The following is a 223,613-nucleotide window of genomic DNA, read 5'->3' on the forward strand; positions in this document are numbered from 1 at the left end:
ACGTACCCTTTCATACTGTTTCATACTATATATTTAGTTTGTTTACAGAGGTAAGTCCCCCAAAGAAAGCCAGTCTGATAAACATGAAAATAGTACTCTTGTGTTTCCTTAATTTGAATGTTTCGGTGTACTGCACAGCAAAAGTCCCTCGAGGGTAGATGCATCCATGCCATCTGTGTCACACATTTCTTTAGTTTTGACCACGCTTCATTGGCAGTTCATTCTGCTGATTGATTGATTTTCTAACAATTACCCCTAATTATTTCTCTGGGTGACAAAAAAAAAGCTAATTTAATGCATGGGTGGTTGCATTAATTGGGAGAAATGACATTGTCCAAGTTTCAGAGTAAATACAAATTATTGACTCCATTATTGTTATCTGATTGTATATTGTCCCGAGTACACTTCACTGACAAAGGTAATTAGTGTCCTGCTTCTCTATTGGGGCGCCAAACAACGCAAGGTCACCATCACTCTTTTGACATGTACAAATCAAAGACCACCTCAAAACAAATAAGTTTATGCCTGCTTTGCCTTCATCGACTTTGAGATAAACTGTGTGACACAAACAAGGGTGCAAATATCCACACCAATGCTTTTGTAATGAGTTTTTTGTCTTTGCCATTGATTCTTTATCTAATCAGCTATTGTGACCTTGTTTGGTCAAACAAATATACTAATGAATGTAATTAATGTGTGGAGATTAGATTAACTAATTGAATATGTGACTCTCTGGAACTGGATTTTCTTTTATGCTAGAAATGTATCATCAACTTTAATAGGAGGAAGGTCAAATAGCAAATCCTTCCTTTAAGTTTTATTAAATTAAATATGTTTGAGTATGAAACAATAAAACATAATATCTGCGCTAAGGTGCAGCTGAGAGCAACAATAAATACAATAAATCTAGTTCACGCATTTAAATAGCAAGCATCAGATCGCTTTTCATATTTGCGATGTAGATCAGTGATGTTTTATTGTCTTATTGTTCCCGTCTCAAAGATTTATATATTGTCGTTTCAGCAGCATTTTCCAGCTACATGCCTTCAGCTGGAATTCAAATTTAACATGAAATATGTTCCCCTCTGTCAGTCCATTTCTTCAGAGAATTGTAGGCCCGCTGATTCAGGTCTACAATTTGGTTTAAATGACAGTTAAAAATTACAATTGGCAGTCCCTGGTGAAACCTGTCTTGACAGCACAGACATAAAAAAGTGGGGAAAAAAATGACTCCGCGTCCAGATAATATGTAATAACAATGTTAGTTTGAATAAAGAAAGCCAAATCTAGATTCAAATGTAATATTCATTTTGGAAATATGAACAACTGGGGAGTAAAGGATACAAAAAAGACATCAGGCAAATCCTTCATATAGCAATAGTCTTTCCTTATCCCTGAGGCTATGGCCTGGCTAAAACCTCAATGCAGCAATTATTTGCTGTAATGACTGCAGTTCAAATAAGCCTGGAGATTTTATTAAACCAAATGAGAGAATCATCTGTGTATTATCACCTTGTGATTGACAGTGACAAGTGTTGGGCCGACTCGGATGTGAGCATGATGAAGAAGCTCTTGGCAAAGCTCTCGATAATGTTACCCCTGATAAAGTTTCCTGGAATACCTCAGCCAACAAATGGAGGGGGAAAGCTCCACGCATATTAATTCCAATTGTCAGATCCCTCCGGTGGGGGAGAGGGGTAATCTGGCAGGCTGCCCCCTCCATTCACTGAGTGGCATTTTACACAACTAATGAAAAAGAAATCCATTGTGCTGATCACATGCATAGATTTACGTCTAATATAACGATGAAATAGAAATATTCATAATAAAAGGAAAGGTCACTCGCTGCTGCAGCTAAGCTTCCTAAGCTGCAATCTTTGCAATAGCAGTTGTCAGGTTACAGCGATAAAACAGAAAAAAAGGGAAACACGTGAAGTTCTAACCCCTCAGAGGCCGAGAGGTGAGACACTGCAACCAAACTACTACTAAACATTGTACATTGATCATGTATTTATCTCCCTCCTTTAACAAACAGAGCAGAAGTCGGTTCAAAGATGGATCTGAGGTCAGCCTCCTACAGCGTCCAATGGAGAGGTTAAAGGTCTGCCACATTTCTGATTTACATAGTCCTCTCTGTGACGCGCAGTACCAAAGCTAGTGTCTACATTTTTCGGGGACTTGTCTAGTCTAGTTAATAAAATACATGGAAATATGAACAGCCGCATCTCCTCTCTCCAGCCCTCCCCTCCTGCCGATCTCCATATGTAGGTCACCTGGGCTTCCTCAGCCATATGATCATCGGAGTACAGGGCTGGAGAGAGTCATATCTCACCTCTGAACGACATTCACAGCATTATTATTGCCCACTGCGACTTCCACGCTGAGCCCCGTCTTCATATGCATCATACATTGGCATTTATTAGTGCCATGCACTAAGTACAGGCCATGTTATTGAATTTGAATATCAGCTCCTAGCCACATTCGCAGGCCATGGAAATATATTAAGATGAAGCAATCTCATTTAATAACACCCAAACTAATAAAAGGAGAGCAGATTGGAAATTAAATTTATGAATATTGCTTGGCTGCAGAAGTGATCCCAAAAAAGCCCAGCTTGGTTTGTCATATGTAGATATTTTTCTTTCTAAGCCCAGGAGTAAGAGAAATTCCCAATGGTCTCCCTAAATGTAATGTTAAGGCATCATGTATGTCTTGGTAATTTCTTAGTTTGTCCTTGTTCAAAAGCAGTAAAAACAGTTGGGGGCTTCTTCAGTTTAAGTTTATGGATAAAATAAAATGACAATATTGTGCTTTTCATTCTTAATATGGTGACAAATCATAGAGCCTGTGTGTGTGTGTGTGTGTGTGTGTGTGTGTGTGTGTGTGTGTGTGTGTGTGTGTGTGTGTGTGTGTGTGTGTGTGTGTGTGTGTGTGTGTGTGTGTGTGTGTGTGTGTGTGTGTGTGTGTGTGTGTGTGTGTGTGTGTGTGTGTGTGTGTGTGTGTGTGTGTGTGTGTGTGTGTGTGTGTGTGTGTGTGTGTGTGTGTGGCTTTAATCCTACTGCTTTCCAGTTCTAGTAATCGTATTTGTTCTCCTTGTTGAACTGAGTGTCTACATCCTCCGTTCTACCACAAAAGTAATTTAAAACTTAAAACAACAAAACATTTTTTTAAATGTACATTAAAAAACCCATTCCCCTTTTTTTCTAAAATCTTGAAACACTGTGGTTCTGAGGTGGCGTTGACCCAACAGCAGTCATATCAGTCAGTGCCAGAGCTCAAATTATGGAATGGCACTTCTTCACTTTACTGACTCCTCACTTCACACAGACCCGTAATTTCCCCTCTTGTGTCGTTGATGGACAACATAATGTCGGTCAGTGTTTCACTGTTGTGTGCGTGTGTGTGTACAGCAGCCCTTTTGCCAAGACATGCGACGGGCCTGGTCCATCTGTGTGTAAACGTTGACTCCCGGTGGAGCTCTACCTGTCACTCACTGCCCAGCCAGCGTAGTGCCAGGCATTGATCGCTACATATATCTTGTTCTGTACTTCCCAAACCTTCATCAACAGATGCGGCTGCAGAATTGATTAGCAGCAAGTCAATGACCAAATCTCTTTGGAAACATTTTTATTTATGTGTGTGTTTATGTGGATAGCTTAGAGGGCCATTAGCAGGATTACCTTTGAGGCTTGGCGGAACAACAGATGTTCAAGGACGACTCAATCAATTTGACTTACAAGAGACTGCAGTTGCCGGAAACAAGTGATAAGTCTGTGAGGTGGCGGGAGGGGGGGGGGTTAAATAAAAACACTACACTGTGGTTACACACAGCAGGTACAGCAAACAAACAGAAGAGTTGCACATAAAGTAGGTCCATTCATTACAGTGAGAGCACTCACAGGTTCCTAAGAACACACAGTTAATGTATTGAAATCTTGACGTTTTTAAAGTGATCACTATTTGCTATTTTTGGTGGTTCAGCTTAAAGACCATTTAAGTTATTGCACCTGCATGTTAAGTTATTACTTACCCCACATTTGTTTTATAGAAATAGAGGTAATAGTTTTAAGTAAGCACATTCTGAAGGATTGTATTTCATATTTATGTGCTTGGATTTATATTGGAAAAATGTGGCTGACTCCTACGCAAACAAAGTTGGTTTGGCCATTTAATATAATAAATACGTATAGCTCAAAACATGCTTATTAAAAGGATTTCAGTGCAAGCAAAACTGCATGGGTGTAAGGAAAACATTTTTTTAATATAAGCAGCGGCAGCCCTCAGAAAGGCCTGTTTTAATTTGTGCAGAGTAGTGCATTCAATTATACAAGCATCTATATTGAATTCAAATTAATGTTGGATATGGATATTTATATTATATTTAAATAATCTCGATTCAGCACAAAATGTATTATTTCTCAGAGAAGATCATGTTCTTTCATTCTTTTCAATTTGCCCCGTTCCTCTCATGAATCAAGTAGAGAATAAATGTGTTGCAGAGACTCGCGATCTGCCTTTCAAGTCACTGCTTATGCTTCCTTATCTGCAAACTTATTAAAATTAAGTCAGAACACAAATGGTATTTAAAAAGTTTAAGTGAAACAATTTGCATTGGGAGTGTGTGAAAATGCTAATGCTTTCTCTCACTAAGCCTCGCAATCACTGTCATCCATTTCGAGCTCTGATTGTTTTCCACATGGATGCCTTCACTCATTATTGCAAAATTATAAACATAAAGAAGATCTCTGTATTAATATTTCTGCTTTTTGTAAAAGCTCAATCAACCATAATGTTCTAATTTTTTCTCTGTGAACCTCATTTTATATTATCTCTCTACTCAAGGAATGGATGTCCCAGAAGGGATTTATTTCATTTATCAGGATTATTGAATTAAATTAAACGAGACACTTACCGCAAGCAGAACAGAGGTACCTTATCCACTTAAAAGGTAGGGCTGCTCTTCACTGCTATTTAGGCAAACACATTAGGCAGCAAATGCCTTTTGTTGGCTGAGCCTCGGTTACTGCATTATTCATTTGTTCATTAAGGAAAAGCGTTGAAAGTGCTTGAGGTAAGTGGGAAAGGTCATGAATTGAATGGATCTTTAATTAAGCTACTTTACAACGACAGTTACACGACTGATGACATATGCGTCATGTTTGTTAACACACAGAATTAGTGTGTGGAAAGACAATAAGTAAGGGAGAAATGATACACAAGAGGTAGGCGAAGTTGATTTGACCCAAATCTTTTAAATTCAATATGTCTAACTCCAAAAATCAAATGTTAAAATTAAACATGTCAATAAATGTGTTTGTAATAAGCATTTGAGTTTAGGATATTTTTCCATGTTTCTTTTGAGGTTTTTGTCTCTCTCTTCAACATACAGAAACTGCATCTGTGTGTCTTAAATAATTTCAGTAGAGCAGAGGTCTGGAAAATGCATTTCAAGAGCCTGTCTGTCATTCTTGTGTCCAGCAGCAGATGGCAGGCTGTTTCCACTGATCATCTGTCTCCTGACACAAGCACATGCTGAACTTCTGCACCCCACCGCTGTGATGTTGGCTTCCCAGACCCAGTTGCTCTTGCCTGTGAAATGCATTCCCATTAAAAAGGCATTTTTAAAGCCAACACCAGTGCTATAACAATCATCTCCCCAAAGCCAAGCCTCCACACCCGGGAGCTCGGCACTGCCACACAGGCAGACATGTGGCGGCTGCCACAAACAAAGACCCCGTACTCTCCTCCCCATTCCTCTTCCATAAGCTTCCACATGGTTACAGGCCGGCCTGCCATTGGCAATTACACCCACAGCCCAGTGTGTGAGGTCTCTCAGAGACCCCAATCACCGCTAACAAGATCAAGGCTAACTCCTTATCACATGCACAGTGTACAAACACCCATACACTCGCATATGTGCATGCAAACAGTCGGTCCCCTCCTCGCTCTTTCTGTCTGGCACGCTCTGAAATCATAACACATTTTGAGTGGTTGTGGAAAGTATATAGCTTTTTTAAGAGCAACAAAAATAACAGGGTGACAATCACGCTGTCAGACGTGGCTGTCTCATTTCACTGTATGTCATTAAGTTCAGGACTTTGTCTTGGTGACACTGCTGCAGAAATACATCAACATGTTTCGTTGTTATACATGAAACATTTATATTTAGAAAACAGTCACATGACTAGCTGACACCCAAAACAGTAGGGCTTTGTTTTAGGTTTTATGAAAAAGTATTTAAAAGTGTGCATAATTCCCCCTCTGCTAAATAAAGAGGGTCTGATCTGCAAAAATATATCAAAGTGTTGCCCATCAGACACTTCCTGACTCCATGTCTATAACTATCTATAACATTTGTTCAGACCCTGTGGAATCAGTTGTCTTGATGTGGTGTCTTTATTTCTACCAAAGGTATCTGATTTTGTAAGGACACTTTTTATTTTGTTACGTCTGAACCCTTCACTGTTTGAAACAAGGTTGTAAATTCTATCCTCCTTATCAGGCCCGTTGCTGGATTGGTGACCGGTGGAGGAAACCATACCTTTGTACTCTGATACAGCCATCAATACCCATGAGGCCGTGTGTCATGCGGCAAGCAGCCTGAGCGGAGGTTCACATGCCTCCTATGATACCTCAACGAGAGCCCATGCTTCATGTCCTCACACCAAGCGCTGATGTGGCAGCTCGCTAAATAATTTGTGCTTCTTTACCGGGGTCATTGGATAAAGAATCTGCTTGTTGAATTATTAATCGAGACACAATCTAAGCAGCCGACTTCTGTTTCCTTCTCATTTCTGCCAGATTGTCTGCCGCTGTCACCGCAGTCATGCTAACTTGCCGTCTAATTCATCTGGATTGGAACCTCCATCTTAATATTTGTGTAGGCAGACTGGTGTCAGGAAGAGCATGTCCTGAGCGTGACCCACAGAATCTCGAGAAAGAAAACCACACACAGCCGCAGAATCTATTTTCATTTTGTGGATAAAAATAAAACAAAAGCCTATTACCGCCTTGGCTTTGTTTAGCTACATAATTGCTTTTCATTATTCAGTGCACAATTGATACCCACAGTGTAGGTTGAAAGAGGCGCAGTTGTTCGCGTGCGGCTGGAAATTAGATCTTTTATTGATACTGCTGTGTCTCAGATCTGATTCTTACAAATGTCGAGTGATAAAACTGGAGCCTGATTGTCTGTCTGTCTCTGTGAATACTAATGCCACTCTTCAGACTCTTACATGGGCTCATGGTAGCCAACAACAGACTTGTTCCTGAAAGATTTCCCACTCACTCAAACTGTCTGCTAAAAATGGAGCAGACAAAAGGAGAACAATCATAACTCATGCTTTGAGGAATTGTGTAACATTTTAGGAAATACGTTTATTTGCTTTCTGGCAGAGAGTAAGAGGCGAAGATGAATGCTACTCATGTCAGTAAAGCTTCCAAGAGTAGCTAGTTAGCTTAGCGTAGCATAAACACTGGAACTTGTGTGAAACAGCTAGCCTGGCTTTTTCTTATCGTAACTAAATCCATCTATCATCAGCACTAATCGGCATCATTAGACATCACATGTTTAGTTAAATTGAAAGAAAAACAAACAATAGTTCACTTTTTACTGGGGTCTTTTTAATGCTGCCAGCAAATATTTGTTTTACCTCTTCAAATACTTTTTACAAGTGAGATTTGAAAGGGCTCATAGGTGGATTGTCTTACCTAAGGCCAGAGCCAGGCTTGCTGTTTCTCCCCATATCCAGTCTTTGTGCAAAGCAAAGCTAAGCAGCTTCTGGCTGTGGTAGCCTACTGCTTATTATCAAACGGACAAGATGATTGGCCTATGTTATCATCTAAGACGTTGAGAAAAAGCAAGAAGGTGTATTTTCCACTCAAAACATTTTTCTTTAATACCACTTTAGGTCCCATAACAAGATGTTGCAGTAGTTCTGGACATTTCCATGGAATGATTTCTTTACATTGTTTGTATCCAGATGGGGAAAAAAATGGATCACAACTAGTCAACTTCGTCTTAAAAAAAAGAGTGCCAAATATGTTCAGCATGACCAGTCCAAGAGGGGATCTCACTTCTCAATTAGATCATTTTAGTTGGAGGAGATTTGTCATTTGGAAATACCAATAGCCAGTCCCTTGTCAATGTGGCTTAGCTACATTATTTTTGACCCCAGAACCAAGACTCTGTATCTTGTGCATGCATTCCTCAAATACTTTCCCATCACTAGAAACTCAGCTAGCTGTTTCTATAACCATCGCTGCGCTTTCCACTTGTATGTAAATCTTCACATTGATTTTACCCCTAAATTTCATCTTTGGTTGGTTTTGAAGAGGAGTACAGTGCATAACCGGGCCGGGCTCAGGATAATATCCCAACATGGTTGTCAGGGTCTGTGTCCATTCAGAACACGCCTGAGGGATCGGGCAATAAGTCTGAGGTGCACACTAAAAAGGACAGTAAGAGATAGAGCTCTTTAAAAAAATAAACCAAGACAAGAAGAATGACACTTAGCCCTTAATCATCTCTGTGTCTGCAGGGATCCCCTGTACTTTTGTGTCTATTGCAGATAATGGTCTTTCCTTACTTGACAGCATGTCTTTGCCGAGCCAGAGCTCTGTAACCAATGCTTAAGTGTATCAGGGTGACAAAGCGTTGCTAGATTCGGTGGTGTCACGGCTCATCATGTAGTGACATTGCTGACAGCTGTGGTGTTAAGACAGGGAGGCTGCTGAATGGAGTCAGAATAGATTCTAGTGCAGTAGACCCAACTTCCATAACAATGCCTTCCCTGAGGATCATGCTGCAATATGCAATCCAACAACACCAGCTGGAACCACTGGAAGACAGGGAGGGGAAGTAATGGAAATCTTGGAGTACAAACCAAAATGCTGCTGCAGTTATTGGAACGCATCAATGCTTGTGTTGCAGGAGAAAAACCAGAGGCATAAGGAGAACAAGAATGACAATGTTTTTTTGTGGGATGGATCTCTCCCGCGCTATTGTGGCTGGCAGGCTGTCCTAGTGTGCTGGCTCCTTTGAGAAAAACGGGGAGGGAAAAGTCCCAGCCATCAGATATAAATGCACCATCTTGAAACTGTCCAATCCCATCAGTCCTCTTCCATGAGCCTGTCGGAGGAGACACGTCATTGCCAGTTCCTTCAATAGTTTAAAGGCACTTCCTGTTTGTTAAAAACAGAACAGACAAATTGTATAATGACAAATGGTGGACCAAACATCAGGAAAGCGTGCTGTCTCAGAACCTCAAACTCAGTTGCAACTAATTTAGCCTCAACCCCAAAACAAACAGAACAACATGACAATGACCAGGCTTTGTCTGTTTCTACACAAAAATGTTCCCTGAGGTTTGGCGGGATGTGAGGAGAACTGTACTTTAGTAGTTATCCACTTTCTGCTCACAGCTTTTAGAATGATCGCATTCAACATGACGAAACAAATATTTCACCTTTATGCATTGAGATCATTATGAACTGAAGCTGAGGCGCCATGGTGGGTGTGAGAGACCACGCTAATAACTGGATTATAGTATTCATACTTGTGATCAGGACCCTGGAATAGATTACTGTCATCCTCTATTAGAGGTTAAGACAGGAAGAAATACTAATGTTGAACAGCAATGTTCTCCGTCATCTCTCAATCCATCTGTATCAAATGATACACTGCACTGTTGTTGATATCTTGAACTTTATCCTTTTTTAGAGTCTGTGGCAGTTCCAGTGTGTTTCATACTCACATTTTCCAAGACCTTAATTTATTCATGAAGTATGCCAGTCTAAATGTTTCCACGTAGCATAATATCAATACCAAATTGTCGAATGTTCAGATATCATGCAAACTATTGTTTCATTTTTTCTTCAAAAACGAGTGATCACGCCATCCATCGTTCTCTCAAAGGATGGTACCACTCTCATGTCTGTTGTAAGTAAGAGGCTTGAGTCAGGAGGTAATTAGCCTAGCGATGTGATAACTATTTCTGTAACTGCACATGTCAAAATGCTGAATGTGATAGATAATTAATGACCATAGGTTTTGTCAGTCTCTCTGGATGACAGTTTAAGCTAAATGCCTGAAATTCAAAAGCCATTTAATGTTTGAATATAAATCATCCTGATTTGAATGTAGTGTATCGATGGCAACAATATAGCGGTATAAGCTTCTCCTCAGCCCATCGCTCCAGGACCTCCATTTAATCGTCCGTCGTCATGTATGTTTAAACAGGCCTCTGTAATGATAGTGCTGAGTGGGTGCTTATATTTGGCTGCTCAACTTTGTCGCTGAACTGTAATGAATGTTGTGGAAATCTATTTCATCCCCCGACCATTAGCAGGCTGTGAACACTCGCTAATACCATTGCGGGGCTCATTTTCCAGGCCCCTGACTGCACCCAGCAGTGGGCACCTAATTCGCTCAATGAAATGGGGCTTGTGATTACTGAGGCAGAGATTTGATATATCATGGAAAATTAGGTCGATTTTAATAAATTACCCATCCCACTGAATACTCTACATATGCTTACGGTGGGGGAGGGGCTGCTTTGTCAGTGGGAGGCCTAGTTGTTTTAATATGAGCATTTAAGGATGAGGTGGAGTGAGGATTGGGGGTGCCCTCAACCAAATAAGATATGTTTGCTCTTTCTTGTTGGGTCGTGACTTTAGAGTATATAAACAAGTCCCTATTATGCCTCTGGGGGTTTCCCTTTCCTGTGGTGTGTTAAATAGGTTTGTGTGCATGTAAAGGGTCTGCAGAGGCTAAATGTATGTACATGTCCCCGCTGTTGGACTAATAAAGGTTTTCTGATTCTGATTAAAATCCCTAAGTTCCCTCCAGAGGACGTTTCTCTCCCTGCTCGAAAACGCCTTGATTGGACTCCTTTGTTTACTTCTGTAAATTAGTGACATCGTTATGTAAAACTAGTGCTGCTATTACCCAGCGCTCCAACACATTCTACATGATAGGTGAAGTGGCGGGACATCCCTAAGCAGTTGACCAATCACAACAGAGCCGGCTAATCAATCAGAGCAGACTGGGCTCTGGTTTCAGACAGAGGGTGAAAAGAGATGCTGCAGCACAGGCAGTATGAGAAAAATAAAGAGCTTTTTGGAACATTAAATCATGTAAACATCTTATAGTAGAAGCACAAACTACAAATACGAAACTGAAAATGTGCATGATATATGTTCTTTAAGGATTGGGCTTATTCTTAGTCATCTTAATGGTCTGCATAACCTCCACATCTAAGTAATGTATATTTATAGTTTCCTGGACCTCCCAAAAAGCCAGTGGACTTTCCATTGGCACACAGCAACTTGTCACACAATGCACGAGTAAATAAAATATGAGTTAGTACATTTTCACCATGTAGCACAGGGTGTATTTTACTTTTACGGCAGCATATTTTGCTCATGATGGAGGGCGAGCGCGAGAGAAGCCGAAATGCCTCTATAAATCATTCCCTGCGTTCTACCTCAAAAGTAGTGCTCTCATGATAAATGCGAGTTTACTGGAAGCATTTTAACTCTGAACAATGAGTCTGTGTGTGTGTGTCTGTGTGTGACAAATCTGGAAGCATTTTATGGTCAGCCGCAGAGGCCTCTGTGATTGGACAAGCTATGTCACTCCTGGTCTTAAAAGGCTTTGCACAACAGCGAGGGCATCAGCGAGTCATCCCGCCATTTGTGGGATGAGAAATTCCACAGGATTCACCACGCAATTCGTCTCTATCCAAACTGCTTATTCTATCTGCAGGCTGTTGCAGACATATGATTCAGCTCGGTAATTTGTGATTGTGGTCCATAATCAATACCCATGGCTTTATGGAGCTTCACACTGACTAATCTGGAAATGGATTTGTCAGTGTTACAGGAGCGCTGAATCACTTCACATCTGATGTGTGTATGTTATTGTGACGGAGGACTGAATGACTTAGACAGGGTTCAGTAGATCCTGTGGCAGAGGTTGCACTTCAGTAATAACAAGATTTACAGTCCCATTATCTATAATATCAAAGACTTCCACTGTAGAAAATGTAGATTTGATCTCTACTTGCCCTTAGTGACCCTATCCTTTTAACTTGTAGTTTATCTTTATTGACTTTTGCTGATAGCTCATCTTTCAAGAAAAACCTCACATCATCGTCATTGTATAAATGCTAATTATTACTCAGATTTTCCCCTTAGCATTAATGTGTTTGCAACATTTTAGGAAATAATGAGCAGAAAGACGCTGCACATCTTCATGGCAATGTGGGGAATTGAATTTTCCTAGAGTGACACTTTTCACATAACATTGGGTCATTGTTAAATTAAAATCTTACATATTATAAAGGAGTATGGGGTTGTGTTTGGATGAAGCAGTCTGCAGTCAAACAACTTCAAAACAACAACAAAAAACATGTATTCAGACATACAAACGTCTTAGAAAATAAATGATGGCATTGTAGCTAGTGGATTTAAAATATAAATAACAGTAGATTATATAAAACTGCGGAAGAGAAAATAACATTTCAAGTCATTTTTTAAAGATGCAGTTTTCATATAAAAAGGGAAGTCATTAATATGTTTACACATTCCCTATTGCTAGTGATTGGGGGTTTGTTATAAGCTCTGTGAAAGACACGCAGAGCTCCCAGATTTCTTCATATCACCACATTGCTCCTTCTGTATTTCACAAACCCATTCCAAACAACCCCCCCCCACCACCACCCCCCTCCCCATTCAAGATAAATATGAAACCAAAAGGAGAAATTCATGCTTGAAGCAAGGGAACTAATCTCCCTTCTGCCTGTTTCATTCCTCTGTGTTTAATTGATAGAAATTGCACGCATCAAAGAAAACGCACACTGAGATTTAATGGGCATAAAATGGACATTAGCATTTTAAAGAGGTGGATTAACACATTAATCCGGGCAATTTTCATCCAGCTCTTCCAATGAGATCGTCACAGCGCGCGGGCTCCTAATGGAGCTTAACTGGCTTTCTGCTTTAGTGCTGCTCACAGGGATAACAGCAAAACTTTTAGTTTTTGGAAAGGGGAAACGAAGGGGCTTAATTTGTGTGATGGCTCTTTCAGAACTGAGCTTTTACTTCTGAGCGAACAGACGTCCACATGACACATTACACAAGTTTCAACAGTGCCATGGGTGTGCTCTGAAAGTCTGCGGATGGTGAAATTGCCCGTTCTTGAAAAGCAGTAATCAAAGGGGCTGTTTAAGATGAACATCATGGAGTTGACTTTTCATTCATGCTTAACATATGTGGTTTTGCAAGGAGAGGCACACTGGGCTGCTGAGCAAAATACACACAGAAACAGAAAAGAGGACATGATTTTACCATGATGTGGGACGTTGGGTCCTGCATTATGATCAAAGCACGTCCAATATGCTCATCATCCAGCCAGATGAAACTCATTTGGGCTGATTTTTCTGTGCATCCCATATACAGATGCACATGGGTATGAGACTCCCACATCCATCCCCAAAGGTAAAAGACTTGCTGTGTATTGTTGTTACATATAACTTGTCAATCCCAAGGAAGGAAGTGGCTGCCAGTTGGTCCCAGAGGAGACTCTGTTTCATGTGTTAGGGACGAACTCATGATGAGCACACACACGGGCACGTTCCCACATACATCCTAGCAGCACAAGCCATCATTAGTGACACAAACCCTCAGTGGCGGTGTTTAGAATACACTGAGCTCTCTTGATGTGATGTGTCCCCTACAATGGTACGCACTTTCATTTCAATCCCCGTACGGCTGCTCCTCCCTTTTGTTCGAGTCATTTACACTCACAGTTTATGCACACACAACATGTAAGCCCGCTGTACCTCCATGCAAAGAGAATGTAATGTAGGTCATCAAACAGAGCCGACTGGGAGAGTGCTGTTGTTTTGTGAGCGGCGAGGAAGCCTCTAGAGTAAAGGACTGATGTGGAAGGAGGGGTGTAAAAAAACAACAGAGACAAAAAAACACAATGGAACAAACAAAAGCTTCTTCGACAAACTGTTAAAATGTAGAGTGCATCTGTTTTGGGTGTTGTCATCGGTGGGTAGAGGTACGGAAATACAGAAACACTGCTTTCTCTCACTCCCTCTCCTCCTATCTAATGTGCCCTGGTGAATAGTTTATGCTACGTACCTTCTATTCACCTCTGCCGTACTTTCCCGTCCCATTATCGCTCCAACATGAGATTGCACTCAAGACAATGTTGGAATTTTTGATAACATGGATTGTGAAACTGAAACACTGTTTTGAATTAATAAACAACACAGTCTGGAGCTTTTAGTGCGGAATCCAGCCTTTTTTCCCCTGCTGCCTGCTGTATTATTAGCAATATTACTTCTTAATCCTTGACTTGTTGTCCGGTACCATCTGAGGAATATCAGAGAAAGCTCTCAGCTTCTTGGATGGGGGTCAGAGATGGGTGTTTCTTGTAACATGCTCTGGCAGGGTGCTGTGATTTGAGTAACCCTTGAATCTCTGCAACACAAATGACATCTGAAAGGACACTCAAAGCACAGTTTCCCCATTCTCTCTGCTACCTTTGCCTGAAAGCCAGTGACATCTCCATACACACAGGTGCTGCGCTGTTAGTGTCTCTGGCCTAGATTGAGAGCTGAGTGGATACACGGCAATATCATCCACGGAGAGAACTTTCCCTGTAGTGTACTCGGGTCAAAAATACTCTTTTGCCAGCCCTACATTTATGGCAGTTTTATAAAGCTCTTGTCGCTCTGCCACAACCTCGCACTTTCCCCGAACAAATACAGTAACTCAATCAGACTTTTATTTCCAACACATGTTTACCAGATTAAGAAAAATAGACCCTCTCGACCTCCTCTGTGAGAGATAATGTTCAAATTCCTAAGGCAACCGCTCTGTCATGGTCAGTGGTTTCTTGCCAGACAATAAAACACACAAATATAGCACGCTGATCCAAAATGTCAGTGACAACAAAAACCCTAACCACTCTCTTCGCTGATCATGATCCACTTTTGTTGCCACCTTTTCCATGGAGTAGTCATCAAGGAATCTCTTCATGCAAACTTATTAAATGTTTGAACCTCAAAATGGAAAGGCTCCAAATGTAAAAAAAAAAAAGAGGTCTGGTATGGATTTGATCAGGGAAATAAAAACACATACACACACATGAAGATGATGCCCTGGGGCTAACTATGGTCAGTATTTGAAACACCATCAAAGATCTGGTCTTTTCTTCATCCTTTGAGAAAAAAATTACACATACTGTAACTGCTGCTCAGTCTGATTCATGTTAGCAGCTTGAGAGACAGCCAAGGCACTTGGACGAAAAGGACAGAAATTTATAGCGCAACGCTTGTCTACTCGTTTGCCTTGGCCAGGCTTTCGACAGCCTCAAAAAGCCGGGTAAGCTCAGATACTTTGAACCGTATGATAAGGATCAGCTCAAGTCAGACAGACGCTATGCTAAGAAGAATCCAATTTTACATAAGGGCTTTCAAAGAAGTGCGACACCCGTAATTGAATATAGAGTACCCCGATCAAGTGATCAAAGCGGGGAGCTTGCAGAGTTAATGAAAATAAATAAAGCTAAAAAGTGCATTTATTTTTAGTGACAGAAGGGTTTAAAAGGATAGTGTTTTATCCTCAGTGCTGAGACCTGTCGTTTAATAAGGATCATAATCAGGGGTTTCTTTTTTATTTAACAAAGAAAAGCCTGTGAACAGCAGAGAATTTGATTAGGACAGCTAGCTCAGTTCGTCTGCAAGTGTTCGGATGTGAGTGTATGGAATAGATCCATCCATTCCTGATGTGGCTCCCAGCAGTCGACAGCTCTGCCGACCGTTGTCATTTTCTGGCAGCCAGATTACTCTTGGGGTGGCATTTTCACAGTTGTCAAGTGAGGATTTAATGGCCAATTATCCTCAGATAAATATATCTCTGCTGAGGAGAGGGAGCCATCGTAGGAGTGGGAGACTATCGCTTCTAATTGTGGGCTAAAGAAAGAGGGAAACATGTCTGGTCAAAGCCTCCAGAGACTGCACGACTTCCTATATCCCCGCGCTGCTACTTCATCATCACCCGAAAAGGCAGTCGAATGCCTCAAAATAAATTCCACTGTGCTGTAAATCACTTATTACACTTACAACACAAAGTACACACTGTCGTTAAACAGGGTGTCGCCATCCTCACTTTAACCGGAGCGGGGCTGTCAATAGCTTTTTTCCTCCCCACTGGTGTTCATGACAGGGAAGGAAATGGCACAGTGAGGAAAGTGTTTAGGCCAGTAGGATGACTGAAACACAAGAATGATGGGATTATGGAACAAAAACACAGAAAACCAAAGCACCTTGCTGCTGGGCTACAGTGACGACTCCAAGAGAAGCACTATAAGATGACATGTATATTTTCTTACAGTTAAAGGCAGGGAGATTTCTTACTTTCTTTCAAAAACCTCAACCTCGAATTAAATTAAAGAAATGTATCTTTGACCAAAATCTTCATGCATTTTATTTGAGTAAATAAAGCAATATACTCCAAGTACCAAAAAGTAAAAGTACTCAAAATGTCCCATTTCATGTATCTTAAATGATTATATCATAACTATTTATTCATGAATGGCTTTATCAATTCAATGTTTGGCTTTGTAAAGGTGGTGTTTATTTGAATTTATTATGGGTAACTTGGCCTATAACAACACATCATAATTTATCATTTGAATTTATAACCTAAATCTGCAAAGTAACTACTAACTTTATCTGGGAAATTGTGAAAATCGCCGCAAAAAGTGCATCAAATGTTCACACTGTACTTGAGTAAATGCACAATCTACCACTGGTAACTCTAGAGGGTTGGTTTGTACTACAAACAAGGAAAAGTTTTGGTAGAAAGACAGAATGACATAAACAGGCTGGTTTCAGTCCCGAGCATTATACAGACAAACGTCTCTGTGTCTGGCAGATGTGCAGTGTGTAGATGTCAATGGGGATAGCGAATAACAGGCTGAGCGGCCTGCACCGACGTCACCTCAGGTTAATGACAGTGACAGTCTCCATCGCGGGGTGGTGGAGAGGATTTAATGCTTCCCCTTTGGCACCAGGAAGTGCTGATAATGATGCTGGGTGGCATGGATCGTGTCCCCTTCTGACATCAGCAATGATTTAAACTCCTGCAATGGTGAGCAGGTTCACACACACACACACACACACACACACACACACACACACACACACACACACACACACACACACACACACAGACACACACACACACACACACACACACACATTCAGACGGACAGAGCAATACAGGCAGTTATTCTGTCCAAATGATGCCTCACATAGCCTATTACGGTGTTAAAGGAAAGCACGCACTTAAAATAGTTTACAACTTTTTTTTTCTGGCCTGCCACAAACTAATGCAAGCTACACTACATTCATTACTAACATATTGTTGTTGCTTGACTTGTAAAACACAAACCACAGTGAGTCAAAAATATCACAGTTACAAAGAACAATGCAAAGGATTGTAACTTCCTTTTTATTAATAGCATTTACCAGCTATATTTGTAATAGGACTATTCTGCAGGAGTGCTTTACCAAGTGCTAGTAAGCTAGCTCTGACATACTGTTGCGGCAAGAATATTGACGGTACGAATGTGATGGCTCTTTAGATAGATTTTAGTGGGAGTAATTGGCTTTGTGACAGGAGTCTTCCGTTTTGGGTGCAGCATTTCTGAGCTAACAAGCTACCTTGCTAACCAGCGTTCAGACACAACCATGTGCAATGACCTGTGCTACACATGCCACGATCTAACCGTGTCAAACCAGGAGTCAGACATGTTTTATGCACATAGCTCATTATTTCAGATTGTAACATACATTCAGCGGTGTTTTAGAAAAGACCAATTACAATTCAACTTTAGGCTGTCACAATGCACGTCAATAAGCTATTAGCTACTTCTGTCAATTATTGAACATCGCATATAATGGTAACCATTGCTAATATTAGCTTGCCAGTAGTAATGTCAACGTATTACATTGATTTATTAAGGATGAAATCTCAAACTTAGCCCTATTTGCATCATTCAAACATGATTTTTCCAAAAGAGAATGAAGCTTGCATGAATAAATCCAATTTATTTCAGTAGCCGTTATACCTAAAAGTTACACCTAACTTAAAATGTTACATGGGATCTTTTCTTTGGCACAGGTGCAGTGTGTGTGTGCTTTTCCTACCACCTGATGTAAATTAACCTCACTGTAACTGATTGAAATTAAACTGAACATTTTCCTCCCCACTGCTACATTGTTCGTGCTCCCAGTCACTATTTCGTCCCTCTAAGTTGATGCTATGCCCAGCGATCTATGCTACCTCTTCTTTCCTGCCTCCACTCTTTATATTTACATTATCGTCAATGACACTGTAATGACTGGTGTGATTATGCATGCGGACTGGGCTGTGAACGGGTGTGTTGACACGGTGTTGACAGGCTGGCGCGGTCACATCTCTCCCACTTTCTCAGGTGGGAGCTCTGGTTATGCACAGCCTTCATTTAGATTCGATTACAGTGATGCACGCCTTATGGGTGTCACTTCTCTTCCGCTTCACAATTTAGGGAGAGAGGTTGGGCAGTAATTGTGCTACCTGGGTGCAGAAGCCCTGGTGGCAAATCAAGCAGCGGGTGCTCAGTGGCATATCGTCTGGCTGCCTTCTCCCAGCTCATTTATTTGCCTCCAGTTGTCAACGCGGGAATATCACTGTGTGCAAATTAGCTAGCCGGGCCTTCAAGGACCGGCTCCTTCTGCCCACCCCGCCCGAGTGGCGCCTGTTATGTCCAATTACACACCCAGTAGCTGTGATTACCATGTAGAACTAGCAACTCCAGCAAGAGCACACGTAAAGAACCCACGTGCATAAAGGCACAAACAAACCTCATCTGCACCTGCTTCATTACCTGCAAACCCCCTCGCTGCAGATGCACAACAGCGTCTTCTTTAAGCTTCCTGGTGTCTTCATTGCGCTCTGCAATGAGCTCAGAGAAGCTAATAAGTGACAAGCTATATAAATATATATTTTACATTACATCTGAGACACATCATTTTTCTTGAAGGCAATGCAGGAGAGCATAGATATCACACTTATAAACAATACTATTATTTGACACATGCCACTATGACACATATTCCCGAAAGTAAAAGAATCTTCTGGGAACAGAGGATCACAGTTTCTTCGCTAGCATACAGAGTGAATTCTCGTCTTACCAGCTCCAAAGCCTTTGGGTATTGCATATTGCAAATAGCCTACAGCAGCGCAGTTATGTGGAACAGAACAGAAAAACATGCTGGTTTTGGTTGGTAAAAAGTGAAACGTTAGATCTGCAGCGTTTACTGTCATACAGTTGTTGTTATTTCAGTCTGTGGATATTTGCGGTGCGTCTCTCGACATGGCCTGACCAAAGAAGCAGCATTACTCAGGCTCTGGCCACATGTGAGCCGCACATTACGCCGAGCTGCACTGCCCTCTGACCGCCCCCGCTGTTAAACTGCAGCGAAAACAAAAGGAGTCAGAGAGTTCAAAGTGGTGTCTGTTTTGTGTGTAGTCATGGTGGCCTGCCTTCGGATGCTTTCATCATTTCTCAGTGATGCCATGGTGCCCAGAGGGGGTGATGTCACGGCAAGGTCAATGTCAAATATGAAAGAAAGAAAAGTGGCTTCCAAGGACTTGTGGGGAGAGAATACTTTCAACAAAATTGTGGAAGGCAACAAGGCACCATGTGGCAATATCATGGCCTGTATACTGTCAGCCAACCTGGGCCTCGAGGTCCGGGGATGCAGATTGTAAACCACATGCTTCCATTTACGTCTCTGTTATCTTTGTCTCTTCTCTGAGTCTATCTGGAGCGCCGTGTGGACAAAGTGCTCGGTGAAACAAAGGGAGCAATGGTATCCTCAGTTCGACGCTTACTGCTCGGAGCAGCTGTGGAAATGTCAAACAGGGCTGAGATGAGAGAAGTGTCGCGAGCGGAATGAAACTGCTGACACCTCATTTCCTTTCATTCCCAGTTCTGAAGCTACTTTTGTCACAGAATGTTTTATATATGTGTAGGTCCTATCTCTCGTCACTTGTGCTTTTCACCCGACATCAACCATAGAAACACAACACGTGCGATCACGCAAACGGCTTCTTGTGAGCCATTTGTTCTGCCGTGCCATCGTGCTCTTTGTTTGAACCAGTACCGTCTTTTCCTCCTCAAATCTACTTTACAGAGGGAGACGCTGTTATTCAGAGCCGGCTGAAGATTGCTCTGTGTGAGTGTGTTGTGATTGCTGTCTCTACTATCTCAATCCTTTTCTTCCCGAAACGTAAATCTCATGTTTTAAAGATTCCTTTAATGGGAATCAAAGTCTAAATATTTCAATACAGCTATTTTATTATTCAGTAGACTCACAGGCATTTGCAGCCATCTGACTGCAAGAAATCCATGTGCCTTACGTCTTAGCGGTGCAGGTACATGGCTTCAGCTGGCAATATTACAAGGATTAGCGTGGCATATGAAATATTTAGTGGATTTCTTCTTCCCTCCTTCTAAAACCTAATAAATCAAATGACTGCCAAATGTCATTAAAGTGATGGTCTTTGACTGGGTAAGAGAGAGTCCCTTTTCATATTCAAATTTGGGCTGGAAGAAATGAAAGAGCGGAAAGGTTACTTGGTTTAGCTGACAACCCCCAGTGCCGCGACGCTGGTGGGTGAAGACTCAACGAAGGGCAGATGGAAGGAGGAAGAAGGAGATGTGGTGCTCTGTGACAGAGAAGGTATTGTCTGACATGCCAGCCGGGCGTCCTCGTGGCATTGGTCTCCTGTTGGCGCAGGCAGGGCGTCTGGCCTGCTGTTTTGATTAGTGAAAGATGTTTTTTTCGCCACTTTTCTTTTCTTTTTTTTGGGCGAGTTGTCACCTCACAGTGGATCACAGGCTGGGGCTAGTGGGACAACCAGCTGTCTCTGTCACCAACTGTCACCAGCATTGTCTCTCCTCCCTCACTGGCTGAACAGATGACGGACATCTGAATGGCATGCCCCCCCCACCTCTCCCTCGAACTCGGCATACAGAGGAATCATCGATATTCATCCCCTCGCCCACCTCCAGCCTCCCTTTCTATGTTTTGAGTCATTCATATGTAAACGCAGAGATAAAACATATGGTGCTAATTTGCAACAAATCAACAGTGACCCAGGCTGACTTTCCACTCCGGATATTCATAGTGAGAGTTACTAGACGCCCAGCACCTGTCTGTGTTTGAAGCCTTGCCTTATTCATTACCAAAGTGTGTTGGCAAAGCGTGTCAACAAAGGCACAGCAGGCCTGTAATTTGCATACTTCCTACAAGGTGACATAGTGATGTAAATTATCAAAGAAAACTGATTTTGTGTAAGACGCCACAGTTGTTGTAATGCCATTGGCGTTGGTCTCACGAGACTATTTGAAAAGGAAATTATAATAGATACACAAGACACTGTTTGTTACCTTAACTCCAAAGGGAAATCAGCTTCAAAATCATCTGAACGTGAACTCATTGAATGGCAGCTGTCCTCATGTCGACACCTCATCAGAAATGACAACATTGATCTAAGAGGGATACAATGAGCCAAACAAACTTTGATTTCACTTCACTTACATCATTAGAGCCACTCATAAGGTCACAGCATATGGAATGAGATGGAGGAACATCATAAAAAACATAGCTGGATTAAAAGGAAACAGAGTTGACAAAGTTAATATCCATTATACATCAAATTGATAATGTTAATTTTGAATAAGACGGAGGTGTGAAATATTCATGTGGAGCTGTCCAAAGTTTTTTTTTTAATTCCTTTTCTCTCCTCCTTCTTCTCTTCCAGTTGACTTGTCTTTCTTCTCCATTAATTATCATGCCCAGGAGGTTTTTCAGGGAGAGGAGCAGCCATCAGGCTGAATCATCTTGACAAGGCGGCATGGCCCAATTACACCAGTGCTCCGCCGGGCTTTGATGTGGCGGAAAAGCAGAGAGATAGGGGCAAATTGCACAGCCATATTATGGTAATGATCTGATTTAATCCTGCTCTAAACTTTATGTAGCTTGTTTAAAGAAGATGCTAACGCTAATTACAGAGGTGCACCGAGGTGCTGGGTGGGATCGGGTGGAGAGGGCTGAGCCGAGGGGCCTGTGGCAGCGGTGGCTGGTGGGAGTTTCGAGTCTACAAAGTGCAGCTCATAAATGTTGTAAATGAAAATGAGACAAAGTGGACTTATTTCCGTTTAATTATACATCCGGCACAGGTGAAAAGGTCAGGGGTATAGGAGGGCATGTACGCCAGCTCCGAACCTGTTGGGCTACCGTTGTTAATTAACACATCGGAGGATGGAAGTTGAAACAGGTTTGAGAGAATGGGAAAGAGACGGACACAGGAGGAAAGGGAGAAGCGGGGAGCGGGTTACAGAGGGGTGTTACAAGGAACGTAAGATAATATCAGCCTGTAATTAACTTGTCACTTCAATTACAGCCCCTCAGATTGGAATTGTCTTGGGCTATGGCGCTGGGCCCTGTCTGTATGGTTAATTAGTCTGACGAGTAGCCACCATGCTCCTCTCCGCTCTCCACGCCGTCACGCCTGCAGCAACTTCGGTTTATTGTTCCTGATGATTGACTAGCATGCAGCGGAGAGCGGATCAAACTCCAGAGAGGGAGCGCGACTGATCAGCTGTCAGAGGTAAACAGACTTCATACTGTCCTCTATTATATTTGAATGGCTGTTATGACTTTAACCTCTTTGCTTGCTTTGCTGTATCAATTATTAAAGTCTGTGTAACATGTATTATGATCGAGAATGTGTTTGAAATAAAGTCAAGTTGATTTAATCTTGATCCAGGAGTACACAGACAGCGTGGCTCCTCACTTAGGCTTGGTAAAACTGATAACTTTGTATTAAAAGCAACATTATGTAATATTCTGTATTTTTTGTGATTTGGTGTCCCTACAGCTTCAGTGTAACTTCCTCATACACAACTAGCAAGCACATAGAGAGCTGTATCGTTACACAGGCCTTTGTTATAATGACTTAACGTATGGTCAACAATTAGGGAGTCCACAACTTCAAACAACTAAAGTAGTCCAAACCCAAGAAGGCCAGCTCTGCATCTGTCCAAACTTATTTCTCTTATCCAACAGCATCTCGTTCAGTCCCTCCGTGCTTTCTCTTCTTAGCATCCTTAATCAATGTTAACTTCAGTATCTTCTCATCTGAAAGGATGTACGCTCTTGAACCTGCCTCTGTTGCCTGCCTGACTCCTGTTTTTGCTTCTCACCAGCCTTCGCTCTGCCCATGAGATACAAACTTCTGTCTATAGCTCTTATGCTAACGGTGCTAACACCAACAATCCCCTGGGCACCATGCTACCGGTCCTTGCAGCATAGCTAACTGAGCTAACAGCTAACAGGTAACTAGCTCAAGGCAGCCGTCAGAGGTGAGTATTACCTGAGCAAAAAGTTAAGCTTTTCAGACATCAGATGGAAAACCAAGAAAGAATACCTTCAGCTCCCCAAAGTTACACAGAGCAAGCACTGGTGTTCGGGGCGCAGAGTTGGACATCATTCTCACTATTAAAAGTCAGTGTACCATAAAATATAATGAGTTTGCAGCTGTTATTTTAAAGTTACTAGTTACATAAAGTTTTTTAAAGTTTTAATGGATCAATCATTCACAGCTTTTGGTTCAATGAAGGATGAGAGGCTGACCCTGATGTGAACCCACCTGTGGACCATGAGATAATTAAAAGAAACAAACAGCTTATACATTAATTCATATACGTAGGAGTGTGTACTTGGACCACAAGCCATTAGTGCAAGTGGAGATGTGAAAGAGAATTGAAATATCACACTGACAAATCGAAGACTAGAGAGCGGTAACAAAGCTTCATGTAGAAACAGATGTATCTTTGATACTGTCTGTTATGTTCATAAAGAAATCTGTGTACATATCAATAGGAAGACAAAAGTAAACACAATTATCTCATTGCATTATGCTCAGTGGGAGATCAAAGATATTTAGCATTTTCAGATAGGTTTTTAAACTTTTTAAATGCAAGTGAAGTGTTATAAATATACATTAGAGAGCTAATAGCAGTCTCTGCGATGGTTTGTCCTCTGCGTTACCTCTCTCTGCGAACACGAGGACATCTCCAGGGACGCTGAGGGCCTCTTTGTTAGGATTCATCACTTACACAGGCAGTCGTGTGTACTATCACAGCTCTTGGTGTTACTCTTTGAAATGTCACTGTTAAGCAGAGTCTGCACTTTTGAAGATGTGTCGAACATTTTGACACAGGTAATCCGCACTGGGCCCGAGTGGATCCGTGTGTTTTCTGAGGAATTCTCGGAGGAAACTTTGACAGTTATTGCCTCATCGGATATTTAATCTATGCATTATTTCAAGAAACAAATGTTTGGAAAGATTCATAACTGGCAGTTGCTTTACATATTCAAATGGTACCTAATATAGCAGTAACTACTTACAGTAACAGTAAATGTCACATTTTAAAATAGAGGAAGTATGACCTTCTTTTCCTGCCTCAGTTATCTGCTTAATGTTCGCTATCTATTTGTTTCTTCTTCTGTCTTGTTGCAGATTAAGCAACATATTCTTTATTATTTTAAACAGATAAGTCCTTGGCAACCAGGTCAGTTTTGAGCCCACAACCCTGAAATATTGCTGAGCTGCAACCGCCAAGCCACCTTACAATCCACCATTACTACAATTAGTTGAAATGTTGCCAGTTTGTTCATCCAATTTTCCCACCAATTTGTATTATAATTGTACTGCTGTTAACATCCTAATTGTTGTAAAGGAAGTGAAGTGCATTTGAGTTGCTCAATAGGTGCTTGACTAAATTAAAAATTCTGATTTATTTGGATTGAATTGATGGATTAAATTGTCATGGTAAAATGTAATATAATTGGCTTTAATTAAATAGATTTTGAACTATTTAAGTATCGACCTAAATGGTGGGCAGATGACCAACTAACCGACTGACAGACATTTCCATCCTCGAAGCCTAAAAACAAGGGAAAAAAACAAGGAAAGATTTGAAAAAACATCTTTTCAATCTTGATTTAAGACACTGTTGGTTACTGCTTCATACATTTCAGATGACAAAGTTCAAGAAGAACCTACAACAGACATATTCAGACATCAGGATGTATATTTTTACAGTAGGTTTCTAAAAATGACAACACCTACACATGTAACCCCTTATGGCCGATATGCTTAAGTAATGGAAGCAGGACTTGACCATTTAACATTCATCCTTAAAACCAATTAAACCAGCAGACACAAAATAATTGCACAATACTCCATCAGCTTTAATTTAAAGATTTAGAGGTTGATATATTTTAGTCACTGTGGAATTGCCGGTGATAAATACTAGCTGTTACACCCTTGAACAAAAACATTGCATTTCTGTGAGCGTGTGCCATCAGAATATGTCATCCACTTGAGGTTACACTATCCCGGTCACTGAAGAAGTCTTGGCTATGAGGGGCACGGGCGGTGGTTTGCACAAAGCTGTAATGAGGCTTCCTCTCTGCCTTGTTCTCCTTCATGTATCCGTCAGCATGTGGCCTTCAGAACTCGAGCCCAGAAAGCCCGCTGAGGCCTTTTCTGTCTGACATTGTCATTACTGAACGACATACAAATGTTGTGGTTTACACGACTGACAACACAAAGAAACTGTGTTTTCTTTTTCTGATTGTGCACTCAAAGTGAAATGATCCATGAAAAAATGGCCGACCCATCAATCAAATCTGAAAAAAGCAAGTAAATAATAAAAGCCTTATTGATTGGACTCGAAGAAAGAATGTATGACTCTTTTGACCCCATTGCACACTCTCTTTGTCATGGTTTGGGTTTTTTATTAGGATTTGTATTGTACAATTGTTGTTCCCTTTTCTTTTTACTATTTGGTGACTTTTAGTTCCAAGAAAGCATAACTTATCAGCCCTAAGAAGCGATGATTGTCATAATACTCTGGCTCTGACATGTGACAGCAGCGACGGAGAATGCACACCTCATGAATACGCTGGCTTCTTTCAAATGAGCTCTGTTATCAAGCTTTTCCATGGTGGCTCGCCAATGGCTGGACTGCTAGCATGGCTGTTTCAGCAAAAACCCTTTGATCAGTATTAACCAATAGTACAAGCTCAAGCTCTTTCATTTCTGTTCAATCCTGCAACTTGTTTATGGGTTATTATAAGGAGCCTTCTCCCTCTTTGTTGCCGTCAGTCTGTGTAATTGTCATTGACAACGTAGTTTGGCCCACGACACTTGGGACATGCCTACAAAACATGACGAAGACAAGGCTTTGGAAAAACTCAGCATTTGCAAAGGAATTGGGTTAAAAGGGAAAAATTAGTCTGACAATTACTCGTTGCTGTTGAGTCCATGCAACAAAAAAATCACAAGGTATTGAACTGATTAAAGTGTTAGCCTCTTTTTTTTACTCCCTGGGAGGATCAAACATAGGAGTTCAGCCAGCTTCTTTTAGTGCTGCCATAAAAGTGTCCCTTCCTCGCAGACATGATGTGAAGCTGGAGAAGTTCAATGCTTCATATTGTTTGAAGACTACAGTATCTTTATGAGCATGTAGCAAATGTGCGTGTGCCGTAACAGAGGTTAAGCCTTTATATTGAAACAGCCAATGGCATTTGAACCTGCCTCATGTGAATTTGGCTCAACACATGTTGGTACTTTTAAAATTAAGAGTTGTATGCATTGTTTCCACATCAGAACATTGTGTTGAAACAAGGGTACTATGTTCATACAATACAAAACTAGTTAAAGAACAAAAGGGTATTCTAGTCTTGTCCCGAGTCCAGTCTATTCTCAGTTTGTTATTACGTGAAGTGGGAGTGTGTTCATATTGAACAGTTATCCTATGGAGAGAATAAATACAATCATAAAGTTGTCACAGTTCACAAACTGTGCAGAGCTGCTTTATGAGATGACGCCACAAATACCAAATCTGTCTGTTATTGCAAGTGACATTGTCATTATGCACTGACACAGCATCCCTGCTTCAGTGGGGCATAAAAATGTCCTACTAAATCGGCAACATAAACACGCTGATAAATTACATTTATATGCCATCAAGCTGCGACATTTGCTGACACCAAAAATGTTTCTCCAGATCTGCCGAGGCGATGGTTCTCATTATCCAGCTGAGGAGTGAGCAGCGGTGGGTTGTTAATGAAAAATACACAGACAGTGACCTTTGTAAAGTCTCCCCTGCAAATGACAGAGTTAACAAACTCCAGTCTGGGCGCAGGGAGAGCTGGAACCAGAGGGGAAAGGGCCTTGCTGCTCAGGATACATTAAAAGAACATTTTATCCGTCTGAATCCTCAGGTTGTGGTGTGTGATGGACGTTGACAGGGTCAGAAAGGTCACAGTGGTCCCTAACTCCTGTCTCTACTCCAGAAATCACAGCTGCAGAGGGAGAAAACCTCAGGCCCGAGCTCTGCCCAGGCACCGGGGAAATTGGCACATGTCGAAAGGCTATGGTTTAACTTCACAAAGAGTGTGTAGGAATTTCTATAATGGCTATTGTCTTAATTAGCCAATAAGAAATAATAGAGGCCAGGACTGAAACACAGCCCGCCAAATCATGACAAAATGGTGGTAACGGTTCCCTTGGATTCCTAAAAAGCACGCAATTCATTAAACTGTGGAGTAAGAGCCTAATTTCCTCTTTTGCAGACAATTTTTTATTGGGCAAAATCAAATACAATGCTTTATTAAACAGAGGTGTGTCTAGCAGACAGCACATAAAATTATATTTTGTTTCCTTTTATGTTTTCAGATATGCAAGCTAGTTTTCTTGTGGTAATATTGTACAACTGTAAAGGCGCATTGAAAAACAATTAGAGGATTTACTGCCAAGTATCAAATTAAACCGCCTGTGACCTCTGGGTTCACTCAGTCATTTTCATAAATCCTTACTTGGACTGATTTATTGAGAGACCTTAAGACGGGTTAGCAGACGAACTGTGAATTTGCTGAGTTGATGATGGCACCATGTTTTCTACACCACAGCCTATTTGGCTCCTTTGGAGCTTAGCTGATCACTGCTGATGAAGGGGTCAACACAATGACAGTTGCTATATGAGATGCAATCAGCCTTGGGACCATTAATGCTGTGGTAATCACCCTTTATAGTGGTACCGGTTTATAAACGATGTACACAGCAATACTAGCACACTGCGCAAAGGGTTTATTGTGAACGCAATCGACTTCGACAAGCCAAGGGTGGAGCTCACCACATTAGGATAATAAACAAAGTGTCGTCAATCCGATGCAATATTTTAAAGTTACATTTATATTGTCTTTATACTGTCCCGCATTATCAATCCAATCCATCTGGAGCTCCGAGGAGAGTCGAACAAACTCTCCAAGTTATTTTTAAGATCCAAACACCACCTCAGAAGTTCTGGGGAAATGTTTCAGCTCTTTTTCGAGTTGTTCTTTGGCAGGTGCCCTTTCTCACGCTCTCACTGAGACCATATGGGCCCGTCCAGCCTCAGCCTCAGCTTGCACCAGGATCGCTCCTTGCCAAAACCCTGTCACACCTGAGTACTGAAGATCAAAGAACCCTGCAGTGCCTACAACCACACAGCTGCTGCACGTGCCAAACTTCCTTCTCTGCTCTACTTCCTTTACTCTCAGCACATGTGTTTCCAAGGTTGACCACTAATCCTCCATTTATGTGCATTCTCGGGTCTCCAGAACTCACTGGAGTGACAGCCCTGGAAACCGTCGGCCATGTCGTTGCGTCTTTGGCGTCGTTATCCCCTCTGGTTTGTTCAACTTTTTCTCTCTTTGTCTGTGTGTTTGTTTGTTTGTTATGCCTTAAGTGCTGAAAGCCACATTCGGAGAAAAGCAGCATGCGGAGAAGGCTTCTGCGATCTCAGTCGGCCAAACCGTAACCAGAAAGGCATAATTGTCGTTGGGGTTTCCACTTGTAAAACAATGGCTTTGGCCAGCTTTGGATATTCATACCAGCCATCTGTAAAGAGGAGCACTTTCTGCTCAGCGCTGAATATAAGCTCCACATTGGGACTGTCATTAGAGAATTCCACAGGGACTGCTAACGATGCAAAACACTGACTCAAACCAAAGCAATTTGCACACAACTATTCTAGATACAGTTGTGTATCTGAGCAACAAACAAACAAACAAATTAAAAATATTGCATTACAGAGAAAGCTATTGATTATAACTTGGCTTGCAGAGTTTTTAAATTGGTGCCCACCACTTAACGGAAAGGACATTGGCATGAGCACGGATGACTGGAGATTAAGTTCATGTCTCCTGCAGCTCCGTCGTCATCTAGCAAGAAGTGTTTAAGTGATCTTATTGACTTCTGCAGTTGCACTCAATCTGAGTTAACTTTTTTTTTTTGCTGCCAGAATTGATTTGGAAACAATCAGCAGGGGTCCCTTTAATGTTCTAAGCCACATTAATTTCCACTGGGAAATCCATCTTGGTCCTTTTACATCAAGTGAAAGGGAGATGAATTTGTACTTGGCTATCCCCTTAATGAAATTAACCCAAAGAATATAACCAAGTCCGAATGGTGCATGTAGTTCTACTGAACTAAGATTGTTGCACATAGCTCTATGCTATTGTGTTTACTGTTTAGCAAACCCAATTTAAAGTAATTGTGTTACACACGACATCTATTGCACGTCTGTTTGTCCATGGAGAGCGATGCCTCCTCTGTTGCTCTCCCCAAAGGTTTTTGTTGGGAGTTTCGCTGTCTCCGATGTGAGGGTCCAAGGACAGAGGATCCTGAGTCCACTGAGACAAATGTAGAATGTGAGATATTGGACGTATAAATAAGCTTTGATTGATTGATTGATTAAATGGACATTCAAAGCTTTAATTATCCAATCTTAAAGGGGTAATGTAGCAATTTAACATTTCACTGGGCGCCTCCCTATGCAGGTGTTCCAGGCACGTCCAGCTGGGAAGAGACCGAGGGGTAGACCTAGGACCAGGTGGAGGGATTATATCTCTTCGCTGGCCTGGGAGCGCCTTGGAATCCCCCAGTCAGAGCTGGTTGATGTGGCCAGGGAAAGGAAAGTTTGGGGCTCTCTGCTGGAGCTGTTACCTCCGCGATCCTGACGGAAAAGCGGGAGAAGATGGATGGATGGATGGAAAACTGAAGAATGCACAAAAGATGACAGACCTTTAAATCCTACATTTCCCACAATGCAACATCATAGTGCCTTTTCTCGCCTCTTGAATGACATTCATTCATGTCACACCCTAAAGTGTTCCTTTATTATTTACCATTATCAACTTCAGTCTGATATTTGTACCATAGGTTGTTTTTTTTAAAGCTCCTTCTTGAACAACAGCTTTTTTTATACAACAAACTTAATTGTATTAATTACTATAATTGAGCCGCCTAATGTGAACATTGGCGATACATGTGACCTCTTCCAAACACAGATATCAATTATGTTTTCCGCACTCTATCCACTGACTAAGGACAGATGCTGATCGGCTTTATGATCAACAACTAATTTTGTTTTGTAGGAAGAAATGTTGCTCAGATGTTTCGAAGAAATGAAGTACATCATAAAACACAATCATATTTATTGCTATTGTAGACAATGGCAGCAGTGTTTATGGAACTGCGTAACAGAGAAATACTGTAATTATCCTGATAATTTACTAATCAGCTCATGTTAAATGTGGAAACCATGACAGAGCTCACTCAATCTGTGCCCAATATTAGTATCAGATGCAGATGTAAGCTTTGAATTAAACCATAATTCGGTGAAAAGAATTGCTTGCTCGCATAACTGATATTCACTGTACCATTACCGAGACGCAAGCAAGGCCACGCTTTTATTTTATGATGCAGATGTTTATCAGAAATGAGTCACCGCTCCTTGGCACTAAAAAGCAGCACTGTGATGTGCTGGCGTTGTTGTCTGACTGCCAGATGCAGCGGTCTCAATTTTAATGTTTTCATGACAACTGTTAAATCCCCGCGAAGCCACAGCGTTAGCATAGCCCCGAGGTCAGATATGGACCACGGCTCCGGAGGTTTTTTTCCGTAAAGAGTCGCATTCAAGATGTTGCAGTTTCATCCTGATATGAGATATCTGGTATTTAAATGAAATGATGCATAACCTTGATCTATGTGCCTGCATCTCAGTAAAGGACAGATGAAAAGAAATCATGGAGACAATATGGTGATAGCCAGCAACGTTATATAGATTAAAGAGGTTTGGATTGTAAAACTGATTTATTTTTAAGATATGACATCTATTTCTTCCTCTTTCATGACCTTTCAAATGTAATAGATCCCAGGAAAGGAGTTTATATTTCTGACTGATTTACAGTTTATCACTTCAAAACTTCAAACCTCTGCGCTTTTACAAAACAACTGAAAAAGCAGCATGGTCACTTTTCCCTGACCATCATTGGCAAACTACTGCAGCCCCACTGATTCATCATATGTGACTATAAATCTGCTTTGTGAAGGCACTCCAGAGAGCGTATCTGCTCAAATACCACAAACATGACGGAATCACACAACTGTTTAGAAAGAGGTTTTGAGGTTTACTTTATTTTGGAGCTTTCTAAAAAACAAAAAAAGTGTCGATTCAGGTCACAAGCCATGTTTCTGTGTCCTAATTTAAGAAAGTCTTGACCCAAACTTGAACACATGAACCAAAAATCACTAATTGCCTCTCATTTGGTAAATTTAAAGTGACATAATAAAGGATTTTAATAGTGTATTTTAAATGCTATAAAGTGGAAAGGGAGTATTGGGAGCCTGGTTTTATTGGGGATTATAATATTTTATATAGACAATGTTCACTTACATTGCAAAAATTCCAAACCACAAACAATTCTTGGAAGTACTGGATGCTTGCATCATGGGAAAATTGTAAACCAACACTTATAGCAGTGTTTTCAACAACATTTTACGAGTGATCAATGTCTTGTGAAAACTGACAGGATTTTTTTTCTTCTTCTAATAACCAAGGCTTGCTGCTGGGAAGTAAAGTAAATTGGATTTTATCTGGTCCGTCAAAAACATGTTTCTTGTGTTTCTACAATATGCGGCTTGTCGTCTTAAGCTGCGACGGGGTGGGATGTGATGTACCAATAGGAACCAGAGGGTTTAGGGTTCATTTTGGGGAGTAGTGACAACATGCCACTCACCAAGTCATCTCTGGTCCCTATAATGTAAAAATTAACCATCCCCTTTGTGCCGACCACAGCGGATTTGAGAGTGGCTGAGCTACACGGTTGTGCAATGCTTCCTTCATAATTCAATAAGGATCGGTTTCACTACAGAGACAGAGTCAGAAAGGGAGGAATCTATAGATCATCATAATGCACAATGAAGTGCAAATGCTGACTATCGCCGAAAGGCTTGGGTTTTGGTTGTCGTGCGCTCCGTGTTAGACTTTGGTTTGGAGTATTTGGTCCGTCGCCTAATGTTTTCGTGTTGGCACTCGCCCGCTCGCCCGAATGGGTGCCAGATGTCTTTTTTTCTTTCTGAGTCGAAGACCTAAAGCACGGTGACTCGGTGGGCCCTCGTGCTGCTCCAAAAACCACCGGCAATGAACATGCAAACTGGCACCATTTAATGAGTCACACAATTGCTTCAAAGTGAAATTACATCCATTTAAACCTGTCGTACACATCACCCAAAGACGCGGCAAGAAAAAACTGTCTACCTTCAATTTATAGCCGAATGAAAACCACAAAGACAAAAGTGGGACATGTGCAAGTTATTATGCATACACTCCATTCTCAGTGATGAGAGCAGCATGTATAAAATGGGGAGGGAAGGGGAGGGGTGGCATAATCTCTGCCCGGCATATTTGTATGATACCAGACTTTGAAATGGAAAAATCAAAGGAAAGCTTTTTAGAACAAAATGTGAACTTTCTTACCGTCTCCTCATGACCAGGCGTGGTATATAATCATCATTTCAGCTGTTGCTTCAGGCCATCAAAGGCTCTGCGCTCGATTACTATATCACAGGTGATCACAGGAAAGTTGGGAGACATGCTCTGTGAATAAAAGCAGCACAGGAAAGTTCAGTCTGAGCTGCTGACAAAGAGTACAAAGAGGGCAGATTGTTTTGGCATGTAAAGCCTGTGCTCACATATATGTGAATATAGGGCAATAAAGCCTTAATACAACACTTGGGAGTTATGGAAAAAGTTGGTGTAAGGCCTATAGTTAGAGACACAGGGCCGCCATGTCCCAACAGCTGTCCACAGCTGTGTGGGTGGCTGAAACGGTGGCGACAGAACCCACACTGACATTGGATTTATCCGGCATGCTTTTCAAAGCAAGAACACGGAAATATACAGCCATGGTACTGTCAATAGCCTACATGCTTGGGTGTGTGCGCAGTGGTCGGCCTTGTAACCAGTGTCAAAGACATTTCCAAGACATGTTAAGTGAATATCTATTATTACCAACAGGAGAGCTAACATGTGAGAACACCAGCTGGTACAGCAAACCCAATAAAACAATTTAATAAAGACTCAAATGTACCAGAAATAAAACAACCAATAGGTCACACCATTGGCAGAGTGCCGTCTCTAGACACACTATAATTTAGTTACCCTTGACACAATCCCAGTGACAAATTCCCCAACTAGTAGCACCACCAACCTCTCCAAACGCAGAACATCTCTTAAGACTAATTCTGTTTGACCTTCACCCAAACATCTTGTTTATGTTCTCAGTTATGTTTATTTCAGTAGATGTGGCTCCTTTTTGACAAAGGAAATGGTCTAATAAATATGCTGCTATGCTTTTGATGTGACTTGTGATTTCCTGATTCTCTCATGTTGAGCAGCTGGGCAAATGAGTTGACTTGAAGGCTGCCTGGCGCTTAATTCCTTCCATCCCAGCCTGGCCAGCAGTGCAGCCTCCATCGTCCTGCAGAAGAGAAGAAAAAGAGGTGGAGGAAGTAACACCTGGTTCCCTGGAGCCCAGTTGAGGCCCCTATAGGCATCGCACATGCAATGCTACACTGAGTGGCCCGGGTGTCGCTCAGCTGCCGCTTTGAAAGACGTTGAAGTACGTTACCAGAACAACAGCTGAGCACATGATCTGAAGCTAGAGGCACTTAGCAATGACATTTGAACATCTAGGTGAGAGGGGAACATGGGGAAGTGAGTGCGTGTCTGTGTTTTAATTGTGTGTCGGGGCGAGCAGGGTGAAATCAGGTAACCTGTCACTAATAAATCCTTGTGTCCCTAGCATATGCTCTGCAGACAGCCTATCTTTTCTCTGGCTGTTGCTGTAAAACCATCAGACGCTAGAAGAAAAAGTCCAGCCAACACGTTCTCCGAAAACACACGCAGATGACATGCAAGTTGAAATATTTGATCAAGAAGGTGGTACCATCACACACACATGAGAGCACACGCTGGACTTGGCGCATCAACTTCACAGAACGTGTTCCTCTCCCACCGCGTTTAAAGTGGAACCACATAGGACTGCGGCCCCCGTCTGCACATCTGGAGGCGCTGCTGCAGAGGGCCACAGTCCCCTCCTCCTGCACATCATCCCCAGCCCCATTATAAACCCCATCTTGCTGTGTCCGTGATTATTCCACACATGCTTACGCAACATACCAGTAGTCAGGCCAAATGACAAACAGACCCGAGCTATAAATTAAGACTTATTTCTCACTTTAATAGCTTGCACTCTCATAATGTTTGCCACTAATTCTGTGCTGCAAAAAGTGGCAACAGTGCACTTTTTCTTCCACCGTGCATCTCCCTCTTATTAACACCACGTATCTAAGCAACAAAGCAAATACGGTGTGTGTTTTGTGTGATTGCGAAAAAAACATTTGTCTCTCCTTTCGTAAATTATTTTCTGTGAAGGGATTCAACGGCTTTAAAGACACAGTTACCCGTTCAATATTGTTATAATTAGCGTCGTGAATCCTCCTACACAAATATCAGTCATCTCACTTGAGACTGGTATTTAGAAAAGCAGCCAAAAGAAAAACATTTCCCTGGCTAAGTGGCACTATAAATCCATATCAAGTGTCAAGCACTTTCTCAATTATGTTCAATTACAGAGCACCGCATAAATCCTTTTAAATCTCTCTATTATACCGCTTCTTCTCATGCCATGACGTATCCCGTGAAAGACAATTTCCCCCGTCATGCAAGCCTTTTTCTGACCGTCCTCTCGAGAATGAAATCTATCAGATCACTTGACAACCTTCACCGGTTAACCTCTTGATTACATGACCCGACATCTGAGAGAGCGGCATGAATGGGACCAGGAGAGCAGAGCGGAGGAGAGGAGTTTCTTCCCTCAACCCGAGGCGTGTCACTCAGCCGTAACCAGCACTCACTTAATCAAGCAGGCATGTGGCATGGTGTGGCAACTGCCTGGGTGCATAAGTACATGTCTTGTGGTTTACGCTGGTTTAAGACAGGATGGATGTGGCACTGGTGGCAGCCTGTCTCAACTTGTTCCTGGTATGTTTGTTTTGACAGTCAGCTAAGACCCCTTGGGTAGACCTTCTTCTCTCCAAAAACATAATACATTTAGTTTTTTTCAGAGCCAGAAATAGAAGCCACATTATCCTTCAAATATGGAAAGCTGTTGCCCAGAGAAACATATTTAAAAAAAGAAGTCATTTAATTTGGTTTTATTTTATTTATTTTATCCCCCTGCCTTCTGGCTTCTTTTTTTTTTTAGAATAGAGCGGAAATACTCACACGGCCTCGCACACCATATGCATGAGCATTAATCAAATGTTCCTGGGCCTTGCCTTTAGTACCCGGCTCACAATATAACAAATGTTCCTCCAAGCAGCACATCTGTAGAGGATGTCAATAAAGGACTTTGAAATGTACACCAACGCCAACACTCTGCAGACAAGAAAAGGGGGATTTGAAACAGTTCCCAATGGAGGTGCTCTCTGAAAGAAAGACCAGCGGGGTATTGAAAAGATGTCAGTTCACCCCCAACTTTTTCTATATGTAAATCCATGTTCCCTACGGGTTCTCAGCGAGGTCTCTATATATGGAGCCACTTTATTACGGACAAATCCTCTTTAATGTTCTTGTCGTTGGAAGAACAGCTGGAGCAGAGATAAAAATGAGGAAGCAATCTGCGCCAGCTGTTGAAGTATTAATACAAAAATTAACTACTGTGTGTTGGTTAATTGCTTTCTGCTTAATGTGCTTTCAAAAGCCTTGATTCCTCTTTTCTGTTACACAATCACAACTGCGGCGGGATATCAAGAGGCCTGTGAAATTAAAGATTCCATTTAAAGGAGCAGCCCCCCCCCCCCTTTCTTCTCACGGCTCAGCGGCTATAATGGACTCATGTGTTGAATAACCAAAATGGCCACATTAGACACCTGCTACTGGGGTCTTGGTAGACACGGATAGGGAACTCTTTTTTAGACAAACACAAGTGCAGCTCATCCGTCATGAGCTCATGCAAACATTTCCATAAGTGAGACTGTAAGTTTATCACACTCCGCTCCGTCCCATTCCAGCAATCACACGCCTACGCAGCCGGCTGAGTGACGACGAGTGAATTCAAACAGCACAGCTGGCATATTCGCTTTAACTGCCATGCCTTTTATTTGCCTTATTATCTGTTGCCACCTCACTCCTCAGATCCACACTGATGGAGGCCACATGGAAGCAGTTAAGACCGACGTGTCCCTTCGCAGAAAACAAAGAGACGTTTTTTTTTTCCTCTCAAGGAGTCACAGCTCTCCTCCTCTGGGGCCCATACATGCACGGGTCGTGTCTCCAGCACATTTAATTCCATGCTGTAAAAACATTAATCAGAGCCAGATGAAGTGGGAAGAATTCGAAGACATTAGGTTTTTTTTATGGATAATTTGAGGTTATTTATGCAGGATAAAGAAGAAAATAACGATCCCCAGACAGAGGACACTGCTTGCTGTTTTGGACATTCATTCACAGCAATTACTCCACAGCACTAATCTTTATAAACCCCATAAACCCAATAAAACTCTAGAAACCCTGTATGGAAGATAGATGGGGATATAGAGATGTGGAGATCTAGATAGATAGATGGATGGGTTTATGGATTGGTGGATGGATGGATGGATGGATGGATGGATGGATAGACAGATGGATAGATGATGACTGAATGGATAAATGGATAGATAAACGGCAAACTTGCTTCCATTGTTGTCCATTAGATGGCTTACTTGTACTACAAACTCCGAGCAAATTGGTGAGGTTGGAGGCTCATAGTTCATGATCAGGCCACGGTCGACATCTTCCAGGAAAGCAATGCTGGAGAAGAGCGCTGTGTGACATATGAGAGGTCAAAAAGAGGGCTGCCACCGCACAGTAAGAGCCAAAAGACAAGGAAGGGAGCAAGCCAATTTGACACACATTATTGCTCTCACACACACACTAACACACACTGGAGCACTCGGCACTGTACGGCATGTGCGTGCAATGTCTGTCTGTCTAGGAGTGTACTTCTCAATAGAGATTTTATGAGGAATGGGCCATCTTTATTCATCAAAACAAATCTGAAAACAAGCAATTCAATTCGAGTGAAACGGATGTGTTCAAGCCAAAGGAACATTTCTGAGGTAGAAAAAATGTTCCCAGAAAAAAATCAATTTTGCTGTTGATCCGAGACTGGTGATTAAAATCAGCATAAGATAGAGAGGAATCCTAACCTTATCGCACAACACAAGTTTTAAATGGAGAACTCCCCTCCTCCTCTCTGCTTTGATATTGCATGTGTTGTGAACATGGGAGTGTGTATCTCTGTTCCAGCGCACCACCCTCAAACTGTCATTAAAGCGCATGTCCTCAGGTGGAAAATGACTTCTGCAGGGGAGCTTCTCCAATGATAACATGGATTTGCTCTAAAATACGTTGCTTTTTCTCAGAGCGTCATGAATAAGTAAACGTTGATGAAAACCCTTTGCATTTTCACTATCATTTCTAATGCTTTTGCTTTTAAGATGCATATTGAGGCATGCATAAAACATCCTCTTCCCCCCCTCACCGCAGCCGCGATGAATGATGGAGGAAATTCGTGCACACAAAATCCTCTTCACAGCAAAAAATAGAAAACAGATGAACAAACAAAACAAGTACCGGTAAATGACACATCTCTCATTTTCCATTTAGCCGTTTCTTTATGAACTGCTCTGAAGTTTACTTTGGTCGAATGAACTTCATGTGATCTTTATATTCACCCGTATTGTCGCTGTTGCCCTGGAAATCAGGGCTGTAATTTTGGCCCCGGCATTGATAAGTATTTCACTTAGCATTGAGAGGATTAAATCAATTATGTTGATTCTGTATTTACTGCTTGCATGCCCACAGTCGTTTGTAATTAGCTTATTGCTTTTGATCTGATGTAATGTGATGAAATGCCTGGAAGCAGCTCTGGGAGCCCGCTTGGCTGGAGCAACTGGGGTGGGCGCCACGTCCAGGGCCCCTACTGAAGCCCATCCGATTGTCCAGGCTCGGGGGTAGGAGGGGGCGACTCGCGTGAGCAGCCGCAGACAGAGAGGCAGCGGGATCGGTGTCAAAGTGGAGGGAGGGACCACCCGCTGAGATGGCAGCGTCCTCCAAACCTCATTACCCTCAGAGGCCTTTCCTTCACATGCATGTGTAATTACACCCCACCCTGCCCCGCCCAACCCCCGCGCGATCGCTCTCACAACACCTGATACCTGCAGGTAGATCGCCACAGGGGGGCCTTTGCAATGATCGGGCTCCAAGGCCCGAGGGCCCTGCTTATAGAGTACCTAGTATTCAACTCTGGCCACCCACATCAATCAAAGAGCCATAACACAGAGACTGATCATCTGTTGGGAGAGGAGGAGCTGTTTATTCATGGAAGGCTAATTGTTCTACCTAGCCACTGTTCTGCATCCAAGACTTTACTACAAAGCACAAAGGATACAGGCTTGGATTGAGTCCAACATATTTGGACTCGCCTGAAGGACTGGATGTTGCCTGACAGTTTAAGGACAGGGAATCCTTTTCAAGTTAATTCTGTCAACCTTCTGGTAAACAGACGGATGAAGTATTTGGCTAAGCTAATACAAGAATGAGCTGGACCTCAGTTACATACACAGCTTCAAGTGCTGCCCATCTTTCCTCAAAGGGGAACGGCTCCAACATGACTTCCATTCAAACTGCCTCGACTGAACCCCTCCCAAAGCACCCCTCTACCACCCCCTTCTCTTCCTGTCCCAAACGGGTGAAACAGACCCATGGTGCACTGCAGACTGTTCTGTTTATGAAAGAGGTCAGGGTGCCACATATGGCCAGCGCGTTAAAATACACACGGCTCCTGCCGCGGCTGCTAAAAATGTATGCGGCTGTCTGTACACGCAGGAATAAAATAAACTCTGAATGTTTCAGCAAGCAGCGCTGAGAATTTAATGATTGAGTATTTGAAACTCTGGTCAGATTTGTACATGAAAAAGCAGAAAAAAGCACACGTCTTTAAAAGTCCAAAGATATTGGGTTAGACGTCAGCAATATACAGAGCGATGTTTGACTTGGCAAGAGGGGACGCGCAGATTTGCCCGGGATAAGTGTGTGTCACACGCCATCTGAGAGGATAGCAGGGGCACAGTAAGCCGTAGGAAACCAGCGGTGAAACTAAACACATGCAATGACAGCCACAGGCGGTTGATGTGCGCCAAGGAGACTTAGCTCCCAAAAGACTGGCCCGAGGGAAGAGAGGAGGACTTCTGATAAGTGGAATAAAGAGCAGAAAATATGAATACCTTCCCCTTCAAAGCAGACCATTATGCGCCACTAAATTCTGATTATTTTCACTGCGATTCCGATGCTTATTTTTCTTGGCTCCACTGAGCCCTTCCCTGGCTCTGTAGCAGATTTGTGGCTCTGTTTCACCTCTCCAGCAAATAGACTGTGCTTAATAAGACAGAGGTTGGAGATTACACTGTAGATTGTGTGGGCATTAGACTGCTCGTGGGTTTTATGATCGTCTCGCCATCATAAAGCCTCCTCTCACGCCAAAGACAAAACTCTAACACTGTGCGCTTCTGCAGGCGCCAGTAAATGTGAAGAGAAGGTCAAGGAGGCATCAAGGCATGTCGCTGGGTGTTCTTTAACGGCAATCACGCCTTGAGACAAACACTGTAAGGTTGCAAGTTCGATTCCAGCAATTCATCTAATCATGATGCAGTAATCACGTACCTGCTCCAGCTGGCTGCTGCTTTAAGCCACTGTGGTGGAAAAACATAACATTCATATTCCTAATTCCATTCTGTGATTAAAGGCAGTACATTTCATAAAAATATTAAAGCAGTGAAACTCTCCAGACAGCAAGGCCTAATATTTGGCGCCACTGAGTGTGAATGCAAGTTCAAGAGGGCATCGCTGGGTGTTTCTCTCCGACGCCCTGTGTTTACGAGATCAGGCCTGCTTCTAGGGTAATCTGCTGTGACCTGTGGCAGGAAAACTGTGTCCACCTCTCAGCTCTGCGATCCTTCCTTACACCTAGCAGTTGTGGGTAATAACCAACCATAATTCTATCTCTTGTTGGGCTATGAAAAACCTCCACAATTGCACTATGGTTTTTCCAGTTGCAGGGTCATGTACTAGCAAAGCATTGTGGGAATAGAAGGGTGATGGAGGTGGAAGAGGAGGAGGAGGAGGAGGAGTGGGCGGAAAGCTTAAGGGGTGTGGGTTTTGGGGGGTTTCTTGTATTAAAAAAAACATGTGTAATGAGAAAACATGTGGTGTGTAACTATTGGAAGTCATCAACAACAGAAAATAATAATTAAAGTGCAGGATGGAGAAAAAAAAACTGAAGCTGTCTTTTCGTGGCTGGGAGACCACTGTCATCATGTCTCAGGAATTAGGCAAACATATGCTGGTCTGCTGCTGTTGAAACCGAGGCGCCTCGCTCAGGCTGCGGTTTGGGAACATGAAAGGCTTTGTGGGATGAGCAGGAGGACTGGCCCTAATTCAGGGCCTCATTGCCAGGGAAGCTGGCAGCAGACTCCGATTGTGGGACAGGGAAAGGAATTTGGTTACATATTCCAGCATGGACCGCAGCTCCAAACAAACCAAAGCAACAGGCTGCTGAGCAAACCATTCTGTCCGCATTCAAACCCCCCCTCTCTCACTGCTGCTGCTGTAGAAATGAGGGGATCCATCCCACCTGACTGAACCCCAGAGCAGGGTCGTGGGGCACAGGTTAGGTGTAAAGTTGAACTTGTAGCCTCTTTTTTCTTGCTGAGATCCAGTCCCATGCAGGGCTGAGGATGCTGGCAGACAACTTTCTTATTTTGATGGAAAACAAAGCAGCCATTGTGTTGTTTTATTGCAGGCAATTAAACTCAATATCTATCTTTTGGAGGATGCACAGAGGTCACAACAGAGGAAGGGCAACGATTAGCAGGTCTAAGTAATCCTTGTTAAACCGGGTTAAACGCAGCATGTCCTCACTGTAACCTGATCAATTTAGCAAATTGGATAAAAACTCTTTTGTTTCACAGCTGTTGCAATGTATATCCGCAGGGCGAGCCCATCTTGATTTCTCTCCAGAAAAGGGACGGTTTCTGGCATTTTCAGACACGCAGGGATTAGATTAATCATGTCTCCGTTCAGGGTACATATGATTATGGTTGACTGTTTACAAGTTTTCTCAGATGTGCACACCATGCCAGGACATGGTGGTAGAACTCAGAGCCTGAAACTCATTCACGCATGTGGTGGTCTTGTTTAAAACGGAGCTGCAGTGAAAAATCACTCATTCTTTGACAGTGGAAAGTGCAGATGTGAGGCAACATTGGATTTGCACCCTCTAGCATTTATTTAACTTCTTTAAGCTCCACAATGGTTGAGGCTTTTCTATTTTGGAAAGTGATTCATTACAGATCAGTGGCATCTGATTTGTGTTGACGCAGCTAACTCGAAGCAGGTCAACACAAACGCAAAGTGAATTACTTGCATTATTAGTTAAGTTAATTTGTCTTTCAAGAGAGGATGTTGTGTCAGTATCATGCCCAACCAGTGGGAGGCAGCACAGACTGGAGGATTATGGGATTGCAGAGCACAAACACACTTTTGCATGCATGTATACACAATGTTACTCGAGTGGTTTTAAGGTGACCATATCACACATCTGGGGTGCAGACCCAAATGGCCAGTGGCAGAGGAGAGAGGATCAGTGGACGAAGGAGCGGTCACATGTGTCACGCAGAGGAGCGAGTCGACCGCATCCAGTTTCTGTCTGTAATCCTGCGCCCCAGAGAAATGTTTGGTTATGGTTAAAGGCACTGTTGTCCCACATTTCCATCCACTTCTAATTACAACATAGCTGAGGCTCAGTGGCAGCCAGCGTAACTGTTGTTGTTGTTGTTTGTTGACATTACACAGGGCTCCCCCACAACACACTTGTCACACGCACACGTTCAGACGCCTGCAATCAAGGCCAAGTCGTTCGCACCCGTGTGCAACACCACCGCGTGTGCACGCAAACGGGAGCACACAAAATACACACACATGTTACTGGCGTGTTCAACATACACACCAAGAAACACACATCCTTCCACAAAGTGATCAACAGAGTCGTGGTAACCATTGCTGAGCCAGATATAGAGACAAAAAATGTTTTGGTGTCATGCGGAGATTAGTACGACCACACTGAAAACCCCAGAAAACAATGAGTAGACATTTCGGTGAAACGGATATCACAACTTGTTCATATGTGAGAGATATTCAGTGAAAGGACACGTGAGTCACACATCGGCCACATGCGAGCGGTACAATAGAAATGAGTTACCACTAACTAATCGGAGCCAGATACCGGATAACCTAAATGCAGGGTTGGGAGGGTAACTCTAAACATGTATGTCATTACAGTTACTAGTTACATGTACCCTAATCTGAATAGATAAATATAACAGCATTGTAATCTGGTTACTTTTCATTACTTTTGGATTGCTATATGTAAGAGTATCAAAAAGAATTGTATTTATAGGAAAACCTGCCTTTAATTTAGCATATGCAGCCTATACACCAACAATGAAACACATGAGCACACACTATAGTTTGAAGAAGTAGAAATACAAATCTGAGCTGATCCATTTTAGTTTGACACACATAAACTCACACACACTATTTTATGAACATATAGGTTCACCTGCTCAATTAAAGCAAGTTCAGGCAGTAAAGGTGTATAGATTCACACTGAGTATTAACCCACAGTACAGCTACTTTTAGTTTTTAGTAAAATTGTAATACTGCTAGTATTCCCCTTAAAAAAAAATGTAACAGTAATCTGATTACATATTTTATAAATAGCTTTAAGGAAATATAGTCCCCTTTTTTGCATCCCTTTACGTCGTCTTGCTATTTGTAATCTGTCCTCCCCAAGCTTGCTGAAATGGTTTAGTGGGATAGTTCAATAATAATACAGCTGCCAAATATAATATTTTCCATATTCATCAGGAAAAAAAGGTAAAACAGCTACAACTAGCAAAATAAAGAGCCGGCAATAAACACATTTATCAATTTCAATCAAAAAGATATTTGGCATTTTAAACAACCTGAAGATTTTTCCAAAGTTTGTTCTTTAAATCAGGTTTATTTATATAAAATGTACCTAAATGATATACAAAGAAGGTCAAAGCTGGGTGTATCATTGTTTTATTTGTTGTAAATGCAAACAGGACCTACAAATTGTTTGTGTTTACCCGACACATTTGGATAACAGTCATCCCGTCGATGTCTTGATGACGCTGACACTTATCAGCACCAAAGCAACAGCTGCAAGTCTGTCTAAATACATACTGTACTGTACACGCCATGATTTCTCAGTCTGTAATTTAATGTTTGCAATTAAAAACTCCTGTGCTGCCTCTCAGAGCGCGTAATTTACTGAATCAACGCCTTTAAATCAAGCGTTTCCTTCTGTGACAGACTTGTGTCTCCTGGAGGAATTTGCCATTCCAAACCGCAGTCTGCGATCCCCACGTTGTTTTCACTCCCAATCACACGCTTTATCTCCAATTGCTGACTAATTACCAAGAGCTAAGGGTTATGGGAAAGGCCCCAAAATGGCAGACTGATGTTTTTGTGGTTTTGCATTTGGATTGCCGCTTCTCTTTTAATTGTCTGTCGATTTACAGTGTGTGAAACTGGGGTCAGATGTGAGATGGGTCAAAATAGGGACACGTTGTTTTTTCCTCTTGTGTTTTGCACAGGCAATGAGCACCAACTAAATGTGCAAGTACAAACAAATACATCACATTTAAGAAGTACATGTATGAATGCATGTTTTTTGGAGATTCTTGTATGTATACCTGAAGGGAACAACTAATTTGAAAGACATGTTTCCACAATGAAATGGAGCCTGTTAGCATTCCCATTTAGTCGTATGTCATCAGTAGGGGCAGACGTATAATTAAATCATTCACATGAATGAAATAATGACAGGTTCCGTAACAAGACTTTAAAATAAATTCACCGCCAGTCTAACAAGATGTGGTTTGGGTGTAAAGTTGATGCCTGGGGGCCAGATTTTACCTTTAGCATGGCTGTAAGACATTATATTAGAGTGAGTTAACCAATGTTTAAAATCGAGCAATGAGAATAAATTGTAGCTTACATTCCTTTTTCCAAGGAGTTTGATTCGTGGCAAGGCGTTACATCTTGTTTTTGAGCACTAAAACAAAGAAACACTTAATTGAAATCTAAGAAAATGTCAGTTGGAAGATCCTCAACGAACAGGAGTCCTAACCTAACCCAAGATTTTAGCGGTGGGGGAAACTCCATGACAAAGTGAAGCATCATTGCTCGGCGTTATCAATCATATCTTTTTCTCTGTGATCTCAGATGGATGAAGTAATCTGACGACATGCCATGCCTCCGTTGATGTGCGTGCGAAACACCTGAGGTGACTGACTCATATAGAGGCACTGTGCGGTGTGACATGTACGATTCTCCGGAGAGAGAAAAAGGGGGGCGCTTAATGCCTCTGTTCATGATGAAGCAGCGAAATTATGGAGACAGGGTGTGTCATCTCATTCTCTGCTCCTTTCATCATAATCTCCCCTACTACGTTCAGAGAAAAACCCCACTGGAGGCCATCAGCCCCGAAACCGCAGTGGAGAACATCACACATAGATCTACCTATGGCCTATTTCAGCAGTTCACCATACAGACTTATGGCTTATGGATTAACAGCCACCAGTCTTTAAGATGGAGTGAATAGTAAGTCAAATATACACTACGAGAAGGGCCTGTGTGTGTGTGCATGTGTGTGTGTGTGTGTGTGTGTGTGTGTGTGTGTGTGTGTGTGTGTGTGTGTGTGTGTGTGTGTGTGTGTGTGTGTGTGTGTGTGTGTGTGTGTGTGTGTGTGTGTTTCTGACCACTCTGACAGGAGGGTCACCTGCCGTGAAGCTGTTATGTTGTGCACCGACTGACGACTGACATGTTGCACACACACACACACACACACACACACACACACACACACACACACACACACACACACACACACACACACACACACAAACACACTCAAATGCTAAGACACACATGCGATAGTTGCATATTTTTTTTATTGTCATTTGTCCCTATTGAAATCAACTGTTTACAATAGTGGCTGCAACCAGAAGGACCTTATCTGAAAGTATGTGTGATTAATAACCATTAACCAGTATTCCAGCTACTTTTTAGACTCCGTGCTAACATATAATCCTATTTATTCAATGACTGAAATTGAAATATAAACCTTATTACTTTTTGGCTACTTTGGTGATTTGGTTTTGAAATACCAAATGTCATAAAGAGAAAATAATCTGACATTTTTAAAAGTTGACATTTAGAACAAATCGTTAGGTCTTTTAGGGGAAAACTGATACTTTTAAACAAATAGTCGGAAATTGCAAAAAGTCGACATTTGTAAAAAAAATAGATAGGAAAAAACATTGGGAAACAAAACGTGTGAATTTTTCAAAGAAGATGATTCACATGAAGAAGAGTAGAATTTCTTACATTTTTAAAATTCGAAATCTAGAAAAGAAAGTCTGAATTGACAGGAAAAAATTAAAACATATTCAGACATTTTTAAAAGTCGACCCCTAGAATTGTTTCTTTTTTTAAGTCAGAACTTTTAAGAAATAGTCGGAAATTCCCAAAAGTCGAAATTTGTAAAAATAATGTCAGTTAATAGAAAAGAAAATAGAAAGGCAAAAAAATGGGAGACAGGAAAGTGTGAATTGTTAAAAGAAGATGATTAGGGCCACATTTTCTGTGACACTTGAAATGTCATACAATGATAATTGACTTGGAACTACTACAGTCGTGATAAAGAACTTAGATCCTTAACTTAACTAGAAAAATGTTGCATCTGCTAAATGTAAGTATCAAAAGTAAAATAAAAAACATACTGCAACAGAATGGCCTCTGTCAGCGTTGGCTAAAATACAGTTTATTCAATTATCATTAATCATGCTCTGATTCATGCACAGCTTTTTACTTTTAGCTGTCTAGATAAAAACCACTTTTTTTTAGTGGTTTGATGTTCAATCAAATTCTGCAATATAATCAGTTTCTGTGGCTGCCAGATAAATGTGGTGCTGGACTAAAGAAATAACACTTTTAACGTTCAATCTTTGTGCCGTATGAAACTTTCAAATAGCTCAAAATTAAACTGAATTACACCTACAGTACATGTGTAGTGTACTTTGCCGTTGCCGCACAGTAAAACTACACTTTCCCGCTTTTTGTGTGTGTGTGTGGCAGCAGCCTTATCAGCGAGTTCAGTCTTAAACTTGGCCACCATCCATTACAACAAAATTGTTGCCTGCTTTTAACATAATTACATTTCTGTTGCTTTGATTCCAGTCCGAAGCAATAAAACACTTCTAACCCAAACCTCAAAATCTATCCCAAGTACAATTAAAGTTAAAAGTGCAGTTGTTTTATGATAAGAGCTGCAGGGACTGAAGCCACCAAGCCCTACCACCTGCTTCTGATTGGCTAGTGGCATGTTATTTTCCCCTCACACATACCCCAGCATGCACTGGGGTTTATTTATTAGGAATAAAAAAAAGGAGTCACTAATCTGTGTTCGGTTCAGACAGCGGGCTCCCCCTACACACTGGCTCTCTCTCTCTCTCTCTCACACACACACACACACACGCACACACATCTGCGTACCAGCTGAGCAGGGAGCAGTCCCACTGTTAGGCTTTCACATATCAAAGAGCCCGAGGGGTGCTTTGGCACTGCCGGGGTAGTTGTCCTTTTTTACAAAAGACAAACAAGCAAAGAGCTCGGGATGCGGTCCAGAGACGCCTTTGACACGGTGTTGAAATGGAGACTTGGCACCGTGACATATATGATCTACATGTGTAAAAAAGCTGTGGTGTTCTTTTGTTTTCTTTATGACATTGTCAGTTGCTTCCCCTCAGCCCAGAGCCAAGCACTCCACATTCTCTATTAATCTGCTTTAACCATGTACCACAAAACAACATAATTTGTGAAATTGTTCGATGGTAAACTTCTGCTTGAGGCTGCTTGTGTGTCAGAAGTGCATGGAACGTATTAGCTCTAGGTGTGCGGTACATTTGTGATGAATTGTATACAGATTTCCAGAGGTCAGGATGTTAGTCTGACACCGTGACATCACCAGAACATAAGCAATTACACATCGTGTGGTGACTACACCTCAGAGGGATCATCAATTGACAGGCTTTATGAATTATCTTACAATTCCCTTAGAGGCTAATGTTCCCAAAACATCCTTATTTCTTTCATCAGGGGAAACTGTTATTGATGACGGTAATAATGAGAACAAGGGCATGGAGCGGAATGACGGCAGTCCTTGTGTGTCTCACTATGATCTTGCACGACATTGTATTTAACACGTATTAACAAATCACAGAGGTCCGATTCATGTACCGCAGCCCAAATACAGAACACTATTTTCAGCAAATGGAAACAAGGCCCATTTGGGATCAAAGCATCTAATGGGTTCTGGATAACCAGAAGCTGCTGTCAGTTTCTGGCCAAACCAAACAGACATGCAAACACATGCGGCGCTGCGTCCAGAAGACTTTCAATCCTGCTCGGAGAATTCTAGCGACATTATATTAATTACAGTCTCCCGTATTCACCAACTTAGAGCGGCTAAAAGAAACATTTCTGCTGGAAAGGTTGACTGAATAGATAAAAGGCTAATAAACTCTAAAGAAAGACTTGACCGATTGTTGTAAAGTTGACTTTTTTAATGCTAAATGAACATTTTCCTTCAATTCTGTGGCAACGACGGACAATTTTCCCATTGAAACACACCTGATGTGAGAAAAGAAAATTAGGTTTACATGGAAAACCAACCAAAAAGAAACACAAACAAATTAATTTAACCTTTGAGGGTGGAGTGTAAACTGTCCCGCTGTAAATCAACCTGCCTTTCAGTTTAACTGTACAGTAATTAGACGTGAAGGCGGCCCCCAAAAGAATGTAAAAAGCTCTGTATATAGGAAGTTGGGTGTGAGTTCAACTTTTCATCCAGTGTTAAATGTAACTGTCACCATTGGCACGCTCCGTAATGTCAACTCATTTGGAAATGAGGAGAAATGTGCGTGGATAAATAAACACGTTTCAGTGTTCATGTCAGTGGTCGGACTGCTGGGTTTGGGTACAGTTTGGGCTGTCAGATGAATTCTCGATCACTTGCCAAGCTGGAATCACTTTGTCATTCATCAGCGTGCACTTTTAACATTTATTAGTAGCAGATTAACTCAATAAATGTGTGTAGCGGCGTCAATGCAGCAGTGAAAATGGCATAGGATAGATTTTTATGGACGCAGAGTGGATTTGGATTTGCACATCAAAAGGCTGTTAGTTTCCTTAAGAACCAATATACGTCCTGGATGTGTACTAACAATCAATATGGGCGCCGTATGTGCGTCCTCTACGGGATTCAGCGGCTGGTCACACAACAGAAACTTGGTAACACTGACTCAAGGGGGAAAACATTTTACACATTAAAGAGCAGAAAAACCCTAATAAAAAAGCCTCTAACGTGAAACAGTCCCCATCAAAGAGATCCCTCCCAATATTTGTTGAACTCTTACATATACCATTAATTCCATTTCAGCCATTGTTCACTCAGGCTGCTTTTGATCTCCGGGGCTGCCATAACTCTGGGGTAATAGGAGCGCTAATGAGAGGTGTTGGCACTTTAAAAACACTGTCAAGAGCAGGTGGAGCGAGGGGTCACACTGGGCCATTGTGTCCACCTCAGCTGGTCCTATTCAGAGCCACTTATTTCCTCAGATCTTGGGGGTATTTTGACAAATCAGCTTATTCCATGCAGACGTCTTTGTTAGAAGTTAAGTCCAGTCCTGGGTGATTGTATCGTGCTTAACAAATGTGTGATTAATCAGCAGCACAGGGCACAGGCTGCTCCAGAAAACAGGTCATCTCCACAAAAGATATTCCCTCCTGATGGTGGTGCGCGAGGCGAGGACACACACCGCGGATCTGTGCTTCCGTATGGAGTTTTATTACGTCTTTCAGCCTGACATTGTGCGTGAGATTTAAAAAGGGGCTCTTTTGTATGTCAAAACCTCACTTTTAATGGGTTTCTTATAAAAGTGCTCAGTGATCATGGTATTCAAATCACAGCAATAGCAAAGCGCTTCCTCATTTCGGTGTCTGGAAGTGATCCCAGCCCAGGAGGTGTACCACATCTTAGGCGAAGGCTGTACTCTCTTTCTGTACGCTAACCAAAGGGCTCTTTCCTGTGGTGCTATACAATCATTTATTGAGGCTTAATCAACATGTATTGAATAGTGTATGTACTTTTTTAAAGCCATTTTAAAGGCCCCTCTGTGCACTTTAAGCAGCGGCCATGAGGTTAAGGTTTTTAACGATATTCCAGCTATAAGGGCTACAGAGGCAATAAATAACTTCTGTCCCCGAAGAGCTTTCACTGTGGCGAGAAACAAGTCTTTTCCCTGAGAATTAAAGAAGGTCTTTATTTTAGCTAGACGGCAGGTGCTACTCAGGTCTGCCACTTCTGTCCCTGAAGGATTGCCAACTGAAGTTTGAGATTATTTGCACTGATCCAGTCTGGGCCTCTCTGTTAACAATCCTTATAAGTCAAAATAGTCAAATATATGATACAGAGGAAATGTAGATGGAAAGCACCTTTATTTAAACAGGTAAAGAAACCATTTTGCATATGGGTCTCAGTAGTTCTGTGGAAATATGCACAGAAGCAAAATATCCAATCTATCCTCAAACTAGCTTTAATAAGCATGAAACACAAAGGAGGTGTTAACATAAAGCGTGACACAAGAAAATAAATCAGTAACAGTCAGAGGTCACTTTGTTTTGCAAGTAAGTTTCAAGTCCCTGGTCCTAAAGGCCTTTAAGTTCTGGGTCCTAAACATTTTGTTGTGCAACCCTGTGTTGCATGATACCAGTAAATGGTCCTTGAATCTTTGAGTCCTTTAATCTGAAATCAAAATGTGCACTAAATACCTACTTTGCATTCTGCATAGTTTTGAGCTGCACACTTATTACATGACATATACTAGCTATAACCACTGTCTAGGACAAATTAAGGATTTGTGATCCTGTTTTTAATCTTAGGGCTTCAGGAGGTATCAAGTATTGTCATGTCAAAAGGCTGAAGTCCATGTGGAGTCACGAGTTATTGGAGTCCATTTTTTCCCCCCACAGTGATCCAAATGACCCAAATCATAACAAAAAACAGTTCTGATTGTTGAAATGTAGTCATACTTGTAAAATGATTTCCTTGTATAACTCTTTAATATGCAAATCTTTATATGCAATATTTATAAGAGATTATGAGTAACCCATGTCATCAGGTAAACTGTCCCGAGCTGACCCCCACACACTGAAATGATTTAGGTCTAATACAACCATTAGTTATATCTGAGTGCCTGACAATTTAGGCATTTATTCACATAACTTCCATCCTGAACTTAATAGGGATCTTCATTGCATAAGAAAATGCATCATATCATCATTCTGTGTGTTTTTCACAGAAAACTAAAAATTGAAATAACATGTGGTGTGACAATCCGATGAAGGACTGTCACCATGAAATAATTCAACACTCATAATGCTTATTCTCAACTTTGCACCTCTGACACATTCTACATTTTACACATTTTCATGTTATGCATGTGGCAGGACCTTCAGTGCTACGTTATATGTGGCTCCAGTGAGAAATAAATAGTAAAAACTTTGGAGACTTTCCAAAATCTATCAAATTCTACCCACATAGCTACACAGGACATTTAATATTTGCCATCAATATGGTAGTGCCTCTTTTAATGCCCTGTAACTAATAGGCCACCGGGTGTGAGCCACACAGGTACCCTGGTGCTACAAAGAGACCAAACAGGGCTGATGTGGGGGCTCTTCAAAGAAACAAGGCGAAAGCGAGAGAGTATATGAAATGGAAAAAGTCAGCAAGAAAAGAAAACCCTCTTCTGAAGGAGGACATAATCGTTCGGAGGACCCCAGCACATAAACTAAATAATACATTTCAGGTTTTGATATAACTATTACTGCCTGCGAAGAGCTCTTTGATGTTAATTGAAACCACTGGGCAGCAATCTGCTTTATAGCACTGACAAATAACAGTTTCCTTGGGCTAAGCATTGAAGGTTACCAAGAGCATAGTTGCTCCATATGCTCATTCGATATAAATAAAAATCCAAAAAAGAGCTTGTCTTCACCGAGGCGGCACAAAATGCTGAGGATAGATCCTGGCTCAAGTTGTGGTGAGTGGAAAATGTTTACAGTTCTTAACAATACCTTCACCAGAGGTCCTGTGGTGTGCAGGACAAAGCAACGCTGTATTGTTTTCAGTCTTCTCAGTAGTTTGCTTCCTCTCTTTCAAACAGGAACCGCAGCTTAACTTGATAAAGTAATAATAAAAATCTAGGTGGCCCAACAGAAACTCCTGCAACGGAAAGATATCATTATTCACAGAGGCCTCTTGTATTTCTGATTTTGCAGGCCATACAATAGTTTGAAGCACAGGGGGAGAGATGATTGTGGGCTCTGGTTTTAATACAACACAATGGTCTCTGTCTTCCTTTGTGCTTTAGTAAGTTCTGGCACCGTGCACTTCTCATCTTTTATTCCTCACCAGCTTTTTTAGACGCTCATTATATCACAAAAAGGAGCCTTGTCAAGGGGTCATCCGGATCTGATGCAATGCACAATAATAGAAAACATACTCCCCTCGTGAATGCATGCACATTGCAGGGACGACCAGGAAAGAGGGCTATATAACGATAGAAGAAGTTCAAAGTGATTTTTTTTCCCTCCTCCATCCCACATTATACCACATCAGAGTGTGTACAGGGATGACCTTGCCTCATGCTGAGCCCCACAGGTCGGACATGTGAGGAGAGGTGCCTGTTTTAGGGGCTGATTCACTGTAGGACAAATGACAGGCATTGTTGAAGGAGGTAATTGGCTTGTTTTCATGTAAAGAGCCTGTACATTATGATTGTTCACAGAGCCTTGGATCTGACCGGCGGACAAAAAAGATCCAGGAAAAAATCTCCTTTTTGACATGTTCCCCATCACAGTGATTGACAGTGAGAACACATGAATATGGTGTGACCACATACATTTATAAAGAGTGTGACGCGTTTCCTGAAGCAGGCTGACATCCTGTAATTATGGTTAGAATGGAGTGGTGTGGATTTAAAAAAGATTGTGACAGACCAAAAAAAGTGGATGGTAATCTGAAAATAACAAGAAGGAATAGTCCAAAAACATATTTCCCAAAACGTTTTCTTGTTAAAAGTTAAAGTATACTGCATGAGAGGACTGAATCTGAAAGGGTACCCATATCTACGGTGGCTGACCTTTGCAAACGCGCTACAATGGCCACAAACACTTAGCCGAGCAAAAATGTGCTGCACTTTAAAAAAAAATGTAAATATAAAAACTAAAATGTTCCTAAACAAACTCAAATGAAGAAACGCTGCAAATACCAAATGTGTTTTGCACAGGTTTCTACTTATAGAAGTGTTTTTAGCCATTGCAACGTGCTCCATAAATATCTCTGCAAAAAAGCAAAATAGTGTATTTTCCACAATATCTTACTATCAATGTAATCAACTAAGGAATATCTTTTGATAGGGTTACTTGTTAGTGAATTAAAGTGCATTTTTAAAGTAATGCACCTAATTATGAACAAAGTAATTCCCTTTTAACCTTGCTCTGAATGACTCCACAAACCCCCATTACTGAGAACTGCGTGATTTGAATGGTTTATGTACTTTGTGAATAATTTAACAGGGCCCACTGTGCACATATGATTCTTCAGCAATGGGGGTTTTGAGGACACCATCCCACCATCGGGCCACCAGCGATGGAATAAAAAACTGAGCTACTGCAAGGGTTTGTTGGACAAGGTAAAGTGGCCTGTGTGCCATTAAGGGCCCTATACATTATGTGAACATAATGTACACTCAAAGAGTCCCAGATCTCACAGAGTCGGCCAAAAAACGTCAAGCAGGGAACCCTCTGTTCCTTGAAATGTTAACCATAAAATTGATTGACAGCGGGAATGTGAATGATAGTTTGAAGCATAAAAGGAACATCGTGTAATGACGGATTGGGGTGACAGAGGTCGGATAAAGGCGGATTACGACATTAAAAGATAAAAAAAGGAAATTATTTACAACATCATAAGATTTGTTTTCATGATAGAAGCACTAAAAAGGCACTATAGGCTGACATATGTTAATGTTAAAAACGATATGGCTATGCATGCACATGGATCTAGTTTTCACAAGATGATTCCAGGGATATTTTTCAAACATACTCTCCCCTTGTAAGACCAGAACAGAGGAGAGGAAATGTACGTTATAAATAAGACTCAAAAGAACCCCCTCCGTTTATTAGTAAGGGATGCCAGAGACACCGACATCCTTGAAAGTGAGAAAGCTTTTGGAGCATTTTACAAGACAGGTGAAAGAAACATGTGTGTTGAATCACTGTAGCCGGCTCACTTGGGTCAGCTCTACCATAAAAGAAAAAGAGATTACAAAGGAAACTAATGAAGACACTGATCAAAGTCTGTAATGGTAATATGTAGCAGGTGTTTCAGACCCCAGCAGGCCGCTCCATGCACCACCCTCCCACGACCACTGCTGCCCCATCTGTAAAACTCTCTCATATATATCACATGTGCTTTGTTAGGAACAATGGACAGAACACATTTCAGCACTATTCAAAACATGTTATGAGCAATGTGGATGAACTCTGGGAGGGTATTTCAACCGTGGGTGATACATAAAGGCAGCCACATGGAGGCTGTCCGTTTATGGTGCACTTTCATGATGGGTAGTGAGTTGAAAAGGGCTGACGTGGTTGAAGCCCACACCGGCAGAAAAGCACCTGGAGTTGAGATGCATGCAAAAGTTGAAAGAAGACTTGAACTGGAGCACGTTCAAAGCATGATTGCTATTTTTACACATAGTCTAAGATGAAAGTGTAACTGCTATTGATTACAAAAAGGGGTAAGCATATGGAATATCTAAGTTGAAGACCGGGATATGTTGAAGAAAATATTTAGGATTTATATTCAAAGTATAAAGTTTAAAAATGGTTGAACTGCAGCATTATCACCTACCAGAATGTTATTAATAATAATGTTAAATTCAAAATGTTAATAATAGAATATTGAAAAAATAACACTTAATACAAAATCTAAATAAAATAAGATAGAAGAAAAAAATATATAACAAAAATAATATTTGAAATAAATATATTAAAAAATATTGTGAAAATGAAATAAAATAAACGCGTAGAAGCAGTTCATTTTGATTTTGATGTTTCATTTTCTTAATTTCCTTCAAGAGCTGAAAGGTCTCTAAAACTTAAATCCCTTATCTTCAAATGATGTTGACTGCCACAGCTGCTGTTTGTAGCTCTGTATCTGCGCCGCATCTGCGCAGTGCAACGTCTAGAGCGTGATGACGCAGCTTCCGCCGCTAACTCTTGTCGAGTATGGGATTTGTAGTTCTAAATGCCAAACACGTAGCGTCTCTTTAAAAATTATCTCCACCCAAAACTATGTTTTGCATAACATATTAAGCATTGGGCTCTGACTTTAACAACACATAAGTCTACACTTTCATGTGCCCTTTCTAATATGCGAAGACATTAGTACCGTTTATTCGTGTACTACAACAACCACAGCCGCCTCTAATGAAAGCGAGGCAGTGTAAACACAAGTCCAGGAACATGAAAAGATCGGGTGACAGTGAGGGGGAGAAGAGAAGAAAGGTATTGATAGCGTTTTTCTCCGTTAGGGCTGACATATTTCTAAGCCCTGTTGCTGGTTGAATATCTAATGCTCCTTATGTGATGCTGCTGGAAGCATTTTGGAGGCTAGCAAGCCGCTAATGTCAGCGCATACCTCACCTCGCCTGTTTCCTTTATTGTGTTTTCCATTTTTTGCCCCTAGTCTTCCACAATGAAGAGCGAAGTACAGTTACATTATAACGGTGATTTATCACGTTAAGCTGTTGCTTTCAGGAAAACGATTATGCAAAATTTCATATAATCCGGAAAAGGAAATGGAGGAAATACTGAAAGTGAGAACTCCTCCATAGAATCAGAATCTGAATAGATTTATCAGCATTTAATAAAAATTGAACAAACAAACACGGGCAACACATTGGACAGTAAAGCCTTATTTGGAGGGCCATATTGTGAAGATTGAAGAAGGAATCAATTGTTAGTTGTAGGAATGAAACAGCCCATTGTAACTGTAAAAACAAATGGGCAAAGTTAGTGTGCAGGGTCTCCAGATTTGGCATAGTGCCATTCCACATCTGCTTCAGTGTTTACTTTAGATAGAATACTAACTAATGCTTTACAGTCCAAATAAGAACTCATCAGTTAATGTAGGCATTATTTTCTTTAATAATTCTGTATCCCTAAGGAGTTCAGGATTGTTTGCACACACAGATGGGTGCGTCTATAACCTGGGATGACCAACTTTTGTTTGCAATAAGCTGGTTCGTGCTGTCCTGGGCTTAATAGTGCTTTTGCTGAATAACTTTGCGGTTAGTTGAGATTCCTAAGGTAAGGAAGGAAAGGGTTCAGCTGTGCCCAAGGCATCCTGGGATGTGTTACGCCTACAGTCATTCCGTCTGTCTGCCTGTCTGTCTTTTCCTCGTCTTATCTCCTGACTTGGACACCGTCTGCTGTGGCACATATGTTTGGATCATGTTAGACAGCAGTGAAACTATGTAAGACGTGGTTCCTCCTGTTTATGAAAGCAGCCATGGCGGCCAGATGAGCGGCTCAGAGAGAGAACTCATTCCAGCTGGCCCTCAGGCAGTCAGGCAGCACTGCACAGACCTAATGGCTTAGCTTCCTTTCTCTTTAGATAAATAAAAGGATGAGCAAGATGGAATTGCAATTCTAAAATGACTTTAAGACGTTAGAGCAGCCAAGGGAGGAGCTGCATGCATTGTGAATACTTTCTATAAAATAATATCCGAGGGTTGTATAATTATACAGATATAATGATAACAAATAACTTGGATTTATCCAGTATGTGAGTGTGTCTGCGATGGTGCACAAAGTGAGGGATGCACTATGAAGGCTCCACTGTCATTCTGAGTTAGGGAATGCAAGCACCAGCAGATTAGTGCCAAATGAATACACAACCTCCTTAGAAAATCCCACCACAGCGAGTCAGTATCGCATACTGACAGGTGGGATGCCATAGTTGATATTCTTTAAGTGAAATGGAGGGATATGGTCTAACTGCACTGGAAGAACTACTTGTTTTCTTGTTAAATCCATCAGACATTGTTTCCACACTGACTGTTTTTCCAGCTGCAGAAATGCAGACTTTTTTTTTTAAAGTATGCATTGCCTTAGGTCCAACTTTTTTCATTAATATATCAGCAATATCAACAGTCCTCCCCCTTGTCCTGAAATGAATTGAAAAAAATCATCATGTTTATCAGAATTGTCATCACAGGATGAATTTCCACTCATGCTTTGGCAAGTGTGAAAACGTCACGGACCCTGTCCCTAAACCCGATGTTCTAAGGCTGTCTTTGATGCGAGCTCGCCATTTGGACAGTGATGACAAGTATAAAGTGCTGTGTCGAAACAGGAAGTGTGTGTGTGAGCGGCAGGCTAAGTAATGATCACACAGGGTCACCAGATGTTGTGAGGTCCTGGGCTCAGCCCGGCCCATTGCTTAGATCAGCCTCATTGGTTTGCTCTGGTTGTGGCACATAGTGCAAGCTGTTTAGGGTATTTAATTTCTGAACACTCATTAAAATGGTTTGTGTTTCCCTTGGCAATTCTGTTAAATTAACAACTACCGAGGTAAAAGCTGATTATGTGGCCACACATCCAGACATGGTTAATCAATTCTCCCACACAAAATGTTAGCTGGTGAATTAGTGTAGAGGAAACGATTTATGGCGACTAATGCCGACGTCCTGTCATGTCAGGCCTGGTGTTTTAGCAAGAGGGGGGTGTCAGATTCAGCACATTCAGCAGCTTTGTGCTCTGCCGGCCATCTTTTTTCTCCCTTTTAACCCAAGCGACATGCTGCTTGCTCTATTAATGAGCCAATAATAGAGAAATAGTGTTGGCTGCTGACATAAAACATGGATATGGATACCTAAGGCAGGGTAGCACATAAGCTCCAGCAGAGCTAGATTTACACCTAGGCTCTGTGTAGAATGGTAGAAATGGGAACACTCTGCATGGGGGCCCTCACAGCTTCATCAGACCCCCGCCAGTCGAGCCGTGGAAAAGCCAGGCCCTAGAAAAATACGGCTGTGGCAGATAATGATACCATTACACTAATGGAGCTGGCAAATGAAGGAGAACCCAGATGCCCTGCTTTATTACCGGAGGGGGTCATTTCCTCGCTGCATTCCTAATGGCCTGAGTACACAGTATTGATCAGGCTATCATGCTGCTAATCCTCTACAGAATTACTTATCGCTGGCTAGGTGTCGATCCACCGCACGCCCTGCTCTGGCCTTGCTGCTGTGTGTCCAGCACGGACCCACTGGGCAGTTTATCCAGGCATGATTTAGGGCCATGCTGGGATGGCGTCTGGGAGGTCTTCACTATAGTGGGCTTGCCAGTTCAATGTGTAAAGAAAAGGAGGCAAATGAACCTCATAGCTTTCATTTAATTAAGGAGCAGGCGATGATGTGGTTCCTCCCTCTTTATGGCCCCATTGGCCGCTGTGGAGCAGGGGAAGCTCTGAGGTTAGGTGTCGTTCTCAGTAATTGTGTTGTGCTGTAAATAAGAACAGGCAGCTCTTGTGCCATCAGCAGCAGCAGGAGGCAACACTTTTACCACGCCGTTGGCCTGAGTTGATTACTTAATACTCTACATATTTAACTCCACTTCATCCTTGCTTTATGTGGCTGAAAATTGGGGAATTCAACATGCAAATGTGTTTCTTCAGGCCTAATTATGGTGGACCTCCTAGCTCCAAATCTGATTACTACAATTAGAAAAGTAGCTTTATTTGAAAATTGAAGAAAAATATGTCTAAATTATTCATGGTTTGCATTTTTTGAACATAACTCAGTATGATCTAACCTTGGACCATCATCATTACAAATGAATAGGAGGGTCAGGTAGCACAGAGCACTTTGCCCAGGGCTTGTGACCTGTGATATCCTTGGCCCCTTTACTGGGCCCCTGTGTGCATTAGCATCCTCAGGCCATTGGAAGCGTGGCATTGTAGCATCAGCAGAGCCCTCTTGTCACCCCTGGCCTTGGCTAATCAAAGAGTTTACCTTAAGGGGGGCATTTAGGCCTGTTCGTTAGGCCCACTGCAGTGGCCATAAAGAAGTATTTATACATTTCCATCTGGAACAACCTGTCGTGGTTATTGATCCAGATATTTAGTCATTTCTTTCTGCATGCGCCATCAATATTGTGCAAACATCCGTCCACGCGAGGGTTGACCTCAGCCCCTGCCTCTATTTTCCCTCCCATTGGAGTTCAATGATATACTATTCTGAAAAAGTAAAATCAATGAATGAATATGAAGTGTTGGTGTGTAATATAGCGCTGGCACCGAGGCCCCGGGTCTTTCATTGATCTGCTATGTGAGCGTTGGAGGGGGCTGATTAGTCTGCTGCTGAGCTTTTCCTCTACATGTCTTTACCTTGTCTCGCCTATTTGATCTTTGGCTCATTTATTTGGACTGAGGTGTTTACAGATCAACTTGGTGATTGAAGCCTCTCTTTAAACTAGTTCAGCATACATCCTATAGTAATGCAGTCCTTTTCCGGCCCAGTTTCAGTCATGTCAGAACTGAGATGATATGTGTTGCATATTTGCAATATTGCTTACTTTATGGTTTGGTTTCAGAGGAATTGAACCAATGTTTTAATGTGGAAGATTGTCTAATGTGCAACAGGAAGTTCAACAGGAAGCATGAAGGTGGGCAATTCTTTGTTTAAAAGTTGTCATTGATAGAAGGGTGGGATGGATTTTCTGTGATTTAACAAATACATTATATGTTCTACAACTGCTGACATAAGCAAGATGTGTCCATGAGACAACAGGCTGCACCGAGCTACATTTTAAGATGGAGCTCTATTAGTGACAGTTGTTATCAGCCATCTAAATGTTGTCTAAGCTTCTCGCGATCAATATACGAAGCCCTGTATATCGTTTTATCTCTTCCTTCCTCTTTTTTTTGGTGGTGTGTGTTGAATGCATAACATTGTAGAGGTGCATGATGTCTGCATTTGGTTTGCATCTGGAAGGGTATCAACTTTTATGGCCCCGTCTGCATTGTCTCAGGGAACATGACTCAGATGACCTGTTATGGACTCCCATATGTTCTTTAGAGGACCTGTGATCTTACTAAACATCTGAATGGAAAAACAGATATGGTCTTATGCTTAGCGTTGCATTATTGTGGCACTAGTGAGTGATACTGTACCTGAAAGGGACATCTGTGGAGATTTCCTTTAAGTAATAAGATGATATTTCTTGACTTTTGACTAGTTGACTACCATACGGCATGGGGGAAGATGCAAAACGGTTGTACCAAAGGCAACATCAGACACATTTCCACAGATATAAGACAGCAGAAATCATGTTTTTAACTATGCAATCCTTTTCATATTGAGCTCCTTTTGTAGCTTTCATTCTTCCAAGATTCAAACAATTATATTTAAGCTTGATTTAAAAGAAGAAGATATAACACACTTGTGAAACACCACTTTAGGCATCCAATACGTGCTGTATGCTACCCGGATCTCCTATGGAAGCAGTCACTGGGATTGTCCAAACAGCCCTTGACAGCTTACGTGTCTGACAGCCCCTACCGAGCACCTCATATTAGTGTTGAGGCATTAGCCACAGATGTCAGCGTACTCGCAAACAAGGCCGCGGTGTGGATCATGCAAACTGGCCGACCAGACCCGCTGTCAGATTCAATGAGATTACATCGAATGTGACCTACCCAAGTAGGGTTCATCTGTCATGCATGTGTCCCGTCACAAGAGAGACATAGAATAATCAGTTCAATCAATAGATGGTGGTGGCTCATTGGACTGGTGCTGAATAAACATGGGAGTGACCCTCTCAACTCAAACACAGAGGCTACCGTCTCCAGGGGGTTCATTAGGCCACTCGAGGCTATGATCCGGGCAAGTCGTTATTTTTCCTTTTCTGTTTGTTTGGCATTTTGGTGGTGGTGGCGGTGGTTTATGTTTGTGTGTGTGTGTGTGTGTGTGTGTGTGAATGCAAGTAATATGTGAAATATATGAGGTTTTTCCGGTATGTAGGTTTAGATTAAGTACACTTTTGATTCTCAAATTGGGACCCTATTCTCATTACAGAGCATGTAAAAAAGTAAGTGCACATAAAACAAAATATACATACATTATATACATGTACTAAATAACAATATAAAGATGTGTATCTAAAGAGTAAACAACATTAAAGTACACTATAGACATATACAGTACAGAATATAAAATAAAGTTATGAGATATACGTGTCTTTGATAGCACATACTTCATTCTCTTCAATGTGTGTGTGTGTGTGCGCGTGTGCGTCAATGCTGGTTGATGCTAATTTTAGCTAGCTCTAGTAAAAAAGATCCATGCAAAGCCACCTGCACAGGACAGAGCAGTGTGCTAGCTGTTTATTTGTGAATTTATTTTTCCTTCGTAATGACTCACCTTTCCAATAAAGAATCAGGGCCCACTGTTACGGTGTTGCCCAACATCTGGTTCCAATGGAAAGTCCAAAGCGCTTCATTCACAAAAGCTGCAGGAGACCAGGTTCACAAGGCACTGTAAATAGTAACTGTTAATTTGTACATCATAAGCTCTTTTCCATAAAAAGGAGCAATGAAAGTGTGTTAAAATACCTGGCGTTGAGCGTGTTGCTTTGTAGACGCTGAACAGACGAGGTGCCTTCTTTTAGCCGGTGCCAGGTTTTAGCATTGCAATTAGCTTAGCCAGCTGGAGGTACACTTGGCTTCCTCTGCTAACCACCAACAAAAAGAATACCACAGGTGTACACTACTTGTAAGAAAATCTTAGTAATATGAGCCTGTTTCACTTAATAGGAAGGACATATTGTGTCAGACATGACGGGTTAAATTATGTTTCTTCAATTACCAAAGAAAATTAGCATTTCAAATGTAAAAAAATACAGCTTTAGCCGTTAATCTATTTCTTTTCTAATACTACCTAATGGAGCTCAGGAAATCTTTAAAGCTTCGTGAAAAAGTGACAGTAAATATTTAAAATAAATAATATAAGATTTATGATATTGGAGGGATTGATTGTTTTTTTCATCATAACTTTAATTCAAATTCAACAATATTATAAATTGTTACGTTCTGAATTTACAAGATAATCTGTTCCAAACTAATTTGTTTTGTTGAGTGCTGTTATGAAAAATTAATTAAGCTTGGATATCTCTGAAGCTATTTATCGTATATTTAGCATTTAACAAATAATGTGACTTGCGGTTTGAGACCATGTTATGATTTTGATCATATTTTGGACTTATTGTCCAGCGCAGGTGCTTTGGTTTCCACCTGAGGACTTTAGCCACCGTACCACCTTCCAGTCTGGCGGTGGACCCTGGATTTTCTTTCATGGAGCTTTTTGTACTGCTCGTTCCAGCATTTACTCTGCATCAAGTCTTTGAGAAGTGTCTCCTCACTTCAGGTAGCCTGTTCATGTCTCAGTGATTTTTCCTCTGAGCCCCGTGTGTTTTTTCTTCATCAGCCTAACTTTTCCTTGCATATGCGAAGGGAGCCAACGACAGCTTGACTGGCATGCTGTCAGACAGGCGATGCCTTTCCAACGGTGGAGCATCAGCCCTTTCCTGTGCGCCTGTATGTGTGTTGATGTAGGTGTGTGTAAGTGTGTGTGTGTGCAGTAAAGTGGGGGTATTGTCAGGACGTGACCGGCACACTTTGCATGTTCTTCTCGAGACAGGTGCTTCTGGGCGAGCACTGGTGCATGACAGTTGCCTTTCATCGCTGTCTTCTCTACACTTAACCCCTGACCAGCCCTCCCTCCTTCCTCTTCCTCCTCATCTTCGTCTTCTCTCTCCTCCCACCTCTTTTCATCCATGTCTGACCTCTTCTCACGGCACTTCCCCTCGGCCGTCCTGAGTGATGGACTGCGAAGGCTGGTGGGCGGGTTTGTATGTGGTGGTGTGGCGCGGCAGGCTTGTCACGAGCCTTACACTGTCAGGCCACGGAAACCTAGCTGTCCAGACTGAGCCACACACACACACACACACACACACACAGATATACACACCCACACCACAACTTTTGTTCAACAGTCCGTAATTCCATCCACCGGCGCTGTCAAGCACTTGATCAAACGTGCATAAAGAAAGGCGCCCCTTGGCTGAATCCCATCTTCTCTCTTCCTATCATAATGTAGGCAGATTTTCCTTCCTCTGCCTGTTCCTCCAGCTCTGTTTATTCAGATGAGCCTGACTGGGGGGCAGCGGGTCACATCCACTTGCCTGGCTAAAACGTTCTTGAATTGAGGGTTGTCTCCAGTGAGATGGAAAGAGAAAAAACACAAGGAGGGGTTAGAAAGGGCTGCTGAGCGGTCATGTCAGAGCTGTTTTCGGGGTTTGTGTGTGTGTGTGTGTGTGTGTGTGTGTGTGTGTGTGTGTGTGTGTGTGTGTGTGTGTGTGTGTGTGTGTGTGTGTGTGTGTGTGTGTGTGTGTGTGTGTGTGTGTGTGTGTGTGTGTGTGTGTGTGTGTGTGTGTGTGTGTGTGTGTGTGTGTGTGTGTGTGTGTGTGTGTGTGTGTGTGTGTGTGTGGCTGTGTGTGTGTGTGTGGGGCTGTGCGTGCCCCATGGCAGGGGCAGGGGTAGGGGTTAGGGAGTTTGAGGGTTCACTTGTCAACCCCTGTGTCATGCTTGCCCTGGCCCTGTTATGTAGAGGGCATCCACTGTCATTTGTTGCAGGACTGCTTGAAGTGGAGTGAGCCACAGAAGCAGAAAAAGCACACTGCGAGCTCTCAGGTGCTCGAGAAACACACATTCATTAAAAAAGTACAAACGCATACTCTGCAGGAACTAATCCCTTAATAATTTGACACCCTAAAGTTTTCTTTGTGGAGATTTATTCAAGGGTCGGCATTTTAATCTCCGCCATACGTGTGTTTGTTTAAGATGGATCCAGATGTTTTTTCCATAGGGTGTCATTAATTTTATGTTGTTTTCCCCTTTTATTCTTTGAGCCTTGTTAAGTGAAGTAGGTGGATTAAAGTCGTGCCAACTTTAGGAAATACATAAACTAGGTAAGCTAACAGCCATTCTGAACTTTTTTGAAGTTTATCCCTGTACCGTCGTGTTTCAGTGTAGGCATCTGACACGCATCTCCCACATTCTCTCCACACGAAAAACAGTGATTGGTTAAGACTCCTTAAACTTGTTGTTGGAGTGTCAGCGAAGCACGGCGCGCACCATGAGCTTAATCTAACAACAGCCTGTCTGCCATACTGTACACTCGCTATCTGCCAGCGAGAGGACCCCTTCCTTGCAGCCATTGTCATGTATAGGGGGGCATTGTCACTTATGAGATGGACTCATGTAAATGTGGAGACAGGCTACTGTCTCGGCTGACTGACAGCACAGAGGGATTGGGCTAATCTGAGTGACTGATTCGAGGCGCGCAGCAGCTCGGCTGTCCCCATAACTCCTGAGAAATAGACAGCTTCGGCGGAGTTATCTGTGTTTGTAAGTCCTTCTGCTGCACTGGGATGACAATAGGGATTAGTGCCAAGGTTCTTTAAACTGTTTTTTTATTTTATTTTTGGGAGGGGGGGAAGGGGGCCCTCTTATCGGTGTCTCGGCAGGATGCTGCAGCAGCCACTTTTCCTTGACTGTCAATTAAAGAGGGGATCATTAACTTCAAGGGTATAAATGTTCTAACACTGGTATTACGTTGGGAAGCTAAGTCGCTGACAGATGTTCCAACTTTAATTCTCCACTTGTTTTTTTGTCCTTTAATTAATTTATGTATCACTATTCGGGTTTTAAATATTTTCTCCCCCTGTCTGCTCTTTGTTAGCCTGTAATCTCAGTTACCGTGGTAGTCGCAAAGACGATTGGGCCTTGTCACTCGCCTGTGTTTCTTAGGAGGTTCAATCGGCTAATGTATTCAATATCACCCAAACTGAAAGGTAAACAGTATCTAATGGCGCGTGTATTCCTGCGCTGCCTCAATGCAGCCCGGAGGCGCTGGGCGGGCGGTGAGCACGACTTCTCCCGGCTTTTCAGGAGGAACCGACTACTTTAGAATGGCGCTTGATAAAAACAAAACGAGTATCTCTGTACATGTGTGGGTTTTTTGGGGAGGTAAACAAAAGTAGTGTACTACTTTGGGGGTTTGGCATTTGTGAAGTGTAAATATGACAACTGTGGATGAGATTTCCTCAGAGTGGAGGAGCTAGATACAGTAACGGTGTACTGCAGGAACTGAAAGAAAACAAGAGGAGGAGAGACGTTAAGGGGAGTGGGAGAGAGATAGGCGACGGAGACTGCTAATGGGCAAACTCTCTTCATCCACTGCCACTGCCATCAGCACCACCACCCTGTTCTCTCGTGACAGCTCTTTCCCTTTGTTCTCCCCCTCGGCCCACTATCTGCCGGGGATTCGTGACAAGTTTTCGCGGGCTGATCAAACACCGCGGTGACACCTGATTAGGATATAGTGCGTGTTTACAGCCGTGCATGGCGAGGACCCCCCCCACCCCCCAACCCTTCCCAGACAACAAGGGAGACTTCACCTTGACTAATTAAATTTGCACCTGCAATGCCAGCTGTGACAGCCACTGCAGGGTTGCATTTATTTATGTCACTCCATACATACTTCCTGTGACGTTCATGGAGGCAGCAGCTCCTCTGTTTACACACACTGTGGGGTTTGGAAATTTTCTGCGTGTAATATCATGGCTTTCAAAATTGCTTCTGACTGATAACTAAAGAAAATGTTTTCCCGTGCATATTTTGGTGGCTTTATTTGAATATTTATGATTTCCGGTTTTATTTCTGGCAAATTTTTGCATAAACATCGCGCTCCTCTGAAATGACAAAATTAAATGCAAGGTTGACTTAGGGATAGCAGGTGGCACAACATGCCAAATCAAATTAATTTGCAAGATTGTGGCATTTGGTTGGAATATATAAATAACTTGTGTTGTTGTTTATACAAAAAAAGTGTTTAGTGGTCGGGAAGAAAGGTTTATTCCATTAATTCTGTGTGATCACTTCTCATTTTGTAAAGGGGTTTGAACCCTTGTTTAAAATAATCTGATTTGTGTCTTCGTTGCTTAATGTGTGTATGCATTACATTATGGATTCATTTGCGTACATATGTGTGATCTGCCTCTCAGTGTTTGTGTGTGTGTGTGTGTGTGTGTGTGTGTGTCTAAATCAGTGTTGAGAGTGTAAAAGGCCACAGCTGAAGTGAGCAGGACATCAGTCACCCAGTAGCAGGAGACAGGACCTGGTAATTTGTGGCTCTCCCCCCTTTCTCCCTCACTCCCTCTCTGTCTCTATCTGTCTTCCCCCCCCCCCCATCTTCCCTCCCCAGCCTCAAATTGACCAGGCTCGACTGCTGGTCATGCTGTATTACATGGGTTAGATGAAGTAATTATTTCTAGGCCACTGACTACAAGCAAGATTAATAGTTTTTGAAACGGCCGTAATGGAGGGCTGACCCGGCGTGACATAAGCATTATTTCAAGCTCACCTCCACTCTCATCCCTCTCACCTCTGGGCACTGGCAGAGTGTGATTTATACCTGGGTTAATGAGGGGGAGGGGACCTATAAGAGCCCGGGTCCACCAGCATACCAGTGCAGTGCTACAGGCCCACTCCGCCAACTCAAGACAGCCGGGGGTCACTCGAGGAAGTTTTTGCATGATTTGGTTGTGGAAACAAGATGTAAAATGATTAAAGTCTACGTAGAATGTCATATTTTTACTGTAAGTTGTAATTGGATTTGAAACCTTGATGGTTTCGGCTGTTCATTGCATGATATATCCCTGCGAGGAACAATATGCTTTGATCCAATCCTATAATATCCTGGGTCATCTGTCTAATCCCCCCCCCCCCCAACCCAACCCAACCCCTGACGCTCTGGAGAGAGGATGGGATGCTGTCACTAGGTGGCACTTGGACATCATGTTATCTGATGCTCTCTCCCCTTCACCCCACAGCACCCTCCCTCCTTTTCTTGCCTCCCTCACTTCCTCCCTGTGCTAAGTACACCTCAGATGTCAGGGTGTTTTATTTTTATTGGATGAGGGCAGTGTGTAATGCATTCACCTCCATTCCTGCCAGCTGTTAAATGCCCCAGAACATGGTCTGGCCAGGCTCCGCCCCGTTAACCCCTCTGATTGGCTGTAATAATTAGCAGAAGTGAACAGTAACTATGGGGCCTAGCAAGGGTTTGGGACAGCTTGCGACTCCCTGATACGTACGTGACAGTTGACTTCCGTCCGGCCCAGCCTGGCCCCCCCCCCCTGACTTTGTGTGTCAAAGCTTTAATATTAACCCTCAACACATGCATGCGGTGTGGCACCAGCAATTACATTTTCAAATGGCTGGGTTTGTAAACCTCCATAATGTTAATCTGTCACCATTCAAGCTACTGCGAAGAGTGAAAAGAGGATTAGGCTATTCAATTCCTAGTAGAATATTTCCCCTTTTGTTCAGAATGAGTGAAGGAAAAATAAATAAAGAAATGAGGTGGCTTCTCAAGCAAGACAAGTGCCGTCTGCTATACTTCAGGATTTGGCTAATGCCATTATAGCAAACTTATCTGCTCCGGGATTCCAGGAAGACGGGCTGACGACAGTGTAAACAGCCACAAATTATATTCAGCCCTTAATTTAATATTAATCTGAGGTCACATCATAATGCCAGTTTATCTGGGTCAAAAACTACACGAGATAGAATTAGACCTGTCCTAGATGCTCAGCACACATCTGTTTTTCTAGTGGCTTAGGTGATTGTCAGTGTTTAAACGTATGCCACTGCTCCAGCTTGTTATTTAATACCAGATTCAAAACAAGTTCCAACAAACAGGTCCCAACTAATAATTCAAGAGGTTGTCGGTCTAGTTTTCTTTTGAAAAAACATGATATGATAGCAGAGAACTAGTCACTCTGTAATGGACAGGGGAAACTGAAGTAGACAGTATCCTCTCTATTTTTGATATGTTGTATGATCTGTTATTCATCCCCCCCCCCCTACAAATGGCTCATTTTATGTGTCATGTGTGACTGTTGAGTTGATGGTAAAACATCCTTGAAGTGTTTTGTCAAGCACTATACTTTATCAAATCTTATGTTTAGCATAAGGTTATAATATACCACATGATAATTGTCACAGCTGTCATCCAATCCGGCACAGTACCCCAGCCTCAGCCCCTCGTTTACCCTTGACTCCCAGCCCCTCCGGTCGGATTGCACATCATCTTTATCCCAGATGAAGTACCAGACTCGGTAGTGTCAGATGATGATCTAATATGGAGCCGGAAGGACACAGAGCTGGGAAATCATCGTCATTTGAAGAGGTTGCTTGTCACATGATGGGTTTGATCAACCCGTGCCGCAGTACACAGAGCCGGGTCTTTGCTCAGTCTAACAGTGGTACTGGATTAGAGACACAAGCCACTTCCACTGTGATCAGTCACTCACATGCGGAGACACACGGCAGGACTAAAATCCTCCTAGCACACTTCATCCACATCATGTACAGACGTCGTCGTCGAGCCTACTGTATGGAAATGAGGAACACTGCTGTTGACAATGATAGTTGATGCCAGTTTTTCCCTTTTTTGTAAGGCATATTTCATGCTTTATACAATCTGAGGCCTGCTGAAATACTGAGGGGATACTAGTTGGTCTGCCTGACCTGCCTGAATGCTACTGATCTGTGAGATGTTGAGACAACAGCGGAGTGTGTGAAGAGTCTGGCTCTACACCCCTCAGACACTGTGTACGGCTAAGTGCTATTGAATTGTTTATTGTCACAAATCACAAACCTTTCAATGACTAGGTGCGACCACCGTACACCCACTCATCCATCCATCCAGCTGCTCTGGCCTGAGCCATGTATTGGTCCGCTCGGGCTCTGAGGAGCGTAACGCCGGCCTCCGGAGCTGCTGGGGATTTTAAACGCTCCACCTGTTATCGATCTCTTCTGCCCCGCTGAGCCAGCCAAGCCTGGCCAGCAGAAAGAGGGAGAGAGGGGAAGGGCAATCTGGTGGCCTCAGTCCTCTGGTACTCAGGTCTGTCCTTGACACTGCCTGTGGGATGAGGGCCTGGAGGACGCCTCTTGTCCTCCCAGTAAGCTCTACATCCAGCTAGCCAGCCCTCCCCCTGGGCCAGGCTGCACTTTGCACAGCTTTATTGATTTTTGTGGATGGGCAGGAAAAAGTGTGGCTGGATGGTGAGAGCGTATGAGAGCGGGAGGGGGAAATGGGGAAATTGAGGGAGCTTTCTAAAGCACTGACTTCTCCTTGACTGCACCTCGAGACGCGACAACCCTGTTAGAACAACTCAGTGGCCCCGGTGCCCCGCTGAAAACGGCTAATCACAGTCTTTCAATCAGCATTCTGCTTCCTCTCTTCTCTTTCCTCCCTCCATCCCTCTCCCCTTCCTCAATTCCTCACTCTTTCCATTTACTTACCCCTTACTGAACTGCTCCTTCCCAGAATACCAAGGGACTGTGTCTGCATTAAAACTGTCCATTCCACATGGAAAACAGCTGACCTCATGAAAGCGTGTTGTAATTTGAAGGTGAAAACTAAAAAGCTTTTCTCTATCGACATAATCTTAATGGAAACATTATGGCCTGGCCACAAACTAACAATTAAGGCAAAACGGCCCTTGCATATCCGTGATGGTGGCCAAGAGCTCATACGCCTTTTGTGCCAACAGGGCTGCCGGTTTGAATCCTGCACTGGGTGTAAAGCTCCAGCTGCCTTTTAAACAAGACATTTAACCCCAGGGTCCTCCGGCGGAAAAAAAACCGTTTATTGTCCATCAGAACTCTTTAGATGTTCTGAGCCGCTCCTGTGTGTGACTGTGAAGCCGCGAGTATGTTTCTGATAAAGAGCATGCTCAGTCAGTCAATCTCTCCCGGATAAATAAAAAGGTTATGTAATGCGTACATCGACAGATCTCTTAAATCGCCCTTCTCTCTTTCCCCTCTTTCCCTCTCTTCTCTCTCCAGATTTGACACTTGCTAAAGGTCACAGAAACATCTTTTTTTTCCCTCTTTGAGGTGTAGATAAGTGTGAAATAGATGTTGACACCACAGACACATTGAAAAGCACTTAAACAGAGTGGCCATGTGCCAACCTGTCTGTGGCGGGCTTTGTGCATTTGTAAATACTTTTGAATGATTGATCCGGAGACCCGGGTGTCTCTGTAAGGTGCAGCGAGAGAGATCAAAAAACAGATGAGGTCCAGGCCTTTTTTTTTTTCCTCCATCTCTTCCTCTTTCACACACATGACACATACCCTCCCTCTGACAGATGTACCCTGGGATGACTGGGATTTTAAGTAAGTGTTCATGGGAGAAAACGGCACACAAGGTCCAAAATAAGACAGGACTTGTGATGTGAGTCTCATCGGATGTGTGTTAGTGTACCTTATCTCGCACCTGTGACATTTTTCAGATGTGACCGGCAGCCAATTAAGGTGTGTGTGTGAATGTAATTAATGAGTGGCAGTGGTCCCCCACAGCTCTGGTAATGTGCTTGGATCAGTGTTATAAACAGGGCGTGAAAGGTCTGCCCAGCGCCAGCCCTTTAAATGACTGGCCTCGTGTTCAGGTAGATTGATGGAAATGTTCTAATATTAATGATCACGTCCCCTGCCGACCTGTCGCGAGGTGAAATGAGCAGCGCAGCCTTCAGCCTCCAACAACAATTAACGGGCCCGAGCCGGCCTGTCTGCCATTTGTCATCACGTACCCCACCTGTGGACTCCCTCTGAACACATGCTGAACGTGTCTGTCAATATATACTCGATGTTCACGCCATTGATTTGATAGCAATATGCATTGGTTATAGCAGAGCTTGTATTTGCAGTTATTTCTGAACTTGTTCTTCCTTTCTGATCCTAGAAAGCAAAACAAATCCAGGTTTCTGGATTTAAGTTTTGAATAAAACCCTTACTTGTAATGAACCTGCAATATGTCTTCATATGTGAAATAAGCTAAGGATTATATTCTTAATAACTGACCTAAACATCTGTTTATCTGCATGATGAGTTTAGATGAATGACCTTGCATTAAATGTGATTGGTGAATGTAGGCTAGACCCACAGTACATGGCAAATTGAATCTGTTAATACATCTCAGGATAATAACAGATTACCCAGAAAATGGATCAGCATGAAAGAAGCTGAAAGCCAATTGTTTTTTAGATGCTTCTGGTGACGTCTTCCTGATTGACCTTTAGCTCTCACAGTCTAATTCATATTCATGAGCTGCTCCTGAGCATGAGAGTGGAGACACAGGGTTACACATTACCAACAACCCTGCACTGAGGTCAACTCTCACACATTCCAGTTAGCCATTGACTTACCCAGTTAGCCGTCAAACTTCTTGTTGGTATTCTTAAAATAAATGAGTGTGGCTGTAAACATAGTCAGAAGTAAGAAGTTGTTCATTTTGTCCCTGAATGATTCTTTTATGCATGAAATTAAGAAACATGATGTGTGAAAATGTCATTTCCAACGTTCTGACTGGTGCTAAGCTTCTGTTTTTTAGCCTATGTATAAGGTAGACCCTGCAGTGTGGAAGTGGAAACTCTGCATGTGTGCTTGTATCGGCTCCTGTGTGTGGTGGCACCTAGGTGCTGTGTTATCTCACCATAGTTCAAGTCAGTGGCATACTCTGAAGATGAGGTAGACCTCAAACTGTGGTGACCTTTATGAACACCTGCAGTTAGCTGAGGAGCCTTGGGTTTTTGATTAAAGTGTTCTCTTCAGTTCAGATCAAAGATGAATTCTTTTGAAGACTTCCTTTCTTGACATGCATCACACATGCAAACACAAATGTTCTGATGGTGGTGGGCCCTCCCTGCCCTTCTCTACGCCCTGTGTCACTTCACACAAGCTCCCGACATTCTGCGATCCGGTGCCAAATGGACCGGGACGGAAGCGCCTTTGATGTACACTGGTAGTCTATGTGTTTGAGTTCGACGTTTTACAGCCGACTTGTCAAAACTGTTGATTCACCATCACTTTTGCAGAAGAACACCAGTTCTGAAATGGGTGTCACACAAGTACCAATAGCTTGCTATTTCAACACGGAGCTCTATTACACAGCTATCTCTCATCACGTCATCCCGGGGCCAGACGAGTACTGTTCCAGACCTGAGTTTTTCTTGTCTGTCTGCACTTTGTGGCACCTGCATCAAAAAAGAAATGCTGCGTTACTTTGGATTGAGGTCTTAAAGAACTGTGCATCTTCAATGGTACTTTCATATTGTAGTTTTCCGATCTTTGCGATTCCTTAAAGTCCTTTACAGTACAAGTCAGCATCGACCCGTTCAAACTTGGGGTTAAGTGTCTTGCCCAATCACAAATCAACATGTTGAATGCAGGACTAGAACCACCAACATTTGGAAGGTGGACGACCATCTACCTCCTGAACCATGGCCACACAGATATGGTGTACTTCTTGCCTTACACAAAAGTAAATTCAACCATGATGATAATAAGAATGTCCTCATACTGGAAAGCACTGGAAGAGCTTCCACATGGGGTGACACGTCTACTTATCAAGCCATCGTAAGGGCTTACTCTACATTGTAGATTATATCTACAGTTTAAGACGCATCAGCCAAATCCAGACAAGTCCGGTGGGACACATTTGTCCCACTCCCTCAGTAGTCATTTCACACACTGTACTTTCCAATGCACCCTCTGGGGCAGACACAAGTTAGGCTGCAAGTGTTTTTATCCCCGTAGCGGCGCAGTTATCTGGCTTTTTCTGAGCTATTGATGCTAAGCGCTGGACATTAATCTACTCTGCCAAGAACGCTTTGAAGAAAGTGTCTGTTAGAGTGTCACAGATAAATGAAATTAATAAATATATGGTACACAGTTTGATATCTCTTATAGGCCAAGATCAAAGCAAACCCATTGAGTTCTATTCTACCTAATATGTTTTCCTGTGATAAACAGTCCGGCTGAGGGAATAATCCCATCAAGGAAGAGAGAGATTAAAAAAAGGCATCAGATATATCACTCAGCGCAGACTGTTGGTGGGGCTACCGTGAAGCTACCGTGTTATTATGGGATTGGTAATCTTGTTTGCCGGGTCTGAGTGGAAACGCAGACCTTTTTTTTTTTGCGTCTCGTGGCTTTTCCTTGTGCTGTGGTGCAGACACAGAGACAGCAAGACAGACACATCACCCCTCTGATACTGAGAGAGTCCATCTGCTTCAGAGGGCTCCGGTAACTTCTTGTCTCTCCTTTTCTTCTGAGGAATTTCTGAGTAGCTTGATGTTTTTGACATGTGTGTGACAGCCCTGGTTGTGTGCGATTGGCGTTGAGGCATCATGCTCCGTACCCCGGCTACGCTATTTTTTTTTTTTAGGATGGGCATGTATGTTTGTATATCTGTTGGAGCCTTACACACACCCACATACACACACATACAGGAAGAGGGCACACTTTCATGCTTGTGTACACAGTAGTGGTTTGCACAGTGTGACTAAAGCTGACTGTAAGTTTTTTACTTATGTGCGCGCATCTACAGTAGATGGATGCCAGGATATGGATCTGTACAGACTCACAGCGGCAAACAGATAAACACACACATACACACACACACACTACAACACTAGCCCAGAGCCTCACCTTGATATCTTGAGCTTCTGTCATGAGTTTGAATTTGACACCAACGAATGTATGTCAGGTTGTCAATTTCTTCCAGCAGCCTTTGAATGCAGACTGGCCATGAATAGTGCATGTTGTTTTGTTTTTTAGATTCCAACCGTCTGCAAGTCTGTATTTGTTTGTTCCAGGGAAAAAAAACACTTGGAAGGCCCGTAGACTTGTGTGCGTCCTTTAAGAAAACTTTCAGCAGGTGTTGTGTTGTTTAGCCTAAGGTAAAGATTCATCCCTGAAGGTGATTTCACCAATCTCGCTTCTGATCTGATGCCCTCCCATTCCTCCCGCCTGCGTTATTGGGATCTGTTTTCCTCCCTCCTGTCTTTAATGCACATACTTTTCACCACTTGCCCTCTTTTTGATCCAGCCCCCTTCAGAGTCAGGAGGACACACATCTTTTTATACCTGAACTTTAATATATTAACGGGACATTTTATATCACTCTAAAAGTCAGGACATGTTTTGGCAGCCGGTTCCCATATTCCCCCGCAGTGTGCCACATGAGGTATTTGGCATTATTAGGGCAGTGGAAATGTGAGACGCCTGTTGTAAATGTCTTCGGAAATATACACAGGGCACAGGCCATTCATGCAAAACTTTTAAAGATGTAAAAAGACAGTGGCATGTCGGTGACATTTCTGCTTCCTCTGCTGTGGAGACTCCATGCAGAGAGTGTGTGTGCACCTGTGGGGAATGAATATGAGGTACGCCTCCACCTACACATACCATCGCAGGGAGGGGAAATAGTTGTGAAATTTATTTGGGCATATAGTTTTTATGCCAGTTGCCAATGGATTTACAGGTCAGAATGGAATGCATCCCAGTGAAAAGCACATTGATCCCCCCACCAGGTTGACATTTTTATTGAGGGAGCTCTGTATGGCACAGGGCATATTTTATAAGGTTGTGAGGAACCCCATGGCAGCCTTCACAAAATCATAAAAATGTGAGACGTCAATAAAAAGGACCAGCTTCCACAGCTATCTCAGCTCGATCTGAGGGCAACGTTTGTTACGATTCATTTAATCATTCTATTCCCGAATAGTTTGTTTGATTTGATTTGAGTCCTACAGTTTGTTATTGTTAGCCCCTGTACTGTGACTGTGACTTTTCACACTTTCTTTATTTCTGAAGAATATATTTATAGCGAGGCGGGGTGCGATGTATGGAAATGTTTTCACGTCAGCAAATACCATGTTCCCTCAAGGAAAGTGCTGTCTTGTACTGAAATATAATGTTTCCTGTACTTTAAAGCCAGACTGGGAGTGGCGGTATAACCTTACTGTATGTAGGCCATACATGCCTTTCAGAGATTTGTGTCTCAAACACTGCATACTTTTGTAAAAAATAGCATCTCAGGAAGTACTTTTAGTGTCTAATCAAAGCTCTTTGGTGTTAGAAGGTTGATGTTTTACTCATATTTATTTCCATGAATTCAGTCATATACAATTTGCCTACTTCTCCTATATTCTCCAATAGTTATACACATAACAACTTTTTTTATCTACATCGAAAAGGTCCCTGCTGCTACTTATCAGCCTATTTTACTGTGTGGTCTTCTACAGAGGCGGAGGCTACTGCATGAGTTGGGAGACCAGAAGATTCCCTTTCTTGGACCTCCTGATCGGGGCTATCAGCAACTGGTGAGCCTGCCACAAATGAGAATGATTCAGATCCATTTTTTCTGTTTCTGTTTGTCATGATCTTGATGAAAATCTCTTGTGTTTCCAAGTGGGACTCCAGTTACTCAGGCCTGGTCCTGAGGAGATCCTGCTCGGTGCCTGCTGATCTCCATGTCCGTGTGCAGGCCGCTCTGCTCACCCTGAGGAGGAAGGGCTGCCTCCTGAGGGATTTGGTCCGCATCCGTGAGCGAGACGTATTCACCGCTGTGTCACGGACTCTGCTGGGCGAACCGGGCCACACCTACCGCTACCTGGACACACGGCTGTTTGCCATCCCCTGGCACAGCGAGGAGCCTGAGGTTAAAGGACAAAACTGTTGCGACTCTGACTTGAGTGCAGCTTGCAAAGCATTGTGGGAACTCAACACCTTCTTCAGTTTGGATGTGTCTCAGCTGAAGGAAGGGGACAGGTTGACACAATGTGTGAAGGAGGAGGTGGAGGCCAAACTGGGCGATGAAGGGGACACGGGGTCTAAACACAGTGAAGACTCCAAGAACAGTGAAGGAGGGGACTCAGAGTCCCGACAGAGTGAGGAGGGGGACACAGAGTCCAAGCACAGTGAGGAGTGGGACATTGAGTCTAAACACAGTGAAGAAGGTTGTTCTGGGTCAAAACAGGAAGGGGAATGGGAGACTGTGTCCATACACAGCAGTGAGGAAGGAGAGTCCTCCGAGGCCAAACCAGGTGGCGTCCCAGCAGCTCCAGAGCACAATGAAGGAAAATGTCCCGGCTTGGCGCCTAAGGCCATCAGTGGCTCACAGACTAAAGGTGTGGGACTCCCGGTGCAGGGGAAACCTGTGGCCAAAATGAAGCACATCTCAGATCACCACGTTGAGGACAAGGAGGAAGCAGCGAGCAGGCAGGGCTGTTCGCAGCCGAGTCCTCCGCCTGCATGCACCGGTCCCGTTAAGTTCAATGTCACGTTGCTGAACTACATGGACCCAGCAGCTATGAGCCAGCTCAAAGAAGAGCCTTACTATGGCATGGGGAAGATGGCAGTAGGGTGGCACCACGATGAGAACCTCATCAGTCACACACCAGTGGCTGTTTACAGCTACAGCTGTCACAGTGACAAAGGTAAGGGTCGGATCTAAAGTAGCTTACCTGTTGTTATTTTGCTAACTGGATACCAATTGTCGAGGATTTTAAATCCAAGGTATATCATGCTAGTCTTGTGCATGTTGTTTTAGAAATTAAGATGCTCTTTCATTTCAAAATCCCATCAACTTATCTCTGTCGCTTTATTGTCGATCAGATACAGCTAACCTTGTGTGTGACGGCCCTACAGCAGCGCTGCAGCAGCTGTAGACATGGCCTCTGGTGAGGCAGCCATCAGATCCATCTACGTGATAGTGTCAGGGCATTATCAAATGTCATCACTGGCTTGCTGCTGACAGCGTTATCGCCGACCGTGCGTTGGGAGATCACAGACATTTGGATCCGAGCTCTTAACATGAGCTCGATGCCACAGTCTAACAAACAGACCTTATCACAGACACCGCATCTCATCTAAATCATTTCCCCGAGAAATGATCGATGTGCAATTATCTGATATGGAATAATGAGCCCTGCTTTGATAAGTGTTCCTTGACTGTACTGTATAGATGATACGATGTCTCCTAATTATGGAATGTGCACTTCTTTCAAGAGCTGATAGCGCTTGCTGATCCAAGTGATAGAGGATCTCAATGAGAGGGAACTTTTGCTTTCTAGAGCAAATGCAAAGCTACCAGGGAAACTGCTTCCCAGTTTTTCTGTCTAGTTTTCAATTTCAGACTAATATAAAAAGATAAAACACTTCCTTATTTTTATTGTAAAAATAGTACTCACTTGATACAGCTCATGTTTGGGAATTACACTAAACCAACTCATTGTATTTTTACAATACAATTCTATTAACGTCTAGGAGAAAAAAACTGGTATTCCTGATGTGGAGAGAGATGAAGGTACAGCTGTAGTTCAAGTGCTGCTAACAATGGGAGCTGTACACAGACTGTGTCTTTAAACTGTACTCCTGCCATATATAACAGGTGAAATGCCAACTGCTCTGACATCCCACCCCACTTTACAGCTGGTCTTTCTTCATTGGTGTTGTTTAACCAGAAACACCTGCTACAGCGGTCTGTTTCAATGATTTGTTCTAGGCCATTTCAACTCTGACCCTGTGAACACGGGCTTCAAACACCATGGCGTAACACCTTGCAGTGCTTAGCAGCTCCAGACTTGAAAGAAAAAGTGTGTGTAGATCGCTGTGGTGCTGTATCTAAGTGGCTGACGCAGAGGACTCCCAGAACTAGGCTAATGAAATGATTACCTTGGGACATCTTTACAATAACTTCCTGTATCTTACATCGTCCCTGAAACAAAAATGACACCTGCTTTCATTGAGAGACTGTCTTCTCCTTGAGCAACCTCACCTTGTTTTTATGCTTCAGCCAGAGATTTGTTCTGAGTGTTTTTCCCAGCTGTGGTGATCCAAAGGAATCTGCCACAACTGAGCGTTTTCCGGCAGGGAGGATGATATTCCCCCATTCCTGAGGCCTCGGGGAGTACTGTCATTAGCTGGCTCTCAGAGCACAATGGCTGGAAATTAAGTTACTATTTATCCGTGCTGAGCAAAGGAAAAGGCAGCTGTGGGGCAGAGAGGCCCAGAAAGACTTTAGTATTGATTTTGCTGAAGGGTGTTGGCCAGCCGAGCCAAATCTCGTTTTCTTAGTTTGCCGTGTAAGAATGGAAGCGGAGGGGCGGTGGTTACAGTGAATGGGTTCAGAAACTGGAATATCATAGGACTCCTGCTGTCCAATAACACACTCTCACAAACTCACTAAACAACATCAGGGGCTTTTATCCAACAACTTCCTCTTGCACGGCATAATGACGGCATAACGGCCCTGTGCTAACAGCCAATCTGACCACAGCAACACATATCATCTTTGCTCTGCTGTTAAGTGATTCTTACTTGCTGGAGACAAAGGCTTACATCTTACATCCATTGTTTGGGAGCTATTGATTTAATCATTGCACTCCTTACTTTTTATTTAATTTTCTTCGGCATTATCATAGTGTTTTAGAACTGCATTACCTGGCCATCACTTGTACTCTAGATGAAAAAAAGGGTTTTAAACTAATATTGTTCTAAATAGCTTTCATTAGTGATAAATGTGATAAATCAGATTCTTTACTACTAAAATGACTCATAACACACTGCAGAAATACTCAATTTCAAGTGAAAGTACTGCATTGAGTACTTAAGGGAATGTATTTAAGTATGATCGGAGAAATGTACTATGTACTATACTATGGATTAGGAGCAAAAGTACTCATTGCAGAGAAAACTAAAGCATCAAATGTTTAAATATTTTGGAATATTTTACAACAAAAGCAGCAAATCTCCACATTTTAGAGACTTGAGCTATGAAATATTTTTGAATAAAAAACACATTTTCTGGTAAACCACACACAGTTTTGGATGGTTGAATCATAACTAAATGAGTCTTTCCTAAGTATTGTGTCAAAATCTGTATTTACAAAAGTACCTAGTAAATAAATCTCAAAAATAAATATAGTGTTGTAAAGGTAGAGTAGAAGTATAGTCGTACACAATTCAATTCTCTGGTAAAGTACAAGTACATCAAATGTGTACTTAAGTACAGTACATGAGCTTTGTTACATTCCACCACTGGATAAACCCCATGCCGCCCCGAGAAAACGTGAGGATTTCTCCACTTTTCCACTTAGTTGAAGTCACACTGGGTGAAACTGTCAAACCAAAGGCCTGAAATGTGAATATAAATGTAAAATGCAAATGTTACAGTGAGTCTGGCTGTGTGTGACTGACAGGTGAGAGCAGTGAGGGAGGCAGCGGGGAGAAGCCATGCTGGAGGATCGGGCTGAAGGTAGCCTGGGACATCCACACACCTGGCCTGACGCTGCCGCTGGAGTCTGGAGACTGCTACTACATGAGAGGTACTGAATCTCCTCCTTACACACACACACACACACACACACACACACACACACACACACACACACACACACACACACACACACACAAACACATGTAAACACGTCGCTCTCACAACGATGTCCGACTTAGGAGGAAGGAACACTTTTATTACCCTGTGTTTTAGTGCTTCTTCTCCCAGATGCCCCATGTGAGCAGGATACTCTTCGCCCACACACTCCATTCTCTTCTTCTAGCAGGAGAAGGGGAGCTATGTGTGTGTGTGTGTGTGTGTGTGGCAGGGGGGGAGTAACTTGGCGAGAACACAGAGCTTTAAGGTTCCATGAAATTGTGTGCATTACAGAGGTTAGGGAAACCAAATGTTATTTTTTGAAGTCCTGTGACCCACTGCCGACCATGTCTCTATGGAGACGACAGCCAGCGGGCCACAGGGGTGTAAATCACAGCTTAATGCTCTCGGCTGCACCTCCACCCTCCTCTCTCTGTTCCCTCCTGAGCTTCCTCATATTTTCTGAGTGTGAGGACGTCGCAGCAGAAGCTCATGTTCAGATGTAGAAGAAATAAGAGCCTCTGATTCAAAGGAATACAGGAAATATAATGTTTTTAAGGCACTCTGCTTTCATTATAATATAGTGATAGACATGCAATACAGTCTTGAGTCAGTCCTTGTTTTATCAGCTGCATGAATTACTGTTTTAAAAAAAATGTATTTATGTAATTTGTAATCTGAAATGTAATAAAACAACAATTGATATAGATTAACGTTACAGCCTAAATACAATATATTTCTGTGGTATTTATTGCAAAAATCAAACATTTGATTTACTTTGAGTAATTATAATGATGTCATTTATATTCTACGTAATTATCATTATTAATTTAAGAAACATGTATGTTCAAAAGCACATTTATTAATATATTTATGTTTTTTTCTACCTTTTTTCCCTAATTTGCCTTTTTCAACACATTTATCTTTGTTACTGAAATTCCTGTGTTGTAAAGAAATTCCGTTAATTTAATTTAATTCATTTCTATTTTTTCTCCCCATTCGGTAAGTTCTCTATACTGTATGTATGATAATATTCATATTTGACCTAGTGTTTAGAGCGATTTTGTTGTGATTAAAGGATTACTGTTGTGATCCTACCATCAGTCAATATATCAATCTAGTTCACAATCACACGTTTGCTTTAAGTGTGTCTTTATGAAGACGCTGAACCCCTTCCTGCGTTCATGTTTAAAATCATAAATACGCTGCTAAGATTTACAACAGCTTTCCGCTCAGAGCAAAGTTTGGAGTCGAGGGTATAAAACTGACTTGACCTACAGGCGTATATCAAACACGTTTTTTGGAGGAGATACGCTGTATTTTAAGCTTTCGTTTTTGTGTTTGTTTGATGTTTTTTTGGGGGGTTTTATTTTAACTTTTGTAGCCTGAGATCCCAAAAGGCCCATTCTGCAACATCAAAACATAAAACCAAACTACAAAATGTGCATTTACTCAAGCCTGGTTACCGATAAGAGATCTTTAAACAATATTTTAGCAATTTCACTCAACAGCACAATGATTTTTATTTAGCCATGTATTTGCCTTTTACTGTTTTTCCAGGTAAGAGGACACATGGGAAATTCTGCTTATGGTACAAAATAAAACCCTAAGAAATGATTTGGTTAAGTATGGGATTATTATTATGTGCACAAACTCATTCTTGCATCCAAATGCTGCTTTATAAGTGACACACAACATCTGTTTCTGCTCAAGTCAAACCTGGTGTTTGTTCTTGCCATTGCCTTTTACTTGTGGAAAGCTGATAAATCTCAGTGGTTATCCTCTGTACTTTGTATGAATACTGGATTCAAAAGGAGAGCGGAGGAGTGAAGTTGAATGTAAACATTTTACCATAAGACTATTTTACTAGATGAATTACAACAGCAGGTTAGAAATAGAGGTTTTGTTAGCATCATGGAAATCTGTTAGTGTAAATCCAAACATGTTGTTACTCAAACAATCTATTTTGACCTCCATCCGTAAGCTTACATCTAATCACAATCTTAAACATCTATCCGCCTGAATATTTAATGACTTATCCACCGTATCTCCATTATGCCCAAGTGATATTTTTACAAGTAAAGAATAGGAAGGTTTTAATGAATTCCTGAAGTTGACTCTTTGAAGCTGCTGTGTTTTCATCTGAGAGCGGCGATGTCTGTACCTCATATTCAGCCTGACAGGGCTTGAAGCCGACCTCCTTTAGCTGGATAAGATTTACAATAGAACAGTCAGTTTCAGGCCAGCCATGATAATAGAGTGATGGGCTGTTGTGCAGACCAGTCTAATGGGACTTGACTGTCGCGGATCAGTGGGGATTTATGCTCCACTTGGTTAGTACGCCCTTGAGAGGCCAACTGGTGCACCACGATAGCAGCTCACACAGTCCTTGGCTGTCTGTCGCTTTGTCGATCCACCTGAATTAAACACTTGGCACAACGTATGCATGCACCTTTAAACTCACATGCACAAAAACACACGCATCCCTATCCTGTTTCCACATAGCCGACACCATGTGTTCAAATAAATTGTACCAGCGTTTGAGTGACATACACCATATGATAGATAGTTTTGCGGTATTAAAAGAAAACTACAATGTTGTATAACCACAGACGCCATAATGTCTTTTCAGCACCATTTGTCGCCGGCTGGCCCTTTTGAACTGCTAATGTCTGAGCTGCTGGAGGCAAATTGAATCACCATCATTTCCACCCAAATGGAATTTCAGTGGTTAAAAAAGAACAATGCAAGTCTTGACACCGGGCCTGTTCAATAATCAGATTTCCTGCTCCCAATGCACAGGGGGACTGGAGGAAAAGAGTTGACCCAATATATTTAAAAGCCTGCTTCCTGGAAAAGGAGGACAAGTGGCAGCAGGCGCAGGGGTTGAAAGAAAGATAAATATTTATTACAGTTATCGAGTTTGCCTCTACTCCCTCCTGATCCCCACTGACGCATCAGACTCGCCAAGAAAAGAGCAGATTGATGGAGATAATTTGTTATTGGATATAAACAGTTTTAAAGACGCAGAGTAATTCTGCCCAGAGACCTAATCCCTCACAATCTCATCAGGGTGAAGAAAACACCGGCAAGTTGTTTTGTTTGTCACCATCTTTTTTTCCCCCCTCCTACCAAACAATAATATCTTTCTCCCACAGCATTTGGCTGTTTGACTTTCAAATCACAGGCATTAGCCAGTGTACTCTTGCTCAAGGCGGGTGTAAATATGCACATGTGCTGTGAATGACAGCTCTGTCATGGCTAAATTAATTATTGGTATGAGGCAAATAATGGCAGAGCTGCGAAACATCTATTCACACAAAGAAACACATGGAGGGATACACAGGAAACAGCAGTAAGGCCTCTTTGTAAAGCTCCTGTGATATTGGACAAATGTTTGTCGGTGTGCCTCTTCCATCTTGACAGATTGAGTGCGATCTGGTTTTGTTTGGTAATTAAAATTATAGTACAATGCTGCTCATTCTATTTGATTGGGAGCTGGACCGAGCGCAGTCTGTCTGAGCGAACACGATGATTTAGTTGTCATGTTTCTCCACGCCCTGCTTTTCATCTGTTTTTCTTTTGTAATCAGTTCTTCTGCCTTTTGATGAGCTCCTTTTATTCCTTATTATAATTAATTAAAAACACAAGATCAAAATATGACAACTTATTCCATTCTGCCTTTGTGCTCTCCAATGTTTTATTAAAGAGTACTTTCTGATGGATGAATATTCTCTTCTCTTCCAGGCTGTTCTCTTGTTTGATATTGATGAGTGTTGCTGGTATTGTTAGCATGTTTTGATAGATTTGATCTCTTCCTTTGTTCCTCAGATGACCTGAACAGCACCCATCAGCACTGTGTGCTAGCTGGGGAGAGTGCACGCTTCAGCTCCACACACAGAGTGGCCGAGGTGAGGAGCCAACAGTCCTGAAATGGGAAAATAAATGTAGTAAAAATGCTATATAGTATGCCGAGTGTCTTTGGTACTTACTTATATAATGAACAACTTCAACAAAAAAGTCAAATGGAAGGATTCTGTACAATGGGCAAATGTATAGTGTATAAACATTGTCATCCACCAATCGAAGGGTTGGTTGTTCGGCCACTGTCAACATGTTAAAGTGCTATTGGGCAAGATAGAGAACCCCAGGTTGCTCCTGAAGGAAAAAGGTGTTTTCTGCAATCCATAGAAGTCTTTGTTAGTCACTTTGGATAAAAATGGCAGCTAAATGAAGTTTAATAAAAAAATAATAAAATAAAGTTTGCTTTAATCAACCAGACCAAACATGGATTAGACATGCAGCACATAGCTCATGAAATGAAAAGAGAATCTATGTCTTTTAAAAACAAAATAAACCTGTATTAAAATTCATTCATTATGGAGAGTTAGTCTTTTGATTGACAGACCTTAGCTAAACCCTGCATGTGTATAACTCTGGGTATGTCCCTCTCCTGCCAGTGTTCCAGTGGGACCCTGACCTACATCCAGTCGCGGTGTCAAGAGGCCCTGTCCAACCTGCGCACTGACCTGGAGACCGGCTCCCACAGCCTGGTGTCCCTGCTGCCCACTACGCTGAAGCACTGCGAGGAGATCCACAATGAGGTGGGGACATGGAGATGTGTGCACCCGCATTTACACTCGTTGTTTTCAAGTGTGTTTGTGTATTTAGGTTTATTTTTGGACTAGTGAACATCATCATAAGCCTAACCCTAACGATAACCCTGAAAACTGTACAGCATTTCAACAAATACCCTGTCCATTACAGTCAGGCCAAACATGATCAATGGAATTTATTTGCCGATACATGCAGTACACCACATACACCTGGTCCATTTCCTCTACATCATGGGACTATCAGACCGATGTGTTTGTCCTCTGATAGCGGGTTAAACCTCTGTAAACATCACAATATGAGCTTGCCAGCTTCCTACCTTGTTACCTTGTTGTTTCTGCTCAGGGAAATGCCTCCAATATGAAATCCAGGTTGTTCTCATTTGTCCAGGCCTGTGATGGATTGTGAGGCAATAGCCTCTCCATATGTTATCTAAAGATGGAGTCATGCCCCGCTCCCCTCGCTAACCCCTTTTCACACACGAGGAGTGATGCTGGCTTGGGGTATTGAGGGACAGAGCGAGGTCAAAAAAGAGGGACGTGAGGGGGCCGCCTGCGGAGCCACCAGCCCTCTGTGCTAGCTTGCCGCGGGCCAACAGTTAATATAGCACTTCACCTCTCCCCCTTTCCACCCTTGGCCCCAAAGCACACAACCTAGCCGACGCTAGCACCCAGGACCCTCAGCGGGACGCCATGACAGATGAGTCTGACGTAAGGTTGTTTAAAGGTTGTCGACAATATTAATTATTCAGCGCTGCTAAACAATGGGGCTGTCTTCGTCAGGAGGAGCTCTGCGCTAGTTCAGCTAGCAACACCTGCTAGTTTGCCGCATAGCGCCACAGGATTACCAAGCATAGGCCCCCACCAGGAGGGCAAAGCAGGTTTATTTAGGAAAATGGTATGCTATTTATAAAAGAGCAGGTGTGTGTGCGTGTGTGTGTGTGAGTGTGTGAATGTTTAAAGAAGGGGGTTTTGCTCTCGCGTGCTACACCCTACCCTACCTGGCAGTCACAATGATAGATGTGGCCATTTGTTTGGAGTTGCCCACGAGAGCAGAACACCCACTTATATGATGTATTGTTGGTGGGGTTATTTATGATGGCGGCCCACTTCGGTGCTTGGCGGCTGCACATTGCGCGGGTCGTGTTTGACATGGACGACCGAGGAGTGAACAAGCCTGAGACGTGCTGGCAGTCTGACCCCAGCCGGGCCTTGTGGGCCTTTCCTTAAAATGTGCTAAACAGCGAAGCTAGCAGGGGTTGACAAGCTACGGATATATTGTGCAATGGCAACGAGGGGGGGGGGGGTTTGGAGGTTGACACTTGTCAGAAGACGTGGGTGGGTCTGACGGTGATGAAGCAGAGCGTCTGCCATCTGAGAATGAGTGTTCAGGGATGGGGCGGGATGTCGAGTTGAAGTAAGGGTTGATGGGAGACAGAAATGAAGAAAACTGAAGTTCCCACCTGTTTGTTAAGCTCGGTCCCTCTCGCTGTCTCGTTTTAATCTCTGCTCCTGTCTTAGGTGGCGGAGGGGGTAGTCTAACATTGCATCGCCACACGGCCCCCGTGTGCATGTTTGGCTTTGAAATGCTAATCCCAGATGCAAACGTCTTGTCTCATTTAAAGCCACTGTGTCACTTCCCAGGTGGGTGTGTGACAGAGTGCCCTCAGGGACCCCCTCTAATGATGCCAGTCCCCCCACAGTAAATATTGGAGGGAGGGACAAGGTTTTCCCACATGTTCCGGCAGAAAGTAAACTGTGTGGAAGCAGGTGTGTGTGACCTTCCGATGTCCTGCTTTGAGGGCAGAAATGTCTCCACCGGCTCTAGGTGTTCGCTTGGCTTTCAAACAACTCTCCTTAGGGCCTTCTGCTGGCAATATCATTGTAATCGTATAAATCACCTCTCAAAACACAGTTCTGCCAGCAGGTCTGTGCAGCGTGTAGTTGGAACTTGTTTGTCTTTGGTGTTTACCAGTTGTATAACTCTTTAACACAGTTTTCATTCATGTGACATATTTTAAGTGTTGATTGTAAGACATTATTTATTGCTTTTAATCTCTGGGAAGCCCACAAGGGATACAATGTGTTGTCTTTCTGAGCTCTGCTAAATCATTATTTATCCATAAGTTTTTAATTGATTTAACTGTAATTTAATGACATTAGTCTCAATGTCATGTAGGAGCTTTTCTCTAGTGGCAGCTAAGACAGGAAGACCAGCTTTAGCTACATTTGTGGCCTGAGATGTCCAAAAAACACTACTATTTTATGGATGAAGAGCGAAAGGAAATGTACAGCAATATGTGCATGTACAGTGTACCCTAGCCTGTGTGTGATGAGTGTTAAATGCGTGTCTGCTTGCTATCAGAGAGCTGGTGGCACCAGTCCTCATGGCTGATGTGTGAGGAGGCCAGGAAAGGTAAACAGAGGACGGAAGAGTGGGATCGATCCCACTCTCATCAGCTCCCACCTCAGGGCCACGGCCCGGAAATTGATTGGACCCGCTCAGGGAATACCGTGAAGGTGTTAAAAAAAAAACGTGCCTCATTAAATGGGAGAAAAGGGCGCTGCTTGGCTTTAACTCCAGAGTCGCCATGGTGGGCGGCCAGTCGACTAATGTGGGGCTAATGTGTAGTTAGTGTGTCCATCACCTGGAGAGATGACAGCGACTGCCGCAGGGGAGCCACTAGCTCCCCTCTCGCTCCCCCTCGCCGTCTCAGAGAAAAACTAGCCCTAACAACCACTCTCTCTTTCGCACCAGTTTCGATCTGTCTGCCTGGAAAGGTGGCATTTAGTACGAGTTCCCCTCTTGGTAACTCTCAGCTGGGCGGCCGGACTCCAAATGCCACATGCTCCTCAGTCGCTTCAAATGGCCGGCTTTGTGGCCCTCGCAGTGTGGGCCGGGCAGCCATGTCGGCTCAAAGTGGAGACACAGGTTGGTTTCTTCTCCATAAAGGACAGGCAGACAATCAGAGAGATGGAAGGAGGGACTGACATAGAGAAAAGGATGTCCGATATCAGTGCTTGGCGGCTTTGTTGTGCGTTAGTGATCGAAGGGGAGTGGATTTGGGGAGTGTTGAGGGAAACATAAAGGATGACATTTCTTTGAAGGGTGGGTTGTATGGAGTGACTGAGAGGCTGCTGAGCAGTGCCACTGGCTGTGTATCCTCGCTGACATGCCCCAGTCCTTGCATGTCATCCCTGCTGTGATCAGAGCCTTTTGGAAGCAAATGGCAGGATGATTCCAGACACAGCTTCTACCCAACGCACACCTCGCTCGAGTTGTTTGTGCACATAGTTCTTGCCCTTTGTTTTAACTTCAGGGGTGAGATCGTAGGTGACTTGATTCATAACACAGAGCCATGACAACATTTAAACCCCAGCACAGTATAAGAAACTCAGGATTCATATTAATTAATTCATTTCAGCTAGAAAAGACGTTGGGAAAGTTGATATACGAAATCGATAGAGTTATAGCTTAAGTTCGGAAGCTTTTTGAACATTTGGGAAGCAATTCTGAGTATACACGTATACAATGTTGACATTAGACTTGCTCCCATAGAATCTGCTCAAATAAGTAATTTCGTTGTATTGGCTAATATATTTTGGCAGGAAACTTGATGCTACCTACGATTTATTTGCTGTTAATCCCCAATAAATGATGGATGATGGATGCCACGCTCAATAGAGACCTCTATTTGCTTCAAGTCATTGACACTGTTTACTTTTCTACTCAAACAACAACTCAAAACAAAGAAGTGATATGTTTCATGGTACGCAAAAAACGGCTGATGCTAATTTATTGCGTTATGTGTGAGATACAGGGTTAAATGAGTGTGGATGACTGCTTTACACGCACATCTGTCCCATTCGAATTACACATTTTGGGTTTAATTCACCTGCTCTAACCTTGTTGTTCATGCATGATCGGCTCTAAGACGGGACGGTTTGTATACATTGGCTAATGCTCTGTTAGAAGAACAATAAACAAAATAGTTTTCAGAAAGAGAACAATAGCTCTCTCTGTCCTATTTGATATGTGACTCCTTTGCATGCAGCGACTTCTTGTGTTGTACAGTTGTCGGCGTCAGAATGAAATGGAGCGTGCATTGTTTTTTGCTGGATGATGCTTTGTAGGACGTTTTGGGGGAGGGCAACTCGCAGCGTCTCGCGTTTACGTTGGCGGCAATTGGGGCAATCTTTGACACGCACATTGGCAATTGTATGCACAGACGTTAACAAAGCCACTCGCACACCTATGTAGACAGATACGCTGCTGCACATAGGTACAAACGCTCAAACACACGGAAAGACACACTTAGAAATAGATAGGCTACACCTGGCTACATGAAACATCCTTTGCGAGGATTAAATCAGCACTTCAAAAGAGCAGGAAACAAAAACACTCCCAGCGGAGGAGAGGGTAGCGGCTCCGCAGCCGAGACTGTCATCTCCAGACGGAGCGAGGGAGTGGGAGAGGAGGGGAAGGAGGGAGGAGAGTGAGGAGGGGAGGAGGAGGAGGGCGGAGTTTTCAGGTGTGCTGACTGGAAGGTGTGTGTTTCTGTGAACAGACTTATTTATGTGTGTGTGATGAACTGTTGGTCTGTTCTCTGTTTGGTAAGGGTGCGATAGTATTTTTGGTAAAACAATGCACTGAATTATTTAAAAATATAAAACATTTCTTTACAGTCTTTCCTTTCAGAGAACTCCTAAGAATGAACCATGTACTGAAGTGATTAAATCAACTGGAACATATGCAAAAATTGACTACAGAAAAATGACTGGAAGGGAACATTTAATTTCCCCCATGCCCAAAAATCTCAAACCTAAAAAAAGACATTAATTAAATCTAATGTAAAAAAAAAGATGTACCCTGACAAAGAAAATATTATTTCTATGATAATTATCTACGATTTCCAGTACACAAAGTGACATTTTCCAGTTGAAAAATGAAGACATGTCAAACTACATTTGGATGCAGGGTCAGGATTTGAACCATACAGTATATGGAACCCACAACACATCAGAGACTGTGCTGACCCCCCACCTTCAAAACACCAAACGTAATGTGAATGATGTCATTGTGATGAATGTGGTTTTATTGCTGGATCTTAATTCGACTTTCAGCACTTAAGCACTTGTTAAATAAAATGTATTATTATTATATATGCTTTTTTTCTCGATAGATTGTCAAAATATAGAAACCAATTTGGAATTTAAACTGTCGAATAAGGATTAAATGCTGTTCTCAATGCATTTGTTAAAGACGAAATGATACTAAAATCCATATTTACGTTTTTGAATCATGATTTAAATCATAATCATGTGTTTATTCTACATAAAATAAAACATGTGGTTTTGATGTCAAATGCTTTTCTAAGAGGCAGTGACAGTGTGTTTTTTCTCCGTGTGTGTGTGTGTTCAGGTGGAGTTCGAGTGGCTGCGGCAGTACTGGTTTCAGGGCCGGCGCTTCGCCCGCTTCTGCAGCTGGTGGACCGGACCCATGGAGCAGCTGGAGAAGGACTGGAAGCTGATGGAGACGATGGTGAGGCCGCTCACACACTGCGGGTCACACAGCATCCTCACCTTCCTGTGTCTTTATACTCAATGCCACACACATTACTTCACTTATCCTTCAGGAGTTGAATTCAATACTTTTCCATTTTATTGTGGAGGCTGTTTCTTTAGCAGCAACGTTTTTTGCCACTCCTGAAAATACATTTAATAAAAAACGTAAATAGGTTTTGAAATATACACAATCCTGTTTCATAAGAGAATACAGAGCCATCTCTATTGACACAGTATTTTTTGTATATTAAAAAACATACAAAACATATAAATACATTTTTACAGTTTAAAAAATAATATAGCAAATAAATAATAATACAATTAAATGCATTTATATTATAAAGATGATAGTAATACAAATAAAATGTATAATAAAAAAAACATAATTGTATAATAAAAATAATTTTTCTATTAATCTAAGAATAATATAAGCAGCTCTTTAACTACAGCAGGCACTCTGTCGTTTCATAATCAGGCTTTCCACCTCTCTAAATGCTCAACATGCCTCTGCTTGTGCTTCTTATACAAACTACACGAGTGATTCGCTGTCCAATAATGCTCCTCACAAGGAAGGGAGTGTTTAAAACGACATGATGGATTGCCCAACTTCTCAACACGCCGCATTATTAAGGATGTGTCATGTGTTTAATTGTTGCCTCGCAGAAGTTTTATTAGAAAGGAACGTGGGCACGCGGCTATTAGTTAGACACCACAGTAAAGGATTCACTTAGTAATGTCAGACTCATAATTAAGGCACCTTAGTCACAGGCCTTTGGAGTACAAACGTGCCACACACAAACACACACACACACACAATACTGGAGATATAATGGCTCACAAACACACATGGATACATGCTCGCTTTCTCTCCTTCTTCACACCTGATGCAGTCAATTTAATTCAATTCAAATAGCTTTATTAGCATGACCATGACATACAGTATTGCCAAAGATTTGTATGATTACGACATCATTTGAAATGTACTGAAAACAAAACAACGAACAACAGAAAAAGTGAAGGCGAGTTATTGATTGCTGTGCAGGATAATGCTGATTCAATTCATATAATAAATGTATAAGAAAATAAAGAGATGTGAGACCTGGTGTATCCGATGCAGTCCGTGTCTCACAGCTCGCTTTCAAAGAGTGTGTGTTTTCCTGTCTCTACGTGTGTGTTTGAAACCCGGAAGGCGGAAGCAGCAGGGGGCACTCTTGTATCACTGAAGCAGGGAGCGACAGAGCCGTGCTCCTCTTTTCCTCTCTGCTCCCTCTCTCTCTCTCTCTCTCTCTCTCTCCTTGGCTCTCTGTGCCTCTTTATGTCTCTCGCCCTCTCCTGCTGTCTCTGGGAGCTCTCTGTCTCTGTCAGTGTCGAGCGCTGAGCAGTAATCACATCTAATGCTCAGGCGGGGATAAAGACAGGGGCTGGAGGAGAACGGTGCTGCTGCTCCAGTCGTAGTCTCTCTCTCTCTCTCTCTCTCTCTCTCTCTCTCTCTACATCTCTCTCTCTCTCTCAGTTAGTGGAACAGCCTGGCAGAGGGTGGGTGGGGGGGATGGAGGGGGTTCGTAGACAGGGGCTAAACTCATCTAGAGCTCCACCTCCGGGCCCAGATGAAGTGTGTGATTTGGACCTGTATTTAGAAAAGGGCATCAGTGAAATGTGAGGTCTTTCTCTCTCTCTGTTGCCGTGTCTCCATCACTCTCAGACGGGCAGGCAAACCATGTCGTGTGTGTGTGTGTGTGTGTGTGTGTGTGTGTGTGTGTGTGTGTGTGTGTGTGTGTGTGTGTGTGTGTGTGTGTGTGTGTGTGTCAGTCATGTGGATTTCTGTCATGCAGTAGAAACTTCCAATTTGACACAATACAGTCAATAAAACGTGAGCTACTTTATTGTATAACAAAATAACACAAGTCAAATCTAAATATGTATTTAAAGTACAGTTATTTCTAGTATTATTTTATACTGATTAAATCTCAAATAAATCAAATAACTGATTATGTCACCGTGTAAATTATTTCATGTGTCACATCACACAAAAGCAAGTTTATCGTCTGCAGAAAATCGTATTGAACCTTCGCAAAAATAACACACTGGTGCATGCATGAATGTAATCACTCTCTATTGTGATGAAAGACAACATTATTGCGCTCGCAAGCAATATTTACATACATGCATCGACCGCCGATACGCTGATGAAAAGCACTTTATAGATGTGACTTATAGATTTTCCTTTTGCAGGTTTCGATAGCTGTGGCTTTCTCTTCGGCAGTCAGATTAAAACGCATTCCTCTAAATTACCGTGAGTTATTTAAATTACGCCGGTCCCCCCCTACATTCCTTTATTGCATATATTTTACATTTTGAAGCTTGCAACTGACAGTACGGTGTAATTTAGTGATATGCGACTGACCTACCGCGCGCAGATTTATTTATCCTCCCTTCTCTCGCCTGCAGAGTGTATTTTAATACGGCATTATTTTTCGTCAAATCTGATATCACCATGGGTGTTTTAAAATAACAAATATATGTCTCTTTAAATAGGGTTTATAAATTGACACTGTTGTTTTATTCTCCGCGCTGTAGCAATAAAACAGCCTATTGTTTTATCCTGCTAAAATAGTAATACAAACAGCCAGCCCCCCGCTCTTTATTGTCATATTTAGCACGGGATGCACCGGGCTGTGTATGCGTTTGTTAGTGTGTACGAAGAATATTGCAATATGTGTGTGTGTGTTGGAGGGGGGGGGGGGGGACTAGCTCCTGTTTATGGATACTGTCTCTCCCTGGGGCTCCCTCTCTGCTCCTCAGCCTGTTGTCATGCAAATACTCACCCTTCCATTTGAATGACATTCTGATAAAATACATAAATAAAGAAAGAAAAAAAATCAGACACAAAACAAGTCCACTCTCTTGCTCGCCTCTTTTTAGGGAACCTCATGATTTTTTTTCTTGATAGAAACAAAGAGACATGCTGCGAAACTTTGTGTGTAGGTATTTGAATGTACAGCAAAGTGTGCGTGGTGGGGGAGTTAGTGTATAGAAGGTAAAGGTTTTTTAACTCAAAGGCTCTACGTTCCCCTGTGATCCAGGGTGCTGCAGTCCGTTTAGACCCGCCTCGCTCGCGGCTCCACGTTCCCCCAGGACGCTGCTATCATGGCTATCATACAAAAGTGACATTTCCTTAAACTAGCAACAATGAATAGCTTCCGTCTGACTGACAATAGACAGAGAGCCTTGGCTTTATGCAGAATATTTTAAATACCGGTGTGGTATTTTTTATCTTTCCTCTTTTCTCTGTGGGGGAGAAGCGACAGCTCCTAGCCCATCTCCCCCTTTTTTTTCCCTGTCCTGTGTGTGTGTGTGTGTGTGTGTGTGTGTGTGTGTGTGTGTGTGTGTGTGTGTGTGTGTGTGTGTGTGTGTGTGTGTGTGTGTGTGTGTGTGTGTGTGTGTGTGTGTGTGTGTGTGTGTGTGTGTGTGTGTGTGTGTGTGTGTGTGTGTGCCATTGATGTTAATGTATGCGCTTGGCATGACTTTAATTGATTTAGCAGCTCTGCTTGCACAGTACAGCTTTTTCCCTAATTTGTCACTTTCCTGACTTCTGTGGCTGCTCATCTCACAACTTCAAAAGCCACCGCGGAAGCAAAGAGATTTCAACGCTCGTCCTCTCCCTCTCTCCCCCTCTTTATGTTCTTCCTTTCTCTTGTTCTCTCCCTCTCCCGCTCCTGCTATCTCGCCACATCTCTGTCTCCTTCTCACACTTTCTCCCTCATTTGACAGGAGAACGAGCCTTGTAGATGGAAATCTTTTCAACACATATCAAGGAAATTAATCTACTTTCATAATAAATGGGATCCACTCAGTTGAATACATTTGTATACTTCAAGATGTACAAAACAGGAAGTGGTATCGGGGCCATGTCTGCCTCTACTCCCTTCACCCAGCCTGTCACTCCCTGTTTTCACATGGTTTGGTCACGCACGCATATATGCCGTGCATATTTTTTCTCTCCCTCATTGTGTGACAAAATGTACCTCCTCTGACTTGTAATAGACGCCGACTTTTGTGTGTGAATGGGCTTAGTGACCATATCATATTCTCCCCCCTCCCTGTCTTCGGAAACATGGTGGGCCGCTGAGGAGGGTTGCACTGCAATCACACACAGCGTGGCCCTCTCGCCATCGATAGCTGATTAGGTTATTGACCTAGCGTGTGGAGGGTCTGCGCTGAGGAGCGGGTCGGGGAGGGAATGTACTGAGCTGTAGAGACAGAGGGGGAGGAGGTAAAATAAAGAGAGAGGGCTTGTGTGTGTTGGGGAGGAGGGGTGGGGGGGTCAATGTAAATGTTATTGCTGTGTGAGCTCATTTGATCAAAGTCCTGGAAAGGTTAAGCGAATCCAATCTGGTTTTGTATGGCAGAGTGGAGACACAGGCGCTGGGGAAGAAACCCCCAGGACGGAGAATGGATTATCATATTGGCGCTGGAGTAGCAGGGGCCTCCGATGGACAGTTTACCCTGCCCGTAATGCGTTTAGACAGCAATTGGCCTTAATAACCTTTATTGACTTCAGCGGGTCAGTGCCAAGAATCTAATTATCAAAGTGTATCAATTTCATTGGAGTTTAGAGTTGCACCGCTCAAAATAATTATTTTAAGGTCGGGCCGGGGCAATTAATCCCCTTTCCACTTATTTGATGGCTTTGTAAAACATTATAAATGTTATGGTTTCTGTTGTGCGTTTCACCGTAAATTATTTCGAGGTAGCAATTTTTTGTAATGCATTATTTGGAGAGCTGCTCCGGGAAGAAAAAAAAAAAAGAGCCAGCGTATTTCCAAAGCCATAGGCCGGAGCCGAACCGTGGTGCAGATGTTTACCAGCACTCATTTTTCTCCTTCGCTCGCCGGTTTACTTGCACAGTTTTATACCCACTTTATATGCACACATGGAACCCAGATTAATTATAAGTGTGAACTAAGCAGTAAAGTGTTTAAAGACCATTTATATTGCTCATTATGAAGCCATTTATTATCTCTTACATTAAATCACAGTGTGTTTATGCATCATATTGTTTTGCTTTTTAAGCTCTACACTGTGCAAATAGGCTTATGCATTTATTATATTCAAACTCTCTGTGGTTCTTATGCTTAAATGTGTGTGTGCATGTGGGTCTGTTTGTGTCCACGCGTCCTCACGTGTGTGTGTTTGTCCACAGTGTGAAGGAAAGAAGTAAATGTGAAGCTGCACAGTAGTTTATCCTTCATTGACAGTCAATACGTGCTGTTTCCTGGATAGTAGCAGCTGTTTTTCCTTATCGCACAACGTAGACTAGAGGCCTAATCCACGCGTTCATTATTGCACGGCCTTGTTTACCCGTGGCTCTATATTAGCTGGCTTGCTTTGCCCTATTTAGACGGAGCCGTATAAGAAAGAAATTACTCAAAGATTATTGTTATTATTCATTTAAAGAGGAAATATATGGCTGATAATACATTTTACATCACGCAGCAGCTTGTGTTTGGAAATATAAAATGAAAAGAAGAGACAGAGAGAGGGAGCGGGGAAGAGAGAGGGGAGAAAATATAGCGGTGCAAAGGTATTTGCAATTCTCTTTGAAGTCCCTATTCAACAGGGTAAGCTGAATTTTCGGCGGTGCCTGATAGTGTTCTGCGTAAATGCTTAAACCCCTTTAGAGAATTTTCATGGGCAGATACGCGGTGGCTTGAAGGGAGCGTTTATGTTACCTGGAGCCAATGCAGCCCGCAGCTTTGTACCTAAAGATGTACACTGGTAGTGAATGGAATCCCACAGAGGGTTGTCTATGACAGAATCTCACTGCAAGATCGCCGTAAACTGAAGCGAGGGAGAGGAAAAGAGCCACGAACAGATTTAACCCTGTCACTTCTCTGCTGGCGTCTCACATATGCATTAAAATACATGGACAGTGACACGGAAGAACAAAAAAACTGAGACACGGAAAAAAAAAATGAAGAAAAGAAAACACACTTTGAGATAAGTTAGACATTGAATTCAAAAAGTTAGAAAGTGCTGCAAGGAATTAGTTTTTTATGATCCTTTCAGAGACTTAGTTTGACTACAAAAATTCAGATATTTTTTTTTACTTAACTTGGAATATTTAAACATGAACACACAGACATGCACCCCGGTGTTCTTGCTCTTGTTGACACAGCTCAGGGTTTCATGGGGGACTTTTATAGGCCCTTTTTAATTAATCTTATATTTATATAAACATTTTATACAATGCTTTATTCTAATATGGTGCAACAAAACCTAACTTCCCCCTGGGATTAATTAAGTATTGGTGATGATTGATTTATCAGAATAAGAATACTTTATTTATCCTGTGGAAAATGTTTTTTATGACTGAATAAAATAAATATACAAATATTTATATAAAGATATTAAGTTAAAATTAGAATCTGTATAACCGGTATAATTATTTCTCACTAACAGATGCAGCTGACTCTCCTGAAAGCAACGGCATGGCGAGTTTTCATTCCTAAAATAGACATGGGCCAACTTGTTTGAGGGCGGTAGATGACTACATTTCTGATGTATTCGAAGAACTCTGACTTGATGTCGCAGTGTGGAAACCGCAAAGCTATTGTGTTACGTCCCTCCCATTATTTAGAACAAAATGAGCTCATCAACAAAAAAGAGAACACCTCATCCTAACAACGAGGGTTGGTTGGATTTTATTGACAGCGGTTTGGATAATTTATTTTGTTTGTCTTTGAATCGTGATGTTGACAGTGTTTTTACTGTATCAGCAGGCTTTGAAGGCGACTTGTCTCGTCTTCTTGGAAAACAAATGAGCACTTTACAGAGCCTGATCTGCCTTATCCGCTTAGCAGTTTCCTCAATCCCCGCATTTACTTATTTACTTACTTATTAGTTTACTTACCCCTGTATGAATTTAGATTTCTCTCCCCCTCTACTCAAAGCCGACCCCCCCTTCCTCTTCCTCTCCCTCTCCTCATCCTTGGCCCCGATCAGCAAGATAAGCCTTCAGAGGAGGGGAGATAACATCCATTAAAGTGGTAAAGAGGAATTATGGGGCAGCCCAGATTAATCACTGCTCAGTTTAATCGCATTCAGTGCGGACGGCGGGCTTGGCTGCAGGGCCCAGCTTTTCCCTGTGTCATACCAACACAGAGACCGAGTGTGTGTGTGTGTGTGTGTGTGTGTGTGTGTGTCTGTGTGTGGTTGTTTGCGTGTCGAAAAGTGCCTTGATGGGGTAGAAAGTATAAAAAGATGAAAGGGAGATTTCAGAGCGTCTCATAGCATAGCCCGCCCCTTATATCTGAGTATAAACATTACCACTAACCAGCGCTTGATATATAATTATCGCAGTACTTTGATCCAGGTGTAATTGTTTACTCTCGCAGGCAATCGTGTCAAAGTGGAAAGTATGAGATGTTACCACACACACATGAAAACACATTAATTTGTCACTTAAAGCAACTTTAAATGTATTTTTTTCCCAATTATTCAAGTTTACTGGAATATTTTTCTTACTGAAAACGTAGCCAGAGTTTGCCTCGCACTTTCTAAATAGTTCTTATATTTAGAGATAATACCAAAATAGATATCTGGTGCTGATATATAACACAGAGGAGAAAAAACTCAGACACTTTTATTAAAGTTATTTGGTTCCTCATCAGGACCTGCGATTTATATCTTGTATTGTTCTTTTGGATGTCAAATTAAATTAATTTCAGATTTATTTGCACAGCCACAGACACAGTCTCAAAGGACATCTTCAACACAAAGTAAAACAATAAATTAAAACTGATTAATGAATATGAATACAGCCAGAAACCATAGATCCTTATAGTGAACATTTAGTTTTTTTAAATCCTTCTTTTAAACAGGAAATGTCAATAACAGAAAACCAAACCCTAATCCTAATTAGGGTTAAAAATAGGGCAAAACTGCATAAACATTTGGATTCAAATCAACAACATTATGGCAAAATCAACCACCATATGGCAAAGGCGAGGTCAAAACGAGTTTTTCTGTACACAAAATATGCAAAACAAACAAAAACAAATCAGGAGATTCATTCAGAATCAGGTCAGATATCACTACATCATCAAATGACACTTTTAATCTCCGAGGAAGTCTTAAGCATAAGGTCTCCAATGTGTTGAGAATTTGATCCTTAATCTGCTCTTTGTTTGAGTGTTGCATCTAGCACATCAAAATACTAACCACTTAATACCTCGGTACCTCGCTAATTCTTCAGAGTCACTGGAGCAGCGATCGTGTTGGGGTTTTTAAGTACATAAAGCCTTCTGTGAAAACAATGAGCGCAGAGAATGGCTTGATCCTGATGGGAAGACGGTGTAAAATTGTCTGATTCGCTTGAATAAACGCAAAGAAAAGGATGGGAAATGGGGAAAGATTGTTGATGATAATTGTATCATTTTTCGAAGGAGGTGGAGGAGGTTTAGGGAGGTGGAACCGGGGGGAGGTGAGGTGAGGTGAGGGAAGGAGGGCATTTTCAGAGGTGAAGAGAGAGATAACGGTAAAGATTTAAGTTGGAATCAGAGCACGCGAGAAAAAGTAAACCAGAGAGAGATGAACAAAAAAAACTGATGCTGTAGACAAGGGGATGTGAGTGCAGTCAGGAGGAAGTACAAGTCCTCGGAGCATTCTGGGAAGTTTCATGCCTTGTTTTTTTTGTCTGAGCACCTTTCAAAACATGGCATCTACAGTATGAAGAGGATAAGCCAACCGAGATCAAACCTGAGATGTGTGTTTTCTAGTAAAGCAGATTCTCTCCCATGTGAAGCCTGAAAAGGAAATCTCATTTGTCTACAGCTCGGGATCAGCTCTGTTAATGCTATCCGTGATCACCGATTTTACTGCTGGGATTTTCAACACTGGTAGCTACACCTTTACAACGGAGCACTATTGGACATTTGCGTTCTTACAAACCCCAAAGTATTTTTATTTGAAGTGTTTAAATCATTTTTAAACCAGAAGCGCACACACCCAACGTGTCCGTTATAATCTGATATTACAAAGACTTTCCTGGGCAACATATTTTACTACTGATTGTTCGAGTAATTGGTTTCTCACTGGGTTTTAAAGACTATCTGATCATTGAGATACATAGTTGCCCTGTGTATTCTGTTATAAAGCCATTGTCACTCCATCCAGACATACAATCAGTAAAGTTTATATGATAAAATAAACGATGGATAAAACTGAGAATTATGAAAAAAAGCCCAAGACATTCACAAAAATAAAGAAAACCTTCAATGATTTATATGATGCATTTTGATGGTTATTCAAAGCAATTCAATTAGGTATTTCACATAAATATACCAAATAGATAAAGTTAATTTGACTGACAAACGTATGCATGCGCAGGTCACAGGTTATGTTACAGTGCAGTTGAGACAGGAAGGAAACACACTTCCATCTCACTTTTTTACTAATTTGGTGGAAAGCGGTTGTTCTTCCAGGTGGTGAATCCCCTCCACTCTCCTATCCTCTCCGTGCAGATAGAGCAATCTGATGCGTGGTGTTAAATGGGTGAGATGTAGGACAATGTAATTAACGCTAGTCCTTTAGCGGGCCCCGCCTCGCTCCGCTGGGATCGCCCGATATAGCGCTCATTAATTCCTATTTGTGTGTAATGAGAGGGTCATGTTGGATGTAATAAATGGCTCTTTTATTTGGGCGAGAGCTGCGGGGCGGCATCCTCTCCTGCCTAACAGTCTCATAAACACTCTTTAGCTGCTCTCATCAGCCTCCCTAGGTGGGGAGCAATCACACACACACAAACACACAACCCACTAGTGGGGGAGAGCACACTTTGTTAATGTGTGGTAAAACAGGTGTGTTTAGGAGCACTTGAGTAACTGACGTAATGTGTTTTTCTATAAATTAGTAGAAGTAAAGAACATTAGCAGAAGATTAGCTAGTACATAACAGCGTAAAAAAGTTGTGAGGTTATTTCTATTTCATTTAAAGGATCCTATAAGCATTTTGGCTTGGCAGTACCTACCTATTATAGTAGAAGAAGAAGAAACCAATCACAAAAATCACTTGAAGCACTTACTTTTGTAATGTATGTATTTCAATGATTATTGCAGTTTTGGGATTATATGGTTGAAACAAACCTATTTTAAGTCACTTTGGATGAAAACTTTAGCCATAGAAGTGAGTGCAATCCATTTTATCCATATTTTGATATGATTTCAATGTTTTTTTAATGTATTCCCTTTAACCTGTGTCATTTGAAATAGGTTAATCTTGATTTGTATTTAATGATAATACATAGGAAAGTACAGATTGAGTGAAAAGAACACCCTAAATTGGATTGACAGAATATTCAGCAATAAGAGTTGATTTTGTAGATTTAATCCAGAAAACAAAATGAGATGCGGCCACGACACATTATCACATAGCATTTCAGTCACTACCATATTTAGATGTAGTGATGCAATGCATTAATTCCCTATAATTAATTAGACAAATATACACCACAGTGTTTAATACTGCTTCGTCTGTGACTCATTTGCCAGATTGAACAAGACAAGACAAGAGTCTTTGAGTCCGTAATCCAGTTGTATGTTCGGCTTCATGGTCTGTGCCATTGTCTATTACTGTACGACCCCTTAGTGTGGAGAGAATAGTTTAAGGCAACAAGGCTGTCAAATCACAACTCAGCTTTAGGGATGCAGCAGATTTACTGTCACTTAATGTATAGTACTTTGAAAGATTAGAACTAACGCTTTAATTGGTTTTAAATTAAGCAATTAATTGAACCGCAATGATTGACATCCATACAGATGTGAACAATACTGGTTTGTCTTAAATAACACAAATCCAAAGTAATCCATACAACCAAAGATTGTTTATTTCTGATACTACATAGAAACCTTTAATAAAGTATATTTAAAGTAGGGAACATGCAGATCCTAATCTGTTCCATTTGACCTCTTTAGGTAATTCACAATTGATGTCACAGTAGTCGTATAAGAGAGTCTGTTTAGTTTCACCCAGTGGTTTCCAGCCAGTTGCAGAAACGGAGGAATCACTACATTTCAGACTTCTTGTATTCCATCAGAACTTTGTTAGCGACACTATTCAGCCCCTTCAGACATATTCCAACCTGTAGCGTGTCTCGATGGATGGAAACCCTTTTTATTGGTTTAGCATTTTTTGAAGAGCCGAAGTACGGCGCAGTGTGTGTTACACTGTAACTCTGGGACTCAGAGAAAGGCTGGCTTTGGCCCCAGTCAGCAAAAAGCTTTTTACTGGCAGGAGAGGTGCTGATCACAATCTGCTATCTAGCTAGAATCTAGACTCAGCTTTCATATAGTGAGGGAGAGTAAGAGGGTTTTAACAGAGCCAAAGGTGCTTGAGTGTCACGCTCATCGCAAACATCTCTGTCCAGCTCTGTCTTCATTGTCCTGAATTAGTCAAAGCGCCTCTCAGAGCTTTCCTGTGATGGATGGATGAGGCATTCTTGCCAGTGAGGAGTATGTGTGTGTGTGTGTGAGTGTGTGTCTTGTCTCAGCCTGCTGGACAGCTCATTCAGACTAAGAACTATGTGGTTTAGCCATTAGTCCAAACTGGCCCACACTCCTTATCATGAGATGGAGACAAAAGCCTAGCTAGCAACAGGCTGGTGAATTTTTATGCGATATTTGTGGGCCCATTGGACTACAACCCAACAACAGATTTGCCTTTTCTTCTCACCACCAAAAGGGAGCCCCACAAAAGCCTGTGAGTTCTGCTTCATTTGACCCTGTGGAAAGCATATGTCCTTTAATCCCGCTTGTATTCTGCCCAGAAGATGGAGTGCCGTTGGGGCCATAGAAAGCATCCCTGCCCACTTGAGTGTGTTACAATGCCTTCAAACAAAATCACTTATCGGGAGTCTTCCCTTTCTGGGAGTGCCTCTACCCCCCCACCCCCGACCCATTGTCACTTCAAACATGTTACTGTGGTGTTTGAGACACATTTTTCTAATGTTTTACACTCCATATAATCTGCTGTGTGTAGCAAAGCCCATTTTACTGGCTGACATAATTGATGGTGCCGGCGACCTTGCGAGGGTCAAACCGGCAGAAGGGTCTATGTTTCTATCACCACGGTGATTGTGCAAGAACACACGCACACACACACACACACACACACACACACACACACACACACACACACACACGGGTGCACGCACACCCACACAAAGAAAAGTTACTGATCTCTAGATGCCCTTCTTGGTTGGCTAAAAACATATTGTTGTACATCCTTCGAGAAGTTCCATTTTTTACATTTCATTGCTGAAATTCATTAGGGTTAGGGTTCATCCTGAGAGTAGACTTAAGAACTGCATTAAGCTGTAAAGGTGCACCTAATAAATTGGACAGTTTTAAAATAGCTGGAGTAACTGCAAGAGGTGTTGCAAAAACCTTGCTGAAAGTCACTGCTCTGTAAGTTTCAGCTGTGAGCACTGCTCAAAGTTGTACCGATAATTCAAAAGAAAGTCACACATAAAAAGAAAGAACTTTCTTGAATCATCTTTTGAGATAACATTTTTATAGAGCTCGCTTCCCTCATTGTCTTTACTGTTTCCCCTTTGATAATATCAAAGGTTCTGGAGCTTCAAAGTGTGGAAGACAACCCTGACCAGCAATGTTGACAACCTTCATTTCTTCCTTACACAACCAGACAAAAAGATAGACAGACAGACAGACAGACAGACAGACAGACAGACAGACAGACAGACAGACAGACAGACAGACAGACACACAGACACACAGACACACACACACACACACACACACACACACACACACACACACACACACACACACACACACACACACACTGTATGTGTTTATCAACCAATCTGACGTAATGGAAACTGAACAAATTTAATTTCAGATATGCCTCAATTTTGAACCATCTGTAATCATGTGACAGCCGGCAGACGGCAGGGAAAAAACACACACACATTCACGCACACACACACTTTTTATGACTTCAAGTGTGATGTCACAGAAAAGTGAATGTGGTCTGGGCTCATTTCTTCACGGGCTAATATAGTTTTTCCACCGGTGGAGAGTCCCCCCCCAAGAGCAATGTAACTCGATGGTGGCATGCAGCAAATACACACAGATCCCTTGTCCAGACTGGAACTGGTCCTGGCAGGATCACAGCTCCCCAGTTGTTTATATCAGGGAGCAGAAGCTATCCATTACCTCGAGCAAGGTGCCTGATGCCTTTTTCCACCAGCGGTCAAAGTGATATTGGTTTCTTGTATTAGAGGAGAGAGGATGGAGTCTGCCAAACTCCCACTCCCAGGGCCTATAAAATCACATGTCTGAGCAGCTGAGCTGTGAGGAAGTCAGTGGAGGGTCTGAAGAGTTGGAGAAAAGGGTTAAAGCTTGAGATACATCGCTGATATTGGTGAGACGAACAAAGTCAAGTTAGGGAGAAATTATAGTTAAAAAAAGAACTAGTGAGAGATTTTAGAAATGGTTATTTAATTGAACAAATCTCATGTTATTGCTAGGGTCAGATAAGATGGTTATTTTGTCCTGAATGATACACCTGGTGTTCTTCTGGGATGTCAATCTGTCTTGAGCTGCTGGCTATTAAAGCAAGCACAGCCTTAGGTCATTGTTTAGCTACTTACTGATGATTATAGGCCTAAATAAAATGAAAATATCCTGTATTTTCATTATATGAGGTCTTGAACCTCACATTTAGACGATATTCTTGTCTTGATAGGGATGAAACAAAAAAATGTCAATGGATGAACAAAACAAAGAATACCTTTACTGCAGAGGAGAGTCTATTTTGCATCCAGATGCTTTGTTTGCCATCAAAATCATCTTCACATTTGGTACTGAAGATTAGCAGTCTCTTCTGGAGATGAGGTATTGATTAAATGACCAACTTTATGCAGTGAATGTATTGATAAATAACCACTTTTATTGTCACAAACAGGAGGATTGTGTTATGGCAATACCTACTGGCCTGTTGTTGGGCCTGATACACATGGTAGTCGCAGGGAGGCAGCCATGGAAGTTGCCAGTTTGACGGACAGAGGTGCAGTTAGGAGAGGAGGAACCACAGCAGCTAAATAACACCACCCGCCAGCCAAACCTGGGAAATGTTTGGTATTACTGGTGATTTTGTTTACCACCTATCTTTTTAGACAACCACATATCATTTGGATGGTCTATTCTGGTCTTTTCAAAATGGTTAAATAGGGAGCTACGTTTAGGGATGTTGAAGTGTTTGTGGCCTGCAGACATAAAAAGGTTTCCTATATGAGGGAATGGCTGTGAGCTTAAGAGTGCTCTGGGTCCCCTGAAAGCCCTGGTCTAAAGTCAGCTTCCACATTTCATGGGGTGTTAACAGTCTCTCAGACATTCTGGTGGGCAGCGAGTAGCTCTGTTTTATTGAGTGTAAACCTTGAGTTCTTCAGCATCTTTTTTTAACCTTTGAGCTGTTATGTGACCCAGGACATTCTATTCTGTACTTTAGTTTTAAGGGATGTACACCATATTGTACACAATGTGCTGCAGCAAACCCTCTTCCCGCTGTGTTATTCAGTGCAGAATGAGTGACATGTTGTTATGTGATGGAATAGACAGATGCTTGTTGGTGTTAAGATACAGTCCTGGCTCGAGGTGTTAGTGAGCCGCCCCAGGCTGCCCTCCAGCCTGCCTTCGCTTGGAACACTATCATCACTCCAGCTCCCCACCAACCAAAATATCACCTCAGCCTGGCTACGTGTTTGTTTACCTACCCTGCTTCTGCACAGGGCCGGAAATGTTAAGTAAAATAGACAGGGTTGGGGTTTGTGTCTTTGAACCAGGGATGGAGGTATCCAGGTCCTTCATGTCCTCTTGTTCACCCCGGGATGTGTCCTGGGTCAGGGGACATCTGTGGTCAGTATCAAGCTGGGAGAGGTGGAGGCTGAGGATAGCTACTGTCATCATGGGGTAAATAGAAGGAAAGAAGGGGCTGATTAGTGTTAACACAGACCCGGAGATAAAGGGTTGTAGTCCTGCCGTGGCTGGCTGAGGCCGGGCTCGACCAGTAAACAACCAGTGGGGTGTCTAAATGGCCTGGTGATCAGCCTGTGGCTAAACCTGAAGGCCTCTCTCAGCACTGGCTCTTCTAAACACACATGCTCAACACACATCTCATGAGAAGGAAGCTTGGTAACACACATTCACTTTACGAAAGGCACACCTATACTCACAAAAAGAGAACAAATATAAAAAGAGGCTTTTAAATACACACCCACAAACGCACACACCGGTCTGTTTAACGTGTTTAATAGAAGGTGTTCGCAGACTTCAATGTGTTGGCAGGTGATGGGGTCAACTTCGGTGACTTCTGTCATCATCATTGGGTTGGGAAAAGCAATGGATAATGTGTAGCGAGGCAGTCATTAATGAAAAAATACCAACCTCCGCTACTCACCCTGTCGCTGCACATAATCCTGCGTATTACACAGCCACTAAAGAATGATTGTATTGCTTCCACTAAGAAAGACATGGTCCGTTCCACAGCGTACCAAGGGCAAGAAATGCATCAACAAAACCCTCATTTCAAATGTCGGCAGCACCGATCAACATTTTCTGAAACTGTCCAAGTCCGTTCACAGATTCTTCTCCGATAACAATGTCAGAAACAATGCCAGAGCCTTACCGTGTTACCGTCAGTGTTTACTTCCTGTCTGTCATCTTCTGGTGATTGCTCTTACATCCACCGCTTTGTCTTTTAACCTCTCCCCTTCTCTACCTTGATCTTCCATAACAACGTTCATTATTTCGCTTAGCAACGGTCTATTATGGAGTATTAACAACCTCTGAAATGTCCAAATCGACCAATCACAATTGAGTATTAAACTAAGCCGCTTAATCAGCTGTGATATACTCAGTTTATTGAATTATTTTGTTCTTACTAGATGTATTTTTGATACAGCACAGTTAGAATAAGCTCATCGGACTAAGCTGTCTTTCCTTTCCTGGTACTCGTTGTGTTCCTATGCTAGCTTTGGGAAGAACTAAAGTGATCTCACAAGCAGGTTTCAGATCAACTACGAATCAGTTGCTCATCAGCGCTTTGCTCCAGACACTGAAGCTGTGCTACACAGCCAGCATGGCAATGTGATGTCTACTAGCTGAGATGGTGATACAGTGTGAATGCGCTTTCTGGCACTTTCTTTGCCTGACAATCATCCTGGGAGGACAGTGTTTGATCCAAACCGAAAGGTACAGTTTCCATAGGGGGTACAGCCAGCCCTGCTTCCTCCTGGTCACCGTAATCTTTGGTGTCTGCTCCGAGTCAGGCGTAATCAGTCACACGCCGCCACATGTTTTGACACCTGTCCTGTGTGGTGTGCAGGAAGTAAGCATATTACTGCGCTGCAATCACACTTCCTTCCTTTGGAAACACACACAAAGACAATCAAACCCATCTTCACGTGAATTAAGACAGACAGGTGGATAGTCAGGAAGGGATTAAAAACGAGGCAGAGGAGAAGAAACGAAGGTTCCCTTACATTGTGCGGCTTTTTGAAAAGAGGGTTGGATGACTTGGGAGGCGAGTGACTGTTAATGGGAAGAAATGAACGTGCTTTACTGGTGGATGTGACAGGAAGAGACTGTTCTTAACAAGGCGTCAGAGTCAGTCAGAGTTACAGATCCATCACTTCTCGAGGCTGCTAGAAGGAAGGAGGGGAGACATTTAAGGATATTCAGAGAGGGAGAGAGGCTGTGAAGGGTAGAGAAGAAGAGGGAGAAAGAGGGATTTGAGTGTGGCTGACAGCACTGCATTTAATTTGGGCTGCCAGATCCTTTTTCATTTGACTCCCTCTCAACCAGCTTAGAGGCTGCGGAGGACTTGGAGGCGAAGGTTTGCCAGGATGTTTCAGATTAGCACTGATGTGCCACGTCACACTTTAAGCCGGCCTGTAATTCATGTTCAACAGGGGGATACTCACACATTACACTGTGCTGTGCAGGACGTGATTAATTGACTCACACTCTAATGTTGGGTGTAATTTGCCCATCCTCTGATGTGAAACTGACTTTATACTAGACTTACTGTATGTCGCCGTCCCAGGGATGTTATAATGGAGTCTTGGTTCTGAGCTGTGTAATTTTTATAAGTGAGGATAGAAGCTCAAGGATGTGGGAAATGCTTCAGGTAGTCTTTCCACTCAGTTGCATACAGTCTAATACTAAGGGAAAATGTAATGGGCAGAATAGTTGTTTTGCTCAAGGATGAATGGTAGACCAACTGATGTCATCCAAGCTGGGGGGTTAGGGTTAGAAAAGTTAGTTAAATGAGCATAGGGTATTGTGCTTTTCAGTGATCAAGGTCACACTGCCATCTTTTATTTAGCTCTACTTGATGCAGATATTTTGAACCTCTGCTCTTCTCTCTCCAGACGATGCTCTTCCTGGAAACTCTGGAGGAAGAGGAGGGCCAGGAAGGAGAGGGAAGGAGGGAGATGGCAGAAACTCTGCTGTCTGCCTTGACAGACAGACACCAGCAAAGACAGACATGGAGAGACAGGTAACACAATGTACAACCAACTTTTTTCTTTCTATCGGTCCTCAGGAAACACATGTTTGACAGATGTGTGGGACAGGTAAAGTAGGACATTCCCCCATCACACACAAATAGGATATATAACATATATTTATGTTTTGGGCAGAATATCTCAGAATTGTCCATTTAAATTAGATTGGCCCACACTGCAGCGCATTCGAGTTGTTGGTGAAACCATCAAAACTAATGGTGATTATTAACCCTTTCAGTTAATGATGCTATGGTCTTACAACATGCTCATTACAAATAAATAACAAACCCATGCATTGGGGTCAGCGGTCTTCACCCAGGATGTAAATAGATTACACGAGTGTCACAACCAAAGGACAAAAGAAGTTAATATTGGGAAACCCCCAATTTAGGACAATGAGACAACCTAAACTTTGACTTGAATTGCCATGAAATCACTTACAGTAAGGAGAGGTTACAGCCAAACTCATTTTCCCTCGAAGGACCAGAGCTATTGATCTGTTGAAGTATAAGAGTGACACCAAGTGATTTGTGTGCAGGCCTTACTGAAACAGTTCAAAACTTGACAAAAATGACAAGAAAAATGATCATGAATTCCCCACTACTTCTGCTTTGATTAAAGCTAGGTTTGGTTATCTTGAGAAGCTAGCAAACGTATGGTGGATTTTGAAATCATCCCAAACAAAAACGACACAGCTTAGTTTACCAAACCCTTAGAGTTATATCAAAGAAGTCGTCCAAATTGGTTACAGCCCATCCCTTTGGACCCCCTTACAAATCCAGTACCCCAAAACTATCACTATGAACGTGATCATGCTGAAAAGAAAGAACAATCATAGCTATTGTTAAAACCAACAGCTGTCGAGCTTATAGCCTGTGGAAAACTCCTGTGAGTCACTATCAGTCCGGCAGGTAGGGAGGATTTTTGAAGTGTATTTTTTGTCAGAGCTTTTGATTTATTATCTGATGTTGGAATGCACAACAAGGAGACGATTGTCGGCCGTTGCTGTAAGTGTATTGACAAGGATTCCTTTTGAAGACCTGATGTGAGTCCCACAGATACTCGGTGCTGTATTTTCTGTTTGTTTGTGGTCCTTGGGCCTGGCAGCTATCACAGCTATCACAACGACACGTGTGTCTTGGATAAGCCCGTTTTACTTCCTCCCTTCCAGATAAGGACAGAGAGCTCAAGGATAAGAACACTGGCCATTCATTCAGATAAAGGAGGGCCTTACACACACACACACACACACACACACACACACACACACACACACACACACACACACACACACACACACATACACACAGTGTTATTTTAGCTGGTCATTCTCTTCGTCAGTCTCCCCCTCAGCACTAGGAAGGACACACACAAACACTGGCATGCATGTATACACTACATCTGCATGCACATGTGTTTCGCTGCTTATTGTCTTTATCAACAGATTTGACCTCAGTGTCACACACACACAAACACACACACTTTGGACCAGACATGATCCAGAGCCTAAAGAGTGCCTGGGGCAGAATCCACAGACTACAAATTCCTGAAAGCAACATCTCTCCTTCTGAAAGATGTATGTCAACTTCCTGCTGTTTTGCTTCCCCTCACCTTTCCGCAGCGCCCCTCTGTTTTGAGTCCCCCACCTCCCCCACACTCAGTTGACCCTTAGATGTGCCCCATCCAGATGAGCCTTGTAAACAGGCTGTTTTCACACACCTTGCTATGCCGTGTCGACGCCCACCGCCTCACAACTCTGATGTAGGGCCTGCTCTGATAGTGCATTCCAGCTACAGGTGCTGAAAGCTAGAAACCATCCCACCCCAAACGTAACATCAGCGCTATCCCCCACCATCCCAGGTTCCCCCACCACCCACAATGCACTGTTACTAACTTTTCAGCCATGTCTAACCCCTCACCCTAAGATCCCGACAACCAGTATCACAGAGCAGGACAGGAAATGCTCCATCCTTGTCGGCGGGGCAGACAGACGTTTACTCTCTCAGCAGTGAAAGACTGATTAGATTAGTTTTGGAGGAGGGCAAGCGTCCCACACAATGTGTTTGAACTCCAGCTGCTCCTGATACCTCTTCTCCCCTTTAAACACATGAAATGTCTCTCCCTAACCCCCACCGCCCCCACTTACAAAAAAAAGTGGGGGGTCATCCTGTCAAGTGGCTGTCAACAGATCGCATTTACACAAAACTAAACACATGGCTGTGCGCAATGTTAAGTGGGACGTACTGGTACTGATTAGAGATTTGCAGCTGATGAAGGTTAAGGACGGCCTCGCTCGTTCTCTGAGGAAGAAGAAAACGTTTGTATTTTTTTTATGGAGACTACTAGAAGATAAAGTCATTGTTTGACAATTAGAGATGGAGAAAATCAGAGACACAGTGAGGGAATTTTGTTCAGTCAGATGTATTTGAACCTTCATTTATTCTCATAAAAGCACTCACCATAAGATGACTTTTGAAATTAATTTGCTGATTCTTTTTGCTGCTTTTTTTTTTTATTTATGGCGCGTCCTAATTAGTTTTCCACACAATATGCAACAGGCAGGCTTTTATCATAATACTGCCTTTTGTTTCCATGGTTTCTATTCAGCACATAATGCTTGCAAAAGGATGGAAAAGAAAAAAAAAGAATGATTGATGACTCTTGCTAGAGGCACATAAACATAAACAACCAGCACTGATTGATTAAGTTTCTCCCTGACTTTTGTTTCTTTGAACACCAGTTAAAGCAGCACTCTGCGCGCTGGAACGTGGGCCCGCTCGCTGCCATTTTCTGCCTCCGGGGCATTTTTAGCACGACCCAGAAGGAAAAGGAAGAGAAATTGGACCTGGTGACCAGTGGTTCTTCACGAGTGACTTATAGGCACTCAGAGTGAGTGATGCCTCGACTCGACCCGCTAGCAGAAGCACTCCATTCATTCACTCTGAGCCAACAAAGTTATGAGAGCTTTTTTATTCTTATGAGCTTTTCTGGTAACTGGGTTTTCCCGATGCACATGGTGAATTCTTTGATAGATGCTGCCCTCCGTGTCCCTTTGGTAAATGCCCCGTGAGTTCCCTGGAAAGAGATGGATTATTATGTGGGTGACTCGGGGAGCAGTTGAGTATGCCACACAGGAGCCGCAGATTTAAGAGCAAAGCACAACCTCCAGGGAACACGCCTATGATGCTATCTGGGATCTGAATGATTACATTATTTCTGCTTTTGAACCCCCTGGATGCGGTGACCTTATGGTGACCTTCGAGGGCCTAGAGGTCACTGCTCTGACCAACAGAAAAAAACATAAAAAAAGCTTTGTCACAGCCGGCGAGCAAACACCGAAGGGAACAGCTGCGAGTTTTGTACTGACCATGCAAACTGCTGTAGGCTTTGTAAGGTCATTATATGATAATGAAAATCATTACAGAATTACATGGGGGTTTAGGACATGAGAGCAGCGGGGAGGGGAGGGGAGGGCCACATTGGGTTTGATAAATGGACTGTGAAGGTGCCCATCTGGCCCTCTCTATGGCTTTTTCTTCCTGCTCTTTTATCCACTCTCGTCCTTTACTACCCCTCTTTCATTCCCCTCCTCTGTTCTCCAGCGGGCCGGTGTAAAAGCAAGCGGGCCTGTAGTGAAAGATTAACAGAGTGCAAACCCAACTCACCTCTGTGGAGGAGAAAAGAAGAGGGGAGACAGGCGGAGGTGTTTATGACCCAAGGCAGGGTTTGTGCATGACTTGGCAAACCCTGTCCTCCCATCGCTCAGTGTGGGCCGGTAGGAGAGTAGGCAGCCATTGACCTTTGGCATCGGAAACAGTTGGACAGCTCGGGATGTGAAAATAGCTGCAGTTTGGAGGCACTAGGTGTTTTTTGTTCAAAAGGCTTTGGAGATAATAAATAGCTAGGTTTCAAAAAGTCAATTCATTGGTTTCACAGACCCCTCCTCCTCATATTAGTATTGGTAGAAAATGGATGTGTGTTTAAAAAATGACAGGAAAACATTTAGCAGTGGCAACTTGCTGTATGCTGAAGAGTTCCTTAAAAATGTGTATTTTTATTATACTTTTGCTACTTATTTTCTTAGATCCTTTATGTTTGCACCACCAGACACTAAATCGAATTCCTTGTTTGTGTAAACGTATCTGGCAATAAACTTGATTCTGAAAAATACATGTTAATCTAGAGAAAATGTACGTGATATTAGACTGCATAAATAAACTGCATATTTTCAATTTCTTTAATAATTCAAGTAACTAGTTATTAGAGCATGTAGTTTTAAAAATTTTAAAATTTAGTTTTATGTAATTTTAACATTTTGTTCACTTTGGATTGTATCACAGTTTGCACACTTTCCCTTACATTTTTTAATTTAAAATAAAAACAAATTGCCATTTTTCTAGTCCATTGAATGCAGAGGCACATTTTCCTCCTCACATTTCCATTTTGGTTGCCCTTTGAAATGACCTGAGCCACATGGTACAGGTTAGGGGTGTACTATAATAGCTGTACACTCAGAATTCGTGGCGTAGTACATCTGTCGCTTGTGTTTATTACTTTTCTCCAACTTGTTGGGAGTTAGTGAGGTCTTTATCCCAAGACAAAGGCTACATCAGCTGACATGGCAAGCAGATCTAAAGGACCGAGAAGGAGGTCCACGTGTCCACAGCTGCACTCATCACTCAACTGTCCAGCTTGACCCTCGACCTGTAGGGCCGTCCCCCGGCATCCATTGGCTTTATGTTTCCTTCCATTGTCATCCTCTCTTGTCTTCACCTGGACTGGGCGCTGATACACAAAAGGTCCAGTCTGTCATCAAAACCAGGGGTCACCGGGGGCCAGAGAGCCGAGGTTGAAGCCGTGCCCAGCCGGGGATGACCCCACCAGTGATGTCAGCTACCAGTTGCACCCCTGCGGAGAGGCATAGACAGAAAAAAAAAGCAGGAGAGAGACCTTCATTGGCTGGCACTTCATTCCAGTAGTGGTGACATTTCTTTTGTGTTGCCCCTGACAGACCCCGCCTCGACTCCTTCAGTGGGGTGGGTCAGGGAGTTAGCAGACAATGGAGGTCCCCCGGTCCCAGATGGGAGTTAGAAAGATTGTCAACGTCGTGTCCACAATAAAGACGGACAGACCACAGCCTTGTCTAATGTGGCCAATGACCTCCTCAAAGGCCTAGAAATGGAGACACCATACTGCAGGGATTACTTTCAAGCCATATACAACTCACTCTCTTTATACACTCAGGGGTCTGCTCGGCACAGGTTCCCATAGATCTCGAGCAAAGCCGTCATCTATCCAGCTGTCATTGCAGAAGTACATGGGTGGGGTTTCTGACTAGCTGCTACGTGAATGGGTTCGGGAACGACAGTTTGTGCGGTTCAGTTAAAACACTGTGGCGTCAAGCATCAACATTTAATTAGTGAGACTGTTGTTTGTGTTTGGTGTGGCATCAAAAACCAAAGTTCTAGTGGGCGGAAGGTCGTCCGGGCATGATGTCAACCAGGCCTGTGTGATGTTAGTTGCTACCTGAGTTGACAGGTTAATCAGATCTCCCAGACATCACATTTGCCTCTTCATCGCCCCTACAACCGTCCTGTTTTGCAAGCAGATGAGACAGGGGGAGCTCAGTCTGTTTACCTTGGCAAACAGTCTCGTTGGCTGCTGCGTTGTTTCTTTTTACGTCAGGGGTTTTTAGTCGGTGGGCAGACACCTGTGTGCGTTGGGTGGAACTCCCATCCCACAACCATGTTCTCTAACTGTGTTTTTCTTCGTACCACCTACTTTTGCCGTCATCGTCATTGCTGTGTTTACTTGGTTCAGGGCACTGTAGGAGAAAACAAATAACTACATGTCATGTGTCTCTTTCATCGACGGCCAGCCTGTAATTAGTGCAAGCGCGGCGGTTAGCCTGAGACGCTGTCGTCTAATTTGTCTGTTTTTATCTAAAACATGTCTGTGTGGTCCCTGAGACCGTATACATGCGTGCAGTGAAATCGCCTGTGGCCTATGTGTTTGTGAGGTGTGTGTTTGAGTGTGCTTGATTGTAAATTATGAATTCTTCTCTCATGCACCAGCCTCTGTTTAGCAATCACTCAGATATGCATGACATGTCCTGACCTCAGCAGAACCTCACAGCTGCTGTTACCGTAGTAGACTCACTCCCATCCTAGTTAGCTCCCAGGCTGGAAAATACTTCAGATTATGTCTTATTCTTGCAGGAATGTGCTTTGAATAAGATGACTGATGATTGTTACCTTCTACTTACTGTACAAACAAGTTATTCTCGTGTAAATATGCACTTATCTCTATCTCGCATTTTCTCAAACAAGTCGGTAATTGGCTGTTGAGTTACAAGCTTTCTCTCGTTTTGTGGTTCGCTGTTGGAATGGCAGACTTGCAACTGGCAGCGATCAGTATCACGTTCTCTCTTTGTTAATTGTCTCTGCTTATCCTTCATTGAGTCACAACTGCATTAAATCGCTCACAGGCTTTAATGGAAACAATCATTTCATAATTACGCATTTCACAGTAAGAGCTTGGCAATTCCATGTGGCACAGAAAGGGAGAAAGAGAGAGTTAAAACTGTCATTAAAAAGTCCCACAGACCTTTAAACGCACTTGTTGCTGAGACAGTTGCCCATTAAATGCTGCCCTTTTTTTAATATGGAAACAAGATTTGTGTTTGGAAAAGACAATGTGGTGAGCAGAGAGGGGGAGTGTATGGGTTTGGACCTGTTTTACTAGTTGTCAAGAAAACCAGGACATTCTTTCTGGTCAAAACCAACATCCCAGAGAGCTGATAGAGCATGATTGGGTGAGGGTGTGTGGCATGTGGAGCGAACGGCATAGCATTATGGGTCGGCAGAGGGTGTGCTCGCCAAAAAACACTGTTATTAGAGTTTAGCTCATCTAAATCATGTTTGTTTTTGGTTTGATGGCAGAGCTCATTAAAACGCAACATTGAAACTATACCAATTTGGGATTTTCCACTGAAATAATCTACATTTTCAGAGTTACGTAAACTAATACAACAAGGACCCTAAGAAAGTCAAGTATTAAATGTAAACATCAATAACAAACAATGGTCTGAACCTTGTTTTTTTGTTTGATTTGTAACCGCCACTTTGATATTTATGTTTTGTTTGGGTCATTAATATTTATATCACACAATTAACTGAAGAAAATGTATGCCTTGTTTAAACACACGTACATTATACATGCATACACCACATGCTCCATCCTTTTCCCTTTTTCTCCACCTCATCTACCACTACCACACCACCTGGGCGCCCCCCTCCTGCCCACACACCTCCACAGATCTTTTTCCCCTCCTCTGTTAATTATAACCTACACCGCTGGAACACTTCATTTCATATCAAGCATATTGTCTCTTCAAGGCTGGCAGGCAGGTCATAAATTATCCTGAAGGTGAGGATGGAAGTTGGAGGAGATAGTTATGAAAATTTCATCTGTCTGCCGTAGCGGCCGCAGCTGCTCCTGTCACCAGCCGTGTGCTGGAGGAATTACACCGGGTCAGCGTTTGTGTGTACGCGCGTGTTCTTCAGTTTGTGCATATGCGCATGAACACATGTGAAGTTGCATTGTGCACATGTACACAGCACACACACACGCAGGTCTTTGTGTGGCTCTAAATGTGTCCCCTTTGTGCGTGTCCCTGTGTGTGTCGCTGGGCCAGTGTGCACAGAGGGTTGGCCAGGTAAGACCCGCCTGTCAGTGTGTGGAACATCTCTGGCGTCCCTGTCACCCCGGGGCCCCCGGCTCTGCCCCGAAGCAGGGAGACTGGGAGGGGGGGACAAGCTCGCAGGGCGGTCCCCAAGCTGTCTCTGTTCATTACCGCTACAGAAATGGGACGTGGCCGGCAGGTGGCCAGACCTTTAGTCCTTACCTACTGTGATCATCTGCTGCTCCGCTCTGTGTACGTGTGTCTGTGTGGGGGGGTCTGCAAGTGTGTTTGAGAATGAAAAAGAGTCCCATAACTTATGTATTCGAGCAGGGAAGTGCATATTTTATGTTTGACCTATGAATGCGTCTTTGACACAGTATGGCATGGCATCATTGTGCCACATCTCTTAATGGCTGTGCTTACATATTTACAAATGTACAGAAGTTCTGCATTCGGAGAGATGGGAGTGCTGCTGTGTGCACTTTTCCTGACAGAGCGCAGAGCATCTTTTCTCGGCAGACAGCCACTCCAAGTGGCAATTAGTAAGAAAAGAAAAACACAGTAACCCCCCCCCTCGTCCCCTCCTACGTCAATCTGCAGTTTCCTGCAAAAATTCTATTAGGGCCAAAGTCCATAGCTGTTAATTACAATTCTAACTAGCTTGCCTCCTGACGAATGGATGGCTTCAGCAGCGATGTAGGATAAAAGGGATATCAGCGATTTCACTTCCCTGTACAAAGGCAGCCTCTGAAATGGGTCATCAATCCCATAGTGATAAATGTCTGGTGGAGTAATGACTCTCTTATCGGCGCCGGATTACTGCAGATATTTGTAATTAGTGTAGCCACACAAGTCCCCGACAGATGTTTTTGAGGCGGCACAATATTGAATCCTTGTTTTAGCGCTAAATGGGAACTTTCTGCAAAGAATAGGGATAGTTAGAGCTATTGTGCTGCGGCAGACATAGGTGAATCTGGAGAACTGAGAGCATGTTTTGTCAGTGGGAAAGTGTTATGCTGCACACACACTTCAGAACTCACATATCTGTGGAATCACATATACACACACTCACACTTAAGCTCATGACCTGATAACTAAATACACAGCCTGAGGTCCATCCTTCAGCTATTGAGCTCAGTCGTCACATGACTGTGAGAGCCAGGAGGCTCCTCTTCTCCTCCTGTTCCTCCTCCTCCTCTTCCTCCTCCACCTCCTCCTCCCATCCCAGCCCCAGAGGTAGCCACTGCTACGCCAGGGGGAGTGAACGATTCACTTTTAACTTCCATTTCTCATGTTTTGGGTCGAGATTCACTAGCCGCCCTGAAGTTTTTTTCTCCTTCCTCCTCTTCCAGCTCTCATGAAATCACAATGTGATGTATTCAGCCTGAGGTGTAGCTCTATTCACAATGCAGTTTGACACTACGAAGCCCTGCTCCCCTCTGCTTTCACTGTGCATCTGTACAGACGGACTGCTGACAAGTCTGTACCCCTAACACAATTGTCCTAGCTCTAGTCGACAGCTACTTTGACTAAAGATGTTTAATACACACTTAAAAAATGGATTCAATTCTGTCCCCCTCCATAAATATGTTTAAATAAAGATATATGTATTCTAGAGAAATTATGCTTATGAATCCTTTGTGTCTACATTTGGGTGGGGGATGCCAAGATATACACTCACCAACCTACTGTCCGACACACAAACTTATACACACACACACACACACACACACACACAGACACACACACACACACACACCACAACCTGCCCGCCGCTGACAGACGTGTAAGCAGATGCAGCCAGAACTGGTAATGGCAGGTGATTATAAGTGGCACACGTGCCAAACTAATTAAACCCCTGGGTTGACAGCAGCATTTGGTGGCACTGGCATTCTGGCATGCTGGCATTAGAATAATTGTAGCAGCAGCACATTTCACCTGCGAGACTGCAGCTAACAACGTCATTTATTTTACAGCAGGCTGCACTGGATGCTGCTACAGAGGCCCGAGTTAGCTTGCCTTAGCTTGGACATGAATGGCAACCTCTGGCACAGATGGGACAACTTCTCTCTGTCTGTTTGAGACACATTATTGTTCAGTTTTTTGGTTTAAAACTATTAAAAAGGGCAAAATTATTCATACTTTTTCGAAATGTTTAACCGACTCCTAAATATTTGACTTTTTGTTTTAATGCGTAAATATATTGCTTGGGTAAAATTGGTTGATAGAAGTTGATGGAATAAGTTTTTAGAAGTGATTTAAAGGAGGACAAAGAGTCATCTGGTCTGATTATTCACCTCTGCATGTCCCCTACTTAGGACACATTGCAGCAGGCAGGCAGGAAGACAGCAGACAAGGATAGGAGGACGGGTCCCTCAGTTCATTCAGTTCTCAGGTCATCACTTTCCAGCTGGAGGGCTGGAGCTGTGAGCCCACCTCACAGAGGTCAGCGCTGTGCCAGGAGGTCAAAAGCTGCACACATTCTCTGAATCTCCACATGTACAACTGTCTCTCTCTCTGCCACCTACACACACCTGGAGGGTTGAGTAAGAACTCTGACATACCTTCAGTTATGTGGAAACTAATAACCGACATGACTGATTCCTGTGATTGCCTTATACTGCAGGTGTGGCTGGGCCAGGTGCACACTGTGTGCTTCACAAGGTGTGTGCACTCAAGGCGAATCAGATACAGTAACATGGAAGTGTAGAAGTGAGTCGGTTATGCATGGTATGCACAGTCATTGCATTTTTTTGTCAGGTAGATTAATGAGTTGTGGCGTGGCACATCATAGGCTTTCATGTGATCTCCAACCAAGACCTCAGACAGCCATTCTCTAATATTTCCACGCTGTAAATCAAAGATGTGGCAAATGTATTCTATTTCCTCCAATAGGCTGCACTGTCTAGTCCGCTTGGACATAATTGCCTCCTTAGATATCACTTGCTGAAACATCACTTACACTTTTCAGGTTTATTGCCCATACACAGACTGTGTTCATTCTCGATAGCTTCTGTGTTAATCTGGTTGTAGAAGAAGTGAAAAATCAGCTCTTTGAAGGCACAAGTAAGTGGCCGATGGCAGCTGATAGCTGGGGCTTAGTGGATCCTCATTATGTGCTGTAGCAAGCTGATTAAAACATTTGATTTGTTCCCTGTATGTGTGTGTGTGTGTGTGCGTGTGTGTACGTGTGCGTGTGAGCATACAGTCAAGTGTCTGTGTGTGTCCTGTGCGTGCGTGAGAGTACACATACATGTGTGAGTGAGGAGGCCTTCGGGCTGTTGCGGTGTGTTATCTGTTTTTTCAACCTTGTCATACTAATTACAGTCCGTATTTACTTACGTTCTCTTTTTGTTTTCTGCCCTCGATAGGCATCTGTGAGTGCCTCTGCCTCGGCTGTTCTCATTAACAAACTGATGAAGTGTGATAGGTCTATCTAGTGATGATACAGGGAGCGTTTCCAAAAAAAGAGGTCATGATACAAATGTTGTCAGCTGTTTGCAACCACAAAGAATTACGCTCCTGTTATCAATGGCGCTGTGATTGTGATTTTGCCACTGAGTCTTGGTTGGGGAAATTCTCTACATTCGAATTAAAGCTGATTGATAAAAGGTACTCCATTAACATTAATCACAACCCTTACAGTATAAAAAGGGACAACTTGAGGTAGGGATGTGAAATGATTACCAATAAAGAACAAGCTGAATAAGAGCTCAAAAAAATGATTGTTGTTAATCTTTATTTTGCCCTCTGAAAATAGGGATTGTTTTCTAGTTTGTTTGTTTTTTTATCACTGAAATGAAGCATTCTGAGATTGTTTACTCCTTGCTTATACAGTTCACATACATTTTCTATTGCCTCATGTTAAATGGGCAAAAGCCAGAAGTTTTTGAACAGCTGACTGCCTGTTTCTGACGTACAGTATTTGCATTTGCTCCCATTATGAGAAGCTCAAGCAGCTAACAGCCTGATTTGAAAGTCAGCAACAATTCCAATGCAGCATATTTTTTACTCTTTTGTCTCCTGTTCCTCTTGTGTTGCTGACTCCACGACCAGTTGTTGACCTTTTTCAAGTTACCGATCATGTTCGCTGCACGGGTCGCTCACCACATGTCACCGGCGAAAAGACGGATGGACCTGACCACACCCTGGCTTTTTTGGAAAAGGCTGTTTCTGATTAACCAAAACCCCCTTCAGTTAACTAAACGGCTAACAGCAGAATCAACAACATCATTATGCGAGTCCGTGTGTGTTAGAGAGCCACAGACACACTTACAATAGGACTTGGTAAATGGTTAAACTGAACAGGAAGCTGTGTGAGGATGCGTGGTGGGGTGAGCAGGGTAAATCACCGACAGCTGAGTTTTATATGGGAGAGGTGGGTGGTAGGGTGTGAATGGTTTTATAAGAGTGCGAGTGACTGATTCCCAGACACAGAGCACAGTGCATCCTGAATGGGTAAATGGCATTTATTCAGCCGGTTAGTCTGGGAAAACATATGGTGCCATTTGGAGGCCCAGACTGGTGCACGCTGTTCTCCTGTAATTAGACTGGCCCAGCAGAGCAGCTACATAACTGCTTCATGATAACCGCCCTACTGTAGCCTACAGTGCCGCTGCCACACAGCCCTGGCTACAGCACAGGACCAGCACACCGCATTACACATCCTGTTAACACACTGTTCAACACCAGCGAACAGCAGTCACACCACAGCTCTGGCAGCTGTGCACCAAGGGCCAGACTCACCGGGTATGTATGTGAAAGCACAAACAAAAAAACGATCTGCAACTTTAATTCTATTCATGTTTGCTACATGCATTATAGCTACGTCTGGTTTGCACGGGCAGCAACTGGGAGTGGGACTGGCTTCCTGGGGTATTCTGGGAAACAAGGATAACTTAATAAGTGCAGTGGGTTTTCAGAAAAGAAATTCAATATAGCCATGTCTGTTACTAAAATTGTAATACGTATTATGTAAGAATCATTTATAGAGAGGTTGAATTCATTAAGTACACTTTAAGAAAATGGCAAGAAAAGATGCAAGAAAGTATCGCTATAAAAAACTTAAGCCGCCGCAGTATAAATGTCAAATCAAAGCGTATGCACAGCAGCTCTGTGAATGTCAAGTTCAAGTTTAATGACAACACGCCTACAACCTCCCATCTGCACTTGGGTTGGTCAGTTATTATTTTATATGTAATAAAACATTGCGTTCCTTTACTGGTAGTCCTGTTTCTTTTTCTAATTTGATTTTTTTTCCTCCACCGTATAAGAGCTGATTTATTTGAAGAGCTCTTTGTTGGTAGTCTGACATGTTTCAATGGATACTGTATGTCACAAAGACACAAACTCAACTTTAGTTTGATTAACCGGCATATTTGGACATGAACAGCCAATTTGCCTGCGAGAACTTTGCATTTTTGGCGATTATTGCAATGGATTTCCTGCAAAAAAACATGAAAACTTGACATTTTTGAACATGATTGCGATATTTATCTGGTCTTAGGTATTTTAGCCCTGTGATAGACCAGCAACCATGCCAGGATATACATAATGCCTTGCCAATGAGCACGATAAAGCCCTTTCATCATATCATTAGCCATCACTTGCACCTGCTTTGTGTAACATGGTAGAATACCTTGTATTCTTTCTTTTTCCTCCTTATTATCTTAGCTCTCTTCTATTTTTAATCACTCCCCACCCTCCCTTCCTCAGGATCAGAGGAGCAGATTGTGTGTCGAAGGTGTGGGTTGTGTTGGCAGGGCTGTGGGGGCGTCAGCTGGGCTGTTGTCCCGTCAGGGGGGAACAGGCTGGCAGCCCGGCGGGAAGGCCCTGTTAAAGATACACTGCTGGGAATCGGACTGAGCCAGCGCCCGGTCCAAAACCGCTACACACACACCCACACACCCACACACACACACACACACACACACACACACACGCACATGAACACACACACACTGGGAGGGATTGGTAAGGAAAGTGGTGGGGGTGTCCAAACCTGCGATAAAGACATTTCCTCCCTCATTTATAAAATCTGACACCAGCAGTCTGCCCTCTTATTCTCCCTCATCAACTTCCCTTCACAATGAGAGATGCACACACACACACACACACACACACACACACACACACACACACACACACACACACACACACACACACACACACACACACACACACACACACACTGTTACAATAGTAGCAGCGGATTCTTTAATGTCTGGTTGATAAAAACATGTAGAACTGTGCCTCTTTTCCCCTTAAAATTAAATATATTATTAAAATTACTAATGATATGGGATATAGTTTCCATTGGTCACGCATGACCTCTTAGCAACTACAATAATCATTGTATCATAATAAATATACATACCTCCTCTCACCCAGGCCTCCTTGGTTCCACTAATCGCCTATTTGGCAAAAAAGCAGCAAAGCTACAATACAGTTTCACAACGTCCTTCCAGATACTTCCAGAAACCTGTATACACTTTAACAGATGCTACTTTTGGTGTTTTCCCTAGACAGTTTGTAAATCCGCACATAAGATTTGAATACCTCAGTGGACTTGGCGGTCATTTAAGGGTACAGCTACCATTGTCGCATGTTTCTCCTCACATTAAAGACCAATTATGTTCGGCTAACACTCCCTCAACACGCACACGTTCAGTAACACACTGTACTACATACGCTCTGTGTCCAGAAGGGGCTTTCTGTGTGGCATGCTATTCTCTTGTTGTCTGTTTAGCAAGTACAGCATGTGAGAGCTCTGCCAAATTTGCATATGCCGCCATGTATATTTCAGCAGCGTTTAAGACACACATCACCGACAGTGAATTATGCATGGGGCTGGTACAGTGGAGGTGCTTGTTTTCTGTACTTGTGAAGGGAAATTGAACTGTGTTTTCTTCTGACGCTCAAGGCCCAAGGCCCATTAAAGCGCACGGAGCAGGCAGCCGCTAAATGGACTGGTGGACTACATGGTATTCCCCTCCAACAACGGGAGCCTGGCACAGAGAGAAGCATTCGACAGGTTATGACAGCTAGGTAATAGGATTCCCACCTCTCCAAAGGGACTGTCTGAGGTGCTGTTGTAGTATCCTTGTAGACCACTCCGTCTTTCTATATGTGAACGTGCACGTGTGTTTGTTAAATGCGGCGCTGTGGCAGAGATGAGTGACTGAATAATTCAAAACTGGCATGTCTCACAAAATGATGCAAACCCGTGCATGGATTGTCAGTGGGAGGAATAGAGTGTTGCAGTAAAGACAGCCTAAAAGGCTCTTATGCATTATAGACAAGCCTTTTGAAAATGTTTTCTCATATGCAAATGGAACACACACACACTGCTGCAATCTTTCCCCCCCGTTCACTGCAAATCCAAATGAGGCATAGGGCTGTTTATGTTTATATTACACTGTGCGGAGAGGAGGGGACGGGTGTTGGTCGAAGCACATGAAAGATATGATAAAAGACACAATTGGCTACTATCAATGTTTACTTCAAAGAATGGAGCTGTGGCTTTGCCTGCAGTTGTGTTCTCGTAAGCCACCTCTGGACTAAGGGAATAGACGGCAGTGGATGAGCATAATTAGATATGTCATTTAAGACACCTATGCTGTCCCACTGCTCTATATTTATCCACTTGCCCGTCTCTAACAGGCCCTCGGGTCAACACATTGTGTCCCTACCTGTCAGCTCAGCAGTGGACGGGACATATGCGGTGATACCGACAATATAAACCCACCTGCTAGTCACCGTGCCCTCTCCTCCTCCTCCCTTCTGCCTCACCTTGCCACTGGATGCAATTCATATATTCCTGTTACAGCAGCCATGTTTAGCTTGGCTTAGCACCAGTGAATCTGCCATTTACAGAGTTTGTTTTTAGCCACCTCTGCGTGGCAAATGATGATAAGCCTAGCCCGTAATAAACAATCTCGTAAACAGCTCCTGCAGCTCAGCCCTTAATGGCCTTAGGGGCTTGTAAGAGCTTTATAACACCTTTATTACCCCTTTAATGGCCGAGAAGCTGTGAGCTATAACATAAGTTAACACTAATTTAATTTCCTGACATATATTGGCTTTATGTTATCTTTAGGTTTTGGTTATTTTGCCAACTTCATTGATTTCATACCTTCTGCAGGGGGTCTTGCTTAATGCATTGGGACACCAAAGGGAAACTATATTCAACACAACGCCTCAATTATTTCGCCACTTGGTATTCAGTGGTTAGAGAAGAGGAGAAACCATTACTTTGTTAGCCAAGAGCACACATCCACTCAGAACAGACGAAAGGGCCAGCATGGGGAATAGAGATATTTGATGTTGAATCTCCCCCTATTTACAGTAGGATGCCTGAATAAACGTGTTCAGAAGCTGGAGAGAAGCATTATGACCCATAACCCTGAGGTATTTGAAATGGAACAGCAGGACTTACTTTGAAAAAGAATAGGAGATGTGCTCTGGGCTCACTGTTTATACCTTGATGTGATTTGGACTGAAAATATAAAAAAGCCTGTTTATCTGTTCTTTCCCTTTCGTTTATGGCTGAAAATTGCAGGGTTTAGGAACAGATACAGTACACTGCTCTGCTGGCAGTGGTCGGAGAAAAGGAATTCTCCTCTTTTGCTTAGTGTCTGAATCATGTAGAAAATGATTCAACAAGTATTTATGTGTACGTTTACATCTTATCTTTAGATATAAACACATTTTAATATTATTTGTTAAGGATTTTTATAGGTAAGAGTGGACTTTTTTTACAAGGTACAGATTTTCCATCCCACAATGCCCTCTCTGCAACATTTTCCCATTATGGTTTATTAAACTAACTCTAGGGCCTGGCTATCTACTTTTAGTTTCTACTTCTTTCTCCAAACACCAATTTCAAGCCTCCCTCAATTATTCTTTTGTCTGAGAAGAAGTAAGGTATCAATCTTTTATGTTTTTTGAAAAATCTGATGAGTGCTATTTGCAGGATCTCCTGCTTCGACAGAGATTGTGGAGATGGAGAGAAATACGAAATTGCAGAGTAAATCAATACGGGGCCAGTAATGTTAGGGGGATCCCCTTTCAAAGAGCAGAACTGAATTTGTACGCCTTGTGTTTTTGATCTCTTACTGTAGTCATTTCATTCCAGGCACAGTTGTTATCATAGTTGCTGTTGTTTGTATGTTATTTCAGCTTCTTTCCCAAGTAGCTATTTTGCAATTTGGACAAAAATACAATTAAAGGCCCATCTGTTTCCAATGATCCTAACGTCAGACAGATGGGGTCTGTCTATTGAAGCCATGCTCAGATCCTGGCAGGTTAGAGGCTCCGCTAATGAACATGCTAAATACGCGCCCAAGCTGATTTTATCATAACAAGGCCTGTATGGGCTAGAATGGATAAATGTTCTTTTTCATGAAGTTAAGCCTTTGCACTTTAGCTTTGGCGATAGTCCGGGAAGAGGAAAGTACTCATGCTTATAGGTATTCGCCTTACGTTAAGTACGTTTCAGTTGCATTCGGGATGCCAAGTCTCATGAGAGTTAAAGTAATACAAAAAAGAAACAGCATGTCCACATGATTGGAAGCAATGTGTCCAGTATTCCACATACAGTACACATGTAAACTCAAAATATTGTTTTGACTGATGACAAAACAACAATTTATTTCCTATAGCACAAAACTTCAGAGTACCATGAAGGCATGTTTTCAGCTTGAGAATCCCAGGTCCCGAACGGGCCCCTAACCACTAAACCTGACAATGTTAGTTAGTGTTTTGTGGGACATGCAATCCTGATTCTGGTTGAGCTCTGCTGGGCCACTGTAAAGACCACAGTACTTTGTAACCTTTGAGGAGTCATGGGATTTGTCACAAGCTTTCACTTTCAAACTCCTCACATTAAGCTTCAAACCGCTGACCCTATGCCTGACCAATTATAGAAGTCAAAGTAAACCTCCCAATCTCACACTGATCCCTTATGCAAAGCTCATGTATGTACTGTAAACAGATCAGCCACAATCATGTATGTTATAGAGTTGTCGTCATTCTTCCAGTCTGATCCTGTTTCTTTCTGGCCAACGCAGCAGTAATCACTCGAAACAAAGAAAGTGCTTTTTTGTACATTTTTTTAGATACAATAGCTTCAAGAACTGCTACTAAAACTGTGCAAAAGTAAACAGGTTAATCCCATAACCTTAAGGTAATAATACATCATACTGACAGCTGTCCAAATGTGTTTAGGTAATTGTAACAAATACACTGCCCCACCCTGTTCTGTCTATGGGAGACACTTGTGTGGATGTTAGACACAGTCGGATCAGGTTTTCTGGGGACTAAGACAAGGTCTGCGAGTGATTGATCACACCGCGTGGAGCCTGACGGACTCAGGTCTTCAGTGAAGTACAAGCACACATCCACTCCTCTAGCCCTCCAAGCATGCAAGCACAAACATTTCTAACACAGTGATTTTACCTAGAAATAAGCCTGAGGGCTCTGACCAAAACACTTTCTAATATAGGAAAATTGAGCTGCTTTGAACTTTGGGGTTTTTGATAACTACTTGGTATGCTTCCTGGAGGATAACCTGTGGGCTTGGCTTCCCAAGCTTTAATCTCTTTGATTAAGTGCCAGGGCAGGATAACTCGGCACTCAATAGGCCCTTTACCTTCCTAATATCCCCACTGTCCTGGGCTTGAAAGCGCCAGTGCTTTCAACTCTCAGTAGGTGCATTTTTAGCCCTCCCTAGACTCCTCTTCAGATAGTTGTTTTCAAAGTTTGGGCCAATAACCTCCTTCCTGTCTTTGCCCTCTCCCTTGTCCCTCATCCTGTTTGAGGTCAAGATGTCCTCTGTTATTTTGCTCTGTTTATGCATTATGATTCATATCAGCACAAGGGTGCACGTGGTACAGTGCAGTGCCTCCTTGCCTCCCTTTCAGCTGTGTCGGGCTGACGGCAAGGCCACGGCCTCCACAGATTAGCAGGGCTCAGAGGAGAGGAACAGTTGCTGGGGTAATTATGCTGAGAGTTGTGGGTTGCCAGATGCAGGATGAGACTAGCGCCTTGGTTTCATACTGGCAGATCAACCCTAGAAAGCTGCAGCTAATTGTGCATACATGGTTTAGCCCACCCAAAAATCCAATCATCACAACCATCTTCCAGGTCATGTTGAAGTATGCAAATGTTTCCTTGTTAAGTCACACTGTCTCTTGCCGGAATGCTAAAGGAAGTATATTCTGACTTAAGTCATTTTACCTACATTTCCCACTGAACAACTTTATTTATGATGGTTAAAAACGGTTGTTGACAGTGGATTATTTACAAACTGTGATCAACCCATTTACTGTTCGAACTTTTTTTTGTAAAGAATTGTATTAATTTAAAGCTATTTATCAGATTTTGACCAAGCCTTCTTTTCCATGACAAACACAGGAATTTGGGGGATTTAGGTTTTAAAAAAGCTTGAATCTTGGGTGTTTTTGGCCCTTAAATTCAGAAGACGTCTTGAGAGTCATAAACCCATTTCAGTCAAACCGCTCAGCTTGCATTTTTACATAACTGAAGCCGTGCTGTATCTGTTTAAGTCTTTTTCTCATCTGTTTGTGATTCATACATATTTGAAATGTATCATGATCTGGGCCCAAAGCCAAGCATTTGTTTTGTGCAACTATTTTCTGCTTTTTTTATGGGGAATTGTCATAAACCTTGAAGAGTAAATGAGCTTGTTTGGTTGGAGAAAAACTTCAGACTTCGAATAACTGGCTCATATTTACTGCATCTCTCGCTTGATGGCTGTTATGATTGGCTCTGCGTTTCTCAGAAAGAGCGTTTGTTATTTTCACTGCAGCTGCCCAAAGAAAGCCACTGGATTTTGATGCAGATAGAAAACAAGACACATTCTGAAATTGGCTGACCCTTCCCGGCCCTCTGTACCCTCTCTGCCCTCACCGCGGAGATATGAGGGCACTTTGACATACTTCTGAGGCATCTTTTTGTTGTTTCTCATGGGTAAATTCTGCTCAATGTTATTCCCTGTGAACCCCCTCTCCACTCACAGACACACGGACACACACAAATACACTATGTAACCGAAACCAGTCCACGTCTAAATCCAGAGTTTTCCTTCACACACATCAAATATTGTATAATAAATACAGTTAAAGGATCACAGCTGGGACCATATTTAGATTTCTGCTTACATTTATAATCTAAGACAGTGGCTTTAACCAAAGGGCTGTAATGGTTGTTTTTCCCACTTTAACTATTTTCTAATTCTTCTGTTTGCTTTCATTATTTCTCTGCGCATCCGTCTTAAAAGTGATTTATGCCTTGTTGATGCTGTAGATTAAAGTCACAAGAGAGGGAGATTTTGAAAGCATAAACAAAGAGAAAGACTTTAATGTGGAGACTGCAGAGCTACTGCAGCATGCTCATTTAAAATGTGTATGTAATCCTGCATCGTTAGTATAACCATTACTGAGCAAAACATTTGCAGATTTGCTGTCTGGAGGTTTGACTAATGTCCAAAATATCCCATTTTAAACGGACTTCCATGTAATGAATGTAAATTGTCCACCGAGGCAGATTCAATAAGTAGCCTGTGAATGCAAATTAATTGGCCAATCCAGGTACAGATGGAGTGGGTTGCCAGGTAAGAAATGCAAGTTATCATTGTCGATTCATCAATGGATTGGTGAGCAGCCCCAAGAGTCGTAAAGTCCCCTCATTTATGTCCACTGTCTTATCTTCAACTTTGAAATGGACCTAAGTTTCAGTGGCCTCTCAGTCATCCCTTTTTGGCATTTATCCTGTGCCATGCCATCACTCTCCAACACCAAAGCAATGTCCCATATGGCAGCTAAATAATGTAGAAGGGTAAGTCATCCACCATGGCAGATAGCAGCGTGTATGAGTGCTCGTTTGCCTGTGTACATAAATATGTGCAATATTCAAGATGGGCTCCATTACTTCTGCAGCAGGGTATCCCTTAACTCCTATCTTTTTTAATTATTTATTTCATGAACAGTATATATATTTTGTTGGGGGTTATTGGGGCATGAATAAGCGCGTGTCACGGCCTTTTCACAATCCCTTATGAGCAAATCCCACCCCCATCCCTGCCTTGCCCCCAGCAGGCCCAGCTCAGAGTTCTTCTGATAACCATGAAGGGATTTGGGCTGGATGGGCAGACCCTGACTGGGCTGATTGCTTTGAATGGCTCTGGCTAAAGCTGCCTTTGAAAGCAGGGGCGTTGATGAGCGCCTTCTCAGAAGAGCCTGTGTAGTCACTGCCTCTGGGAGGGACCCTCTCTAATACCTCGGCATAAGATATACAGGAAGAAGCAGGGATCACCAGTCACCCCCAGCCATACACACACGCACACATACATATGCACACTTACTTAAACAACAAGAGAAAAGTACTTTCAGTAAACTTTTTGACTCTTACTTATGTTACTAGTTGACTGATATGTAAGTCACTCAAACTATACGATGCAATGACTCATTTTACCCTACCGTAGAGGGGAGTTATTCATAGTATTTAAGTCCTCACTAAGTTTGATGAACAGCATGCAGCACATCTTTTTTTATTTGTGCCGAAAGTTCATCTGAGAATACTTTGTATGCGGCTTGCAAAGGTGGAGAGGGAGGATTTCCGGAGGAGTATGTGGCCTTGCTTGTTTTGTTCGCTGTTTCACCTTGTCCTTTTGCTCTCATAAAACACCTTGAACATGAGAGAAGACAAATTACAGCTTCAGACGCAGGTGTCCCGGTGCGTTTTTATCTCAGCTGGCCCCCAGGGTACATTACCTGTGTTCCACAGGGCTGGCTGTGACATGGGAGCTGTCACTGGTGGGGCCCCTGAGGCCCAGACTGCTGCTCTAAACAGGGTGGCCTTCTCTGTTTGATGGCCTGTCCCCCGGAGCACTGAGCTCTGAACTTAGGATGCGTCCGCACCCAGCACCCCTGACCTCAAACCCAGTAACCCCTTGACTTTGCTCTCACCTTAGTCATGGGAACAAACATGTCCACCATAAGCACCTTGGGTGATTAACATGGAAACATAAAAGCTATACGGCTTCATGCTCATTAGGGTGATTGGTGCAAGTTGAGGCAGGAAGACATCAGTGCTTTGGACTACCCATCTTTACTGTGTTCAATAGGGAAAATTCCTTGGAAATGCTTGTTGATGTCAGTAAACCCTGGAGTTGGGGATACGTGCTTATCCTCCACGGCAGTCGAAAGGCTTCAGGCGAAACAAGCTCATTTTGTGTGAAAGACAGAGAGACAGAAGGGGAAAAAGAAGTAGCAGTAAATTACTGATAAGTGACAGAGAGAGCAGCTTATCATCTGACAGCATCAGTGTGGAATGAGCCAAGGCCTGGTGGGTGTGAGTTAACCCTTTGACACATCTCATAGTGAGGGTTAAGGTAAGCGGAACTCACAGAAGACGCACCTAAGAACAGCCGTGGAAAGAAGAGAGGCGGAGAAAGAAATGGGAAAGATGGCAGGAGGGGAGTGGGTGGTGCGTACAGCGCGCCTGGCTTTATTTTCAATTGCAGTTTACGATTTTTCATGGTCATGTCTCCCCTACCTCCTTTTCAAAATAATCGTCTGTCGGTTTTTGCAAGTCTGGCCTCCTTTCATTTCAGAGGTTTGTTTTTGAAAAGGTTGCTATTATAGCCAAATGGTTTCTCTGCTTCTCTAAACACGGCAAGGCATTAGGCAGGGCTCCGGTTTCAGGGCCTGGCTTCTAATGAGAGACCCAATCACACAGAGGAAAAAGACGGATCAGTCCTGCTACACCAGACCCAACCTGTGGTTTACCTCTTGAAACATAACCACACTCATTCGTTCTCTGTTTTTCCCCTTTTCTTTTGCTTCCAACTCGGCGTTCTCTCCACCTCCTGTCATGACAGCGCTCTTTTACAGCCCAACTTGATCAACGTTGATCGTGCAGCTGCACTGTTCAGCACAGATCTGTAAATAAATACATTAACACCAGGCCCAAAATCTGTCCCGACAGCTCGCGTGGATTGCATGCGTGTTGCTGGAATACTCTGCTTCAGTTCATACCTGTGGACGTTTTTCTCTTCAGCTGCTCACAGTAACTGTAAGTCAGAGCCAAACATATTTGTACTGTCGACTACCAATCAAACCATGAATGTCACAGCAGGGAGAAACCAAGGGTGTTCAGGTGTTTAAGCGACTATACAATAAATAAAAATGGATTCGTGGAAGTGCCTTCTTACTATAAAATGTGTTTCCCACACTGTCATTAAGTCTGAGGCCAATTCAAATAAGGGTTTCACTTGGTTCCATCTTCAGCTCACCCACAGCTCAAATGCATATATATGAATAGTGATACAAATGACTAGACTTTTTCCTGGGATATTTACTACATATTTCAATGCCATCACGTGTCAGTGTTCCTCTATGTGCTATACACATATTTTAAACTTACTAGGAACTCCAGACTCTCTATATCTCTCTCGTTGGTCTAAGTCATGAAGCAGTCATTCGGTTTTTGGGATGATTGCACATTTTTGGCCCTAATTAAAACATTCCCAACCTGAGTGGACATGTCTTTACACAGATTAACATTGCCGACAGCAAACTCATACATGTTTCAATCAAATCAAATCTTTCCCTCTACTTTGTTTGCTGCCAAAATTGGCCTTGAACACATCTTTCAGCTACACACTTAAGAGTGTCAACCCATTATGAAAAAGACATGTATTTACTTAAAGCACAACATGAAGTTTCTGTTTGTGAGGGAATAGTATTGCAGCTGTGATCCCAACTCCCGCTGACCCCGACTCTTCGTCCCGTGTTCACACCGCTCTCCTGTATTTGCTCTGTGGAGGTTTTCTGTTCAGCACTATTGAGTCACAAGACCCTGTGAGCAAGGCACACCGGTGTCTTTGACTCCTGTAAAGCTGTAGTGGAAGAGAGTATGGAGGAGAAGAAGAAGAAGAACAGACGGTGAGCAGTATGCACAGAGTCCTCTGTCACTGCCAGCAGACACTCTTCCGTCTTCTTGCAGTGAGGACTATGATTTATGGAGGAGTCTCCATGTTGTAGGAACCTGAGCAGGATCAGTCGTTTCTGCAGGAAGAGAAAAGAGGGGAGAGCAGTCTCCTCTGTCCCTGGTGCTTCTCTTACACACCTATCTTAGCTCTTCTTATTTCAATTTCTGTTTATAGTTTTGACGGATTATAAAAAAGCAATGCCGGATGGATACCCCCCCCCCTCCCCACCCCTTCTGTTCTCTTTTTCAAAGTGAGTGATTGTTAAACAGTTTATGTATTCTCTTTCTGCCTGTGTGTTTATTGGAGGTAGTGAATTAGGTTTGAAACCATCACCGGAGGTTGTGTTTGAAACTTGAAAGGAAGCCCCCATAGCAAAAGCCCCCTCCTTCTAGCTCCCTCTCTTCTATCTTTCTTTCTCTCTCTCAGTTGCTAACACACAACCTCATACTCTCTCTGCATAGTTGTCACACTGTGGTGCCGCTATCTGCACATTATTAGTTATTACTTTATCGGCTCCCAAAGCTGTCAGAAGACACCCTCCTGGAATATACAGCAGGCATAAGCCATCAGTCCTCATTACGCTAGACCCGTGTGCAATTTACACCCAGCTGCCGCTCACACACCCATGACAACATGCTAATGTGTATGTGTTTTTCTGAGTGTGTGTATGCAGATGACAGGGCTGCACACATATGATATGAGCACACCTTTGAGGGAATGCACTCACATGTATGAACGGGGAAGGGCTAATGTGCAACACGATAAAAGCAGCCACAGAGGCCTTCATGTTTGTGTTTGAAGAGAGCTAAGGCTTATGTTTTTTCATGCTGCTGCTCCGAGCCACCAGGAGGCAGGGACGACGTTGAAAAAAAAAGGCCGCTCAGGACAGCTCAGGTTGTTCAACACAGGTGTGCGGTAAAAGCCCCGGAGGCAGCTAGGGCAGAACAGGGCCCAGCAAGTCAGGATGGGTGAATTACTGCGTATCCCATTGATAGCGATCAACACATCACCTGAAAAAAAGGTGTGTGAGGGAGTTGGAGGGCTTGTAAAAATAAAAAAAAGCATCATATCAACATAATGAATTATGTCTTGATTCAACCCTTGCATATTTCGCCCGAGGTGACTGTCAGGAACAGATGTAAAAATCAGGTTCTCACCTTTACTGTTTGCGTTGGAGTATAAAGATTGTGCAAATCAGACCTCCTGCACCGACATGCCGTTGGATGCTTATTACCCGGTCCTGCTGCCATTGACTAACCTCTCCACCGTTTGATCTAGCAAAGTGGCCACATTAGCACTGACTAATTCCCCTGGCTGTGGGTTTGGAAACAGCACACGTCCTTGAGCCTGCTGTCACACTATGATTGTAACAATTCAGAAAAAGTTGTTGAATCCACCCACTCCTCCCCTCATGGTGTTCGTATCGTGCATCAGTCGGGCACATGTCAATCACAGGACTGGCACCAATCCCAAATGTGGGTTATGCCTTTGTTCTCGTGCATGTTTGTTTGAAATCTCGGGGAGTTAGTTCTCTTAAACAGTGGCTATCATCATTTAAAGGATGTCTCAAATAATAATTATCTTGTTTTTTTTTGTTATGCCACTTAAAGCTGATGTTTATACAGCAATAAGACATTCGTTATACAGCAATAGGGATGTCGATTTTATTCGTCAAAGAAAGTGTCACATAAAGTAGAGTTTCTGTGCAGACGTCATTGTAATTTTCACGGAGGACACACTCTTAAGAAGGTTATGAATAACATTGCAGCATTCAGCCGTTTGAAGCAGTGCTGTTTCCAAATGAGGTTATTGCAAGAGAGACATGTCCCTATTTGTCTACTCCTGCATTATCGAGAGAACGCAGGAGTATGGATGGCCAGCAGCAACAGGAAGGATTTGCTAAGTTGCTCTCGGATAGCAGAGCCTCCATCCCACATAATGCCAAACACAATTATGCAAACTTTTTTTTTTTTTCTTCAATGAGAACAACACAAAATAATGGCTTTAATATATGCCCTTACCTCCAGCAAGTGTTTTGTATGCAAATGAGGTGTGATTTCAGGGACGGAGAGGCGGAGTGTCTCTTGCATCCATCTTTTGTTGCCAGGCGGATTAAGGGAGATCTGTTATGGTTTGTTAACATGGGAGCTTTTGATTCGGATTGAAACGAAACCATGTGTAGAATTAGATTAAAGACAATGTGTGGTGAGTGGCGGCTCAGGCATGTGCTGGACTTCACCCGCCCGCACACCAGCGCTCACCACTGTGGGCCCATTGTTTGTCCCGGCTTCTGTTGTGAAGTGGGTTTTTTTGTCCTGTTTTTGTTCTGTAATGGGCTATAATAACTTATATAAATCACAGTGACTGAGCCGGAGCTCCACAGTTCGGGCTTGGCATTGATGGAAGGCCTGGTTCTCCAGAGGGCTGGTGAGCAGAAAGTCTTGTGTATGCGAAGGGAAAAGTTTGAAAGTCAGCGGGCTTTCGGGTTTGACAGTGTTGTTTTGTTTTGCAAAGGGAAAAAGCCTGAGGTTTTTCTTCTGTGGAGGAAGGTCAAATAAAAAAGGAAGGAAAGCTTTGATAGTGATCTACAAACAGTGTGTTATACCAGGACAGGTGAAGTTATAGAAAATATAAAAGGGAGCTGAATGTGTGTGAATATCTTCCCTGTCTTTTGCCTCGCCTGAAGGGCTGTATTTCGATATCCAAAAGAAAATGAGATGCTGCAATACAACAATCAGGCTGTTCTCATTAAAAAGGGCATACAAACATCAACAAAGGGAGAGAACATAAATAATGTCTTCTTCGGAAACTGCGAGTGTGTTGATCTAACGTGAGTGTGTGTGATCATGTGAGGGGATGATGAATGAAAGAATCGGGAATTAGTAAGAGCACTCACCGTGTTCATTACTAGTCAGTGATGTTTTGTCAATAGCAGGACTCGCATCATCTTGTAAGCTTTGGGCGGTGCGTTTAGTTACACTGCTGGGAATTGTCCGTAACCCTGTTTTACATTGGAAATAGCCCAGAGGAAAAGGGGTAAGAGGAGCGAGAGGAAGGGGGTGCAAAGAGTATCCCCTGATTAATTATGCACATCCCTGATTGTGACATGCTATCTGCTGCTATTAATGGGCAAGGATAATCACTCTGGATTGTAATTCCAACCTCCGTCTTCAGTTGTGTACTGTGTCCAACATCAATCTTTATTCCAAACCGCCGCGATTTAGAGAAAAACTTCATTCGTTGTTGAGTCTCCAACTCAGCTTATTTTAAGAAGGAAAACGGTGGAGGGGTTGCTTCAAATTGTCAGCCATAGACAAGTTAGAACAGGAAGCTGTGATATTACTGTACACTGCTTGGGGTTATGAAAAATAATTAGAGATGTGTGTGTGGAAGAAAAAAATATGTGTTTTGAGGTGCCATATGAAAGTCCACAGCTTTCATTGTTTGAACTTTTAATTCAGCTCTTAAATGAGTGTCATTATTCTCACTCACACATGGTGGTAAATATACGAGAGCTTGAAAGAAATATCATTAAAATGTTAAATATGAGTTAATGAGAAAGCAGCTGATTTTCAGGCCTCATCAAAGCTGCCGCAGAGACACTTCAGGTGCAGTAGTTGCTCTGAAAAGTCTTTCTGTAAATGTAAATGTCTGTTTTATGTCATGTGCATAATAACTCTGCTTATTAGAGGGAAAATATAAAGAAGATAAATGGACAGTTTATTCCCCTTTTTATCCAATTTCAGCACATTTTTTTCATTACAAACTCAAACCTTATAAAAAATAATATATAAAAAAGTGAAATTGAGCCCAGCTTCTCTTTTATTTTTTTTCTCCAAAAGCTTCCCTGGCAGTTTGTCTAAAAGCTGAAATGAAACGAAGAATGTAATTAGAGGGAAGGGAAACTTTTAAGGGGGAATTTCAGAATGCCGAGCAATCAGAGCCTTAAAAGCAGCTTTTGGTCCCCCATCAGAGAGTCTCCTGCCCAGCCACAGACAGTACACAGAGTGAAACGGGCCCCCTTTCCACAGACACACACAGCCTCTTACTGTTTTGATTCTACCTTCTATGGAGTGTGCATTGCTGCTGTCACACCTCCCCTACATTAACCTCACTGTGTGGCTTCCAGATCCAAGAGAAAACCACAACATACAGGCGGCTTGAAAGGAGAGTTTGGTGGTGGGTGATGGGACAGAAAGTAGGAGATAGAAAAAGGAGAGTAAAGAACATCAGGTGTGAGAAAACGGAGAGGCCGGGCGGGACAAATGCTTGAAAAATAGCATGAAAAAGTCTGTCCTTTGGTTCTTTCAGACCCATTGGCAAGGCTAAACAAACAGCGAATGCGTTGGAAAGACACATTAACTGTAACTGCCCTTGATCTGGCAGTGTTTAGAGTGCTGTCGGCATGGCTAATAAACACTTCATTTAGTTTTAATGGTGCCGGCGCCTCTCCGCAGCGTTCAAAAGTACCCTTTATTTGGGTCATTTACGGCTCTTCCTCGAGGAGCACCCGAGGGACGGCAGATCCAGTCCACATCTCTGCCTGCCGGAGCACTCTCGGCCTGGGGAAAATTAATAGGGCTATCTGGGAAAAATAAATAAGTGATGGGCTTTACCCCCTGCCAAATAGCCCTGAGAGCTTATTAAGGCAAAGTGAAGGGAGACGGGGCAGCAGAAAAAGAGATTTTAATATGAATTTGCCACCTTTTAATGTAGGGCCAGGCTCGTTCCTTTCTTGTCCTTATTCTTTTATTACATTTCCTTGTGCACGCTCTCCTATCTTCTTCTTGCTTTGCCTCTGTGTTACTCTTCTCCAGTAATTGTAAACACAGCAATTATGGATTGTGTGAGACTTAATTATAGCTTGTGCAGAGCCCTGGGGGAGCTCTGGCGGAATGCTGCGGCTGATAAAAACGCCAGCTCATCAGCACCCCTCCAATGGTGGCGAGCCCCAGCGAGAGTGGACCAAAGGGAGCCGTTCCCCCAGGGCCCTCCCAGCCGAAGGACCAATTAGTATTAGGCGGGAATTAATCTTAACGGGACACAGCCACTCAAACAGGTCCTCCCAAGGTGAGGAGGAATTAATGTGGTTTCCTTATTGGTGATTGCTGCTGTTGTCTTTTAGGTCATTCCCCGCTCAACGCAAGGGCTTAGGCGTCTCGAAAGACCAAACGGACCCGTAGCTGACATGTGTTCTTCGGCACGCGCCGTATCAGGACACCAGTTGGAGGAAACTCCTGGATTGGACAAAAAAAAAGCATATCAAATTAGAGGAGAAAATGTGCCGTCTAATTTGTTACTGTTCTTATTAGTTGCAGCTCCATTTTTCCTTTCATGAGTAGCCGTTTGGAGGGGGGTAAGAATTTAAGGCAGCAGCCAATAAATTCTAGTAACTGCTCCTTGTATTTAGACATTCAAAGCCCGGCCCTGATGTCAGATCCCATCAGGAGGGGGCTCATATAGTGATCCATGCCCAGTTTGAGTATTGATTTCTGGGGAGCATGGCTCCATTAAGGTCCTGCCCGGGGGTGTGGAAGGGTCAGCCGGGGAAGTTGTGGGCTGCCGTGACCCCAGCTGCAGTTTACAATCGATTAACTCTGACTGGGAAGGGAGAAAGTCCTGGGGAAGTAAGCACAGGGCCCCACACGCGATTAGGCTACATTAGCCCTCTGGTCAGAGCTGTTCCAGGGGTTGCAGTAAGTTAATTAGCACTTTCTTATGATATCAGTGATGACAGGGGGAAAGCAGCTAGCATTGATTCGGCTATACTCCATTTCAGCCTTGGAGACCAACCACCAAAGCAGCGGATACTCAACATCCCTCCTTCTAATCGTCCTCGTCACTACCTGGAAACGATTAGCAAGCACTTAGTAGTTATGACCGCTAATAGGCTAACGGGAGGTGTTGATCTTGATACTTCTTTTTGTCCTTTTCAAAACGAATGATCGTGAGAGGGATAATGGATTTGCATGTATGGCTTTTGATCGTCTGCTGTTCGACCGTCTGACCCACACATAAACACATGTTCTTTCCTGTGAGTGCTTATTGTCTAGACCCTCTTTCTCAAGAGAGAACACAACGAGCCTGCACTAATTTCTTATTTCGGCAATTAAAGTGTAAAGGTGTCAGACGCTGATCTTCTTTGTCTCCCTCGCTTACCGTATAACGAACATCTCCGCATCTCATCGTGTCTCTCCAGTAATCCCTTTGTTGTTTGCCTGCCATTTTCTTTATTTTGCCTCCTGCTCTGTTCTTGTCATTCTTCTTTACCGCTCCATCTCCATCTTTCTTTCCCTCTCCTCTACCCTTCTCACAGTACTCCCTTTGTTAAATGAAAGGTTTGCCAATAGATCACTCACATTCTTTGTTCTTCCTCCTTTACAGTGCGCTGCTCTCAATATTGTTTGTTTTACCGGCAGCTAAACTGCATTACACCTTCTTTTTCTCTCCGTCTGTATCACTCCATTCCTCCTGTCTGTTTTCGCTCGGGGCCCAGCGAGGCAAGTGAACAGCGATAGATGAAGCACATTGTCTGTCAGCAATGTTGGAGGGAATTAATCACAATTCAGTAAGTGCTCTGATGAGGATTCAGAGATGCTTGTTAGAGATAGAGCCATCAGGTGTGTCTGATCCGTCATGCTGTGACAGCAGCCTGGGGCGGGACACTGAGCCCGGTACTAAGGCCTGTTTAGGGCCGAGTCCTGCCCTTAGGTGCTAGTGTTCATGATTGCACAGGACTTAAAATGAACAACCTCCTACTCATCAAATTTGGGTTCAAATTAATTGTGTCGGACAGTGTTGTCAGTTCACTAGCGGATGCTGAAACTAACAGCACTGTCCGTCTCAGTGTCAGACCATGTGCTCAGGCTGTGTCCAAACACACCTGTTATATATGAGCAGTGAATGTGCATGATAGGTTGGAAAATAGAGAAATGCATGGTGTAAAAAGGCTCTCAGGGTGTTGGTAGGCAGTGGAAAATGTGATCACCAAGTAAAATATTTGCATAATGAGCAAGCAGTTACTAAATCTAAAGCAAAAGGAAACTTACAAATCAAATACTGTACAAATAAAGGACTTTGCCTTTTCACTTACTTTCACCAAGTAAGTTTTGTTTCCTGCTTGGTTTGGTGCTTTGTCTGTTTGTCTGTCAGCAGGAATAACCTAAAACTACTGTCTTGATTTTGATAAAATTCGTTGGACGGGTGTAGCGTACAGGAACCCATTACATTTTTGGGTCTGATTCGAAAAATTGGGCAAATAAACACAATACTTTTTTCAGCCTTGGTCGCGGTCTGCTCTTTCCAATTGGTGTTTAAATATGGGCATGGCTTGGTTTGTACACATTGGCAGGTAACTTCAAGATCTAATAGGGGATTAGAAAAGTTCCGGATGCTTAGTCTTATCCAAACACTATGATAACATAAATGATGTTACTGTACCAAGAGAGACAGACGTCAAACAGTCAAGCTCCTCTGCATATTAAAGGCTATATGTGGCCGTGTCTTCACATGCCGAGGAAGACTCTCTGCTCCTTTTTGCAAAGCCACAGTGTATGTTATGGCTTTGTGACAAATCTCTGACATGACACACTAATCAGATAAGAGCTCAACCCAGAGGCCAGAGAGAGAGCCACTGGGACAGAAGGAACAGGTTGGAAAAATAATACGTATCTCTAAAATGTTACAAATTATAAGTGCTCTGCTATTGAGGGAGCCTGTCTGATGTGCTCTTTGTGTCTGCGCCCGGTTGGACATTCCTCAGGGTAATTTACTACATGGCTCTGAGCAGCTTGTTTAATTTCAGAGCCCAAATGAAAGCGTTTGTGGCATATTGGCATATTTTTCTTGTTAAGCAATGTTTAAGGTAGAGAAAGACACAGCAGTAATTGTAGGTTTGACTGAAAGTAGGAGTTGAGTTAGCAGACATCAACACCCCCCCCCCCCCCCCCTTGCCTTGGGAAGAAAATGAGAATACAAAGATAATGTTGCAGATAAAGCATGAGAGACCTATGTCATCCACTTAACTATTTCACTGTTGGGATCCGGCTGAAGATGCAAATTAGTTTCAGAGCACAACGGAAAAAAAACATTTGAGCAGAGTATAAACAAGAAAGCAAAAAAAGGAACTGGGACAGAAATTAAGAATGAGGACACATCAGCCTGTAATAGCAGTAGAATAACAAACACAAGCCAAAATTAGCTTCTCACAATAAACTGACATGGGTATAAAAACAAGCCTGCGTACATGATGTGAGATTATAATGAGGCATTGATTGTTTGTCCTCAAATTCAGTTCCCTCTCAAATTGAAGGCAGACACTTGTAAACATCCCTACCTATGTCTTTGCTGTTCTCATTAGCTTTTCTGTTTATTTCCCCCTACACTTTATTGAAGATCTAGATGAGGGGCCCGTGTCACTTCCTGTTTGCGGCTATGCTTCCTGTTATCCTGACCGTGTTCTGGTCGTCTGTTCCCGAGCCGGTGTTTATCGCCCCAGTTTGCAACCATCTGAATATTGCAGCCGGGGTCCTTGGGGGATGTTTGTTTGCGCTGTCTTTTATTTACGCCATTTTTTTTTTTACTGCCATTGTGGTAAGACAGGAATGTGCCATTGCTGGGAGTGAGAAAGCCCAATTACCACGGGTCCCAGTGCCTGGTTGTAGTTGTAGACTGGGCTGTGTGTGTTGGGGTTGTTCTGGTGAGCAGCTGTCCCAGGCCCCACTGGCAGTGATGGCAGGCGATGGTTATGGTTGCAGCGGTGACAGGCTCATACGGAACTCCTCATGTTTTGTGTGCTGCCACCTTGGCTCAGCAGCCAGCTCTCCCCTGTCTGTCTTCCCACCACTTTTAACTGCTGTCTGATGTTGTAAAACCTTGTATTGCGACTGAAGTCATGTGCGTTCCTCCCGGTTTACACAGTATGTGTGGCCAATTAGAGCTGGGGTTATGAGGCTGATGTATGGATTATAGTCTATTATTCCTTCTTCCCTAATGTTGACCATTAACTGCTGTGTCATTAGTTACTTTACCCACTGTGGTGGCGGCACAGGAAGGCACACAGTCTGTCATACACATTTCTTTGTGGGTACAACAAGGCATGGGGCACAAGAATTCGCCTTAAAATGTTGACAGTATCCTAGAAAATTTTATTAGGGTAAACCAGGAACCGCATTGCACTGTACGGGCGGCATCTAATGAAAAGAAAATGGCAATTACATTGAATGTATGCATTTATAAAAACACATTGCTGAATAGTTGCATAAAATTATTGCACAAACCTTCAATTTAACAAAAAGAAAAACAGGAATTGTGTGTTTTCTGGTGTTGCGGCTGCAGTGTGTAGTATCATGTGCCTGATTCCTCTGCTGTGTTGTTCCACTTCGGGCAGCGTTGTGTGTGACACAGCATTGACTTGCTGTCTGTCTGCCTCATATCCAGTGTGGCAGCGTAGTGAGCGGTGTCTAATGGAGCCTCTGATGAATAATGAGTCCATACACTGATAATGTTCTGTGCCGAGTAACGGCTGCATTGGTTTCTGTCCTGTTAACTCCGCTGCTGTAAGATTGATTGTGGTGTGCTCCGCAGTCATACAAAGACACTTCATTGCTTGGCAATGAAAATAAAGCTTCTCCCGCGGAAATGAAGAGCAATGGCACTAGGGCAACAGAGGCAGACCAGCGCCAGGCCTGGAGACAACCACAGCCCCGCATCACCAGCATGAGTGAGTGACACACCATGAAATAGGCACCGCTCCAATAAGACTTATTTGTTTACACATAGCTTTCTGCTAATTGAGGGGTGGCAGAGTTTGTTATTTTTTCCCCAGCCGAGATGAACCATATTCGCCCCGATTAGGCCTCTCACTGTACTTAGAGATCCTCCACCAAGACTCTCCTTCAAATTACACTTGACACTGTGAAGAAACATCTAATAGAAGTGTGTAATGGGCTCTGATGACAAACTACACGGTTGGAAGACCATGTAATCTCCCCGCAATTAATTAAAGTGCGTCCTGTGTGTGTGTGTGTGTGTGTGTGTGTGTGTGTGTGTGTGTGTGTGTGTGTGTGTGTGTGTGTTAGCAGTTTTTTTTCCCTCCTTACTTCCTTTCTCTCGCACCCGGCCTAACCAGATGCCACCAAATAACTGAAATAACATTGCCTGTCAACGGTAAAAAATGAAGACCCATACCCTAACAAAGAAAGGTACTTAGAGCTGGCAGAGGGAGGCAGATGCAGGGTTATTTATGCTCCAATGCTTCTCAGTGTCCCGGTAAGGGTCCTCCACAGCTCAACATCTGTACCTCCAGCCGCCTAATTACCCACAACACCCCTGCCCAACCGCTTCCTAGTCTGTCACCACCTCAAAGCTCGCTGGAGACGAGCACGGAAAAGAGAAGGTGAGAAGCGTATTAGCTTTTGCCCGTCTTCATCATACTGTTTTACTGTACGGTGGTTTTTCATGCTACAGAAATGACCATTTGGCTGTTACACATTACTAAGTGAACTTTTTTGTATCTTCTTATAGATTTTATACAACATTTCTAACAGTCTTACCTGAAGCGTTCTCTCAGAAAACCGTTTATTATTAAGGAAGACCCTCTCTCTATCTCTTTCACGGCCCCGTTTCACACTTTCCACATTGTTCTTGCACTTAACTTTTGTTATTTATTTATTACTAATTCCCAGCCTGGTATCGATTTGAAGACACACATTAATTTGGTTCATTTTGAGGATAATTCTCCCATCTTCACTTGTTTTTATAAGTAAATGAGAAATTTGTCATGCTTTATGGAAGTTTTGATGGGAGCTCTCAGTTTGGAGTTGCTTGTGCCATTGATTTGATTAAAGGCATTACGCATTGTCTAATGAGTTTTACACATGGCTGAGTGGTGAATAATCACCCAGTGATTTCTGACCCAGAACTCTTCACACCCCCTCCTCTTCTCATTTTTCTCACTTTCACCCTTTCTCACTCTCTCGGAGCAGAGGACCAGACACTTGGTACTTCACAGAAGAGGTAACGGAAATCAATTGAGAGCGTGATTTGAAGAGTTTTTTTTTCCTCCGTTTCCCCCTCTCTCTCTCTCTCTCTCTCTCAAGGCAAATTGATTCCTTTGCTTGTTTTGCTTTAATAATCATTTTCGGTAAGGAGTTCAGTAAATGTGCACAGAATGAATATGAATATTAGGTGTCAAGCCTCTTTGCATGATCAGTTTTGAAACCTATAAATTTTACCCGGCTGCAAATTGTCTAGCAATTAAAGCGTATTGTGTGTAATAAGCAGTGTCTCTACTGGGTGTTTAGCTTTATCGAGCCTGTCTGGAGATGGAGCTCATACCTGCTGCTCTCTGAATTGCAGCACATAAAAGATGGACTGAATATGTTCCCCGGGAATATTGCCCTCTCCAAAAGACCAATCCGTCTTGCTTAGGGAGGCAATCTTAGGTGCGGTAGATAAACTAATATTTGTGTATAACCTCAGTCAGACAATACAAATGATCGGATGATTTTTCATCTCCTTATGCATACAGGGAAATATGAAAAATTGAGGTTTAGGAATATTTGCAGGGTCTGCGAGGCGGCTGGCTGGGCCGCTGAGTGCCCTGGGCCACGCTCCTCACCAACGACTGCAGAGCGAAGAGTGATGAGAATATTATACCCGTCTGTTTCCCGTCACTCCCCATCCTCCCCTCCCACCTTCTTCATTCTCTCCTCTCACCACACTAATTCATATGGCCACAAGATGGAGAGAGAGGCAGAAAGCGAGGTGAGATGAGAGCATTAAACAGGACGCCCCTTTGGCTCGCTGTCTTTAACTTTCGCCTTCTCCCCGCCACCCATGATTGACAATCACACTGACATAATACTCCTGGGCCCGCTGGCTTCTCTTTGTTGTCCCTCTCGCCCTAAACCAACAACTCTGCCACCACTGCCAACTCCTACCACGGAAAAACGGGGACTCTCTTTATCCTCTGGCCCCCCCACGCTGAAGACATCTCATTGGGTTAATCTGCTGGTGTTACCGGGCCAAACTATTCATCTCATTGTGCAGCGAGTGGGCAGATGGGGGCACAGTGTGACCATTGAAATTATGTCACACTGAAACTCTTGTTGATTTTGGATGCAGAGGGAAGATATTCTGTGGAGATTGCATCCATGATATTTAAAGAGGCCATAGTATGCTTTTAGGGGTGCTCCATTTCCTGTTGTGTGTTTTTTTGTGCATGCAAATGGTCTGCAAAAGCGCAAATCCCAGTGTTCCCTCCAGAGGGATTTTCTATCCCACGCACCCCCCCTACCCAGCTTGAAACCCCTCCATTCGACTCGTTTGTTTACTCACGTAACAAAGTGACATCACTATGCAACACTAGTCCATCTATTGGCCAGCGCTCCAACACATTGTACTGGACATGGGACACGTTTCAGCTGTTGACCAATCACAACAGAGTCGACCAGCTAACCAATCAGAGCAGACTGGGCTCTGGTTTCTGACAGAAGGTGAAAAGAGGTGCTGCAGCACAGGCAGTATGAGAAAAATAGAGGACTTTTTGAAGATTAAAGCATGGAGACATGTCCCAGTAGAGGAACTAAATACAAATATGACCCTGAACATGATCACAATAGGGTCCCTTTAACCAAAATACCAAACATTTTTGCTTCCTGCAGCATAAAAGTTCAACAATATCACCCTTAGCAGCATGGGACTGTTGTGTTCTACTAGCATCAGTCAGGAAAAGGGCATATTTTCCAATAAGACAGAGTGCATTTGGTTCCCTTCAAATATAAAAATCCAAAATCCCTTTTTGTCCTTTTTCCCTTCCTTGAGAAACTGCTGAAACCCACAGAATCCAGCCGTCAAGTGCAATTCCCCTCACCACCACCCCCTGACATGGAGATGGTGACATTTACCCCCACTCCCCCCCTCTCCGCCTCCTCCTCAGGTTTTGGGAGTTTTTATTTTTAGTTTATTGCGTCGCCTCACGCCAAAGCCTCCATGTTCTCCCTTGAAAACCTTTCTGTTTGCTCTCTATATTTCTGCATTATCTACCTTTGCCCTCTGCTTTTCAATATGTCTATTTTTCTCCCCCTTCTTATTTCATTTTCTCCCTCGCTCCCTATTCTTTGGATCTCCCCGACTATATCCCACTCCCACCCTCTTTCTTTCTATTTTAGCCTTACTACGGTGAGGAACTTCTCCCCTCCCCTGTTTGTGATAAATCAGGGGTCTGAGCGGCGGCACTCGGTCAGAGGCATCAGTAGCGAGGCTGATGAGATAAGCGCCGCTCATCTCTCGGCCCTGTATGGAGATTTATTGGGCTGGGATAAGCAACAAGCTTGCCATCACTCTCAGCCAAATAGACTCCCCGCCTGCATGTGTTTATTCTTATTGCACTGCCACGACCACTGCCGCTGTCAGGGGTGGAGTAGCCCCCGGAGGCCTGCTCCGTGGTAGAGGAAGCCTAGCCCTGCTCTCTGGATCATTACCTTCTATTAGATCAAGAAAACAAGCCTCCACTCTGGGGCTCTGAGTGACACTGATGGCCCAATTTCTCTCTATCTCTATGGACCACATAGGCATATATAAAATAAGGTTATTGTTTATATTGGCTCCTCACATCCGAGTGTCAATAGTGCTGTCTTCCTTTCTTTCTTTTTTTTGCAAGGTCTTCTTTTGCTGCAATGCACATAGAGGAAAATTATTTGTGTACAAACATGTATTCCAGTGGCTGGGTGAGATGTGAAGGGGCATTCAGGGGCAAGTTAGATTTAAATAGATGTACTTAAGGGCTTTGTCAGCAGTAAATGTGTGGTTTTTAACATTTTTGCGACAATCTTTTTCTCTACAACCTAACACCTACCTAAAGTTTAAATCACAATCTTCATCATGCAAATAAAATGTTTAATTCATGAGCAAATAAAGGCGGGATTAAAATGTTCTGGTACAGGCTTACGTGGTGCTGGTATCACCTCATGGTATGCTCATTGTGGCTAATGCTAGCTCATGGTGGCAAACACAAGCTGGATATTGATATCTAAGTTGTAATTTCCTGAGGACACCATGACTCTTTTTCACCTGTGCAACTGTTAGCACTGCAAACATTGTATGACAAAAGAAAAAGCACAAAGTAAACCTCACAAAAGGCGTTGTTTCCTGCTTGTGGGCTTTCTTAGCCACATGATATTATTGACACCCAGATCGTAAATGTTAGCAATGTCAAGTCTTATGATGAATTGTAACTCACAAATTGCAGATCCATTTGTGCAAGGCGGTTTCATGCTAAAGCACAGTGGGAAATATATAGTCAATATTGAAAGGAGAGAACATTATGTCATGTTGCAAAAGTTGGCTCAAACAGACCTCAGGTCACGCTATGATAGATAGTGTTTGGCTTTCAATTCATTTAGATTCTTATCATTTTATTAAACTTCAAGTAAAATTATCAGACATAATAGAGATAAAAAGGACACCCCAATAAGCTATCTGAAGTCTAAAATGATGTCCCTAAACTGCTTTACATGTGATTTTAGAAAAGAGAGCCCTTAAAATGAAACTACCTGACTTTACCTCATTTCCAACTTAAATTAAAGAGGCCCTATTCTGCTTTTTGGGGTTTTCCCTTATCCTGCAGTGTGTCATATAGATTTCTGTGCGTGTAAATGGTCTGCAAAGGCTAAAGTACCCTCCAGAGGGAGTTTCTGGAAATGCCTCAAGTGGACTGCTTTGTTTACTACCATAACATAATGACGTCACTACGTAACACTTGTATTTGCTAGCGCTGCTGCACATTGTTTGTGATAGGCTAAGGGGCGAGACATCTCTTAGTGGTTGACCAATCACAACAGAGCCGGACAGCTAACTAATCAAAGCAGCCTGGTTTCAGACAGAGGGTGAAAAGAGGTGCTGCAGCACAGGCAGTATGAGAAAAATAAAGAGGGTTTTGAACATTAAAGCATGGAGACATGTCCCAGTAGAGAAACTAAATACAGATATGAAACCTGAAAATGTGCATAATAGAGCCTGTGATATATATAGTGGAAAGTATACGGAAACTATTCCTTGTTTGTCACAGTGACCACAGATGCCGCTGTTCAGCAGGAGCTACAAAGTCTCACTCTAACTCGTCTTCTACCAGCTGCTGATGACAGCATTAATTTCGGGCTACCAGCGGTCTAACACATTAACTGTCGCCCTGCTGGTGTCAGAGAGCTGCAGGCCAGGATGTGCACACCCAGCTCCCACTTCTCCTCCCTCCCCGGTGCCACGAAAACACACTCCACTTACCCAACAAGTTCTCCACAAATTGCTTTTACCCTCCTCAACCTTTTGAGTGTACACACGCGCTCAAATACACACACAAAGTTAGGCCTGGGCGGGGTAGCGGGGGTTAGTTCTTCAGCACTCAGGTTATATTTAATCATGGCTGGCGGATGAGGAGGCTTTTCTCTTTATGAAAGGTATTAGAGCAGTGCTGTGTTTTCACTCAGCTTTACACTCTGCCCCCATGCTTTTCTTCCCCTGACCTCTGTTACCATGTGCCAGGGAGGAATTTGATAAAGTGACACCGGGTCCCCACTATCTCTTCCTCTCTCTCCATCTCCCATCGCTGTCTCAGATTCTAATAGTGCATCTGGCAGGTCTGGTCTGCCTCTCATCTCATCAGTGGGGTCACACCTTTGGGCTGCCCTCGCTCTCTTTCCCTCAGCACTTGCCTTGTCATTTATTTTGCTGCGGAAACAGCCAGCGAACCGGCAGGTCTGATTCAATCTCCTACATCCTTAGGCTGATGTACCGGACAGAGCCACCGTCTTCCACGATAGCGCTAACACGAATGAAGGGAGGGCAGGGTTTTACACTAGGCCCCCCTTGTTTTGCAACTTCCTGCTCATCCTTTGCTCTTTCCTCACTGAAACCAAACCATCAGGGAGGATTTTCTTGCGCCATACATTGTTAAAACACACTTTCGTTAGCCGAGGAACCGCACTCTGACAGAATACTCTATCATTCGGCATCCTTATGTGACTCACCCCAACCCTAGTTGATCTGTACTACTTCTACTTACGGGTCCCATTCTCTTTGATCTAACTAAAGTTACAGAGGAAAGTGCGGAGCATTGGGAAAGCTCCAGCAGGGGGGTTTATGCCCTTTCAACACTTTGAGAAACTGGGGATGCTCTCCATTCTGCTTCAAGTTGCACCCGGGGACTCTCCCCACTTCACTAGCATGCATCAGCAGACACTTGGTCATTAGGTAGATTGACAGTGATTGTCTGGCCTGCAGAGCTGAGGCAGCCTCAGATGCCTGCTTTGAAATGCACACATATAGATTTTGTGTGGGTGAACAGAATTAACAGAAAACGTTACAAGCGAGGGTAATCGATAACAGTGTGAAAGATGCGGCGGACAGTGTGGAAATCACATTTTGGACAGGTTGCTACTCCATAATTGATTGGGTGTAGCTTTAAGCCGCTGCTCTTTTTTTCTTCTTTAACTTAAGGGCTGATGGTCAGAGCTGCTCGGCTGCTCATACCTCCAGCACTGAAGAAGATTGCCAAAAATAAGGCGCTTTTCAGAGTGGAAATGTTTGTTTTCTTCTCCATTGAGAGTGAGGAGAGTAATTAGCTTTACTGTGGGTTGTGTGAGGTGGGCATGTTCAACACGATGCCCCAGAATCTCATATCTCTGTTGGATGCAACACTAACAGTGGTTGTTGATCCTTTACCATGTCTCAAAAATGTACTTTTGACACCTAACTTCCTGTCCTCATATTCTGGCATTAGCTTCTCGTCCCGTGTGTTTTCATTCGTGGCTCTGTAGAGGACACAAATCTTGAGGAGGTTGGGGGCTGTCCTCTATTATTCATCAGCGGTAATGAGTGAAAGGAGCTGGCAGCATCTGTGGACTTATTGATCCTATCCTCTGGTTTCGTGCCTCACCTCCGGTGGGGGAGGAATAAGGGGAGGTGGGCTCAACCCAGATGTACACACCTCTTCTCTGGAGCCTAGGGAACATGCCCAGCTCCCTGCCTCAACGCCCTGGCTTCCCGGCCACCTGGCACGGGGGCATTAGCGTCTCATTGTCTTTGGATGGGAGTGCCCTATGTTGCCATGTTTTAAGGGACTGTATTGTCCAATCATCTGTGGTTCCACAGAAATCTGTCTTTCCTTTTGCTGTTGTTGAATGGAAAAATCAATTGAAATGAATTTATGTTAAGTATCACTCAGTGCATTTTAGGTTAAAGGCCACTCTGTCTCTGTGAAAATTACACTGTCTTACTGGATATGGTGAAATGCCATGTCCCAAATGGTGAATGGACTGTATTTATAAAGAGCTTTTCCAGTGACCCCGTTTTTACACATATACTGAGACTGAGTCTTGATGCCATTGGGAGCGACTTGGGCTGAAGTAACTTGCTCGAGGAAATCGACATGTTGAATCAAACCACCCATTCAGACTCTACCTCACAGCCACAGTGGCCCCCTTTATTATTTTATATTCAGCATAAGCGTTCCACCTCAATGGAGTTAATTTTGGAAACTGTGAGACAAATAAAATGCTGTGTAAAATGTTGATTTTTATAAAGGATGTGTAAAGACCATTAGGCAGCAACCTTCAGCTGGCCTGTTGACCAGACAGTCTATCTGAACCTCCAGCCCCCTCGCTCTCCATGCCTATGTATTTCCCCCAACTTACCCATTTTACTGCCTTATTGCACAAACTCAAGCAGTCTAAATTAGGCCGACCCCCTTTTAATACCACAGAGAGGGGAGAAGCAGCCATTATGAATTATCCTTAATTACAGCCATTTCCTAAACTAATAAAGCTGCTAAATCTTTGCTGCAAAGGTTAGTTTACCCAGCATGCATAAAAAGCACTATGTGTGTGCCTCTTTCTGTGTGTGTGAATGCACATGTAGGTGTGCGAGCTCATGCATTCATGCGTACATGCTGGTGATTGGTGTGGGTAAAGTTTGTGTGTATGTGTGTGTGTGTGTGGGCGCAGGAGAGCTGGCTGGCTGGCTGGCTGGCAGCACCCATAGTCCCATTAATTTCACGTGGGCTCCCTATCACCAGCCACAGATGCCTATAGACACGTAAATGAGTCTCCAGCGAGCGGTGGGCCGCCTCAGCCAGCCAGCTCGGGCCTAATGGGCTGGAAAGCCAGCGTATGTGACGGAAGGAGATGAGGGCCTTATTTACACTGGCAGACATTAGTGGATGGACGCTGATTCACTGATTAACACGTCAGCCTCCCTCACACACACCTCCACCCCCACCCCCCCACGCCTCAAGCACTTCATCCCTCTCCCTTCAAATCTTTACACTACACACCCCAAAAAATCCATATTCAAACATATCCTCTTCCTGTTGTTTTCTTCCCTTTCTCTTCTCTCCTCTGAACTTCCAACACCATGCCCACACTAATAGGCACACACACACACACACACACACACACACACACACACACACACATCCACAACATCCAGTGCTGGAAATGCATGGTGGCAGGCTGCTGAGAAGGGGGAAGCCATCTGTGAATGATAGCTTCTGTGGAAAGATAATGTTTCTCATGCAGCGCCGAGTGGGGCGCTGATGGAAGAAGATGACTTTTTGAATGGTTAAGTGGGTAAACGTTAGATCACGGCCACAGCGCTCCCGTTAGCCTCACCCACCATCAATCCCTCCCTCGCTCTTTTCCTTCCCGCCCTCGCTCTGCCTTTCTCTCTCTTTCCGTCGACTAGATTGTTTATTGAAAAGGCACAAGGAGGCCGCCGATAAGAGAGGCAAGGCTAATGCCATGATTTGTGTCAGTCACGCCGTACAATTTGTTACAATCGCGACACTTATCACAATATAATATGTTTATTCTGGTCAATTAAGTGGCGCAGGGAGGCTCCTGCATTTGAAGTGTCACATGCAAGATGGGACGGGGTGAGGCCGATCAAAGGAAATGGAACTAATCTAATTGCACAGCATCTCACGCTGCTGCCGCCTCCATCGCTGTGCCCTTGCCAGTCAGGCTATAAACTGATGCATTTTGGGAGAGAAGAAGGGACATTAGTACAGGTTCACAGGTATGGAGATGGCCAGGTGCTAGATGCATAAAAACAAACCATTTTTTGCACAAACAGACACATGCCTCGAGAAGACCTTCCTTTGAACTGACGTAGACACTGCACATTGTGATGCTTACCATAGATAAGCTCATAAACACAACTGGTATTGGTAACCACATTGAGGTCAGCAAAGCGCTGTACTTAACCCCACACTCAAACATCTGAATAGACATCCTCATAAATACACACATACACAAAGAGACGGCACATGGTTGAACAAGTATGACAGACGCAAGGAGTGTGCATTAAGTGTGCAAATAATCCTACTATTACGTAGGTTTGCATAGCAATGCAATTAAATGTACGCCCAAACTTTTAACCAGGTGTGTCATTAGAGCTGTACATGTTTACTGTACTTTTATCAACACACAGACACACATTTATCCTGGCAGTTTGTTGCACACACACCTGGACACATTGTTTTCAAGCATAGATCCCAATAGAGTCAGAGTATACATAAAAGCAGGGCAGGCAGTGGGGGCAGGCTGTGTAGCGGACCAGTGCTCCCATCGATCTGAAAGGGTTCATTAGGTAAGTGCTGACATCACAGATTGATGTCTCTTTTAACCAGTGCCTGCCGAGGAGCTGACAAGGAAAATCAGCACTATTGACTCCCTTAGTGGTGTGTGTGTGTGTGTGTGTGTGTGTGTGTGTGTGTGTGTGTGTGTGTGTGTGTGTTTACCTTTGCAACATCACTTTGCGAACATACGTGCCGAGGTATTTCAGCACATCAATGTCAACGTGCAGATATTTGCCAATAAAATGAACATGTGTGCAATAGCATTTGGAAACAGGTGTGTCTCTTTGAGTGTGTGTGTGTGTGTGTGTGTGTGTGTGTGTGTGTGTGTGTGTGTGTGTGTGTGTGTGTGTGTGTGTGTGTGTGTGTGTGTGTGTGTGTGTGTGTGTGTGTGTGTGTGTGTGTGTGTGTGTGTGCGCGCGTGTGCGTGCGCGTGCGCGCGCGCGCTTCCCCAGACGCAACACTAGTTAGCCCTGTCTCTGATGGGCTCCTTGGGTGTAGGTGTTCACTAATGTTGCTAGTTATACACTCAGCCATGCGGCTAAGGAGCCTGTCAGCCCGCTTCTGCCTTTTCTACGCCACCATTCATCCATCTACCATGACAGAGTGGGGAGGGGATGGAGTGGAAAATAGAAGAGAAGACTAAAGGAAAAAACATAGTACGGAGGAGTCAAGAGATGAACTCGATAGCATCTCTCTCCATCCATATTCTAGCGGCACATTTAGGAACTCTTTTTAGGTCATTATGTTGTGCAAGATTCTGAATTTGCAATCCAGACAGATCTCATTTCCTCGGAGGCCTGAGTCCCTCCTGAAAGTTGTCTCTGTAAATGACCCCAGTCCCCTCACCCAGTACTTGTCGATTGATTTGAGATGTCGTTTGTATCTGATGTGTTTCTCTAATTAAGATCAGGGGAGAATCATTGTCATTGAGCGGCTCCACAAGCCCATCGATTGGACCAAGAGGATGTCGGTATTTTTGAGGATGGAGTGGACACGAGTGACAGGAAGTCTGTGTATCTTCCAGAGACATATGTTGTGTTCTTTAAGGCACTTAAGGTGCAATTTGGCACACTTTTATTGAGAAACATGGATCATGTGACCTGCAGAAAGATATGCATACAGTTGTGCAACACAGCGCCTGCAGCGAGCTGTTAGGATTATCTATTTCCTATTTTCATGTTGCAGCTGTAATAAGCGGCTGTTGTAGCTGCTGATCTGCATCTATTGGAAGCCATAACACAGCATTCAATACTTTGTAATACATTTTAACAGAGGGCATCGGCAGCTGGAGATCAACGGCACACACTCAACGGTCTTAAGCCTTGATGGTAGTACAATAAACATTACCTCCACTAAACACCATGGCACTGAATGCTGATGCTTTAAATGAGGAATGGATCCGTTTTTTTGGAACATAAACAAGGTGTTTTCAGTTCAAGTTGAATTGTCTTTAAAAGATCAATAGTTTAGGAGAAACAAAGGCAAATTGACTTATCTAGCTCTGATATATCAATACTTAACGGTGTGTTTTCACAAATAAGAAGAAAGTGAAACCGTTAAGAAAGTTTGCCCCTACTTTATTTTAGCCTGAGCTGAGCATAATGCAAAGTAAGTGTTTGGATTGTGGAAAGTGCAGAACTGAAGGCATGAATCCCTTCCAGGCCACCACCACCGGAGGCACATCCCCATTGGCTGCCTCCAGGAGATTAAAGAGAATAATTGCCAGCTGATTGGCTGTTTAATTTTTCATGGACCTTTGATGCACAGGGTGTTTGTATTACCTTTATCAGCAGGCATAATAATGGGATAGAGTTTGACACACTTTAGTAAAACAGGCTTCTCACAGAGCAGGGGAGCTGCTCCTCTTCGTCTCCGAAGACACGAACAGACTGCAGTCAGTATGCGGTGCTGTTCCAAATTGTGCACATTGTTTTAAAAGGTGTTGTGCAGGTGATTAATGACAATTCAAGTAAAGGACAATACCCGTATTGTTGACCAGCCGGATACAAGTGCATATTGACTCAAAGTAAATATTGAAATAGAAATGAAATACAAGCTAACTGAAATCCTTGTACTTTTTATGTTATTAAAATATATTTAAGTTAATGTTAAGTGTTTCTAATTTCTCTTTATGTTATATATGTATAGTATTACACAACACGGACAGAGACATTGCACACCCTCTAAGTGTACCATTGCATATAGTAAACAAACAAACAGTGACACTTGATTATATTTTGGAACTTATTTATGATAAAGTTTGTCAGTATTGTGCCATAACATTTGAAGTTTGGACCAAAAGTTTAATTAAATATGAGGTATTTTTATTGCATAGCTGCTTTATTCCATTGCACAGGTGTTTCTATTTTGTTGTATGTTAAAATGAATCTGACAAGTTGATATGGACTGAATTTTATCCCCCCACATTATGTTTCATTTCTTATTTTGGGAATCCTCCAGTCTCACCTCCAGCATGCTGTTTTAGCATCCCTCTGAAAGCAGTATGAAAGTATGGAGCTTGTTGTGCCTGCTCCTCCCAGATCAGGGACAGCTGCAGTTGACAGTCCCATGCTCATACCTCTGCCTGGTGACACTAATCTTTTCCTGTAGGTGACCTACCTTCTCATTCCCAATCTGCGTGTGTGTGTGTGTGTGTGTGTGTTGTGTGATGGTTGCAGCGCATGTCTCCTCTGCGGTTCCGCTTCGGAGGTCCAGGAACGGTGAGCTTCTCATGGTTGTCACTTTGAGGTGGGAGAGCAATCATTTCCTTGGACAACAGTCCCATCCTCATCCCTGCTTCCCGCCCGCTCGGATTAGTTCCTCTCGCTGAGAAGATTTGCATCCAAAATATTTTCCTCTTATTTATTTTCTCTCTTATTTTCCTGTTTTCTTTTTCTGTACATCTACCATCGGCGTCTCTCTTTCCTCTGCCCTTCTCTGTTTCCTCCTCCCCAGACGCTGTAGAGCATTTTATTACAATTGTCAGAAAGAGTAGCAATTGTATTGTGGGGTGATTACGACAGGGTGTTTACCCACAGATCACCAGAGCAATTAAAATCTGTAAATAAGGCTACCCATGATGCCTCAGTCCAAACAATGGAGTCCCGTAGGAAGTGTTTGTTTGAAGGAGAACCGTGCAAGAGAGTTTCCCTCTCTCTTTGACTCCTGCTCTCTCTCTCATTAATTAGGAGACGCTCCTTCAACCCGACACGGCTGTGTCGATGGGCAGCTTTGCACAATCGCAGTGACACATATTTCAGACACAAGATGAAGTTGTTTACTTTTGTGTAAGACCTCGCATTACGCCACTGCACTTTGTTTTGCAGCATGGCAAAGATAATGCAGGCCTTCAGTAATTGTGCGAGCTACAGCTGTTATGATGAGGAAATAGAGAGGCCTGCACCAGCCACTGTGCAGGGGGATCAGACACACTTATAGGACTCACACACTTAAACAGAAATGTGACTGATGGAGTTTGAATTTAAGGAATATATTGGTAGGAGATAATGAAATGATGGTGGATAAATCTGCAAAGGGGACTTTGTTAGCCTGTAAGAACTCTACATCACAAATATCCCCAAATCTGTCACCAAATGTATTAAAGATATTTCTGAAAACTCTGATTATGGCTAGTCTTCTGGCCTGCTTTCGTCTTGTCGCTTGGCAGTGTCACATCTGTACCCTGGCATTACCAGAGCACAATACTGCCAGGTAACCAAGACAATGCTGCCAGAGAATGTCATATTCCTTGAATGAACAGCTTAATTAGGGCTTGAGCTAACCATTAGCACAGAGAGCTACTTTAATTCTGGTTTATCTGCTGTTACCTAGTTCACAGCAGTTCACAAAGTGATGCAAGCACCCGAACACCTCAACTACTTTTTGCTGTTTCTTTTTCTTTGTAGAGACAAAAGGGCTCTTTGTAGTTTCGTGGGAAGACATGTGGTACATGTCATGTATTTGGTGTCAGGATGTGCGCGTACCGCTTCCGCAACCACCCCCACCCTGCTTCATAAATTACTCAAGAGTGGAGTTTGAGCAGGTTGGAGCTAAGGAACCAGACAGATAGAAGGAGGGACCGTGGGATAGTTGCAGCTCAATACAGCAGCGCAATGATGCCAGGCTCCTTGGGCCTCACCAGAGGCTATATGCCTTACCAAGATCCTGTTTACAGTCAGCCAAAGAAGCTGCCAGCCACCCATTTCCATATCGCTGCCTGCGGTCCTGTGCAGAAACAAATTCTCTGTGCCGGAGATGCACCATGATGCTGCCTGATCTGTACCCATCTCACTTTGCATCCTGTGTCTTGTGTGTCTCGCTTTTGTTTCCATCTGTTTTACTCCCATCTCATCTTTCCATCACTCCTTATTTGCCGTGTCTCAATATTTCTATTTGTATCTCTCTACTCAGCTTTCTCCCGGACTCCGTCCCTTTGAATTGTATCCTCTCCTTGTCCCTCAAGTTGTACATTAACAAACAAGCAATTACATTGTTGGCAAAATAACCAGGAATCCCATGTTAGTGCTTACAAGGTGACCTCAGCATGTAGGTCAGTATAAAGTTGCATATAAGTTGCTTTGTGTGTTAATATTGTTTTTATTTACTTATTCTTTATTAGTTATTTTCTCACATTCCCCTTTACATCCAATAGTACTCCAATTTACATGAACGGTTTCTTTAACAAGGGGTCACAACACGTGTGAGGTCTCAGATCCCAAAGATTCAACATGACAATATGAAAAACAAAATGGATAGAAACCAAATCAATAGTAATACTGACAACGTAAATAACACAGATATAACAAAAATGTAATTAAATCATAGACGGTTTTATATAAGGTCATCCTACATATGACAAAAATACAGTCCAATATACTTCTGAAAAAGATCCATATACCAGAACATTTCTCATTCCTCATTTTAAAGAAGTCATATTACACTGCAAAAAAAGCTCACAAGCCTGTGGAGGCAGTGCTATGATCTGGGGTTGCTGCAGTTGGTCTGGTCTAGGTTCAGCAACGTGCCCAAAGAATGAGGTCAGCTGACTGCCTGAATATACTGAAGGACCAGGTTATTCAATCAATGGATTTCTTCTTCCCTGATGGCACGGGCATGTTCCAAGAGGACAATGCCAGGATCCATCGGGCTCAAATTGTAAAAGAGTGGTTCAGGGAGCACGAGACATCATTTTCACACATGGACTGGCCCCCACAGAGTCCAGACCTGAACCCCATTGAGAATCTTTGGGATGTGCTGGAGAAAACTTTGCGCAGTGGTCCGAATCTCCCGTCATCGACACAAGATCTTGGTGAAAAATTAATGCAAGACAGAAATAAATGTTGTGACATTGCAGAAGCTCGTGGAAACGATGCCACAGTGAATGCGTGCCGGTAGTGTATTTTGGGGTGTCACACAGTCCAGTTCTTTTTTATGCAACCTTTGTAATCCTTCCATTATTAATCCCAGTTTCCTTCTTAGGGTAAGGGTTACCTCCACCAATGGTGTCCATCTTTCTTTAAAAGTTTCCCTCTGTAATCGTAGCGTATATGTCATTTCTTTCTGTTAGTAATATTTGTAAGAGGTACATCTTCTTCCCACTGTGAATTTGATCTGGTTTCATCCCAAGAACTGCTATATGCAGTCTCTTATTATGTAGTGCTTTTACAGTGGTGAAGATTGATATCCAAAAGTTGTCTTACGATGAGCATCGCCAACATATATGCAAATGCATAGCCATAGTCTCTTCACAACTCCTCCAACAACTACTGGACTTTGTCTGGATTCATCTCTGCCCCAATTTGTGGTGTTCTGAAAAATCTGCTCATCGTCTTCCATTGAAATTCTCTCCACATATTTGCATTAGTGACAGTATGTGCCTGAGCACTGTGTGTTAATATTTAAATAAGTGGAGGCAGGACAGCTTGTACCTGTCCATTGAGAAGGAAGTGTATACAAATTCCTTTGCGCTGGAACTTTGTCTTTTCCTGTGTTCATGTGTGAATACATCTTTATTTCAAATGTTTAGTTTGAATTACTTTTCTTTGCCCTCTATGTGTGCAAATATTTATTTACGTGTTGTTGTTGGAGTGCATGGTGTCTTTTTCCATCTATGTGCATGTGCCATGTCCGTTCTGTTGTGTATTTCTGGTTGTGTCTCTGCACACACATCTCTGCGTGAGCCTGCCATCTTCAGATTTCTCCCCTTGTTCTTGTCTGTCATATGTTTGTGCAGATTTTTTTTTTCTGCTTCAGCCACTTGTGTAGTTGCCATGTTCCTGTGCCTGTACATCAGTGAGCATCTGCTCTTTCAACAAGGTCCCCATGGCCTCAAATGTCAGAGCAAGCAGCTGCCAGACAAGTGCATTGGGCAGCAGGCTTGTGTTCCGCCTCCTCCCATCCCTCTACTTCTTGTTCTGTGATGTTAACTGTGATTGAAAGTAAGGACGCAGTAGCAAGAGGGGGGAGAGATGAGGTGAAGGTTCCCTGCTTTTTAGAGACTTAGATTCCTGCAGTATGGAGGAGGACTGTTGTTTCTCTTGCTCAGGGCCTGATTTTCTCCAGGGCTTTAGGGTCAGGTGGGGGGAAATGCGTTCTGTTGTGCATTAGGTACTGCTTCCTCAGCCCTCTTGTGTGAAAGACCACTACTTTGGGAAGCCATTTGAAGCTTGTCCATATTGTACACCATGTACTAGAATGCACCAGGGGACAGATGGTGTGTGCATTTATCAATATGTGTCTGTGTGCATGCACAGGTTTGAATTGGCTTGCATATGCTTTTGTATACCTTTTACAAGTCTGCATTTGCAGTGTTACATCTTAGGCAATATGGATCCCCTGATGCACTTCATAGTACAGATGGCGCTACAACATGTCACAGGACTCCTGTCTAAGAGAATAAGGGGGCTTGTTTCTCACGTGTGTGTATGACGGAGTAGTCGCAGGATGGGAGCGCTGAGGCAGAAGAGATGGAGGGTGAAGAGACAGGCAGGTACCCCCCAGGAGGGGCCCAGGGGGCAGCGGGCCAGGGGTAGCCCCTCCAGCTCCCCCCCAGCACACTCTGCTCTGCTCTCAGACACTGCTATTGATTTGTCCAGCAGATATGACCACAGGTTAGCTGCTCTGCTAAGTACTGCTCTTTTCACCTCTCCTTTCCCTGCAAACAAAGCCTGGACACATTTGATGTCAGGTGATGTTGTTTCCCTGGAATTACTTTTTTCACCCCACCTCAAGCCTCCCTCCTTGGCAGAAAGCATGCACAAACCATCAGGGGGCACTGTTAGACTCAGTCCTGCCCGATAAACCCAACCCTAACCTTGCATAGTTCTCCATTGTCTTCTCCTGAGGCTGAATCTGTGAGTTCTCAGCTATGGCAGGGCTACAAGCTGTGAGAAAAGGCACTTAAGGTGTCAATCAATCTTCTGCCCTCATCTCAGGATGCCAGAAAGTAGAAATTCTGTGTTAAATCAAGCCTAAAGTGGATTAGTCCAAACAGCAGCGCCTGTACTTTGCCATATGTGATCAACATGTGTAACGAAGTGTAAAGTTTGAACCTGACAGATGTAGATGGAAGCCAAAGCAACTCTTGATCAGCTTAAGACAGTTCATATCATTGCCAACTCTTATGTGATCCGGAGTCAGCCGGCAGTACCTCGATGACAGGGGGGATGAATCGAGTCTTCAAAAGGCCTCATTGGTGACACGTTAACATGTGCCGAATTAGCTGGAAGACTCAGAAATTCTGAGCTGTCACAGGTGGCAGATGAGATAAAGCTATGCTGCTCTGCTTGTTTCATAACATAACCCAACTCATGTTGAAAAGAAAATTGGCACCTGCTTGACACCTATTAAAAAGCAGTTTTGGATATTTGAAAGAGGTATGTTGTAACATGCCTTGTATTATTAATTAAAACAACCTCCTCTTAGTCATCAGCCTTTTATGTGTCGGTCCTCTGAACAGGTGTGACGGTAATACAATGAACAGTGAAAGACAGAACACCGCAAAGGCGTGGGTGTGAAACAACTTCCCACGCGTTGCGATCTAGTACTCTATGTCCTAATATGACATTGAAACAAACTGTATGATTGTTAATAGGCACTTTCTTTGTAGGACAGCTTAATGCCAGCTTGCGTATTGTTTATTTTTCTTTATTTAGTCAGATATCCTTTTTAATGGCTGTCATCCAGACTAGTTATTTGCCAGTTAAACTGATCTTCTCACAGATGAGATATCAACCATAAGACAAAAGACTCTTTTTTTCTGGCTGATGGCTACAGTACTCTCAAGATTTTACTCAGCGGGACATCTCAAAAGATATAAGACTTTTAGATTTTTATTCTTGAAACACTGAATGAAATGAAATGCACTACCCCTTATTTTGCTATTCAACTTTAAAAATAGCCATCTTGGGTTTCACCACAAATTACACTTTCATGTCAAAATGTAACCAAAGTAGGAGTAAAATGGTGTCAACACAGATGGTTTTGCATAAAAACCCATTACAATCTTAACTTTTGTTGATTAAAGGAGAATGTGAGGTATTTTATTGAGTTGGATTAGCCCTCCGTTGAATCCTTTATATACATTTGCCTTTATATATTAATGGTTCATTCCTGGATGACCCAAGTGTTGTGGAGACAACATCAACTGTGCCCAAAGTACAAGTGGATTTACACAATCATCTATGTCATTTGTACATTTGTTAAAAACTAGAAGAATAAAAAGCTAAATAAGAATCTCAGGCCCAAATGATATATTATTATCACCACCAGAAACAATATACATATCTCAGTTAAAGGGTTTGAATATTTAAAAATGGCTTGATAACAAATGTGACCCTTTTTGTTTAATGTCCCACTTTCCAGAGATTGATTTATGTATCTGTGGTAAACCAAGGTGTTGCTGGTTGCATAATTAAATATGGAGGATGCTTTCTGTTCGCACACAAAGACCTCCTGGAACATTTCAACCTCCCGCCCATCGCCGGGCTCTCAGGCACTCATAGCTGATACTGTTTTGCTAGCTACCAACACCACTTACCTGCTACATGAACAGGGAGGACAGGGACTAATTGCATGGACAAATGTTCCCGACTGCAGGGTGTGCAGTTGTCTGGGCCTGGTCCAGGCCCTGTTTATCTCAACCTCTGTTGGCAGTCACACACACACCACACACACTATGCTCTGATTTAACCAGAGGCAAAGTCCCCGCCAACCCCCACTCTCTCTCATCAAAGATTCATAAAGGCAAGGTTCTCAATGATTTTCTGTCTCTTCCCGTATTCACAGCTTGTTGTCCTCACCCTCCCCGTCTCCTGCCAGTCAGACAGCGGAAGTCAGGCGGAATTACGGCCGAAGTGGCCGCTGGCTTCAGTGTGTGTGTGTGTGTGTGTGTGTGTGTATTTTTGGGGTGTGCACTATATGACGTGTTGGTGAATAGAGACACGGGGGTAGGACATGGGCAAGAGGGCAAGGGGACGAATGAGCAGTGACATGTTGATGTTGTACTTAAAATGTTGGGAGCCCCCATGCAGGGACAGCAGTTAGGCCGCGCCCCCTCCTCTCCTCCCCTCATGCTCTCCTTCCGCTGTTCTTTGTCTTCCGCCCCAACCCCTGAGCCCTGTGCATCGTGACAGTTTCCACACTGGATCTAAAACTAGCTCATTCAGAGCCCCAGCCACCAGGCCCAGGGCTCACCATCTGCAGCCCTCCGAGTCCTTCCGTGTGTGTGTGTGTGTGTGTGTGTGTGTGTGTGTGTGTGTGTGTGTGTGTGTGTGTGTGTGTGTGTGTGTGTGTGTGTGTGTGTGTGTGTGTGTGTGTGTGTGTGTGTGTGTGTGTGTGTGTGTGTGTGTGTGTGTGTGTGTGACTATGTAAGTGTGTGTTTACCTCCTTATTTATGTGTGTGTCCGTCCGTTCGCATGCAAGATAACATACATTGGTGTGTGTGTGTCTGTGTGTGTGTGTCTGTGAACCCAAACCACCGTGCCTCAGCCTGTTAGTCTTGCTACTTACCAGGCTTAGCCAGATGAGGGCCACTCAGCCCGGATCTAATTCCTTCGACTCTGGCAGCACTTCACTCCTGGCTCTTTTTGCCTCTCAAGTGTGCATCTGTGACCTTGGCTGACATGGAAGGGGGTTAAACTGTGGACTTGGAGATGTGACCACAGCGATTGAGTTGTAAGCTAGTTTTTGGATCAGCGCTATTGCACAGCCATCTGGGCTTCTATGGGGCTCATAAAGAGGTTATCCCTCTCTTACTCCCCGCAGCTGACCCTGGATCAGCAGTAAAGGCAGAGGCTTCAGTGAGAAGCATCCTCGCTGGGATAGGTAGAGCAGAGCCGGGGTTGTTTGTGCAGGAAAAAATCATTAAGAGAGGAAACTAATGAAGAGAGTTCTCTGGTAGAAGTTCAGTTGTAATCCCTCTGTCTCTGTGATGTCAGGCTCTGCTTGTGGCTTCTGTCTTCTTGTTTTCCTTTGTAGCAGACAAGTTAAGCCTGTGTCACTTTTTTATTTGAAACTTATTTGACTCATTCCTATCAATATGACAACACCACTATACAATACACAAAGGACTCTTAGCCGTAGGTGATGCCGGTATTATGGTTATTGCATTACGTTTTGATGTTGTCACTACAAACAGAAAACTAATAAGTACCAGTTAGACCACAAACAGTTTTTCATTCAACACCCACAACAACTTTCAGTGAGTGATTTGCACACACACCTACACAAACAGACGCACCAACTCATCTACCCTGGCAGGTACATATGTAGTCGTATACACACCCACACACACACACCATTATTGTGCGTTCCATGGCTTGCTGTGTGCACTCTTTGCATCCTGTTTGGTGCAGCGCCTCAGGGCCTGGCCTGGCTGCTCTTCCAAACAAATTGCTGGCTGTTCACAGCGTTTTAAATGCCGAGGCCCTTTAATTACACTATTTACTTAATAGGGTGAAACAAAACTCGTGTTCACGCAGCAGGAGCACCAGGTGATGCAGAAGTTCAAACACCTGGCGGAAAGCACTCCTCTGGCATGGACGCACAGCATACACATGTGTGCTGCCTGAATGCACGTACACACTCACACAGCTACGTTACAAAGGCTATAGGCTTCTCTCATGCTTTGGATGAGTGACTTCACTGCGTCTGTTATTTGTTTACTTATAAGTTACTGTATACCCAGCCTGACATTTTCATAATGAGTTCACCCTGTACTGTAAATAGTATGGGAGTTTTTGTTGTAGACTTATTATAGATGCCAATGTGGGAATGTGAACATCCTCCACTGTTTGCCACTCCTTTGTTTGTCCAATTAAAAGTGAAACAAACAACTGAAATTGCACCAAAAGTCCAATGTCCCACCAAAAGACAAACAAACTGAGTATGAGATTCCACCTGATATATTATTAAGCGTATTATGAAAGGTCAAGAGGTTATCAAAACCTAAGTAATGGATGACCTGTCAAAAGGAACACCCTGGTTCTCCTTCAGTGCATGCTGGGATTGTAATTACAGTTGTTAAATTATAAGAGGTGAGCTCAGAGGCATTTGCTTCATCTTTTGGCATGCACTCAAGCATCCAATACTCATGCGTTTCCAATAACTTTTTTGTTATTTCTTTAGTTTGGTTCATTCAAATACAAGTGACAAAGTGATGAAATGTTCTGCTTGTTTTTTGCCATTTGTTTATTCAAGAATGTCTTGTCCGTGTTGATGGTCATGTTAGAGCCCACGCCTTGACGTCTCCAATTTATTGGCTTTATAATGTATGACTTGTTTGAGTAGGGTGTGTTTACTGTCATCAGTTTGTTGAGCCTATTATGTGATCTAATCATGACAAGTAAGGTTAACAATGAGGGGACATTTTTTTATCCAAACAATTCCCATATTACAAGTTCTTTGTTTCCGTGCTCTGTGGAAAGGGAACAGCACATCCAGTGTGCCTCTCTTTCTTTGTAAAGCAACTTAATAAACATGTTGGGGAAACCCAATATCTGTTGTGCAACCGTTTAAAACTTCTATCTCACAGTTTCACTTTACACAAAGTCTTCTGAACTTAACACCACGTCCCCCGGAGCCTGAAGGATGACTTGAAACCAGGCAATTGAAGTTACAGTACACTATAATTAGCCGGGCCAGTTTGACCCCGCCATTGTCACCTGAAGACAATGCCCACGTCGGATCCACATTACCGGGGTCAGGTATCGTCCAATGACTCGGCTCTATAGCTGTCGAGGCAAGCCTCATCCATCACTAGCTTTATTGCAGATGATGCCCACAAGGCACTGACGCTTGGCCAAGAGGGGGGGGGGGGGAGCTGTGGTTTCCATGAGATGGAGGAAATGGAGGGTTAAAAATGATCGTTTTACAAGAACATGTTTTCACAGCAACGGTGTAACATTGCTCTGGAAAACTAAGAGTTAGTGTTCCCAACGCCACAGTTACCCTCTTCCTGATTCCCCAACAGCAGATTTACAGCCTTCGAACGCCAAGCTGGGAAAAAGTGCAATCACTCGCAGGCTCGTAACCTCTTTACCCTTGCCATCAACTTCTCTTATTGCTCCATTTCTTTTCTCCTGGGCTTTATAAATAAACAGCGTCATCAGGAGAACCTTCAGTGTCTCATTGGAACAAGCTCTAATGAGTTGTGCGTGTATATCTCATAATGTCTCACTATGGTATTTGGCCACGTGTGCTTCATTTGGAGCGATGATGGAGAGGGTTGTTTTGTTGAGCTAGGCCTCCGTCCCCTACTTAGTGTTGGCTTTGGGGTGTCACTGGCGGGGCCCAGAGTAAACGTTTGTTTTTGGGTTTTTTCTCACTTTTCCTTCAAGCCAGCTGCTACTGTTGCGCTAGACTGTAGCCTGGCACAGGTGGCTAGTAGGCCAAAAGCCGCAGCCTCCCTCATTCCTCCCCAATCAGCCCGGGGGATACACAAACACACAAAACTTTCCTTCTCTCTCAAACACACACACACTTACAGACTCAGTTCCACTGCCTTAGGGGGTGATCTGTCTCTCCCCCCCTTGTCGGAAGAGTAAACGGCCAGGAGGGCCCTATCTGTTTGTCCTTTTCCTGCCTCCTTTTTTATTAGAACCTGATTGCATTTGAACAATAGTTGTCTGCTCGTAAATTTTGCGCCTGTGTTGACATTAGGCCACATTCCATCCCATCGCCTGAGGAGGCGAAGGAGCAGGCCGCGGTGTTCGGTAATTTGTTACGCTGTTAAGCACCTAATGGACGTCCACCTGGTTTTTGAGAGCAGTAGCTGTAGTTCAGGGGCTTGCCTCCTTTGCACTTCCAGACTGCCATTGTGTTTTATTGCCTCCAATTATGAAGGCTATTTAGAGGCTACCTAGCTTTGTGTGTGTTTTTCTGTTACATCTGGTTCACCCTGCTCTAGACAGGGCAGCCAGCCAGGCCACATCAAACAGTCAGGGTGTGAAGTATGCTGCCGGGGCTGTGCAGGTACGACGGGTATTCAGTTTCTGCCGTAGACTCCAACTCTAGTACAGTATATGCAAACTCTGGGCCCTTTTAACCGACTGGCTTGATATGCTGAGCCTTATTTGTTTCATGTGGTTTAATGAGCAGCAGTCTGCAGCTGGCAGGACGGACACCTCCCCGGCCCACCCAAAGGTACCCACGCTCCCTGGCAGCATCATTGTTCCCAGCAGCAGTAGAGTCACGGTGGCACCGGGGCACGTGGGGGAGTGTTAAAAACACCACTCAGCACCCCCAACCCCCCCCCCACTCCTATTGCTAATGCATTTTTGTGTGGTTTCCACAACCATTAATTAAAGGGAGAAGGAGTGCATCAGATGTTAGTTTTATTAGCCCAGACTCCTTAGAGAGAATCAAAATGAAAGGAACATATGTCATGCATTTGATGACGCCCCCCCCCCTCGCCTCCCCTTCTCTGTGTTTCTCTCTCCACAATTGCCCACCTCACATACTCACAAAGTGTACAGTCAGCAGCTGTCTGCAGACACAATAGCGTTTGATTGATCCTGAGGAAACGGTTAAGATGCGGCCCGGCCCACGCTCTCTGGCTGGCTGGCTGGCTGGCTGGCTCACACTCCGCTTTACATGTAGCGCTGAATGTGGCAGCGATTGGGATAATGGGAGCAGGGGATGGTGGCTGGGGGATCTGAGGCTCTAGTCAGGCTCTAATGAGGACGGCCCTGAGAGTTCACAGGACCTTTGGAGTCTTGGGTGGTGTGGGTTGAGAGCCAAAAGCCGAACACTTCACAGGTCGGGCCTTGTTCTTAATGTCGGTTATATTGCCCTCCGGATGACATCATTGATATCTTACGCAACCCAGTGGAGAGATAAGTATGTAGATAAATGCCGCTCTCTCTCTCCCATTATATATCTGCATGACATACCAAGACAGATGTGCCCTATCGCCCATATCTTACTCAACATTGCATACATGTAGATACAGAACGTACACGGAAAATGAACTTCTCTCTTTCTTCTCTCTCCGTGCTACGTGATTGCATGCCGTACCTTCAGGGGCAGGCTGATTTATGAGACACATGCCTGTTTTTTCATGACTTGTTTGATTGCATTCTCAGCTATCGGGGCACTTAGGTTGCCAAAACCATAAAAATTCACACCTGCAAAGGTTTGCCGTAGAGTCAGATGAAGCGCAGGCAGAGCATGAGGAAACAGGTGATCCCAGGTATTTTACTTCCCCTTGATCAGAACACCTTAAAATCAACACGGGTGATTGATTGATGTTTAGTTTCATTTAACTTTGAACGGGGTTTATTTTTCTGGTACAGAAATGCATAGGGTATGGCACATATTTTCCAGATGATTCTCAATGGAATTTTGCAATGTTGCTTTTGTCTAATCTTGGTGACTCTTCTCTATCTCTATCTCCATCTTTTCTTTATAACTTTCTATCTGTCTTGATGCATTATAAACACACATATGTGTCACTAGCTTATACTCTTATCAAAGTAATTCTAAATACTCTTAAAGCTTAAAACCAATATTAATATGCAAGGATTATAGTGTAATTCCCAATGTTGTTTTGCATTATATGTTGTAATGCATTATATCGTGATATAAGCTAAGTAAAGTAGTCATATTTTGCTTTAAGAAAAGTAAAATAACTAAATATATTATATGCTAAACATTACACATTACTTTGTTAAATGAATGTTTGATTTATTGGTCAATTTAACACATGATACATAGTTTTGGTTCCTTTTTATTTGCAAAAAACTATATCCAAAATGTCAGTTTTCGCATAAATATAGTAATCTTTCTGGCAAAAGGTTAAGCTTTGGGGTTAAACTTTAGTTTTTAAATACGATGTTATATATTAACATCGTTATATTAAGTTTAGTCGGATCGAGTGGATTATTATTTTTACTGGACTTATATTTGATGAAATGCTAATTGACCCTAACGAAAGACCTTGTTTGTTTAAGGGGATAATGCTAGTATGTTCAAAGATAATTAAAAAGACACATGTTTAGTCTGTCCATCAGTATAGCATGACCCCACCCTCATCCTAAAATGATGTCCTCCTGTGTCGAGCATCCCGAGCTGTCTAGCCACATGTGGCTACAAATGACCTCCTGTAGCATAATGCAATAAGCGCTGTCTCTTATCTGCGTTCTCTGGGTTCTTTTTCACTTGGCCTGACACGATTGTGCATTTATCAGTGTAATTGCAAGAGTTGGAAGCACTGATGTTGTCTATTAGGCGGATTTCCATCCTGTTAAGAGCAGAGGGCCTTTTAATGTATGGCCCTGCTTGAGTGAACTGCTACACAATTACACGGCGGGCAGAGATTGAGTGTGCTGATGATGCTGATGACTGTGATGCCTGCGATGGTGGTGATGGCAGTGATGATATTGGACCACCCTGCACTCTTCTAACAAGCCTTTCAGAGAGAGAGTGAAACAACAAAGTGAAACCGAGGTTAATCATTTTATTTACTCGTTTTTCGCTCCCTCTCTCTTTCCCTCCTCCTCCCTCTTCCTCTCCTTTTCCTTTCTGTAACCGAGTGATGGAGCCCGGGCTGTGGAGCAGGGGCGGCATAAATCGATGGGGAGCGCATTACAGTAAAACGTATTGATTAGGAGACCTGCGAGCAGTGTGTTGGTCGTGGAGATGGTGGAATGATGCAATGCTTAAAGGAATTTATCCTTTGACTTTTACATTAACCTTTTATTGACTGCTTTGCCTGTCCATAATTAACACTCACTTTAGCTAAAGTGGTTAGTTTGAGCGCGAAGGGGGCTCCGGCCCTCACTGCAGCGAGGGGCCGTCGGAGCTCCCGCCCCAGCCGCAGTTCAAGTGCACTGTGCAGCATGGAGGGAGAGGCCTCTGAGGAATAGAGGCGATAGAATCCTAGATACCTTTCACATTAGCATACCATTTGAGCGGGGGCCTGCCAGGCTATAAGGTTTCAGGGCAAATTGAAATGAGTGATTGTGTTGCCAATCTCTCTTGACCGAGCGCCAGATGGGATAGTTAGGCCCATATCTGTCTGGGGTTAATCCATTGGAACAGCCTGGACTCACAAACACTTCTCTCCCCCACCATCAAACCTCTTTGTCTTTGACCTTAACTTTAAGGTGGGCTGTTGTGCCATGGGAAAGTCTTTTGGTGAGCCTTGTTTGTACGCCACTGTGGCTTACACTGAATTTCTAGCAACAGCCCAGAAGAGCTTAAGGCACCTCGCTTGATATTGACTTTTTGTTTGGTTCCATTTTAGCAGTCGAGGGACGCTACTCAGCGAACAGTGGTAAATTGTGTAAAAGTGTGCGCTGAATTACCTACACTATATTATCTTTGATAGTCTCCCAGTCTTGATATCTTTTTATATCTCCCGGTAACCCAGGAGCCTTCGATTTGCAAACTAATGTGCAAGATCCCCTGTCAGATAAATGCGGCAGCTCTGTTAGTCGGGTTTTCACCGTATGTAGCCTTTCAGAGGAGTCAGGGCAGCAGAAAAGAGGCGAGTGTTTTCTCTCATAGCTCTCCGGCATGAATACTTAATCAGACCAAATCAAAGGCCTGGGTTCCCTTGGCCTGTGGTGTCCTCAAGCTGATGTCAGCAGAACCACACAGTGTGGGAGTGTGTGCTGTCTGGGTCAGTTTGCACTCTCTCTCTCTCTCTCTTAGACACTCTGTAGATATGTATGCCAGCCATGTCCTCCTCCTCCTCCTCCTTCTCTGAAGTGGCGCTTCCTTTAATTCGCACCCTAAATAAATGATGAGAACATTTAAACACACGGCTCGTCGCAAAGCCCCAAGGTCGCCTAATCGTATTATTTATGAAGTGATGTGCTACATAATGGTACTTAGTGCATGTTAACAGATGCTATTATCAGGCCCTGATCCAGAGCGCAGAAGATATATTGGAACAGTGGATGTTAATGCTGCTCCTCACCACCATAATGCAAGCAGCTCTTTAAAGGGCTAACCGCACCAAAATGCAGCACTTAGGCCGAGAGCCAGTCGAACATTAAGTGGCTCCGGTGAAAATATATAACCACAAATTGTGGCAGCCCCCGGCTGTCCCCTGACAACTTTAACATCTCCTCAGCTCATCCATAACCGGGACCCTCATACCCTTCCCTTAAGCTCTCCATGTCCTCTTCATCCCCTCCTGTAGTCGCTGGCCACAAGGTGGTGGTGGTCGTGTGTCTGGGGGTTGTTTGAGGTTTTTTTGGGGTGTGGGTAAGGTAAAGGGATATGATAGGACAGACCCTGGCATAATGACTGAGTGGGGAGTATAACTGGCCTTGTGGCTCTAGAAGGAAATGTTAGGCTACCAGTCACAAGCACACACATTACACACACAACACACAAATGCCATCCTCCTCCTCTCCCTCTTGCACCTCCAGGTCAGGGGTCACTCCCATCTGTCAAGAGGCAGAGGGAGGGCAGATTTACAATGACAGCGGAGAGCAACACCAAGTCACCGCAGTAAATATTTACACTGGCCTGACAAAAGATGTGGCGGAGGTCTGTGGGGGTTCCAAATCGTGTAGAAATTACATCCAACCGCAGATTATTTATCATTATGAAAATCAGGCTGCGACATGAAAAGGCTTTATTTCTCACGGCTCTGTCACGATTGCAACAGCAGAGAGTGATGTTCTTGTGAAAGCATCCTGCTGTGTGTTCCTGCATGTGTGTCAGATGAACGGGGCATTAATCATGATACATGATATCACGGTTCCTCATCAGCTTGATACTGTCGCTGCCATTTACTGCTCTTGAAATGCATTCCTGACGCATCACTTTCTCCCACTCTCTCAGCTCCATTTAGCTCACCGGTTTGGACGTTTTGAAGGGAAAAGAAGGAAGTTCAAGTTGCAAAAGATCACAAATGTCCATATTATTAACAATATAAGGGAAAGAAAATTACATGTTGAGCATTTCAATGAAAAATACAATGTATTCCACTCTCCTTTGTACACACACTGGACTGGAGGTCCTTATTGAGCCCAGTGTTATAAGGTGTCATAAAAAGGAGAGGAAACACACAAGCTGACTGCCTCCTGGACATACACACATTTACCACTGTGTGTTTAGGCACTAGCACACACACACACACACACACACACACACACACACACACACACACACACACACACACACACACACACACACACACACGTACACACATCAATGACTTTACAACTTCACATTTCTGGGACTGACCCCTTTAAACCCCTATCAGTGAATACAGAGAGACTAGTAAGACATATTTCTGTTTATCTTCACCTACTACAACCCATTTTTCTGCCAATTACCACTCGTGTATGATCATTAGAGGGAATAGTCAGGATTTTTTATATGTTATAGAAGGCCAAAGTCTGCTAAATATTGTTTTAAAAAATGCTATATATGGATTGGTTCATCTGTTGTTCCGAAATGCTACTAGAACAGAAGTGTAAACACCTTAAAATAGAATAAAAACACTGGTTGAACGTTCAGCGAGTGAAAACTGAAACGTGTGCCCTTCTGATGAGTGTCTCCCAGTTGGTTTTGATGGGAGGGAGGGTTTAATGGGTGCGCTTGTTTCCTGTGTCCTGTCGCCTCAGGTGCCACTCTAGTCTGGCCCAGACGTTACCCCCTGAGGAGGCCCCGGTGGACCGGCCCTTCTGGGGTGTGGATGACCCCAGCATGCCGCTTCCCTTTGATCTGGCTGACATCATCAACAGAGTGGAGTCGCTGCTCTGGAGGTGGGCCCGACATGTTGAAGTGTGGAAATGTGCTTATGAACGCGTTGTGAACATGCATAGCTCATAAAGCATGCATTCGTTCTCAGGTGGCAACTAGTTTATTCTTCACTCACTCTGTTATTATTGTATTGTAAAAATTAACGTTGAAAGTTGGATACGAATGTGACTATTTAAAGACCAATGCATGAGTCAAAGGTGGACTTTTAAAGCTTTGGGAGCTGCATTCAGTCTCTGAAAACTGACAACTTGATGTAGAGAGAGACACACAACACACACAGTTGCCGTCACACACCCTTACATACATTTACACTCCATCAATCTGCTCAACAAGTTGTCTCAGACTTCTGTGGTAGAGGTATAGTAAGTTAATAGTGTTGGTATTTGGCTAGGCCGATACAATGTCTGTCTTTCTCATGTTAAGCAAGGCACGTTTGTTTTTATAGCACTTTTCAACAAGAGGCTATTCAAAGTGCTTTACAAAAAACTTAAAAAGCATTAAGATGTGTTGTTAAATTATAATGCTGGGCCCCTCTAGGCCTGCATTGGGTTAATTCAAACACTTAGCAAGCCTTTGAATGGACAGCATAAAAACCCAAAAAGCTTTAAAAATCCATGCTAATAAATACATTTAAACGTCAAGTTACGACTCCTCATGTCCAGTCGTGATATTCGTAAAAAAGGACAAAAATCTATTTAATAATCGTCTATTTTTTGGTCTTTTCCAACAGGATGTGAGGGATGAATAGATGAAGTAAGAATGTAAAAACACCAGCTTTTTTGGAACGGCCCAAACAACAACAACTGACGGGAGATACCACTGAAGACATCTCTGTTGTGATTCCACCAAGATTAATTTCCTTCTCATGGGTTCATCTACATCCCCCCCACTCCAACCTTCGACTACCATAGTTGACCCCGGCATTTTTAGCCAACCCCGAGCTTATAGATGGCTGAAACGAATCCAGACCACGTCAATAGAACCAGAATAGTGCTTCAGTAGCATGCTAACATGCTAACACAAGCTTAGCGACATCCTCCTAGTATCACGACGGTCTAACAACACATAGGTGAAACCTGCTTTTCAGTGTTAGTAAACATTGCTTAACTATTTATTATTTCAGTGTATTCTCTTACTTAATCTCATGTAACCCAGACCTGCTTTTATCAATCGATCGACTCATTCTCAGCAGTAACCGTACAGTACTTACATATATGCTTTCTACTCGTCACACAGTGTTATAATACAGTATAGGATGGTTTAAAGAACTCACATGGTATATCTTTCTCCACTTGTGTATAGTGTAATCCCTTTTATTGTGTTCGGAAATGGAAAGAGCAGGAAGACACCAAAGAAAGATCATTTAAAGAAAGTTATGAATGTCATCGCGTATAGAAAATGAAGAATGTGATGTGTAGTGTTTACAGTGCGATATATGGAGGCGTGGCAGTGTCTGTGTTTGTGTTTGTATGTGTGCGTTTAGCCGTGTGAATAGTAGCTGGCCTGTGTGTTTGTGAAAGTGCACGCTGACTCTCCCACATGTCTACATGAAGGCGAGTGTGTGTGAATGTGATAGTGTGTGTGAGCCTGTAGGCAGCCTGCCAGTTGTTTGTTCTTGAAGATATGCATATGGAGAAACAGAGACTAGTAACGGGGCCCCCGTGCCTCTGCTCTGATGAAAGGCAGCACTGATAGAATGACCCGGAACACAACCGCCGTTTCTCATAATTACTGCTGTTCAATCGCTTTTAATTACTCTTAAAGTGTGTAGAGCACCACATTCCCCTGTAATGCTGCAGGCCATCCGAGGGAGCGGGAGAAAGATCCGGCACTTCTGACAAAATCCACTTTCAAAACAGCTAAAAAGGGTGGAAAAGGGGCCGACGTCAAAGCAGTGTAGCAGCCCTCCTCGTTTGATTCCCTTCTCTATCTAGTTCATGATGAAGTAGAGACGCTGTTTACTATTAAAAATGCAGAATGCACTCCTTTTTTTTACTTCTGAAGTTGTTTCCAAGATGTTAATGGTTGCCAAACGCTGTTCTTCTTGCTTCTTCTTTTGCAGCGCCTCTTGTTTGTTGTTGTCAGAGAGATTTGTTTGTAGATCGGCAGTAGCGTTGACTTGTTTGAATCACTCTGTGCTCCCCGCGCCACAGCTTGTCTGTCTGAAGCAATAGGAATGGCAGTAAATAATAAAACTGTGTTTTATCCAAACACCTGCGTCCTTCTGTTCTTCTGTGCTTCTGTCTATTGTTTGTTTTTTTGTTCCAGGTGGATAACACACTTATGACAGGTACGAAGGATTATTCATACATATGTGTGTTTTATTGTGGTGTTGATTGGTTTTAGTCATCTGAATACTTCATACTTAGTCGATCCATGCACTGATATGTGTAATTTGTCTTCCTCTGAATAAGATACTCTGAAGTAGCCTCTCCCTAAATTCTGTCTTCCTCAAGATAAAGAGGACAGCCGTGGACAAAGATCCCTTATTCAGTGGTGTAACTCACAGGCAGCACAATTAGCTCAAGTATATCCACAGCAGACCAAGGTCAAACACTGTTTACATGCACAGTAGGCCTATAAATAATTCCTAATATTTGAATGAATTTGCTGTGAGTGCCCGAAGGGTCAGGTTTATTGTATCAGGACAATTTACAGTTCCAGTGTCACACACAGGAATGTGTCCAGAACTGATATCAACATAAATACATCCCTGTTAATTTCCCATGGGGCAAAAAGTGATTAGTTTTCCAAGGAGGTTTAAACAAAAGCAAATACATGTTAGAATAACGTATCTGACTATCACTAGCATGGCGCTACTTTCATTTTAACAACCCGTCACATCTTCGCAGGCTGTAGGGTGGACCTTCCTTCGCTTACTAACAACAGAAACTTAAATCCAATTGAAATTTAGTTTGAATGCAACCTTTTTAAGTCAGTCAACAATGGGATATTAGATGGGTCCCGTTCTGTTTGTGTTTCTGTTGTAATTTTGGCCATTTAGCTGCGTGACACCAGGGCGGAAGTGTTTCCCTGTCACTTGATCCCTTTGGTCCAAACATTGCTACTGAGAGTCATAGTCACCAGTGGATTAATCATCATGGTTTTGGTGAATCCCTGGCTTTTTTCTTAGCTAGATTCAAATTGTTTTGAGTGAAATATCTCAACAACAATAGGAAAGATTGTTTAAAGTATTTGGTCGACACAGTCATGACCCCCACTGAATGAATTGGAATAGCTTGGTGATTCCTTTTCCTTAAGCACTATGTAAACAACATTTGAATCTGGGTGCCACTTAGAAAATGTAAAACTGTAAACTTCACATGGGGAATACCAAACCTTCAGCGTAATCATTTTCTCTTGTTTTATTATTTATAGGTATGTCTTTGAGTTCAATTATTATTATTTTTATTGTATTCTATAAACTACTGACAATTGTTCTCTGTGTTGGAATTCAACACACACTGGAATGGCTGCCATACATGTAGAGATAAAGAGATAAAGTGGTCTCTTCAGTTTTTCCGGAGCTGTATGTTAGCATGCTAGTGCTAGCATTAGCATTGCAAGCTTGGCCGTATTTAAGTAAGGTAAGATAGGTAAGGTACGTTTATTTATATAGCACATTTTCAGACACAGACGCAATTCAAAATGCTTTACCTCAACATTAACACACAATAAGAAGACCAAAGAAAGAAATCAAGTACCAAGTATAGCTGCTAGCATGGCTGTAGATGTCTGTTTATTACATAATGCTATGTGCATCTGCTCTCAACCAGGAAGTCTTTACATCAGGTTTGTTTTTGTTTTTTTTACCAGCTTTCTGTGTTCTCTCTACTTCAAAGGAGCCAGCTGGATTAGCAGAGCTAACAGCTTCTATGACAGATTGATTGATGCATTGATTGATTGACTGATGTCAGTCCCAGTGATGAAGTGATGGCTAATGTTCTGTATGTGTTTCCAAATCCTCCACTCTACACCAATACCAACAGTGGACTGCCATACTGAGGTCCCCCGTGTTAACCACTTCCTGTAGTGACTGAGTGAATGAGTGATGGATGAGTTGGGAGCGCTCTTCCCTCGGGGTGGGGGGGCCTGGACTGGAAAAAGGCCCCCACTTGAAGAGACAATTACACAGTGCTGGTGAGAGCCACAGGTATGCATTGTTCTGACTGGGGTCAGCCGCCAGCCAACCAGCCAAGCCACCCTCAATTAGGCCAACAATAGGAGCAGGCAGAGATAAAATAACCAGGTGTGTGGTGGGGAAAGGTATCGGTTCGGGGTCATTTCCCAGTCAAATGTTTCAGTGGGTGGCTATGGGGCCTAGATTGATTGTAGTGATGATTATTGAAATCATGAAATGGATCTAAATTGTTTCTATTTCAAATTTGTAAAGAAGGGTGGGGGACAGATATATTATCTTATTATAGGTGGATAACGGCTATCAATGTCAGTGAGGGACAGTTTTATTTTATGTTGAGAATGAAGGAAGTCTGACCTCATTCTTAATGTCATAATATGTTATAATATGTATAATATGGTATGTATTTTAAGATTGCTAATCTTTACTGGATCTTTGTCCTTGCATACCTTTGTGTTTGTACAATTCAAACAGCGGTATTTGTGTTTTGTGTATACGAGAAGGAATACATGTGTAAAGGACTGTGTAAGCCTGTTTTTACAAAGGAATATATGTGTGTCTCAGTGTGTGTGTGTCTGTGTGAGTGTGTGTGTGTGTGTGTGTGTGTGTGTGTGTGTGTGTGTCTCCCAGGTTCCAAAGTGCAGGCTAGTGTTTGAGGCCCCGGGGCCAGAGAGGTAGTAGTAATTGTAGAAGCCGGCTGCAGAGCTGAAGATAGCATCACAGCTCTGGGGCGGCTGTCAGCAGGGGGGACGGGCCACACTCATTTGTCACCAACACAGACAAACAGCACTCAGCACCTTCAAAACACCGACTTGATTGACTACATGTGAAGCAACACCAGCCCTAATGTTTTGCAACTGTTAATTGCACTAGGGGTCATAAAAAAGGCAGACCTCAGGAGGTTCACTTCAGTTAAAATAAGGCAGGATTTACAGCGACACTTAAGGTCGCACTGACAGGCATTTTTCTTTCGTGTTAAATTCCTCCTGTCTGACTTACAATACAATATGCAAATCAGAATTTGGAGCAGGTTAAATACTACCTATTTCAACATTATTATTTTAAAATTAGTGTATTAAATGAACTGTAATTTAGAAATATCAAGCTACAATATCCCATGGAATACATTATATACTGAGATTTTCCAATATAATTTAGAATATTTTTTAAAACATGTAACTCCAAATCATAATGAGTTTCGATATCAATAATCACTTTTTTTTTACTCAGTTCACACTTAACCAAGGGTCACTAGAGCAATTTTAGGGTCAATAGAGACTATTGTAGACAGATTTCCAAAAGACAAACAATCAATCACGTTATTTTTTAAAGTGCAATATCACAAATTTCATCCTGAGCGTTTTACAGTCTGTCCAGCACCCTCTGTCATTTAACCCTCGCAACACACAATGGAAAACATGCCACTAAATAAACCCAATTAACGGGGGGAATGTGAGAGAAACCTCTGCTACTGAGTCCATATGAAGCGTCTCTTCATGCAGACAAACTGTCCTCTCCGTCAGCGGGCTGATTACTGCTGACATGCTCTCTACCCGCAGTTTACTGAGTATGAGAGTGGAAGTGAAGCGATGGTGAAGTGTGGAGGCTGATGTTGATGCTGTCAGGAGGCCTGGCAGCTGAGCAGCCCTGATGAGGACAGGCTATGGCATGATGAGTGTGTGTGTGTGTGTGTGTGTGTGTGTGTGTTTATGAAAAGTGCCGGAGAGAGGCCTTGCAGATCAAACAGCAGTCTGATCAAATGTAGAGCATGTTTTTGGGTCGTCGCTGTGGCCCTGGCTCCAGTGACCAGTGGCCCCGATACCCTCCGTCCTGCAGGACCTCGCTCTTTAATCTCTTCTTCTCTCATTTTCAATCCAAAGTGGCTGACCTAATTTTTTCCCACTTCTGTTTAGAATGTTACCTCCATCTTCAGCTACAGTCATATCAATATTAAAACATTTAGAAAATTCAATATTTTTGTTCCATTATTTGAATTGCAGAAAATACAGGCTATAGGCTTTTTTGAAAATGTGGCTGTTAGCATTCAATCTGCTAGTAAACTGCTTTATGGCCCAACATTAGAGCCAGTTATACTTGTACTGTAACTCTCATCTATACTGTATGTCCCTTCCATTATTTTCTGGAAGAATTTCAATTCTGTCTGCCGGTATAAGTGTTAAATGAATGTAAAAATCGTATTGAACATCAGGGTCTCGATGTTCAAATCCTTCTCCCCTCTACAGATTCCCCTCCCTCACCAAGGCCTTTCCCCTCTTCCCATTTTCCCACCCTTCATATTCACTAAGCGTTGTTTTTCCAGAGTGCCGATGATGCGTCTCCGCTCATACCTGTCTCACTCTCTTACCGTTGCACGCCCTGTTAGCGCCCTGCCACTCATATCAGTGGGATTAAATGGATCGTTTTCCAGCGTTAGCAGCTTCTCCGCCAAGTGGTCTTGATGTCAGGCCAAGCATAATTGAGTCATCTGCATCTCATCTAAAATGGATGAAAGGATTTTTTGATATCGCCAGTCTCTGGCCCAACATCCCCCCACACACCCTACCCAGCAGGAGGGAGGAAAGGCTTAGGTTAGCATGACTTCATTTTAGAAACGATCGACAAGAGGCCAAAGAGGATATGAAGAATTTTATTATGAGCCTGCGCTACTTGACAACACAAGGGATGAGTCAACAAAAAAGACGCTAGTAAAACTAACTTATTAAGACAAACAGTGGACCGTGGATACCAATCAGTCATGTTTTAAAATCTGTACCTTTTTATGACCTTCTCAATGTCTTCCTTGTTACTTCGCACTACAAAGAACATGAAACTATTTCCTGCTCTGGCTCTAACCGTAAACATGCACCAACAACCAATTCTTGTTTTTCCTGAGAGGACAGTTTTCTTTTTGCATGGGAGCTCAAGACGAGTGGCAGTAGTTACTCCATAAGTGATGCATTCCACCTTTAGGCAACAATGGACAAAGGAGAGTAGTGGTGTCATGCATCCAAATCTCTTTGATATATTGGATGTAACAAATGGACAAAAGAACAAACAGAGACACAGACTAATCCTTAGATTTGCCAGATGTCAAAAGAGTTGAGAGTGAAGGTCAAGATGAAACGAAGAATGATGTTTTGGGAGAATATTTCAAAAGGAAAGGAAAGGTAAACAAAAAGAGCAAAAGTGTAGCAATTAGGGGTAGAAGCTCAGAGGCCTTCACACAGTAGTTAAAATGTTAAACAGTTGCACAGGAGAGCAGGAAGGTGTGATGTATTTATCAGGAGAGCCGCTCACCATATCTGCTCCAACCTTGAGGATGAATAGCTGGCCCACCCTCACAACACACACACACACACACACACACACACACACACACACGCATATACATATCCTCATAGCCAACTTCGCTGCCCCTTGATTGACAGCTCTTGAAATGAGTGTCTGAGTAGCACTGGTCTCTAGCCCTTCCAAGTAAGTGGGCCGTCAAATTACATCCAGGGGACCGACTGGCCCCCTCTCCCATGGCAGAGGAGATCTATTTATTTGTCTGTTTATTTGCTAGGTTTAAATATTTGTGGGGGAAAATATTGAATTTTTGTCCCCCCGGTCAAAGTCCCCTCATATTTAGTTAATAAAGAGCAGAGGAGGTTGTTTGCGCAGAGAAGTGCAGGTTAGGGGACTTTATTTAAGGGAGTCCTCAGAGAGAGCGGGTGACCTTCTTCTCATGGAGGAGACGGCTGTGTACACTGCGCTGAGAGTCGCTCGCTCTGCCTCCACCGGCCTGCCATTCTCTGGTCTGTTTGTGTACTCAGACATGTTTCCTTCCCTCTTCTTCCCATCTCAATTCAATTCAAATAGCTTTATTAGCATGATCATAATGACATACAGTATTGCGACATCTAGACTAAAAATACACAATTGAAATATTCTGATAGGTTCATAAACATGTTGAGCAAATACTAGAAACAAATAAAACCTTTTTGGGAAGAATTGTTCCCGTACAGGTTTGTATTTTGGGCATTTTATGAGCGAGTGCTTCTCTGTTTCCCCACACTGTTGGCACAATCACTCCTCTTTTGGCAGCCATGTTTTCTTATATCTGCCTTCTCTCCTTCTTGTCAATTTCCATCCATTATTTCCCTTCTCTTCTCTTCTCTTCTCCAAACATCCCTCCCCTGCCTCTTCTCTACCTCCCTCCTTCCCGCCTCTCTTTCTGCAGAGCCTTGCTCTATTTGACTGGAGTCTCTCTCTGGATTCCCCGGGCTGCATCCAGGTTAAACTCTTAATTGCCTCGGCGGTGGGTGGTGTAAGGCGCTGGCTCACTGCAGCTCAGTCGGTCCCTCTGCAAGGGGCTGCGGGGTTATTGGGCAGGGCGAGTTGTTCTGTGTTGGACTGAGGCTGGTGCGTGCTGGTAGACAGTGCTGGGAGATGATAAAGACTTATTAATATAGATGATGGAGATGAACTCTGACAGCAGCTCGACAGCCAGTGACCAGACCAGACATGATCCCTGTGTGCCCCACGCATCTCTCTATCTGTTTCTCTCTCTCTCTCTCTCTCTCTCTCTCTCTCTCTCTATCTATCTATCTATCTATCTATCTATCTATCTATCTATCTATCTATCTATCTATCTATCTATCTATCTATCTATCTATCTATCTATCTATCTATCTATCTATCTATCTATCTATCTATCTATCTATCTATCTATCTATCTATCTATCTATCTATCTTTACTCTTCCCTCCTCTCTCTCACTCCCTTTAAATCTAACACTACTGCCGCTCCATTACTTCTTTTCCCGTCCTTTTCGTGCACTTTCTCGCTCCATTCCTTAAAATACGGATACATTTACTGCAGCAGCACGTCCCCAATCAATACCCACTAGTGGGATGAATTTAAACTGTACATGCCGTTAATGTAAAAGTGGACATCTGCAGTGTCTGCCTGATGTCCTGACTCACCCCATATAACTGCACCAGTGTGTGTGTGTGTGTGTGTGTGTGTGTGTGTGTGTGTGTGTGTGTGTGTGTGTGTGTGTGTGTGTGTGTGTGTGTGTGTGTGTGTGTGTGTGTGTGTGTGTGCGTGCATCAGTCAATCTGACAGCTACAAGACCCTCTAACCTTGTCGCATACAACCACAACACATGCCCGCTTCGATCCATGATCCAAGCTTCCTACTAATGCTTTTCTGCCACTAAAATAAAACCCACAAAAGCACTGCGTGGCCAATCAATGGGATTGAAGGTGTATTGCATCTGCTTATGAGTACGTTGACAGCTGTCAGGTCCCCTAAGTCACCAATAAGGTCATATTGTCCCATGACAAACAAACAAAAAAGCTTAGCAGTGTGCAGGCTTTGTAGACTGGGAGCCTCAGAAGCCACAGTACAACCAGTGTTCATTTCATAAGGCTATATTAGCGAGTTAATGCCCCCTATCTCAGTGCTCCCCCCCTGTCATTGATTCTTGTTTAAAAGGCTATGGGTAGTCGATACCACCTCCTCATCGCCATCTGTCTCTATTTACTAATAAATAAAGTGGAGAGCATTGACTGCTTTGGTCCAGGCCTGTAAAAGCATGCATGCTAATGAGCACTGGGCCTCTGTGGCCAATGGAGGAAGCAGAAGGTGGGGATACTCCACCTCTCCACTAACTCCGTCTCTGTCTCGATGGCTCTCACAAGGCACAGCACTCCAATCATGGTAATTGCCCGCCGGTCCAGTTGTTGTTTAACATCGCTCATCAAAAGGAAATGCGGTTTCACTTCAGCTGCATAGATTTTTCTCCCAGGCTTTCTTGTACGTTCGTTCGTTCAGTTTTTTTTTCCTTCTGCTAGTTGTGTGTAGGTCAGCTCTTAAGGTCGTGTCTAGTCGTTTGTCAGATGTGGCCCATGAGCGCTGCCGCATTACACTCCGTCACGCTGATCAATTATGAATCATACAGATGGGCTTGTTTGGAACGGCCCCAATGACGCATTTGTTCTAAAAGGGCCCTTAATCTTTTCCTGCCCTCCTCCTTCCTGCCATTCCTCTTGGTTTTGCAATATCCACATAGGGAGAAATGAATGTTTGTGTTAATAAACATATGTGGCGGAGGAAAAGAAATCAATATTTGGAATGAAGGAAATTCTTCATGTGAAGTCGATACATCTTGATGCACACAACCCTCATTAACATTGTGATACTAGAATAAGAACTATTAATATTTGAGCAAGATTTAAAAAGGAAGTCCGCACACATTTACATGGCCGCTCTGACACTGATTTCCTTGAGTGAAGGGGTGGTGCTGATGTGTGGAGGCTCTCATAGCTCAGCATAACACAGTACTGCTGTGTCAACTGTGACCCCAGCGACCCGGCAGGAGCCAGAGAATGGGTTTCAGGGGTCGCTGCGAGACTCAGGTGAAGTGAGGGGTCAAGGGTCAGCTGTCCAGTGTGTCAGGCTTGCTGATCAGGAAGTGTAGCCTCTCGCTTCAGGGAGTACACAGGGAGTGTCATGTTTTGGACACTCACTCGCAGACATAAATCTTCCATGCTTACAGGCAGTGGATCTCCGTGCGCTGCAGGAAAGTGGTGGGAAGATGCCAGTAACAACTACTCAAAGTGTCCATGCAGGAGCTGATTATTGGACTTTTAGTGCTGATTGCTGTCTGCAGCTCAGAGGGCAGAACATCATTAATATTGCTGCAAAGATTAATGGTTTACTTGCTTAGCCAACTGGAAATCCATTCACTCACTACTATAAAACGCTTTCAATTAAACATACAAAAACTAGCTAAGTTTTAAAGACAACAAACTCACTCAAACTTCAGCTCTTAAAGTATATTTGTCCTCCCATCTGTGGCGGTCTCATATGGAGTCAAACGGTGCAAAAGTTCATGTTTGTTTGTCCCAACCCTTGCTCTCTTTCTGCAGCTCACTCCCATTGTAGACACATCCAAACAGACCCCCTACCTCCGCCACACTGAGGCAGTCCTTCCTTCCATCCTTAACCCAGAGTCTTGGGTTAGAGAGCTCACTGTTGTTCTGAGCCACCCCAGCATCCTGGTAGCGCTATGAAGGGAAAACAGCAGCACCGCAGTGGAGTTTCCTTTCCCGTGTCTCATCTGAAGCAGGCTCTGCTGGCTGTCCGGATCAAACCGGCCCACAGTGTGCTGCTGAGTCCTGTCTGCAAACAAGAGGAGGCCCATGCATTAAAGACTCGCCACAGGGGGAACCAGTCCTGGAAGTTTTACTCTCCAACAGCCCAGGAAAGGGTAAAATTACAAGGAGATATCATGTGTGTGTGCATCTGAGTGTGTGTTCACATATCTGGCTCTTCTAAGTTGTTTTTCTTTAATTTTTGTCCAATTTGCTACACTCTATGTATAAATGCTACAACTTAAACACAAGTAATTGAAGCTTTTTCCCTTTTCACACCTCAACACCAGAATAAATGGACAGTATTCAGAACAGAGCTGCCTAGGAAATCAATCTTGGAGGAGTTTGTGATCTAAGGGAAGAGTATTAAAACAGCACAGCTGCTTATTAAAAAAACAATATTCACCTTAAATTCCTCACTTTATGAGAACATGATTAGGCTCCAAGTGGTTTAATAGAAATTATTATTTTAGTGCTGCAGGGTTTTGTATATTATTTAGTTGTTTTCTCTTTGTCATTGGACATGAAAAGGATAAATATCAGTTTATTGCCTCCTCATTGCTGTCTACACTTTGAAATGTTAAGCACTATAGTGTGACACTACTTACCTTTACACTTCATTCAGACAACAACTAAAGTTTGAAAGTCTCAGATCTGCTTCTTTCATCTTTTTTCATCCTTGCTTCTGACAAAAAAGAAGACAGGCACTCTTCACTCTCTCTTCCCCCCCCCTCCACCCCCCTCGCCTCTCCTCTCCTCTCCTCGCCTTCTTCCTCCACTCACTCTGTCCAGGGAGTCATTATTGCTTTGGTAAATATTTCATAGGCCCCAATACCTTTCGCACACAGCCACCTGCCAGCCGCCTCTCCTCTCGCACACAGACCGTGGATAGACAGATCAAAATGAAAGAGAGCAAAGTGAAGGTGGAGCGAGAGGAAGTGAGAAGGAGACTGCCGAGGGTGCATTTACATTTTCCCAGAGCCGGGTCTCTCTGCTCTGTATCCTGGCTTCATAACAGTCCTTTCAAAAGATGGAAAGATTCCCTGGATGTTGTCAAATCTGTGCCCAACAACGTTTTGTTTTCCCCTTTTTTTTTCGCCCTAAGCTTTTCTTTTTTTTCACTCGGGACATAAAAGGTGCTGGTTTAGTTTCCGAGATGCTAGGAAAGGAGAGAGATAGGGAAAGCCGGCGCAAGCTCAAGACAAGACAGATAGAGAGAATACTAAGCTTCTCCTTCTTCTGACCTTGAAGAGGCCTGTAAGCTCACCCTCCCTCCCTTCCTCCTCCATTTGCTTTTCCAGCCCCACCTGTTTACTTTGACTGGGTTAGGGAAGGGCTCTTGCATCACCTGCAGTGTCCTCTCTTTCTGTCCATGCCTTTCCTCACCCTGTGTCATTCCCCTCTCTTCCTCAAAAGGACTCAAAAGTAACGATGTGGAGATGAAATATTCAGCCTGGATATAAGCGATTTAAGTTGTTTCAGAGTGGATAGCTTGTTGCCGCAGAGCTTTGACTTCATAAATAAATGGTCAACAGTGGCTTCTTCCACTGCCCTGTCTCCAGTATATATATATGGCTGAGTTGTTCGCGTGCCCGGGGCTAAGCCCTGCCAGTAAGTTCCAAGTCTTAAATATGGATAAGATGTGAAACGCCTCTGGACACACTCCTATGTAGTCGGTATAATGCTGGATAAAGCTCAGCTGTTCACACGGCAAGAGAAGTCGAATAAAAAATGATAAATCTTCACACCATCTTGGGAAATACAAGGCCGCTGGGTAAGCGAAAAAGTAATATTAGTTTAAATGTGCTTTACATTCACAAGTAAAGCACATTTAAATGGCTTTACTCGTGAATGTAAAGCATTGTGCTGGTGTCCAGAGCACAGCAGGAAGATATTCAGAGACCAAGTGCTGTTTAGCTTCGGTCATTTCAACAGACTCATCGAAAGATTTGAACCTGGGAATATTTGTTTACACTGCACTCCGCCAAACCATTATCCAACCGTGTCGCCATACACTCTGTGTTTGCATTCCAACAATGTTAGCTGACCATTTACCCGTCCCTAGTTATTTTACAAAGACAACCCCTCCTGGCCCATTTCCCCAAAAAGCTCAAAAGCTGCTCTTGTTTCTGTTAAGGGGAAAAGCTTGACGCTCGGTTTCCTTTGAGCTTTCCTATGTAAAAGCGTGTTCTCACATTTGCCTTGCAGTGTTGGACATTTCAACCAGGAAATGAAATGAGTCCGTAACAAATGTTTTGGCTTCTGTTGAACTCTTTAGCGAACAGCGGCTTGCCAACAGTAGCAGTGTGTTTGGGTTCCCAGAAACCCCCTGGGATGGAGACTCGCTGAGCTTCCGGATGGAGGGCGTACACTTTCTCCCTTAGAGTGAAAGAACAGAAAAGGCGAGCAAAAACGGAGCTGCATAGGTATTAGGATAAGACGGATTGAAATAAAGATTTTCTTTTGTAGATACGTAGAAGTCCATTTGTATTTCATTTGTGTGAACAGAGATATGGTCTTGGTCTAGCCAGGCCATTTAGCCCCGGCGCTAATCTGCAGGTGAAAAAGGGGGGAGGGTGAGTCTGATAAAGGCACCCTTGAAGACTTTGGTTTCCTCTGGTGCAGCAAGTGGAGCGCAGGTCATGAACAATTTGTGCCTGGTCGATTTTGTGTGTTCCAATGTGTGTCTGAGAGTGTGTCAATGTAAGAATATGCTAACACCCTTGAGCCTTGTAGCCATAAATCAGCAAAAGGAAGTGGTGTGACACAGGCTGCAGGGCCCTGCTGATATGGACTGGAGCAATAACAGGCCCTGCTTCAGGTGGAGGAAGACATCAGCTGCACTGATCTTTACTACCCTACAGGGCCCTGGAGATTACTACAAGAAGAAACACTATTCAGGTCACTCAGATGGTAAAAACTTTTCTCCGGGATGTCTGTACCACACACAGTCGCTCCTGTACAGTACGCTCAGACGAAGGCTTGACAATACTGTACTGCTGCATGAAGGATGAGCTGCATTCAAGCTTTGTTCAATGTGCGCACGCAGACAACAGTGTTTGTTATTCTGTCTGTTTGTTGCAGATAGGGCCCGGGTCTTGTTAGCTGTCAGGCCAAGCATCCACAAAGCTATTCTCTCACTTATTGATGGGGATCCACTAAATTACAGGCTCGAACAAGAGAGGCGTCTGCAAAAAACAACCCTTGTAAAAGTTTCCTCTGAGCCACTCACATTTCAGCATTGTGTGTGTACACAAAGAAAAAAGGAGAACGAATGTCGAGAAGATCCCCAAATGCATTTTTCTTTATTTCGCTTTCCCTTTTCCTTGGCTGTCTCTCTTTGGTCAGACCCTGTCTGGTCTTGCTATTATCCTGGGGCGTTATCAGTGTGTAGCTGCCTCTTCAGATCAGGCCTGCGATAAGGGCTAAATAAATGGAATGCTTGGCTAGTGGACATAGGTCAAGCCTTGTTTTCGTCCCAGTTTTTTCACGTGTTGTTGTGTTTGTCTGCAGGGGAAGTGGAGGGTGCAGCACCAACAGGCTCTGCAGTCTAATGAACTTATTGATTTCAATTTCAGGGCTGTTCTCTCCCCGCCTGACGCTTCTGAAGCTTTCATCCATTTCTGAACATAAATTAGTAACTCTGTCTCTTGTTCGGGGACTTTTTCTTTTTTTACTCATTGCTCACGCTCGCTGGCTCGGTCTGTCTCTCGGAGACAGGATGCTATCTTGAAAATGCTGTTTTTAAATGTGTTAAAAGCTTCTCTGGTTAGATGGATGCTGTCTCTGTGTGGGTGTTGTCTGTGTGGCTTAGCATACACCTGTCCCTGACAGAGATGAAGCTCACTTGAGTGCATGTGTGTGTGTGTGTGTCTGCCATCGGCCATTGGGGGTCATTGAAGATGCTGAGTGACCTCTTCCCAAGGGGGTCAGGGAGCAGCTGACAACTGCTTGTGTATGTCTGTGTGTGTGTGGATGTGTGTGTGTCCATGAGTACATGTGCAGCCAGTACTAATATCATGTATCACAAGCACAACATGTTTTCCCTGCAAATGTGTGCACGCATTCAAAGACAGAGGCCAATGCCAACAGAAGTGAGCGCAGCACATTCCCAAAAGAAGCTCCGCTCGTGGAAAATGAGAGGCCACCGGCACTGGGACAGGAAGCCTTCGCGGCCCGGCTCTAACGAGCACTGTGGGAGCCTCCATTCTGGACCCGGTACATCCGATACCCCCGATGATGTCCAAAGGCTAAACAGTTAAAAGGTCCGGTTGCTATATGTAGATGCGCAACACCCCCCCTGCTCTGAATCTGATACTCTGGGAATCACAATAACAAGGCTGTGAGCTCTGGTCGGTTTTCCAGAGCTACCAGTCGGCCTCCAAGCATTGGGCACTCGCTGCGGAGACCCAGAGAGAGAGAGAGACAGCACGCAGAGGGGAATTGATGCTGAGTAGCACAGGTTTTAATAGGGCTGTCAGAGTCATATTGTTTATGTCGTGTTCCAGATTAATCCATTCTTCCTTTATGAGCCTCTGCAGCCACCGTAAATTGCAAGCACGAAGCCGGTCCACTGTTGAGTTACGCCTCGGGGATCAGTGCCACACATGGGCGGAAAATAAATCATTTCCCCCGGATTTAACGCCGGGCAATACCTGGGCCCTTTGTAAATAAAGCCATAGATGTTTTTACACCCCCCTGTTTTCTCTCTCCTGCCTCTAGGGCTCTTATTGAATCTCAAAAGGAGAGAGGGAGAAACAGAGAGGGAAACATGAGAGAATAAGAGAGAGCAGAGTTGAAGGGGGACTGGGAAGAACGAAGGGGGCGAGAGAGAGAGGCTGAAACTGAAGGAAAAGTCAGGAAAGACATTCAAACCAGAGACACAAAACCAAGATATAGCTTCGCAAACAGACAAGAAGAGAGGGGATGTAAATGTTGGCTGGGTGATGTAAGCTAGGAGTGCTGATTCCCTGGGTTCTCGGGGTGTTCAGGTTGAGATCTGTCAGACTGTCTGAACACAAGGCCCGACTGTAATGCACAGCTCTGGAGCAGCGGGCACCGTGCAGACAGCCAGATCCACCAGCTCTTCCAGCAGGGCAACCCAGCGCTGGCCGTCGTCGCAACCCTTCCCACCAGCTTTCCCCCATTTCTATCCACGGTAACCTCTTGCCCACAGGAGCAGTGCCAGAGCTGGGAGAGACAGAAAAGAGGGTAAGGGAAAGAAGGACAGTGTGAAGGGCCGGAACAACTTGTTCATCCTGGTTTGTGCGGGATGCCGGCGAGAGACAGCCAAAGGGAATGGGAAATGTGTGCTCGGCTCTGTCAGGACTTCATGAAGTATACATGACATGCTATGTGAAAATGCTTTCTGTGTACTGTGTGTATCATGCCCGTTTCTTTCTCCCTTTCTCTTCTTTTACCCCCTTTCCTCCCTCCCTTTCCTTCTTTCTCACCATCGTTGCTTTAAAGAGCTCAAGGTTTTCTTTTCTTTTCTGTGACAAAGTATTCCCTGGTTGTAAAATGTTAATCAGTGGCAGGCAGCAGGTTGACAAGAGAGGCTTCTTGTGGTGTACTGCAGCTCAGCCGGGACCGTATTGGGCTGCCACAGACGCACACGGACCACAGTGAGATCAGCGCTAAATAGACCAGACGCTGCGTCTTATTCGACACCGTCTTTGATCCCTTTGAGTTCGAACCAAATGATTACATAAACACATCTTCTGAACCAACTCTATACTAATTCATTCCTAACACAAGCATTTAACCTATCCATTATTCATATCTCTAACAATGCCAGGGGGCAAAAATCAGTGCTCCCCTCGCCCATATATATTTTGCCCAGCTACTGTTAGGGTGATGCATTATTCAGGGTGTACCAGGCTAGACTGTTCCTCCTGTTCTCCTCGGCTGGAAGCAACAATCATCCGGCTGGGACGCTGTTATCTGTCTGAAAACTCTGTCCTCCCCTCTCTCTGGACGTTGTCTGTTTTTGCCTCTTTTAACTGCTGTTGCATCAAGATGTTATCATGCTTCCTATTTATTCAATAGTGGATTTTGTGGATTTTTCTCTCTGTCGCTTTTTGATACTTGTTGATACAATGGCCCGCACCTCCTGGTAGCTTTTGAGTGTTTAAAAGTTGTAATGATGTTGACCTTGGCAACCGTTTTGCATGCTACAGTTTATTGTTGCATCTCTACCTCTCCACATATACACATATTTATGTTGCCATCTCCTCAAATTCAAACCGCTGTCCTATAATTTAGCCCTCTTTGCTTTTGTTTCTTGTTGATGTGAAATGTCACTGGGATGGAGGAACAGATCCAAACGTATTTGCTTGTATCCTGGATCTGTTGTCTCTGTATCTCCCCTGGCTTATACGCAGAGAAGACATTCCAATTTGAGCAGAGGAGGGAAAAAGGGATCCAGGGCCAGCCTGAGGGCCCTGGTGTACTGCTGCACACTTTTGTCCCAGAAAAACCGAGCATGGGACGACAAGTTGTGAAGACTCTGGGTAGCGTGTTAGTTTTGGCTAGACTGTTTCTGCAGCCCAACATTGAGTATGAGTATTACCGTAGCACTCAGGTCAAAGTTCTTCTCAGGGTAGCTGAAGGAACACACTTTACAAGGTAAGGCAAGGTGAGGAGGCAGATACTTTCCACATAGATAATACATGCAAATAAACTCAGATCTGCATTTATCAACATTAAAGCTTGTGCCTGGCTCATTTTAAACATACAACCAGGTGTTGAATTCATGCAAAATGAGCGTTGCTGACTTTCATCAGAAACCCCGTGCACCAAAATCAAAATAAAGCAGAAGCGGGTAAAGAGACGAGGTTGGTCTCATTTCGTATTTGAAATCAGCTCCATAATTTGATCTTTGTAAAACTTAAGTTGCTGCAGGTGTTCGGCAGTAGGAATGATAGCCTCAGGGCTTGGAGCTACCGTGAGGCCCCGTCGAGATTTCCCATCATCCCCACAGTCTGGCAGCAGCTTTTCAAACAGCGCCCCTTCTGAAGTTGCCCTTGGTTCTACATGTGTAGCAGTAATTATGAATGAGGGGGACTAAGATCTGTACAAAACCATCAAACATTTTACAGCTTGCTGCTATTGTAATAAAGATCAATAGACACGGTATCAGTCATGGTTTTGAAGGAGAGGTGGTGCTGTACATTTTCCCTCGCATACTTCCTCTCTTTCTTTCTTTCCGTCTCCCCTGCTCACATCCCCTCTCATTTCTCTTTACGTTCTCTCTCTCCGCATACAGAGCCAGTGTAGCACATCCGTTTTAATTGCCGTTTGTAGGGCTCTGTGATGTGAGCTGCTAAAAGACACCCATCCTGTAAAAGAGAAGAAGATGGAGACAGAGAGAGGCATTGATAATACATTCACTTCAGCACTGCACAGTTCTATAGCGAGGGCCAAGGCCACGTTTTCAAGTGCTATGTGTGTGTATTCCTGCATAGCATATGCAGTACATGTTATCTACAGTACACTTATATTGCCGTTATGTGTACCCGTGTGTGTGTAAAGGCAATGTAGGTATTCCTCATGCACACAAAGGCAAAGAACTGTATGGGCATGCGTTGGCCCATGCATTAAACATGGACTTCAACACATTCTCCTCACACCTTCAGCGAACCCGGGAGTGGTGGGAGTTTCTGATAGTGGGCTGGGGTCATTTGACCACAGATGGAAGACACGGAGAAGCTGCGGATCAAACAGTATTCTGTCTGACAGGAGGAGATAAAGAGGCTGTCAGAACAAAGCAGCCCCTCACCTCTCCGGCCCACATCAGCTCCCTGACGGCCGCCGAGGCAGTGGTAAAACAAAAGGTGAGTAAACTAAGATGAACGTGAAAGATGATCACAATGCAACATCCACCATGATGAAAAATGTATGGTTTTAGGAAGGGTTTTGCTTCAATGTGTTGTACATATACGGTTTGGAAAAGCAACCTAGTGTAAATTAATATATCAGAAGGGTATAAGATAGCTATGTTTTGTAACTGTGGCCTAAGTAGTAAACATGTAGGTGAGTTTTCAAGCTCGATTTGTCCGTTTGCTTTTGAAAAAAAACCAATGGTCAGGTGTCGTCACACTAAATTCAATATATGCAGCAACGCCAATTTCTAAATCAGCACCAATAAATTATAGCATAACCGATAACAGTTCCTATTTTGTTGTTGCTATCACTGCAATCTAGTCTTTTTCCATGTGCATGTGTAACCACTCGCTTTAAGCAGCAAGTTCCTGCAGGTTTTCTGGGCGCCGTCCAAACGTATCAAGTGTAATAGACAGGTGTTGATGTTATGTGAATGAGCCAACACATTTTTAAATCACATAAGTCACAAATGGATGTTGGTGCATAGTTGGCATCTTGTCCTGACGGTAACATATTGTATTTTTAGATCGCTGGTGTGAAATACATCATGATTAATAATCCACTTTAAATACATCTGTCATCTGGCCAATAGAGTTGCAGTATTAATCCACAGATAAACCACCTACATTAGTCTTATCATTGTGTTTGGTTTGTTGATTCACTATGTGGTTTGTGCATAATCCTCATTTAAACTGATGCTGCTGTGCTCTTTGAAATTGTTTTCAACGTGTTAGGCATCAAAGAAAAACTTAATCATTAAACCACTTCAAACCGTCTCACTTAGGTTGGTGTGCACACACTCTTCTTCTACTGTTAAACCAAAGGGTTTGCTGTGTGAGCGAGGTCCTGCATTAGCTTATCTGGATAATTGCCACACACTAACATATGTGTAAAGTTAGATGGCCATGTCCATACCACAGTATAGAAGTTCCCAAAGAGCGAATGATAATATATGATGTCATGTGTAAAAATATACGTCTGAAATATTAGAAATCTGGTGTTTCATTGACTTAGTTTCATTTCATTCTGGTTAGCATGATGTTCAATCAAGTATATTTAAGATAAGATAAGATAAGGTGTACCTTTATTAATCTCATGCGGAAATTCAGGAGTTCAAGCAGCAACAGAGTGAGAAAGAAAAACAGTACAGGTTCACACCAGGATAATAAAATAATAAAATAAAATGATATACAGGAGGTAAACAAATAAAATAATGAAACTGACATATTTATATTTTGTAGTCCGTATTGTTACATATATTTACATGTATGTGTGCAGAAGAAAGTACAAAGGTCAAAGTCAGTGCAGGCTTCATGTGCAGTACGGGTTTCATGATAGCTATAGGCTGCATTTACTAAAATCCCAAGAGCTTCGGTTATTTTCTACAACCTCCTGTTGGCGGATCACAGCAGGAAAACCCACTCCTATATTCAGCCTGTTCTCCTCTAATGCGAGCTGATGGGTCACTGTGAAGCTGCACGACCGAGGAGAATGATCCAATTGGACTATATTCTCTCACTGATCACTGATGATATATATCCTTTGCCAAAATGAAAGCATAATGTGACACGCCGATCTCCACAACACATTACAGAACCTGCTCATGCATCAAGACTTTGTAAGTGTGTTACTTTTCAGCTGTGATCTGCTGTCACACAGAGGAAAAAGTCTGACTGATGAGACTTTATCTGCGATGCCTCCTTCAGAGTGGAGTTACACTCGCTGCCTTGTCAGTAAGTGATTAATGGATTCAAAAGGACATGATGGCTGGGGTATCAAACGGTGTACTGTACAGAGAATATAGATTTTCTGCTCAGCCCGAATGTGTCTGTTTGTGTTGATAAAGACTAAAACATAATCTGCCTCTTATTATATGGATATTTCACTTCCTTGAAGGATGATTGCTTCACAGTTTATTTTTCACTCATTCAAATAATCTACAATTGTCCTTGATGCTGCAAGGCTTTGAGCCACCAATGCATGGAACAAAAGGGACAAAAAAAAAGAAACACACAAATGTTAAGTTTGTAAGACAACAACAATGAACTCCGAGGAGCATAACCACGCTCCTCAGCCAGTTTTCTTTTAGCATAGTGGGCTTTAAAATGTGGCAATCGATGAGGTTTGGCATTTGACTGTAAACTTTATGAGACAACCATAATCTGGCTCCATTGTTTTTAATGGCCACATCAACTACTTGCGAGGATAATCATTTTATCTGATAAATGAGGATTTCAAACACTCTTATCAGCAGTGCACTTGCAGTTGTTTTTTAATCCTTCCATTCTGTCTGGTTGCTTTTAATTGATTCTGCAGCACAGAGGCTTTCTTCCAGAGATAATGCATTTGTGAGAACAGGTCATGATCCCTAAATGAGGGAATTTCACTCCAGTGTATTTGCCAAGGCGTATCTACCGTCCTTCAGAAGCATTTCCAAACTGCTGGAAAGTACAGATTGACTTTGTTTTTCTACATTTCTGCAGCTCCCTCTCTCATGCTCCGCAGCAAATGGTCTCAGCTAAGAGCTGGTGGTGCTGATGCTGTTTGGAAACGCTTCCACGTATGTCCTACCTCAAGGCTTGAACCAAATCTCTGTGTATTAGGATAAAAAACAGTGTCTACCTCTTTCCCTATGTCTTTACATAATTGTGTAACGCGAGCTCGGCCAGGCATGGAAAGTAGACCACTGTGATTATCCAATAATGTCGCAACCGAAGACATGGACAAATATATAAATAAATAAAAACAAGAAGTGTTCCAGCATCTGTGCTGTGTTGCACTGTGATAACGGCTCATCCAATAAGACCTCCACTCACCTCTCCCATCGTCTCACCAATCCAGCGCCGGTTCCACTCTCAGGCCCTCAGAGGAAAGCTGTTTATTTCACACACCGCCTAAGTAGAGGTCTTGGGGTTGGAGCGGCTGTGTAGCGCATGGTGAAGACAAACACAGGCCTATTTAGTCTGCTAGGGAAACCATGGTAAACAGTGCAGAATGGAAGCAGCTGGGGATTATTGTTGTCCTGTTTTTTGTTGTTTTTACTGATATGCTCCCTTTTTTTAAACTGTTTTCCATACATTATGTTTTGTGCTCACCACAATGACACAATTGTAGTTTGATCTTGAGCTTTACCACATATGTAAACCCTGCTGGGCTCCACTTTGCGGCCATGCCGTTATGCAAATGGTTACAGTTAGTGTGCAACAGTTTTTAAAGCATGATGATTCCAACATGTTAAGAATCAATGGATGACATTTATTTTTTCACAAGAGGAGGACGCTGATGTGTTGTTTGCACCTCCTACGCTCCTGTATGTCTAATAGGTTGGCACGGTTGTTTTCACATTGTAATCAGGTCCTGATTAGTGTTGACATGCGGAAAATTAAAGTCATAAACGTAATCCAGTTGTCAAACTGTGAAGTTGAAGTGTTCATTATATTTAATTTGAGTATTCTTGTGCTCAGAGCATGAAGCAGAACAATGGCATGTGTATTTTTAACTTTACAAAGGAATCCCATTTCTACTGCTTTTCAGATTCTAACGATTTAGTATGTGTAATGTATGTTTGTAAAACCTCATTCAACAATTGCAAAACTGATATTTCTAATCAGGTTACTGTGATCCTATTACATGCATTCCAGTATTTGGAAGTATTTGGAGTATGTGCGTGCTTGCGTGTGTGATAACAAAGTGGGAATGTCCTGTGGAATGGCATGGGGAGACCCCTGTCTGCCACTGGGCCTGTGAATCCCACTTGGTATGGTGACTTGAATGCTGTCCCATCCTTCCCACTGGCACCTGTCCAGAGGTCAGAGGTCATCCTGTTAGGGGGTAATCCCCACCGTAACCTGACCAGGCCAGGGGATAGTGTCGACCAAATGTGCAGTGGTGAACCAAGCAGTCCCTCTAATACTCCCACTAATCAGATTTTAATTGAATTCCAGCGAACATGTGAAAACCTGGTTCAGTTTTGTTATTCCATTTAGCTAACAGATGTCCCTGTGATCCCTGTAAAGTGATCTGCAGCGGTGACATCCTCTGTTTGGAAACACATACATGAATTGGCTGATCTTGACGGGAGAAAGTAGAACCATGTGCTTGTCCTCAGGATGGATGCCATGATGACTGAAGAGTGGGGGTCTGGTGAGTGGAGGTTAGATTTAATAGGGAGGGCCTTAAGGATACGAGGAATCTCTCTGGGACCTCGTAAAGAGATTATAAAAACATTGCGTGTTTTTTGGTGAATACTTCCATTCCAAAAACCTAAAAGCATCATTACCTCATAAATTCATCCAAGTTAAAATGTGAGTTCTTACCAAAGGCTGTATCAAAAAGATGGACATGGTTAGCATAATGCTTTCCATTGGTCTTTGGACTACTATTTGAAGGCTTGATATTGGCATTTTGGTCATAGCCAACTTGGTTTTATCCAGCCAGAGGTGACAGAAGACAGGTTGAGCTAGGGTTAGGGTTGATCCAGTATGAGCAGGTCTTTCCATACATTCACGGGCCAGATACTGTTAGCATAGCAAAAATAAAGACCATCTAATAATGCTAGCACTAGCTTTGTAAGGTAAGCAAGGTTTATCTGTAGGTTGTGCAATGCCATCACAGGGGGAACCAAACCTAAGCAAACCCTGCTTTTATCTTCTAGTTTACTCTATATCAAACCGCGGTTTATCAAATGAACATTGTGCTGTGTGGAAGAGCACTTCCAACTAGTGATTAAGTACACAAACTTCTAGGAAAAAGTTTATTGAGTATAACAAATCCCGTTAAAAGTAGGGTAATTAAATGAATTTTTACAATTTGGGGCCTTTAGAAAAACGGTATTTCTAAAACTCGACTGCAGGAGCTATTGTTTTCAAAAAAAGTTTGATTCTTACGAGTTAGTGCCATACTTGACCAGAGGACTCACCTTAAAGGATAAGCAATGTCTATTATATTTAATATGCACATTGTTTGCAACCAAATATGTGTACATACCTGTGCTTTCATATGTGCAGGGGAGTAAGCGTTGCTGTATGATGCTGTACACAAAACTATCAACAAATTCAGTGCAAAAATCAGTACAAACCTGAATTCCTCTATAAAATGCTGATTCTTTGATGCTATTTAAATACTATTACGTTTGACCATCAACTGATTGCAACTGTTGGTCCCAAGAAGCAGAAAAGAATCATCAAAGAGGAGCTGCACGCAGTTGTCACAAGCACAGACCCCAGTGTTTCAAATTTCAACAGGCACATGCAGAGTTTACACACCAGCCGCAATTACATATATGTGGGGGGTTGCTGGTGAGCATGTGAGTGTGCAAAGACCAGATCAAGAACCATACAGGAAGCCTTGGAGGACTTCACCACAGAACCATCGTGTAAAGGATACCAGATAAGAGCTATGATCAGGGAGACCCTAGGCTTTGTTCTATAATGTCTTCAGTCTTTTCACGCTTACCTTTATATCTCATTTTATCTCTCATCCATTTTGCTTTCCAGACCATTCTGCTTGAGCTCCTCTGTTGCCGTGGTGGTTGTGGACTCACTAATAGCATTTGAAAGTCAGTCGTGGAACTGATGGAGATTTCTTAAGGCTGTAGAAGTTGTGGGAGAATGTCCTGCTGGGTGAGCTGTTATCAGGGACCAACATAGGAGGGATTTTTTTCAGTCGCGAAACCAATGGATAATCAAAGTGGTCCACTTTCCGTGCTTGGATGTGAACAACGTACCAAATTATGTAAAGACATAGGGAAAGAAGTAGACACTGTCTTTGATCCTAGTACACAGAGATTTGGCTCAAGCCTTGACATAGGACACATGTTTTCTTATCCTTTCTCCTCTCTGCACCCTCGGTAGCTGCAGTGGGTTCTTGGAATTTGCCTTAACCACATCCATACAGCCCCAACGCAGTGATGGATGAGTGCCTTTTTGATACCATTCGTTGAGCAATCTTTACTTCATGTCGCACAGTTACAGGCTGAGCAAATTCTAGTGTCCCAGTTTGGAACATAAATCACAAAAGTTTCAGGGATCAAGGTGATCTGTCTAACAGCTCCAACCCACCTCACACCAAACAGCAGCCTCAAGCCGAGCAGGGGATCCTCCCACATGCCTCCAACTCTCTGATTAACCACCGCAAGCAGCAGAAAGTTTTGTGTCTGCAACCCACTTGCCTGTTACTGAGAGCTAAATCAAAGGCCTGCTCTGTTATTAGAGGCAATGTGCTTTTGAGGAAAACAAAATCCGACTGTGAGCTTAAAAAGGAGTTGTCTCATTTGATCATTTATTACACATTTTAAGTGGTTTGGAAATAACTGAGGCCAGCGTGGTCTACATCCCTAATTGCTGCTCTTTTTCTCCCATTAGTACATCCAGACTTGTGATCCCACTAAAATAAACAGGCAACAGAAGAGAAAAGTATTTTCCCCAAACAAAGCGTTTGTCATCAGTGTGCAGTTGCTCCAAGCAGAGTTCAAATGTGCTTCTACGTGCAGCTGTCACTGAGCCTGTTGGACGTCCTGGACCCCAAACACAAAAACCAGAAGAGATTAGTGTGCCATGTCAGCCCACTGCTTCCGCAGATGGCACGGATGCTTTTAGCCTACTCCCTGTAGACAGCCACTCATTGATCTTTCATACTAAACTCTCCACAGCAGGACTCCTGATGCTGTTTTATTTATCATTCTGGCATTTACTATTGAGGCCAATAAAGTTTGACATGTGTGGGTTTTAACTGTAGGGGGCACTGTGGTTTCTGTGCAACATGCTGGGGGTGAGGGAGGGGGTAGATTTATATCCTGGCAGTCAAAACTGTCATCCTCAGTAATACCTCCCCAGTCTCTCTTTCTTTCAGCCTGCCCCCTATCCCCAATTCCCCAGGTTCGAATCCAACCCATAATTCACCAGTGTTGTCTCTCACCTTGACATACACCTAGTAAACGTGTAAAACATTCCAGTGGGATTTGCTCCCATTTTAATAACAGAGCATTTCAGGCCGTGTTGGGGAAAAAAAAGGCAGATATCAGTTACTAGTTTTTAAGGATCCTGGCACGGGCTCCAGGAACCCCTAAGCCCCAGCCCAGAGTCCTCATCCAAAACCAACACAGGGGACAAGCAAGCAATTTTTGGAAATGTGGTTTTCAGTTTCTGCAACTATTTTCCAAAGGGTGCTGCAGTCAGGGTGACCATGATGACATTTGGTTCTGGCTCAAATCCAGGACATTACCTGTATGAGTGTCAGGTGATAGCCTCCCTAATTACCCTGGAAAGCAAACAGAGAATCTTTTTCGCAGGGCCTTCACAGAGCCCTCTGCACCAGTAAATGTGTTGCTCCTGTGGTAAAATGTGATCTTTCAGCTAATGAACGACACGCTTCGTTTCCTTAACTGAATCACCCTCTAGTTTCGGCCTCTAGGGGGAGCTTAGCTCAGTTTTTACTGCGGTGGGTACTGGCAGGAGTTTAGCTGGACCTTTGTGAGTAAACTGATTTATGGCCTAGGCTGGAGGTGTGCATCTCTCATGGGGTATTCAGCGTGCCCGGACACAAGCGTGTGTGAACAGTGGCTCTTAGACATCACTGACACTCTGTCCAACCACTGGACCAAGAACCACTGATTGGAGTCTGCGGTCTGTGTGTGTTTCATACACACACCACAGTGGACTTAAAGCCCTCAATCACTGGGTCTCGGTCCAGTCCGTGCCCCTGTTTTTCGGAGTTGAGCGACGCGCTGCCTGCAGAGCACTCATTAGAATCTATGTTTCACAAGCAGAGCAGGGATAGTAAATCGTTCATGCCTCAGTGTTGTTGTAGCTGGCCCTAACAAGCCACTCTCTGTCTACTTTATAGGAGTTTAAAAGTGGATTTCATGTAGCTTTTGCCAACTTTGAAAAAATATGACAAACAATGGAAACTATTGGCGTTAGAGACACGACCGCAACATGATGAAAACGTGTTCAATCTTTCAAAGAAGCCCTTTAGCTTTTCAAGCCCTCTGCTACTTAGAGACTGACAGAAACATCATTAGACAACAAACATATCCCATTTATGTTTTCAATAACATCAGCGAGGGGAAGTGTGCTGTGGGAATGGTGTGTAGTTTAGGGAGGGTGCTATGTGATCTCATCACATGGTCAAGGCCCCTGCTCTGGTTCTGAGTTAAAGGGTTTTTCTCCCTGCGGCCCCACTCCTAAATCAGATCAGCTCTTTTTTAAAATGATACATCTAAGGGCCCCCATCCCATGTCTAACTACCTAGTCTTTTGTTTGCTCATGTTTTCCTTTTCCTCTGTGGATCGGCTGGCTCTGACCGTGTAATAGAGCGCATATTGGCCAAGCGAGGCGGCCTGCTGTGACCAGATCAGATGTGTGCTCCTGATTATGAAACTCCCTTTTAGTCACTGACAGACATGGTAATAAATGTGTCCATAAATTGAATTTGGGGCTTTTGAAAAGAAGCAGGAATATCTAAGGAGCATTTCAGCTGATTGTCTCCAGCCGACATGGCAGCGCTTCAGTGGGATTCTGGGGGGAAAACTGATCCTGCTGTGGTGCGGTTGGCGGGCTGGGGGTGGGGGTGGAGGGGGAAACGGGACGGACGCCCAGCCAAAAAAAATAAGGACTGCTTTATTGCTATTCAGAAAATCATTTGATTAAGTTTGCACAAATAAGAAGATAGAGGAGTAGGAGTTCATATATAGGCTTGTGTGGATCTGTGTCTAAATGTAATAGTGTTAAGTGTGTAAACTTTCAAGTCCTTTAACACTCTCTTCGAGATATATTGCACAGGAGCAAGTCTCTGAGTCATTCCACTAACTTTAAAAAGGGATGTTCAGTGCACTCACAGTTACTCAAATCCTCCCTCTCACAATAACACTACTGAAGTTTGGTAAAGTGGTGCTGACAGCAGAACTTGGATGTAAGGCCAAAGCTTTTCTACTTCATTCCTCTAAGGATTAGACCTTGGATGCTCTTTCAGAAAAGGCAAAAATATGAGAACTTCTATTACATCCAGTTTTATTTGTTATGACAACATGATTGGACATTAATACTTTTAGCTATATTGGCGATCTTGGCAAGTTGGGCTTGTCATATATGTGAATGTTCCCTATTTGTTTCCATATTCTATGAACAGATATAGACTTGTATACATGAGTACATTTGAAGTCTAGCTTATCAACAATGCATTGTACTTTTGTTGTGAAATAAGCCTGTGAACACAAGAAAGTTCAATTGTCGGATATTTTTGGGGGTTTAATTTTTGACCCTCTTGAACACATTATGTTTTTCGAAAGGTTATACCTGATAAAGAGTTATTGATTTACTTCTATGGCTGACCTAAACTATGCTAAGGTAAGCTAGAGAGTCCTCGCTATAAACTCAAATCCAGTAACATAACACTGATGCTCGCCAAGAGAGGAAACAGTGTGTAAGTGCTTGCTGAAGTGTGTATATTTAGCCCGGTCAGTCATGAGGGAGGGACACAACTTCTCAGAAGAGTGTGACACACGTAACTCAGCCACCAAGAGTCACACTTCCCCATGTGTTCAACAGGCCCGTCCTTTAGGCTTGATTTTCATGGAGACGTGAAGTGACGGGTCTGGAAGGATCCCCTGGGGCGGAGGGCGGCCTAAGTCAGAGCCAAAAATAAGTCAGAGACCCGGTTTAGAATTGGCAATAACATGATGTTGTGAAACTGTTACTCTTCATCATTTATTCACTATAGACATATGTCTTGGCAAAGGGAATGGGTTTCAGTGTGTGATTTTTTTTATCTCGGCCCTCCTGCCCTCCCTTTGTTTCTGTCGTTACCTCTTTCTCCCGTCTCTCTTTCTAATTTGCCTTTGTCATCCCCTCTGTCTGTCTTTTTCCATCTCTTTGTTTCTTTCTGTATCTGTCTCTCTCTTTGAAATGTTATGATTCACTGGCTGTGATCTGTGTGTGCTGTCTCCTTGAAGTCTGTGCGTCTCTCCCGAGTACAACCACAGAATGGTACATCACTTCTATTACATGTAATTTTCCTGGGTTTTATAAGGTACGTTTACTCACTCTACAATGGTGAAGACTGTTCTGTTCTACAGTGGAGTTCAGAGTGTCTTACACCACGGCCCTGTTCATGGAAACCATTATCTGGTGTGGGAATGTGCCAATATTATGTCTCCCGGTAAGATTTTTAAACTTGGATTATTGTAAAAGTCAAAATCCTTACCCCATTGTTGAATTATATGATAAATCCATGTAGTGGCAAAGCTTCTGCATGACTGACATTGTGTTATAATCTATAATAAATAGTTTAAAAGTGGTTTGATAAATTCAACCAAGCAAGTAACTCTATGAAATAAATCTAAGTACATGTTTTGATAAGCTACAGGAAATCCTGTTAGACAACAAAAGTTCTTTACTTTAATTTGCCATAAAACCAAAACCCGTTTAAATGCCTCCACCTGTGTTACCTTTGTGCCGAGCTACATTTTTCACGGTCTCAATTACACTGTTAGTCTTACTTATATTTCTCTCCCATTCTCTCTCTGGCCCTCTCAATAAAAAGAGGCCAATAAATCACTTAGCTGTCTCTGTGGGTTTGGGGTATTGGTGTTGGAGCGAGTTGTCCCAGTCTCCCAGCTGAGTAGACTCTCAAAGCACCAAAAAAAAAAACCTCTCCCACTCCCCCACTCCCCTCACTCTCAAAAACCAACATGGTGAAAATTACATTTTGGTTGAAGAGACGAATAAATCTTGGCCAAACGTGGCTGGAAGGAGTGGAGAAAAAAAGGCCCTCCGTAGCGGCTGCAGTCTCAGTGATGTGGATCCTGCGCAGAGGGAAAAGGGGAAGCCACATAAGAGGAGGTTTGTGTTAGCACGGGGTAGATGAGGTGCAAGGGGAGTCATAGCAAGCATGCAAGCATACAAGGCCCAAAAGTGCTCGCCGATTATAGGGAGTGATAACTGTAATGTTGGATGTGTGTGTGCAAGGCGAGCAGCTCTGGAGATTTGTGTTCGGATAACAGGGGTCTATTATGATCTACAATTTCAAACTGATGGGTATGTGATGTATGAGAGAAGGGTTTCAAGCCACTTCTCATGAACTAAAGTTAAACGTATAAAAAGTTTACCTTCAGGAAAGCTTTGAGAACTGTTGCTTTAAGATACATTATATTTCTGTGTATCGTTTTAAGTCGAATACATTTCATGAGCAGCTTTTCCAGTGTGTGTTCATTCCTCTGGAAACCAGGAGTTTGTTATAAGAAATTAACTTTGGGATTATTCCGATTCACTCTAACATGTCCACACTGTTGATCCCTGTTGGTTTTCCGTCTCTGGGGTCTGTTAGACGTGCACCATTTGTATAATGCCATCATCAGCCTGTCGAGGCTAATTAAAACACACATCTACAAATCTGCCAGCGATTACTACACAGAAACATTTGGTGCCACTCACAAATTTCAAGCAGAAAGGGCTGTGTTTACCGCGCTAGCTTTTCATTTCTCAGAGCGTACCCGCAAAACAAATACTGGTTAGAGCTTTGTTTGATACAGCAACGCTCATATTTATTTTGCCATTTAAATGTTACGAAAATGTAGGCATTGGGAGACATGATAATGGAATCCAGATTCTGGCTTTATTTAATTTGTAGCTCTGCATGCAGTCATCTCATTTTAGATTATAGCCCTGTGTAAACCGTGCTGCTTGTGTCTATAAGGGTTACATTGTGTAACAGTGTTGTGTCCCCAGTCATCTGGATGTGTTTTTCTGTCCCCAACAGAACACACTCCTTATCACTACCAACCCGCAACATCATTATCATGTGGTTCATCAACTTTACCCAATGACACAAACAGCAAAGCGGGTCATTCGTAGAGAGATATGCCGCTATCTTTTGTATATAACTGATAGCACAGATGGAGGTAGGATTCCACAGTTGTCTTTCAACATACCATCAAAGCAGGCGTTAAAAGGCACATCTCAGTGTATCATTAGTACAACAGTGTCGAGAACATTGCTAACATCTAACACACCCATCTGCAATGACATGTGTGCACACTCACATCATAGCACTTGTTTTCTTTGCACTTTGTTAAAACGAGCGCTCTCTAAAGATGTTTGATTGTGGATATTGAGCGTTTAATATTTTCTGTTCTGCATTTTGACCTTTCGAAAAGCTGAAAACACAACTACATTTTTTTGCCAGCAGGTTAATGAGTTTAGTAAGAGAGGGATGTGTGGGAATCTACTCCCACACAGGTGGAGCAGAACAGGTTGACATTTGACAGACAGGTAACACCTACATAAAATGTTAGACAAACTTCTTGTCCAATCTTGATATCCGTACAGTTTCCCCTATAGCTTTAGAGTGACTAATAAAATGATATTTTATGAAGGTGGCAGTTCTTTGCAATGGTGATGGTTAATTTAAAAAGAAATGTGTGGCAGTTTTGCTTTTTACCAGCCAAAAAGTTTTTAGCTCTAAGAAATATCTTTATGTGATGGTTGCCGAAAGAAAGATGAGACATGGACCCCAGACTTAATTTTCTCATAATATATTGGATTCCTGTTTCTGTAGTACACATTAATTTTTTAAGAGGGAAAAATCTAAACATTATCAAACTATAACTTGCTTTGAGGTCCCCCTGTTAAAGACCCATGTTCTGAACCATACTAATGTCACTACCAATGGTTTAAAGACCTAACTACTAGTGTTTTTTGAAAGACACACACATAAAGCACAGTAACAAACTATGTTTTTCTCTCTTCTCTTCACATTGCAATCTTTTGGACAATAATTCTGGCTCACTTCTTGGATATGAACACCGTTTGGAAACATCTCTTTTAATTTCTCCCATGAAAATAAAGCCATATGTCAATCTGTGATGTCTTTATAATCTAGTTAAGATACTTCCTTTATGAAATCCTTTATGTTTTGGCAGCTTAACTAAAGCAAAATTGTTGTTGCTCTTAGTTTGAACTTTAACCACGTCACCTCCTTTACACCCTAGGGATATTTCACAGAAATGCTCCACCCATTCACAGGTGCTGTCAACAAACAACTTAAAGGACTTCATATAATACACTGGAACTGTTGTGATATGAGTCATAATGACAATGTTAATGGATGCAGTTATTGATGCATCAATGCTGCCAATGATTGTTTTGACAATGGCAGATACATGACATTTGATCCTGTTCAAGACATAATCACCTGCTCACCAGGCTTGATCAGTCACCTCTCATGATGTCATTTACAGTGTAATTTACAATCTACTATGTGCTTCCCAGGCAAATACATACTGTAAATAACTTAAAGGCACCATGTGGTTTTGTTGCAGACTGAATTGTGTCAGTTTGGTTGGCCAATACAGCAAGACCAGTGTACCTTTAGTGTAAGATAGGAATATACTGCCTGTGTGTTTTCCACTGTGTATTGATCCATGCAGGGCCTTCTCTCTGTACATTGTAGCTGACAGTTTCTGAGTACTGAAAGAGTGGCTGCTATCAGGAGGAGCAGTGTTAGCATGGAGTTGAGCCCTGCGGGCCTTGGAGCAGAGGGGCTGGACGAGGGATTAGTGTGACTGCTGAGGAACACCTGTCTGTCACTGACGGATCCCCTCCTGCCAAGCCCCAGATGGATCATAGGAGCGGTGGGCCCCATCATAACTTCCTTCTTCCTCCTCCCCATTAACGCTAATGTTTTTTCTTCTTCTGTCTTAACCCCTCTTCCCCCCGTATTCCCTTACCCTGCATGTCTGGCATTCTGTAGGGAGGGGGCTGGGTGGTGCTGGAGCAGGAGGAATAAGGAGCTGGGACAGTTTAGCTGGATGGCCAGCTGTGTGCCAGCTGTGTGCCAGCGGAACGCTGAGTGGCGTGGAGAAAGGCCTATTATCTCCCACATGCACACACTCTCTCCCTCGCCTTTCACACCCCAAACCCTGGCCCTGCGAAATCAGGGAGACAGATTCTGCTAAAACCATCACTCCTCCTTATACATGCATGTGGTCTCCTCCTGCACACACACACACACACACACACACACACACACACACACACACACACACACACACACACACACACACACACACACACACACACACACACACACACACACACATACACGCAGAAGGCCCAAGAGCTTCCATGCCATCCTCTATGTGTCACTGCTTCTGACACACAGGACTAAACAAGTCATTAGAGCATGGGTCGAATCATCCATACACACAGTCTTATCTGTCTGCTCTCAGTCAGCCAGCCTATGCACAGCGGCTGGATGCCTCTCGCTGCTGGTAGGATATGAGCAATTAGCTAGAAAGACCTTTTAGCTCTGCCAGCTGATTTGCGGCCAGTTCCTGCATATGCCTGTAATTCACTTTGACATTTCATCTCCTCACTTGTCTCAGACTTTATTGTGTATCACCACAATATAAACAATAATGATGAAGTAATAATCAAATCGGAGGCAATATAATCATTGCTTTTTCCCATGCACAAATGTCCACTGGTTGAACCTGTGAGAGACAGCTGATAAGTGAACGTTCTTGTGCAGACTGGAGGTCTCTGGAGAGAGAGCGGAGGCAGCCGGAGGGAGTCTTCCCAAGTCAGCCCAGGGGAAATGGATGACAGTTACACTACCCTCCGGCCAATTAACTGTCATTCTAGCTGTTGGTTTAACTTGCTGACCTTACCTCTTCTCGGCTGTTTGTCTTATCATTTCCGGCAAAGAGGACCTCATCTGTGTATGTAAAGTGGACAGGTGACCTTCAGGGAAGGGGAACAAAGGTCACAGTTCATCTGCAGTATATTTCTTTCGAGCGACAGCAAATATACCGAGAAGCCTTCTGGGAATTTGGGGGCGTATGAGGAGAGAAATCCTGTGGGATTGAAAGAGAGCTATCTGTTATTACTTCCAATTACTCTCCAATCTCCCGCTCTATCTACCTGTAAAATGACATTAGACATGCCTGTTCTCATGGTCTTTTACACATTAAGACTGTGCTTCTCAGAGATGAGCCACTCGGGAGCTCGGGGTCTACACTCTTATGCCTTAAAGTCATCAGCTAACCGAACGTATTCACAGATCCGAGGGAGAAAAGTTGATTTCTTCGGGAATCACAGTGGGTTTTGTCTTTGAGAGGATGCATGGGCGTTAGCAGGAAGAATATGAACGCGGCTGCCCCTGGGTTGGCGTGGATTTGAGGTTGACGTGTGAATAGGGGTACAGTTCCAGTGAGCGCTGCTGTCTTAGCATGACAACAGGAGGGGGCGGGCTGTACTGGCCCTCCTGACACAGTGCCCACCCCTCTCTGTTTGTCAGAGCGCCACTTCATTGTGCCCAGTCGCCACTGAGGGACAAAACCTAGAGAGCCTACACAGCGGGAGATGGCAGGGAGCATTCAGACGGAATACTTGACTTGTTCAGGCCCTTTTCTGCCCTGTGTCTCACAAGAAACCACTTCCTACTTCCCGTCCTGTCACTGACAAGAGAAGGGTAGACAGTTTTACTTCGTATTGTCTAGATTAAGTCCTTTCTGGATGGCGGAAAGGTTGCTATAGAGGAGTCCTTGTAATTGGTAATTATTAACTTCTCTTCCCTGATCACACGTCTGTAACGTTCTCCTTCAAAACAAAAGGACTAGCTGTGAGTGTGGAACATATTTTAAATTACCGACATACTATTTGTTGTCCACAGGATGTATTCTCAATCCCTCCCTATGAGGAGTTATTATGTCTTCTAAAGGTGTGACTTGTCTTTGATTCTCTTTCCTCCTGCAGTCACATTATTGCAAAGTTATTTGACTTGGCAATTTTGGTGCCTCTTGTTGTTACAAACTGTCATCTGTAATTTGTCTCTGTGATGTCTTAAGGCAACTTGTCTTGACTAGATGAGGGAGATTTCCCAGGATGAGAGAGAGTCGGAACAGAACAGAATTTGGCTCAACATTCCTCCTCAGCATGCATTTAGCTTCCTTATTATAGACAAGGCACCAATCTATCCTCATGCCACCGCTGAATCACTATGTCGCCCACCCTTTCATTCTCTAATAAACACTAACAAAACAGATGCACGCATGAATGCACACACATGCACACACACACACTGGTGGTATGGCTCTCACCATCTCTCATTTGCATGGCAATGCCATTATCTGGCTGTGAGGTGTCACGCTGGAGTGGCTGACAATGTGCCTGACAACAAGTTTATCTAAGCACAAAGAAAAGTTGAGAAGAATAGAGTACATTCTCTGCCTCCTCTTTTCCTCTGGCTTTAGCATATACACTTTTAAACTCCCCATGGAGTACGAGGAAGCATGTCACCCAGCCTCATCCTGCCTGATAGACTGGCAAATCCGTTATTTATACCCCTGCTAAAACCTGTAGTAAACACTTTGTATAGACACATATTTACGGTTCCTTTCTTAGGCTTGGTTCTGCTTCTCTATTATGTTCCAGCACTTTCCATTTTCTTAATGTAAAATGTGTTTATTTTTATTTCACTTACTGTAAATGAATGCAACCCAATGTGCTGTGGTTTTGGCCGGGTCTTCTTTGAAAACAGGACCTGAGCTCTCACTGGGACTAACTCGGTTAAATCAAAAATAAAAATACAAAGGTTGAGCTGCTTGTCAGTATTCATTAATAGTGGCGGATATTGGATTCTATGCAGACACATTACTGCAGACTTTCAGGCTTGGGAGATTGTGGAGACTATTGGCTGAACTGAAGAGAATCAATAGCAGGGTTTACAACTTAGACACCGGTAGGCATCATCATTACACAGCGAAGCCCTCTCACCTGCTGTTATCGACCCCCCTCTCTGGTTTACAGCAGCAGTGAGCAACACTTGGCTTGTCTCGTGATGTCATGTATGCTTGTGTGTGTGTGTGTGTGTGTGTGTGTGTGTGTGTGTGTGTGTGTGTGTGTGTGTGTGTGTGTGTGAGAGTCTGGTTTTGTAGCAGCAAAGCAAACAGAACCTGCTCGGGTCACGCTGTAATGTGCCGCGACGTGAATAGCCCTATCTGCAGTATCCGTGTTTTGAATAAATCACTTGTGGTGATGTATTGCAAAATACAGCACGGTGATAAGTTGGAGCTGCTGTGTCCAGTGCTCGTGGAGTCTCTGTTGTTCCTGCATTGTACTGATAAGCAGGCCCAGCTATGGGTGGCTAAACAATTTCCTGTACATGGTTTTACCCGCCACCAAACACCACGCTAGCTCTCAACAACAATGATTAGCTAGCGAACTGTTTGGATACACACACCTACTTCATGGAGGCTTGGAAGACTTGCACACATGCTCACAAGAATGTTTGTATATTCCACTTATCCACAGAAACTTAAAATTGCTAAATCAATAACGACACAAGCAACCAAGCGTAAGGAGGTCAAGGAACATACTGTCGACTTTAGAAAGATTATGTAAGATGGAGAAATTCTGTGGAGAAAACTGAGACAAGCTGGATAAGGAGCTTTTTTTTTTATCATTCCCTGAACAAATGTATAGTTAAAAAGAACTGTATAACATCAGGTGCAGAGTTAAACAGTCATCTCTTCTGATCCAAGGTCTATTAAAGATGTTTCATGGATACTGAGCCAATTTCATTTAGCTGTAAACTGCGAGTTGGAATCCAAATCAATCCTGCTTCTCACATTACCCATGAGAGACTTTTAAAAGAGTTTCAAATATTGGCAGTGTGCAGGCACAAAAGTGAAGACAGTATATCAAAGGAACCTCATATCTGCGCTGGGTGGCACTGATAGGGAGGTGATGGATATAGCCAGTTGGAGGTTGAGAAAATGAACTCAAACTAAAGGGGATGAGGATCAAAGAGACGGACAACGCCAGTGATCATCGTTAGACTTCCTGCGCTCCCCCACACCCACAGCGCCTTCCTTTACATTACCATTATTAAAAAGGAGAGGACTCTCTTAATAAAGTCTATTAATCACACCGGGGGAGTCGGTTCATCGGTTCACCCTCTTGTGAGGGTCTCTAATCAATCAAGCTCGCTGGTAATGTATTCATGGGAGATGTAAGAAAGGACTTGTTTGACAGTGTTCCAAGGAGGAAGAATTTATTAAGTTCCCTTCACCAGTCAGCCAATCGTTAGGAGTCACACACCCCCACCCCCTACCCTACTCTTGTCCCCTCTGCCTGGTACTGTGAATAAAAGAGCCTTCATAATGTATGAAGCCTGTACAAATATTGGAAACGTCCAAAATATGTCCTCTCATTAACAGTGATGAGTGAAAGCTGGAGTATTGGCATTTGTCAGATATGCTCGGAGTTTAAAGGCACTGTTGTACAAGGCCTCTGCTGTGTCGGGTGATGTAGAGACATCACTCTCCTGCGATCCTCTCAAAAGCTGGAGAAAATGTGTCTTATTAGTTCACACGAGGTGGCGAAATTCTGAGCTACACCGCTGACTAATGTACAAAGCTGAGAAAGTGCAGGGCTGATGGTTTGCTGGGCCTCTGTTAGTGACGTGGGAGTGGAGAGGGTGTGGAGAGGGGACATCAGGCTGGTAAAAGTGTGCAGCTGTTGGAAGAAGCTATGAGCTTTTTTATAAACCCACCCCCGTGCTCATCTTCTCGGTAAATGCTTTACAAGCAGATTGAAATTGTAAGGAGATGGTGGAATGCAGCTTCTCATCAGAAACATGTGAAAAATGTTCCTATAATATCTCTATTAAAAACAAAACAAAGCTCCAACAATGTTCTTTTTTAACCTATGTTGAAGGACATTTCTTAATGTCAACGTTTATTTTGTTGTATGAATTATAGAAGAAAAGTTATCAACGTAAACATAGCAAGACTGAACCATGTTTTATAGAGGAGGGTGCATAAAAAGCCCTTATTGCTGTTGCTTTATCCTGAGGAAGAGCTGAAAGACGGCTATGCTTGGCTTCAAAGCTGCATTTCCATAATTGCCCTGTAACTCTGGCCTGTCTGAAGGATCTGAAGGGGCTGAGAAAAGCACAATCTTTCAGCTGGGTGAACGGCAAAAGCCTCAACGCCTCTCCCTCTGGCCTGTCGGCCTGTCGCCCCTTTCCCCACTTGTTGCCTTTTGGATTCAGTGAAAGAATTCCTCTCTAACCTCCATCAACAAAAGGCATGAAATCAGTGCCCTCCCTCTCTCCCGCTTCGGCCCCAGAGAATGTCACTCCTTCTGGGCCTTTTGTCCTTTGCTCAGCCCAGGGAAACACAACAACCCCTCTCTCCCTGCTCCCTGGCTATTCTTTAACGTGTTGCTGCTGCACTTTCACTTACATTGTCAATAATGAATGTGCCATAAAACATGCAGGAGACACAGAAGTCACATATCTTCAGCAGGGGTAAAATTGAGCTTTCCACCTCCTCTTCTTTCAGCTCTGGAGTGCGACCGCTATAACAAGTTGCCGTGGAGTGCCTCGGCCCTGTTAGCCCTGTGTATGGAGGTATGTGGTGTGTGTGGGACATGTGTTCAAGAGAGCAGATCCCCTCTCCTCCTGCGGTCAGCTAACACACAGGCCGAGTGCTTGCAAAAAGGGCAGCACAGCTCTTGGCCCGGGCAAGCTCTGGGTGGGGGGGGCGCGGTCAACAGTGGCTCATAAAAGGATTAGTCCACCGCACAAAGACAGTGGGCCGCTTCTAAGCCTGACTAGGTCCACAAAGGAGGTGACATTTGTCTGTCTCGGTGGCAGGAGGGGGTGTGGCAGAACGGGCCAGCCTGGGGGTAGGAGAAGGAGGAGGTGGCACGGTGCTGGGCCTACAATGACATAAGGGGTGGATGAGGTGAAAACAGAAGGCTGACCCCCTTTATTTGCAGCGGCCTCCTCTTTCACAGGGCACCTCTGGCCCTCTCCAATGGGCCGCTCTAGTGTTTATTTACTCCATGGTTTCTCCCCATTCACACATGAAGCTCTGATGGCTCCATTGGCCAGACTCTTTCAGCCGCCAGGCTCTTACGTCCACCTTCTCGCAGATCAATGAACACTTCGAAAGACGGATTAGATTTCCCTTTAATGATTCCATCTTTCTCCGATTTTTCCCCCTTTTAAATGGCTGTCGATCAAGGCATTGCCTTTTTGTCCCATGTAGCTGAATGTAGTCCTGCCTCAGAGTATTGAGGGCAGAAAGCAGAGGCATTTAACAGGACAATATAAATAATTTGCAGACAAATTAAGTGTAATTCATTTTAACAATGTCAGACGCTTTCTCACACTCTCATTTCTGCAGAAGCACATATTTCACATATTATTTCCCTGTACAGTATTTCATTTTAAATTCTATTTTTTTTTTTAGCTCATCTTATTCTATTTTACTTTATATATATAAACGTATCCTGCATTACTTGCACATTAGCCATGCAATATTCTCTTGCGGCTATTTTATTTATTCACTGTTTCTTTTTGCACTACTTTTATTGTTTTTCTTACGTGATTTATTGATTTATGTCTTGTATATATTTATGTTGTGTTGCTGTTGGAGCCTGGGACTTAAAATGTGCATTGCCATAACTACACTGTAGCTGTGCATATGGCATTAAAGCCTTTGAATTTTGAAAAAGCATCCGATAATTTGTAATTTCATACAAAACTATAATGTATTGCCTCCAATATCCCATATCCAAAAATCCATTATATCACATTTCGATTATTCTGCAGCTGTTTTAATCTTCTAAGTGTGCTTTTAATGTGTCTAATTCCAGTTTTGCTTTTCTTACCGGTCCAGTGTGAAGCAGATTAGCCTGTGTGCTTTTTAAGGCACTTGAGTACAGCAGAGCTACAGTGTGTCCCGCAGACTCTGAGCATTTAACACAGCATGGACCTCAGAAATAAGAAGAGGAGTCAATGTTGATTATTGCTCATTAGCCCTGGAGAACATCCACTTAACGTGCGAGGAAATGAGTGACACACCATTCCCCACTGGAAATGGTCCCTGTGTAGCTCAGAGCAAAATGTTAGCTAATGCATTCCATTTGCTCTTTGTAACCGGGACCAGGTTGGACACGTATGGCGACATAGGCAGCCATGATTACTTTGTTTCTGCCGAGGCATTTTAATCCCTAATTTCATGCACTGATCAGAGGAGAGGCCATGAGCTCCAGACACGATCACTGGCCCTCAGTAGCATTTCAATTGAATCCTCATGATCAAGAGGTGGTTTGTTCTGGGCCCCTGAGGAGCGAAACGTCCTGTGAACAGTGAGGAAATAAGCATCCTTATTTATAAGGTGCACTGTGTTCACATGTTGCCCTCACAGCCCACCTTTTATTTATAGAATGTATTTTTTTAGGATGACATCAATCTTTAAAACGATCATGTATAATACATGTCATGAGAGGAGCACTTTTTAAATGTATGAAAGTGTTGTTGTTTTTTTAAGTATTCTTTATTTGTTTGTTTCTTACTTACAATTGTCGTTTGTATTTAATAATAATGAATATGTAGCTGGTCATTCAAAGCTACTTCCTTTAACAAAAGTGGGCAAGAATTAACACAAAAAAACTATAACATCAATCAGCTGCTTGATTCCTTATGAATATGCATCGCGCAGTGAGATGGGGCTCTGAAGGACGATAATTGATTGGACAGGAAGGCAACATGGTGAGAGGCGCTGCAAAAGGCTCCGGAGTCTTTGCCTCGGCTGAGTTGGGGTTTGTTCAAAAACATTTCCTAAATCTAGAGAGGATACAGGCTGCAGCGAATCAGCGCTTTTCGTCTGCCTTTGCGTCTCTGAATTGCAGACATTAAAACATATCGTCCTCGTTGACCATCTGAGTCTGGTCGAGGAATGTGTGACAGACTGCGTGTGTTTAAAAATAAATAAATGCGATCATAAAACGAAGTCCTTTCAGATGTTCACTGTCAAAAGAAAAGACAAGGCTGAAATCAAAAGACAATTCAAACGGAAAAGGTTTAAGATTAAATATGGAAATTCAAAGGTTGTCTTTCAAAATATATTTTTAGAAGGTTTTAACATTAATATATATATTTTGCATTAAAAAGGTGGGATAAAATATAAAACTAACGAACACTTTCATGTCTCCTCTGAGTTTTTTAAGTGCTGATGATTGTTTAAAATATTGGAAACATGTGAATAATAAGAATATTTGATAAACTGTATTAGTTTTTTCTTCCCGTTTTACATTAATAAATGTATTGTATATTCTTTAAAGTAATTTTACCTCACTTTAAAAATAAAAAAAAATGAAACGACCACATGCACTTTCAAGGATATGCATTGTGTCATGATCCTCAATCTATGCATGGCAGCCCAAAAATATTGTTAAATAATTTAGTGAAAGAAAATCTAAATTAATCTACAAGTTTGACTAGTTTTATGTTACTGGTTTTGTTGCATTGTCTTTTTTTTGTACACATTTGCATATGTGACGAAGGGTTTGTAGCATGTCAACACAACTGAAAATGTTTCTTTGTTTGTCATTAAATATTTTTTTACATTTGGGGAAAAATAGCATCTAAATTAGCCTTATATTTTTGAATGTCTTTCAAAAATGGTTTTGTTTTTGACGCATTAAAACCAAGTCCACTGATCTTGACAAATGCACTGCGTTTGTACATCATAAAATCACAACACTAAGGCCCGAAAACACCTTTAAAATGTCTCATATTGTGACTCATTTATAAGGGCAAAATGTTAGTATCGAATTTTGTGTCAAAACTGATAGATAAATTAGAAATTGGCCGGAAAAAAACGAGAATCTTTGATCTGAATGTGAGTGCAGCAGAACATGGCCGTCTGCATGTGACTGTAGAGGGAGCTCCAACACTAAGTTTACATAAACTTCCTGTGATAAGGGCTCACACATGCAAATGATCACATCACGGGCAAAGGAAATAAATGATGTTATTATTAGTTCCACAGCGACCATATATTACAATTATACCAAAGAGCAGCGTTAGTTGAGGAAAACGTAAGATAAATGCGGGAAAAATATATAAATGTTAAGCATTATGAGATCTGGGAGTTGCACTGCAAAGCTAAAATCAATCTTGAGGATCAGCTCTACCCAAATACCAATAACAGTTCATTACCTAAAAGTCTCTTTAAAGACCGTATAATTTCACACGAAAATTAATGAAAGAATGATTCATTTGAATACGACCGCTACGCTTCTATAAGGATAATCCCACAACATTAATATCCAAATGTATGCCGCAATACTGGCTAATTAGCCTTAAGTCCCTCCACTACAAAAGTGTGATAAATCCCTCTCGAATATTTACTTATCACTGCCACGGAGGATGAAGACTGTGCCTCAGGCTGTCCACTAATACACACACACACACACACACACACACACACACACACACACACACACACACACACACACACACACACACACACACACACACACACACACACACACACACACACACACACACACACACACACACACACACATACACACACAAACCAAAGCTGTGCAATTCAAGCTGCAATGCACAATAACAGCCACCATCAAAAGCAGCTGTCAAAATACCTCCGCCAAAAACCGACAATTTCTTAAAGTTGCAGCAGTTCATTTATTAGCCAAAATATAGACTTTCTTGTACAATTTGGTTCACAAGTATGTACATATTCTTAACTTTATATACAAAACATTTGAACATCAAATCCTCACAGAACTTACAAAAAGAAAAGAAAAACTCACAGACTACAGGTTCATACATTATTACATTAGCAGTTTTACACAGGACATGCTTACAATGTAAGTATACAGAGATGTAGTATTCTTATTTTACATTCCATATTCAAATTAAAATAAAATAGAAAGAATAAAGAGGATGGGTGAGAGGTTATGCAGAGGAGAGAGCCGAGAGAAGCACCGCTGCTGCTAGTGGGTTCAGGCCTGAAATACACAGGGGTAACAGAAAAAAAAATGTAGTGATCTAAAATAAAATAAAAACCCTACTAATAATAGCCCTAGGAAGAGCTAAAAAAAACAAAGTGATATAAAAGTGACAATTGCCTTTAAAAACGAGACTGTGGTGAATTTGCATTGAGCTCATTTGCATGACCAAACAAGTAAGTGTAACATAGGCCTTGACGAAATAACACAAGCGCACACACACAGGGATAAAAACAATCTTAGAGTAAAAGCTAATTTGGGTAGATATGGCGTTTAAAAAAGAATAATGTGAAATGGCATCAAAAAGAATATTCCCAAATGTCATTAATTGACAGCCTCGCTATCTTTGAACTGGGTGGAAAGCTGTTTTAACAACTTCTTCTCTGCATCCAAGGCACTATATCTCTCTGAAATTGTGGCAATGAAAAGTTTTTTTTAAAAAGCAATAATTAAAACGCTTATTATCACACCCTATCCTGGGTTTCAGGGAATTTAGTGTTGAGTTGTTTTAATAGGTTGAGGGATTTATGTAAACCATTGAATACAAGCACATGGGCCTTAATAGCCTACCATATGGATGTAACAATACCAAATAAAGAAAGGAAGGGGCATGAAAACAGTTTTCACCCAATTCAAACTTCTTTTTTTCTTAAATGCTTTCTGGTGAGGTTTCAATAATCCTCTCGGACAAACACACTCCACACACACTCATACATCACGCACACTGTAAGCTATAACACTGTTCATCTGTGTGGCCTAGAGAGAGAAAAAAAATCCACGAACAGGCAAAGGAGGAAACGGGAGGTCTAAAATAATAGAAATGAATGACGGTCAATGGGCTAGTGTCTTTGTTTTTGTAGTAATTTATACATGCGCGTCTCAGTGTCGGGGACATGTACCTGTGACTGAAGTCTCTGAACTATGACTCTTTTCCTCCGTTTGCCTGCTGCTGCTGTACAGGGCCAGGCCGGTGGCTGTGGCCTGGTTTGCCAGTCCCAAGTAATGATTAGAGTTCAGTAAAGCCAGCTGATGTGCCGAGAACGCTCGGTTCGTCCAGTTCTGGATTTTCCCAACGGGACAAGAAGAGATAAGTCTATGAGGGGCCATAATGGTCTGGGCGCCGGCGGGCGCTACGGAGTTGCTGCCGTTCATTTGCGGCGATTTGCGGGGATTGTCAGGGGCCGTAGCTGTCTCTGCCAAGGACCAGATTTTAGGCTTCTGGGCAGGGGCAGGGTTGTTTTCCGGTGAACTCACGGATACCGCGTTCAGTTTGAGCTGCTCACCGTTTGCTTGGGACGCTTTGCTGTCCAAGTGATGATGATGATGATGGTGGTGGAAGTGCTCTGCTCCTCTCTCAACGTCTTTGCCCTCTTTCCCCACAGCCTTAAGAAACCTCTGGTGGTCTGGGGGTCCTTGTAAATCCTCATAGCCGTCAGAAATCTCAGAGTCACTTCTCCCGTCTAATTTCATATCTGAATGCAGGTCGTCCTGGTCGTCCAAGTCATCCTTGTTCTCAATATTTTCCGTGTCGATGTTCTCCAGGTCGATCTCCTCCTCGTCCTCTCTCTTGTCCCCCTCCTCCCCTTCGTGATCGCTGCCGTAAACATTCCCCTCTTCGTCAGTGCGGTTCCGAGGGGCCCAGGTCATCTTGTTCTCCTTCTTTAGCCTCCTCCTGGCGTTTGCGAACCAGGTGGAAACTTGTGTAAGCGTCATTTTGGTGATGATGGCCAGCATGATCTTCTCTCCTTTGGTGGGGTAGGGGTTCTTGCGGTGCTCGCTGAGCCAGGCCTTCAGGGTGCTGGTGCTCTCCCTCGTGGCGTTTTTGGGTCTGGACGGGTCACCGAACTGATATTGGCCATATGGGTAAAACGCAGGGTGGTGGTGGGCAAAGCCTGGATGCTGGACCCCGGGACTGTCTTTCAGCTCATACTGAGCACCCTGCAAAAAGACAAAGAATCAAAGAGTCAGAGGGATTTATAAGACTTAAAATATTAATGCCATGCCTGGAATCTTTCTTTGAGTTAAACATAATCATGCCTTGTGAGGATTTACAATAATAAAACAACAATAGGGTTAGTATAAAAGTGTAAACAAACAAAACGGATAATGTATATTTGGCACAACCCAAATCAGTATTTACGCACCACAAGCTTAACCATGACTAACATTACACTACCCTTTAAATGTATTTAAAGCACTTGAGCCGGCAGTATTTGACTTTTATACACGTATTTCCCATCTACACGTGTAAACACCCCACAACAAGATGGAGCATTTTATTAACTCTTTTGCAATGAGCTTCAGGAAATGGTGTGCTAACAATAAGCCCTAACCACAGACTGTTAATCTCTTACTTTTTAACCACTTTTAACTACATGTCCTAGAGATTCAGCGTCAAAGTGTCATACAGCACCGCACTCTTAAAAAGAAAAGTTGACTTAAAAGTGACCAAAAACGTCTCCACAAGGCACATGTAGTTTATTTATTTTCTCCTGTTTTTCAAGTATAAAATAAAAGTTATGGATGAGTTATTATAAAGCACAATGACTCACCAACTGATTGAAAATTGATATATCGTTTGAGTAGGGCAGAAACGCTCCATAGCCCTGCGCTGCTGCGGCGAAAGGAGATCCATACATGGAGGAGAGGACGTTGGAGAGCGCGCCGGACGGACTGAGCTCTGTCCCGGCCCGGGCATTGCTGGAGATCCCCTGACGCTCCGGCGGGTATATCGGTCGGATATACTGATATCCCAGTTGAGGGAAAGACATGGTGGTAGGAAACGGGAAAAAAGTCTGCTGCAACCACACAAAGCAAGGGAATTGCCTTGATATCCACTTTTACAGTGCGAGCATGTGAGCAACAAAAGGTGCAAGCAAGGGAAGTCTATATTTCCTCGGGAACTGCCAGTGTAAACGATCCGGTTTGCGCCCCTTATTTCTTCCTGTTCTTCTTCTTCTTTCCACCCTCACTTCCCTATTGATCTGGATGGACTAAGGTCAGGTCCTTACAGATTGCTTTAGATTATTGGGACTCCCTTGCTCAGATTGACATTTCTAGTCGTTTAGAAGCCCCTCCTATTTCTCAAATCTCACCCCTTACATACACACTGCCTCTCCCTCTCTCTCTCTCTTTCTCTCCTCCCTCCCTCTTTCTCTCTCTCTCTCTCTCTCTCTCTCTCTGGGATAAGTGCACTGACGTCGCAAGCTCTTATTTGAATGGGATTCCAAATTATTTTATGGCTCGCCAATGTATTTCATTTGTTATTTCTCCGCGTCTGTCCTACCACATTTTTTTTGTGTTAATTCACATTTTTGGCCATTTGCACAACAGTAAGCATTTTGGTGTCATTGACTGATTAACTTTTTTTGGTCTGCAGTTTCCTTTTCATACAGAAGAAACTTTGGAGAATAAGAGGACATCGGTTCAAAAAGGAAATAAAGGTGCCGTTTTTGACCACTTAAACACAGTTGTCCTACTTTTTCATTAATGGGAAAAAGTTTACACACATTTTTGGAATTGACATGCACGTCCGTATACTAAAACAAATCCACAGGCAGTGTCAAACATGTAAATCACTATTTAAAAAAACAAAATAAATAATAATTGTTACTTCCGAGGGTGCTCATGCCGGATCACACCTTTTTATTTATCGCTACATCACTCGGTGCAGGCTGTGTTTTCTTACACCGATTTTGAGGTGTTATGGGCTCTTGGTGGCAGGCGAATCGGAGTCAATTCAGTCTTTAATTTGAGACATCAAACGGGCTGCATGTAGCCACTTGACATCAAAGAGAGAGCTGATGATAGGCGCATTACTCTGTTAATGAAGACTAAGTGTAAAGCACCGACCATGATAAGTAATAAACATTTTAGTGGATTGGGCTGGGGACATGTATATTCTGGGAAATAACACTCTGACTCCAATAAACAAGTGTACAAAAAAGAAATATACATAACATAAAAGCATGATTATTTAAAACAACACCATCAATGATAATATATCAAATACAAATAATATTAATACTAATAATCGTGAGGGTGAAATAAACAGATCGCTCGAAGAAAAGCTTAAATCAACAAATAATTTTGTGGTTTTAAACAAAGTCTCTTATTTAATCCACAGCATAACAAAACGATCATCCGGACAGACTGCACCTATATAGCCTAAATCCATTTGATAATTTAAAAGCAACCTGATGTTTCCTGTAAATAATACGGATTAAAACAAAACAAGGGAGTCAGGATTGAAATTCCATGAATCAATACATAAAAGTGTGTATGGGACAAACTTAATCGCATCTCAACCCGATTTCCTACCAGCATCTGTTTTGTTAATCGTTTGCAAAACAACTGGAGAGGTTGATTTAGTATTATTTATTTGAATATGGTATAAGTATTTCATGTATTATTGACAGCGAGATGAAATCTCATCAGTTTAGTTTTGATAATGCGATCCGGGTTTCCAAGAATTCTCAACTTGTATAAACCTTTAATCTTCTTTTGAGGCAGATAGTTATCATTGTCTGGGAGGGATAATAGCAGCTATAATTTCTCATATGGAGCTACCATACGGATACGCCTTGTTTCTGTAAAACTCTGTCCTGAATCTGTGTGTGTTCTTCGCCGACATCCACCCCAACCCGGATTATGGGGTTATTAATTACAGCGGCTTGCTGGTGCCATCCGACCGGAATGGTAATCACTACATAGCAGTCAATAGCACGCTCACACTTAACACACACACACTTACACACACACACACACACACACACACACACACACACACACACACACACACACACACACACACACACACACACACACACACACACACACACACACACACACACACAAAATCGACCTGCAAACTGAGGGGGTCCAGACAGTGAAGTGAAGGGTGGTTAAAGATAAGTGGATGGTCACATTTAAATACAGAACTGCATAATAAGTGAGAAGAAGAAAACAAATAAAAAAATAAGATATAAAAAAATCCAGACATGGAGTTCTGGAAAAGAGAGAGACGAAAACGAGTGGATGAGTGTGTGTGCGAGAGAGAGAGAGAGCGAGAGAGAGAGAGAGAGAGAGAGAGAGAGAGAGAGAGGGGAAGAGAGAGTGTTTGTGTGAATATGTGTGTGTGTGTGTGTGTGTGTGTGTGTGTGTGTGTGTGTGTGTGTTGTGTGTGTTATAAACGTTGGAAGTGAGAGTATAAATCTGAGAGTCCAGCGAGGTGTCTGCTTGCTTGTGTCCGCTAAGCAGCGCTCTGAGTCCGGATGGACACGTGTCTCATCCCCGGGACCACGTCGCTCGGACGCCCCCCCCCAACCCACCCACGCCAGGGACTGCGTCTGATTTATTGCCTCCAATCAAACGCACCACGCACTAACTTAACACTTTCACACCGACCCGGGAAACTGGCGTAGCCATAAAAGCATTAGGACGCCGCTCCCCTCTCTCCTAAAGAGAGTCTCAGTAAACAGTAAACTAACCTCTGCTTGACTTCCGTATACACACACACACACACACACACACACACACACACACACACACACACACACACACACACACACACACACACACACACACACACACACACACACACACACAAAACATGTGGACAATTTATTAATTGCCACATCTGATACTTATTAGTCATTATAATAATACTAATAATTGTTTTATTTAATTCATTGTAATCATTATAATTCTAATAACGCCATTATTATTTTTAAAATTATTATTATTTATTTATTTTCTTATGCCTATTTTAAATTACTTTTCTTAATTCTTGAGTAAGCTTGGCAGTGCACTGGTGTCAATTACATTTGTAGACGCTGTAAAAAAGAGGGCAATCATACACGAGTGACTTGAGGGCTGTTTTGTAGAGAACTCTTTGACGGTAATTATGCAGATGACACAATTTCACATTCTCATAAGCAAACATACACGGCCTATCGCTCAACAGTAGTTCCTTATGCAATACACAGGGCACCAGCGACACGTCGCAAATGATGAACCGAGGCTCTGCAAAACAGGCGAGATCAAAGGCTTCAAACAGAGGCACTTCAAATTACACATTTAGATCTTTTCCTTAACACCCCAGTGACAGAAAAAACACATCTCTTATCACACATGGAATCAATATTAAGGGAGCCCTTGCTGATCAACATCGGTTAATTAGGGTGACGAATGGGGATTTGAAAAGAAAATGCAATTAATGACCGCGGGATGCTTTTCAGTAAAGTGTGTGTGAGGAAAAAGGAGAAAGAGAGAGTCTTGTGTTTTCTACTTACGTTACAAACCAGCTCTCATTTTGTTAAGCACTTCCTGAAAGGGGACCGAAGTGCACACTGTATTCGCAGAGTTTGTTACTCAACAGAATTTGACATCTTCAGTTTTACGAGCAGAAACGGCTGCTGTAAATATTACATATGATGTAGTGCAGCTAGATTGATTTACATCTTCTTCAATGTGATCAAGCTTTGGCAAATATATAAGCTACACTATTTTTGACATATGTCATAATGATGAAACTACATAGCAAAATATATAGGAAAGTGTAATTCATAAAATGGGCTTTTCTAAATATTAGATCTTATTACAAAGCAACTAGCTGCTGGGAATATACTGTTGTTTTTTTAATCAGAAGTGTTTCTCAGCAGGTTCAAACTTAAATCTGTGGGTAACCTAAAAAAAAACTAACTGTGCAACACATTCAATCTCCAAATAAGCTCCTTCAAACTTATGTCCCATTAGGGTGAAATAAAGGTCCAATAAATCTTGCAGTGTTTAAAGAACAGTGAAGCTTAATCCAATAAATGAATTAGTTTCTAAAATTAGTTGTTCTTAGCAGCAGAAATCAAGTGTACTTTGAAATACATTTAAAGTTTAATTTTTATACTGTTAGGATAATTTAAATAGCAGGATTTTAATTACATTACACCAACCAATCATGCATATTAAATAGATAGCCCAACTTTGATTTGCATTAGTGGCAAAGTAAAGCATTTTGGAAGCGTTCCTCCTGCTCACACCATTTGGAAACAAATTAATAGTCAATGGACTGCAACTTATTAAACTAGGTTATGACAGCGGATCAAAGCGTGAATTAACGCATTGCCTTGCAAATGTTTTACATTAACTTGTTAACTTCAGGTTGTAGGCTACTACTAAATTTAAACGGTCACTCATTCAGGCTAAGCTCAGGGATTGAGTGGGAGATCCATTTTTAGATTCAGGCCTTGAACAGAGCTTAAACCAAGCAGCCCTCAGCTTATAAGTTTTGTACAATGAACAATGTGCATCGGCATATTAACTTAAATACTCTATCTATCTATAGGCCTGTGTGGGATGTTAATAATTATATGAACAACTCACTATATGTGCTTCAAAATACTGCCTTCAAAATCTGTCAATATAATATCCACTAAAGCCTCATCAGCCTGATAAATTTGAGTTAGTTAATTTGGTATATAGACTTCTGTGAAATTATATAATCTACATTTGACCTACTATACTCACATGTCCCTTCATATTTTGCATATTACTTTGCTAATAAGGGTACTAGGGAACAAGTGGAAAAAACAAGGAGTAAACCCATTGCAAGGAGAATTCTTGTATTATATTTTGGTTGGTTATCAAGGAAATTGACATAGTCATAATAGCACCGTGTTTAATTCCATACTTAGTTTACTCCTAGTGCTTTCATATAGATGTTAGAAATGATGCATAGTGCTCTGAAGTTATATTTATAGAATATAGTCAGTTTAAATGTCATAATTTAGGCAACAAAATCAATGATTCCATGAATGAAACTGAGTTAAATCCTTTTTATTTTCCATCCTTGTATATGCTTTTGCTTGGTTAAGCGGGCACGATCAGTCTGAAGTAATCCAGGCGTGTGCAAAAAATATGAAATCTAAATAATCTACTCACCGATGATACATACACCTCTGCATCAGCTGTCATCACTTTATATGCCGTCTGTATAATACTTTATTTAGGAGTCGTGTCTTAAGCTACAGTATGATAACATAATACTTACATTGTACAGATTTGCTATGCCTTTAACAACGGTGCATTGAAGGTGAGTTGTTGTTGTTTTTTTGTTTCCTCTCTGCCCACTCACTCTCCCTCCATCTGCTGCAGTTTCCCCTGTATCAGTAACACAAGGCATTGATTTTACGGTAAAGTCACTTTGTAAAGGGAATGAGTAACTCTGGGCCCCACTATCACTGTATTACACGGGTATGGCCCACGTAACAAGATGAACATTGATTCAGCATTACGGATGATCGATAATGAAATAAGTAACTTCAGGGCCAAATTAAAATGCAAGCTGGCTTGATGCTGCCAGACTCTGTGAGAGGTGACAGCAGGAGAGAGGGAGGGAGAGGGAGGGAGGGAGAAAGAGGGAGAGAGAGAGAGACTAGGAGCTGGTGGCCAAAGATAGATACAGTGATGATGATGTTCTGAGAATTGTAATACAGATCACAATAACAGTCATAGCTCAGGGAAGCTAATGTTTTATTAAGAAATCCTGTTGAATATCTTTCCATAACACTGTGTATCCTGCCCAGGCTTACACTGTTATGGCCATGTTGCAGTCAAGTCACTTTCACAGTCATTTTAGGTTGACATTTAGCACCTTTTTTTTATGAATGAATTGTTCAGAGTGGAAATACTACTACCTATACTGTATTTAATATTCAGTTTTAATATGGTTTAAATTGACCCGATTTCTACTGTTTGGCTTGCCTGTTTATTTGAAATAAATAACTTATTTGAATTTGTTTTTGTGTTGGTATCTATTTCTGTTCTGTCTGGATTTCCGTTATATCTTGTCTTGAGTTAACCCATCCTGTGACTAAAATAAATACACAATTTTATATTCAACATATAAACCAAAAAGGAATAACTCACCAACTTCCAATCAGCCTCTGACTCCATAAGTGGATGACATGGATGAGCCTATAGACAACAAATTAAAAGTAATATGTAATAATATAAGCATTGATAACTTCTATTCGTTAGGTTTTGTGTTGTACATTTTCATCGAATTGTATTGCTCTTCACATTTCTAGTATGGGTCATACAGAACACAATTTATAAACTGTAACGTTATGCGGTTTCCCAGAGCATCCACATCTACTTTCCCCATTTTTGCACTGACAGTGGAGCCAAACCATCATCCATCCACTCACAAAGTGGCACATCCGCGAAGAAACACCAACTATTTACCACCACTATCCAACAAGCAGCAAATCGCAACCCATGATCTGTTTCGCTCAAGAAAGCATAACATGGTTTGTCTATTATGGAGTGTCTTGATCCAGTGGTAGCCAATGATGCCCTTTCGTGGCCCCATAGCTCAACACTGCGGCCAGACAAATATCAGTTTCCCAGCACTTTTGGCCTACTGAGCCAGACAAAGCCTCAGTCTTTCCAGCTGTTGCTGCTGCTGGTTTGAGGCCGGAGAAGAGGCAGCTGTACTAACATGGGTGAGCGGAGCCTCCTCATCTGTGAGCTGGCCTCGGCTTTGCAGGGGTGCATGGTGGATAGTAGGTGGCATGGTGAGGAAGCCAAGTAGACATTCAAAATCTGGACTTCAGCAGCTATTAAAACAACTCTTTCTGTGATGCTAGAGTGACCACACATTATGAAAGATGGTCGTATTGTAATGTCCATCTAGTTGCATTACAAGTGCTGACATTGGACTGAAGCCATGATGGAAGATGAAAGTGCTCAGGGTTCAGGAGGTATTACATTACAGGAGTTGCAAGACAGGTTTTGGCCATCGTTTGTACATTATGAGTTATCTATAGCTGTGGTTGCACATTTTATTTTTTCCTTCTTAAAATGCACCGTTGTCATGATGTGAGATGATTTCTCACTGTATAACACCAAATAATATCATTCTGAATAAGTGTATTTGACTTTCTACACATCCGTTTGTTTCATGAATTTACCCCAGTGTAAACTTTCATGCATTTGTCTTCATTTCATAATTAGCATTCCCTTATTAATTATTCACCAAGTGTTTCTTCTTTGTTCTTTTTAGGATTGATTTACCTTGGGAGAACTGCAAGGTTGTGACAGATTCTGCTTCCCATCCAGAAGAAAAAACTCTCTGTGGTAAGGTTAAGCAATTATTGTGTAAATAGAGCTGTTGGGCCAGATAAAAACATGGAAAAGTACTTCTTGGAAACACCACTTTTTGAAAATGAGCCGAGTTACCAATGGTATCATGAGAAAATACCTCACCAGCATCTATGCCAGCTTGTATTTCACTATATAGACTTCATGAGTGGAATAAGAAGCTATAAGAGAACATCCTGTGATGGGATGCTATGGAGGTCAGTGGGTGCGGACTTTGCTTTTATAATGAGCACTATTGAGTGGCTCAGCATGCCAACGGACTGAGGTCAGAGGAGACTTTACAAGCAAACACTTAAACCTCAGCAGGGCAGCTTTGATAAGGATTTACCCATCTAAACACTGCACTTATTAATAAAGACGGTGCCAGGCAGTGAGTGACGCACTAAATACCTGTCTTGTGTTTGTGTGTATGTGTGTGTACACCCACATATAGGCGTTGTTTTGCACACTTTGTTGTCCATTATGCTTAAAACACCAACAAATAAATCTATATGAACAGACATTAATGGCTGTGGCAAAGAGCCGCGGCATCCATGCATATTGCACACATGTTACCACTGTAAACAAAAGGCTGGTTTGCTAAGCTGTACCTGTTTAATCAGAAAACATTGGCCAACTCAGCTGTTTCAAACTGCTGGTTTGACCTGAGCTGCTTCCTTTTTTATTTACATCCAACAGCAACTGTCTGTACTTTCAGGAAAGTGACACGTGAAAAACAAAAACATGTTATTTATTTTTTTAGCCTATAGTTTTACCTATCCAACCAAGTCATCATAACCATAAATATCCTGGTTCCCAGAGGATGAATCAGGATGATTTTTGGTGACCCTTTGACCTTTGGTTTGTGAGTGCCACAGAAAGGT

At 42.9% G+C, this 223,613-nt stretch overlaps 2 protein-coding genes across 3 annotated transcripts; one reads left to right on the top strand and one right to left on the bottom strand.

The window, feature by feature from the left end:
* The first annotated feature begins 55,259 nt into the window (after nucleotides 1–55,259).
* On the top strand, nucleotides 55,260–171,806 carry fto (FTO alpha-ketoglutarate dependent dioxygenase). The gene is made up of 10 exons (XM_063882507.1): nucleotides 55,260–55,426; nucleotides 75,145–75,222; nucleotides 75,312–76,338; nucleotides 79,102–79,227; nucleotides 83,106–83,185; nucleotides 83,735–83,878; nucleotides 89,310–89,429; nucleotides 106,905–107,032; nucleotides 169,457–169,597; nucleotides 170,326–171,806. Exons 1-10 carry the CDS (start codon nucleotides 55,349–55,351, stop codon nucleotides 170,330–170,332), a joined length of 1,929 nt encoding a protein of 642 aa, XP_063738577.1. The 5' UTR covers nucleotides 55,260–55,348; the 3' UTR covers nucleotides 170,333–171,806.
* A 40,436-nt stretch (nucleotides 171,807–212,242) lies between these two features.
* Nucleotides 212,243–215,639, bottom strand: irx3a (iroquois homeobox 3a). 2 transcript variants are annotated; one of them, XM_063882635.1, is made up of 4 exons: nucleotides 215,145–215,639; nucleotides 213,499–214,530; nucleotides 212,955–212,989; nucleotides 212,243–212,612 (listed from the first exon to the last, which is right to left on the bottom strand). In XM_063882635.1, exons 1-4 carry the CDS (start codon nucleotides 215,361–215,363, stop codon nucleotides 212,540–212,542), a joined length of 1,359 nt encoding a protein of 452 aa, XP_063738705.1. In that variant the 5' UTR covers nucleotides 215,364–215,639; the 3' UTR covers nucleotides 212,243–212,539. The 2 variants fall into 2 exon arrangements, with proteins under 2 accessions (XP_063738705.1, XP_063738704.1); XM_063882634.1 differs by having other exon boundaries at nucleotides 212,243–214,530.
* Between the last annotated feature and the right edge of the window lie 7,974 nt (nucleotides 215,640–223,613).

This window comes from Eleginops maclovinus, chromosome 4 (assembly GCF_036324505.1).
Source record: "Eleginops maclovinus isolate JMC-PN-2008 ecotype Puerto Natales chromosome 4, JC_Emac_rtc_rv5, whole genome shotgun sequence".
Taxonomy (NCBI): domain Eukaryota; kingdom Metazoa; phylum Chordata; class Actinopteri; order Perciformes; family Eleginopidae; genus Eleginops; species Eleginops maclovinus.

Excerpts from the sequence above, each read along its gene's own strand:
- fto (XM_063882507.1), top strand. The coding sequence starts at position 55,349 with ATGAAAGCGAGGCAGTGTAAACACAAGTCCAGGAACATGAAAAGATCG. Across the intron at positions 55,427-75,144 it reads AGGGGGAGAAGAGAAGAAAG|AGGCGGAGGCTACTGCATGA; the intron begins GTATTGATAGCG and ends GGTCTTCTACAG. Across the intron at positions 75,223-75,311 it reads ATCGGGGCTATCAGCAACTG|TGGGACTCCAGTTACTCAGG; the intron begins GTGAGCCTGCCA and ends TGTGTTTCCAAG.
- irx3a (XM_063882635.1), bottom strand. The coding sequence starts at position 215,363 with ATGTCTTTCCCTCAACTGGGATATCAGTATATCCGACCGATATACCCG. Across the intron at positions 212,990-213,498 it reads GTCATAGTTCAGAGACTTCA|TGCCTTGGATGCAGAGAAGA; the intron begins GTCACAGGTACA and ends AGAGAGATATAG. Across the intron at positions 212,613-212,954 it reads GAAGAAGTTGTTAAAACAGC|GTTACCCCTGTGTATTTCAG; the intron begins TTTCCACCCAGT and ends ATTTTTTTTTCT.